The 288,358-nt window shown below is 35.5% G+C and overlaps 1 protein-coding gene across 2 annotated transcripts; it reads right to left on the bottom strand.

The window, feature by feature from the left end:
* Window positions 1-68,169: 68,169 nt before the first annotated feature.
* LOC149554920 (beta-galactosidase 5-like) lies at window positions 68,170-251,967 on the bottom strand. 2 transcript variants are annotated; one of them, XM_089828922.1, is made up of 19 exons: window positions 251,461-251,967; window positions 251,260-251,355; window positions 251,071-251,183; window positions 250,706-250,772; window positions 250,476-250,568; window positions 239,631-239,771; window positions 234,701-234,795; window positions 204,246-204,351; window positions 203,997-204,081; window positions 203,790-203,908; window positions 203,449-203,613; window positions 171,055-171,269; window positions 167,260-167,369; window positions 150,698-150,807; window positions 150,336-150,443; window positions 121,458-121,559; window positions 69,401-69,609; window positions 68,864-69,215; window positions 68,170-68,659 (listed from the first exon to the last, which is right to left on the bottom strand). In XM_089828922.1, exons 1-19 carry the CDS (start codon window positions 251,632-251,634, stop codon window positions 68,549-68,551), a joined length of 2,571 nt encoding a protein of 856 aa, XP_089685048.1. In that variant the 5' UTR covers window positions 251,635-251,967; the 3' UTR covers window positions 68,170-68,548. The 2 variants fall into 2 exon arrangements, with proteins under 2 accessions (XP_089685048.1, XP_089685049.1); XM_089828923.1 differs by having other exon boundaries at window positions 171,055-171,257; window positions 251,461-251,785.
* Between the last annotated feature and the right edge of the window lie 36,391 nt (window positions 251,968-288,358).

The following is a 288,358-nucleotide window of genomic DNA, read 5'->3' as shown; positions in this document are numbered from 1 at the left end:
ATGATACACCTATTTTGAGGCAGACCATTTTTGGAACCGTCGCCAGGGATGGTGTCAAGCTAAGAGCATTTTTGAGTCATAGTTCTTAGATAACTTTTTTTAGAAATTTCTAGTTTTGAAGCTTCTTTCACTAGTGTGAAAAGTTTAATTGCATGCATCAAAGAGGAAGACGATGAGATGAATATGGTAGATTTCTTCCATGGGAGCCTATTAATATGAATGAAGAAATTGAAGAAGAAGAAACACAAGCCCTATTTTTTCCACAACATCATCATCAAGAGTTGAACCAATAGATACAAGTGGTTTTCAACCTTTTACTAAATTTTTGGCCAATTTTCTTCATAACACTACTCTGAATCCACTAGTTGTTAATCATCTAGTACCCAATATCCCTTTTCAATGGCAACCTCATAATCTAATACCTCTAGTCATGGCACAACCTACTTTTCCATTTCTTCTCCCAAGCCTTGTAAATACTGATAATCTCAAGAATATACCTGTAGCTGCCCTTCTAAAGTTCTATGGCCTTGCAACCAAAGACCCTGATACTTTATTGTTTGAGTTTTGATATACTTTGTTATAGTTTTGACTACAACACTGATGGCCATATGCTTAAATTATTTCTAGCAATATTGAAATAATTAGCTCTATGATGGTTCATGGGCTTAGGAGACAATGTAGCAGGAAGTTGGGATGAAATGCAAACTTTGTTTCTGGATAAGTACAAAGAGTATTGCAAAGCATCTAGTTCAAGAGGAGATTATGTCTTTAGGATATCTTAGAAGGAGGAAGAAACATTGGAATATTATGTTTCATGTTTCTTATATACACTACAAAATAACCCTCAGCATGTGTTGTCCAAGGATTCACAAAAGCTAGTCTTTATGAGAGGTGTGAATGATGACTATCTAGAAGCACTAGACCTGATGGCTGGTGGTGATATATATCAAGCTTCCTAGGAAGATCTCAAATAGATATTTCAAAACTATTCAAGGTCAACTATGAAGAAAGTCTGAGGACCTTGTTCCACAGTCACTAAAGGAATCAGTCAAGGCATTTCAAAGCTTGAGATATCTAACCTATTGTCAAATTTCAAACAAGACATCATCAATGATGTCACTACACATCTTGACACAATGACTACAAAGAAGAAGTATGCAGAAGCCAAGCTGAAACTAGCTAAATACTACCCTCATTGCTAGAAACAAAAGAAGGATTTCCAATGCAAACTAGTCGCAAGCATGGAGAACCAACATCTTCCAACTAAGTACATCAAGATAGATGGAGATGATGAGAAAGTATTCTTTGTTTCTCAACATTGACCATGGGCCCAATGTTAAGGTATACCTCAAGACCCTTTGCAAAATTCAAATTCATATGGTAATCAATGGCAAAACTATAATCCCCAAGGTCCTCCACAATATCAACCCAATTGGAACAATGCTAGGAAAAACAACCCACAACAATCATAATGGCCTTAGAATTCCCAACCACCTTGGCCTAACCAATAGAGTAACCAATGGTAGAACTAATAGAACTAAAGGCAAAACCAATAGAACCAATGGTAACCACCCCAAGGGAATTGGCAGTCTATGAACCAATGGAGGGGATCTCAACAATGGCCTAACCAAAATATTGGTACTCCACAATTACCACCTCCAGTTCAACAACCTGCTCTAATGCCACCACATGCAAATCTTGGACCTCAAAAGTAGACACAATTACCTACACAACCTTAGCCAAACTAAAATAGCCAATAACCACAATAGCCTATGTATAGTGTTAATGCTCAGCAGTATCTTGCTTATGCTTTGGGTGTTGCAGATATACATCTGAGATCTAGTACAACTTTACCAGTGCCTAAACTACCTCTTATAACTGAAATACCAGACCCTCCTATAGCATCAAAACCCTTAGTTGCTGAAACATTTGACCTAACCAATGTTACCATGTCAACCTAAGCTCAACTAGCAGTGGAACCTCCTTTTCCAAAAAAGCTCATAAAAAAGAAGCTTGAACAAATAGAGGAATAGCCTTTTAATATTTTCAATCAGCTAAAAAATATACATGTCCAAATACCCCTATTTCAAGCCATTAAGGATGTTCTAGTTCATGGAAAATCCATTAAAGAAGCTTGCTTGAAGAAACTTGCAAGGAAAAAAAAGGACTCCACCATAGTCTATGTTGTCGGACAATTGGCTAACATCATGTTAGGGAAATTGATCACACCAAAATATTCTGATCTAGGAAGTCCAGTAGTGAATGTCAGTATAAATGGTCAGTTTGTTAAAAATTCTTTAATAGATCTTGGAGCTACTATAAATTTCATGAACAAGGATACTATGAAGAAGTTGAAAATAGAAGGACTAAGGGCTACACCAACAATTTTGCAACTTGGAGATAGTTCTACTATCACCCCTGATGGGATGATAGAAAACATAGTTGTAACCTTAGATTCTCTAGAATATCCTACAAACTTCATAATTTTATCCCTTAATGTTAATCTATATGGTTACCCTATCATCCTAGGTTGACCATGGTTAGCTACAGCTAATGCAAATATAAGTTATAGATTAGGGAATATGAAAATATCAAATCGCCAAGCAACAAAGAAATTTGATTTATATCCTCTAGCCTAACTATTACTAGATTTGAGCACATCTGTTTGGCCAAATTTAGGGGATGAAGAAGAAGAGTTAAATTCTATAGTACAGCTCATGATGTTACATAAACAATCTTTTCTAAAATTGCAAGAGGAAGATTCAGTACTTTAGAGTATCCTCACTATTAGTTGTGTGGTAGAAAAAGATGTATCTGAAAGTTCTGTGTTGGAATTAATCACATATGAAGAATGTGATAAGAATTGTACTTTGCTCAAAGAACCTGATATTCTTTATCCACTCTTAACATGTGAATTAGAAGCAAGTCCAATCACTAAAGCTTCAATGATAGAGTCCACCACTACTATTGAACTAACTAAAGGTCATAATGTCCATGTTAATCCCAAATTAACACCCACATAGATGGAACAATTAAAAGAATTGCTTCAAAGGCATGAAAAGGCCTTTACATGGGACTATAGTGATATGAAAGGGTTGAGTCCTACACTATTCACCCATAGGATATACATCAATGAAGGTTGTTTACCACTCCATCAAACCCAGAGAAGGATAAATCCAAGCCTCAGAGAGATAGTTAAAACTGAATTGCAAAAATTGCTTGATGTTGGTTTTATTTATCCTATATCTGATAGTAGATGGGTGTCACCCCTAGTCATAGTGCCTAAAAAAGAGAAAAATGGAGAATTTGTGTAGATTACAGAGAATTGAGCAAGGCCACCAAAAAGGATTACTTTTTTTTACCAATTATAGACCAAGTTCTAGACACTCTAGCTAGAAAGAAGTATTTTTCTTTTCTAGATGGGTATAGTGGTTATAACCAAATTAGTATTGCTCCTGAAGATCAAGAAAAAACCACATTTACATGTCCATGGGGTACTTTTGCATACTCTATTTTACCATTTGGTCTATGTAATGGTCCTGCAACATTATAACGAGCAGTTAGTATTTTTGTTGATATATCACATGATTGTATGGAAATATACATGGATGACTTCACAACATTTGGAATCACTTTTGAAGAAGAAATGATGAATCTTGAAAAGGTTTTGGTAAGGTGTCAAGAACATAATTTGGCACTTAATAGTGAAAATTATTTCATGCTTATGTAGGAAGGTGTGGTACTTGATCATTTCATATTAGCTGCAGGAATACAAGTGGATTCAGCTAAGATAGAGGTAATTCAAACATTTCCCATACATACAAAATCAAAAGATGTAAGATCTTTTCTAGGTCATGCTAGATATTATAGATGTTTCATAAAAAATCTCTGAAAAATAGGTAGTCCCTTGTATAAATTACTCACAAAAGGAGTTGAATTTAGTTGGACATCCAAATGTGATGAAGCCTTCTTGCAGCTTAAGAAACTTCTTACTACAGTCCCAGTTTTACAAGGTCATGATTGGAATTTACCTTTTCATATATATACAGATGCCTTTGATAATGCCATAGGTGCAGTCCTAGCACAACAATCCCAAAATTTTGAAAATATAATCTATTATATCAGCAAGAGCCTTCATGGACTAGAATTAAACTACACAATGAAAAAAAAAGAATTGCTAGTAGTAGTTTATGCCCTAAACAAATTTTGGCATTACATAATTGGCTATTCCATATTTGTTCATACTAATCATGCAACAATTAAATATCTCATGAATAAACCTGCTATAATAGGAAGATTAGCAAGATGTTTACTATTGTTGCAAGAATTTGATATAACTATTGTTGATAAGCTTGGAAAAGTTATTGTTGTAGCTGATTATTTATCAGGAATCCATCATGATGATACTGACACTACTTTTGTACATGATGCATTTCTAAATGAGAATTTATTTCATATTTTAGTTCAAACTCCATGGTATGCAAACATTGCTGCCTACATTGTAGCCAATAAAATACCGATACATTTTTCTTACAAGGAAAAGAAGCTGCTTGTAGAGAAAAGTTTTTGTTTCTCTTGGATAGATAATCTCTTGTTTTATACTAGACCTAATCAAGCTATGAGAAGATGTGTGAGAGAGGATGAGACATATGATATTCTACATGCATGTCATAATGAACTATGTGGAGGACACTTTGCAGCAAAAAGAACAGCCTTAAAAATCTTGACAACTAGTTATTATTGGCCTGCACTTCACAAAGATGTAGCCAACTATAGAAGAAGTGTGACAAGTGTCAAAGGATAAGTTGACCAATAAGAATAGATGAAATTCCTCTTAATCCTTAGATGGTATTAACACTATTTGACAAATGGGGCATGGATTTCATTGATCCAATTGATCCTCCATCTAATGGGAAATCTTATATTCTTGTGTGCACTGATTACCTAACAAAATGGGTTGAAGTCAAGCCCATGAAGCATGCTTGTGATGAAAAAGTTTCTGAATTTCTATATGAAGAAATTTTTACTCACTATGGTGTACCCAAAGAGCTAGTCACTGACCAAGGTGCCCAATTTACCTCTAATCTAATCTCAGAGTTGATGAAATAGTATAACATCAAGCACCAAAATCTAGTCCTTATCACCATCAAACTAATGGACTAGTAGATGTCACAAACCATGAACTAGAGAACATCCTAACAAAAATAGTTCATTTACATTCTAAGGATTGGACTAGTAGATTACAAGAATCTTTTTGGGCTTACATAACAACCTAGAAGACTACTACAAGATTTACACCATTTGATCTCCTATATAGAAAGGTAGCAATGCTTCTAATTTAATTTGAACATAAAATTCTAAGGATAGCATTGGCATTGGATATTGAACTTCTTGTAGCACAAAGAGAATGTCTTCTACATCTTAATTCTCTGGATGAAATGCCCAAAGCTGATTTGGAATGCACTGAACTTATACAAAAATAAAGGAAACAATGGCATGACTCTCATATTATCAAAAAAAAAAATTCAAGTTGGTGATTGGGCACTACTATATGATTCCAAATTTAAAGATATGCCAAGAAAGTTGCAAACAAGATGGCTAGGTTCATATGAAATTAGTCATATCTTTGATAATGGAGCTATTCAATTAACTACCATTGATCCAATACCTTTCAAATTATTAGTCGATGGTTATAGAATCAAATTATATAAATGGCCCCAAACCAAAGAGGACTTCCTGTAGTAGTTTTAGTGGTCGGATTCAAATACACATCAGGTAACTCTTCCTATAGCCAAAGGTGTCAACCTTCTGACTACTGCTCTTCAACATGAATTCCTTTATGCATGTTTATAATAAAAAATTTATGTCCACATAAAGTTCACTTTTTATTCACTTTCTCATTTCATCTCATCTCATTTCTCTGTCTTCCATCCACCCACTTTCCACATCATCAATTTCTCATGTTTTCAATAAACTTTGTGAGATGCTGACAGATGCTACCATTGGTATCACTTTCGCCACCTTTTTTTTTTGGTGCGTGTGGTGATCAGTTGATAGGTATAACATTTTCAAATTATTAGTCACTTATAGTCCATAGATTTCATTAATTATATTTAATACTGCATAGTTTATATGATGGCATTGTTATGCTAGTCCCTTACCCATACTAGATCTAACAAGTTTGGACACTTGTCCATATTTAGCATGGGGCAAGGAAGGTCACTAATATCCAATAACATTTCTATTTATCCATAAATATTTTTCCAAATCTTTGTATTTCATTCATTAATGGAATTTAATTTCCATAAGTACACAAGTGAGGTGTCATACCCCTTTTTTTGAATGATTTTTTGTGTCAAGCTATAATGTGACTTGTGTTTAAATTTTATGTGATTTGAACCCCATTTTCGAATGATTCTCACACATATTCATGATTTACCTTCATTTAAGCCATATTATTGCGCCTAACAATTTGTTATGACATTAATTGCCTATTTAAACAAAGAAATGTGAGTTGAGTCTATAAAATAACAAAGCAACTTGAATTCAAAAGGGGAAAAATAGAACAGACAAAGAAAGTGTTAAGAAAATGGGTGGACAATTGTAGAGGAGAGAACCAATGGAACATACTATGTTGCTCTCATATGTAGAATTTGTAAGAAGGTTTAATGCATGTGGATGGCTAGGGTATTTCTTGAGTTTGACTGCATATGATGAAGAGGTGGCTGCAAAATTCATAAGGACATTTGATGAGGGTGAAGCTTCTATTTAGGGTTTAATAGTGATTGCAATAGAGGAATGCATTGCTGAAGTAACTAGGTTGCTTGTAGTTGGAGAACATTATCCCAGCACACATGATGTGAGGTTAGCAAGAGCTCAATTTACTAGACTGGTTGATCCTCAAATGGACATTACAAAGTAAAGTTGCAAGAGAATGTCACTGCAGCCACCATACATTGAATTAGCCATGCATATTATCAGGTACCTTACATGTGAATGCAAATTCTCATACTCACATGCACATCATTTCAAATTACTTAGTTGTATAAGGTATAATCTTGTAGTAAACATTCCAAATTTCTTTTATAATATACTCTGTGTTAGTGCAGAAGAAACTCAAAAAGGAATAGATAATATCGTTACTCATCATGCCCTAATTAAGTTACTGATAGAGAGGTTTCTTAGGGATGTGTCCCCCATGACATGGGATGAATTTATACAAGCCAAAACTCTACAACTCCAAGCTGCCCCTAGTGAATAGCCTAGTGAGAAAAATGTCCCCACCAATGAGCCTACTAAAAAAAATACTCAAGAAGCTAAAGCTGAAAATACACAAGAAAATGTCCAAGAAACTATCCATGTTTAAGAGACCATGCCTTCACCTATGCAAGAGACCCTAAAACCTACTTCTAGCAAAGGCAAGAGGAAATGAAAACTACAAGAAGAAATCTCTCTTGAGAAAAAGGAAGAGCCAAACCCTAGAGTTGTGAGACACAAGAGAACAAAGAAAAGTCCTATAGTAGCAAAGACACCCAAAGGGAAAGGTAGGAAAAAGGTTGTGATACAAGAAGAAACCCCCATAAGGAGAAGCCCTAGGATGAGTGGGAAAGTTTCTAAAGATTCTACTTTGTCCAAAACATCTACTAAGGAATCCCCTATGCAAATTGTCTCTGATCACTCTCCTCTCCATCCTGAAATTACAAGCATTCCCAAAAATCCTAATGAGGAATGTAGGGATGACATCAAAGAAAATTTAGATGATACCCCAACAGACCAACTAGGTACTTCAAGCTATAGGGATGAAATAGTTCCTGAGCAAGCTGATCCAAACACTACCCTAGTTCCCCATATAAAAACATGGATTACTAGTTTTGTAGAACATTTATGGCAAGAATAGAGAAAGAGGAAAAGAAATCATGAAGAAGACAGTGGTTCTATTACACTACATAAACTACTTTCTTAGTTGTTTTGATAGCATAATTTTGCTAAGGCCTTGTGAGAAGAAGAGAGGAAAAAGATGAATAAGATCATAGAATCTAAAGGTGAAGAAATCATAGATTTAAAGGAACAATTAGCAAGTCAAAAGCAATGAATGGATCATGCCCTTAAGTTAGCTAATCAGGGCCTTGCTTCTAGACCACTACCAAGAGTTTATGATCTCTATTTAAAAGAAAAATTTCTTTTCTTTCAATTAATATTAACTCTTAAGAAAATTAATGTAGAGTTCGAATCAATACAAGAATTTTATGGCCTATACCAAACTTTGCCACCCTGGTAGCAGAATTTTCTTTATAAATTATATGTTCATAATTTTGTTATCACTTCTGAGGCTCAATGGAATCCTTTGATCTACATAAGGGACATACATTTAAGAGCCCTCATTTATTTGATGTTTAATGAAGCAAACTATGATAGGCATTTGAATAATTACAGGGATGAGGAAAGGATAGAACCCTTGCCTTTAAGGGTCAAGAGTAGCAAGCTAGATGAAGTTCTCAGGGATTGGTTCACATTAACATATGGAAAGAAGAATCTAGAAGTAAGGGATAGGACTTTTTCTACTAGAGCTAAGGCTTATTCTGATTATGAGAATTTTCCCTACTTTTCTTTCCAAAGAGCTATGAATGGTGCTATGAGTAGATGGGCCAAATTGCTTGAATCACTTAAGAAGTTAGAACCACATAGTCCCATCAACTTGGAGGCAACACTTCATAAGGTTCCAAAATATTTATAGTTAGGGAAGAAGGCTAGACCATAATTATGGTGTCCCCTAACCATGTAACCTCCAATGCTCCTATGGCCTTTGTATGACATTAATGTCGATAAACTCGACAAGCTTCAAGAAGATCACAGAAGGGAAGAGTGGTAAAGGACAAGAGGATTTTACTATACCTTCAAGAGTAGTAGGAAAGGAAGGACTGAAATTGGGGAGTTCAAGTCTTTAACATCGAAGTGCAATGCTTGAGGACAAGCATTAGTTTAGCAGGGGGCAAATGATGAGGCTAAATATTGCCTTTATTTCATGATAGTTTTTTAACACTTTGTTGATACTCTATTTTGTCTTTGTCAAAAAAAATTTGGACCTATGTTTATTGAACCTATGATAAACCTATGGGTAGATACTATGCCATCTTTTTCTAGTATTATATATATTATGCATATTTCATATAGTTATCAAAATGTGTGTTCTTCTATTTGAATTTACTCTGATAAATGTTTATTTTCAAACATGTCCCTATATTATAACTAACCTACTAGTAATAAAGACTGAAAGTTGATTGGAAGAATTCAAAGATGAGCGCCAATAGCATTTAAGGAGAAAAGAATGTAGAAATGTAGCCACAATGGAGGAAAGTTGTAATGATTCCAAAAGACATCGCAGTGAATATGGAGGACCTGTGAAGACTTATTGTATTCTCTACATATTTTCCTATGGTGAGTGAATGTTCACACTTTATTATTCCCACCTTAAGCTGTTATTTCTTCTTCCTACCTTGAGTTGTTATTCTCCTTCTTTCTCTCCTTCAAATTTAAAGCTAGGTCATTTTCTTTTTTGTTATGGAATAAGTGTCAATCTCCTATATATAGGAATCAACCCAAGTGTGTTAGTTTAGCTAGTTAGAAGAAAGAGTTTATGAGAACAGACTGTTAACATTTACAGTTGTATTTTTACAGTTCTGTGTTATGTAATGAATTTTTGAAATGTAGTGAAATGGTTTTTGGCTTCTATTTTGTATTAGTAGTTTAGTGAAGCTGACCAAGGGGGACCACTTGGAAGGTGGATTAGATTAGGATAGAATAGATTTATTTCCAAGCATTCTTAGTATTGTAAGTAGAAGTTGTAAGTTCCTTCCTATAGCATCACACTTTGTGAAGGTTCCTACAGCATATGTGAGAACAGTTATAGTAGATGAACTAAGTTGGAATATTTGTTATCCTTTCATTATATTTCCAGTATTCATAGAGTTAAGTGTGTTAGTTTCTTACAGCAATAGTGTAAGTTCTTTTCCTTGCATTTTACTTTCCTGCAACATAAGTTTAGTGACTCATTATGAGACCTAGTGCACATACTATGCCAAACATTTCAAGTATACATCCCTAGTTTGACAAGATTAAATGCACCTCATAGTGGGAAAAATAGTCCTTAGTTTGAATATATTATTCCTAAGTATCGCCCAAAGCATGAGTATGATACACCAATTGTGAGGTGGACCAATTATAACCTAATATTTTCTTAAAATAAATAATATCTAACTTTTGGGCTCTTAAAACTTGACATGATATCAAAATCACATAACCAAAACTACACCAAATTGTAGTGCTCTAAATCATCTTTCCAATGCCTATAAGAAGTTTGAAATCCAATATCCTGAGAGAAAGATATGGTTGTTTTAAAAAGATAATGTTTTTACCATTTTCACTATAATTTTTTTTTATTTCTTTCATGATGAAAATTCCAACGGGATTAAATTTGATATCCGTCACAGGTAGAAACTAAAAATCTCTTTTATTTCCTCTAAACATGGCCAAACTAGGGCATATTATATATCAAAATTTATGGAAGCATCAACCTAGATCCAATGGTGAAGTTTGTTTTTACCTAGGAGGTCATTACCACAAGCCACCCTCTAAAAACCTTATTTAAATGAAATATCCAAAAAAATCTATTTGACCAATAATTTTACATGTCCAAAAAATCTACCAATATCCCATCTTAATAGCAAACCCAAAATCCTTAGATCTAAAATAAACAACTCATATATCTTTCCCTTTCTTTTATCCTCTTATGCATACCCATGGATTCAATCTAGGGTTACAATAATAAAACCATAGCTCTGATACCACTTGGAAGCAAACTTGCAACAAAGAATATAACCATTTCCATATAACCCATAATAGCTCTAAAACAAAAATGCAATTGAAATCCACATGTAAGAGAATAGACAACATACCCACAAAAAAAGTGACACAAGATATTCCTTGGGAAACCCTCATTAAGAGAAAAAGTTTAACCTCCAAACGCATCCATCACCACGTATCATTTAGCAAAAAACACCATTGCAATACAACCATGGAAGCCTTCAAAACTAATGCAGTACAAGGCAAGAGAATCCCCAAAGGAGATGTCCTAGCCCCCAACAATAACCACACAGTAGAAACACAACACAAGATAAGAACAATGTAAGATCTGATACCAAATCAAAACTCTTTATTTATAAAATAACTATTTACATGCAATATGCCTAGATATAAGACCTTCCAAGTTAGGGTCAACTACAATAGAAAATACAATAATAGCTCTCAAGATCCCACAAGATCCAACTCACAACATTAATCCTAGCTATTCCAGATCTTCACTCAAGTATAATTCTCCAAGGAAGATCCTAACTTGTGCTCGCAAGCCCAACAAGCAATCACTTTATTTTCCAAGCCATAGCTACTAGCTCTTCAAATGTCACTCCTACACTTCATCCTCTTTTCCATGACGAATGATCATGAATAAAGAGTCCACAAAACCCCTACCTATACCCAACTAAGCCACAAGTCAGCCTAGAAATTACAAATTAAATAATACCCCTTGCATTAAATGCATATTTTAGCCACAAGTCATCTCACATAAAATATTAAATATAAAATTTTAACCCTCACATTGACCTATAGTTAACATGTGATAACACACAAAATAGTTAGGACAAGCCCCAGGTTTACAACATAGATAAATGCACATAGAAGAGATAACCAAGACCACTCATAGCTCCACACAAACTCTTAGATCAATCTATATCAAAATCACACACAAAATGCACCAAGAACTTTAGTTGGCATGAATACATTGCCAATTGTCAGCAAACTCCTAAGAATTGTTGAGTAATCAACACATGTCAAGCGGCCAACACATGTTGAGTAGCCAACACATACTGAGCAACCAATGCATGTCAAGCACAATAGTGAGTGCTGAGCAATAGTATATGTCAAGCTCTTCAATATTTGAGTACAATGACTAACACTACTTCTAACAATAACTCAGCACCACTCCTTTGGTGACCAAGTCCACAACTCCAAAGCCAAATACCCCCAACATGCAAGATCACAAGAAAGCATAAGATTCTCTTGCATCAGACACCCCAAGTTCAAAAAGATGTTCTAGAAGCTAGAAGAACATCTTCTAAGATTCACCACGTAAATCCCAAACTGATTCTCTACATACATGTCCTCCAAGTCTTCAACTTTCACACTCTTTCCTTTGTTTTTCTTCTTCTTCTTCACATCCATCACAAGTCTTCCATATGTCTTCTTTTCATACTAATCTCCAACCCTTTTAGAATTTCCAACTCAACTCAATTTCCAATACTTAGGTTCCTCTTACTAACCTCTTCATTCTACAAAAGAATTGGAAAAAACTTGCTACCACCTTTCTCAACAGAAAACACATTCCTAACATAATCATGCACAACCCTACAATCATACTACTAAGGTCTACCAAGTAACACATGACAATAGTTTATATCCACAATATCACACAACACTTGATCCTTATACTACCCAATCTAGAAATCAACAAGGTATTTCTCCCTTACTTTCAAGGCATGTTCACCTTGCAACCAACCAATCCTATAAGGATAAGGATGTCTCACTCTCATCAAACCAAGTTTCTAAACCATATCCTCAATAAAAAGGTTATCAATAGTACCACCATCCATAATCACCTTACAAACTTTACTACTAGACTTACAAAAATTCCTAAAAAAACTAGTCCTTTGACAAAAATCCAATGTTCTCTAACCCACCAGTACTCATCAAGCTAGCAAATTATCTCCTTGCTCAGGCTATAGACTTCAAGATCATTCACAAAAATAGTTGTCCTACCAATTAGACATTCAAAAGATCCATGCCCTTCTTTGCCACATTTGAAACAATTACATCTAAACACACCTCCACCTATCCTCCTTTTCTAATCAAGAGGTTTTTATTCACCTGCTATAGTCAGTTTAGCTTGTTCCCAACTATCATGCTTCTCCTTTCCTCAAGGATTGGTTTGATGTTTCCTCTTCAACTTCTCTTCTGCTTCAAAGAATACTAATAAGCATGCTCCACCCAAAAAAATATTTAGCATACCAAACTCATCCCAAATATTGAATCTAAACCATTAATGTACCAAGCTACCTTCTCCTTTAACAATTCTTTATGCTCAGACTAAATAGTCAACTTGTAGAAATCCTTAGTATAATCATTCATAGTTGTATCCTTCTATTTTAGATTATGCAACCTCTTAAACAACTCAAGTTCATAATCAGCAAGAATGAAATTAGCCTTTAGTTTAGTTGCCATCAATCTCCATCTAGAGATCTCCATTTCACCTTATTGTTAGATTGTGGTGATTGATCAAGAAAGTACTGTACATACTTCATAATTAGTGGGGTTTGGGGCATCGCCCCAAAAAAAAAAAAAAATTACTATTCGCCAATCATTTTGGTACTATTCACCATTCGTAGATTCACCACTAAAGTTATGGCTAATTATGGCTGACATGTTATAACCCTAAAGTGGTTTAATACTTGTCTAAAATATTTTAGGGTTGAGTATTTTTTCATTATGTTGTGATGCAAAATTGGTTCTTGCAGCGGTATTGAGCTATAAGGGATTATGAATTGTAATCAGGTTGTAATCAATGGATTGTAATAAGATCAGACTTGTTGTTTCGTGGATGTAGCCCACGGATTCGATGAATCACATTAAATCTTGGTGCCTTGTGTTCATTTCTGTGTGATCTATTATTTTATGTTATTGGTTATATTTGCATGTAGTTTTTATTTCTGTCAGTGGTTTATCCTAACAAGTGGTATCAGAGTGAGGTTGTCTTTCAATTATTCTCTACAGGAAATTCTCATGGTTAAGTGGGAGTCTCATGGTTGAGTGGGAGCAATGGCAGATGAGGGTAAGCTGAGGGTTGACAGGTTTAATGGGTAGAACTTCCAGTTATGGAAGATGCAAATGGAAGACTATCTATATCAAAAGGATTTATGGAAGCCATTGGAAGGAAAAGCCAAGAATTAGGGAACTATGTCAGACGCTAAATGGGATCTTTTGGATAGAAAGGCACTCAAAAGCATTCGGTTATGCTTGGCACCATCGATGGCATTTAATATTACAAAAGCAAAGATGACAGAAGATTTGATGAAAACCCTAGTGACACTGTATAAAAAGCCCTCCGCTTCAAAAAAGGTATTTCTCATGAAGCATTTATTTAATATGAAAATGGCAGAAGGTGGATCTATTGTAGATCATTTAAATGAGTTTAATACTATTACTAGTTAGTTATCTTCTATGGGTATCAATTTTGACGAAGAAATTAGGGCTCTCTTGATTTTGTGTTCTTTGCCTGAAAGCTGGAATGGCTTGGTAATGGCAGTGAGTAATTCTATTCCTGGATCTAGTACCCTAAAATATGATGATGTGATCAGTGTTGTTTTGAGTGAGGAAACTCATAGGAAATCCTCAGCTGGATCTACATTAGGAAGTGCTTTGAATGCACAAAGCAGGGGCAGAATGACTGAAAGAGGATTTAACCTTAGAAATCATGGGAAATCAGGAGGAAAGTCAAAGGGGAGGAGGTCTCAATTGAGAGGACCAAATGATTGCTAGTACTATGGGAAACCAGGGCACAAAAAGAAAGATTGTTAGAATCAAAAGAAAAATGGAGATAAATCAGATTGAGACAAGGAGGCAAATGTGGTAAGTAAAAAATCCAAAGAGGATGCTTTGCTTCTGTCTTTAGAGAGTGTTGATGATTCATGGGTTTTAGATTCTGGTGCTTCATTTCTTGCTACACCTCATAGAGGTTATTTCATTGATTATGTCCAAGGGGATTTTGGGCTTGTTTATTTGGGGGATAATGAACACTGTTAGATTGTTGGAAAGGGAAAAACTAAGATTAAGTTGCAAAATGGGAATCATTGGCTACTACATGAGGTAAGACATGTTCCAAGGCTGAGTAGAAATTTAATTTCAGCCGGGAAACTTGGTGATGAGGGTTGTGTAGTTACTTTTAATGATAAAAATTGGAAGGTTTCAAAAGGCTCCCTTCTAGTAGCAAAAGGTGTGAAAGTAGACACCTTATATCTTTGTATAGGTCATATTGTTCGTACTACTTTGATTGTTTCAGCGAAAAATGAATGTTGCGGAACAATTGTTGCAGTTGAGCAGCGAGAACAAATAGCTATTGTAGATTCTTATACAGCGTTGTGGCACCAAAAAATTTGGTACATGAATGAGAAAGGTATGAAAATACTTCATTCAAAGAAAGTTTTACCAGTTCTGAAATGTGTTAATGTGGATTTCTGTGAAAGTTGTGTGTATGGAAAACAAAAGAGAGTGAGTTTTGTAAAGACTGGGAAGGAAAACAAAAAGGAGAAATTAGAGCTTGTGCATACAGATGTATGGGGACCAACTCAGGTATCTTCCCTTGGTGGCTCTCACTATTATGTTACATTTATTGATGACACAACTAGAAAAGTATGGGTTTATTTCCTTAGACAGAAATCTGATGTATTTCAAACTTTTTAGAAATAGAAATGCTTGGTTAATAATGAGACTAGTAAGAAATTAAAATGTCTTAGATATGATAATGGTGGTGAGTATTGCAGTCATGAATTTGAAGATTATTGCTCCACTAATGGTATTCATAGACAAAAAAATATTCCAAGGACTCCACAGGAAAATGGAGTGGTTGAATGCATGAACAGGACTATAATGGAGTGCGCAAGGAGCATGAGGTTGCATGTTGGGTTGCCCTTACACATGTGGGAAGAGGCTGTCAATACTATAGTATATTTGATTAATAGAGGTCCCTCTACTCCTTTGGGTTGTGGTATTCCAAAGGAAGCATGGACTGGTAAGAAGGTGAGTTATTCTTTTCTCAAGAACTTCAGTTGTGAAGCTTTTGCTCATACAAACTCTGAAAATAGAACCAAGCTAGAAGCTGAATCAAAGAAATGTGTCTTTGTTGGATATGGTATTAATGAATTTGGTTATAGGATTTGGGATTTTGAAAATCTTAAAATTGTTAGAAGTTGAGATGTCATATTCAATGAGAAAGTGTTGTACAAAGATCTATTGCAGCAACATGAGAAGAAAGAAGATGATTATGTAGTGTTGGATGATACTCCAAAAGCTAATGTTCCAGCCATTCCTCATGATGTACAACAACTGCCACAACAAATACCACACACACCAGTGAATGTTAGATGGTCAACAAGGTAAATTAGACCTCCACAAATATTTTCTCCCTCTTTGTATTCTATTTTACTTACTGATGCTGGTGAACCTGAAAGCTATGATGAAACTATGCAGGTGGATACTAAGATTCAGTGGGAGTCTGCAATGAAAGATGAAATGGACTCTTTACTACAGAATAAGACATGGGATCTATGCAAGTTGCCTGTAGGTAAAAAGGCTTTATAGAATAAGTGGGTTTATAGGTTGAAAGAAGAGGAAGGAGGTAAGAAAATATTTAAGGCCAGATTAGTTGTAAAAGGATTTGTACAGAAAAAGGGAATTGATTTTGATGAGATATTTTCTCCTATTGTTAAAATGACTTCTATCTGTACTATTTTATGTCTTGTAGCTACTGAAGATTTACATTTAGAGCAGTTGGATGTTAAAAAATCCTTTCTTAATGGTGATTTGGATGAAGAAATATATATGGCCCAGCCACGAAGATTTGAGGTCAAAGGTAAGAAGAACTTAGTGTGCAAATTGAAGAAAAGTTTATATGGCCTGAAGCAAGCACCTCAGCAATGGTATCTGAAATTTGACAGGTTAATGCATGAGCATGGCTATAACAGGTGTCATTCAAATTATTGTGTTTATTTTAAGAGGTTGGATGATGATAGCTACATTATTTTATGTCTATATATTGATGATATGTTTGTAGTTAGGTCTAACATGGATCATATTAAGGGGCTAAAATACCAGTTAGCACATGCATTTGCTATGAAGGATTTGGGGGCAGCAAAAAAAATCCTTGGTATGAATATTTGCAAAGATAGGAAGAATAGAACATTGATGCTATCTCAATATGATTATGTTGAGAAGGTGTTGCAATGTTTCTCTATGGAGAATGTTAAAGCTATCAGCACACCTTTACCTGGTCATTTGAAATTGACTAAGGAGATGTGTCCCAAGACACAAGAAGAGGAGGATAAGATGTCTAAGGTACCCTATGCTTCAGCTTTAGGAAGCTTGATGTATGTTATGGTATGCACTATGCCAGATATTGCATATGCAGTGGGAGTCATTAGTAGGTATATGAGTCATCCAGGATTTGAGCATTGGAATTCTATCAAGTGGTTTCTCTGATATTTGAGAGGAACATCCAATAAGTGTTTACACTTTGGGGGCTCTACTACTAATTTACAGGGCTATGTTGACTCAAATTTGGTAGGGGATATTGATATCAGGCAGAGTACTATAGGTTATGTCTTTACTGTTAGTGGGGCAGCTGTGAGCTGGGTTTCTAGGTTACAAAAGATTAATGCTCTATCCACTACAGAGGTAGAGTATGTTGCTGATACAGAGGTAGCCAAGGAGATGATATGGCTTTAGTTCTTCTTGGAAGAATTGGGACATTCTCAAAAGGATAATTATTTGTTCACAGATAGTCAGAGTGTCATTCATCTTGCTAAGAATTTAGCTCTGCATTCTAAGACCAAACACATACAGTTGTGGTACCATTTCATTTAGTCAATTTTGGAGGATGGACAGTTAAAGCTAGAGAAGATACATACCAATGACAATCTAGCAGATATGTTGATAAAGGTTGTAACAAGGGAGAAGCTGAACTCCTCTTCAGTTTCGGTTGGTCTTTTAGACTGAACATGAATAAAAAAATAGTAGAGTTCAGGGTGGTTTGATCCAGTGGGAGCCCCATGTGGTAGTGGTATTGCTACAAGATCAATCTCCAAGTGGGACATTGTTGTTTAGTGTGGAGCCTGATTAGTCCCCAAGTGGGAGATTGTTAGATTGTGGTGACTGATCAGGAAAGTACTATACATACTTCAAAAAAAATTTTGGTACTATTCACCAATCATTTTGGTACTATTCGCCATTCGTAGATTCACCACTAAAGTTATGGCTAATTATGGCTGACATTTTATAACCCTAAAGTAGTTTAATACTTATATAAAAGGGTTTAGGGTTGGGTATTTTTTCATTATGTTGTGATGCGAAATTGGTTCTTGCAGCAGTATTGAGCTGTAAGGGATTACAGATTATAATCAAGTTGTAATCACTGGATTGTAATAAGATCAGACTTGTTGTTTGGTGGATGTAGCCCAGAGATTGGGTGAAACATGTTAAATCTTGGTGCCTTGTGTTCATTTCTATGTGATCTATTATTTTCTATTATTGGTTATATTTGCATGTAATTTTTATTTCTATCTGTGGTTTATCCTAACACCTCCTCTCTTTCTCTTTATAGTTCCTTCCACCATAGAACTCTAATTGGATCCTCAATATCCTCAAGCTCAAAATAGTCTTCTAATTCACCAATCCAACCAATCAAGTCTTCAGGATTCAAAGTGCTTGAGAAATTAGAAAACCTCCATCTTATGCTTTAGCGTCAACTAAGATATAGGTCAAGAAAACTTACCAGCCCTAATTCCAATAGGTCTCTCCACACAATTAGTTCTTTAGTCTCAACTATATCTAGAAACTTCAAAGTCTTTAGCAACTTCTTCATAACTACCTTTAGTACCCACATGCCTAGGTATGCAACCAAAAGCACTCACAATTTCAACAATCATGTCATTCTTCATCAATGTAATCTTAGATCTAAACTCTACTATAATCTTCTCTAAGATTTTTTCTTTCACAACATCACTAAGATCATTAATTTCCCTAGGGCCTAATCTTCTTGGAGGTATCTTCCAAGATTTTCACAAACCCTAAGTAATAGATCCACAAATCTAGAAGATCAATCGACTCCACCAAATCAACCTTCTCGAACCCATGATTCTAGTGAAAACTACCTCAACTTTGACAATCTATCTACACACTCAAGAATAACCTTCGCTCTAATACCACCTGACATAGTGCAAGGCAAGAAAATCCCCAAAGGATATGTCCTAGCCCCCAGTAATAACCATATAGCAAAAACACAGTACAAGATAACAACAATGCTAGATTTGATACCAAATCACAACTCTTTATTTATAAAATAAATATTTACATGTAATATGCCTTGTTGTAAGGCCTTTTGGGTTAGGTCAAATACAATAATAGTTTTGCAAGATCCCACAAGATCAACCTCACAATACTAATCTCAACTAGTTTAGATCTGCACTCTAGTAGAAACCTCCAAGTAATATCTCAACTTATGCTTGCAAGCCCACCAAGCAATCTCCTTATTTTCCAAGCCACAACTACTAGCTCTTCAAAGTCACAAAACCCCCTATTTATACCCAACTAAGCCACAAGTCAACCTAGAAATTACAAACTAAATAATACCCCTTGCATTGAATTCATATTTAAGCCACAAGTTGACTTACAACAAACATTAAATACAAAATTTTAGCCCTCATGTTAACCCATAGTTAACACGTAATAACACACAAAACACTTAGGACAAGCCCCAAGTTTACAACCCAGATTAAATGCACATAGAAGATATGACCAATACCACTCATAGGTCCACACAAACTCTCAAATCAATCTACATCATGATCACATGCTAAATGCACCAAGAACTCTAGTCGGCACCAACACACTGTCAAGTATCAACAAACTTCAAAGTATTGTCAAGTAATCAACACATGTTGAGTAGCCAACACATGCCAAGTAGCCAATACATTCTGAGAAACCAATACATGTTGAGCACAATAGTAAGTGTCGAGCAATAGTATCTATCAAGCTCTTCAATGACCAAGCCCTTTCAATGACCCAGTACCATGGCAAACACTACTTTTAATAATGACTAAGCACCACTCCTTTGGTGACTAAGTCCACAACTCCAAAGCCAAATACCCCCAACATGTAGGATCACAACAAAACCTAGGATTCTCCTATATCAAAATCCATAGCCACAACCAAGAAATTATTGTGAACAAGCATGAATCCACACATCCCACACCGTGCTTCCAACCTTCACAAATGCTCCCTTAGCTAACCTATCAAGCCTTGTCCTGCTTGACTCTTGCCTTTTTCTCTTTTGTCTTCACACACAACAACTACCCTTGTGGTTGCTTATATAGTAGCAAGTCCCACAAAAACACCAAGTGGTTTTACATAAACCATGTGTTACCTAACCCATTAACCTCACACTTAATATTGGAAATTTGATTCTTTTCCCTAATATTAAATAATTACATCAAATATTATCACAATCTTACAATACAACTCATCAAGTATATCCCATTGAAATCTTTACATCTTGCACGTCCATCTAGGTGTAACATTACATAATAAAATAAAATAATACAATATAAAAATATGATGCAATGTGTGCAACACCCATAATCTCAACATTAACTATGTCTTACCAAAACATCAAAACTCTATTTATACAACCATGATCTATGTCTAGTACTAGTTAGTCTTCACAAAAACCATATTATGTTGTCATCAATGAAAAACACAGTCATGAATGAAACATGTCAGTTATGCTACATGTTCTCTAATGTTTAGGATACTCTCTGAAAGAAATAACATCATCATTAATGACAATAGTCTCCCCCTCTAGCATTGATGGCAACATAGATGAAAAACATCTAGGTTCCAAGAAAACCAAAAAATACTATGTTGTTGTTGTTGTTGTTCTCATCTTTTCAAATTATCTTCATCAATTAAATATGAAATCCTCTAGAACACTGCTCTATTCTACATCTTCTTAGGATTGGTATTAGTTATTCACACACTAAAAAACTTTAAGCTTCTCCTCCATACATCATAAGCATTCATGTTGTATATCTCCTTCATAGAGCTATTACTTCTCCTCACATGAATATTTCTAAATCTTCCTAATATAGTAGAGATGTTATTACATTTCTCTCTCTCCCATTTCATACTTCTCCCCCTTATATTCTAGGAAATTTTTTTCATGCATTCTCTCCTCCATTTACATCAAAGAAAAAGACCTCATTATGTCAATTATCTTCTCCAAGTCTTTAAAAAACTCAAGCATCCAAAGACATTGTTCAAGACCAATTACCAAGATTCCTTTGTGACTCTACTCATCACAAATACACCCCCATACAGGAAGCATCAACATTTAGTCTAGTCAAACAATAGTGTTATTCATTACTAAACTAATGCAATATCTTCATCATAGACTTTGAAATAGGTAGTGGTATAACCCCAAGCATTCCTCTCAAGTACTCAAATGCATCTTTAGGAAAAGGATTTATAAGGATATATGCAATTTGATCTTTAGTAGTAACATATTCCAACCTTATCTCTTTCTCTCATTAATTTTCTCTCAAAACATGATACTTTGTGTGTGTGTGTGTGTGTGTGTGTGTGTGTACACGCGCTTAGTCTTAAAATGCAATATAGGATTCTTAGACATGATTATTGTACTTGTATTATCACAATATATGATAACATGTTCTAAAAAATACTATCCCAATATCTTTCATCATATGCTTCATCCACATGACTTGATTACAATTATTTGTTGCTGCTACATACTTTGCTTTAGTTGTACTCTATGAAATACAATCTTGTTTCTTTCTTAACTAAGAAGCCAATCTTCCTCCAAGAAAAAATGCTCCACCACCAGTACTTTTATGTCATCCATATTGCCTACCCAATCTGCATCAGTATAGGCACATAAAGAGAAATCATTTGATCATTCATACCATATCCCATAATTAGATTTTCCCTTCAAATATCTAAATATCCTCTTCATTGTTGCGTAGTGATACTCTTTAGGATCAACTTGAAATCTAGCAATAATCCCAACTACATTTTCTATATCTAGTCTGGTGTGAATTAGATATTGCAAACCTCTAATCATGGATCTATACTTCTTTTGATCAATAGTAGGTGTTTCATCTTTGCTAGATAACTTGTGACTAGATATCATTGGTGTACCAATAATCTTACAACTTTCCAATCCAAATCTTTCCAATAAGTCTTTCAGATTCTTAGTTTGTGAAATAAAAATTTCATCACTCTTTTGCACAATCTACAAACCTAGAAAGAACTTCATCTCTCCTAACATACACATTTCAAACTCATTCTTCATTTCTTCAAAAAAATTACCACTTGCTTCATCAATACCTCAAAAAATTATGTCATTAACAAATACAATTATTATCAACAACCCATTCTCAATCTCTTTCAAGTACAAGTTACTATTTGTCATACCTTTAGCAAATCCAAGCTTTGCTAAATAATTGTCCAACCTTGCATAAGAAGTTCTAGAACCTTGCTTTAAACCATATAGTGATTTATTCAATCTGCATATCATATCTTTTTCTTTTGTTAGAGGGAAAGCTTCAATTTACTCAATGTATACCTCTTCTTCAAGTTCTCCATTCAGAAAAGATATTTTGACATCCATCTGATACACTTTGAACTTCTTATTTTCTACATAAGCCAAGAAAATTCTCACTACTTCCATTTTGGCTACATGGGCATGTTTCTCCTCATAATCTATTCCTTCTTGTTGTGAATATCCTTTGCATACTTATCTAGCTTTGTTTCTTAGAACTTCTCTATGTTCATTCATCTTGTTTTTGAATACCTATTTGGTTCCTATAACATTTTTTTCATTATGCCTATTAACTAATTCCCATGTGTCATTCTTCACAATTAGATCTAGTTCTTCCTTCATTTCTTAAATCTAATGATCATCTTTGGATGCCCCATTTGTACTCTTAGGTTCAACTTGAGATATCAAACACAATTCCTCATGCGCTCCATTTCTTGTAATGACTCATTTGTCTTTTCTTCCAATTATTTGATCTACAAAGTGATTCTTTATCAAGTTCTTATTAGGTGTAGGGGTTTCTATCTCAACTATTATTTCTTCACTTGGCTTAGATCTTTGTTCACTTCTTTTCTCAACATTGCACATCATTTTGCAGACACATAAATCTGATTACACCACTTTGTAATCTTATTTTGTCATCTCCAAGGACATTATTGATTAAATATTTTATATTTAATGAATTAATCACCATCTCCTAGTTAATCAACTATAGTCCAACTAATAAAATCAAACAATAAACCAAAATTTATTTATCAATTAAATATCCATTCCTCTATTAAATTAAATAAATGAATAAATATATTTAATCTAATCCCACATCCTCCCTTTATTAAATAAATCATTTAATAAATTAATCCTAAATTCCTAACCATCCCCAAACCCTATCATTACCCTAGTCCAACCCATTCACCCATTCTAACCTCACTTAGCTAGCTAATCAACCTACCTCATTAAGCCTTAACCCACTTGCCTCCTAATCCCCTCATAAGATAAGCCTAATCTCCCTCCTAAATATGTGCACAACTTTAAGCATAGGTTAAGACCTTCTAACCCAAACCAAAGTCAAAAGTGTTCCCTATCCAAGAGCATTAATTGATCTTACATAACTTAAATTCCCTTAAATACCTCTTACATCTCTCTTCCACACTATTCCTCCCTCATAATTCCCTTTAACCCTCCACTTTGACCATCTAATCCTCTCGTGACACTTTTCACAGGGCTACAGATTTGAAGAAGCACAATCTATGTGCTCCCCCTTTCTTGCATCCTAGCCCTTCCTCACCCTTTTTCCATCCTCATATCTTAACCCTCCATCTCACCACCCATTGGCCTATAAATTAAGCCCTTCCCCTCTCACAAATCATCATCTTTTAATGAAAAATTATAATGGTCCATCAACCACCACAACATATCGATTTACATCCTTATCATGTCAAAATTCACACACACCACCATTATTGAATCTTTAACTTATCTCCATGCTCGATCACAAACCTACCACTTGTTGCTTGAACACATTTGAGTATACATCCCTCAATCATTGGACATATTGAAGTTATCAACGTTACACTCAAGGAGCTTACCATTCTTGGTTTGTCTTACTCCATAGTGTTCCCTTTGTCTTATCATATCTATTACTTGTTATTTAGTTGTGAATGTTAGATTGGATTTGATGTTCTTAGAATACCAAATTCCATAGCCCTACATTTTGGCATGCCCAATGGGACTCTGCATTCAGGTCATTTTTTATCATATTTGTACTTCTTTTGATAATTAACCAAACTAATATATTGTGTTTCTTCTTTTATTTTTTAGGTTTTTAACATTATTTACAAGTACATAAAGCTCAATCCAAACAATGTGCTCCCAAACATATCATCTATTTTTTGATAGCCAAACACAAAAATACATAATATTTGTGAACCCGTAGCTGTGAGTTTGTGGGAAGATTTTCATGGGATTACAAACCCATGAACACAAGATTTAACCTTTCACCACTTTCACCTACCACGTGGCTATTAAAAAATTACTCTTCATTCTTGTTGAAACATCTACCCATGAGAACACATGTTATTGCTAGTGGGTTTGTTAGCAAAACCTACAAGATCACTTAGCCAAAAAATAGTTAACCTAGAAAGAAAGTTTCATGACCTCACCTTCCAACCTACAGTTTCATTTGTTAGTAGGAATGCATTTCATACTCACAGAATTGTGTTGAAGTAGGATCACATTGATGTGAGTTTGTACTAAAATCATATTACTTGTAGCCCACTTTTTATGTGTTTTCACCAATTTTTGGTACCACAATCTCGCTTTGTTTGACTACAATCTGGCACTGTGGGAACACAATTTGACTCATGGGTTTGTTGGGTTTTTATTATCTAGTTTATGTTTTGATTATGATAGGAAGATGGCTTTTAGGTGCATTATTGCAATTTTGACCTTTAATTATTTTTGTAGGTTTACTTAGCTTTAGTTTCAAAAAACCAATCTTGAATGCCTTAAGGACAAAATTTACATATTTTTAATGGAATGAATGGTTGAGTAATTAAACATGGTTCTCTTTGGAATGGATGATTAAGTAGTTATAAAAAAAAATCTTGAATGCCAAGTACTAAAAAGAATGAATACAATGAACTTTCAGTTTAAGCATTAATGAACATTGTGGGAAAACACTTCAAATTTTGGGGCTTAAAATGAAACACACACAATCTTGAATGTTTTAAATAAAAATCATTCTTATTCTCATCTCTTTCAAATTTTTTCACTCAATTGATTCATTATGTTGACTTATTTTTATTATGTTGACCATCATTGTAAGTTGGAAAGGAACCTTGTATGTTAAATCATGAGTGTCTTCAAAGTAGTCACTAGGATGGATACACTAAAAGATTCCAAAATAGAATGAATCAAGTTCCTCGTGTGTATTGAGATTGTTCCTTTTAGCACGTCTCTGACTTCTATATTTTTGCAAATTAGGACCATTTAAATACTTGACACATGTATCAAAATTTTTTAGCAAGATCATTCACAACAACCTAGTAGTGCTTCTAGTGAGTTCATCATCCTTTAGGAACCACATCCCCTTTGGATAGAAGCTCAACTAGTCAGTATATAAATGAGAGGAAGGATAAAACTTCTTGCTCCATCAAGAAAGTTTGGGTAGTGTGTTTCTAGGGGTAGCTTGAGGTGATAAAACTTTCCCACAATTTCAACATGTATCAAATCAATTCTTAAGTGGATCACTTATGTAACAATTGAGTAGCTAACTCCACAGACTTAACTACAAACCAATTTAGTATCTACTCTTTTATCCTTGGTGTATTACTCATGGTGAAAGAGAATATATGTGATGTCCCTATTTTGATATATAAATTAAATGATAGATAAGTATTATACATAAAGTATATTATATTAAAATAATTGATAATGTATAATTATACTAAGATACAAATATAAATTATATCATAATAATATAATTATAAATATCAACTATATATATTATTATATATCCATACATAATTAGATATTTAAATGCATGCTATAGATAATTAAATACATACATATATATATATATACTACTTAAGTACTATAGTATATGGCAATTATATCTTTGTTATATATATTAAAAATATTGTTATAAATAAATGATTTTTATATATTATATAATCATATATAATTTAATAATATATAATATAATTATCTTATTAAATATAATTAACATTTTTGAAAGGACATGTTCCTATCAAATACCATCTATATATAATATTAACTTTTGAGAAAGAGAGCATATTGATTATATTATGAAAACTTATAGAAGTAAAAAGTGAATAAGAAAATGTCCTAAACAAGACATTACAAGTGGTATCAAAGCTTGGATTTTGCCATCCTATGAAGTCGTAAATTAATAACAAAGTGATGTGGAATGATTAGCAGAAAGTACATAGCCTACGGTATAAGATTCAATCAACAAATAGAATGTAAGAGTCTCTATTACAAACCATCATACAAAGACATACATGGAACTAGAAAGAAAATCATGACATCAAATAAGGTCAACAAACAATAATGGTGAATCAAATATAAATTGTATGAATGAGTAGTCAACAATTGGAAACATATCAAATGAGATTCTTAGGTATATAGGCCACTAAAAACATGAGGAACATGTTAAGCATTTAGAAGAGCCAAATGAATAGACTATCCTACACACACATTACAACATACATTAGATACATCATCACTGGATTATTACAAGTGGTATCCAAAGGGCCTAAGAGTACTCAACAAATAGCATATATATTCTTTTTAATTAATTTTAAATTATGGGGTACTTCTTCGTGCTATAGTAGACTTGTCATTATCAGCATTGCATTGGCTCATTGGAGGCAGGTGATCTATATAGGATAGAGTTTAGGTTTATCAGCTATAGCAAAGCAGTATTTTTTCAAAATCTAGCAATAAAAGTAAACTATGGTATCAGCTTCTTGGAGTTTCGGATCATTATTTTCTTGCTCATGGATTGAATTTGTTGTATGCTAAAAAAAACATGCACACATTCAAAACTAGAAGCTTTTGTTTTGAATTCTAATGAAGTGTGGAAATTGGATTACATTGAGTGTTGTAAGTTGTTTTGGAATTTGGTGCATTGTATTTTTGTAAAATTTTATAGCCCATGTATCTTAGAGACTACAAGGGACCTATGGTTATAATTTTGCAGTTTATTCCCAATGAATTGCTAAAAGGCAATAACATGGCTTTGAGAAGTAAGGTTCAATCTTACATAATAACACATTCTGGGAAATGGTGTTTAGATGAAAAGAAAAGTAAGCCAAAATTAGTAGCAAAACTGACATTTTTGTGAGAACTCAAATCTATTGTAAAAACCACACATATTCAGAATTCACTGCGATGAGCAAACTCTAAACAATTTAGTAACAATACTAAAAAATTCAATTCCTTTATGCCTCTATAACTCACAGCTTGAAAAGAATGAGTAGTGATTCAAACCAATTCCAAGTTGCCTAAGCATATTTGCCACCTCTTTCGGTGTATAAAATTTACAACTGAAACACATGGCAACAAGTTTGGGCATTTTAAACTATAAGCCTATAAGGTATGTATTCCAATACAGAATGCACAAACCAAGATTCTTACTTCTTATGCATTTTCAAAAGTTTGAGTGCTTCTTGTCAATAACCCCGAAAGATGAAAAATTATTATGGCTTAGTCATCTATTTTGCATAGAAAATTTCATCAATCATAATTAACACGAGGACTACAAAGGTCACTTCTATTCCTATTTGAGTTTGAGAGTTGTGAATCCCCTCATCTGAATGGAGTAGTCAAGTTGATAAACAATGGACATACTCTCTTTAACCATAGCATCCTTCATTTTTCACTATAAATTTGTCATTTCAAAAATTGATAGCTTTGAGATGCCAAACACAAGGTTCCATGTACCAAGGAAGAAGTGACAGATACTAGTTGTCAAATAAAAATGAAAAAAGAGGACAAGAAAATATAATTTCTCCGCTCTGTGAATGGAAAACCAACAAATTGCACCCTTTTTCAATTTGGATTGTGGAAAATAAAAGTTAGCGAAGTAGGAGATGTCTTTTAGGATATTTTCAACAATTGCAAATGTGAAGAGCTCGAATTGGAGGCAGAATTTTTGTGGTCGACAAGAAATTTATCTATCAAAATCAAAGTTTTTTTCAAATTTGCATTACAGCAGTGGTTAACACTACTTACATTGCATAGACCATATGGAAAAAGAACATAGAAGGTCAAAAGAAAAAAGTGTAGAAAGAAGAACCTACACTAGATGTGTACACAGACTCCATCAAGTTCTATGCCGAGATCTGCATCCAGCATAAGCACTAATCTCCATTAGATTCCACATGAGGTATGGTCCACAGTACGTCAAGTGACAGCCATTATCCAATCTTGAGTTTAGTATGAATAATATATGCCTATTTCCATTAAAGTGGATATTTATCAAATTTAACATCTAAAGGATAAATGTAATTAAATAAAAGTAATTAATATTAGTTTCTTACTAAGGGAAGATATTAGGATAACAATTGAATAAAGGGAATTAATATTAGTTTCTCAATTAAGGAAGTATATTAATTAAATAAAAGTAATTAATACCAATTTCTCAACCAAGGGAATGTATTAGGATAGTAATTAATAAAACTTAACTTTAATAAGATCATAATTCTCCAAAGATGAGATAAGGCCTATGGTGGAATGGGCTAGGTGACACCACTCGAAGGTACTAGGTAAAACCTATAGGTATTGGTGATGCATGATGCTCTTGCATCCGACTCCCATGGTAGGAAAAATTTTGTGAGTATCGATTCACAAAATGAAGTAGCCACTGTTGATATTCATTTTATTTTATTTTCTCTTCCTCCAACACATAGCTGGAATAAGTATCTGATGCCGATATATTTCCTTCTTTCTTCTTTTCCAACACCTAGGTGGAACAACTGTTTGCTGCTGAAAATACTCCTTCACAATGAACTCTATCTAAGTATAAATCTCATCCTTGTTCAATCTTGTTGAATTAATCACACCTGTAATAAACCCAACAACACCATGCCAATCTTCCTTTGCATACAAAACATCACTAACAAGATCCTCATGTAAACCATCATCAATATCTTTTAAACTCATCTCAAAGACAACATTCCATGATTCATAAGAATTTACCTGTTTGCCATCTTCATCTTTGCTTGCCTCCTTTATGTCATCAACAATGCATGTAACTACTCCACTTGCTTGATCTCCAACTAAGGCACTATACTCTTCCTCCATTGCTACAATCTTCAAATCATCTTGATCTATTTCAAGTTCATAAATCTTCTCATCTTCATGATCTTCCTCTTCTCTTTCATCTTCTTCAAATTTAGGTTCGCAAATAATTTCCTCTTCATCCGCTTGCTCTTTTTTTGTACCACATATATGATAGTCCACTGGATCTTCTTTCTTTTGAAATGATTGTATATCTCTTTAACCATAGCATCCTTCAGCTTTCACTATAAATGATTCTATATCTTTCTTTTGGTGTCAAAGTGTGGGACACACTTTTCTATCTACCAAGGGAGTCTGATGTAGGAGCATCTTGCATGGGAAAATTAAATTATTAGAAAAAAAAAATTGTGGAGGAGAGAGAAAGTGACGAAAATAGAAGGAAAAATAATAATAAAATAAAATAAGGGAAAAAGGAGAAAAGAAGAATTTTAAAAAAAGGAATTTCTATTTTCGAGGTGCATGGGTGGCATAAATAGGAAAATAGTTCTCATTCCATTAATCGAGGTGTGTAGGTGGCATTTTAGAAGTTTGTGAAAAGTTCCTTAAATCATGCATTTAATATTTGTTGTGATCCATAAAGAAAATTTAATTTTTTAATTGGGCCACATGGTAGTGCTTAGTTGTATTTAGGTGGAAATACTAGAAGGTTGTAGATATTGTAGAAGGTTGTGGAAATTCTAGAATGTTGTGGAAATCATGCCTTGGGTGGTAAGTGCCTATTTAAGGAAGGCTTGTGGCCATTTGTAATCAAGCTCTTCAAGTAGAAGCTCTTCAAGTGTAAGCTCTTGTAGTGAAGCTCTTTGAATGTAATCTCTTTTAAGGAAGCTTGAGAAGTAGAAGTTTGGGGAAGTAGAAGCTCTTAGTGAGAAAATATCACTTATATTGTAAGAATTTGAAGTCCTTTCATTTGGAGGATATTGTAATGAATTTCAAGTATTAATGGATGCCTTATGAAGCATTTTTGTCATCTCTCTATCTCTATATTGTTGCATTTTTGGTTGTGAGTTGGTACGGGTGGTTGGCCCTACATCAGTGGTATCAAAGCATACCTTTGTCAGTGGTAGCAGAGTGTACCTTCATCAGTGGTATCAAAGTGGTACTTTCAGTGGTAGTAGATCATACCTTCATCAGTGGTATTAGAGCAAGAGTTCCTGAGTGTGCGGACAGATCATCGAACATGAGGCAGTTTACACCAGGACCTTAAGTTGGGTGAAGAAGTTTTTGATTGTGTAGACAAATCGCCGACTGTGAGGCAATTTGCACAAGGTTCTTGTGTTACACTAGATTTCTCTTCTAAAGACTTGATTACGGAGAAGAGAAAGAAGAAGATGACTTTTGTGATTGGATGGATTCTGAGGATTCCTCGACTTGAGAAAATTAGGGCAAGAAATCAAGAGGCATTGATAGTTGATTTGCAGAAGCAAGTGAATGAATTAGAAGCTGAGTTGTAGAAACAAAGAGGACGTCACTAGAAAAGAGATATTGATCATTCTTTGGATGTAGAAAAGAAAGAAAATCCAGTGGACTATTGGACATGTGGTACAAAAAAAGAGCAAGAGGATGAAGAGGAAATTATTTGTGAACCTAAATTTGAAGAAGATGAAAGAGAAGAGGAAGATCATGAAGATGACAAGATTTATGAACTTGAAATAGATCAAGATGATTTGAAGATTGTAGCAATAGAGGAAGAGTATAGTGCCTTAGTTGGAGATCAAGCAAGTGGAGTAGTTACATGCATTGTTGATGACATAAAGGAGGCAAGCAAAGATGAAGATGGCAAACAGGTAAATTCTTATTAATCATGGGATGTTGTCTTTGAGATGAGTTTAAAAGATATTGATGATGGTTTGCATGAGGATCTTGTTAGTGATGTTTTGTATGCAAAGGAATATTGGAATGTTGCTATTGGGTTTATTACAGGTGTGATTAATTCAACAAGATTGAATGAGGATGAGATTTATACTTGGATAGAGTTCATTGTGAAGGAATATTTTCAGAAGCAAATAGTTGTTCCACCTAGGTGTTGGAAAAGAAGAAAGAAGGAAATATATCGGCATCAGATACTTGTTCCAGCTATGTGTTGGAGGAAGAGAAAAAAGAAATGAATATCAATAGTGGCTACTTCATTTTGTGAATCGTTACTCACAAAATTTTTCCTACCATGGGAGTCGGATGCAAGAGCATCATGCATTAGGAAAAAAAAAATGTGGAAGCCTTTAGTGGAGATGAAGATGATTTTATATCTTTCTTTTGGCATCAAAGTGTGGGACACACTTTTCTATCTACCAAGGGAGTCTGATGCAGGAGCATCTTGCATGGGAAAATTAAATTATTAGAAAAAAAAAAAAAAAAAAAATTGTGGAGGAGAGAGAAAGTGACGAAAATAGAAGGAAAAATAATAATAAAATAAAATAAGGGAAAAAGGAGAAAAGAAGAATTTTAAAAAAAGGAATTTCTATTTTCGAGGTGCATGGGTGGCATAAATAGGAAAATAGTTCTCATTCCATTAATCGAGGTGTGTAGGTGGCATTTTAGAAGTTTGTGAAAAGTTTCTTAAATCATGCATTTAATATTTGTTGTGATCCATAAAGCAAATTTAATTTTGTAATTGGGCCACATGGTAGTGCTTAGTTGTATTTAGGTGGAAATACTAGAAGGTTGTAGATATTGTAGAAGGTTGTGGAAATTATAGAATGTTGTGGATAAATCATGCCTTGGGTGGTAAGTGCCTATTTAAGGAAGGCTTATGTCCATTTGTAATCAAGCTCTTCAAGTAGAAGCTCTTCAATTGTAAGCTCTTGTAGTGAAGCTCTTTGAATGTAATCTCTTTTAAGGAAGCTTGAGAAGTAGAAGTTTGGGGAAGTAGAAGCTCTTAGTGAGGAAATATCACTTATATTGTAAGAATTTGGAGTCCTTTCATTTGGAGGATATTGTAATGAATTTCAAGTATTAATGGATGCTTTATGAAGCATTTTTGTCATCTCTATATCTCCATATTGTTGCATTTTTGGTTGTGAGTTGGTACAGGTGGTGTGGCCCGTCATCAATTGGGCAAGGCCTATAGTGGATTGAATATCCCAAGGTACATCATACAAGGGCACCATCTTGGGAATGATGATTGGAGAGAGATAACAATAATGAGGGAGAATGATGAGGCCCACTAATTAGGTAATAGGGCACCCCATTATAGTTTCTCCTCCTATAATCAAGAAATGATGATTAGAGAGAGATAACAATAATAAGGTTGAATGGTGAGGCCCATGATTGGGTAGCAGGGCACCCTATTATAGTTTCTCCCCCCATACATAGGAATTGATGAGTTAATATTATAATGAATAGATACTTTTGATTGAAAAGTCAGTAAATTGAGACTATAAACACCTTGTCAAGAGATTGATTTATATATAATGTGTACTAATGATTTTTTGGTTGCAGGTTCATAATTAAGGAAATGTATAACGTGTGTATTGTGTGTTTGCATTGTGTTTGCTCTATGTCTTCATCTATTTGCATCATGTTTTCTTGGTGTCTTCATCTGTTTGCATCATGTTTGCTTCATGTCTTCATCTATCTATATCATGTTTGTTTCATGTTTTCACTTGTCTACATCATGTATGCTTTGTACTTTCATGCATTCATGTGACTATTTTTTTTCACTTCATATTTTTATTCATTAAGATGTATACCTTATAAATCTTTTAGGCCCTTTTATACAATTATGTTTTGTGTCTATGAAGGAGCTTGTGTATGAATGATTTTTCTTGAGGACAAGCAAATTCAAGAGGGGATGATAGTGATGTCCCCGTTTTGACATATAAATTAAATGATAGATAAGTATTATACATAAAGTATATTATATTAAAATAATTGATAATGTATAATAATACTACGATATGAATATAAATTATATCATAATAATAAAATTATAAATATCTAATTATATATATATATATATATATATATTAGATATTTAAATACATGCTATAGATAATCAAATACACACACACACACACACACACACACACACACACACACACACACAATTTAAGTACTATAGTATATGGTAATTATATCTTTGTTGTATATATTTAAAATATTATTATAAATAAATGATTTATATATAATATATAATCATATATAATTTAATAATATATAATATAATTATCTTATTAAATATAACTAACATTTTTGAAAGAACATGTCCTTATGGAATACCATCTATATATATAATATTAACCTTTGAGAAAGAGAGTATATTGATTATATTATGAAAACTTATAGAAGTAAAAAGTAAATAAGAAAATGTCCTAAATGGGACATTACAATATAAGGCTTCTCTAAAGTAACCTAACATATGTGTTTTCCCTAGTAGAGGCATAAGGCTACTTGGGTTTCATCTCCAAGAGTCATTGTCCTTGTTAAAGGGGGGCTTCTATTTTTCATACCTTGAAGGATCATTGATGTGTAAGTTTTTTGATCAACTATTATATTGACTTACCTCTTTGATTAGAGGGAAATATTGCACTAGATCCATCAAACATCAAGATGCGAACCTCCTGGCACACCTAATGAGTAATACATTGAAACCAAATTGACCTTAGGGATAAAAAGTGTTCTTGAATTTTCTTATCTATGCAAACAACCTCATGAAAAAAAATAGAACATACACATTTTTATGGTTACTATCAAATCCTTTTGCTAAAGAGATCATTTTCATATCTCTCTGGTAGGATTTTTGTCCTTTGAGAGATTATTTTCTCACAATACACCACATCCATTATGAAAAGAGTCAAACTCTTTTTGTTTCAAAATAGTCATTCGCAAGTTTATTTACAAAAACTTTAGTCTATTTGGTTTTACTTCACCTATTCCAAAACGAATGATTCTTGTTGTTTCAAAATAGTTGTTAGCAAGTCTATTCTCAACAACTTTAGGCTAGTTGGTTTTACTTCACCTATTCCAAAACAAATGTCATTACGCCATCCTTTGATAAAAACCACTACATATCCACTTAAAACTATCCATTATCAAGACCAAATTTTACCCGTACTATCTCAAGAAGATTGTTAGCAAGTTTATTCACAATAATCCTAGGCCTCATTTGTTCTATTTTACTCCTTATAGTTAAACTAAAGTCATTTTTTCCTTTGATGAACACCATTTCTTAGACATATTTGTTATCCAAAAGATCTATGTTGTCCAACCTAAAGTAAAAGGTATACTTAGTGTAGTCACTACCTTAACCCATGGTTGCAATAAACCTAGTAGAGATATCTCATGTCAAACCAACCAAAACCTAAGTTCAAAAAGGTCAAGCTTCCTCAAACCACAGTTTATATAGAGATAGAAGAAGAATGCAAAAAGTATACCCCTAATCCAAGACTTTCCAAACAAGATAAAATTGAGAGAGGTGTCAAAGTTTCTCTACAAACCAAGTGGGATCACAAGGTTTAGAACTTAACCTTAAGATGTGGAGTTAACACAAGCCTTATTTACTATGCTAGTTATACCCACTTTGATTAGGTTCTTCTTCTTCCACACACACTTTTCACTTACCATCTTATAGAGTTAGGTCTTCATATACGTTCTCATCCTACTTGGGCATTTTATAGATTCATCATCCTTAGGGCATGTTTTAGAAATCCAACCACATCCAAAATCTAAATCATAGCTCAAAGCATCCCCTGTCATCTCCTTCATACTTAAGCATTTAGTATCACTTTGTTGAGAATTGTTTACCCTACATCTTACATCCATTACATTATCTTGGTTATCCCTTAAACTAATAATTTTTTAGGATAATTATCTGTGTCATTTGTGTCTCTCATCACCTTGAGAAAAAGGTTGAGACCCACACTTGATCACCATTTATCTTCCTAAAGGTCACAAAGCTACCTTAGGGTTGATATCACTACCATATCTCGAGCTTACACATAGGAAAAATATCCTCTCTTTTACTTTGACACCACATCACAAATATTTAGGCTTCCTAGATATCATAGCATTAGCATTAGAATCATTCCCATTCATCTATCATATATCTTTTACATCCTAGGGCATCCTTTCATCATAGTTGAATCCTTAAAATCACTTAGCAACACCATCCACTCACATTCACTTGCATCATTTTCCTAAGTTTCTTCTATTTTATCATTAGGAACGTCATCTTTTCATGCCACCTACCACATGTCTCATTAAAAACTAAATGAAGAAGAAAGACATGGATCCTAATCTTAATGGTAGTTCAGCTAGTGTACAACTATATCCTCCAGTATCTTCAATCACAGATGATCCACTAACACAAAATCCAAAAGATTTGGGTCCTTCACTAGATATATATGCATTTAATAACTAACCAAGACATGCAACTAGTTTCAATGCTGTCATAGATTGGAAAAGAGAAACCATTACAAAAAAATTCCAAAGGAACAATATTGTTGTCTTTAGTTTTGGGGTACCATTGCCTTTAGATATATCTATTTCTATTCATCCCTTATTTGGTAGATTACCATCACCAACTGGTCTGTCTAATCTAAATGATACCTTTTTCATCCCACAAGGGGGACATCAAATGACACAACCAAAACCTATAGACCCTAATATATTGTCAACCCAAATTGGTGCTCTTATCCCACAAAACAATCAACCCATCATTGCTCAATCATTAGTCCACACAATTCCTTAGTAACCTACTGTGTCGAGCACTGCTATTGCCAATTTTTCAAAAATTTCATCCATTCCTTTCAATATCACATGATCTTTCACCTCCCAAAGTGTTTCTTCCACCTCAAACATACCCACTAGTAGTTCATCTAGCACATTTCAGCCAAACATCCAATTAGCATCACAATCTACTATCGGAATATCATGAGCCAAACCTACCAATCCACCCTTTATTTCGTCTAATCCATTTTCATCTATGTCAAATACTACTACTCCATTCCCATTTGGTCCTTGGGGTTTTGGAAAAACACAAGGGTCTACCATAAGCTTCCCATTGTGTACTTTATTCATGCCAACTTTCCAAGCACATCAACCACTGCCACCATTAATTAATCCATTACCACCCATTACCAAATACTTTTCTATGCCACCCTTAGGAAGTAGCCAAAAAATCCCATAACAACCACCACCAGTGATAGGAATGATCCCCTCCACCAACTATTTGGCACCCATCAGTGGTTAGTTTCCTTCTTAAGAAGGATTTCAACCAATATATGTTGGGAAAAATATGCAAAACATAGTTCCAATATTTCCACTACCACCTCTCTACCATCACCCACCATAATAGCAATATGTCCAAGCACTAATGCAGAATTATCTATCTTAGAGAAAATCCTATATCTAGCCACCCCAATAACAATCAACCCAACACATGAAACAATACATCCATCCACCACCCCAGCAACCAATAAATCTTGTCCAAATTTTCATTCAATCCACACTTCATCCACTACAATACACTCACCAAAACCATCCATATTCACCCACCTAATCTAAGGCAAACCCTACACTAGGGGCATTGGGGCTGGGGGAAGCAATATCAACACCTTTTAACTCTAAGTGGGAAATGATGAAAAATTCTCTCAAGGAACTCAAAGATGGAACAAAGTCCAAAACTTTCAAATTTGAAATAGTCTACCCATATTGATTTGATAGAGAAATAATAATGACACCATTTTCCAAACATTTTGAGGTCTATAAGTTTGATAAATTTAGAGGAAAAGAAGATCCAGTAATACATGTCAAGGATTTTTATATGCACTGCCAAGAAGTGGCTTACAATTATGTGTTTCTCATATGCCTCTTTCCTTAGGAGGACTTGCTCTTGAGTGGTTCTGTTGGATCCCTCGTGACACCATCAAAACTTTCACTAAACTATCAAAAGCCTTTGTAGCCCAATATTCTCATCTAGTTGAGACTAAGGTATCTGTAGTTAACTTAATTCATGTCAAACAAAAAGGGGGAGAGATCCATGTAGATTACTTGAAAAGATGGAAAACTCTCACAACACAAATCTCTTGCACTATCCCAGAGTGTTACCTCATTAAAATGTTCATTAACAATGCCCATCCTAGTCTTGCACATCACATGGTCATGAATTGTCTCCAAACATACAAGAATATCAAAAAGACATGTATGGGCCTTGAACAAGGACTTATCAAGGATGGTGCCATTATGATCTACAAAGAAAACACCCAAGACCATGGACAATACAATGACAAACCATGATACTAGAACAAAAATAAAAACATAGTTACTAATGGAGCCATAGACACTCAACATGTCCATGTAGTTGGAGCAACATCTGACACACCAAACATGTTTTATCAATAACAACAACCTATTTATCAGCAGTCTCCATTACAAAACAATCAACACAATGCCCAAGCACACAATCCTCTTAATTATCGCCATCTTAGTTGGAAAAAGCCATGCATCCAAAGGAAACCCCAAGTATACATCCTTTTGGGTGAACCCTTTGATGTCATTTTTCAAAAATTGGTCAAGGATAATCATAGTTGACACCCATAGACACAGCCATTAGAACACAATCAGTAAAGGGCATTCTAGTATAAAGAAAATGAGTTTTATAAATTCCATCATGTTAAATGGCATCCCACCCTCAAATTTATGCAACTCAAAGACTATATCGAAGATCTCATTGATCAAAAGGAGATAAAAGTGGGGTCGCAAGCCTCTCCAAATGTACAATTATTTATATATCAAAACATATTTCCCCAACACAAAAGAAATATAGGTAAAGCCCCTACAAACAATCCCATGACCATCAAATCAAATAATATTCAAACCTAACATGGTGATAACTGAGAAAAGTCACAAAACTATAAATTAGCATACTTAGACTATGGAAATTTGATTAGATTCATATCTTAGGTTGAGCCTTCTATAAATTTGATAAATATCAAGGGCCTAGATAACCATTGTGCAGTCACCATAAGAAGAACCTAACTAAATATAGTCAGACCCTCTATACTTGCCCCATTAGGACCATAATATAACATCTTGGAACACCTTGGGAATATGCTAGCTCAAATCTATATTTTACATCTCTTGCACACTAGTCTAGTTTACAAAGAGATCCTTGACAATGCTCTTCATGAGTGATGCATCCCAATAGATATCAATGCCATAGAATTTTTCAACTGGGTAGGCCATCTATCAAAAGTTTAGACATCCAAATTGTTAAGCCAAATCATATCCTTCCACTCTGCATCACTATCATGGTTTTTGACTTTTTTTTCAAAAGGGTCATGATAGGAAATTGATAAGCCTTAAATCTATGTACTTCAAAATTCATCAAATAGGAGGGATACACTAAGGCATATATCCTAAATGAGTTCATCACTATCAAAGCCTATGACAACTTGGAGTGAACCACCAAAGGAACTATCTTACTACCTATTAGAGTTTTCCCTGCCACTCAAGAAGCAATTATTCATGTAGTTGATCTTAAGCTACTATTCAACATCCTCCTCAATCACCCATGGATTCATGCTATGAGTCTTATAATTAGTGTTTCAATTTTTTGTGTCATGGCACTGAGATAACCATCCATGCTGATCCTGAACCCTTTGCTTATTGCAATGCAGTAGAAACCTCATATGACAACCATTGTCCTAGAATCAATATTAGCAAGACCATGGCTAGCTCCTCTAGCACTTGCCATGATCTAGACACCATTTTATCCTCCACTCTTTACATGGCTAAGATCAACTACTAGGGTTGTGGAGAATACACTCTTTCAAATGCCTTTATCGTTGGTGCTCTACCTCTTTACCTAAATAATTGAGGGCACCTGACTTATCAGGGACCAAAGCCAAACACAACTCCATAGCTCATAAAACTTGAGAACACCACATTTGTTGCTAACATGATTCCCAATGGAGAGGAAAGAGCTCTCAATATTATCACATGGTTATACAAAGATCCACCTCCAAAAGGTGAATAACTCCTTGACTATTTCAAAAATAAATGTCCACAGTCACATCACCTTGCTATTGAATAATGGGATTATCAAGGAGGTGGTCTAGTTTGTGAAGAGTCAAGCATTAGAAAACCTGTAGAAGCATACAAGGAAAAAAAAAAAAGTAAGTCTTAGGTTATAAAGTCCCCACAACTAGGGGCACCACACAAGAAGGTCATGCCTTTATAAATATTGAGAACAATCTTGTTGAGGTTCAAGATATCCCTGAGGAAGTCAGAAGAAGGCCTATGATGATATTTTCCTCGATGAACTTATCTTAGGATCCTCTGTACTCTACCAACTATCCATTAATCTCATAGACTTACCCATCCTTCACCCCAAACTCATTGATTGCGCCCAACCAAGCATTATCCATGTTGACAAGTTCTCTATGGAGTATGTGCTCCTCAGATTCATGGGAGCTAAAACACCATACAAGAAGCCACCTCCACAATCATCTTATGTCTATAAGTTGGATCAAAAATGTTATTTTGGGGAGGAAAAAAATCTCTACTCACAAAAATGAATAAAGAAAAGAAAAGAAAAAGCAAAAAATAAAAGTAAAAGTATCCTTTGGTGAAAAATTTTCTAGAGCACCATCGGATCACTCAAAAAATGAAATAAAAATCAAGGATGCATCCAATGCTAAAAACCTTTCTAAAGAACTTCTAGATAGAGATTACATCCATCCCCCACAAGATCAAAGGCCTCCAATGTCATCAATCCTAACAAAAGAAACCAAACCAGCCAACATCAGTCTAACAGAGAAACCAAGGATCACATACATTGTAGCATCTTTTCCACCTAAACAAATGGACATTCTCATTGAGGTTCTTTGAGAAAATATTGGTTTCTTTGCATGGTCCTATCAAGACATGCCAAGGTTAGATCCTAAGTTAGTGGTACACAATTTGGCTATATATCCAAAGGTAAACTAGTCAAGAAAAAACTTTGCAAGGTGCATCCCAAAGTTGCTTTATTGGTTAAAGTAGAGTTAGAAAATTTGTTAGATGCAAAGATCATTCACTCAATTGAATATTCAAATTGGATCTCTAAAATGGTACTTTTCACCAAGCCCTCTGGTAATATTAGGATTTGCATAGACTTTAGGGATCTCAACAAAGCTTGTTCAAAGGATTATTTCCCTTTTCCAACTATAGACATGATTATTGATCTCACCGCAGGTCATGAGCTCTTGTCTCTTATAGATAGTTTCTCTAGGTACAATCAGATAGCAGAAGAAAATCAACATACGACAACACTTATCACTCTTTGGAAAATATTTTGTTATAACATGATGTCATTTGGATTGAAAAATGTCAAGGCAACCTATCAGTGAACCATGAAAATCATATTCCATGACCTCATCCATAAAACCATTAAGGATTATGTGGATGATATTCTAGTCAATTCTCTTAATTCCCTTGATCACTTATCTCACCTCAAGGAAGTTTTTGATTAGCTAGCTAAGTATCATCTCATGCTCAACCCCAAGAAATGTATCTTCAACATTACATCTACAAATCTCTTAGGGTTCATTGTATCAAGGCATGGTATTGAGATTAACCCTAAAAAGGTCAAGGCCATCATGGATATGTCTCCTCCCAAAATACCCAGAAAGCTTTGTTCTCTCAAAGGAAAATTGCAATCTATCAAAAGATTCATCTCAAAGCTAGAAGATAAATGTCAACCCTTTACACAACTACTCAAAAAGGATCAAAATTTAAAATGGGGTCCTATTTTCTAGCATAAATTTGAACTGATTAAGAAATACTTGCCTAATCCACCTATCCTAGTTCTGTAGTTGCAGGAAGACCATTAATATTGTACATCATAGCTACCCTAATAGCAATAAGTGTTCTTTTAGCATAACTTGATGATAAAGGAAAAGAAAGGGCTATTTTCTTCATTAGCCACATTCTAGTTGGGTATGAGTTTAACTACACACCAATGGAAAAGGCTTGTTTACTTGTGGTTTTTTCCACTCAAAAGCTTTGTCATTACATGTTGATTCATACTGCACAATTTATATCCAAGATTGATCCTTTGAAATATATGTTGTCATGCACAGTAATCACATGATGCCTAGCCAAATAGGTCATGCTTCTTAGGGAATGTGACATCCAATATGTAGACAAAAAGGCCATCATATGTCAAGCTATAGCAGATCACTTGGCTAATGTGCCCTTGGTTGTTGATCAACCCTTCATTATGGAGTTCTTAGATGAACATCTCTTCTTGATAGAGGAACAACCATCATAAAAACTATACTTTGATGGATCTTATACATCCCATGGTTCTAGAGTTAGGATATTGTTTGTCACTCCTCAAGGTGACTATATTCCTAAGTCCTTCAAGCTCTAGTTCTAGTGCACCAATAACATCTTAGAGTATGAAGCTCTTATTGTAGGACTCAAAATAGTAGTTGAATGGAACATCACAAAGTTACAAGTCTTCAAAGATTAAAACTAATTATCAAGCAAGTCCATGATGAGTATCCAACCAAGGATGATAAAATTCAGCCTTACAAGGAGTTGTTAGATTAGCTAAAGAAACATTTTACTTAGATCTAATTCACACAAGAGCCCAAATTTCAAAATAAGACTACAGATACCATGGCTACTATTGGTTCACTTTTGGAGATCCCTCAAGAATATACACAATATGAATTCTTATTCAAGAAGCTACACAAGCCCATATATGAGAATGATGAATCCACATAGGTTTGCATCTTGGTTGGCCCTTAATCCTCATGGTACCACAAAATTTATGCTTATGTACTAAAGTCTCCCTATCTCACAAGAACCCAATGCTAGGATCGCATTCATAGAGCACACTATCATAGCTTACACCCTATATCATCATGGTTATCATGAAACCCTCTCGCATGTTTAGACCAAAATGAGGTTGCAATTTCTCTCAAAGAAGTACACACCAAAATTTGTAGTGCTCATGTGAGTAGTATAGTCCTAGCTAAGAAAATACTTAGAGCTAGATATAATTGGCCTACTCTAGAGTATGATGGTTGAAAATTTATCAAAAGATGATTACCTTGACAAAAACATGAAAATTTGATCTAAGCCCCAGCTCAAAATCTTCAACCTATTGCATCGCCATGGTTGTTTGCATGTTGGGGGTTTGACCTTGTTGGTGTTATTACACCTCTATGTTTAGAAGCACACAAGTGGATAATCACTATGATTGATTATTTCACTAAATAGGTACAAGTGATCCCACTTTTCATTTCCATGGGAGTTTAAGTCTCCAAATTCATACTATATCACATTATTTGTTACTTCAGCATCCAAGCTACCATTTTCATAAACCATGGAGGTAACTTTGAAAACCTCAATATGGAAGAGTTGTGCACCTCCCTCTACATCCATCACCATTTTTCCAGCCCCTACTTCCCACAAGGTAATGGTCAACCTGAGGAAGCTAATAAAACCCTACTCAAAATCCTAAAGAAAGTTTTCAATGATTCTAGCCATGATTGGCATTTGCAAATCAGCCCTACCTATGGGCTTATTGCACTTCATTATGTACATCAATAGACTCAACTTCATAATCTCTAATCTATGGTTTCAAAGTAGTACTACCTATTGAGGTTGAACTCCCATCCTTGCACATTTCTTTATGAGGATAGATATTAGATGAGGATTATATATTATAGAGTGGCTAGACTCATATAGCTAGATCTACTTGATGAAAAACTACAATAGGCCTATGACCATCTCATGGTCTATGAAAATCACTTAAATGCAACTTCAATAGGAAGGTTCAACTGTAGAAATTTCAAGTAAGTGACATGGTCCTCAAAGAAAACATGAAAGTCCAAGTAGATCGAGAAAACAAGGGCAAGTTTGAGCCCACATGGCTTGGTCCAAAAGTTGTTTTAGCATCATTTAGCTTTGGAGCGTACTAGCTATCAACACTTGAAGGTGAATTACTAAATGATCTCACCAACATCATTCACCTCAAGAAATTCTATTCCTAAGATCCTTAGTGTATCTTGCTAATCCTACGGAAAAAATGAAAAAAAAGAACAAAAAGATCTAAAAAAGAAAATATTAAAGAAAAATAAGCATCCAATAGTGAAAACTTGGCAATGCAAGTGCCTTGGAAAGGTACCTTGGTGAAAACCTAGCAAATAGGCACCATGTGTACTCGACCCTTTCATTATCTATTATTGATTTATACCCATCCACCATCTCCCCATATATCTTGCCACACATCTCCCAATTTTCCTAAGGTATTCCAACGATCCTATCAACACTCTAACACTATCACTTTCCCCATCCTTGAGCTTGAAAATGAAATCAAAGTAGTGTATTATATCATGTATCATACCCCATGTAATCATATCCATGTATTATACCACATGTATCATATTGCACATAACTTCCCTCCTATACCATATATGTGTATCCCTCCACTCATATGCTTGTAAAAAAGTGTACTATATTCAATCATGTCACGCTACCCCCTCATCCAAAAAAATTCCCATTATAAATATAAATCACTAGTCTATTATTCTAAGATTTTGTACAAAAATCCTTGAACATATCTTGATTAGTTTTTTGTACATCTCATCTTGGTCCTTCCTAGTCTTGTCCTTAGAACATACCTCATGTTCCCTTTTAGGTCGTAAACCATGTTTCTCCTAAACAGGTCATTTTTAGAATCCTCCAATACAATTTGGTGTCATCAAAGAGTTTTCCTAAGAAAGTTATAGTTGCCAATCTTTTCATAGTCCCAAATACTACCAATAGGTTCTCATAGGATGCATCCTTCCTCATGCCTAACCTTGGTTTGTTAGTATCTACTCCTGTTGATCTCTTTGACAAGAAGTTACTTTTCATGGATTTATTCTTTCTTTTGATATTGAATTTTTCTTTTCAATTCTTGAAGAATATTTTCCAAGAAATTTGGTTGTTCCCTCCTCAAGGTCACACAATCTTTTATATCATGGTGCACTATGAATGGGGCAATTAGAGAGCCAGGTTTTGATAAGGTCTTTTTCTTCTTGTGATTCAGTTGGATATGACCCTTGCATGTTCCAAACATGTGTTCTTTCATGATCACATGGTGCAATTTGAAAATATCATTTTCTTGTGTGCTGCCTAGTATCGTTTCCACTTTGATTCCCCTGGGACTCATGTGTGATGTTGGGGAACTCCTTGTGTGCTTGTTCGAGTCAACCCTATGAAATATTGGGGTAAAGGCCTTGATGTTCTTAGTAACCTTGGCATATACCTAATATTCCTATATTAAATTAAGTGCTCAAGCTACATGGTGGTACTTCTTTATGAAGTACCCCACCTTCAGGCTTCAAGCATAATTCCATCATCCCATCACTTTGTTTCATAAAAATAAAATCTCATTCATCTCCCTTTTACCACATCTTTACTACCAAATCCTATGTGTTCTTATCTTACCATACACATCTATCCTACCTACCTAACTAATTTCTATTCCTAAAAGCATCTCTAGAATCCTATCCATGTTCTAGCCCATCACCTTAGATCCAATCTAATAAACTATCCCCTTTTCCTTTCTTTCTAATATCCTAACCCATCACATTTCCCTAGATCTCATGTCCCACAAGTTTTATGTTCAAATTTGTGCACATTGTTTCCCCCCAATCAAGGCTATGGTCAATCAGTGGTATGTTACATATCCATCCTATTCAACCTCCTACTCCCATATACATTTCCCTATCACTCTACTTGTATTTCATATCATGTCCACTCATCTCTCACCACATTACCATAATCTTTTTCATTTTAGTGATCTTGTATCATCATAATTCTTTAGTCCCATGTTACTTATCATTTCCATTATCATAATCTTAGGTTCATTTTACTTATCATAGTATTAGATTGATCTCAATTATCATAGTTTTAGATTCATTTTCCTTATCATAGTATTAGATCCATTTTCCTTATCATATTTTGGATCCATTTTCTTTTTCATAGTTTTAGGTTCATTTGTTCACCATCATAGTTTTAGGTTCATTTTTCCTTATCATAGTTTAGATCTATTTCCTTTATCATAATCTTAGATTCACTCCCTCTATCATAATCTTATGTTCATTTCCCCTATCATAATCTTAGGTTCATTTTCATTACCACAATCTTAGGTTCATTCTCATCATCATAAATTTTTTGATTCATTTTCATTATCATTAGTTTTTAGGTTCATTTTTATCCAATCACTATCATAGTTTTAAAGTTCATTTTTTTATTATCCATTTTTCATTATCATTAGTTTTTACGTTCATTTTTTCATTATCCACTTGCCATCATCATAGTCTTAGGTTTATCATTATCCATTTCATCATCATAGTATTAGATCCATTTTTTCCAGTTCTCCATTTTCATCATCATGATTTTTTAAGATCTCCTTAGCTCTCATTGTTACATCATGCATCACATGCACATACATGACATCCTACATCACAAACCATTAGTAAAATCATACATATCATAACCAACATCACATCCTAAATGTACACATGTTAGTCTACCATATCCACAAGCATCTCAAAAAAGAAAAATTATATAATAAAAATCTCATAGGCACAGTACTCAGTACACACATATCCCACCCCTAAAGTCCATCATAGTCCAATCCAGTGTCCATATAGTATAACTATTCACAACAATACATCAGGTTTGTGCCCACAAAAATATATGTCTATTCATCAACCAAAATCTTTCCAATCATAAAAATGCAGCATATCACTGCCCATCCTCATCTCATCCATCACATCCTTGTCATGAGACACATAAGGGTCCCTCTCTACATCCTACACTACCGCTGGTGGTGGTGGTGGCCTCATCCACCCTCCTTTAGTGCCTGAGATCACTACCTCATCCCTCCTCCCACCTATCCCCCTATCTTGTCTCTAGCTATGCCCTAACCTATGGTTCTTCCCTATGCGCTAGGACCTACCAGTCCTCTATGAGCCCCCAATGCTCCATCCACTCTCTCCCCCACTCTACATGCCTATCTGAGTGCTAGTTGTATCAGACCTTGTCAGTCACCTATAGTGCTCAATCTGATCTACTAGCACCATTGCATGATACTCCCTCTATAGAATCGTGCTCTCTCCTACAGATCCTCCACCTCCCCCTCAGTCATCTCAACTCCTCCAACCCTCCACCCACTACCATTTTCACTCTCAAGTTTTCCAGCTCCATCCTCAATCATCTTGGGTCCTCCAACCCTCCCCCCATCACCATCTCATGTGCCCTCATGGTTGCTACCTCCACCACTAGTCAATCTCTCTCCTCCTACACTGTGTCTAATCTCCCCTAGAACCTCTCCCTCTCTAACTCCATCACCTCCAATCTCCTCTCCAATGACCTTGACTCCAATTTTAATGTCCCTAGCTCAATCTTTGATAACTTTGTGTGTCCTTGAGCCACATCACACTCATGTCAAAACTAATCTCAATCAGCTCAAAGCTTATCCCTCTCTTACTATGTATCTTGTAATAGTTAGCTCATGGTGTTGCATGCCTAGTAAAGCAATGCATATCTCCTTGCCAATCCATCATCCCCTCCACTCATCGATGATCCTCCTCCTCTATGACCTCACCTCCTCCTACCTACCATCTCCTCTCTCTAGTTGTGGCCTCCCCTCCTCCTGTCTCCCCTCCTCCTAAACATCTCTTTACATCTTCCTCTCTGGTGCCTCCCCCTACACCATTCCCTCAAATTGTTGTCTCAATCATCTAGCCTCATATCTCCTCCTCCTTGTCACTCAAGTGATCTCCCCTACCACCACCGTTGATCTAGTCACTTGTGCCCAACCTACTAGCCTCACATGTTGAAACTACTCCTTGTACTCCTATGTAGAGCTAGCATCTTCCACCCTATTGAACCAATCCCAATCTAAAGGTACTAAGCCTCGCTATGCCTACAATAACCCCTCCCTTTATAGAGTTGAACCAAATAGAGTTATAGACTCTCTCGTAACTCTCTAATACCAAACAGGATCCCCTGGAATGACCTGTAGCGATCTAAACTATCGTAGCACCCTATCTAGTTGATAGTACTCAGCTATATACTTTCCTTAACCAAAAATAAAACAAGGTGAGATAGTGTAGGGTAGTTGTTGTCTCTCCTTTGCCCACAGCCCAAGACCCATATATGGCCTCCATGTCACGTCATGTATCTTGTCCAACTAGACTCACTAGTAGTCTACCTCCTCTGCATGATGATAGGTGAGTGGATTACCCCATCTATATACCACAAGCTCCTCTAGCTACCTATCTCTCTACCCTATCGACTTGAATATCACTATGTTCTCCCATGCCCACAACTGTAATAAAGTAGGGAAGCTTATGCTTCTCCGTTGGTGGAAACTATAAGCCTTGGTATACTATTTGATAAAGATCCTGATATAGCTTAGCCAACATTAGTGAGCCACATGTAGTGGGGACTCCATCATCCACAATCTGAATAATCATTGGTATCAAAACTAGAGTCACATCTATACCACCTATGTTTGGGGAAATATACCCCAACACTAGCCCACACACATAAAACTATATCCAACACTCTACAACCACCCTATCCAAGTGCTCATCTAAAGGAAACTAGCCCCTCTAGATATGGAACTGAACTTCAAGCCCCACCAATTACTATATATCTCTCTCTCTTGTGACATTACTAGTAGCCATCACCGACATACCTCGCACTGGTAGCCAGAAGATCCTATATGCATCCTCTAGAGTCACACTCATCTTGCCTATTAGTAGATGAAATGTACCAGTCTCACTATGCCAGAACTGAAATAAAGCTAGCACCATAGCCATATAAGTTTGTGTATGGGTAGTCTATCCAGGTATCCTAGCCCAATGGTGTCGATCCTCACCCAGTATGCCAGTATGAACTACTTCCCAATGCAAAGCACTATAGCACATTGCTCCCACAACACCAAGGCATCTAATTACCATTGCATCAAGCAAAGCAACACTCATGTTAGTCCTTTATTCCTCTTATCAAGCTATCTACCTACATTCCACATGCCTTCCCTTTTTTCCTTCAAAATCTAATCTTGTACCTACATTCCCCCAAATGGGAATGCATTCCTATAATCCATATCCATCATCACATTCCAATTGCTTAACATTTCACCTAACCAAACCCTAACCTACATTCTCGCTACTAAACTTACACCTCGACTTCCCATAGCTATATATCACCATGAGAATGCATCTTTTATGGTCACCCTCCCAGCCAACCTTTAGCCATTCTCATGTTGACTATTCCTAAACCACCCTTCCCTATGAGACTATGTTCTTACTAATAGGAATGCTTTCTAGCATCCGAATTTTCTTTCCCACAAAATTTACCAAGAAAATTTGTATTCTCATGACAACCATAAGCCAAATTTGTATTCTCACAAAAAATCCTTTGACTCCCTTTTCTTTAACTCATCCCATCATCCCTTTCACAAGATTGTGAACCTGTGAATTCCTAGCACGATCCCATTGGACCCATATCTATTGGAATGTTGTTTCTAAAATTTTGAAACACTATAAAAAAAAATACAAAAATTACTAAGTAACATTTTTAGTGCCTACCAATCAATCCGGTGTCCACCATGTGTGCACTTACCATACCATGTTTGTGTGATGCTCTGGTCATCCCTACATAGCCATCACATCCTCCATTAGAGCTCAAAAAATTAATATCTCACTATTAGTATGAGAGTTAATAACCCTTTTTGGCCCTCTTACACCCTCCTATAGGACCCTTGTGGTGCCCTATTTCCCTCCATGACCCCTTAAGTGCCCCCCTTTTTCTCTAGCCCTACTTTTTTTGTAATTTAATCACAATTTTTAACACTTTTTTCATCCCTCTACATCCTCCTACTCGCCCTATCTTATTGTACCTTTTCAAGAAGTTTCCCAATTTCATTTCCTCTCCATATTGCCTTCTTGAAGGGGCATGACATAATTCATTCTCTCCTCTTCTAATCAAGACTAGGGAAACCCTATTTCCATAAAAATCTTCTTTGTGTCATTTATATTTGAACTTCTTTGAAATAGTGTTTTCTTAACACAATGTCGAAGTGGGGCAAAATGTAGACACCTAATTTTGATTACACCACTACGTAATCTTAAGTAGTCATCTCCTAGGGTATTATTGATTAAATATTATATATTTAATTAATTAATCATCATCCCCTAGTTAATTAACTTATTTTATTAACTATAGTCCAACTAATAAAATCAAATGATAACCCAAAATCAATTTATCAATTAATCCCCATTCCTCTAGTAAACTAAATAAATGAATAAATCTATCTAATTTAATCTCACATCCTCCCTTTATTAAATAAATCATTTAATAAATCAATCCTAAATCCCTAACCATCCCTAAACCGTATCATTACCCTAATCCAACTCATCCACCCATCTTAACCTCACTTATCTAGCTAATTAACCTACCTCATTAAGGCCCAACCCATTTGCCTCCTTATCCCCTCCTAAGCTAAGCCTAATCCCCCTCTTAAAAATTTTCATAACTTCAAGCATGGGTTAAGACTTTCTAACCCAAACCAAAGTTAGAATTCTTCCCTATCCTCTTACATTCCTATCCAGTAGCATTAATGGCTCTTACATGCCTTAAATTCCCTTAAACACCTCTTACATCCCTCTTCCACACTCCTCCCTCATAACTCCCTTTGACCCTCCACTTTGACCATCCAATCCCCTTGTGACACTTGTCACAAGGCTAGAGCTTTGAAGAAGCACAATCTATGTGCTCCCCCTTCCTTGCATCCTAGCCATTCCTCACCCTTTTTCCATCCCCACATCTTGACCCTCCATCTCACCAGCCCTTAGCCTATAAATTGAGCCCTTCCTCTCTCATAAATCATCATCTCTTAATGAAAACTTATAATGCTCCATCAGTCACCACAACATAGCCATTTACATCTTTACCATGTAAGAACCCACACACACCACCATTGTTGAATCTTTCACCTATCTCTATACTTGATCGTAAAACTACCATTTGAAGCTTGAACACATTTGAGCATACATCCCTCAATCGCTAGACATATCAAAGTTATCAAGGTTAGACTTGAGTAGCTTACCATTCTTGGTTTTCCATCCTCCATAGTGTTCCCTTTGTCTTATTGTGCGTACTGCTTGTTATTTAGTTACAAATGTTAGATTAGATTATATATTCTTAGCATACTAGATTCCATAGCGCTACACATTCTATTAGTCATTGTTAGTCTCAAAGAAAACTTCCATATTCCCTCTAACAATTCTAGGATTTTCTTCTTCTTCATAATCATCTATAATAGTTACTAAAGTTGTCTCTTCTATTATTTCATCTTTCTTAGCCAATTCAAACTCATTATCACACTCATTCAAGAATATTTCCATGCTTGCTTTAAATTCTTCGTCCTCATCAAAAAGTGAATTCTTTCTAGTTTTCCTTACTCTCTTAGGACATCTAGATGAAAAATGACCAAACTCTTTACATGACCTATAAATAAAAAATTCTACACCTTCTAGCTCTCTTTTCATCAGAAAATCAATAACTTCTTTGATCTTCTTATCTTCTTTGGATCTGGATTTGTCTTTACTTGTGCTTTTATTCTTTTGAATGCAATAGAAAGATTCTGGATCAGGAAATTCAATGCACTAGTCTTTAGACAATTTTGATAACTCACCAAGAAGCTCTATCTTTCGAGTGTCAAAATTTCATCTGTCTAACTTAGGACTTTCTTTTCTAAAGTGACTCACCATTGATCTCCCAAAGCTATCAAGCATTCCCTTTAAGGACTTGATTCTCTAAAACCAATTGTTAAAATATATAGTCCACCAATATAACTAAGAGGAGGATGAATTAGTTATACAATTATTATCACAATTATCAACCTTATTAAATCTTAACTGTATGATCAATATAATAAGAAACCACAACAAGATACTCATGCACAATAACAATAGATATGTTAACTAGCAAAACACTTTATTAAAGGGAAAACCCTAGTGGGGATGGTACCAGAAGATGATGTACTAATATAAATATTCCTTGTTAGAGGGACCCTGTTAGGAGTCAATAAAAGATTCAATAAATAACAATCCTTGTTAGGAGACATTGAATCCTTGTTAGGATATTCCAACCCTATTAGGAGTTGTGACAACCCTGTTAGAAGTTGTAGAAGGCAGATGGATCCACTGGCCAAATAGCTTTAGGGGAAATACCAATGAACCCACTATCTAAATGATCTGTGTATTATTCCTTGAAAATAATAGAAGTAAACCATACTTCTCCTTCCTCTTTCTCTATCTTATAAACTAGACCTCTACTCCTGATCTCGATACTAGATCACAAACTTCACATCCAATAATCCCTCAGATCACTTACTTGCATTTTCCAAACACTTTGCTCTTGTTTACACTTCCTCAATTACTTTACATCTCACTCACACTTTACAATCAAGGAAAATACTTTCCTTTATACTGAGTCCTCAAAATAATTTCTTGAGTCGGCCTTGAGCCTTCCCAATTAGTTATAATTGGACCACAATAAGATAATTAATTATTTCATAATCACTTATCACCACCGGCTCACAATCTATACACCTTCTCACACGTGCAACTTTAGGACTTGCATATTCACTGACATAATCTTTTGAGTATCCTATGTCACTATATAACTTTGTGTATCATGATTATATCTCTATTAGAAGATACAATCTTGTTTCTAGAATTAGTTGTTGCCAAACTTTTACTCCATCCCTTTTAAGCTTCTATCTTGGTGAATTTTTATTACATCTATGTTTGATTCCTTGTCTAGGTAGCCCCTAGGTGGCTCTCTTCTCATCAAACATCCTCACGACTTTCCTTGTGTGTTCTATCTGGATTTTCCTTGCTCTAATTATCCCTATACCTCTATCTGGGATTCTCACTTTTTCTCTACATCAAGGTCTGAGGTGATCTAAGTTTTGGTGGGTTTTTGTTTGAACATCTTCCCAATGAGAAGGAAGTCTATTTTAGTTTTGCATTATGTTCCTATATGTAGCAAGATGTTTCTTCTAATTTCCTGCCTGTGTTGTTGGATTTTCGTTGTTGGTGCACTTCATTAGATATGATCTTGAAGAACAAAGTAATGGTGACATTTCTAGGAATATTTGAATATTGATTCATGATGATAAGATTAAAAGAAAAAAGATCTAAAGCTATGGAACTCTCAAAGTGAAGATTAGAATTTAGAATTTGATTTTGTATAGAAAAATGAAATTTCATCAACCTCAATGCTTCCTCTTTGGAAGTAAACATCTTCAAGTTCATTTTTGAAGTAAAGCTAGGAAATGAAAAGGAATAGTGACCAAACAAATAGAAATATTTATAGTTACTCACTTCCTTGGAAAGCATATGTCTCGATGAAATTTTTCATTTAAAAGGAAAATATGAAGCTATTATCCCAAAAGATATAAAAGACAAAGAAATTCTAAACCCAAATGCAAAGACTTTCTTTGCGAATGCCATAAAGTTTTTTCTAGTGGAATAATTTGATAAATGCGAGCTTGATACAAAGGAAATAGTCATTCAAGAGCTCAAGGTGGAAAGTTCATTTCTTGGCTTCTCCAAGTTAAGATTTAAATAATAAAGAAAATCCTTGCGTGAAAAAGAAAGAAATAAGGTATCCAAGGATTGAAGGAGTATTTCTCATGATGTGCTCTTGAATCAAAGGAAAAGGCAAGCTTACATAGATATAAGTTTATGCCTCCTTCCCCACACTTAAAGAACCGTAGTACAAGCCCTTGTGTCGAATTCCAAAGTTAAAAGGATAGATTCCACTAAGCTTGAGATAATCAATTTGGTAAGTAAATAATCTCACTACTACATGAGATTTAAGTGAGTTTTATGTTCATCAAATTTATGAATTATCATATGTGTAGAACTAAAATGATTTAAAGAGATGCTAATCTACCTAATTTATTGCAAATTTGACTGCTATGACTATTAGCCATGATTTATTTTGTTCATGTGGTGCCAATATTTGAAATTCTGAGTCTATATGATTGGTATTCTACCAAATAGAGTTCCTCATACCATAATGATTTTTTTTAAAAATTAATTTATCCTATTTGTGTGAAGTTACAAGCTAATGGCAATCAAGGCTACTGGATATGATCATCTGATTGGATTAGAAAGTAATTTGAATAACTTTTCAAACACTTCTTTCAAGTTTTACAACCTAGGTAATCTACACAAAAGACTAAATAGCCAGCCCATCCATCCAATTACATAGAAACTCAAGGAGAGTGGATTGGTTGAAGTTGTCAAGTTCCCCATGGTTTTTCAAGCACTAGAGTTGGTAAAGGAATGCATCAAGAGGTACAATCTAGAGACAAAGAAAATTTTTTTGCCCAACCAATCTATTATTCTTTCTATGATGCAATCTGCCTTCGGGATTCTAGTAAAGGAAGAGCACTATGACATTGATTTTTCTTCATCTACATCAATGTTTAATGAGAAAAAGACTCTAAGGAGACAAGACATGCAAATAACATGGTTTCAGACACCTCATGGAAAAAATAGTAAGATGCCAAGGACCTTTTTTTAGAACCAATCTAAAGAAGGAAATCATGGATATCTTGGCACTCTTGTTGAGATTAAAAGGAAAGGAGGAGCTTCTGAATTTTGTTGAGTATCACTTCTACTTGGTCTAGGCCATTTGTGCTGAGGTAATACAAATTGACTAGGCTCAGATTATATGCGAAAAACTTGCCTCTTGGCTAAACTTGGCAAAGGCATTTAAATAGTTCTTATGTCTTCATATTTGATATATGCCTTAGCTACACATCGTCTTTATCCTAGTCTTCCCAGTATCGAAGACTTTGATAAAAATACCAAGGTATATAAATTCTATCCTCACCTACAATTGCAAAGGAATTTTGAAGATTATGTAAAGGTAAATGATGCCTTCACAATGAGTTTATGTTGGGAATTGCAAGGGTGCCCTAAGCAAAGGTTTTCACTAGAGGCCATATCAGCAGTCAAGCAGTTCATATGTTGTTTCATCCAATTTCCATCTTTCTCCTAGTTGAGGATTGGTGCATTTGATGGCTTTCTAAAGAGACTCCCCAAATATCCCATAGACAAGGTTATTTTTTTTGAATTGTGTAGATAAATATTGGAGGTTAATACCTTGTGTTCTACGTGAAGAAGATTGTTGAGATTCCTTTCCCAATCGTAGTAGGCCTTATTCTTGTGCCTTAAGATCTAATGCCCAAAATTTAGTCAAAACCATTGAGAGAAGAATTAAATTGAATGAATATGAATTTATAAGGCCTCACTACAATCTAGTTAGCTTTTTCAAAGACCATCTGAAGCTTGGCTATACTTACAACCATGTTCTCGATATTGAAGATTATTGGGTTGGATGTCATAATGACTACCAAACCAGAGAAGGTACTAGTCTAGGTTGACACTTGATGAGATAAAGTTGTATAATAACACTATTAATGTTAGTGATCTTGCAAATGATGGCTCTTAAATGTGGCCCTTAGCCTATGAGAAAATCAAGGACACTCCTATAGTGTCAATTTTGCCTGATGGCCCTATAATTGATACAATGGAGGTCCTCATGAATGGAATCATCAAAAGGGCACACAAATGGGTTGAATAGAATAGAGCAAGAAGAAAAAGAACTAGAGCCACAAGTTCTAGTAGTGGAGTAGCTTCCAAAACAACTCAGTCATATGTTGCTACTTCCACTACTGCTGCTACAACAACATCAGCCAGAACAACATAATATGTTGGTGGAGGGCCAGACCAACCTTCTAAGAAGAATGTATAAATCACTCCAACTTATGGAGGAGGATCTCTTCTAGATACCAAAAAATCTAGAGATGAAGAGGCAAAGAAAGATAAAGATAAAGAAAAGAAGGAGAAATTAGTAGTCAAGGGCTCCTCCCCTGTGCCATTCATCAACCTTGTTGGTAACAACAACCCCCTAGATGGTTAAGAACATGAAGCATCTTAGCAAGGTGATACTCTAGCCCTCTCTATTACTAAAGTAGTTACCTTTCCATTTTATAGTCAGAGCAAGGTCACACCTCCAGTGGCAATGAGGCTTTTTGATCCAACAGTCCTACAATTAGTATTCAATGTCCTTTCAACTCAATCTTGGTTGGAAGAGACCATTGATAGAAAGAAGAGGAGATGTGGGGAAGGTGCTCCATCTTAAGCCCTCATTGTACAAAAAACTCAATTAGATCCAATGTCAAAGAAGTCAAAGAAGCAAAAGACTAGCAGCATTGGAAACAGATTCCTCTACTAGTCACATGCTAGTGGAGATTGTAGAACCCTAGCATGAAAAAATTTATGAGTTAACTCCTAATGATTTTCAGATTAGAATAGTTGACATAAGAATTCCAATGCATGATTATATGGTCAACATCTAGAATCAACAAATATAAAGATTGAAGATAGATAGGAGGAGTTAACATCAGAGAAAGAGGTATTGAAAGCCTCAAATAAAGAATTAATGGATTACATCAGAGTTGCTCTTGGAAGCACATTTTACCCAAGTGCAGAGGAGAACAAATATTTATTTATTAAGCTATAATAGGAGAGGCAATTTGGTCAAGTTAGTTGTGCTTGGATAGATGAATTGAAGATCCAAGGTCCCCCTCTCATTTAGAACCTTGGAAATATGTTGCTAGACATAGATAAATTGAGAGAAGTGTCTAAACACCATACTTCAATGAAGAAAGAGTCAAGAAGCCTAATAGAGTAATTGCCCCTATTAGAAGAGGTGGTTGGCATGAAGACTAATGTTGTTGTGACCCATGGAATACTCAAGTTAGGCCATGAACCATTGCTTCATTGGAATCAATCATTGGAATTCAAAATTGATAATTCAATGAAATATGAGCATGAATTGAAGGGTGTCTATGATTTAGTGAAGAAGGTAATGGATAAGATATTCCAACATTTAAAGGTTTTGAAAACTGAATCATATGTCACCAATAATGATTAGCTAGTGCACATCGAACAAATGAAGGCTACTTTTTTGGCATTCATTGAAGAGGTTACTGACCTAGAAAACCTCCAAGTGGCAAAGATTCTAGAACTCATAGCAATGGATTGTGTTCAAAAGTGTGTAAAGGAGAAGCTTCAATCAAGGATCTCCAGAGTTAAAGAATTGATAGAAATGCATGATTATTAGATGATCAGAGCTGACAATATTCTCATTCCAAATTTCCTAGAGTTGAAGAATTGAAGCTTTGTAGAGCTAAATCCCTAACTCCAAAGAAAAATTGATTCTCTAACAAAAGTATTACATTCTTCCTACAAAATGTGACAAGTGTCACGCTCTCTCTCTCTCACCTTCTGATATTGTAGCCATATTTGGCATTCTCCTCATAGGCTAAAACCTTTGTAATGAGTGTTTGACCAATCAATCCTATTCATAGAATATGTCTTTTCAAAGATGTTGTATATGGTAATCTTAAAATGTAATTGGCCAGTTCTAAAGGGCCTATAAATGTAACTTTTTGAGAAGTAAATAAGATCAAAAAAAATTTGATGTGGGCAAACCCTTGTAGTTGGGACTACTGTGTGAGACTCAGTGTCCATGGTTTGGCTTTTTCATTCATATTAAGTTTATTTTTAGCTCTTGCATTATTTGGAAATGAAATGTGTTGTTAATGAAATCTTTGGGATTGAAAATAAACTATGATTTGTTACTATCCTTTACTAGTTATATGATATATTAGCATCATTTATAGTGTTTTCTCATTTCCTTTGTTCTATGCAACCTGTTTCATGTACACTTTCATTTTTGTGTGAGAGGGTTGGGATTTTATTAATGTAAGGTGTTGAGTAGGAAGCAAATGGTTGTTGTAGAATCTCAATAACTTGAGCAATTTGGGTATTATTATTTAATCACATTTTCTCTTCTTTTGCAGTATGCATCAATAGATAGTTTTGCATTGTTGCCTCATGCATTTAGTAGATTAAGTAGATTACATTTAGGTGTTAAAGGAGCTTAAAAGTGAATCACATATGTTCATAGTTGTGAAGGTTATGAGTCATCATTTGAAACCCACCTGGATTGCTTGAAGTGTTGGGTAATATAATCATATCTCTTCTACTCTTTGATTAAGAGCATACCCCTAAAATTGTTGATCTACTAAAAACAATATTCATTGCAAATCTATGCACACAAGGGACTTGTCCTTTCAATTTAGGGGTCCTTGATAGAACACCTACATTGACCCATTATGTTCTTAACTACTTTGTCTTTCACCACATTGGGCACAGTGAGAGTCGTGGTATAAACCAAATTAAGGAAGAAAAATTGTTAACCAACAAGATGTTGATAGGTTGTCTTGTGTTCATTAGGTTTTCCCTAGTTCCATCATGATTGTCTTAGATACACTATGATTGTCTTAGGTTCATTGCAATCATCTTAAGTTCTAGAAATTGGTTAGGTTAATTAGGGAACTTAAGGGACATTTTTAGTAGGATATAGTATTAAGAATTTTTTTGAGTAGAGAGCTAAAATGAGACCATTCTTCAAATAAATTTTTTTGACCAGACACACTCATGATGGTGGTTTGCACCCAATATGAATAGAGAAAGGTTTGAATTACCTTGTCAATTTGTACTAAATACATCTTACAATTTTGGCATTGAAAGAAAAATTGGTATCCTTAAAAAAATACATCATCTTGTATAGAGGTGCCTCATTTTATCCTATACATTTAGAAAGACTATTCACAAGTGTCACAAATTGGAAGAAATAGCCCATCAAAGGTTGCCACATTGGTGCACTTATGGCACTTAAGGCACAACACTAGAAGGGTAATGGTATAAAGCATTTAAATGAGTGGGGATCCAAAATGAGACCATTCCTAGGTTAAACCTATCCAACTAGACATTTTCATGATGGAGATTTATGCCCATGACAAACATAATGAGATTTGGGCTACCTTGCACTTTCCATTGAATGCATTTGACTATTTTTGCATTAATAGGAAAATCATTTCTCTACAAAAGCTAAATCAAATCTTGAAATTATTCGATAGGTTATTTTAGAGGGGCCTCTCTTGATCCTATATGTTTAAGAAGATCATTTATAGGTTCCATAAATAGGGATAAATAGCCCATGAAAGTTTGTCACTTTTTTATACTTAAGGCACTTAAGGGAAATCATTGATAGGGTATGTCAGTGTTTTGGTGATTAGGGAACCAAAATAGGACCATTCCTAGGATAAACATGTACAACCAAACATATTCATGGTGGTGGGTTTCACCCAAACAAAGATTTGGGCCACCTTGCAACTTATCATTGAATGCATTTGATTATTTTCTACATCAAGAGAAAAATTGTTTCCCTACAAAATCTACATTGATTCTTGAAATTATAAGATAGATTATTGTACAGAGACCTCTCACAATCCTATACATTTAGATAGTTGATTCACAGCTATTGTGGATTGGAAAAAATAACTTGTCAAAGTTTATTACTTTTTTTAACTTAGGTCACTTAAGGGACATTGTGGATAGGGTATAGTGTCGAGCATTCTAATGAGTGGGGAGCCAAAAAGAGACCACACCTAGGGTAAACCCACCCAACTAGATTGTTCATGGTAGCAGTTTGTACCCATAATGAACATAGAAATATTTGGAACATCTTGCAACTCATCATTGAATGAATTTAATGATTTTTGCATCGATAGAAAAAATGTTTCCCTATAAAAACCACATCAAGTATTGAAATTATAAGATAGGTTTTTGTATGTGTGTGTACCTTTGAGCTCAGCTTTTCTTATGCAAACCCATGTAATTGAGGAGATTTGTTGAATGATAAGTTTTATTGCTTTGAAGAAAATGTTTGTAATATGTGTTGCAAAGTCATTATCTAAATGCATGAGCTCCCACTTCACTATTTTTTGGAGCGAGAAATTTGAGACAATGTGTTGTGGTCTTGGATAACCATAGAAGAGAGTTGGAAAGTTCATTTCCTTTAAGTTTTGATCTTGAAATATTCCAAGAGGTTTAATTTCTTTAGAAGGCACGATCTCAATTATGGTTGTGTCAAAAAAAATTATTGAATGTGTGTCATTGAACCAATGGATAAGTGATTCTGAGATTGGTTCGTTACTTAGTTCATCATTCTCATTAAAGTCTTATATTTCTGCATTGCTGAGACATGTTGTCTGTTATTTTTTTCCCCTTAGAATGGCCTCCCAATGCTCATCTATGACAATGTTCTCTCTAATATGCAACGGTGTCGTTGCTAGACTTGATTATGCATTCATTACACATAGGGGTCTTACATTGCCTTGGGCATATGCATTTTTCGTATTGTAGTTTTTGCTTCAATCTTATTGCAATTGTTCTATTGTCATCTAATTGTTGAGGCAATACTCGTTGCACTTTATCAATATCTACGAGCACATTGATTATTGTTCCATTTAGCCCATACTACGACCTTTTGTAACCTAGTCTTATTTGGACAAACGCAATGCGCAACGAAGCAAGTCTTTCTTCTAGTGAGGTTAACGTATGCACTGTGTCAATACGTCTGTTTCTTTGTATCCTCCAAGGTGTAGCAAAGAGAGGAATGTTGCCAGATACAACAGCTTTGAAACATTGGGTACATACCAATTTGCCAATTTCAATTTTCTTCTCTTCATGTGTCATTAGAAGACAGTTGAAAGCATTGAGGAATGTTTCGTCAATGATTTGCATGTTTTTTTGGAAGTGTAACATTTCACAGATGCTGCATGGGTTTATGGGTGTGTCATTTATAATATGTCGGTATGCATTAATTGATTTTGAGATTTGTCTATGTGGTGAGGGTTGTTTAAAAGTTTTGTCTAGCAGTTTGATGGAAATGCAACTAAAGTTTGTTGTTTGTTCATCCATTGCTAGCATTTTGTTGCTTTTTGTTTTGTTGAAGAAAGCTTATGCTCCTGCTTTTCCGTATTATGTTTTTGAGGGAATGCAATGAATGCCTACTTTTGACATGCCCTGTTGTGTTGTTGTTATGCCTATTCTTAATAAGTTGACAAATGTTGTATTTTGCGTTGTAGGTGGTTGACTTTGTATCTTGGAAGATGATTATTCTTGTCTTTGGTTTTCATTAGTTCCTTGTTTGTTTTTTCCATCACGTATTATTTCTACTCAACCTTTCAACTACTCCTCCAACTTATTCGTTGTCAATTTCACATCAACGACTAAGAAACATTCCGGTTCAAATTTTTAATCCAAAGTATTTTATTATTATATCTATAAAGACGACTGAAGATTATCCATATTAAAAAATATCTTAACGGAATAAGCCCAATCTCAAAAGGGAACTTTTAGTTTAGCCCCTGGTCATATGCAGGGCAAGGGTGCTCTATGTCGGAAAAAAACATAGAAAGAAGAGTGTGGAAAGAACTAGAACTCTCCAGAGGAGAGAGATAACTGTAAGGTTTCTCTCCAAACTTCTAGACCTCTCCACCGTATGTTATAAATAAGCCCTACGCATTGTATTTTTAATTATATACAGAAACAAATAGTGATTGTCAGTGTAATCTTCTCATCAATCTTTTCTAGCTTTTGCGAAAAATATATTCACCATGTCTTTGATTCCTAGCTTTGGTAAGAGATCCAGCGTATTCGATCCATTTTCTCTTGATGTGTGGGATCCATTTGGAACTTTTAATTTAGATGAATCAGTAGTAGGTTCCATGAGTTGGGAGAAATATCTTGTCAAAAATTGTAACTTTTGTGCACTTAGGGTACTTAAGGAACATCACGAATCCCTAGGGTATGACACGAAGTGTTCCAATGAGTGGGGAACCAGAAAGGTGTCATTCTTAGGGTAAACCTACATAACTAGGTATGTTCCTAGTAGAGGAGTGTACCCAAGCTAAATGGAGAAAGTTTGGGCCTACATTTCAACTTTCTATTGAATGTGTTTGACAAATTTTACATCGACAAAAATATTGTTCCTACAAAATTGATATCAAGTCTTTAGATTTTGAGATAGGTTACGATAGAGTCCTCTTGTAATCCTATACATAGAGACATTATTTTCAGAAGCAATGAGTTAGGAGAAATAATTCATAAAAATTTGACACTTCCATGTAATTAGGAAACTTAAGGGACAACAAGGGTAGGGTATTATGTCAAGCGTTGCAATAAGAAGGGAGTCAAAATAGGATCATCCCTAGGGTAAAACCAATCAATTGGACATGTTCATTGTGGTAATTTGTACCCACAACGAATAGAGAAAGATTTGAGCTATCTTGGATTTTTTCATTGAATGCATTTGACAATTTTTGCATCAACAAAAAAATCACTACCCTACAAAAACCACGTCAAGTCTTGAAATTCTAAGATGGGTTATATAGAGAGGCCTCTGATGATTGTATAAGTTTAGATGGATCATTTTCATGTCCCATTGATTGGTAGAAATAGTGTGTCACTTTTATGCATTTAAGAAACTTAAGAGACATTGTTGGTGGGGATGGTGACTGGGGAGCCAAAATAGGATCATTCATAGGATAGACCTACCCAACTGAATGCATTTTTGGTGGCATTTTTCATTCACAACAAGAAAAATTATATTTGGGCTACTGTGCAACTTTTGATTGAATGTATTTGACAATTTTGCATCAATAGTAAAATTATTCCCCTACAAAAAACACATCATGTCATGAAATTATGAGATAGGCTATACTAGAAGGTCCTCTTGCAATCCTATACATTTAAATGGATCATTTGCAAGTTCCACAAAATGGGAGAAATATCCCATCAAATTTCATCAATTTTGTGCACTTATGGAACTTAAGGGACATTGCCAATAGGGTATGCATTAGGGGCATAAACATTTACCAAGCACTAAGATCCTTGAAGATAAGACAATTTAACATTGAAATGATTTGCAAAAAGGGACAAAAGGGATCCAAAAGCATTTATTGCATTCCACCTAGTAATCACACCATTGATGCACCATTAGCATCAGTTCTAAGAAAAATAATACCTAACTAAACATGGTTAGCATTATACCATAAGGTATCTTCGATCATTTTAGCTACTATAGTAAGAGTATATCATTCTTCTTCACAAAGAGACAATTTTTTAGAGCATGTTATTTTTCAAGGCTATTAAGACCTCTCATATTCCAAGGTATGGACTTCATTTGCACAATTTTGAGCATGATTTCAGGGTCTTATGCCTTCCATTCTCTTTCGACTTCATTTTGACATGTAATTTTTTTAGAGAGGTGGAAAATCTTTGCTTCTACCTCCATATCAATGTTCTTATTTATGGTCTTCTTCCAACTTGTCCATCCTTCGAAATCCAATTGACCATTCAATTTAATACTGAGGACACAAAAGATCTCAAGTGTGAATTTCATTTTATAAGTGAAGAGACAAGGGGTGCCTTAAGTGACAATAACTCTTCCACCTAAGTGTACATATGCATAAGGATAGGGTCTAGTGAAGGAATTGATTCTTCCCTCCTTTACATGTTGGTTACATAGTTGGATATTAACATCCTAAGTAGGATCTTTTATGGTATCAACAAACTTGGTTGGGTTTTTCATTAATTTAAGAATCCCCATGGCAAAGGGAGTAGTCAACATGCAACTCCCCCACCTTTTACAGATTTATTAAATCACTTTAACTAACCATTTGTCCTCCTCCTCCATAACGTAGAGAAGTTCTTTTAATTTTATAGGTTAATTTCTGGGGGCTTTGCAACTAATGATTAAATGCCCCAATTTGGATAAGTTCTAACATAAAATATTAACAATTTCATACAATATTGTTTACTTCCACTTTCCTAATTTGCATTAAAGAATGTAAAATCATGAGGGGATTTATTAATTTTAGGATTTACATGAGATGAAGAAAACACTACCTGAATTTAGCCTTGGTCACTTTTTCAGTGGAGACATACTACCAAACAAGTTGTAATCCATTTGAAGATTTCTTCATCCTAGAACTCCAATGAGAGACTAGGAATACAAATGCAGACTAGAGTCATCTTGTTCATATCTACCACTAGACCAAATCTCAAATTTCATTGATAAAGTGACAAATGATGATTAATGTAGGACCAAGCCCTCATAGTGAGAGTCGCAATTAGTTATACTTTCTTTGTAAACTTGAAGAGAAAGAGACCATGACACGAGATAATTCTAGCAGTAATGAACCCCCTCATTTTTCATCTAAGTGCAACCAATCGACAAGCCATAATAATAATTGGATGAAAGGGGAAATTTACCATAAGAACAATGATCGTGGATGAAAGAATATGGTCAAGTATTGAGTTTTGAAACTTTATAGAAGTCCCCTCATCCATCTCTAGGCATTCAAGGGCCACATCAAGCAAAGCTTGGCCCAAACCACCACTAAGAAGAATATTTTTCTGGCGCTTTCATTTTGGGCTATCCAATTGACCACTTGAAAGAATGCTCCAAATTGTTAGTCATATTCAATGACTCGTCTTTGTCCTCTGTCAACAACCCTTCAACCAAAGTGGTTCTATTTGTAAGAATTTGCCTGAGGCAATGAATTAAAATGCCAATGTCTAGAAGCTCAATTGAGAGTGCACATAAGAGAGACAAAATTATATGATCAAATGATTGATTCAATATTGATCAAATAACATGGATGTCCAATCAATTAAGTAAACAGTAGATGTGTACTTGAATATATAGACAATGCATAATTACTAGGAGTGATGCAAGAGATAACCTATCAATCACACTAGGTGTAATCACATGTCCACCAAAGGTGGATCATCCTCCACTATACAACAAAGTATGTGCAATAATGAAAGGATGATAATGTGACAAGAGCACTAAAGGTGGATCTCACACACAACGAGCTATGAGATAACAAAACTTCATGTGAAGAAGATTTTTGCAACACCATGTGGTAAAATAAAATGCAAACTCCTATGTGTCTGCATGAAAACTAATATCTAAATGCATCATCCTAAGTATAATTAAGTAAAGTGTAGCTAGTGAATATTAAATTACACCAACATATTCAAGCAATCACTTTCACATATCTTGTAAATCGTAAAAGAAATATCGATGTGATGACTAGGAGGTAAACTAAATCCTCATGTGTAGACATGAGGGTCACTATGTCTCAAGGGGCACACTTAGGGGAGGAGGGAAATGGAGGTAGGGGTGATAGGTGTCCTCCTAAAAGGCACCATTCATAAAAAATGTTCAAATCAAAGAAAGAGGGAAACTCACATAACATAAAGTGAAATTTGAAAGTTTCCTATACATACACAAATGTGCACAACTAAATTTTTATTTTTTAGTTTTGTTAGTTATTTTGTCCAAAATAACATTTGGTAGTCCATCTTGTTCTATAGTGATAAAGTAGTAAATTAGTTCTCTAAAGAAAAGCAACCTATATTCTTTATAAAAGGTTTGATTCTAATATTAATAGTCTTGCTATCATATGATTGCTTTGTTTGAAGAAATTGGCAATGTTTTAATTAAAGTTTTAGTCTCATTACTAGAAGTGAATAGCGAATGTTACATGTAGGTCATTTTTGTCTACATAACATTTTATCCTTCTCTCAACTTTTAGTACAAAAATCCTTACGTAAGAAATCAACTTGATGTTTGTATGTAAAATAGTATAGTCTGCATGACAGTAAAAGCTTGGTCATATTGATTTTATATGCTTAATATGATATTTTGAATATCTATTCTAAAATGTGTTATGTGCCTAAATTCTATGACATTATATGAGAGTAGGTAGTATAGCTAAATTTGAAAGTTTGATTTAATACCAAATATTTTCTCTGTGATGTGCTTTTGTATCTTGAATCTTTGAAAATGCATAATTCATGTCCATCTAACAACTCCTATAATGTGAAATGGTTTGTCTTTTATCAATTGATTAAATTTTATTTGTATGAAATATTGTTTTAATTTTCTCAATTGAAAATCTTGAATTTTTCTCATTAATTTTTTTTTATTAATGATAATTTGAAATGTGACATTATTAGTAGATTTACCATCCACTAACATCATACAAGAGTAGAAGTTTACTCCCATATTATTCAATGAAATATTTTATTAACTTTATCAACCTTATGTAGAACTTTACTAAATAATTCTAAACAAACTTCTTATTTGAATAATTCCTCGGCTATTGTATTTATTCTTCATATTTTTACACTATAGAAATATTTATAATTTTTTTTAAAAATCAGTTCTGGCAATTTTTTTACCTTTTTATTTAATTCTTTCAAATTTCTGAAAGCAAAGGCCTACAACACAATGGTAACTTGCAATCCTCTCATGTGGGAGCTCTTGACTTGAGTTAGTAGAACTTATAGATAATAATAATTAACTTCAACAAATAATAATAATTAATCTAACAATTCAAATTCAAAGATTTGTTTTATGGATGGCAATAAGTGGAAGGACAAAGCCCTTCTTAGCTTACAGTACATACGTTGGACAGAATCCCTGGCCATTGGGCTAGGCAGTCCCAAATTATGAGTTGCAGTTTGAAGTCCTTAAATTCCATACAACGGGTGAATAGAGCTGGCGTGGGAAAATCATCAACGAACACACGGACAGCTTTACCACTCAGCCTTCCTCACTCCAACATTAGCAGCTGGATTTTGACTAGCACCCAAGCATTCAAACAGCTATAACGTCCAGGTCTGGCAAGCGATTAGTTGAGCACATCGTTTGTGTCTGGTAGATCAATGTATTTCATCCAGACCCTACAATAATTCGATGCCGTTAACCAGCACCAAATAAAAAGACCAGGGCATTGCAGATTGCAATTCAGGTGTCTTAACACAGCAGTAGCATCCCAGGCATTAGCAGATTAACGAGGTCGCATTGATTTTGAGACTTCATTGGAACTTAAAATCAATTCTGAAGCTGAACGCTCATAACTGTTAATAGACCTCATCTTTATCCTCATTTATTGGATAATCTGAGCATCCTTCAGAATGTGGACAGATGATAGGGAGTCAGCAACACATGCCATTGTCAGTTAGTCTCTTTTAGAATTTCTGAATCCATTACCTTAGAAAGAGAGTCAGAAAAGCCACTTTATAAGTCATGAACTCTCTGAGTGGACCTACTCCACGTAGACAAATGCAATGATATTGATTGCGAACAGGTACCATTCAGATACAATTAACTGGATGTTTCATTGTTTTGATCGGCAATTTGCATTTAGTGCAATTTCTGTGATTAGGAATGTGTATGCGAATCCAATTTAATTTATCGGCTTATCATATCTATTGATGCCAAATTATAAAGTGCTTGGTGTTTAATGTTTATCTGATTGAATAAGAACTCCTCAAGGACAAAATTAACCAAATTATTAATTGGGGATATCTCAGGCAACCCTAGATCCATGTGAAGTGCCATGGACAGATGAATTAGATTTGAATGCAGAGTATGAAGAAACCAGACAGAGCTGAAAATATGATGTTCCATAGAACCAGTTTTACATCTGTAGTCACTCAGCAAATTTCTAAGTTACACCTAACTACGAAGGTTATTCATTAAAATAAACCCTGGTTGCAGGTAAGACAATTTCTAGGTCAAATTTAGATTTTTGCAAACTAAATAGCAGTGAGAAAACAGATAAGGTAAAGTAATTTTGGGTTCAAATTCACCCTAACTAAATGATATTTAGTAGCATATTGTTACCATGATGTAATGAGCAGATTAAAACGGGTCACCTTAAGCCATCAAACTGAAAAGACAGGAAATTTAGACATAAAAAGAACTCGAATTAGATTCATGGATCTGGACTCACGGTTTCAAAGTTAATCTGTGAGGTAAGGCCACTCTAATTTAATCATTTGAACTTCTGATTTCTTCTGTAGAATTTAGAACCTTACATTGCAAGAAGCAGATCCATGGAACTATTTCCAGAATAATGAGAAGGAAATGGAATATGAACCGGAAGCAATCAAACTAATTGTTACCATTAACTCGAAAAACCAAACCCAATGCCTGCTAGACAATTAGTCTTGATGATGTGAAGCAAATGCTGGGGTGACCTTTGGTGAAATAGTGGGGCTCCTTGCTTGTAGTGCCAACAAACAAGGTTCAAACATTGTGGAATTACTCTTTACCGCATCACCAATCAAGAGGCCGCCAAGATCTTGTATCTTAATTTACCCACAAGATCTAGAGTGGGCCATTTTCATTTTGCTTAGAGGTCTCACCTAGACTTTTGGCATTCATGCCGGTTGTTTCATTGGCGTTCATGCCTGTGCTGGAACCTGGCCGGGTAAGTGTGTTTGTGAGCTCTGTGCTCCTGCAGGGCTACCTAGCTCACGGGCTCAGAATGATGATGTGTTGCTGGGCATGAGGCCCCCAGCTTGTGGCTTCACCTGGTTATGGACCAGGCTAAAGATCCTATAGCCAATCAAAAAGAGAAAATAATGTGAAATATCAAACAATCTCCACATTGAACTGCAAGCATCTTTTTTGTTTTCTTTGATATGCTTCTGTAAATTTACTAATAGTTCTTTATTCTAAATTCTGGCGAAGATAAATGACTTCACCATTTGCTTGGATTTACTGGAAAAAATTTGTCATTTCGGGGAGGTAATTTTTCAGGCAAAGAAGACCCCATGGATGAAATAAAGCTAGAAATGTTTTCAATGAATGGCGTGAAAACATTAAATATTAATTGATCAATATAATTTCTTGCCTCTTACGATATTGATCTACATTGGACAAAGAAGTGTACTGATGATGTAGATTTTTTTATTTGTTTGATTGCTAACATTGGTTAATTTAAAACAATGAAGACATTAACAAACATGACGCCCAAGAACCTCATATAAAGAATTTGCACTGGATTTTGTTTCCCCAGCTAATTTATTCATGAACTCTTTGAAATGTAATACAAATAATATTCTGTGATGATCATATTCAATATTCATGTAGATATTTAATCAGGAACAATGGTTGTACTAAGGTGTAGCAGACTCTTCTGCTGTCTTATTTTTTTCTCCAAGCAGTCATTCAAGTCTTACAGAAAATGGCCTGCCAAGATAATAGAGAATACACTACAGTCAGCATCTTCTTCAAAGAATCTGTTGCTTGATATGTCACAATAAGAATACACAAGGGTGTGTAAAACCAGAAAACCGCCAAGATCAACTGAAATCATAAACTTCTTCTAAAATAGAAAATCTTTTTGCTAGATTCTGACTGTATTCAGCTGCACGCTGCTTCAACTGCCAGACTCTTCACAATTCCACTACAAGGATCTGCTCCGAATTGCTCTGATGAAACAGTAATTGAACACCCACTCTGTCCTATGCACACCTGTAATTTCAGTAAATAATCACGTAAGGCATATATATTCACTGTTTTCTGAAAACTGGTGGAAAGAGAGTAGAAATTTAAATTAGGCATATATATTCACTGTTTTCTGAAAACTGGTGGAAAGAGAGTAGAAATTTAAATTAGGCATATATATTCACTGTTTTCTGAAAACTAGTGGAAAGAGAGTAGAAATTTAAATTATACCTTTTCCACTACATTTGCAGTTTCCACCAAATGACATGTCCCCTCAATGAACCCTCCACACACTCCTTCTGGATTCCCAAAGCTTGCAAATTGGATAGAAGATATTATTTTGCCCACAGGACATTCAAGTTGAAGCCTTGACACTCCATTCTCATGTAGCATCTGGGAATTAGTCTTGCTTTCCATCCTTTCCAAAGATTGAATAGATGGTGGATGGGTCTCCCAGACATGTCCACAAACATTGTTATTAGATCTTGTCAGTAGTGACACCTGTGATGGTTCACCTCCTATTTCCTCAAATAAAATTAAAAAATTCCCAGTGGGTTGCAGCAATGATCGAGGAATATGATACCTGGAAACATGTGATAATTTCATTTCAGCAAAACAAAGCCTTTGGGCTGAATAGCTAGTAATATTTCTCGCCTCTATATTAACAAGAAGCAGCAAATAGCTAAGTAGAAAGCAACCACAAAAACAGAATAACTGCCTGTTCAAAGTTCAAAGAGAAGGGTCAAGAAATCTTTTAACATTTCTTACAGTGTTTGAGAGGGTTGTCCACAATTTGTTGCACACTTATGCAAGCTATAATTTCCTCGATAATCACATCTTGTACAATCTCCCAGAGGAGCCAAGAAGGAAATCCAATAACGTCCAATACTTTCCCCATTGATCCAAATATGCCCTTTTCCCATACTACTTAGATTTAAAGAGACAGGTCCATCTCCATCCGGTGCATCTATTATTATCTGCAAGATTAGAAAAATTATTAAAAGGAAATTCCATATTGACCAGTTAACAATCTTGTGTACCATATGTGAATCATCAATACATAGATCCAAAGTCTATTCAATGCAATCTTGCCTGAGGAATACCCCATTTTTTAATAGCCAAATGCCTCGTAACAATTGTTTAGAAGTAAAATGGCAGAAATATCAACAGGGTTGTGAAAAACAAGTACACATTAATTGGATTTTACGTCTATCAGAAATAACTAACAGAGACATCCATGTAGTAACAATTGCAACCGCAAAAACTAAATAATAAGACTGAAGGGATAGCATGGAACATTAATTAACTGCAAAGGATCAAATCTTTTGTGCAAAAGTGCACAAAACTGAATAACAAAAATTATTAAGAAGATACAAGGTTTAATTTGTAAAATGATAGATGCATGTTACTAAGATTCCAGCTGATATTTAAGAGTCGTAAGGCAACTGAGGACACCTTGAGGTCACTCAGTTTGGAAAGTTGTGAAATAATAACACCATTATGATTTTCACATACAAATATTTGAATCCTTTGTAAGCATGTCCATAAGGCTTCTGACACATTGCAACTTTTTTAATGATCCATCCAGGGACAATGCTATTTGACATCTATTTTTGCAATAAATGCAACCGCACTTAAATAAACACCACTTTATTAAGTCTAATAAAGGAGATAGTGTTATCCCCAATTGATGATGTAATTGAGAATGCTATGAATGTATGTTAAAGAGTGATATCAGTTGTTATGTCATCATTGATGTCAAATCTTAGTTGATTAGACATTATGCTAATTCGGTAGAGTACTATATCAATTTGATTGATGAAGAGAATTTGAGGAAAGTATGATGATCACAGAGTTGATAAGTATGGTATTCAATGGGCACTTGAATGAGTTGGATAGTGATAATGTAATGTTGGTTTGATTGTTTTACAATCATGTAATATTGTATTGTAATGAGCTATACAAGCTATACTGAGTGACTATAGTGTTCACCAAGCAGTTGGCTAAGCAAGAACAAAGTTATGTGTGTTTACCGTACTAGGTAAAGAAAACAATGCATACAAATAATAGATAGAATAGTAGAATTCCTTATTATTATTATTCGCATATGCCAGAACATTACATTATGCTTCATAAGATAAGATCAATGATTAATGATGCTTTACAATGATCCCAGATGGGATATAAATACTATCAGCCGAACCTTCTCGAAGGAGTCCGTTGGCCACAAACATTATGTCCGCTACAAACTATTTACCCGTCGGCTACAGAATACAGAAACACCGATGACAATCACCTCGTCGGCTACAGAAACACTGACGACAATCACTCCGTCGGCTTCAGAAACACCGACGACAGTTTCTACCTACGACATCATCCGCCCCAAAAGAAAAAGTCATCTCCGAACGACAATTACAAAATATCTGAGATAAATTAACAAACAAAATACATTAACAGAGTGACTACAACAAAAGAAATCTGCTTCTGTCACATCACTTCCACATTCATCCCGTTACATCTATAGCCTCTGCTAACACAATACTGTCTTCTTAAGCTGACCTTGATAGCCACCTGTGCTGCTTTCTCTACTTGTGAACCTTCCCGAAGGAGTCCGTCAGCCACAGACATTATGTCTGTTACAAACTATTTACCCGTCGGCTACAGAATACAGAAACACCGACGACAATCACCCCGTCGGCTACAGAAACACCGACGACAATCACTCTGTCAGCTACAGAAACACCGACGACAATGACTCCGTCGGCTACAGAAACACTGACGACAGTTTCTACCTATGACAATGTGTTACTCGAGTAAGTTTAGTATTGACCGAGTGATATATTACACGAATGAATTGTTATGTTCACCGAGGAACAGAAAGGAGAAAATTTATAAAGTTGGAATATGAGGTCAACTTTTAGCGGAAATAAAGACTGTTCAAGAAGTTTGAAGGCACAAGTCGAAGTTTCTTACATCTACGATTAGGAAAATGCAATGAAGATCTGAGGATGGAGATTGAAGAAGGATAAGGATGAGCACAAAGTTCTATGAAAGTTCTATTTTCTAAGTGACCAAATGCAATGAATCTGAGATCAATGATTGTGATTAAGCGGCAATAATTGCAAGAATCTAGAACCACAGAGACTACTACTTAAGGAGTAGTTGAGCAAGTTTTTTGGTCGTTGGTTGGATGCCGATGTTGCTGATTGAATCTTAAGAATGAAGAAGATGAAACTGCAAAGTTGTTGAAAAAGAAAGAAGAGTCAGGCGAACCAAGCAAAGAAGAGAGAAAATCAAAGCAAAGTCAAGGCAACGTGAAAGAGTGAAGGTGTGAATCAGCCAAGTAAAGAGATCAAAGGATAGAGATCAAGAAGAGGCCGAGCAAAAAGGAGATTTGAACAAGCAAGGTAGTGCTAAACCCAACAAATCAATTTGTACTTTTACTTTCTAATCACTGTAGCAAAAAACTCTCTTAATCGAGTGGACCTAACAAGTCTATGAAATCTTATATGGTAACATCAATTAGTAGTGTTTACAAGTCCTCTAGAGCAAGCCACTCTTTAAACAGATCAAGGAATGATAAGGTCTAGATGATCTTTTGTTGTAAATCCTCTAATAGATCATGTTAACAATGTGTATGTAAACCTTTAACAAGGTTGGCTCCTATCAAAGCTCGCTTTAGAAGAGTAAAAATTTTGGGTTGCTGGTCTTAGGTGGTTTTCCCCTTTACAAAGTTTCCAAGTTAAAATTTTTGGTATCAAATATATGATTGTTGTTATGTTGCAAATTGATTTCATGTTATTTACTTTTTACTACAACTTGATAACAACTAGGTAAATGATTAGTAACAACAAAGTTTTATTACTAATATTTGGTAATAACAAAAATAGTGAATGAACAATTTGGAGTAAATTGATTGTGTGAGTTAATTTTGAACATGAATGAGAACACGGAGTGATTATTTATGATGTTTATGGAGTTTTCTTTGTACTAAAGTGTTTGGAGAGACTGTAGGATAACTGAACATAATTGATTCACGCTCCCCCCCCACCCTTAGTTATCTAACACTTGGTATCAGAGCACAATGCTTGGTGAAAGAAGTTTAAAGGAACTTGAGCTAAAGATCACAAGATATATAAAAGAGTGGTACCAAAGCTGATCAAGGAGAATTTCTCGTCGCGGCAAGATAGAATTAGGTTACATCTATTTGGAATTGGCGAAAATATTACTCACTGATTGGACAATGAATACGCTACCTATTGCTCTTGATTGTGGAACAAATGACTAAGAAGAGGAATCACAATAGCTTGATGATTGAGATTGCATCTGCACTTAATGATGTTGAGTTTGATGATATTAGGAATTACACAAATGCTTAACAAATGTGGGACAATTTGGCACTTGTACATGGTGGAGATCCAAATGTATTGAGAGCTAAAGCTAAAAGTCTGAGAGGTAAGTATGATGACATGACAATAAAGGAAGGTGAAAATGTTGCACTTAAAGAAGTTGTAAGTTCAATCCGAGTTGCTGGAGGAATTATCAATGACAGCGAAATTGTAAGTAAAATTCTTAGAACTCTTCTACTTGTTTATGCCATGAAGTTTTTGTGATTCAAGCAGTGAGAGCTATGCCTGGTAATGTTTTGACACTTGACACTTTTGTTGGTTGGTTGATTGCATTTGAATTGAGCAATTATGAAAACAGTGTGGTTACACTTGGAAATGCTTTCAAATCTTCACTTGCCATTGGAAGTAGAAGAAAGTGAGTCTAAATCTGAGGATGATCTAGATGAACTTGAAGCATTGCTTGTTGGAAGGTTATCAAGAGGTAAAGGTAAATTCAAAGGTAAACTATCCCTAATTTGTTTCAAGTGCAATAAAGTTGGTTATTTTGTTGCTAAATGTCCTAACAAAAGTAAGAGAGACAAAAATGACAAGAAAGATTACAAGTACAAGAAGAACAAGGACTACAAAGATAGGGGGAAGAAATCATGCTACATTGCTGAAGAAGACCACACCGAGTCCAGTACTAATGAAGAAAAGGAAGTTGTTGAGATGGTGTATGTTGTTATCTAGTAAAAACCTTGATGGAGAAAGGTATGAGAATGAAACTGCCCTTATTTTTTATGCAGGAGTGTCCTAGGGTAGTCAGCAATCCTGTATACATGAGCATCAAGCTTGGATTTGTGGAGTTATGGTTTGCGTAGTTTGGGGTGTGTTCGAGACATATTGGGCATCCTTTTCCTAAGTGTGCATGAAGTTTGGAGTAATTGTCTTGGAGTTAGAGCCTTTTTGATGGTTGTTGGTAGCATGTTTTTGATTTACTAGCAGATTTTGGAGGTTGTATTCGTGAGCTTTGATCCAAGGGAGGTTGTGTGTGCGCTCTTGGATTTAGATAGTTGGATGACACATGGATCTATGTTTAAGGGCGCATACTTTTATGTTTTCATGAGTTAGTTATGAATTGAAAACTTGGAACTTGTCCTAAGTATATAGTTATTTCATTTAACGTTTGTTGCTAAGCCGACTTGTGGCGTGAGGGTGTATTTAATGTGAGGCTTTATTTAATGTCTATTATGCTAGGCCAACTTGTGGCTTGGTTTAATATAAGTAGAGGGTCTTGTGAAGTCTAGAGTCATTTAGTGAGCATGGAATAGCTAAGAGTAGTGAAGTTTAGCAGAGCTAGTAGCTAAGTGTGGGCTAGCAAAACAAGAAGGTTGCTTGGTGGCTTGAGAGCACAGGTTTAGATTATTTTTCTAGTTTCCATTAGATTGTGGGTATGGGTTAGCTAGAGGTTGGATATTGCAAGGTCTTGCAGAACTGTTATTGTAATTGCTTTGTATTTGGCTATAACCCGGAAGACCTTACAGTCGGACATGTTGGATGTAGATCTTATGACTCTATTATGAGAATTGGCATCTAAATCTCTATGTTATTATTTATATTTCACTGTGTGGTTAATTGCTCTGGAGACTCTCTTGAGTTGCATGCATCAAGTGGAACCAGAGCTAGTTGATCTTGTGATGCTGGTTGATCTTATAGAGCAGGTTGATTTTGTGGAGTTGGTGATCTTGTGGTGGAGCTAGTTAAATCTGGTTGATCTTGTGGATTTTTTGCTTTGGGTTTACGAAGATCTTGGAAGATGCCTCTGAGAGATGATCTCTATGATGTGAAGACTAGGATTTCAGAGAAAGTTGGATTAGATTTCAGATCTGAGATGGAACTAATGAAGAATGATATGGTCGCTAAGATCATGAGAATTATTCTTGGTGTACCTAGGAATGTAAGTATTGAAGATGGTTATGAGGAAGCTGCTGAAGACTTTGAAGCTGTTGAATCTAGTGGTAAAGAAAGTTGATCGGATGGAGAGACCTGTGGAAGACATAACTAGTCAAATAAATAGATCTAGAGCTTAGTTGAGGTTAAAGCATAAGATGGATGTTTCCAATTTCTCAGGTACTTTGAATCCTGAAGACCTGATTCATTGGATTGGTGAATTGGAAGACTACTTTGAGTTAGAGGATATTGGAGACCTGTTTAGAGTGAGGTTGGCACAAACTAAGCTCAAAGAACATGATGCCCTTTGGTGGAAAGAATTGCAAAGAGATGGAGAAGAAGGTGAAATGAAGATCACTAGGTGGAGATTTATGGTAACAAAATTGAAGGCTATGTCCATTCCTGTTGATTATGAACTTGGGTTATTTAAGAAGTTGTAGAATTTGAAATAGAAGGATATGATTGTGAAGGATTATATCAAGGAATTCTATAAGTTAACTATTCGGTCTAGGCATAGAGAGTTGTCTAATGAAAAGGTGGCTAGATATATCAATGGTTTGAGAGTCAATATCGAAGATGAGATTGGTATGCCGAATATTGCTTTAGTTGAAGATGCTTATAAGTATGCTCTAAGGGCAGAAGAGAAGTTGAATAGAAGATATCAAGGTAATTCCTGAGGCAAGGAAAAAAAAGGAACACTTGGTGAAGGATAAATAGATTGTTGAAGATGAACCAAAACCTATTGAATAGAGGAAGACAATAGACAGAGGTGCATTTAATGGTACTTGCTACAAATGTGGTGAAGGATAGATCTCTTGAATGTCTCGATTAGAAGGTCAGTGATGGAAGAGTTGTCGGGGTGAATGAGAATGTGAATTCAGTAAATGAGCCTGAAGAGGATAATTTTCTGACTCGACGAGTGTTGCTTGGTAAGAAGACACTGGAACCTTGTCAAAGGAGGAATTTATTCAGGACTCATTGTAAGTCTGGAGGTAAATGCTAGAATGTAATTATAGATGGTGGTAGCACTAATAACCTAGTTGCTAAGGAGATAGTTGTGAAACTTGGTTTGAAGAGAATGAGACATCCTTGTCCTTATAAGATTAGTTGGTTACAAGATGAGCATGTTTTGGAAGTAAGGAAGCAATATCTTGTTAATTTTCAGATTGGACACTATGTTGATCAAGTGTTGCTTGATATTGTGGACATGAGTAGTTATCACATATTACTTAGTAGAGCTTGGCAGTATGATTCTAGGGTTGTGCACGATTGTGTCAAGAATGTGTTTATTGTTGACAAGGATGGCAAGAAGCATTCCCTGATTGCTCTGTAGAATGTAGAACTTGGTAAGAGGAACATAAGTTTTGGAAAGTGAGTTAAGTTGCAGACTTCTCAAAGGGTTAGAGATTAGCAGGGAAAGTAGACGTTGCATACCGAGGACACATGTAAAGATGACAGCTACAAGAAAAGAGCTGCAGAAGTGGAATAAAGACAAAAGTATGCGAGTTGATGTGCTGGAGGACATGTATCTGAACAACCAGTTTGGGGTTTATGTGTTGAACCCTGAAAGATGTTTTTTTAGATGTTAAGAACATCTTTATTCGCACATGGCGTGTCTTATGCAAGAGCATCCTAGGGTAGTCAGCAATCGTCTATGTAATGTCCCCATTTTTAGCAGGTTCCTGCAGTTGGCTAGGTCAGTTCACCATCGCAACCCTCGTGAGTTGGCAGTAGGATTTGAGGGTCTCAATTATGTGGTTATAGGCTTTCCACCAGCCTATGGTATGTTTTGGCTCCATTTAAGGGACTTATTATCTATAGTAAGTCAAATTGTTAATTTTGATAAGCTTAGTTGAGTTAGAGGAGTTGGGTGATGCTCTAAGTTTTTATTTCAGGCTTCCAATTTGGGCTCCAAGAATCTTGGAGGGAGCATCTATTTATAGTAAGTCACCTCGTCAGATTCATTCATCGTCTTTCATCATCAAGATCACTTTAGTGTTGTTAGATTTCGATTTTGATGCTTCTTAAGTTGTTTTCGCAAGACGGGTGAATTATTATTATTATTCATCTAAATATGTTGAGGTTGTTATTTTTGTTGTTGTTTGTTGGTCACCTCAGTATCATAGCTTGTTAAAACCGGAACAAAAAGTTTTTAATCATGGGAAAAAGAAATAGTGGCCTTGCATGTCAAAATTTGAAGTTATGGTAAAAGGTCATTTTCTAGAGCCAAAAGCAATTAATAAATTATATTAATGACACTTTATTATATTTTAATGTTGTGTAGAGTTCTTTTGGGAAATCGGTGTCATTTGGAGATTATAAATATGAGGACATTTGATGAGAAAAGCATCAGATTGAGTATTTATTTTTCTTTTGTTGTCTTTGTGACACTTCTGAAGTTCTGAAATTTTGTGTCCTTGCTGAAGTATAAAGGTTTGGAATGTATAGCTGAAGTATTATAGATTCAATTATGAGATTGCTTTGCAAATTGTGCTGAGGTATACAATTTGTCATTTCTCCTATTGTATTAACTGTTGCTAAGGAGAAGTTTAATTTTACTTGTTGCTGAAGGTTGTTCGTGAATTTGTGAAGGGAATCACTAGAATTATTATACCAAATTGTGTGCTAATTAATTTGGAGTTCGTTGGAGGCCAATTTATATCTGTTGTTGGGTGTTATTTTATATATGCATTTTGGCAGCAACGTTTTCCAAATCTGCAGTTGCATTTGTTTATCGAAGAATTCTTTTGTTGTTGCCAGTCTTCATTTCAAAGAGTTTCAAAGCATGTCTTACATGTAAGTTCATGGATTGTAACTTCTAATTTTTCTGGATATTGATTTAGATAATTTCTTATATTTTATAAACTGGGTTGTTGGTATTTTGTGAAAATACTCAGTATCTAAGTTGATATTAAAATTTGGAATTTTCAGCTATATATTCCTTGGGTAATATCCAAATTTGAGTTGAAATTATTATTGCAATGTCTTCCATTTTGCTACTATATTGTTGTTTCAAAATTTGCAAAACCCCAAGAACAAAAAAAAGAAATCAATTCTTCAATACAAATTGTCTGAGAGCTAGCAAGGTTCATTACAATGGTATCAAAGCTTGATTGCAAAGTGTTTGACAAAATGTCAAACAATTGAATTATAAATAAATTTGGTGTTTGTTGAAGTTATAACCAGTTGGAGGTTATTACAATGGTATCAAAGTAGGTTTCTTGTCATCCTGTAGAGTAGGAAATTTTTATTTTATTTCAAATCTGCTGTTATATTTGGATTGACCATCACTCTAGCATTTCTTAGCCATGGAAAGACATAGGAGGACTAGCAGTTCTAGAAGTCGGTGGAGTAATGAGGAAGTTAGCATGAAAATGAATGCTTCGTAGGAGAGTATGGAGAAACTTAAGCTTCATCAATAGAGGATGGTGGAGAACTTGTCAAAGCCAGAGACAGTTGAGAAGGCAACAAGGTATATAGTTTCCGCCTTTAGAAGGTCAGCAAGGAGGCTTGAGTTTTCCTCAATAGGTGTCCATGATGCAGATATACTTATATTTAGTACGACACTTACTAGTCCTATCCCCAGCATTGATGATGGACTTATTTTGCAAGGACATGTGTCAGTGGCAACGAAGGATAGCAACACTGAGCTTCAGCAGGTTGAAGCTCCCAGAGCTGTTGTTGCAGTTAGTATAGAGACAATTGATATAGTTGTTACTACTGATACTTCACACTCTTTGGAGGGGATTATTATTAGAGATTTGTGACTTGTCATAGTGTTGCTCCAGTACAGGAGGTAGTTGCTTCCTTGAGGGACCAACACATGTATGGAGTCACCCAGCTATAATGTTGGTGATTTGGATGTTACAATAGAGTTAGTAGATGTGGGTTCATGCTCTAGCGCTATTGATTCACAGCCTGGCATAGTGTCATGTGTGCAGAGTCAAGTGATGATAGTTGAGGCTCTATCAAGTGGTGGGGATGCAAATAGTATGGAACCTCTAATAATTTGTTTGATGATGCTATGAATTGTACTAGGTATGAAACCCCTTGTCAGATATTGGGTGATGACTCCGAGGAGCTTTTTGGATGGGTCCCAAGATCGATGTTTACAAAATCTTACTATTGAGGTGGAAGCTAAGACATGCAAGGAGATTGATACTATGAGGGCTTCAATTTCTTGGGATGAGGAGTTTGTCGAGGTACATAGTAGTTGTATCTCGGATGTAGAGTTGTGCGAGGATGATAGCACACGTATGAGCGATCTTGTGGTGGGTAGTTTTGATTCAATTTTCTATCACAGTGTAGTTAGTGAAACAAAGAGCTTGCATAGGAATCAAGGGTTATAGAGGCATAATGTCAGCTGAAGGTGAGTGATAGTGACATTTCTTCAACTCTTGAACATTATGATGATATTTGACAAATGCTAGCTACATCTCGTTGAAGTGCTCTTGTGTCAAATGAGCACAATGATAGTGGTCTTTCCTTAGCAGAGGTTCATGCGCTTCAAGAGGCTGCCAGGATCTTGAAGCATAGTTACTCTTAGTTAGTTGTTGGTAGGGATTACCTTCTGGAGTTGGGTAGCACCCGTTATGAGACATTAGGGAAAGAGGTAACTGAGCTCACCCAAGGGCTTGAGGTGAGTGCGGACTCTCTTCAGTATACTCAGTTGGCTCTTCAAAAGTCACAAGCATAGTTGGATGAGGTTATCGTGGAGTTAGAATGGGTACAGTCAACACCAGCCCCAGACCCTGTTCCGTTACATATTGTGGGGTGGTGAATTTTCTTTCATGGTTGGCGATGAGGGATGTGATGATGTGGCCAACACATCCGTCCAACATATGGGTGCAATAGGTATAGAGGAAGTGAAAGCATCAAAGGATACAAACTCTCATGGTGATTTGCTTCCTTCTGCCAGAAGTGGATCTATTTCTTCATTTCATACAGCTGGTACCATTGGACAAATGGTAGTGCCACTTTGAGAGGGATTAGCTATGGGTCGTAGAGGAGCAGGTTGATGCTTCCACATATAATTTCTACAGAACAAAGTCTTTCATGGAGTACCTTTTGGAGAGTTCGGATATGCAGGGGGATTCGTACAGAGTGTCTAAGGGTACTCTCATCCAAGGCTCTCGTGCCATTTAGAGGTTGGTGGGAAAGATTGTAGAGACTGAGACTTTGTCTACTATGCTTCCCCATAGGGATTTCGACTAAGTTGCCGATTCGGGTTCGGGGACGGGTTCGGGTTCGGGGTTCGGTTCGTGGATTCGGGCAATTTTTTATTTCCCCATTTGGGTTCGTGGGTGGGTTCGTGAGTATATATATATATATATATATATAAACACATTCACACAAGAGAAACATGCATAGTTGCAAAACAAGGTCATTTCACAGTATGAACAATTGTTGCTTGATCATTGATCAATGCCAAATGCCAAAGGGTATCGGGTCCCTTCAAAACCTGTTTTTACCTGAATCTAAAAGCATTAAATACTCGCTGATTAATCTATCTTCATGATTGTAAAGAAAATTATACATTGAATTACTAAATTGCAAAACATAGACTAGTTCATCAAATAATACATTGAATTACTAAATTGCAAAAGAAAGACTAGTTTATCAAGTAATAAAGATTGAAACATGATGATAGATGACAAGTTTTTAGTAATTTATCACTAATCATAGTATCAAATGCCCTTCAAGGGTCAAATGGATCATCACAAAACGAGGGATCAATGGCTTCATCCCCAACTGCAACTATATCTAGATCTTCATCATTGGAACCCAAACTGGTTCCACTAGTCCCATATGCTGCTATATCATCGTCCTCCTCCTTGACATAAGGGATTAGATGAGTGAAATGTTTTTTATTAAGTTCCTTTAAGAGTTGCATAAGAAAACAATTTAAAAAATACACTCTTTAATGTTGTTTTAGCCTTGGGTTCACTGTGGGTTCATCCGGGTTCGCTTCAGCAAGGACCCAGACGAATCCACAGTCAAAACTAAGGACCCTGCCCGGACCCGAACCGAACCCAGGGACGAATCCGGACCCGTACGGACCCGAACCCGAATCCGGGCAGCAAGGGACGAATCCGGCAACTATGGATTTCGAGGTTGGGTTTGTTGAGAGGATTGCCCAGGATTCACCTTGACTAGTAGTTCAAAGTTGAAGATTGGAGCCATCTTCTGATTCCCAAACTAATACTAATCAGCCCTTGACAGAGATTGGGAATTTTTATTGATATTGCATTGTGAGGAGTGCTCATCACTTTTATTTTGACCCACAGGTAGAGGATTTGGTTTCACGTCGGTGTGGATTGGCTCCAGTTTCAAAACATCCATTATGGGATAGGTTAGCACTATCTTTTGCAGATGGAATTGATAGCTGCAAATTAGACCCCTTGTAGTATCTACGCCCTCGGGATAGTTTGGCAGAGGTTAGAGTTGGTGGTAGTGTTTCAAGTACCTATGGTTGTTACCATCTCCATAATGCAGTTGGGTGTGAGTATCAATTTGATGGGGACTCAGTGGTGGACATAGTTGGTATTTTAGTTGGTTTGAGTTCCAATGAGTTGTTGCCTACATCAACGCCTCAAGTCAGCTTTCAGATGATTCTGATGTTAATGTCTGTTATTTGGGTCTTGGTGCTAGATGAGTTGCTTGTACATAGTACGTAGTTAAGTTAGAGGAGTTGGGTGATGCTCTCAGTTTTTATTTCGAGCTTCTGATTTGGGATCCAAGAATCTTGGAGGGAGCGTCTATTTATAGTAAGTCACCCTCTAGGTTCATTCATCGTCTTTCATCATCAAGATCACTTTGGTGTTGTCGAATTTCGATTCTAATGCTTTTTCAGTTGTTTTCGCAAGATGGGTGAATTATTATTATTACTCATATAAATACGCTGAGGTTGCTATTTTTGTTTGTGTTGTTTGTTGATCACCTCAATATCATAGCTCGTTGGAACTAGGACGAAAAAATTTAATTGTGGGAACAATAAAAAGTGGCTTTGCGTGTTAGAATTTTAAGTTATGGTGGAAAAGGTCATTTTCTGGAGCCAAAAGCAATTAATAAATTATATTAATAGCACTTTATTATATTTTAATGTTGCATAGAGTAAGCTTCTTAAGTGGGGTTCTTTTGGGAAACCGATGCCATTTGGAGAATATAAATATGAGGACATTTGAGGAGAAAAGCATCTAATTGAGTGTTTATTTTTCTCTTGTTGTCTTTGCGACACTTTTGAAGTTCTAAAATTTTGTATCCTTACTGAAGTATAAGGGTTTGGGATCTATAGCTGAAGTATTGTAGATTCAATTCTGAGAATTATTCTGAGATTGCTTGGCAAATTGTGCTGAGGTATACGATTTGTCATTTCTCCTACTGTATTAACTATTGCTAAGGAGAAGTTTAATTTTACTTGCTGCTAGAGGTTGTTCGTGAATTTGTTAAAGGAATCATTGGAGCTATTATACCAAATTGTGTGCTGATTAATTTGGAGTTGGTTTAGTGCCAATTTATATTTGTTGTTGGGTGTTATTTTATATCTGCACTTTGGCAATAGTGTTTTCCAAATCTGCAGTTGCATTTGTTTGTCAAAGAATTCTTTTGTTGTTGCCAGTCTTTTTATTTCAGAGGGTTTCAAGGCATGTCTTACCATAAGTTCATGGATTATGTAACTTCTCATTTTCCTGGGTATTGTTGATTTAGATAATAGGAGATATTTTATCAACTGAGTTGTTGGTATTTTGTAAAAATACTCAGTATTTAAGTTGATATTAAAATCTAAAATTTTCAGTTGTATATTCCCTGTGTAATATCCAAATATTTGAGTTGAAATTATTATTGCAATATAGTCCATTTTGCTACGATATTGTTGTTTCAAAATTAGCAAAACCTCAAGAACAAAAAAAAGAAATTGATTCTTCATCACAAATTGTCTAAGAGCTAGCAAGGTTCATTACAATGGTATCAAAGCTTGATTGCAAAGTGTTTGACAAAATGTCAAACAACTGAATTGTAAAAAAAATTGGTTCTTGTTGAAGTTATAACCGATTGGGGGTTATTAATTGTATGCAGGAGCATCCAACTCGAATATGTGGAGTTATGGTTTGCGCAGTTTGGGTGTGTCCAAGACATATTGGGCATCCTTGTCCTAAGTGTGCATGAAGTTTGGAGTAATCTTCTTGGAGCTAGAGCCCTTTTGGTGGTTGTTGGTAACATGTTCTTAATTTGCTAGCAGACTTTAGAGATTGTATTCATGAGCTTTGATCTGAAGGAGTCGGCATATGCGCTCTTCGATTTGGATAGTCGGATGGCACTGTGCTTTTATGTTGTCATATGAGTTAGTTATGCACAATAAACTTGGGGCTTGTCCTAAATATTTAGTTATTTTATTTAATATTTGTTGTCAAGTTGACTTGTGGCTTGAGGGTGTATTTAATGTAAGGGTTTGTTTAATGTCTATTATGCTAGGCTGACTTGTGGCTTGGTTTAGTATAAGTAGAGGGTCTTCTAAAGTCTAGAGTCATTCAGTGAGCATGGAGTTCATCATGAAGTAACTAAGAGGACTGAAGTTTTGCAGAGCTAGTAGCTAAATGTGGGCTTGGGAAACAAGAAGGTTACTTGGTGGCTTGCAAGCACAAATTTAGATTCTTCTTGGAGTTTCCACCAAATTGTCGATCTGGGCTACTAGAGGTTGGATCTTGCGAGGTTTTGTAGAACTATTATTGTAATTTCTTTGTATTTGGCCACAACCCGAAAGGCCTTACAATTGGGCATATTCAATGTAAATCTTATGATTATTATGAGAACTTGCATCTAGATCTTTGTGTTATTGTTTATATTTCGTTGTATGGTTAATTGATGGGAGCTAGGACATCTCCTTTGGAGAATTTCCTGCCTTGCACTTCGTCAATTTCATATGTTAGCAAAAATGATTCATGGATTATAACTAGTGGATGCTCACATCACATGACTGGTGACTTAAGTAAGTTTGACAAATTTGATGAAATTGATGATGGTGGAACTGTTAAGTTAGGTAATGTTGTTCCATGTCCGGTGAAAGGTAAAGGATCACTAATGTTGAATGATAAAACCAGCTGTGATGATGCTTATTGGGTAAAAGGACTAAAGTATAATCTTTTGAGTGTTGCTTAGTTGAATAATTCAGGTCACAAACTAGAGTTTAAGAACAAAAAATCAAGATCTATGATAATGAAAGAAATCTGATTGGAACTGGGATGTAAATAAAAGGTAACTTATTTTATCTTGATACTACTTTTGAGATCTGTATTTGCTAAGGTTGAAGATGTATGGGTGTGGCATAAAAAGTTGTGCCATGTAAACTTTGAGAACATGGTGAAGGTGAGTAGAAAGAAAAGAGTTAGAGGCTTACCGAATCTACAAAAAACTCAGAATGGTATATGTAAAGAATGTCATCTCTATAAGATGACAAAATCAAGTTTTTCAAGCAAGACACACACTTCGAATGATATCTTGGAGCTTGTACATACAGATTTATGTATACAAAAAGTTATTATGGTGACAAATAACTCATCTTGTTTGTTGATGACTATTCTAGAATAATGACTATTATGTTCATGAAGGTGAAATCACATGCCTTTGATATGTTCAAATGGTATAAAGCTAGAGTTGAGAAAGAAACTAGCAAATCATTGAAATGTTTAAGATCTGAAAGAGATGGTAAGTTTATGTCTATTGAGTTCACTAACTTTTGTGTTGGGCATGCTATTAAGAGACAATTATATGCATTGAGGACACCACAACATAATGGTATTGTTGAGAGAAGAAATACATCAATTGTTGATTGTGCAAGGACATTGATAATTAAAAAGGATGTTGCACAAATATTCTGGAGAGAAGCTGTTAAAATTATTGTTTACACTCTCAACCGACTTCAGTTGAAGAAAGGAACAAACAAAACACCCTATGAACTTTGGTATGGTCATACAACTAACGTAAGTTATTTCAAAATCTTTGGAAGTAGGTGTTACATTCACAAGGACACAAGGAATGGTAAAGTTGATTTTAAAGGAGATGAAGGTATATTCCTTGGCTATTCATCCAAGCGAAAAGCTTATAAATGTTTGAATAAAGTTACTAACAAAATGGTTGAAAGTGAAAATGTGAGGATTGATGAGTTTGCAAATAAAAATGACCATGAAAGCAAGAAGGAACCTAAAGATTACAAAAAGTTTGTGTATGTGTATGAAGAGGCACCAAACACACTACCTAAGCTACAACAAATAGCCATCAAGAATCAAACAGTATTACCTGAGTCACAAATTGCTTTACCCAAGCACCAGACAGTACAACCTGAGTAAGAAGCTAAGCACCTATTGAGTGGAAAAAATGTTTAAAATCAGATAACTGAAACTGTATTGGAAAAACATGTGAGGAAGAATGATTCCCTTGAACAAATTATCGGTGACAGAAGCACTGGAGTACAGACAAGAAGTTAAGAGACAGTACCTGTTTAATAGCTGATTTTGAACCAAGAATAGTTAAGGCTGCATTGGAAAATGAGAATTGGATAAATGCTATGAATGAAGAGATTGATCAGATAGAGAAGAACAATACGTGGACATTAGTACCAAGACCTGCTGACAAGAATGTGATAGCAATGAAAGGGGATTTTCAAGAATAAGCTGGATGAAAATGTAGTAAGAAACAAAGCAAGACTGGTTTGCAAAGCTTATGGTGAGACTTTTGCACGTGTGGCGAGATTGACAGGAATAAGAACATTGTTGGCCTATGCTACCTACAAGAAGTTCAAAGTTTATCAAATGGATGTCACATCTACATTTCTAAATGGAATACTTGAAGAAGTCTACATAGAACAACCAGAAGGATTCGTTGAACTTGATTAAAGGAACATGGTTTGCAAATTGAACAAGGCATTGTATGGACTAAAACAAGCACAGAGAGCATGGTATGAAAGGTTGCATTCTTATTTGGTTAAGATTGGATTTGCTAGAACAAGTGAAAATAGTAATCTATATTTGAAATATGAATCTAATGATATGGAGTTGATTGCTGAGATATTTGTGGATGACATTATATGTGAAGGAAATGACATGTTATGTAAGACATTTGTCGATCCAATGAGTATAGAATTTGAGATGTCAATGTTTGCTGAGATCAATTTTTTCATTGGACTACAAGTTCATCAAACAAAGAGGGGTATATATGTGACTCAAGCTAAGCATGTAAAGGAAATTTTGAAGACATTTGAATGGATGAGTCTAAGCCATTTGGTACACCTATAGTGACTAGAATGAAATTATTAAAGAAGATACATCTATAGAAGTAAATGAAACACAATACAGATCAATGATTGGTAAACTATAGTATGTTGTGCATAGTAGATTAGGTATTGCACATGTTGTTGGTATAGTTGCAAGGTTTTCATCTAATCCAAAGAAGACACATATGACTATTGTGAAGAGAATATTCAAATATCTAAAAGGAATTGAAGATTTTGGCCTATGGTATAAACAAGATGATGACTTTAATCTTAAAGTCTACACGGATGCTGATTGGGCTGGTAATGTTGATGATAGGAAAAGCACAAGCGGTGGAGGTTTCTTTTTTAGAGAAAGATTGATTACATGGACAAGCAAGAAACAAAGTTGTATTTCACAATCTACTGCTAAAGCTGACTATGTTGTTGCTGCAATCAATTGTTCAAATATTTTATGGATTAACCAACTGGTGGAAGGTATGCAAGAAGAGATAACCGAGCATTTTACTATTTATTGTGATAACATAGTGCAATAAATATTTCAAAGAATCATGTGATGCATGGAAAGACAAATAATATATCAATCAAGTATCATTATTTGAGGGAGCAAGTGCAAGAGAAACAAGTAAGACTTGCAATTGTGAAGTCTAAAGAGAAAATTGCAGACATATTTAGTCATTGTATAAGGATGCTTTTGAGTATCTAAGAGGTAAATTGGGGGTCCTGCCCCTATCCAGGATTCACTTGGTGAAGATGCATGTTGCATCAATTCATGGATTAAAAACAATATCTTTATGGAGTTGATACAAGAGTTCACTCTTTAAGAGTTGCTTGAAGTTGTGAAGAGGACTATGGTGAAACTGATATACATGCAAGGTACAAAGATAACTACAAGGTTTGATAAGTTTCATATTGGAACTTATAGTGGGGAGAGTATCACTAAGAAGCTATGAGAATCTGTAAGAAGAGAAGTATACCAAGAAAGAATATTAGTAAAGGGATGAGAACAAGCAAAAAGGGAGATGAGAATCAGTACAAGAGGAAAGAATGAATAAAGAGTTGTTGTTGTCAAAAGGAAGAAGATGAAGAGAATCACTATGCAAAGGGCAAGTAAATCTAAAAGAATCAAAGACATGGAGTTAAAGCTGAACTGAAAAAGATCATTTCCTACGGGGGAGAAATGTTGAAGATTGCTGATACTGAAGATGCAGACCAAGTTACAGATAACCTGATGATCAAGACAAAGAGCTGAATAGTTGTATTGTTGTCGATGCATACATTTGATTATATTGTGTAATGAATGTTCATAATGTAAAATAATGTTATGTGTTGCTATCAATGCCAAAGGAGGAGATTGTTAGCCCCAATTGATGATGTCACTAAGAATGTTATTAGTGTATGTAAAAGAGTCATATCAATCGTTATGTTGTCATTGATGTCAAGTCTTAGTTGATTAGGCATTATGCTAGCTCAATAGACTACTATATCAATTTGATTGATGAAGAGGATTTGAGGAAAGTATGATAATGACAGAGTTGATAAGTAAGGTATTCAATGGGCACTTGAATGAGTTGGATAGTGATAATATAATGTTCATTTGATTGTTTTACAATCATATAATATTGTATTGTAATAAGCTATACAAGCTATATCGAGTGACAATAGTGTTCATCGAGCAGTTGGCTAACCAAAGACAAAATTAAGTGTTACCTGAGTGAGTTTAGTATTGATTGAGTGATATATTACCTGAGTGAGATGTTATGTTCATCGAGTCACAGAAAGACAACCAAGTTTATAAAGTTGGAATCTAAGGCTGACTTTTGGTGGAAATAAAGAGTGTTCAAGAAGTTCAAAGGCACGAGTCAAAGTTTGTTGTAAGATCTATAGTTAGGAAAATACAATGAAGATCTGATGATGGAGATTGAACAAGGATAAGGATGAGCACAAAGTTCTATATAAGTTCTATTTTCTAAGCAACCAAATGCAATGAATCTGAGATCAACGATTGTGATTAAACGACAATAATTGGAAGAATTTGGAAGCATAGAGACTACTATTTAAGGAGTAGTTGAGCAAGTTTTCTAGTTGATGGTTGGATGCTAATGTTGCTAATTAAATGTTAAGCAGCAAGAAGATCAAATTGCGAAGTTGTTGAAGAAGAAAGAAGAGCCAAGTGAACCAAGAAGAGAACAGAAAAAATCATAGCAGAGTCAAGGCGAAGTGAAAGAGTAAAGGTGTGAATCAGCCAAGTAAAGAGATCAGAGGATAGAGACCAAACTAAAAATAGATTTGAACAAGCAAGGTAGTGCCAAACCTAATAGATAAATTTGTACTATTACTTTCTAATCATTGTAGTAGAAAAATCTCTTAATCAAATAGACCTAACAAGTCTATGAAATCCTATATAGTAACATTGATTAGTGGTCTTTATAAGTACTTTAGAGCAGGCCACTCTTTAGATAGGATCAAGGAATGATAAGGTCTAGATGATCTTTTGGTGTCAATTCTCTAACAAGGTCACATTGACAATGTGTATGTAAACTTTTAACAAGGTTCACTCCTAGCAAAGTGAAAATTTTGGGTTGCCGGTCCCAAGTGGTTTCTCCCTTTACAGAGTTTCCACATTAAAAATCTTGGTGTCAAATGTGTGATTGTTGTTATGTTACAAGTTGATTTCATGTTATTTACTTTTTTATGCGACTCAATAACAACTAGGTAAATGATCAATAACAATTAAGTTCTATCGCTGACATTCGGTAATAATAGAAATAGTAAATGAATAGTTTGGAGTAAATTTATAGTGAGCTAATTATGAAATTGAATGAGAACACCGAGTGATTATTTATGATGTTTATAGAGTTTGTTTGATAGGAAAGTATTTGAAGGGACTGTAGGATAACTAAACATAACTAATTCACGCTCCCTGCCCCCCTGCCACCCCCCCACTGTCAATTATCTAACAAATAGTTCCTCATAGAGTTAAGGATGGGAGGAACACTTGAAGGAAGAATATTGCTAACTCGTAGTCCAAAAAACTTGTGGAATAGTATTCACTATTCAGGCTCCTATTATTTTCCTTTGAATATTTTTTAAGTCAAAGGTTGTGAAGATTGTTTGCAAAGCCTTTTTTAAAATATTAAAAGTAGAGAAATCTTAATATCTACTTTGTGTCTAAAGGAGAGAAACTTTTATCCATAAATACAAAAATTTGTCCACAGTGACCAATAACCACTTAGTAAGTCTCAAGTCAAATAGTGCTAAATGAGACCAAAAGACCTAGGGGTCACATACTTGACCATTACCAGCCCGAGTCCTTGGCAATTTTGGTCAAACTTGCTAACTCTAGAAGACTTGTTGAACCCAGTAACCCCAGTCACTAGAATTCTGCCACCTAATTGTGATGTGCTAATCAGAAAGGGAAAGAAAAACTCAAACCTAACACCCCAAAATGATCTCAAATACTCTTAAAAGACAAAAGATGTTTATTTTATTTGTAACCATGACAAAAAAGGGAAAAAGGAGGTTGGGAGCAAAAACACTATCTATTGAATGAAAAGCGAGCACATAAATTGAGCAATAAATGTTAATTGAGTGTAACTTGAACAAATTTATAGCAGCCCTCAATGCATCCGAACAGGCTTACTATTAGGAACAGCCCACTGCTAATTTGGAGCAGGCCACTGTCAAGTATGAGCAAATTTGAAGTGGATTTATTGTATTGTGAATATTTTTCTTTTCAGCTCTCTTTTTTTAAAAGAATTTTGCGTCATTGTGAAAAAAGAAAAAGAGACAAAAATAAAGAGGTCATTTTTCCTTGATTGTTCCCCCCTATTTTGCATTCTTTCTACATGTCTATTTTTTTTCTTTTCATTTTAGCTTCATGTATCAACGAATAAAAAAGAGAAAAGTGAAAAAAACTCATTTTTCATCTGTTTTCATAAACAAATTTTGGCTACCTTTTATCCTTTTTTTAGTTGCAAACTCTTAACTATTCTTTTTTTAACCTTAATATATCTAGAACTACAAATGTTGATTTTTTCTTCATTTACTTGTTATTATAATGTACTTTAGAATTATTACTTGTTCAAATGTTGAGCTTTTGTTGGAAAGGAGCCTTGTTGGAAACTTGCCATTCTTGGGGCAAAAGGGGGGAGGGACTTTGCCAATTTAGCATTCTAAAAATATCTCTAGTAAATTCAAAAGCCATTAAATAAATGCCATGCTAAAATGTTACTTTATTGAGAAAGTGCCTATTGAAATTGTGTATGAGGTACAAAGCCAATTAGAGTCCTTTAACCAACAAAAGAACTAAACAAAGTCAATGAAAAGATATAACAACCATTTAAGAAAATTCTTGTTCTTTGATTCTTCCATTCCCTTGAATTACAAGAGTTGGTGACAATGGCAATGTTGGATCTAGAGTATGTGCATCCAAATTGAATTCATGCTGTATATAACACACTACTCCAAGTTTCGAACCTTCATTACAGCATGGACAAGGATAAAGATAAATATGACATAGTAAGGAAGGCAAGCAGAGACTTTTGATTCTCTATTATTCAATACCATTTCATGCAACTATGTAATTGGTTATTGCTTTTATTGATATGGATACAAATACAAGTATAGTATCGGATATAGATGTGGCCTTTTTTAAGACCCCCAATATGGTTATTGTTGGATATAATATTCATATAAAACAAATACACCTATATTTAACACAATTTTATAAGCTATTAAAGGATATTTTCATTAATTCAAAAGCAATATAGACGTATAATTTCTACATACATAAGTTGATTTAAACAATTACAATATTGAAAAACTGGTAGAGTTGCTTTCAAAGATAACCCAAAATTATGTCTAGCTGAAATAGAAAAACAGTCCATTTGTCTTCCTTGTTTGGTGTATGTAACATCCCCTTTTTACGATGTATGAGACACTAATGAATTTATGAAATTCCTCTCAAAATAATTGAACCAGTATACAAATTTCAATTTATAAATAGGTAAATATTAGTATATTACAATTGTTTTAAATATAGAAATGTATGTACTATTGCAATCTCAATGAAATGTAAATTACTGGTGTTCCAAATGCAAAAGCTGAATCTCTGTACACTATACTTTCAAGAATGCAGTATAGAAATATGCAAAGGCTGTGTCTGATATAACAATGTAGAATATACTCAATAACCTGAATGGCTGTCTCTGATCTTTTGTATATAATTCACACTGCATATACAGGTCAATATGATGTTCACTGGCAAAAATATAGGCTGTCTCTGATATTCTTGAATTGGCTATGTACTGATTCTCTGGGTGTTGAAGCCGTCTCTGATAGGGCAATAATTGTTTATTCTTCTTCAATGGATTTTCTCTCTGATACATTAATGTATAGCCTGCACCAGCTATTTCTATAAAAACCTTCTACGCTCTTGACCGAATGCTTTCAACAAGGGAATATATAAGTTCTCAAATATCAATTCTTCCCTGCCTTTTGTTAAGCCGATCAGCTTGTATAATGCATCGAACTATGAGAGGGTGCAATTGGAAAGGCGCCAACCTTCAAAACAATTGATAAGTATATTGTTCATTGAATAATCATTCATAATTATTTGATAAACCTAATCATGAATGGTTATCACTAACACATGCCAGCCTGAAAATACTAATTGGCTTACATAATGGAAAATACGTGATGCCCAATATATGTATCAGACATGATGCCTGATCATTTATTGCATAAGTCTCACAATGCATGGTGATTACTATATCCAGCCCGATGATATATATATCATTGCAGATGGATTTGGTACTAAGTTTGACTATCAATTCTGTATCTTTGTTGTGGTGCCTAGATACATGTTTATTGTTGGCTCTTTTCCTATAATAAATTTCAATCTTTAATTAAAATTTATTTTAATCATATCTTAATGAATTTAGGGATATGACAGTCTCCCACTCTTGGAAAATGCTCCCTCACAAGTATTTCAGATTTGTCATGATGAATCCCGGATCCCAAACTTGAAATTGCCATTCTTTCATAGCATAACTGCACTGATAAGAAAGATTATTCATTTTGATAGTGGTGGAGATCTAGATAATCAATCTCCATGAGCTTAATAGATCTTCCACTGTCGTTATCTTAATTAGAATTCAATAATGGTGATACTCATCTTGCATAAGAGATATGATGGTAATATGATTCCCCATTGCTATAAAACTCAAATAGTCTATTCTCGTCCTGTGATCCAATGAAAGAATCTTTTTCTGAATTGCATCTTTTGGTCATTTGAATGGAGAGTCTTTACTGATGGTACTGTGAGTTTTTTTTCAAATGATTCCCAATTCTTCTTTGATGGAAGATGCACCAAGATTAGAGAGATTTCAAGTTAGTTTTTTCATACACCTTAGAGAGTGAAATGTCGTGTTTGGTCCACTTCAAACAACCATTATGGATAAGTCGAAGACTTCTTTTGCTACTAAACTTGGATTTATTTTTGTCTGATTTTCACTAACCTTTTGAATCACCTTCGCCTTTTTTGTTGACATGCTTAATTGCATGCCTTGCCTTATTGATGGTGAGATCTCTCCCTCCTGTTTGTAATGATTCGGAGTTCTAAGACTTGTATATACTCCTTTGTCCCCATTTGTCAAATGTATTTCCTCTTTACATATTGTCGATGTTATCCTTTCTTGACTATCTATCCTGCATTGATTTAATTAGAAGCATGAAGTAGTTCCTAATTTACCTATATTGGCAATATCCTCTTTCTCACTTCTTGATTTGGTAAAGGAATTTGGTAGAGGATGTCATGCACTTATTTAGAATGTTGATGGTATCTATCACGAATGTAATGTCCCCATTTTAGCAGTTGACCAAGTGTGTGTGCGTTAGCCTTGTTCTACATGGTCCCGAGGGCTAACGAAGGGTTTAATGGGATCTTGGAGTGTTTTGGCCTAATCATTTCCAGTTTGGGCCAAAACGAAGTTGATTTACTCAGTTTCAGGCATACTTACTATTTTTAGTAAGTCGGCAAGACACAGTGTAGGTCAATTTTGGTGATTGGATTTGATACTCCTCGGTGAGAGCTTTTCGATGAGCTATCACTCGCATTATTCGGAGTCCGATTGCTAATACATTTTAATGCCTAAAGTTTTATTAAAGTAACGTCTAATTTAATTGTAAAATATTATAGTGTTACTTTAATATTTATTTTATGGGGATGTGTACCCAAGGGAGACATAAAGGGTATTTTAATATATGTTTTATATACTACACATCTTTTATCCCACATTGCCCATATGAGTTGAGCGGACCCTTGGAAATAGAATAAATGGAAGCATTTGTGGCTTCATTAGCCAGGTTGAATATGAGAAGAAATTGGTGTGTGAGTTGCAACTCCGTTCTTGGCATTTGAGGATGTCTATCCTCTCTTGTAACATTCTAGACGTCATTCCCTTGGAGTTTGGCCTTTGGAATTCTTTGTTATTGGCTTCATTATCAGGCAATTTAGTTGCATTTTCAGCTACAGGCAGATTTGGTATTTTGCTCATATCTTCTTCACTACTTTTCCGACGCTTATGCCACTTTGAGGGAATGATATTACAAAGGTAGTGGACTGATTGAAGGACAAAGCACTGTAGCAGCAAGTTCGAAAGCATGGGTTGGAGCATTATGTCAATACTGCTAAAGAAATTAGTGAGTTGATAAATCTGCCATGTATTTGGTTTTATGAATTCTGAAAATAACATTTTATTAGCAGCAGTTCATTTCCACTTTGCATATTATTGTAGTTTCTTTCTTGTTTATGTTGTATGATACCAATTCATTGCACAAAACACAACAAACAAATAAACGTTTGATTTCCGGAGTTATAAGGGGTTTAAAACATTAAACGGAGAAATAAGAGGTTGAATGCAAACTGTTTGACAAAATTCCTTTCAGCAATTTGATTCAGTTTTTTGGGACATTCAGGGGTGTCCATTACAGTGGTATCAGAGCTATAAGTCCTGCCAACCTTTGGAGGTCTTATAGGGAATTTGGAACAGCCGGATAGAGGGAAAAGTGTTTGACGAAATGTCAAAACACTAAAATCAGAAATAAAAAAAACACAGGCTAAGCATTTATGTTTGAGCATGCGACAGAGGCCTTATAATTTCCACGATACCAGAGCAAGACAAAATAGGATTTCAGACTTGCAAAGCAAATAGTCTAGTACATCCGTGCAGAGGGATATTGAATCCATCCATACAGACACAGAGGAGATATTCTTTGATCAGGACAACAATATGGGTGATCGAGATGACAGGAATACAGGATTAGGCGGAGGCGGGAATGCCGGTCCAAATTAGGGGGACGTAATGTTCAGACAATTACTGGATACATTAGAGCAGGGGCAGCGTATGCAACAGGAGCAAAATAGGCGAATGGACATGATGTTGCAGCTCATGGCTAGACAAATGGGTGTCAATATTAATCCAGGTGATGCCAACAACAGAAACAATAACAATGAGGGAAACAATAACAATGGGGGAAACAATAACCATGAAGGCCAAGGCAACAACAATGGTCCTGAGAATAACATTAATGGTAATAATCGACACAGCAACAATGGGAATGAGGCTGATAACTTTAGACACGTTGCACGTCCAGCGCGGACTGCGAGCTCGAGACCTCTTCTACCCACCTTCCCACCCAGAGATCCGGTTCAACCAGTAAACGACCCGCAGATTACCGAGTTACAGGATCAGTTCAAGAGGGACTGGGAGGCTAGTGGACCGGAGTTTCAGGCAGATATTTCCCTCAGAGATTATACGGACTTGAGGATGAGACACATGCCTAGAGCAGAAGGGAGGAATCAAACCTTTGAGCTGAGAAAGAAAGTTGGAAAACTTTCCTTACCTTATTATGATGCTTCAGGGAAGATGACTGCACAAGCTTGGGTGCAGAAGGTAGATACATACTTGCAGCTAAATCCTATGCATGAGGAGGAGACTATCAAGTATGCGGCTATGCACTTGGATGGCGTTGCACATGAATGGTGGCATCATGGCATGGTGACTTTGGGGCATAATCAGATTACATCCTATGAGGAATTACCAAAACATTGATTGAGAGATTTGACACTAGGGATCCCAAGTTACATTTCAAGGAACTAGCACAGTTAAAACCGTCAGGTTCTGTGGATGCTTACATTGCCGAGTTTCAGCGCTTGTCTGTACTTGTTACTGATATCTCTCCTAGGAGATTGGTGGTGTTATTTTGTGATGGTCTTGCTGATCCATTACAAGGTTGGGTGAAGGGACATGATCCACTCACCTTAGCTGAAGCAACTAAAAAGGCACGAAATTTAGCCCCTTCAGAATACAAAGGAAAAAACCATTCAACAGATTCTTCCTACTGCAAGGACAAAGACAAAAAACCGTTTCAAAAAGAGTATAAGAAACCCAAAGAAGGATCAAAAGGACTAGACAATGAAACCTTGAATGAACTTCGAAAGAACAAGCTGTGCTTCCATTGTAGAGAGCCTTGGGACTTATCTCATAAATATTCTCTCAAGGCTAAGGCAAATCAAATGGAGTATTTTTCAGCAGAAGATTCAGAGTCAGAGGGGGAGGATCAGCACTCCGATTTAGATGAGGGTAACACTATAGAGGAGAGCAGCATTCCTAAAGATGATAGATCGTTGGCACGCTTGACAGGGGCCCAAAAGGCAATCACATTTAAGGTATGGGGTACTATCCAGGAGCAGAAAGTGATATCTCTTATTGACACTGGGGCTACACATAACTTCATAGATGCACAGTTGGTAGCCAGGAGAGGGTTACACATAGAGGAGCATGATGGGTTTAGAGTCATGGTGGCTAACGGTGATAAATTATTATGCACTTGGAAGATATCTAATCTTCACATCAGGTTTGGAGATGGCTACGAGTTGAAGGATGAGTTCTATGTTGTGGACATGGGAGATTATGATGTCATCCTCGGCATGACATGGATGGCTTCACTAGTGGAGTTCACGCTCAACCTAGTGAAATTGGAGATGAGATTCCAGCATGAGGGCGGAACTATGGTACTTAGAGGTCTTTCAGATGGAGGTTGCAACGTAGTTTCCTTGAGGAGAATGCAGAAACTTTTTCGTCATGATGACATAGAGTGGGCGGCAGAGTGCTACATTATGCCAACTTCACCAGAGCCACAAAAAAAGAGTCATCCACCAGATATCCAGAAGATACTTGATAGACACGCTAAAGTATTTAGCGATATTCCTCATGGGGTTCCTCCTGACAAAGGATGGAACATGTTATTGAGCTCGAGGAGGGAGCCAAACCAGTTATGATTACTCCCTATCGTCATCCTAAGAAACACAAGGATGAGATAGAGAAGGCGATTAAGGATTTGTTGGAGATGGGGCATATCAGGCCCAGTAAGAGCCCCTTTGCTTCAGCAGTAGTATTGGTAAAGAAGAAGGATGGGACGATGCGCATGTGCATCAATTACAGGGCACTGAATAAGAAAACAATTAAAAACAAGTATCCCATTCCTAGGGTTGATGAGCTGATTGATGAGTTGCATGGGGCATGCTTCTTCACCAAAATTGATTTGCGATCCGGATATCATCAGATCAAGATGAGAGCAAAGGACATTGAGAAAACAACCTTCCGATGTCACTATGGCCACTTTGAGTTCACGGTTATGCCATTTGGTCTAACCAATGCACCCGCTACATTTCAAAGTTGTATGAACCAGGTATTCAGGAAGCAGCTGAGGAGATTTGTCTTGATCTTCTTTGATGACATCTTGGTCTTCAGTAAGACCTGGGAGGAGCACTTACATCATCTGGAGGAGGTGTTATCTATTCTGGAGAGAGAGTCATTGTATGCCAAGTAATCTAAATGTGAGTTTGGCATGACTGAGCTCCTTTACCTTGGGTATATCATTAGTGCAGATGGCGTTCGGGTTGATCCCGAAAAGATTAGAGCTATTGTAGAGTGGCCTACTGCCACAAACCTTACATAGCTTAAGGGATTCTTTGGTTTATGTGGTTTTTATAGGAGGTTTGTTAAGGGATTCTCACAGATTGCTACACCCTTGACAAATCTTACTAGGAAAGGAGCCTTCGTGTGGATAGGGGCAGCACAGAGGTGATTTGAGCATTTCAAGCAAGTAATGTCTTCATGTCCAGTTCTAGCTCTACCGGATTTCACAAAGCCTTTTGAGCTTCATTGTGATGCATCAGGTGATGGGATTGGAGCAGTATTGATGCAAGAGAAGCATCCCATTGCATTCGAGACTAGGAAGCTCTGGGGAGTTGAGAAGAGTTATTCTGTCTATGACAGGGAGATGTTGGCCATAATGCATGCATTGGCCAAATTTCGATCATATTTGGTAGGTGGACGTTTTGTGATCAAGACTAATCACAACAGTATTAAATACTTCATGAGCCAGCATGATCTTAATGACCGGCAACAAAAATGGGTGACTAAATTGCAGGCTTATGACTTTGACATAGAGTTTGTCAAAGGTAAGAAAAATGTGGTGGCTGATGCCTTATCTCGGAAACCTCACTTATGTGCTCTGGCAGAGATTTCAGGAGATTGGAGAGATCGGATTATAGTAGAGTATGTCGGAGATGCTTGGGCTTCTGGATTGATTTCAGGTACCATACAGGATGATCACTATGAGGTGATAGATGGATTGATCAGAGTTCAGGACAGGGTTTATTTGATTCCGTCGTCACATTTGAGAGAGCGATACTAAAGGCATTTCATGATGCACCCACAGCTGGACATCCGGGGGTCTTCAAGACCTACAGGCAAATTCGAGAGCGGCTTTCATGGAAAGGGATCAAGGATGATGTTCAGAGGTATGCCAGGGACTGTGTGGTTTGTCAACAGAATAAGGGAGAGCACACATTTCCTGCAAGTTTATTACAGCCCTTGCCCATTCCTGATAGGAAATGGGAAAGTATTTCGATGGACTTCATCACTGGTTTACCACGAGTGTAGGGAAGAGATTGCATCTATGTGGTGGTGGACCGCTTGACGAAGTTTGCTCACTTCTTTGCTATTCCGTCCACTTACACAGCAGCACAGGTGGCAGATCTTTTCTTTAGAGAGATATTCAGGTTACATGGGCTGCCCAGATTCATTGTCAGCGACCGGGATAGTAAGTTTATGAGTGTTTTTTGGCAAGAGTTGTTTAGGTTGTGTGGTACAGATCTTACACCTAGCACTAGTTATCATCCACAAACAGATGGGCAAACAGAGATTGTGAATAAATGGGTGGAAGGATATTTGAGAAACTATGTAACTACACAACAAAGGTTTGGATCAGATGGTTGCATATGGGAGAGTATTGTTATAACACCACTTATCATATGTCCATCAAGATGACTCCTTTCATGGCACTCTATGGTTATGAAGCACCTAGCTTCATGGATTTAGTTTTGGGGGACAGTAGAGTGCCCAAAGCCAAAAACTTATTGCAGGATAGTCAGGACATCCTGAAAGTGCTCAAAGAGAATATACAATAGGCCCAGAATCAACAAAAATTGTATGCTGATCAGCATCGAATAGAACGTAGCTTTGAGGTAGAGGATATGGTTTACTTGAGGCTACAACCATATAGACAGTCATCGCTCAAGAAGAGCGGAGCTGAAAAGTTGAAACCTAGATGTTATGGTCCCTACAGGGTGATTTGCAAAGTGGGCAAAGTCGCCTATGAGCTTGAGCTTCCAGAGGGCAATCGAGTGCACAATGTGTTTCATGTGTCTAGACTTAAGAAAGCCATTGGTCAGAATGTAGTGCCTTCTGCAGATTTACCCCCTTTGGATAAGGAGGGGAAGCTTGTGTTAATACCCGAGGCTATTCTGGACACCAGAGAGAGGAAGCTTAGAAACAGGATAGTGAAGGAGTATTTGGTCAGATGGAGAGACCTGCCGGAGGAAGATTCTACATGGGAGAGTGAGCAGGTTATTCAACAGGCTGGACTGAGATTGCTTGAGGACAAGCAATTTCAAGGGGGGCGGACTGTAATGTCCCCATTTTAGCAGTTGACCAAGTGTGTGTGCGTTAGCCTTGTTCTACATGGTCCCGAGAGCTAACGAAGGGTTTAATGGGATCCTGGAGTGTTTTGGCCTAGTCATTTCCAGTTTGGGCTGAAACGAAGTTGATTTACTCAGTTTCAGGCATACTTACTATTTTTAGTAAGTCGACAGGAAACAGTGCAGGTCAATTTTGGTGATTGGATTTGATACTCCTCGGTGAGAGCTTTTCGATGAGCTATCACTCGCATTATTCGGAGTCCGATTGCTAATACATTTTAATGCTTGAAGTTTTATTAAAGTAATGTCTAATTTAATTGTAAAATATTATAGTGTTACTTTAATATTTATTTTATGGGTATGTGTACCCAAGGGAGACATAAGGAGTATTTTAATATATGTTTTATATACTACACATCTTTTATCCCACATTGCCCATATGAGTTGAGCGGACCCTTGGAAATAGAATAAAGGGAAGCATTTGTGGCTTCATTAGCCAGGTTGAATATGAGAAGAAATTGGTGTGTGAGTTGCAGCTCCGTTCTTGGCATTTGAGGACGTCTATCCTCTCTTGTAACATTCTAGACGTCATTCCCTTGGGGTTTGGCCTTTGGAATTCTTTGTTATTGGCTTCATTATCAGGCAATTTAGTTGCATTTTCAGCTACAGGTAGATTTGGTATTTTGCTCATATCTTCTTCACTACTTTTCCGACACTTATGCCGCTTTGAGGGAATGATATTACGAAGGTAGTGGACTGATTGAAGGAGAAAGCACTGTAGCAGCAAGTTCGAAAGCATGTCCACTTTGCATATTATTGTAGTTTCTTTCTTGTTTATGTTGTATGATACACAACAAACAAATAAACGTTTGATTTCCGGAGTTATAAGGGGTTTAAAACAATAAACAGAGAAATAAGAGGTTGAATGCAAACTGTTTGACAAAATTCCTTTCAGCAATTTGGTTCAGTTTTTTGGGACATTCAGGGGTGCCCATTACAACGAAGGAATAGATACAATTCATAGACTAATTTAGTGTCACCAAAGTTAATGTTATTTTGTGAAATGATATCATGATTTACCACAGCCTGAGATATGTCAGCTCCAACTATTAATTGTGAATGATTCTTCTAATTGCAAATTATATTGTTGTGTTTGCAATGATGTATAGCTTATGGAGATCAGCCAGGAGAATCTCTACTACGAATATCACCATGTAAATTTAGAGTTATCACATTGATAATAAAGGCAACCTTGGACAGTGCAATAGAAATGACATCGATACATCATTGGGTACATAAACACAGAAGAAGAAAGAATAGCGAAACAGGCAGCAGATGCTAGAAGAAACTACAAAGAAGACTTTCACATACATGTAGAAAGGACTCACATTGTGAAGGCTATCATTGGATATTTGATTCAAAATTATGAGATAAGATGTTTTGATTATTATATCTTGAGAACTACCTTTATTTAATTCTTGTAGTTAATCTCTTATTTGTATTTCTCTATGTATGCTAAGAGTTATTTCCCTTGATATTTTTGTTTCTCTTTAGGGATGTTCTTACAGAAAAAGGAAGATTGATATCAAATTCAAAGAGACTTTGACACTTCATCGGAGGCAACATTGGATGAGGAGCCTAGAGATTGATATTTAAAGGGAGATTGAAAATCCATGTGTGTGACTGCATGATTTTGATGGGCCTATCCCCTATGTATGTCATGAGGAAGTGATGACTTCCAAATGATTATCACTTTTGTCTATAGAAGTTATTGAAAGGTGACAATCTTATAATAACTTAACCTTCTATTATGATGGACTTCTTATGATGTCTAGGCAAATCATGATAGATGATAACTTGCATGGTGGATTAAGTTCCTTAAACAAACCATGGCCTTTTATTATGATGGACATCTTATGATGTCTAGGCAGATCATAATAGATGGTAACTTGCTTGGTGGATTAATTTCCTTAAACAGACTATGGCCTTCTATTGTGATGACATCTTATGATGTCTGAGATAGATCATGATAGATTATATCTTGCATGGTGGATTAAATTCCTTAAACAAACCATGAATATTTCTATAGTAAGTATTATTGAGGATCCATTATCTATGGACCTTTTTTTAAGTACTTGGTGAAAATCATGTGACTTGATATTCTGAGGCCGTTACTCTTGATATTATGAGATAATATCCAAATGGTAAATATCTTCGGATCAAAGTTATACTTAAAACTTGTCTTTACTAACTTTTACATTGAAGTAATTCTTGTGTTTATCATCCCTAGCTAAGAGGGAGTGTTGATGTTTGGTAGCTTTAGTTAGATAAACCTATGAGACTAAACTGTTTAAGAGAAATTAATATAATGAGTCGTGAAAATTATATATATATATATATATATATATATATATATATATATATATATATATATATATATGTTCCCCATAGTTTCCGAGACGAGGACGGCAAGAGAAAGTGGGACGGGTTTCCAATATGGCAAACCTTTTTGCAAATTTTGGGGACAATTGGGGACAGCAAATGGGGGCGACTATATAACAATAGGGAAAATTAAAATATATATAGAGAAATTTAAAATATTTATATGAGAATATGGATAAAGCATGTACTTAAAAACAATAGAACCTTAGAATATAAGAATCAGTGGAGATGTCAAATTTGTGTTACTTCAAGAGTCAAAGTCTAATTTGTTCTAGAAGTCAAAGTCAAAATCCCCTAGGTGTCCCCAAGTCTCCAAGAAGTTTCCAAAACAGGGACGGCTGAAAATATACCGAGGACACGTCCCCAAATAACACTAATATATAGATAGATAGATAAATAGATATATTCAAATAATAATAATTAAAATTGTCATTATATTACATCAATATAAAAAAATTGTCACTATATTAATTATGTGATAATGAATAGACATGTCTCATTTACAATATGTATAAGAGAAAGATTGCTGCCTCTGGAAACACATACTGAACATGTAATGCTAGTACATTTGCAGCAATCATTAAAACTCAACAGTCATTATTAATTAGTGGCAACTGGTAAATCTGGATTCATAATGCATTATGTGACTAGACCTCGAAGTGTGTGTAAATTAAGGGTTCTATAGTTGTCATGGAAAAAGTTAAATTAAAATGTTGATTTAATTAATTTGTGAAAATTTTACTATTTGATTAATTTATTTTAATTACTCGCTAATTTGTCATACTTGAATTCCAAATGCCAATAAAACTTATTGGGGAAAAGGAGCCAATTAGATTATTAAGTCACTTAATAATCTAATTTATAAGTCATTTTAATAAAAATGCTGATATTAGGCAAAACCAAGTTTTATTACTCACTTCTCACGTTCCAATTTGAGGTTTGGAGGAATTCGCTCCAAAACCCTCTTGGGAGGATTTCTTGTTTTGTTCGTTGTCGGAATTTAGCTTGCCATAGTGAGGATCTCCTTCTATGTGGTGGCTTTCAGCATTTTCAAAGCTCTCTCCAATTTCTTCTTAATTTCTTTGTATTCAAGCTTTTTGTGAAACGTAGGGCTCTCTCATTTCCTTTAATTTGTTATATTTTATTGCATTCTTGCGATTGCTAAATTATTTGAGGTTGAGAACTAGTGATCCCTTCCATTTGCATGCGTTAAGTTTTCCCAGTTGGACGAGTATGTGTTTTACGGAAGTTGTATTTAAATATGTAAGTTTGGTATTATGCTGTCAGATTTTGCATGTCATCTTGAATCTTGATTTTTATTAGATTTTTGGTAGTTTGACCACATTTTAGAAGTGGTTTTTCAATTTCATTGAAATCTGAGAAGTTTGGTTTTTGGGTGTTTTTATCTTTGCCTCGTTTCACATGCCACCCAAACTTTGTTGGGAATTTGTGGTGCATATTTGGATAATAAAAATGGAATGTACTCTATGTTTCTATTCATCCTATGGTTTTACTTTGTGGAATTTGGATACGTTGGTGAATTCGTACTCTCGACAAGATGCCTAGTTAAGTGAACTTTTATATTTGATTCTTTTGCTTGAATTTCTTGAATCCAACCATTGCATTGGTTTCATCATGTTTATTACGTAGAGTTGGTTGTGCTTACCCATGAGCACATGCGCATGCAGATGGCGAGATCTTGCGAGACCCAAACTCCCAAATTAGGCCAGTGAGTGTTTGTTGATTTAGGGGTTGGGTTGGGAATTTCCATTGCTTATGGCACTCATTGTATGGTGAGAAGGATGTGTAGGGTAGCGGTGTGGACTGGCTTCTAAAGGTTACCTCAGCCCGAAAGTGACCAACAAGATAACATGTAGAGGTTTAACTAGTGATAACCAAATTAAGATTATATTGAACATTTGGCCTCCCAAGGGAATTGGAATGAAGGTGTGGTATCTAGCCTCCTGAAAGAGTTGGAATGAAGACATGGTATCTAGCCTCTCGAGGGAGTTTGAACGAAGGCTCGATGCTCCTTGTGCTACACAATAAAAGTAATGACACTCCACTAAAGTCCCTACATAGTTATCCTAAGTGTATCTAACTAGTGACTTGATGTACTGCATTGCTTTCATGACCATTCAATTATTGTGTCATGCATTGATGGCATATTTGTTATCCTTGGATGCCTTTGTTTTTTGTGACTATGATCAGTTCATTATGTCCATAAGCTCAGCAAGGTGGGCCTACAGGTTCTACGTGGTTGGGAGGCGTTGCTACCTATACTACTGTTGGGGATTAGAGAACAGAGATGGCTATCTTCCAGATGTAGGATATTGTTGACTTACCCCTCCTCTTGCCCTCTTGATTTCACTTCGTACTTGCACTCTTGGTGAGTATTGTTCTCTTATTGTACTTACATATCAATGTATCTTGTTAGTTAGATGATTTAACTGATTATATGTTTCATTGTTATCTGAGGTTCGAATGAGTGCTTATCTCCTCAATTAATGCATATCTGGTACTCCCCAACATGGAGTTCATTCATTTTCTTTTCTTTCTCCCTTAGTTCATCAAAAAGCTATTTCTAGTATTCCCAACCATTTTTGGGATAACAAGTCACATCTAGAGGATCCTAAGTTGCATCTAGTGACTTCAGGATTTTGAGTTGCTTTTAGGCTACCTCCAGTCATTTCTCGAGAGTCGTTATCGGATAACACATCGTTTCTAAGATTCTGAGTTGCTTCTAGTTAGTGGTTTTCAGACAGTGGGTACTTTCACAGGTGTTTAACCAAATTGTTGTACATTTGAGTACCCTCTTGGGAGACGTATTATTCCGAGTCAACAAATAGGAAAACCTTTAAATTAGCAAGAAAGTGAATGTGAACTAATGTGATTAGTCTCTACGATTAAATGAGTAAATGGACTTGTATGATTAACCATGTGGTTATTGTACTTTGGGTTTTAAAATAAACATCGATTCATTTGGTAACATAGTAATTGAAATGAACCTTGCATGTTAATCACCTATATAGAAAATATATGCATTTGTAAGTAATCAAACGCTTGGAATCTTTGGTTGGTTAAGTCTTCCATTTGCAATCGTTATGATTGATGTATGCATGCATTTATGCTTTACTTTAAAAAATATGTTAGTTTATGTTATATCCTAGTTTCTAAGGATTCTTGGGTAGAGCATTACACTGTCTCTTCATTCATAATATTATGGTTTGTGTAATTTATTTTCTTAATTAGCATAAAATCAGTCCAAGGGCCTCTTATCTTTTCTAATAGGATTGTTGCAAATATTTATTTTTCTTTTCAATTTAGGTCTCATTACTGACAAACAAAGTAAGTGTCCTTACTATTAATGATTAGGAGATAAAGGGCTCAATTTTGACTCGAAATGTGGCCAATGTGAAGGACAAAATGATCAATAGTGAGATATATGAAACATTGCCGAACCATGTTTGGTGGTTGGATTAATAGGAGGAACACGACATTGTTGACCTTTTTCTCACTTAGACAGTATAAATTTCCTAAGATTCATCGACTAATGATTATAAATTCAATCTTTTACTTAGTGATTAAACTTTAGCTCTTTCAAATTTCTTCATTTTTCTCAAATGTAATACTTCTTTTTTACATTTACATATGCTTTAAGAAAGAGCAAAAATGTTGACTTATTTTGTAAGGTATCAAAACAAGATGTGGTCAAGGTGGGTGAGGCAAATGTTATCCAAATAGCTACCTCATACTTCTTCTCCCTCCCATCTCCAACTTGTTGTCTGTGTGCATTGTCTCCTTGGTTGACCACCTATATCTGGGGTGCTACTTGTTTGTCCTTCCCTCATTTCACCACAACTTGGCATACCCCACTCCAAGTTGAGGAACACTTTCCCTATGGATAAATTGTACGATGATTGCAAAACCCTCCACTAGACTATGCATTTTGCTTTTACCCATTAACACCCCTCCTTCACTAGGCTATGGACTCGTTACTGCCTTCTCCTTCAATACAAGAAGCACCTCTTCATCTCCTAGCATAGGAGAATACTCCATGCCTCCCTTATATACTACCCCAAGTCTTGTTGGCACACCCTTTTCCCTCATTGCTCCCCCCTTTTCCCATGTGCTTGACCTTTCCATACAAACCTAAAATGTCTTTGAACAACCATCCCTACTATTCTCAAGCGATCATGTTACAAATAGAATCAGGATGAGGGGGCCACTATTAACTAGGGCTCTTGTAGGTAGCGAAACTAGATTCTATATGTAACATGCCTACCTAGGCCCCCACTCCCACACCTCGACATACCCCTTCCAAGTTGAGGAACACTTGCCCTATGAACAAATTGTATGATTACGATTGCAAAACCCTCCACCAGGCTATGCGTTCTCTTTTTACCCATCAACGCCTCTCCTTCATAGGGCTATGGAGTCATAACTACCTTCTCTTTCGATACATGAAGTGCCTCTTTATCTCCTAGCATGGGAGAATTCTTTGTCCCTCCCTTCTACACTCCCCCAAGTCTTTTTGGTGCACCGTGCTCCTCCACTGCTCCCCTCTCTTCCCCTACACTTGACCTAAGCAACCTGATTTTCCACAACTCTAATCTTATGATATTCCTAGCCAACCCCTCATCGAGACCACCTCCCCCTCTTATGCCCCATTTCCATATCTTCACTTGCATGAATGTCAAGAATGCAGTTAGGATCGTGAATAGAAGCAAAGATAACAATGCAGAGGGTTTCTAGGCTAAGTTCCTCAAACATGGCTTTTTGGTCCTAATTGTACACTCAATTAATCTTTTTATTCAAGTGGTTTGTTTGCCCTCCCTGCCGCGCCCCCTTGAGTCACATGACATTATGCACTCGATCCACAAAGAGTGTTCTGACTTGAATCTTAAAATCTGCAAGACTATTATGATTGAACATACTTTTTCCAAGCTATATGCCATTGTTATGCACACTCTCCTCTTCTAGGTGTTAGATTAGTGTTCCATCTATATTATGGGTAGGCCAAATTATCATACTATTTACCATTTCCTCACACTCTAGACTATTATTGAGGAGCCTCATCACCGGTCCTCAAAGGTGTACAATTTTGTGGACTTCTGCGAGGTCTTTTACTTTGTTCAAGGAAAGTCATCTTTTTAGAGGCTTCGGGACATCAACATCTATAAGATCCTTCTCATGGCTATTATTATATTAGACGAGAGCGCTCTTGGTTGTCTTTGGACTCCAAATGAGCTTTCAGATTCCATCAAGAGTGCCATCGAGGTCAAACAGTGCTACCCTTGGCCCCTACCTTTTTTGGCATTTACATTGAAGCATTAGAGGGCTTCCTACATTAGGACTCTCTTGTGGGTGATGGTTTCTTCCTCCACCAAGTTTTGATAATCTATTCTTCTCTTCACTGGTGATTTTGTCCTCCTAGCTTCCTCTCTGAGCAATTTGCAAAGACAATTGGGCAGCCTTGCCTCTTTCTGTGACTTGTGCAATCATATGATTCATTTAGTGAAAACCAAGGTTATGGTTTTCAATGGGCTCAAGACCTCTCGCTTCCACTTCTTTTACATGGGCAACAAAGTGGAGATCATGTCTTGGGGAGTCAAGTTCTTTGGCCCTTAGTTCAACATGAGGCTTTCCCTTCAACCATGTATTACCAAGGGCTATGACTCTCTAGCTCTTCTTGAGAGAGTCCATTTGGCAACACTTCCACTACAGCACATCCAAGATGACACAAATGGGGACTCTTATCAAACTTATTATTCACTATGGTTCTATTGTTTTAGGGCCTTCCCCTCTGGGATCTAATTGGACCTCTGTGGAGTGCATTCAAACCCTTCTTAAATCATCCGGTGCAAGCAATCCATTCCTCATACCATCCTTGCAAAATTTCAGGCACATCCCTTCAAACCTTGAGGCCATCTTTGATCCAATTTTATTTTAGCATTACCTCCTTAGTTTTGTCGATTCTGACGAAGGGAGAAACGGATACCCTTACCTTTCCTACTCATTGAAGTCAAAAGCTTGTCTCCTCTAGTCGTGCCTATGGGTGGTTCATGAAGGCCTCAACCCTTCTTGGGTCTTGTTGTGGGCTTTTCACACCATCGCCCCATTGCAAATGGGGGGCCCCCTTTTGTCTCTTGGTCTTGTCCTTTTGGCTTTAGTTCTTGGTAGTATTGGGCTCAATCTTCTAAAGTTCCCTCTTTCAAATGAGAATTGGTAAAATTGGCCAGATCTGGAAAGTGTTGTGCATGTGGCTCTGAGAATGGAAATTGTTTGCTTGTTTGAGAATTGATTGTCTTGACTTACTATTTTTAGAAAGTCTATTTTTAGTATGTCTATTTTTAGTAAATGTCATTGCCTCTTAGATTGACCTTATTTTTCCTTTGGGACAACTTACTATTTTTAGAAAGTCTATTTTTAGTAAGTCTATTTTTAGTAAATTTCGCTGCCTCTCAGATTGGCCTTATTTTGACTTTGGGACAACTTACTATTTTTAGAATGTCTATTTTTGGCAGGTCTATTTCTGCAATAAGTGAGCTATGGTTGATAAAGAGCCAAAAGGGTACATGTGTCTATATCCAAAAGAATGAGCAAGCATGACAGTCAATCAAGAAAAAAATGGTTAAGTCTGAAATCACCCATGAAATATCCAAAAGTAGAAAGGCATGAAAATAACAGGAAAAATGGTTGTCGCGGAATTCTTCCATCGTGGACAAAATCCAAGATCACTCAAAAATCCTACTTTGGAGAAAAATGGTTGTTGCGGAATTCTTCCATCGTGGAAAAAATCCAAGATCACTCAAAAATCCTACCTTGGAGAAAAATGGTTGTTGCGGAATTCTTCCATCATGGACAAAATCCACGATCTCTCAAAAAATCCCGCCTTGGAGAAAAATGGTTGTTGTGGAATTCTTCAATCATGGACAAAATCCATGACCACTCAAAATTTCCATGAGCAAGAGAATTAGAAATCATGGATGCAAAAATGGCTAAGTGTTGGAAATTTCTCCTTCATAGAAGCAAAAATGGCGTAGTGTTAGAAATTCCTCCTTCATGGAAGAAAAAATGCTAGTGTTGTAAAATTCTCCTTCATGGAAGCGAAAATGGCCGAGTGTTGGAGATTTGTCCTTCATAGAAGCAAAAATGGCAAAGTGTTAGAAATTCCTCCTTCATGGAAGAAAAAATGCTAGTGTTGGAAATTTCTCCTTCATGGAAGAATAAATGGCTAAGTGTTAAAAAATTTCTCCTTCATTGAAAAATGAAAAAGGATTAAGTGCTGGAAATTTCTCCTCCAGATCTTGAATTTCACCCTCTTCAAGTGTGTACCCAAGACTAGAAAAATGATTGATGATGATTAAAAAAGGGGGAATTCTTCAAAATGTAAGAAAAGGCATAACAGTGAATTGAAAGCATTTGAAGAAAAAGGAGGAGAAAGCTCTAGTTCTAGAAATTCAAGAAAGATGCTCAAATCCAAAATTCTAGTACCAAGATCAAAGTACTAAGTGATCCGGTCCCAGACATTCAAGGTTCAAAGATCAAAGTTCAAATCCAAAAATCCAAGAACAAGGCGAAGGAAGTTCAATATGAAGAAATTATAGAATAACATAATCATTAGCAAGGGATTCCAATCCATTTTAGGGAGATAAATTTCCAAGCCAGTACATAGAAGACGAGAATGTTCGAAGAGAGATTTTCAAAAAAGTCAGTCAAAGTTGGATCTTAGTTAAAATGACACAGTTGGAAAAGACTCGAGCTTACATGTCCTCCATCATCATTTCATGGCATCCAATTATCTTTGCTGAAGAACTGAGGTCTCCAAGTCAAACTTCTATGCATTCAGAGAATGGAATCAAGAATAATTTATTCAAGGAAGACTGAGCATTTATCAAGTAATGGACATGCATGGTGGATATTTATTGCACCCCACTCATTCCTAAACGAGCATGCATAGTGGGCATTTATTACCCACTACAGTAGTGGATTCCTTGTTGCATTAATGTAGATTCCTTTCCTTTGCCCTAACCCTAATTAGGGCTGATGTGGCACAATCTTGGCTATCAGTTATTGTGATCATCCGGGCCACCTGTTGTAATTGAGGACCTATATAAAGGCCTCATTTCTAATTTGTAAAGGGAGATTTTTCTGAGATTGTTCCTATGAGTTACTGAGATAATAAAGTTTTCATTGGAGTTTGGTGAATACTTGACGTGTCTTAGTGCTTGCTTGTTCTCCTAAATTTCTTCAATTAGATTAAGTTTAGCATAGTCAATGTGTGGTGATTACAATGAAGAATATGATGGTGTATTGATGAGTTCCTTTGGTTCATATTTTTGATGTTTTAGTGATTCTAACTCGTTGTGTAAAGTTAGCCTGAACCCCTTTCATGCATATGCTCAACTTCTATCATTCGTATGCATTGTTCTTTATGATGGTGTATGCAGTGATATAAAAATCTCTGGCATAACTCTTGAAGATTGCACCGATTCACGCATAGTTGTAGTATAACTTGGCGAAGCGGAATTTGGTAAATTGAGGAATTTGTCCACTAGAATACTATTTGTTGTTATCACTACCCTTAGGATTAGAATAGAGTTTCTGAACCCTGTCCTATTGAATTTTTGCATATTTTGTGAAAACTCCAAAAAATGCACTTCATTGCAAAACCTTAGGATAGCTCCCACATCCAGTATGGCTTGAAATGAATCTAAATAAACATGTAAGGCCCCTTGTGATCATCAACAAATCACATCAACCACCGATCTTATCCACAGTCAAGACCTGGCATTAAAGGAACCTTGAAGTCATTGTATGATCTTCTAGCAATCTTAGCATACACAAGACTTTATTCAAGAGAGGATAAAATATTTCGGTATTTTGTTCTACTGTTTGGTGAGTCATAAAGCACACATCAACAGGTCTATTGGCATTTTGATGGATCATCTCCCTCTGTTCCAATATTGTCTCGATGTCCCTTCCCATATCCTCATGCCCAAACAAGAGCTAAACAAGTGCATCAAATCTAACATTTATAGGCAATACATCCACACTACTTAGGTCAACCCCTCTAGGGACCTTTTCCCCAAGATGGCATTCTATGTGGACCAATTTATTGAGATGAGGGACAGACTCATTCTCCATTTATCTTACTTATCACACCATTGGTCCCATTCTCTCAGGATCGCCCTTGGTTACATTAGGGTGGGCTCCCACAGGCTCTTCTCTAAGTCTAACCACCAACATGATGAAAAGGACGAGATCTACCAATCGTGTAGAATTGAGGAAACTAAATCTGAGGAGCACTTCATTTTCTTTTGTCCCATTTATTATGAGATCCAAGGGAGATTTTACCACCTTTTCAAACAAACTCAAGACCTTTTCCGCCTTTTTTAGAGTCACTAATTAGAAGTGCCTTGCTCTCTATCTCCAGGAAACCACAATGCTTAGTAACAACTCTTTTCAGCATTGGCCAAATGCACACCTACACACATCCCAACTTATCACCTCCTCCTTCACTAAGCTCTCTTTGATGTGTGGTACCAAGAGGCAGTTTGCACTCTCACTCCCCCTCCCCCCTCCAATCACTCTAGATCTACGAGGCCTCAGAAGGACTCTTCTTAGCTTCAGCCTTCTTCTTCCAAGACCTCTTAGAGATGGCATGGTGCCTCAGTCAATTCCACAACTTACCCTTTGTTTGAAGGTTCTTCTCAACGGCCCAAGTTTCTTAGGGGTTGGGGTTTTCCCTCTTAGACCAACCTCACCCCCCTCTTCCTCTTTAGTTACAAGTTTTTGGTTCTTTTTGTTTCTTGTTGCTTTGACTTCATCTTCCTTTGAGTTCCGTTTGGTGCCCTTGCAATGAGTTAGGGCCTTGTGTTTTATTCAACAACCCCTTTGACTACTTGTTGGGTGGATATTTTGCAACTAACAATTTTTATTATAATCTAATCGCAAAATAGGTAGACCAGCCACAGTGTATGAGACAAAGCCTCTCCTACCTTAAAGGGAAGGCTCCCCCTTCTCATCGTTACTTGGATCAACTCATGGTAAGCAAGAAGTTGAGAGATTTTGTAAGGGGCATTACCAATATTCTTTCCTCTTATCTTTCAAGAAAAGAATCCACTTACTCGTGTAGCGAGTAATGGGCAAGATGAAATCTCTAAGTACACTTCTATCTAATAGCTAGAAATGGTGATACTGATAAACCAACACCACCTCAGAAGGCTAATAGAAAGTGTACCAATTTGGCTCTAAGTCCTATTTTAATCTATTCTATAAGAATAACCTCTACCATTGGGGCACAAGGACTTCCAAATGTAGGGAATTCTAACTATTTTTGTGAATTGAGAAGGTAATACAAGCTACAATCAAAGCTCCTAGTCTATGTATCACCACAATCGCTCCCAGTTAAAGCTTCGGCTTTGATTGCTTTTTAACTTGCTATACTCAATTATTTAGACAAACAACAATAACATGAATCAAAGAGGAATTGTAGTCAAAGCTCCCAATTTGCACTATGAAAATTGCTCTCGATGAAAGTTTCAGCTTCAATTGTTTCTTTGTATACACTTTTATTCAAAACAATACTACACAATCAAAGTTATGCTTGCATAATTCTTTAGATCTTTCTTGCTTGCAAATTTTGAATTTTCCTGCACCTTGAAAACCTTCTCAATGATGTCTAGATGAAAACATAGAACTTACCCATCAGCATCTTTAACTTTTTTTTCTTTTTTTTCAAAATTCTTGGCGCATTCCCATGCCAAACCCAGGTTCCAAGGCTGTCATTGGTAAAGTGGAGATCACATGAATAATTGCTTATTGAGAATCAAAGCATGTCTTCTCAATAGGATGTCACTATTCTTTGAAGAAGTTTTGGCATCTTGAAGAGTGTGTCGCAACATGAAGATGAAATCATTTTCCAATGAGATTGGATCCTTGAAAACTTTGGGATTTGACTCACCATGAAGGATCCATGAGGGATGGGTGTTTGAAGAATTGATTAGATACTTATGGAACACATGTGATGGCTGGAAATGAACCAAAAAGCATAAGTATTTGGATAAAAAGACCAAAATCGGACTTAGAAGGATAGATTGTACGTAGGCAAAGATGGGCTTTCATTTGTATGGCCAAGAATGCAAGTTGGATGCATATGAATGTGTGCAACTGCAAAATGACAACTTTGGGATTCAAAAGTGTGTCCTTTTACCAAAATCGGGTTCTCTAGAGGTAATTACATGTGGTAAAAATGTGTCAATTTTACTTGAGGTAAACATGTATTCGTTTTTGGAGGATGTAATTGCATGTGTTGGAAAATGGGATGAAGTATGGATTGGCATGGAAGGTGAAAGCATGTATATGCACTCGCATTCTTGGATGGGAATCCTCAACTTTCCACCGAAGAAAACAAAACAAGAAATCAAACAAACAAGAAAAACTAAGAGCAAAACAAAAACATACCTCTTGCTATTGACTCGGACATGACAAACTTCAAGACATCCCTTGACATGCAATTTCATTTTTGAAGTGTGGAAGAGTTTTAACATTTGCAAAAGAGAAGATTTCACATTAAGGAAAGATTGGAAACAATATGGCATGCCTTTGAACAAATGGACAAAAATGAGCAAAATAATGCAACATAATAGCAAAGCAAGCAAGAAATATAAGCAAAGTTGAGATCTTCTACTTGGAGCCAATTGAGCCAAAAATGGAGGAAAGAGAAACTGAAATGAACAAGTCTTCTCCAAGATCGGATTCTCCATGTGCAAATGCAACAACTCAATAGCTTTTGACCAATTCAAAGTTGCAAATGGTAATCTCCATGCTCAAATACTTGGCCATTTTTGCATGTAGAAGGAAAAATGCAAGTTAGCAAACCCTTGAGATGAAAACGTTTTTGCATAATACATGCTATTGGGCATTTATGGAAAAATTGTGCTTCATATGCACATAAACAAGTCGTTTTTGGTGTTCTTGGTGAAAAATGTGATCCTCACATGCCAAATCATGTTTTCAAACTCCAAAACGCCTCCTCCAAATGCCAACACAGGGGCTCAAAATGTAATTTTTTGGGCATTTTTGGTTTTTTGGGCGTTTTTGGTCAAGGCATACCCTTTTAATGTCACTGGATGAGGCGTTTTGGAGAGAAACGGCAAAAACATGGTCCAAGATATCATTTGCATGCATTCTAATGCATAGTCGGACTCTAGGAACACGATTGCATATGTTAGTTTCCTTGGAATGCCCACGTTTTTGCTTGGGAAGCAAAATCGGGGTCTAAACATGTAATAACATATTTAAAATGACCATGCATATAACCTGGAAGTGCAAATTGCACTCTAAAAGGGTCATTACATGCAATGTTGGGTTCAGAAATGCATGTGTTGGGTGCAAATCGCACTCTCCCAGCTGCATTGCATATTTAAAATATGCTTAGTTACTAGTTCGAGTTTAATTCAAAATATGAGTTCGAAGAACCCATTTGCTAGTACGGCAAAATTTTGGAAAGGGTTTTGGGTTCGTCGATACAAAGACATATAAAAATTATATATATACCTATTTATTTATGAAGGCTAGAAGCATAGTTAAAATTAGAATATCACATAGTAGCATAAAATCATATGATTCAATCATTTAAACAACAAAAACACCATAGGCATAAAGTTTAAACTTGTAAGTCATAATCATAGCATCATGAATCAAGATCATACCATCATATATTTCAAGTTCAACATCAAAGATTCAAAACATCACAATTAAATCACGATCCATGAATCATTACAACTACTTCAAGTATCATTGTTTGAAGTTCAAGTTTCAACTAATGAGTGCTAGAAGCCAACATAAGCCATTTACATTCACTTCTTAGGGTTGTAGAACTCAAAAAATTATTAAATATGTTCAAAAAAGTCACTTAAATGCCGTCCACTAGGAGAAATTAGCCCAAGTTCGATGGAAATTCGACTTGGACGACACAAATTCGTCCGTGTTCGAATTAGTTGCATGTTGGTTCGAACCAACTCTCAAATTTTGGTAGCCTACCCGTATTTGTGGTGAACCAAACCAAAACCACATACTAGTTCGAACCCAGACATGGGTCAGAGGCCAAAACAGCGAACATGGGTAACTAAAAAAATATGTAATAGATTTTAAGCCTTAGGCATTTTTGGTTCCAGAATACAAAAACAAGGTCTTGGAGAGTCATTACATGGGTTTGTATTGCAAAATCACACTCTCCAAGGCCCATAACATGTAACATGTTGGCTGGAAAAAGCCTTTTACATGCAAATCGTGGTCTTGACGGCACATTACATATTTAAAAATATACATTTTTACTTGCCCAAGTCTAGAACTTGGTTTCCTAGAGCAAGTCGCACTCTCCGGGTGCTATTACATGTGACCTATTTTTCATGTAGAATGGACTTTTCATGTAAATCGGACTCTTGGAAATCCATTACATATTTAAAATAACTTGTTTTTAGCATTTGCCTTGATCTTTTCCATTCAAGTCCAAAATCGGACTCTATAGATGCAATTACATAAAGCATAGCATTTGCCTTGATCTTTTCCATTCAAGTCCAAAATCGGACTCTATAGATGCAATTACATAGAGCATATTTGGAAAAAGACATGTTGAGTTGAGCAACTTAAATGATCTATTTAGCACATGTCTAATTGTTTATTGAGTAAAAATACTCTAAATGGGTCAAAATAGAATATTTACACTATATAGTTTACTTGCATTATTGGTGTTTCCGCTACTGCGCAACGGGGAAGCCTCCTGTGTAAGAAGCACCTGCGGAGATCCTCTCGTTTTCATGTTAAAGGGGCATTCCTTTGTTGAATGGGCCATGATCTGACAAATGTCAGAGAATTGGTTCTTTGGACAGGATCCTTTAGTATGACCGTCGGTCTTACACTCCGTGCACCACAACTCGCTGCCCTTTGTTTCCTTCTGCATAATTTTAAACTCCTTCATCATGCAGATCATGTCCTTCTGTAGGGCACGAACCTTCTTGCTACTGCCTTCATCGTCGCTGCTATCTTCTCCGAAAGGCTCGTCGTCATTAGAATCAGATGAGCTAGACTTCTTCTTCTTCATCTTCTGCTCACTTTCCAAGTTCAGTGCTCTGTTATAAGCTTTTGTGTATGATGACGGCAGCACAATTTTCATTTTCTTCCGCAACTTTGGGCGTAGACCTTCCATGAACCATTTTTTTGAAGTCCGTCTGCCGACTTATTTTCCATTTTGTTTATCAAGTCTTTTAATTTCCTGGCGTAGACGCAGGCAGTTTCATTCTTCCCCTACTTAGTATTGAAGATCTCACCAACAATTTCATTATCATCGCACAACAGTTGAAATTCTGCGAGAAACTCCTTTTTAATGTTATTCCAACTGTCTAGCTTCTGCGGATCTATACTAGTAAACCAGTCAATTGCTACTCCCTGTAGGGTGGCCGAAAATTGCCTCATCCAGTTGTCTTCATCAGTTATGCCATTTGCCCTCCAGATGGTTTCACATGTTTTGCAGTGTCGAATGGGATCGACCGTACCATCGCCATCGAACTTTGACAGTTTTTCTTTTGGTCCCGCCATCACAATTGGTTTTTGTGAACAAGTGTTGGTCGGTCCTGCAACACTGGCATTTTTCACTCCCACACGGTTGGTCTGCACTCCTGCACCGACGGACTGGTCTCCCACACCGACAGACTGTTCTCCCACACCGGCGGTCCACACTCCCACACTAGCGGACTGTTCTCCCACACTGGCAATCTACACTCCCACACCGACGGTCTACTCTCCTACACCGACGGACTGTTCTCCCGCAGTCTCAACAGCTGCGAACGTTGTGAAGAAGGATCTTCTGAAGTTGTCCCCTATGGAAGTGTATCCCGGACGAAGAGTTCACTCCATGCTCGTGCTCCCTCAGCACTCCGAGCTGTGCGAGTCGATGCTCTTCCGTCTGAATTCTCTTCCCTCGGCGAACACAAATTCAAAAACTCCTCCCGTGCTTCTTCCACCAACTCCACCGCTATCGAGTCTCCTCCAACAATTCCTCCGCGCTCCTGTTTCTGTCAGCAATCTTCTGGAATCTCCTTCAGCACTTTGCGTGCTGTGCCAGAATTAAATTACCCTGAGCTGTGTGAATTTCATCCTTTTCCTTCAGCTTGTTCTTGTTTTTATTTAGCTGATTCGGCATCAGATTTCATTCCAGCCTTTGTTCCAGGTCCATCGGGCAACGGCGCCAAATGTTTACTGCATAGATTAAATGCACACAGACGACGGACAAGAACAGCAACAATGGAACTCCTTATATTATTTGCATATGCCAAAGATATTAGATCATGCTTTATAAGATGATTTACAATGATCCCAGACGGGGCATACATACTTTCCGCCAAACCTTCTTGAAGGGGTCCATCGGCTACATAACAATACTAATCTACTTCCCGCGGAACCTTCCCATTGGAGTCCGTCGGCTACACAATCTTTACCGACGACATGAACCCGTCGACTACACAACAATTACTGACGACACCATCTCGTCGGCTACACAGTTTCCACTAACGACATGCATCATAGTCACTCAAGTGAAAAATTAAAAAGTAACTCAACATGAAAATATAACATAAAGTGCAGTATAGTCACTTAAGTGATAAATTTAAGTGATGAACTTAAAAACATAACATCAAGTTAATTTATGTTATATTTTTCAAAAAGTTAAATATAGCATCCATATTTTGAATATGCAATTGCGCTTGGAGAGTCCACTTTTTGGGCACTTAAATGATTATATATTTTGACTACTAAGTATGATTAAGCCCTGAGATGTATTGAATCGAAGGGAAAACCAAAAGCAAGAGTTTGAAGGAAAAAAAAAGACTAAACCCAACTAAACAAGCACTCAAAAACGCAGAAAGGACTTTAAAGGCTTCAAAAATCAAATATAGGCTATATAAAATTAAAAACGAAAAAGGACTTGATGAAAGCCTTGAGTAAAAGGATTCATTATGCAAATTAGAGTCAATTGGTTGATCAATGTTGGTCAATTAAACAATGAATTGTCTCAAAGAAATGCGAAACTAAGTTGAAAATGTTTTGTACTATTATCTCCATTTTGTAGGATAACACCCCTTTTGTGCTCATTTTGTAGGACATTAATAAATTTATCTTTATCTTTATCATATATATAGTGAAACAAGTAATGTTGTTGTAATAGAATTCTCATGGACAAGCACCTATCTTGATTCTAGGCTCTTTGTATTGCACATTGCCTTCACCTTGGATTGGAAAGCTTTGGCGAAATCCCTTGGATAGATAGATAGATAAAATTTTAACGTCCGCGAGGCTAAAAATAGCCTATGGATAAAAGCAATGTTAGGAATTAGTGTTCACATGTGTTAAAATTAGTACCATAAGGGTAATAAATAATAAGTTGTTGGGAAACAACTTAATACTCTACTAGTGTAGTCAATTAGAATATATTGTGCAGTATGTTATAAGAAAAGTGACTTTTAATAGTAAAACACGTAGCTATTCTAGGTTTGAAAGTATTTGGTTATACATGATTGTATTACAAGTTGTCCGAGAAAAGGAGTGGCTATAAGATGTCATACTAGTTCTCCTATAATTTACGAGATAATACTCCTATAAATATGCATTGAACGGATGGGAGAAGAGAAATTGAAGCAAGTATCGTTCTTGTTTTAAATTTTTGTACTTTTGTTTTTCTCGGGCCATATTTCTTATATGATATCAGAGCATTAATCATTTTCATGCCTGTGAAAATCCATCAAGCCTATATCACTTAAGATTGAATGCCAATAGATAAATGAAGAATATTATTTGAACCAAGCTGATGCATAGATGAGTTAATCTACAGCACTCATCTCTGGGTTACATCATTAGACCAACATCAGAGAAGCACTGGCACTATCTACATTCACTTACTGAGATTGCAAATTGTGCATATCTCTTGCAAACGGTAAAAATCAGGAGATTATGGAAATCAAGTCACCTTCAGTGACATCCTTAATGTTCGATAGCACCGATCAGTGGTCAGCAATCGATTTCATATCATTGGCTACCATTCTTCATAACAGTGAGTTTATAAACAGATTGGGTACCTGGACAGATCGCATAAACAACTGTAGTTATCATTTCTGGCAACACATACATTCTCAGTCTTTTGAACTCAGGCGACAATCTCCTAGATATTTGGCAACTCAGCAACGACAGCTCGGCATGTGCATTACTTGGAGTTAGAAGTAACACCGCAGTAACTTCAGATCGAACACATATTAATTAGCACAGAACTTCAGATCGAACACATATTAATTAGCACAGAGATTGTATGTGATACAAGTTTATTTCAGTACTTTATCTGTGCATCACAACACAGATACCATCATAAAAGGACTCATCAACTTCTATTTGTTTTTAATCTGTCTACATGGGAGGGTGCTGATCTGATATTTCTGCTTATTACTGCTTATTGGTGTACTTTTGGTGCCTATACTGTTTTGGTACATATCAAAGATTTGTGCAAAACAAGATTAATGTCAAGGTGTATCTTTTGTTTATAATATGGTTCATTTCATGAGTCATTTGTCATAAAAAAGAAAGGTGTCAGTGCTTGAATTGTAATTGGACGCATACTCGATTGTACAAAATGTCCATCTTATGCCGGGGGGGGGGGGTTATGAAAATGAGTCTCAAAATTGCATTTACTTAGTCACAAACTCATTGAAGAATGGAGGCACAGGAGGTTGGAAATTTAGTGACCACTTGTCAGTCACTAGTGGAGGGGTGCAAAATATTATGTTGGATACTTATGCCTACGTCTTAGAGAGGTTTTGACTCTTGACAACTCTATCTTGAGTCACAGAGTCCTCTAACAAGACTGTACCTCCTTGTCATCAAATTGGTGATTCATTTAATAAGTGGTTTTGAGAAATTACCCTGGGATGGGAAGTGTACACTTGCTTAAGCTTGTTATACCTTGGACATTAAAGCCATCAATATGGGGATATCTAATAATAGGGCTAGGAGAACCCTTAAATGAGTCGGGTGGTGACATTGACTGCACAAAGAACGTGTTTGTGCTTATCAAAAAACCCTGCCAAGGTGGTACCATGCTACAGGTATTATATGTCAATCACAATAATTATTTTAGGCCCACAAAGAGGATAATCTGAATTTGATCTGTAATCAGGCATGTATGGATGTTTTGTAATCCTGCATGTTGGCCAGTTCTAATGGAATCTATGTTCTTGCGAATGTTTGTTGTTGCATTCTCTCTACTCTGTGTTGTTGTATCCATTGTGTGAATCTTGTTGCACGACCTGGACTGTTCCCATTGAGGACCTTCCTGTCGTGGTTGTATCAGTTGTGAAGGTCACCTAGTAGACAAAGATATTCTTAGGATGACTGGCTATGGCCGTTGCAGGTTCTGCAGCAAATGCTGGATGGCAAAAAAAGGAAACCATCTTTGTGTGCCCCTCAGAAGGGTTGGGCTACTTCCATTAAAAGTTGTACTAGTGCCAATTAGTCATGATTGAAAGATCCATGGTGGGTTGGTAAATGCCCCTGATGATACTCCTTCACCCATGATGAACATAAGCTAAGGAGAAATTGAAAAGGGACATGTGTAGGTTTTTTTCTTGTCAGTTATTTTTGTTATTTTAATTCTCTATATCCTATAATGTTTTACTTCCTTAAAAAATTAAAAGAATTAGTTAAATTCAGTTCCATGTGAAATGCAGTTAGTAACTACTTCTGGATAGTTATTTATAACTCACTTTTCGTGTCAGAGGACAATTAAGTTAGTTATTTCAGTTTTATTTCCATTCTCTTTCCTCGCAAGTAAATTTTGTTTTTCATAATTTATTGTGTTAGTTTGGTTTTTGTTACGTATAAAGTCAATTGATATTAATCTTATTTAGATAAGCCTTGAAAGTTTCAACCGAACCAATCTCGGCATTGTCAATAAAGATAACCCAGCACTACTTTCATCAAAGGAATTTTTAACCATGTCGCACAAATCAATATGAAAGCAACCAAAAACCTTACCTGAAATTGAAATGATTTCAGACTGCGTTTTAGTGGCAGCCACTAAAACAAATCCTCAACTATACGCAGCCAATGGAAAACTTATTTAAACCAATGTTGAATCACACAAATTGCAATATGAGTTATTTAATTGCATTTGAGGTGACCAAAAAAAATCTTCCAAATCAACATAATAAGTGACAACATTAAAGATTTTAGTAACCTGCTTTAATTGCGTTTGAGGTGAGCTCACAGATCTTCCAGATCAAAATACTACGCAAAAATCTCAAAGACTTTAAGTCTTTTCTTGCATCCATTCCATTCCATAATATGTGAACCTCGTGAGAGAGGAAAAACACTAGGGGATGATGCGTGAAATAATATGCGGGATTAATTTTTTGAGATAAAAAGTGGGCAGGTTGGAATCATTTTGCATTCAACATTAATCATAGCATTTTTGGAAGTTCCACAGCTGAAGGAATGAATGAGAAAGGTAGACTCAAAATTCAATATTAAAGCAATGAGTTACTATTCAAAGATAGAGTGATGTAAGCTGCACTAAATATGATGGGCATCAGAGAAGAGGAAAAAATTGGAATCCTGTAAAATATTTAAGTCACAACTAAAAACTATAGAATTTATTACACTAATCTACATGGTTGCAATGTCTTTTTGTCCTAAAAGAAGAGCAAACATAATGCCCATACACTCATTTAATCCAAAAGAAATTACCTTATACCATATCAAGGGCTGGTTAGAAATTGGTGATGTCCAATTTGTCATATGTGAATCATCATTAGAATAGATATTTAACCTTTCTCCAACTAAACCAATCTGCATAACAAAAAATCAAAAAGAACAATTAAAATAAAGAATGAAGAATAAATGACCACATTGTCTCAAGATTTAGACACAATAGTATATACGCTAAAAGTTATTCTTTGGAAAGCATGTCCACTAAGAGTACACTTTTCTTTTAGTTTCTATTCACCATGTGCTAGATGCATTATACAATAATAAAAACAAGTATTTAAGTAGAAATAAAAAGGAAAAAATCAAGAGATGGTGCACATTAATAATTGAACTTTTTATAAATGCATTTCCAATGAGCATAGATTGACAAACGATTACCAAATGGTTGAACATAGATTGACAAATGCACATTAATCGCACATGTGGTTGCCATGGAGAGGATTGTCAAATCAGATTCGAATTGAGAGCACTCCAAGAATGATATCCGAGTATGCAGAAGAAAATGAAATCTTATTTGTCAAGACTGCTTTGGGCCTATGCAAGTCGAGGAATCAATAAGTTTTGATGTTTCATGCCTCAAGCAATGAGAAAGGGAAAAAATTGTTAAAGACTGAAGATTCCACCAAAATATTTATTGAGGATGATCAAGGCTCCTCATCTGACTAAGGAGATGTTTGAAAATTTTAAGAACTTCATATTGAGGAACAAGAGACAAGGCTTAGAGTAGGGAAATCAAATCCACTACAAGATTTATTAGTGCCTAACTAGGGTAGAATTCACAATGCATTCCATTTAGAATTGTCTTGTGCTATGTGCAACATTGTGTTGTAGCAATTAGAGAAAAAGATCCCAAGAGTGTTGAACTAAGATGAGCTGCAAGGAACTCGATAATTTGAAGCAAAGGGATATGCCTTTGCTTTTGAACGAAGTGCAAATGAACAAAATGGGTGCAGAAAGAAGCCGAAATCAAGTATTATCAAAATGTTATGGGGAAAAGATCGAAAGAAGGTCAAACTCATCAAAATTAAATCAAAACGAACCTCAAGGATATTATCAAGTGTGGACTTTGGCATTCGATGGTTCCAATACTAAAGTAGGATCAAGAGTGGGATATGTGTTGATGAATCTAGTAGAAGCATATATGGAAACACATAGATTGCAGTTTCCTTTTACAAATAACAAGGCCAATATGATGCTCTAATTCTAGGCTTGTTATGCACCAACAGGAAGTGAGTGAAAATAATTCATGTGTTAGGGGACTTACACTCGGTAATTTCCCAAATCCGACAGAAGTATACATGCCATGACAAGAGATCTAAAAGATATAGAAACAAAGTATACATAAATAGATTGCATAAGTCTCTTCATCTTTCACACGGAGGTCTCTTTGAGTCCCAAAAATAAGACCCTTCATATTTCCACATATACAACACTTCACATTCCATACACATGCCTCTTCACATGACGTATGACAAGTCTTTTTACATAATATTAACTTAAATATAATAAAAAAAATCTCTTTCAGCTGAAGATGTCCATAACAGTCATAACAAACAAATTTCTCTCTCGTAAAATTGGAGATAAAGATCTCTATTGCTGCTACAAACTTCAACATTTAACATTCCACGTTTTGCACAAAAAGCCCTAAAGCAAGCTTCTTGGGTTCAAACGCATGTGATTGCATACATTTTAGAGCATGTAGAAGACATAAAAATCACCACTTTGGACTTGAGAAGGAAAGAACAACATATAATTGAAGAGAACATGATTATACTTGTGTGGGTGTGAATTTGTATAATAATAACTTTTCCAATTAAAATTTTTTATCCAAACAATAAACTTCAAATACTGGAATAAGCAATTATGCATGTGAACACAATGATACAATGTTTAACGTGAAAACCCAATGCAGGAGAAAACCATCGTGAATCATTGCTTTATATTCAAAACTTGTTCTTTTACAATGTTTTGTAGGCTCCAACCTACTAGAAGCTTCAACCCCTATGTTTATGAGCACCGACACACTGGAAGCTTCAACTCCCACACTTTGCAAGCAACGACCTATTAGGAGCACCAACCCCCAATGTTGTCTTCATGAGCACCAACCCACTACACACAAACTTGTTTTTCCACCTTGATAGTGTTGCTTACTCCAACTAATGATGGACACTTTAGCACAACTCTTTCTCTTGTGGTCTATATGAATTTGCAGTCAGCCTTTACTTAAAGATACTTATTTTTCTTTATTTTCAGCACATACTCTAGCACATATGTATATTAAATCAGCTTTTCAATCTGATAATATATTTTCTTTTTACCCCTCTTATACTCTTTTATTTCTAGCTTCTCATTTATTTCCACACTCTCCTTTATTTATTTTTCTCTAACTATCTCTTATATATCTCACTGCTGCAATCTGCTTACCTTCTTATTCTTCACTCATTCATTTTCTTGTTCTTCCATAAACTTCTATGTTCTGCTTTCTTCTACTCACATATATTTCATTCTCACCTTTTAAATACTAATGAATGTGTCCCTTCATTAAATTAATCCGTTCTTGTTTTATTAATCGTGCCTTCTCTTATATGTCAATTTGCCTTTTTTTATAGATAAACGACCTAAGCCTTAATATATCATAAAGCACCTAGATACTTCTGGATATACATCTTTTAGTCCCAAGTTACATTTTTCCTCCATCCTTCTAGGTTGTTCCTCATCCTTCCCTTCTTCTTCTGCCTCTGGATAGGATCTATATATAATTTAAGCACTACATCTTGCACTTATAAGGATAAAGCTTTCAAAAGTCACAAAACATGAATACAGAAAGGTCATAGGAACGAAATGTAAAGCAATAAAAGCATTTTCTGAAACAAAATAAAATATACCTTTAAATCATCAGAAAATACATCTAATAGAACAAAGTAGTTATTCCTCAACTAAGAAAACATATCTTAATCAGCGCAATTATCAGTTTGTTACACTGAAGGGTGTTTTGTCGGCTTAGTTACATAAAAATACAGTGGTAATAAGCCTATGTTACCCTATTGGTATAAAATGGGGGTAAAGAGGCTCATCATCATTCAGAATGTCCATCAAGTCCATACTGCAAGATTCCACAGCCTTCAAATTCACCTCAAACTCATTTTTCTAGGCCCCAACACCATCTTCCATAGTGGATCTATCTATCCACTCATATTGTCTTAGGATGTGAGATGTAAGTAGTGGATAAAAGCTAAAGAAAGACCCCTAAATCTTCCCTGGGACAATGAGATGAAAACTATGGTTGAAATTTTAAAAAATCTAAGTCATCCCCTAATTTCAATGTAGTCCCTATATTTAAATTTCAACTTCTTATGTTTGACCTTCTATACCTATATTAGCTAATTCATCCGCTCTTTGATTACCCTCCCAATATATATGATTGATCGTGATCTTCTCAAAGATCTGACATAGTAAGAGGGCTCTAGATAAAATTGAATCTAGTCTCCAATTAAAGAGGGATCCTTCCCTTATAGCATTTATTATAATTGCAGAATCTCCTCTCTCTATATTCTTGCAACCAAGAGTTTTACACAGTTCTAGTCCTTGAACTAAAGTCGTTATTTCTGCCCAATTATTAGTTTATATTCCTATATATCTTGCTAACTTTTCCATCTCCATGCCTTCTAAGTTATGGATACTACAACCAATGCCTGTTCTTCTTAGATTCCCTCTTAAGGCTCCATCAAAATTGAGTTTAAACCAACCCTCCTTTGGTGGTTTCCATGGCACATCTCTCATTTGCTTTTTGTTTCCCCCCTATTCCTATAAAGGGGGGTAATTTTAGACCTATCCACTTGCCTCTAATTCTCTCAACCCAATGAGACATTATAGCCTCCTTTTGTTTATTCAATATGCGATTGTTGGTAAGTTCAATGACAAAAGTCTCAATTTTAATTAAAAGTTGTTTTCTATTCATCTTCTTATCCTGAAAAATTCTTCGGTTACATTCCTTCGATAATTCCTGCAGGGCTATGGAAGGTGTAGATATCCATAAAGAGCTATAAATACTATCATTTCAAAGGAAGGGCCAAGCATGCAACACACCCATTATAGTTCTTGGAAATGTTGATAACCAACCCAATTGTGAATAGAGCCATTTCTAGCATTGACTTCAATAAGGGCAATGCAAAAAAAGGATGTCAATGGAATCCCATTTTCTCCAATCTTTCTAAGGTAAAGACCTTCATATTTAAAACTAACCAAGTGAAAAATCTTGCCTTAGACAAACAAGCTTTATTCCAACATAATGTTATAGGGAAGGAGTTCTTTGTACTCATCTAGAGAGAATTGAGAAATTCATCTCTCATTTGAGTTGTATTCCTTTCTCTTGCTTTCATCTCACATCAATTTTTCTGTACCAAAATTGAAAGTTACTTTCCAATTTGATAAAGTTCATTTTAGATCTTCTGCTTCCTTAGGTGGGAGGTTCATGTCCTTCAAATTCTTCCATTTCCAACCTTTTCCTTCTTCTTTAAAAGTTGCATAATCTATAACTCTTTTTCCCCATCTAGCTTCAAGTGTCAACCTTAATTGGGCTAATTTACCATCCTTTTCCAAAGCACCATATCCTCCCCAAGAGTCTTCCTAGAAGAGAGCTCCTTCCTCCATCCCCAAGTTCCATGTTAGTCTATCCTAGATGGAGGATCTACAATCCATCATGAAGTTTCAAATTCTTGATCCTCTAGCTCCCTAAATATGTTAATCAAATCAGTATTACTCAAATATTTCTTTATTAGGATCTTTGTCCACTTAAGATTTGGATTCCTATACATTCTCCATAGAAGTTTAGCTCCTAAAGCTTTACCTTGTATTTTAATGTCTTTGATCCCTACACCTCTCTCATCTTTTAGTTTGCATACCTTGTCCCAAGCTAACAAGAAATTTTCTTTTCTTTTCCCTAATTCCATGCTAAAAGAAAGTCCTAAGGAGTCTATTAATTTCTTCCATATTTTTTCTGGGGAGATCAATACAAGATAATTAATAAATAGGTTGTGCTAAAAGGACAAATTGTATCATAGTTGCTCTACCTACAAAATAGAACCCTTTTCCTTTCCAAGAATCCAATTTTCTTTTGATCTTTGTTGTTATTTGATCCCATAATTTTGTCGAACATGCCCCTTTGTCTAAAGGGAGTCCCGGGTATTTACAAGGTAAACTTCCTCTTTTGAAATTCAAAATTTGGCATATCTGTTGCTCCACATTAGGATGGGTATTAAAGAAGAAGATTTCTGAATTCTCGGGATTAATTTCTTGACCCGATGCACTAGTATATTGATTTAATATTGTTTTATATGATTTTGCCTCCTCTATGGTACTTTGTCCATGTTGTCGGTGAAATCTATAGTGTAGCCGATAGGTAGAATAGTAGCCGAAGGGGCGCATAACGCTTGAGTCACCCTTTCCCTTCGGGAAGGTATATGTACATCGTTTGAAATGGACTTGGAATCATTGTATTTGGATTGTAAGCATTGAGTGCATATTGCATATACGAATAAAGGATCTGTTCTATGTTGTATCGTGCTATATACTATATGCGTTAAGTTTCTTTACCCTGTATGGTAAACATTTGGCACCGTTGCTAGACGAATTTGGAACAAAGGAATGTTATGAAGATTAATGTCGAATTTTCTTAACAAGGATAGGAATAAGGTAAAAGAAAAGGATGAAATACGTACAACACAAGAAGTTTTGATTTTAGTATAGCAAGCAGAGTGCAGATAGAAGCTCAACAAATTGCCGACGGACATCGAGGGGGTAAAGGGGCACAGACAAAGTGAGTGCACTCACCTAGTAGGCCGAGGAGTACTGAGGAATTGTTGGAGGAGACTCAATGGCGATTGAATTTGGTGGAAGAAACAAGGGAGGAGATCATTAACCTGTATACGCCGAGCGTAGAGCAATCGAACGGAAGGGAAGCAACTTGCACGGCTCGAAGTGCCAAGGGAGCACGAGCGTGGAGTGAACTCTTCATTCCTGATACACTCAACGAAAGGATATAGGAAGAGAATCAAACAACTTCGCTTGAGGAAGATCTTTTCTTACCAAGTAACGTGATTGTTGGAAGTAGGACGATTGTCCGAAGCAGCGTGGTTGTACAGAACAGCGCAGGTGTGCAGAATAGCGCAGGTGTGTAGAACAACACAGGTACCCAGAATAGTGTGGGTTTTGAATAGCGCGGGTGCTCAGAACAGTGCGGGTGCTCAATACGTACCTCAAAATCAGAAGAAAGTAGTAATGGCAGGTCCTAAAGAAAAATTACCGAAATTTAATGGTGATGGTACAGCAGATCCAATCAGACATTGCAAGATGTGCGAAACCATATGGACAGAAAATGGAATGACGAACGAGGACGATTAGGTCAGACAGTTCCCAGCAACCCTACGGGGTGTAGCAATTGATTGGTTTTTAGATGCAGACCTTTAGAAACTAACTACATGGGCAAATGTTAGAAAAGAGTTCATAGAAGAGTTCCGATTGCTACGAGACGATAATGAAATAGTAGCGGAGCTATATAACACCAAGCAAGGAAAGAATGAAACAATTCGGGCCTATGCCAGATGGCTAAAAGAGCTGGTTGGGAAGATGGAAAGTCAACCAACGGACGAATTGAAAAAACGATGGTTTGTGGAGGGGCTGTGACCAGCGCTAAAAAAGAAGATGAAGAATTTACCACCCACGTCGTACGCCAACGCATATAATCGTGCGATGGATCTAGAAGAAGAGCAGAAGACAAGTAAGAAGAAAAAGCATAAGTCATCAAATTCAGACGATTCATCCTCTAAAAGTAGCAGTAGTGACGAGGAATCGAACAAGAAGGTTAGAGCATTACAAAAAGATATGCTTCGAATGATCAAAGAATTTAAGAATTTGAAAAAGAATCCGAATACAGTGAAGGGAAAATTGTGGTGCACAGACTGTAAAGAGGATGGCCATACAAAGGGCTCATGCCCGAAGAAACAATTTTGTGACATCTGCCAGGTTGCGAGACATTCCCTAAAGGAGTGCCCGTTTAACATGAAATCAAAAGGACACCAGCAGGTGTTGATAACGCAGGAAGTGTCCACCGGAAACAACACAAACAACAATGCAACTTTCAGAGGATACCACAACAATAATAGACGTAGAAGGGGTGGCAATAACAACAACAGTAACAATGGAGGCCGGAGTCGAATACAGTACGACGCGAGTGGATGGCCGATGATTCAGTGTCATGTGTGCAACCTCTAGGGCCACTTTGCTAGACACTGTACTACAAAGGAGACGCCGCAGCTACTATGTAGATGGTGTGGTCCAGGGAACCACAAAGATTTAAAATGCCCAAAGCAAGGCATAAATCTATTAAGCATTGAAACATATGATGAGAAAGCCCTAGCGGTCACATGGGAGCAAGCGAAGAAAGCAAAATACCCAGATGCAGAAGAAGAGAAGGAGAGGTTACAAAAAGCACGAACAAAGATAGAAAGGCAGATGAAAATAGGGAAATCACAAGTCAAAGACACAGTCAGAACTTCAAAAAGGAACTTGGCAGAACAAAATATGATGAAGTAGATAATGCAAGCAGAAGTTCCTATTAAATTAAATGACCTTTTTCTCACGATGCCACACTTGTGAACGGCTATTATGAATATAACGTCGCCCCCAAGAGTGATGGAGGAAATAGTAAGGGATAGTAATGGAGCAACGGCAGCAGACCCGATGCTATTGGCACTTACGACAGGAAGGCATCCAACAATAGTGGAGATCGGCATTTTGGGCACTGTGCTGGCAGATACAATTGTAGATGGAGGATCGGGTGTGAACGTGCTACCGGAAGATATTTAGAAAAAGCCAGGACAACCCACACTGTGGCCACCTACTTTCCAGTTACTCACGACAGATCAGCATGGGATAAAACCGTTGGGAACTTTGATGGCACAGCCGGTAACGATCGGGACACAACCATTTCTATTAGATTTTGTGGTCATCCCACTAAAGAGAAGAGGGTACGACGCCATCCTTAGATGGGGGTGGTTGGTGCAAGCAAAGGTAAAACATAATTGGAAATGAAACACCCTATCCATGGAGCATGGACGCAGAAGATTCATAATTGATTTGCATACACAAATGGTAGGGGAAGACGCAGCATCGTTAGACTCAGAAGGCGAAGGTGAGAGTGATGTCGAAGAAAAAAAGAGGATGGAACCAGATGAAGAAGGGGTGTTGAGATTAGGAGGGTCGACTAATGACGACCTAGATTCGGTGAACGGACTGCCACACTGACAGATGGAAGATTACAAACTCTTTCCGAGCTGCAATATGTTGGGTGTCGAGGAAGAAAAAGAAGACAATGAGTTTCCAAAGGAGTATAGTGAACTGAAAGAGGGAGAAGTGCAAGTGGATGAAACACCGGCCCATACGTTCAATGAACATAAACCGATGCAGTATGAAGAGCCTATGGTGAAAACAATGAACTTGGGTGATGAGGAAAATCCAAAAAGCATTCTTGTAAGAGATGATTGAAACCCAATTTTGAAGGCAACAGCGTTCAAAATATTTATGGAGTACAAGGATGTTTTTGCTTGGACGTATAAAGACTTAAAAGGAGTGCCACCGGAGCTATGTGCCCATCGGATACCATTGATCGAAGGTGCAATACGACCTAGATTCGATGAACGGACTGCTACACTGGCAGATGGAAGATTACAAACTCTTTCCGAGCTGCAATATGTTGGGTGTCGAGGAAAAAAAAGAAGGCAATGAGTTTCCAAAGGAGTATAGTGAACTGAAAGAGGGAGAAGCGCAAGTGGATAAAACACCGGCCCATACGTTCAATGAAGATAAACCGATGAAGTATGAAGAGCCTATGGTGAAAACAATGAACTTGGGTGATGAGGAAAATCCAAAAAGCATTCTTGTAAGAGATGATTGGAACCCAATTTTGAAGGTAATAACGTTCAAAATATTTATAGAGTACAAGGATGTTTTTGCTTGGACATATAAAGACTTAAAAGGAGTGCCACCGGAGCTATGTGTCGAGGAAGAAAAAGAAGGCAATGAGTTTCCAAAGGAGTATAGTGAACTGAAAGAGGGAGAAGCGCAAGTGGATGAAACACCGGCCCATACGTTCAATGAAGATAAACCGATGAAGTATGAAGAGCCTATGGTGAAAACAATGAACTTGGGTGATGAGGAAAATCCAAAAAGCATTCTTGTAAGAGATGATTGGAACCCAGTTTTGAAGGCAACAACGTTCAAAATATTTATGGAGTACAAGGATGTTTTTGTTTGGACATATAAAGACTTAAAAGGAGTGCCACTGGAGCTATGTGTCCATCGGATACCATTGATCGAAGGTGCAGTAGAAAAACGGTCGTACTGAATGAATAAAAACTATGTGGCAAGGGTCACGGAAGAAATTGATAGGATGCTAGAGGCAGGAATCATTTTTAGAGTGCAAACGAGTGAGTGGATATCACCGATCATGATATCTCTGAAAAAGAACATAACGCAAATAAGAATATGTGTAGACTTTTGATGTCTAAACGCAGTAACAATTAAAGACCCGTTCCAGATACCATTTACGGATAGCATCTTGGAGGAAGTAGCGAGGCATGAGATTTATTCATTCATGGACGGATTCCCGGGGTACAATCAAATATCCATTGCTAAGAAAGACAAATTAAAAACAACATTCATTGTGGAAGATGGAGTATATGCATACAATAGGATGTCGTTCGGATTGTGCAATGCCCTAGCAACATTTCAAAGGATTATCTTACATGTATTTGATAAAATGTTTGTTGGAAGTTTTAAAGCATTTCTAGATGACTGGTCAATCTTTAGCGAAGAGGAGAAACACATAACGGCACTCGGAGAATGCATGGAGAGGTGCAAACAAGCAAGATTGGTGTTGACCCCAAAGAAGTGCAGGTTCATGGTGCCACAGGGAAAGCTGCTTAGACACATAGTTTGTAACTTAGTAGGGTTGAATACGTATCCGGACAAGGTCTGCGTAATCTTGGAGATGCCACCCTCGATGGATGTATCAAAAGTGAAGTGATTTTTAGGGCACATCGGTTATTACCAAACAATTATTAAGAACTTTGCAAAAGTTTCATACCCACTGGATAAACTCACCTACAAGGGTGAACCTTACAAATGGGAAGCCGAACAGAATGAAGCTTTCGACGGATTAAAAAGAAGATTGGCTACGGCACTGATTCTAGCCTATCCGAATTGGGACAGAGAATTTCATGTTCATGTAGATGCATCGAATTATGCCATTGGAGCAACATTGTCGCAAACAGGTGACCACGGATTGGACCATCCAGTGTATTTTGCAAGTAGATTGTTATCGAAGGCAGAGAAAAACTATAGTATGACGGAGCGAGAGGCATTAGGGATGGTGTATGTAGTGCAAAAGTTTAGACACTACTTGTTGGCGACACCATTCGTATTCTACATAGATCATTAGGCATTGCTATACTTGGTGAATAAGCCGATTATTCAAGGAAGAATAAGTCGATGGTTGCTATTATTATAGGAGTTCACATTTAAGATCGTGGTGTAGCCAAGGAAAAGTCATGTAAGTGCAGATCATCTGTCAAGAATAAAGTTGGGGGAGTCACCAGAGGGAGTTAATGATGATTTTCCAAATGCGCAACTATTTCATGTTATAGTACTACCATCTTGGTATGCATGTATTGGAGAATATCTATTGACGGGACAGTTTCCGAGCGAGATGCCACCAAATGAGAGAAGGAAATTGGTGCTGAGGAGCCGAACGTTCCAATTAATCAACAGGCTATTATACAAAATGGGAGCTGATCAAATTCTAAGGCGATGCGTCTTAGAGGAGGAAATTCCAAAGGTACTAAAGGAAGCGCATGAAGGACCGGTAAGAGGACACATGGGGACAGACACAACTGTGCGGATGATACTTCTAGCAGGACTATGGTGGCCAACCATATACAACAATCCCAGGGAGTGGGTCGTTGCATGTGACACATGTCAACGAGCCGGGAAACCATTAAAGAGGGACTTCAAGCCTCTGAATCCCTCGCATGCACAGGAACTCTTTGAAAGATGGGGATTGGACTTCGTCGTACCTCTAAATGTGAGCAAAACCAGAAGGTGCCAATACATTGTGGTAGCGACGGAGTACCTGACTAAGTGGGTAGAGGCATGCGCACTACCAGATAACTCGGCAGTAAGCACAGCGAGATTCATTTATGAGCAAATCATTACCAGGTACGGAATTCCATTGCAGTTGACAAGTGACCAGTGAGGACACTTTGTTAATCATGTCATCTAATTGCTCACAACGGAATTTAAAATCTATCATTCATTGTCAAGCCCATACTATCCGAGAGCCAACGAACAAGCTGAAGCAACAAACAAGATCCTGGTCGGAGTGATTTATAAATCCTATGCAGTTGAAGGAGAAGATTGGGAAGAGAAGTTACCATCAGCCTTATGGGCGTACTGTACTTCATATCAAGTAACTACCGGACAAGCTCCGTTCCAGCTGATGTACAGGCATGAAGCAGTGGTATTGATAGAATTCATGGTACCGAGTTTGAGGATAACAATCGAGAACAAGCTGGGTGACATGAAAAGCTTAAGGGAAAGATTGTACAACTTGAACAAACTTGATGAGCGACGGCTGCAAGCACAATGGGCCATCAAAGTTACACAAAACAAAGGGAAGGCATGGCATGATAAGCACTTAAAATTAAACAAGTTTCAATCGGGCTAGTTAGTGTTGAAGTATAATGGACGGACCAAAATCAGACCTGAAAAGTTCAAAGTTAAATGGGTAGGACCGTACAAGATACGGGAAGTTGGCGATAACAAGGCAATCAAGTTATGGACACTAGACGGGAAGGAAGTACCAGACGCAGTGGACGGGTCAAAGTTGAAGATATATCATGAAAGAAATGTCCCCCCACCTGTTGGTTATCAAAATCATTGGTTAGAGACCTACGAGCCTTGCCTACTCGATGTTGGGTATCTAACTGATTTTGGCCAACTTAATAGGATTAATCTAATCGATTCAAATCCTCCACGCTTTTGGCTCCGCCAGACCGAGGCCTGTTCACCCAAATCCTGGATAGCAAACACTCGGGTCCAAGATGATTTACAGTGGATTATAACATAAAAACAAACTACTCAACTAGCAAGTGTTCCAGGAAACTTTCTGGATTGCGATTAATAACTATTATTCTTCAAACTTTGATTACTTTATTAAGAATATATGCTGCTGAAAGGAAAAAAGATTTAAAATGAATTATTAAATGAAATCAGATCCTTAAAGAAAGAAGTTAAAGAAATGCCAGCATTTGATTTAAAATTTATAAGAAATTTATGATCAGTGCCAAATTCTAAGTGGGTAATAGAGTCAAACATATATTTCTTACATACAACTTTATGATATTGGTGATATTATATTTGTTGATAATTCAATTATTATGATGCCACAAATTGTTACACTTTCGCGTATTCAGATTAGTCTATCATGCTTTAACCCTTATGTGGACAGAATAGATACAAATAATGGAAAAGATTATATCTTGCACTATTTGTATTCATCAAATCTAAGTAGCAATGAACAATTTAATGTACTTATCGAAATAGTAAATTATAAACAAATGATCAACAAAATCACAAAGGACGAATTATATATATTTCAACTCTAAAACAAAATAAAGGCCTTGCAGAATATATTGTTGGAAAATTGGTACTGAAGACACTCAGATTTCCAATGCTCTATTCAATACCGCTTTGATCCATACAATGTCTAGAATTAATACACAAAAATCTAAATCTCTTTTGCTTAGTTCAGATCTCCAACTCCTCCTTTAGAAGGAGAAAACTTCAATGGTATCAATGCTAAAAAAGAGTGCCAAATTTTAATGAGATCAGTCGAATGTTAGTCTGTTTGAATTTTACATCATATATTTATAGAGAGTGAGAGGGCATTGGTTATCCAACTAAGCCTTGCACCTTTTCATAACAAAAACTAACCGATGTTTAGATTTTTAATATGATAGTAGCAACAGGCGATTAATTACTCCTCCAAAATCTTTCTTTATTGGCAAGTGCTTATATACTTTTAAAAGGTGAATTTGACTACATATAATCGAAGATGCACTTTATTGTAAACCTGTGGCACTTGTCTTTAATCGCATATCCTCTATCATCTGTGTTCTTTGTGTCCATCTGAAGCTTACTGGCACTGAAGGCAATCATGAATCCTTTTCCTTTTCCATTCTATATTCCCTCCATACGTAGTCATCAGAATCTCCTCTCAACAACGATTGGTAGCCTTCCAGCGATTCATCCCGCTATGCAATCTTCAGTCCTGCACCAAAATATTCACTAAATTATAAATTATGATTAATAATAAAGATTCTTTGTTTCAGTGGTTTTGTGAAAGACAGGCACTAAAATTTCCATTGTCGTGGATGAAAGGCAACACAAGAATCACGCCAAAAGACCAAAATCTCCTAGAAGACCAGGGTTCGAAACTCGTTGACAACGCCTCAACATTCAAATGATATGGATATGACTTGTCATTATGTTAAGGTTTGATCGAGATTGACTATCTCTGTCATCTTTTCCAAACATACATTGTTTTGTCGTTGGCTGTCTGTAATTGAATATTGCTTCATTTGTTTTCATTTGTCGTAAAAATCCAACTCTTGCCTCAAACACATACCAGCAATTTTCTCCATTAAATATTATTTACATCCGCTGTCATGGTTGGTATATAGGCTGACATGAATTCATAATATCTTATATTCTTTGTTCCTGGACAAAAAGAAAACATTGGTCTTTACACCTTTCTTGTTTTAATTTATATCGCTGCATAGTTAAAACTCCATTGTCACCATCTTGACCAATCTTTCAGCACCCGGTTTTCCTTTCCATCTCTGCCGCATAATAAATGTTTTGATGGTCGCTATACAAATAAAGATACTATTGCTGTTGTTATTTATTTATGGAGTCACTTTGTCTATTTCACAATGTCTTCATTGTATGCATTTATTTCTTAGTATCACGACATGAATCTGGGCTTTGATGTGAATAACAATATGCAAAGAACAGAATGAAACTTGTTAGGAATGATGGTATTTTGATCTGTTCGAATATAGGTTGCAAGAGACACAGACTGCCATATATCTCCATGGTTGCAGTATAGTTGACTTGCTAATTTAAAACTGAGTATATTGCTTTAGAAAATCTCCTTCCTCACATGACTAAGCCAAGGTTTACAGTATTAATTTCTGTATGTGTTATTGCTATCTGATGCAAACCCTCAGAGTATTCTTTACTGATGAATCTAACTGTTTGCTCTGATTCATGAATTCTCTATAGGCCTTTTGGTGCCTCTATAAACTTCTGTGTATTCCATCAGGGATTCAGTTGCTGTAAAAATCCTGAATACTCATCAATATGCTGCTGCTGCTGTATGCCAATGACACTCACTCTGACATAAAACATGTCAAACTTTGTCTTTGAAAATAAATAGCATACTTGATTGCAGAAGCCTCCTCAGTCTAATAGTTTGCAAAGACTCTCCACAATATGGACATTTAAAATAAAGATCTCAAACTTGGTCAATGATGACGGGCTACTTTATAAATCCTTGACATCAATCATGATTCCATTCCAATCTTCACTAGTGAAGGCAGAAATTTAAAGTTCCATCACCACCGACGAACAACTGAGAGAAAAAAATGACTGTAAATAATGTATATATGTAAAATAAGTAAATGTAGATAAAATATAAAGTGAACATAATTCTTGATGTGCGGGTATAATAATAAAAGACAGTAATAAAGTAATAAATGAAGAACGAGATTATTATGGAGTAGTCAATCAAGGGACTGTACGACGTGAAGAAGGAAATCAGAACCGTACGGCCATTGGAGGAGGGAGACTTGACCGTACAGCCTGGGGGATCGTGTAAGAATAGACACTATACGACCATGGATGGAGGAAAATAAAAGGAAGTAAGGACAAGATTATTCAAAGAATATGGAAACAATAATCAAAACAATTATTAAGAGGATTATTGGAATAAGAATTTAAAGACTGTACAGCCATTTAGGACGAAACAGAGATCAATTATAAGGCAAACTAATGACCATACAGCTGTACAAAGAGAAACTAAAAGGCACTCAAATGGAAAAATAAACGTATGGCATGTATGGACATGCTAAAGGATAAAGAGAAGACCGTACGGTAATAGTAGAACACCAACTGTACCACCAACGACTATAAAAGGTGAGACATCAGCTTGGCATTGCATTGTACAGCTTCAGACAAGCTAAGAGCACAGGAGAAACATTGCGGGGCATTGGAAAGCGTACGGCTGACCTGAAGAAAAAACCGTACGGATGAGGGAGGAGAAATTCAGTAGGAAAATCACACCGTATGGTCCGTACGGAAGTAGCAGGGAGGGGTCTTTGCCAGTGACCAGTAAAAAAGATGTACAGCAGCAGGAAGCAAGAAAGCCACCGTATGGAACATGAGAAGAGGGTGACGTACGACACTGATGGCATAACCTGAGCAAGACAGAGAGAGCCAAACCCAGAAGCTGAGTGCTTACTTGAGTACGCAATTCCGCCGTACTCCAACACCTCAGGTGACGTACTTGCCGACACCCATGCGAGAAGCAGTTCTGGAGCAAAACCCATTGCAAACACAGGAGGTTGGGCAGACACAGGTTGAGGGACTACCACATAGTGTTGTAGAGCATATGGTGAAAGCAATGGAGAGGGCTATGGGTGTGCAACAGGAACATCCAGTAGCGCAAGAGGTAGGGATGAGAGAGGCATTTCTTGCTGATGAAGCAGCTCTAGCGACTCGGGCTCGCCAGGTGTTAGCTTCTGTAGTGACTCAGGCGTTGGACTCTGTATAGTGTCATCAACAAAAAATTGGTAGGTTGTCGGATCCAGCTCACTAGTGATCCTTATTACTCTAATAGTCTTCTCATACCTAGCATTGTTTATTGATCTTCCTAACGCTTCTACCATTAAGATGAAAAGAAAAGGGGATATTGAATCCCCTTGTCGAAGTCCCCAACTAATTCCAAAAAAGCCTTTAATTAATCAATTTACCAATATTACTTAGGGGAGGATATGCATTTAAAGATCAAATCCACCCATTGTTTTGTGATCCCAAAGGCTTCAAGACATTTCCTTAGAAAGCCCCAATCCATTCTATAATATGATTTTTTAATATCTAGCTTAATTAGCTTAATTAACATACAACTCTGTTGTTTTAAACGGTATGAATGGCCTCTTCGGCAATAATTACTCCATCGAAGATAGATCTTCCCATGTTAATTTGCGTTATTAAAGTGCAATAAGGCTTTTATTTTGCTGACTTGTCTTGATTAATGCAGCATTTTTAATTCTTGCCCAGCGATAACTTTGAACTATATTATAGACACCACTTATTTTAATATTTTTATTGGGTTGCATCAAACCTTGCACATTTATTGATAAATACAATCACTGACCGGTGTCATAAGTTTCCACGATGCATCTATATCACTTATTCAACACTCTGCTTGCACGTGTGATCGCTGACTTTGAATGATGGTGTCATTGAGGCAAATTAAGAGTCACGGAATTCTTGAATTAACATGTTTCCAAACTCCACTGGCTCCTTTGATTTGTCGTGTACAAACAATTTTTGTTGTATATGTGTTTGGCGTAAATCTTCTTCCCATTACCTCCAGCTTTTGTTTTTCCTTTTTGCGGTTTACACAGTAGTTGTCTCTCGTTGTTTATAAACTGACCGGAATAATCTTCCATCCATCATTGTTGACTATGTATATGCTTATCAGGTTGTATAGATTTTTCTTTATACAGTCACATAGCCTCCCATAATTGTCATTCTTTTGTTTTGTATATTTTTCATTGTTTTAGCTTATTACACTACAATAATTACTTGCCAATGTCACTGTCTTAGGAGGTTGATCACATAGTCCCTAATATCATCATATATCTCTTATCATGCTGATATGGTGCCTGAAGAAGACATATGCACATGTACAAAGATAGAGTCTCAACTTCAACTAAAAAAAGAAATAGCCTCTTCTCACTTCCTAGTCTATTGCTTATCTAGCTACCTTCCTCTTTCTTCTATTGCTCTGGAATACACCAAACCGCTTTTCTTTTCAAGGAGTGACATGGCATGTATATTTCTTTTCTTCTTATAAACCATTGTGTATAAAACATAAAGTAGTCACTGGAGCTACTAGTGCTATGTAGTCATCTGCTGCCATTCTGGAGATTTCTTTTCATACTTGTCATAATGTTGTCTTTTATGTCTTATGTTCACTCTTCTCTATAATATGTGATCTACAATATAATCTCTTTCTTATTATACCATTTAGATTGACTGGTTTTGGATTGCTAAGTGTTGATAGACAAGTCTTTCTAGTTTAATCAATGTCTTGATTATCTTCCTCTTACCAGTAGTTCTCTCTTCTGAAATAGCTTGCATACTAATGGTGCCTCTCATCTTGACTGCTCAACTTGTAAATGCTACTAAGTCATTACCGAGTACCAACCCTTTTACTCATTTTCCTTTATCAACCTTATTTTCATACAGTAGACATTGATGGTGTTTACTCTAAGAATTTGTCCATCTTTAAAACACTTTGACATCAATGACTAAACTTTTTCAACAATATCTAGCTTTGACATCAATGACAATATTCCCATCAATAATGACTTTGAAATGTGTTTTATAATACTCGTTACATGTCTAAGAAGCCCTAACAGGCTTTGAAGTACCCTTCACATGTGATTACGTGTATTGGAAAATATGTAAAGGGCTTTAAAAACACCACCTTTAGTCATAATGGGTAGTTCGAGCCCATTAAGATGTTATAAAAAAAATAGCTCAAAATGAGCAGATTTTAAAATGCAAGAATCCTAGGGCAAAAAAAAAATACAACCAAGAAAATTCAAGAAAAGACTCAAAGGTTGCCAAAAATCAAGTGCTTGCAATTAGACAAGAAAAACTTGTTCTAGCAGGCAATATGATGATAAGTTTGATGGAAACCATCAAAAATGATATTCTAAAGACATGAAATTTAAAGCAATTCAAGGGATAACAAATTGCCTTTATAATACATCATTTAGAACACCTAAACTTAGAGGAAACGCCTACAAATTCATGAGAAAATTGAATTTTGTGATGTCAGAATTGATGATGACATGTAGTTTGCTGATTGCATGTTGCACTATAGGGTTAGTCTAAACCTCACTTTGAGCATAGTTCAATTATAGATGTTAATTTGACTTGTGCCAATATTGGGCATTTATATGGATTATTTACAATATGAAAATCTTTCACCAGCTTGAAAGATTGCACTTTTTCTATAGCATTGTGTCTCTGGTTAACTAGAAAGTAGTTACATAAGGAGTTCATTTATCTAAACATTATCCATTGTTATCATTGTGCTTAGGTGTTAGAACTAGGGTACATTTCCCTAATCCCTTATCCTGTTTAGTTTTTGTTTGTAGGTTGAGTCATTTAGTATTCTAGTTTCAGTTGCTTTAAGAGAAGTAAACTAATTGTAATGGGCACCCCTAGATGTCCCAAAAAACTAAACCAATTTGCTGAAAGGAATTTTGTCAAACAGTTTGCATTCAACCTCTTATTTCTCCACTTAACGTTTTAAACCCCTTATAACTCCGAAAATCAAACGTTTATTTGTTTGTTGTGTTTTGTGCATGGAATTGGTATCATACAACATAAACAAGAAAGAAACTACAATAATATGCACAGTGCAAATGAACTGCTGCTAATAAAATGTTATTTTCAGAATTCATAAAACCAAATACATGGCAGATTTATCAACTCACTAATTACTTCAGCAGTACTGACATAATACTCCAGCCCATGCTTTCGAACTTGCTGCTACAGTGCTTTGTCCTTCAATCAGTCCACTACCTTCGTAATATCATTCCCTCAAAGCGGCATAAGCGTTGGAAAAGTAGTGAAGAAGATATGAGCAAAATACCAAATCTACCTGTAGCTGAAAATGCAACTAAATTGCCTGATAATGACGCTAATAACAAAGAATTCCAAAGGCCAAACCCAAGGGAATGACGTCTAGAATGTTACAAGAGAGGATAGACGTCCTCAAATGCAAAGAACAGAGCTGCAACTCACACACCAATTTCTTCTCATATTCAACCTGGCTAATGAAGCCACAAATGCTTCCTTTTATTCTATTTCCAAGGGTCCGCTCAACTCATATGGGCAATGTGGGATAAAAGATGTGTAGTATATAAAACATATATTAAAATACCCTTTATGTCTCCCTTGGGTACATATCCCCATAAAATAAATATTAAAGTAACACTTTAATATTTTACAATTAAATTAGACGTTACTTTAATAAAACTTCAGACATTAAAATGTATTAGCAATCGGACTCTGAATAATGCGAGTGATAGCTTATCGAAAAGCTCTCACCAAGGAGTATCAAATCCAATCACCAAAATTGACCTGCACTATGTCCTGCTAACTTACTAAAAATAGTATGCCTGAAACTAAGTAAATCAACTTCGTTTTGGCCCAAACTAGAAATGACTAGGCCAAAACACTCTAGGATCCCATTAAACCCTTCGTTAGCCCTCGCGACCATGTAGAACAAGGCTAACACACACACACTTGGCCAACTGCTAAAATGGGGACATTACAGTCCGCCCCCCTTGAAATTGCTTGTCCTCAAGCAATCTCAATCCAGCCTGCTGAATAACCTGCTCACTCTCCCATGTAGAATCTTCCTCCAGCAGGTCTCTCCATCTGACCAAATACTCCTTCACTATCCTGTTTCTAAGCTTCCTCTCTCTGGTGTCCAGAATAGCCTCGGGTGAAACACGAGCTTCCCCTCCTCATCCAAAGGGGGTAAATCTGCAGAAGGCACTACATTCTGACCAATGGCTTTCTTAAGCCTAGACACATAAAACACATTGTGCACTCGATTGCCCTCTGGAAGCTCAAGCTCATAGGCAACTTTGCCCACTTTGCGAATCACCCTGTAGGGACCATAAAATCTAGGTTTCAGCTTTTCAGCTCTGCTCTTCTTGAGCGATGATTGTCTATATGGTTGTAGCCTCAAGTAAACCATATCCCCTACCTCGAAGCTACGCTCTATTCGGTGCTGATCAGCATACAATTTCTATTGATTGTGGGGCTGTTGTATATTCTCTTTGAGCACTTTCAGGATGTCCTGACTATCCTACAATAAGTTTTTGGCCTTGGGCACTCTACTGTCCCACAAAACTAAATCCATGAAGCTAGGTGCTTCATAACCATAGAGTGCCATGAAAGGAGTCATCTTGATGGACATATGATAAGTGGTGTTATAACAATACTCCCCCATATGCAACCATCTAATCCAAGCCTTTTGTTGTGCAGTTACATAGTTCCTCCAATATCCTTCCACCCATTTATTCACAATCTCTGTTTGCCCATCTGTTTGTGGATGATAACTAGTGCTAGGTGTAAGATCTGTACCACACAACCTAAACAACTCTTGCCAAAAAACACTCATAAACTTACTATCCCGGTCGCTGACAATGAATCTGGGCAGCCCATGTAACCTGAATATCTCTCTAGAGAAAAGATCTACCACCTGTGCTGCTATGTAAGTGGACGGAATAGCAAAGAAGTGAGCAAACTTCGTCAAGCGGTCCACCACCACATAGATGCAATCCCTTCCCTACACTCGTGGTAAACCAGTGATGAAGTCCATCGAAATACTTTCCCATTTCCTATCAGGAATGGGCAAGGGCCGTAATAAACCTACAGGAAATGTGTGCTCTCCCTTATTCTGTTGACAAACCACACACTCCTTGACATACCTCTGAACATCATCCTTGAGCCCTTTCCATGAAAACCGCTCTCGGATCTACCTGTAGGTCTTGAAGACCCCCGGATGTCCAGCTGTGAGTGCATCATGAAATGCCTTCATTATCGCCTCTCTCAAATGTGATGACGGAATCAAATAAACCCTGTCATGAACTCTGATCAATCCATCTATCACCTCATAGTGATCATCTTGTATGGTACCTGAAATCAATCCTGAAGCCCAAGCATCTACAACATACTCTGCTATAATCTGATCTCTCCAATCTCCTGAAATCTCTGCCAGAGCACATAAGTGAGGTCTTCGAGGTAAGGCATCAGCCACCACATTTTTCTTACCTTTGACAAACTCTATGTCAAAGTCATAAGCCTGCAATTTAGTCACCCATTTTTGTTGCTGGTCATTAAGATCACGCTGGCTCATGAAGTATTTAATACTGTTGTGATCAGTCTTGATCACAAAACATCCACCTACCAAATATGATCGAAATTTGGCCAATGCATGCATTATGGCCAACATCTCCCGGTCATAGATAGAATAACTCTTCTCAACTCCTCAGAGCTTCCTACTCTCGAATGCAATGGGATGCTTCTCCTGCATCAATACTGCTCCAATCCCATCACCTGATGCATCACAATGAAGCTCAAAAGACTTCGTGAAATCCGGTAGAGCTAGAATTGGACATGAAGACATTACCTGCTTGAAATGCTCAAAACACCTCTGTGCTGCCCCTGTCCACACGAAGGCTCCTTTCCTGGTAAGATTTGTCAAGGGTGTATCAATCTGTGAGAATCCCTTAACAAACCTCCTATAAAAACCACATAAATCAAGAATCCCTTAAGCTGTGTAAGGTTTGTGGGAGTAGGCCACTCTACAATAGCTCTAATCTTTTCGAGATCAACTCGAACGCCATTTCCACTAATGATATGCCCAAGGTAAAGGAGCTCAGTCATGCCAAACTCACATTTAGATTCCTTGGCATACAATGACTCTCTCTCCAGAATAGATAACACCTCCTCCATATGATGTAAGTGCTCCTCCCAGGTCTTACTGAAGACCAAGATGTCATCAAAGAAGATCAAGACAAATCTCCTCAGCTGCTTCCTGGATACCTGGTTCATACAACTTTGAAATGTAGCGGGTGCATTGGTTAGACCAAATGGCATAACCATGAACTCAAAGTGGCCATAGTGACATCGGAAGGCTGTTTTCTCAATGTGCTTTGCTCTCATCCTGATCTGATGATATCCGGATCACAAATCAATTTTGGTGAAGAAGCATGCCCCATGCAACTCATCAATCAGCTCATCAATCCTAAGAATGGGATACCTATTTTTAATTGTTTTCTTATTCAGTGCCCTGTAATCGATGCACATGCGCATCGTCCCATCCTTCTTCTTTACCAATACTACTGCTGAAGCAAAAGGGGCTCTTACTGGGCCTGATATGCCCCATCTCCAACAAATCCTTAATCGCCTTCTCTATCTCATCCTTGTGTTTCTTAGGATGACGATAGGGAGTAATCATAACTGGTTTGGCTCCCTCCTCGAGCTCAATAACATGTTCCATCCTTTGTCAGGAGGAACCCCATGAGGAATATCGCTAAATACTTTAGCGTGTCTATCAAGTATCTTCTGGATATCTGGTGGATGACTCTTTTCTTGTGGCTCTAGTGAAGTTGGCATAATGTAGCACTCTGCCGCCCACTCTATGTCATCATGACGAAAAAGTCTCTGCATTCTCCTCAAGGACACTACTCTGCAACCTCCATCTGAAAGTCCTCTCAGTACCACAGTTCTGCCCTCATGCTGGAATCTCATCTCCAATTTCGCTAGGTTGAGTGTGAACTCCACTAGTGAAGCCATCCATGTCATGCCGAGGATGACACTATAATCTCCCATGTCCACAACATAGAACTCATCCTTCAACTCGTAGCCATCTCCAAACCTGATGTGAAGATTAGATATCTTCCAAGTGCATAATAATTTATCACCGTTAGTCACCATGACTCTAAACCCATCATGCTCCTCTGTGTGTAACCCTCTCCTGGCTACCAACTGTGCATCTATGAAGTTATGTGTAGCCCCAGTGTCAATAAGAGATATCACTTTCTGCCTTAAATGTGATTGCCTTTTGGGCCCCTGTCAAGCATGCCAACGATCTATCATCCTTAAGAATGCTGCTCTCCTCTCTAGTGTTACCCTCATCTGAATTGGAGTGCTGATCCTCCCCCTCTAACTCTGAATCTTCTGCTGAAAAATACTCCATTTGATTTGCCTTAGCCTTGAGAGATTATTTATGAGATAAGTCCCAAGGCTCTCTACAATGGGAGCACAGCTTCTTCTTTCGAAGTTCATTAAAGGTTTCATTGTCTAGTCCTTTTGATTCTTCTTTGGGTTTGCTATACTCTTTCTAAAATGGTTTTTTGTCTTTGTCCTTGCGGTAGGAAGAATCTATTGAATGGTTTTTCCTTTGTATACCGAAAGGGCTAAATCTCATGCCTTTTTAGTTGCTTCAGCTGAGGTGAGTAAATCATGTCCCTTCACCCAACCTTGTAATGGATCAGCAAGACCATCACAAAATAACACCACCAATCTCCTAGGAGAGATATCAGTAACAAGTACAGACAAGTGCTGAAACTCGGCAATGTAAGCATCCACGGAACCTGACTGTTTTAACTGTGCTAGTTCCTTGAAATGTAACTCAGGATCCCTAGTGTCAAATCTCTCAATCAATGTTTCGGTGAATTCCTCATAGGATGTAATCTGATTATGCCCCAAAGTCACCATGCCATGATGCCACCATTCATGTGCAACGCCATCCAAGTGCATAGCCGCATACTTGATAGCCTCCTCCTCAGGCATAGGATTTAGCTGCAAGTATGTATCTACCTTCTACACCCAAGCTCGTGCAGTCATCTTCCCTAAAGCATCATAATAAGGTAAGGAAAGTTTTCCAACTTTCTTTCTCAGCTCAAAGTTTTGATTCCTCCCTCCTGCTCTAGGCATGTGTCTCATCCTCAAGTCCATATAATCTCTGAGGGAAATATCCGCCTGAAACTCCGGTCCACTAGCCTCCTAGTCCCTCCTAAAATAATCCTGTCACTCGGTAATCTGCGGTTCGTTTACTAGTTGAACCGGATCTCTGAGTGGGAAGGTGGGTAGAAGAGGTCTCGAGCTCGCAGTCCGCACTGGGCGTGCAACATGTCTAAAGTTATCAGCCTCATTCCCATTGTTGCCGTGTCCATTAGTACCATTAATGTTATTCTCAGGACCATTGTTGTTGCCTTGGCCTTCATGGTTATTGTTTCCCCCATTGTTATTGTTTCCCTCATTGTTATTGTTTCTTTTGTTGGCATCACCTGGATTAATATTGACACCCATCTGTCTAGCCATGAGCTGCAACATCATGTCCATTCGCCTATTCTGCTCCTGTTGTATGCGCTGCCCCTGCTCTAATGTATCCAGTAATTGTCTGAACATTACGTCCCCCTGATCTGGACTGGCATTCCCGCCTCCGCCTATTCCTGTATTCCTGTCATCTCGATCACCCATATTGTTGTCCTGATCAAAGAATATCTCCTCTGTGTCTGTATGGATGGATTCAATGTCCCCCTGCACGGATGTACTAGACTGTTTGCTTTGCAAGTCTGAATTCCTATTTTGTCTTGCTCTGGTATCGCGGAAATTATAAGGCCCCTGTCGCATGCTCAAACATAAACGCTTAGCCTGTGTTTCTTTTATTTCTGATTTTAGTGTTTTGACATTTCGTCAAACACTTTTCCCTCTATCCGGCTATTCCAAATTCTCTATAAGACCTCCACAGGTTGGCAGGACTTATAGCTCTGATACCATTGTAATGGGCACCCCTCCCGCCTCCGCCTATTCCTGTATTCCTGTCATCTCGATCACCCATATTGTTGTCCTGATCAAAGAATATCTCCTCTGTGTCTGTATGGATGGATTCAATGTCCCCCTGCACGGATGTACTAGACTGTTTGCTTTGCAAGTCTGAATTCCTATTTTGTCTTGCTCTGGTATCGCGGAAATTATAAGGCCCCTGTCGCATGCTCAAACATAAACGCTTAGCCTGTGTTTTTTTTATTTCTGATTTTAGTGTTTTGACATTTCGTCAAACACTTTTCCCTCTATCCGGCTATTCCAAATTCTCTATAAGACCTCCACAGGTTGGCAGGACTTATAGCTCTGATACCATTGTAATGGGCACCCCTGAATGTCCCAAAAAACTGAACCAAATTGCTGAAAAGAATTTTGTCAAACAGTTTGCATTCAACCTCTTATTTCTCCGTTTAATGTTTTAAACCCCTTATAACTTCGGAAATCAAACGTTTATTTGTTTGTTGTGTTTTGTGCATGGAATTGGTATCATACAACATAAACAAGAAAGAAACTACAATAATATGCAAAGTGGAAATGAATTGCTGCTAATAAAATGTTATTTTCAGAATTCATAAAACCAAATACATGGCAGATTTATCAACTCACTAATTACTTCAGCAATATTGACATAATACTCCAGCCCATGCTTTCGAACTTGCTGCTACAGTGCTTTGTCCTTCAATCAGTCCACTACCTTCGTAATATCATTCCCTCAAAGTGGCATAAGCGTCGAAAAAGTAGTGAAGAAGATATGAGCAAAATACCAAATCTGCCTGTAGTTGGAAATGCAACTAAATTGCCTAATAATGAAGCTAATAACAAAGATTCCAAAGGCCAAACCCCAAGGGAATGACGTCTAGAATGTTACAAAAGAGGATAGACGTCCTCAAATGCCAAGAACGGAGCTGCAACTCACACACCAATTTCTTCTCATATTCAACCTGGCTAATGAAGCCACAAATGCTTCCTTTTATTCTATTTCCAAGGGTCCGCTCAACTCATATGGGCAATGTGGGATAAAAGATGTGTAGTATATAAAACATATATTAAAATACCCTTTATGTCTCCCTTGGGTACACATCCCCATAAAATAAATATTAAAGTAACACTTTAATATTTTACAATTAAATTAGACGTTACTTTAATAAAACTTCAAGCATTAAAATGTATTAGCAATCGGACTCTGAATAATGCGAGTGATAGCTCATCGGAAAGCTCTCACCGAGGAGTATCAAATCCAATCACCAAAATTGACCTGCACTGTGTCCTGCCGACTTACTAAAAATAGTAAGTATGCCTGAAACTGAATAAATCAACTTCATTTTGGCCCAAACTGTAAATGACTAGGCCAAAACACTCCAAAATCCCATTAAACCCTTCATTAGCCCTCGGGACCATGTAGAACAAGGCTAATGCACATACACTTGGTCAACTGCTAAAATGGGGACATTACACTAATTATCTAAAATGATGCTACCCCATCAAGGTAACTTTCTTTTACTATAATCTAACTTAGGTTGGCAAGGCAAATAAGAGGATATTATTTCAGAGGTGAATACTCTAGCTTGGAGATATAAGATGAACATCATTGAATATATGAGCGTTTGCATTGTATTGGGCCAAGGTAAGATAGATAAGATAATAATATTAATGTCCAATAAAAGATCACAAAAGGTCTGTGGGACTGAGAGCTTACAACAAGATAGCTGACAAAAGGAGGAGCACTAAATGGTGTCCGAGAAAAGAAAACAAGAAACAAGAAACAAGACATGAGAAGAAGAGAAGAGAAGTGCCAAGGCAAGGACTAGGGGTCCTTTATTGGTGAAAAGAAATCGGTCACAAAATGATATGACTTCAGGTGAACATGAGCCCTGATCTGTCTATGAGAGCTACTAGAGGAGTGTCACTGTCGGAAGAAACTGTTGCGGGGTCTGACAGACCTGGAGTGACAAGTGGTACTAGACAACCTTTTCACACCTCATGATGGAGATAAGGGTGAAAAAAGGAAGTAATGAGCTGATCAGAGGTATACCAGTGAGGAAGTAGTGATTGTAAAGTACTATCGCAAAGCAGGGTGGCCTCCTGAAGGTAAATTGCGAGACAACACTGATCAATGTAACTAAAGAATGCTAAAAGAGAAAAACAATCATGGAAAAGACAATGAAATCTCCTAGTGATCTCATAGAAGATACAATGGAAAATAAAGTGAGCCTCTAACTCAACCTCCACTAAAGTACACAGCTGACAGATCCGGTCTCTACTATCCATATGATGGTCGGTCTGAGCCCGAAGATGGTCAAAACTAACTCTAAAGGAGCCAAGAGAGATATGTAGGGCATGACACCAACGTCGAGATAGGTAGCTAGGATGAACAATAATCCCATCACAAATCTCCAGAAAGTGCTCAGCATAGAAGGCCATCCTTGAACATAAACCTCCAGGTAATAATAATGTACTGTCTATAGATATCAAGTCTGACATGCTCATTCAACTCCTGACGTGAGAGGAGGAGATGAACAAGGACATCCAATGAGAACTAATATGGAGGAAGATGGTCAATATCAATCCCAATCGAACTCAATAGAAAGGTTAGCTAAGCATACTAGCAATGAGCTCGAAAGCTAGTATCAAAACTTGCAATCGTAATAGAGGAGCACTAGGCCAAGTAGGAGTATCTATATCAATCTCCAATCGAATCCGCAAAACCACGAAGGCGACGAAGGAACCAAATCAAGTCGAATATGGCCGCAAGTCTGAAGGGATGAGCACCGAACTCAGCTAAATAATACTATGAGGGGTGAACCTGTGATATCTAATGATATGCTGCAGAAGCAGAGTCTGCATGTGCTCGATTGAGGCCCAATTTGAGACTAGGAGAGAAGGCCCCCAAACCACGGAGCCATAAAGAACAGTTGGTCACACTAGGGAGTCCAAGAGGGACAGCTTGGACAAGAAGAGTCGGCTGAAAATAGTCCAAGAGCTGTTGTTATACCAACAAATCCAAATCCTCAAGTAAATCATTAGAGGAGAATGTAAATGTTGGATGGCAACATTCATTCCTGGAACTAGTAATCTCTCTCCATATATCAAAGAAAACCAAAAATGATAAAACTATTGAGTCCAATTCATGTTGTGAAGTAATTCATTTCATTGATATCTTTTAGTTTCATGAAATGCTGAAAAAGCAACTGTATCCTCAGAGTTTGTTCCATTACGCAGTTGCAGACAACTGTAGGATGCATAGCACCACTGGTCATAATGAGTTGAACTACTTAACCTTCTTATCTATGATGGATTTAGCCTTGCAAGGAAAAAACTTTGTTTAGGAACTACATAAGCCATTCGATTCTGCAGAAACCCCTGAAGATTTGTCTGAATTCGCAGCTACGAATGTGAAAAATGAAGCATTCGCTGAATTTAGAGATCTGATCAAGAGTCTACTCAGAACAGAAGATGAAGTATGTTTTGAAGACATTGCAGCCTTGCCGGTGCTGAGTAAACAATTGAACACGTTCCAAATTCACCTGCCCATTATGAGAGGATGTGACTAATCAAGTGTCAGATCCAGTGGAACCACTATGACAACCAAGAAGGTGCAACAATAGTTTATCAGAACAGTACACTGAAGGAATCATACAGCATGAAGGTGCTGTAGAAGATAAACCTGTTCTTGAGGAGAGAGAACTTTTAGAAGGTATCGGTATTACAATGGGCTATAAGAGAAATGAGCTTCAAGGGAACATAATCATTTAGTCATTTTCATAACTGAGACTCAACAATATATGTAGGGGCACTCATATGAGTCCAAATATATGTGTAGAGTCCATGTGAAAATCATTATTTGTGCATTCAAGCAACAAGTTAGCCATCAGCCCACTATAAAAAAAATATTTTAAATTTATTTTCCTGATGCTCCACATTTCTTTGATAGTATATGCAGATATTTTTTGTATAAAGTGAAATTGTGTTTGTAGCATAAAATAAACCTGATCATTAGATTTCAAATTATATTATAAGCATAAAAAATACCTGATATGTCCATAACTCTTGTGACAAGTCATGAGTGCCATCTTTAAACCCTTGAATTGCTACATTGCTTATTCCTGCACTCTTTCGCTCAAAATGTGCTCCTGAATTCTTTCATTTTCAAAGTATGGGCAATCAAGCTGGCATGTTAAGAACTAATTTTGTGCAAGCGCTTCAAAAAATTAGATATACTGTAGCATATACATAACGCTACATGATGTGCAATTATCAAGGACAAATTGACACAAAAATTATGTTCCATCGTATCAAAAACTCTAACTTGAATTGAACATTAAAAGTCACAAAAGTAGAAATAAAGGCTTGAAAAGCTCAGTGAAATCGTTAATTGAAATATCAATCCCTACCGGCAATCCAACCATCACACTCAATATAGCTATATCATTTTTCCCAGGGCTTAGAGAAATGGGTATCTCAACATAGAAGCCTGGAGTTGTTTTATTTCCATTTGCACTTCCTGCATCATAAATTTAGTAAAGATTTCAAGAACGTTTTCAAATTTGTTCATGAAACAAAAACAGACATTAATCTTGAATGCACTAAGAAGACTTTAAACTGCATATTAAAAATGGGTTGGACTACAATCACTCTTACAAGAAGTTGAAGAAACATAAGGGATGGATCAGACCGGCAGACTGGCAACCAAGAATTACTTTTAAAATTAAATGTCAAAACTTGGTATAAACAATAAACAGCCATTTTTCAGTCCCTAAAATCTATTTCTTAAGAACTTGCTATCATCCCTATTTATTTTATACCAAATATGTAAGGATTCTGTTTCTCAAATCAAAATTAATGATAAGAAGAAAAATATCAAGATTCACTTATCCATTTAAATTTCATTTTGCCCATTTTTATCATGACATTTGAATATAGTAGAGGAGAAACTAATTCCAGTTACAAACAAGAGTGGTTTAAACCATACTGGATCTGGATTGGTTTTAGCAGACAATACGTAGAGACCCAAAATTTACACTACCTAATAACACAAAGATCATATATAACAACTATAGCACCACAAATAAAAACTGACTCTGTCAAGTATATACTAGAAAAACCAGAGGATCCTCAACATGATATCTATGATTCTAAATTCCTCACCATAAATGATAATTAGTTTCATAGAGCTTACATGAGCAAATCTAAGGATCTATCATAAAAGTTTGTTTTCGCTTTTTGTCTCAACAAATGTTACCATAAAGTTCACAACAAATAACAAACAAAGAAACATAATTCATTGTACTAAATTGAAACTGATGGCTTGGAGACAAACCAAATAGAACCCATGTTGGTGTAGGCCATTAATAATTGTTAGTAGATTAATAATTGTTAGTACGGGATTAAAAATGTTGGTTGTGCCAAAAGGTTGCCATGGTCAGTATTGTTAACTAACCCATAGCACTAGATGTAAGGACTACCAAGACTGGGAAATTATGCTTATGCTTATGTAAGACTGGCAAAATCAATGAGAATAATTTTTTTCCATTTGAATGTGTTGTGTACTATGCTATTGTAATTCTGATATTAACATACTTTGTTGTATAAATTTTTTAAATGGTTATTGTGGCAATGTCACTTCCACATTTGGCATATAACATTTTTGGCATCATTGCCTAAAGTTCGAACTTGGAGATTGGAGGGGTGACGGGTGGAAGGATAGAGGCATAATGGGCTGTACTTTTGATCAGCAAGATCTGATAAAAATAGTGACATAGAGGAGGAAGCAACCAAAAAGGATCAGTTGACACAGGACCTCCTTTAGGCATGAGATGCAGCATTAGACGAGTATGTACAACGGGAGGCAGAATAGAGGACTCTCCCCACCAGTGTGGCACATGTCAAACTCACAGTAAACGAGGCAATGCATGATCTCCTAGGGAGCCTTCCACAGTGACTGGCATATACATTGGTGGAAGTCAAAAGGCAACAACAACAAGAAAGAGAATGATGTAGACAATAGTTACTACAACAGTACAAAGAGAGGAACCAGAGGGAGGAACAACCCCAAGATGCCAATAGACGTCGTTGTTAATGTTATAACCTGATAATCACCAGGTCTGTGAGTGCAGATTGCACTATCTCTAAAACTTTCAATGTAAAGCTTGGTATTTATATTCTCCTCTAGGCGGCAATTTTAGACTTATTAATATTACAAAGAAACTAACATGCTTTGTTAGTTATTATCTAATGTTAATTCTTCTAAACAAGTCGCAGGTTTTATGAAGAGATGCAAAACCGACCAAGTGAAGGGATATGTCATTTAAAGGTGACGTCCTTTAGTTTGATATTTAGAGGGTTGTGAATGCAGTTTAGAAGACACACAAAAACACAACAGTCTGTTCTAAGTATTCAACTTCCTGCCAATTGGAAATTCAGAGATATTATTATTCATTTAAAATATCGAGTATAGAGGTTTTGAACTTGCATCAAAGAGTAGTGATATCTGCTTCAAACAATCTGAGTATACATACTATCTTGAAGGATCATTCTCTTCCATTAGAAACTAAACTTTAAGTCTGATTGAAGATCAAAAGAATTTGCAGAACTGTACATGGTATCAGAGCCAAGTTATCAGATCTAGGGCTCTGCAAATTTTCAGTAATCAGACCTTTCTCAGTAGTTCTCTTCCATTTCCAATGGCATATACAATCAAGCTTGAGGAAAGATTCGATGGAAAGGAACACTTTGAAGCATGGAAATTCAGAATCTTGATGATTCTTGAAGAAAACAATGTTAGACAATTTGTTGATGGAGCATTTAAATAGCCACCAGTTGAACCTCACAAATCTATATGGACCAAGGGAAATAGAAAAGCCATTCAAATCATCTTGGATGGAGTTAAGAATGATATCGTACGTATGCTTACAAAACACCAAACTGCCTACGATATGATGAATGCATTACGAAATGCATTTGAAGTAAACAATGCAACTAGGGTCCTTGCATTGAAAAGACAACTGAATCACATCCAGATAAAGAAAGGAGAATCGATAAACTCTTATTTCCTAAGAGTTGTTGGCATTAGAGATGAATTATCAAGCATAGGAACCATCATTAATGACACCGAACTAACACTCATGGCCATAGATGGATTACCAAAATCATGGGAAACATTCACACAAGGAATAAGTGTCAGAGATCAGCTTCCGGATTTTAACAGACTCAAGAATGATTGTCTTCAGGAAGAGTCAAGAAAACTAAAGAAAGGAGGAAAACCAAAAGTAGAAGATGACGAACTTCACATTCTTAATGCCAACTCTTATAAAGGCAAGAAAAAGCACTTCAAGAAGAAAAAGGGAAATCAGAATAATGGAAAGTCCAAGAAAGACCTATCTAAAATAAAGTGTTTCAAATGTGAAAAATTTGGACACTATAGATCTAATTGTCCGAAAATTCCAAACAAGCAAATTGTACTAATGTTATTAGAGAAGAAGAGACTTATGACCCTAAAAAACGTGTTTTGTATTCCTCTCTATCAAATGAAATCTCAAATGAGGCATGGGTAATTGATAGTGGATCTTCAAGACATATAATGGGTACAAAGAAACTCTAGACTCCTTATCAGAGAAAGTCAACGGTGAAGTTACTATTGGTGATAACTCTGCACACTCAGTTGAAGGAATTGGTAGCTACACTTTGAAACTAAAGACAGGAAATACTCTTCTTCTTAAAGATGTACTCTATATACTGGGGATTAAAAGAAATTTAATCTCAATTACAGCATTAGAAGATGATGGACAATGTTGCATTCGTGGATGGCAAAGTATTAACTTGGGCTAAGAACTCTTCCATCAAGAAAGCTAAAGTAATTGGTTAAAGAAAGGGATATTTGTATGAACTGAATATAGAACCCAGTAGATCCATTCAAGCCCTAGTTCACAAAGCAGAAGATTCAAACGAAATATGGCATAGAAGATTAGGGCATCTAAACTTTAAAACCTTGTCAACTATGGAAAAGATGGTTACCGGATTACCTAAATTAGATAATGATCACCCTAGTATTTGTAAAGGGTGTGCTCTAGGTAAAAGTACTAGAAGCCCCTTTCATGATAGTACTAGAAAAACAAATAATGTACTTGAGTTAATTCATTCAGATTTATGTGGACCTATGTTCGTTCCCTCTCTTGGAGGATTCTGGTATTATATTTTGTTCATAGATGACTTCTCTAGGAAAACATGGATTTATTTTTTAAAATGCAAGGAATCAGAAGAAATCGTACAAAGATTTAAAGAATTCAAAGCATTAACTGAAAATTTTTCAAGACATAAAATTAAAACCCTTAGAACAGATAATGGAGGAGAATATATCTCAGACTTATTTAAAATTTTTTGTAAAGAATCAAGGATCAAGAGGGAGTACACTATTCCTTATAACTCAGAACAAAACGGAGTAGCTGAAAGAAAGAATAGGACAATTATAGAAGCCACTAGGGCTATGATTTTTGACCAAAATCTAGAATACTATCTTTGGGCAGAAGCCTCTTGTACTGCTGTATATATTCAAAACAGAAGCCCTCACTCCTATCTTAAAAATAAAACCCTTGAAGAAGTATTTACTAAAGTAAAATCCAATATAAGTCATCTCAAAATCTTTGCATGCCTTGTATACATTCATGTTCCAAAAGAAAAAAGAACCAAGTTAGAACCATCTGGGAGGAAAGGTATCTTTGTAGGGTATAGTGAAACTTCTAAAGCATATAGAATTTTCATACCTAGACAGAAAACTATTGAACTTAGTAGAGATGTAATCTTTGAGGAAGACCTTGCATTCAAAAGAGCAATAAGTTCCAATGAACCCTCTCCTTTATCAAGTTCTAAAAGAATTAGTGAATCTAAATCCCAGAGGGAAAACTTATAAGAGGTTGAAGATGAAATAAGCCTTGAGGAAAGTTCAAAGAAAAGACCACTTTGGGCCATAAAAACAGTTGAAGCAGCTCAAGACTTTGCTGCACCTTCAAGATCAGTCAAAGAAAGTAAAAGACCTAAAAGATTCTCTGGTTATACAACAAATATGATTGATTTATCCAAAACAGAGCCAACCAATCCTTCTGATGCTATTAAACATCCAGCCTGGAAAGAAGCTATGACAGAAGAATATCAATCAATTATGAAAATGATGTTTGGGAAATAGTTCCAAGACCAAAAGGAAAATCCGTTGTTTCTTCCAAATGGATATTCAGGATAAAGCATGCAACTAATGGGAGTATTGAGAAATATAAAGCCAGATTTGTAGCCGAAGGTTTTTCTCAGAAAGAAGGGATTGATTATGAAGAAACTTTTGCTCCTGTTGCCAGATATACTACCGTTCGAGCTATCTTAGCAATTGCCACATCTAAGGGATGGAAGGTACATTAGATGGATGTAAAGACAACATTTCTCAATGGAAAGATTTCAGAAGAAGTCTATTTGGAGTAACCAGAAGGATTCGAAACCCATGATCCTAACACCTTTGTTTGTAGACTCAAGAAAGCTCTTTATGGGCTTAAACAAGCTCCCAGGGCCTAGTATGAAAGGATTGATAAATATCTCACCGGCTTAGGATTCTCTAAGAATGAAGCCGATCCAAACTTATATTATAAAAGAGATAAAGATGGTATGGTAATATCGATATTGTATGTTGATGATTTATTAATCACAAGTGATGATCATCTTATAGATCAGTGCAAGAAAGATCTAACCAGGGAATTCGAGATGAAAGACTTGGGTCTTCTCCATTACTTCCTAGGATTGGAAGTACGACAAAATGCTGATAGTATCATACTGAATCAAGGAAAGTATACTTCAGAAATCTTGAAGAAATTTGGAATGTGGAATTGCAAGTCTGTCTTCTCCAATGGAGACCAATTTGCATAAATTTAAAGAAGCAGTTGTAGAATCACCTCCAATAGATTCTACTCTCTACAGGCAGATAATTGGGTCCTTGATGTACCTAGTAAATACAAGACCTGATATTTGCTATGTTGTTCATGCCTTAAGTCAGTTTATGTGTGAACCTAAGGAGACTCACCTAGTTGTTGTTAAACACATTATGAGATACCTACAAGGCACTCTTAATTAAAGACAAATATGAGAAAGTTGCTTTAGACTTGCATGGATTCATCGATTCAGATTATGGTGGAAGTGCTAAAGACAGGAAAAGCACTTCAGGATGCTATTTCAGTTTAGGATCAGCTATGATTTCATGGATATACAGAAAGCAGTCTTCAGTAGCTCAAAGCTCCACAGAAGTCGAATACATTGCAGTGGCAATGGCCTCTCAAGAAGCAGTATGGCTAAGGAAGTTACTTGTGGGATTATTTGGGCAAGCCATGAATCCTACAATTATTCATTGTGATAATCAGAGTTCCATCAAGCTCTTGGTGAATCCAGTTTTCCATGACAGATCCAAGCATATTGAAATTTCTTACCATTATGTGAGAGATATGGTAGATAGGAATTCTGTAAAATTGGAATACATTTGTACTGCAAATCAAACAGTAGACATGCTCACCAAACCTTTATCTAGAGTAAAGATAGAACATTTCAGGAGGAGACTTGGTATGGTTGAGTTGTAATTCATTTGTACTCTTTTGATTATTAATAAAATAATTTTATCTTGTCAGGCTATTGACTATTATGGGCTCCACCATGTGAAATCATTATTTAAGAGGTGACGATCTCTGAAATAATGAATACTTGTGTAAAAGGCATTATGAGAGATGACGATCTCTTAGATAATATACTAAACAATAGATTTTACTATAAGATCCAGATGAGTTTTAGATCGTCTTGTGACATTGACATTGCTATGTTCATGGATCACAAATTGGATAAAGGAAGAATTTTAAAAATTCTCTAGGTTTATCCTATATTCTAGTGGAACTTAAACTCAGGATCTTGTTGTGATTTAGAAATACCAGTTTCTGAGTCACAACATGTATCTTATCACTAGTAGTAGTGATTTGTCATATCACAGGTTGAGTAATATGACATTGTGTTATGTGTTCTATGATATCACATACTAAGAAAATTCAGATAGATATAGAATATTAATTCTTGCTTATTCATCTGTATTGATGTTGCTAGATATGATATCTCTCTGTGTGATTATCAGGTTAAGAGGGAGTGTTAATGTTATAACCTGATAATCACCAGGTCTGTGAGTACAGATTGCAGTATCTCTAAAACTATCAATGTAAGACTTGGTGATTATATTCTCCTCTAGGCGGCGATTATAGACTTATTAATATTACAAAGAAACTAACATACTTTGTTAGTTATTATTTAATGTTAATTCTTCTAAACAAGTCGCCAGTTTTATGAAGAGATGCAAAACCGACCAAGTGAAGGGATATGTCATTTAAAGGTGACGTCCTTTAGTTTGATATTTAGAGGGTTGTGAATGCAGTTTAGAAGACACACAAAAACACAGCAGTCTGTTCTTCTAAGTATTCAACTTCCTGCGAATTGGAAATTCAGAGATATTGTTATTCATTTAAAATATCGAGTATAGAGGTTTTGAACTTGCATCAAAGAGTAGTGATATCTGCGTCAAACAATCTGAGTATACATACTATCTTGAAGGATCATTCTCTGCCATTAGAAACTGAACTTTAAGTTTGATTGAAGATCAGAAGAATTTGCAGAACTGTACAGTCATACCTCCGGTAATCCCAAAAACCAATGCCCCTATTGCCAAACAAAGATAGAAGGCATACTAAGGAGGAAGCACAAACCAAGAAGAAAGTAGAAACAACCCCACAGAAATCACTAGCAATTCAAGAGAAAATACGAAGATGACAACAATTACAACAGGCCAAAAATTCCTTCAGCCCCGCCACCCAAAGTCAGAACTGCCAAACATTGACCCATCGAGAATGGGAGGATAATACACGAGAATTACCCTTCCAGAGTATATTGTGGAGCCAAAAAGGGGGAACCAAGAAAAACGACCCCCAATCATCAAAACCATCTAAGTACTCAGAGGAAGGACACAAAGAAAAAGAACTCAAAGGGGACGTGGTAGACCTCTTTGAGAATACCTTAGGGAGAATAGAGAGCCTTTCTATATCCGACACAATGATAGGGAGAACGAAACCAAAAACTTTAGGGAGAAGGGAGCATAGGCACCACTATAAAGATAAGATAGATAAGATAAGATAAGATAATATTATTAATGTGCACAAAAAACCAACACGGTTTATGAGACTGAGCATACAAACAGAATAGCTGACCAAAGCAAAAGCACCAAACAGTGACTGAAAAGAAACAAAAGCAAGAGACAAAACAGTAAAGAAGACAAAGTAAGGACTAAGGGTCCTTCCTTGCCACAAAGATAGCAATAATAGAGGGGTACACCCGTAAACGATCCATAGTCTTAGAATGCCGTGAAGAACTATAGTAAGATTGTCGCTGCCTGGAGAGACTGGTGCAATGCCTGATCGATTTGGAATGAGTAGTGGAAGGTCTTTTCAAACCCCGTGGAGAAGACAAGGGAGAGAAAAAGGTAGTAATGAGCTGATCCAATGTACACCCCTAAGGTAAAGAAGACAATCAAGAGGTGAATGATAAGGGTGGAAGGGTAGAAGATTCATGCATTGCCGAAGGTGCCGAAGATGCTCAAGGATGCAGAGGAACCAACCCACCAAAGTCTAATAACGTACACAGTACCTACCATACATGGCAAATGGAAAAACCCCCAGACAAGCAAAAACTGCCCAAATTTAGTGGTGATGGATCAGAAGTTATGCATGCCACTATAACACGTGTGACTATCTGGGAAGTGAGAGTACAAAAGGATGAGGACTATTGGTTGAAAGAATTCTCAACCACGAGGGGCATAGCAAACGATTGGTATACAAACCTTTCAACAGAGAATAAAGCAGGATAGAAGGATTTAAAAAAAGCCTTTGAAGTAGAATTCAAGCTTCTCCATGATAACAATGAACTAGTAGCCAAAATATACAATGCTCGGCCAAGCAAAAATGAGACAATTCAGGCCTATCATCATAGGTTGAAGGAAATAATGGGCAAATTGGAAAATCAACCGACAGAAGATCTAAAGAAGAGATGGTTCATAGAGGGGTTAACACTATTTATTTGAAAGAAGATGAAAGTAGTATTGTCATCCTCGTATAGAGACACGCACAATAGGGTGATGGATATTAAGAGTGAGAACAAGACATCGCGAGGCAAAAAGAGGGTAAGTAATGACAACACCTTGAATGGTGACAGTGAGGGGGTCTCGAACTGTAATGTCCCCATTTTAGTCTGCATCGGAGTTTGAGAGGTTAGCCTGTTTTTGTGATCCTCGTAGGCTAATTATTTTGGATAGAGGGTCTTCTTATGTAATGGCTTGGCTTGGGAGGGTCTTATCTTCTCCACAATTCAATAACCTAAATGTTGCTCTTCGTTTGGGCTTAGTTTTGTGTACTTACTATTTGTGGTAAGTTGGGTGTTGATTGAGATAGACCCATTTCTAATTTTGAAAAGTGCATTTGGTCATATGGAGAAATTATAGTTATGACTCCTATTTCAGACGGCATATTTAAATGATTAGTATTTTGGGAGTTATTATATTTTGAGTGGCCAAATTATTATTAAAAGGCATATTATAAAGTTATAATTTGACTCTATACTTTCAATTTAGTCTAGCGTTGAGTCATCATTGGAAGGGGCCATTTATTATATGCGTAAGCCAAGTATTAATATTTAAACTGATGTGCTAGAAAGTTTCAAGACCTAAGTTCATTTGGGAAATTTTCCGAGTTTCTGAAGTTGAATTCTTTTGGAAACTTTTATCAACAAAGCATTATAAATATGAGCTCATTTCATTGGAAAAAACAAGCTTGGATATTTATTTTCTTTTGTCTAAGGTTCTGATTTTTATGCCTTCGCTAAAGTACAAGGGTTTGAGGTTGAGTGGTATTTGAATCACTGCTCAATTATAGTGATTTCATTTACTCTGAATATTTGTCGAGTCTCATGTACTATGATTATCTGTGGTTGGGAGGTATTGTTTGGATTTTTGGTTGCATTACCATTTGCAAATAGAGGAGATTGATCTATATACCTAAGAATTGTGAGTGTCCTTCCTTTTTGTATCTACTATTGCTGGGAGGCATTGATAATATGGTGGATTAATTGCAATTTGTGAAGATTCAAGTTTGCATTTTGGAGATCAAAATTTGTGGCCTATGCATTGCAAAATAGGTATTTCAGTTACTATTTCTTGCATGTGCTTTGTATTACAATTTGGAATCAAATTTCCAGCTAGACACCTATAGAATTCTACTGCTGGGGTCTACAATTTGAATTACTTGCATTAACTATTTTTAGCGTTGGCTAAGCGATCATTGGATTGAAAACTCAAGGCGTTTTAATTCTGACATTGGTTGGAGTGACCATTAGTGGCGTCGTTGCTGTTAAAGACCTTTAATCAAAATTTAAGGTGGAGTTGTAACTTGTCAACTATGATTTTGGAGGTTGTGCAAATAAACAAATTCTATCAATAACCATTTTAATTCCATCTTGCTGCAAATTGAATCTGTTACGCATCTTCAGTTTTATTACAGTGGTATCAAAGCGGTTTCCTGCCTGCCTGCAGGAATTGGGCTTAGTTTGATTAGTGCTTTATTTTGGAGATTCGCTTGTCAACATTATGGATGGTGACAGGAGGTGGATGTACTTCTCCACCTAGGGATGGAGAATTTGAGATAAGAGGTATTGTGAAACAATTGGATGTGCTAGTGAATGAAATGAAACAAAACCACAACTGGATTGTCAAATCTGATTTCACAGCCAAGTTTTGAGTAGAGCGTGATATCACTTTTTCAAAGAGTGTGATGATACAATGGTGGCTACATATGTGTGAGACATTTCTTGTGAGACACCAGATGAGTTGGACATAGTGAATGTGGAGAATAATGGGAAGTCATGTCAAGGTGAGTCAAATGATACAGTTGTTGACATGAGCCCCTAGGATTGTGCATTTGGTGGCAATGTAGTGATACTGGAGGTAGGAGCATGCAAGGATATTGTCATATCAGCAGCTACTTCTGTGTTAGTTGAGCCATTGGTTGCAAAGTTTAGCGATATGCAAGCAAATGTAGATTTGTGCTCTGATGATAGTACTGATAGTACACATGATGAAGTGAGTGATGTTGTTGGAGAGTCATGTTATAGTTCAGATCAGCACAATGGTGAGGTTCACTTCATGGACAATCCTATGTTCAACATTGATGCAGCATTGTCTTATGACAATCCATTGTTTGAGGTTGATGTTGATTACTCACCTGAATGAAGTTGAGCCCAATTTTTACCATCTATAGATCTAGTTCAATTCTTTGTTGCACCAATTGTTGATGTTCCTATGTCCATAGATTTTGACATGGCTTCACCTATTGTTAATACAATTGGCATGAGTGCATATGGTTTTCCTGCAGCTACGTCTTTTTCAAGGATTTTTGGTGATGATCATAATTCCAATCCAAATATATATTATGTGGGTGGATACAGGGAAGAAGAGGATGCATAGATCTTCTATGGTGTTGCCTTCTGGTGATATTCTGACTTCTACATCACTAGCACAAGTTTTGGGTGCTATGCTGCAGGACATGTGATTGGTCCTGATGATGTTGTTTTGCAGTTGGTTCAGTATTGACAGGGATGTCACATACTTCTTCATTTGGAATCCAAGTGGAGGTTGGAGTTCACCGTGTTTCCGGATTGCTTGAGGACAAGCAATCTTGGAGAGGGAGGACTATAATGTCCCCATTTTTCCCACCATCGGAGTTTGAGAGATTAGCCTATTTTTGTGATCCTCGTAGGTTAATTATTGTGGATAGAGAGACTTCTGAGGTAGTAGCTTGGCTTGGGAGGGTCTTATCTTTTCCACAATTCAGTAAGCTACATGTTGGTCTTCATTTGACTCAAATTGAACTTTATTTGGGCTTAGTTTTGTGTACTTACTATTTTTGGTAAGTTGGGTGTTGATTGAGATGGACCCTTTCTATTTTTGAAAAGTGCATTTGGTTATATGGAGAAATTATAGATATGACTACTATTTCAAACACTATATTTAAATGATGAGTATTATAGGTATGATTCCTATTTCAGACAACATATTTACATGATGAGTATTTTGGGAGTTATAATATTTTAGTGCCCAAATTATTATTAAATGGCATATTATAAAGTTATAATTTGACTCTATAATTTCACTTAAGTTTAGTGTTGAGTCATCATTGGAAGGGGCCATTTATTATATGCCTAAGCCAAGTATTAAATATTTGAAGTGATCTATTGGAAAATTTCAAGAGCTAAGTTCATTTGGGAAACTTTCTGAGTTTCTAAAGTTGAGTTATTTTGGAAACATTTATCAACAAAGCATTATAAAGATGAGCTCATTTCATTGGAAAAAACACACTTGGATATTTATTTGCTTTTTTTGCCTTTGTGGCTTTTCCTAAGGTTTTATTTTTTATGCCTTCGCTGAAGTATAAGGGTTTCAGGTTGAGTGGTATTTGAATCACTGCTGAGGTATAGTGATTTCATTTACTTTGAATATTTGTTGAGTCTCCTGTATTGCAATTATCTGTGGTTAGGAGGTATTGTTTGAAGTTTTGGTTGCATTACCATTTGCAATTAAAGGACATTGGTCTGCATACCTAAGAATTGTGAGTGTCGTTCATTTCTGTATCTATTGTTGCTGGGAAGCATTGACAATGTGGAGGATTAATTGCAATTTGTGAAGAATCAAGTCTACATTTTGGAGATCAAAATTTGTGGCCTGTGCATTGCAGAATAGGTATTTCAATTACTATTCCTTGCCTGTGCTTTGCATCACAATTTGGAATCAAATTTCCAGCTAGACACCTAAAGATTTTGTTGTTGGGGTCTACAATTTGCATTACCTACATTAGATATTTCTAGTGTTGGCTGAGCGATCATTGGGTTGAAAAACTCTAGGTGTTTTAATTCTGACATTGGTTGGAGTGGCCATTAGTGGCATTATTGCTGTTAAAGACCTGTGATCAGAATTTAAGGTGGATTTATAACTTGTCTACTGTGATTTTGGAGGTTGTGCAAATTCTATCAATAACCATTGTAATTCCATCTTGCTGCAAATTGGATCTATTAAGCATCTTCAGGGTTAATACACGAACGATCCAAGCACTTTGCAAGGACATGCTAAGGATGATGAAGGAAATAAGAGTGAAGAAAGAGAGGGAAAAAAGGTGTATTGAATGAAAAAATGAAGAGCATACAAGAGCCAATTGTCCCACAAAATCATTCTATGACATCTGTTGAGTACTAGGAAACTCGCAAAAAGAGTGCCAATACAGTTTATAAGTAACGAGTACTCAAGTATACCAAGAGCCGCCACTTTGAGTGCCTCACTAGGAGGGTGCCAAAACAATAGGTGTTGAAGCAACAACAACTACAACAATATGCCACGAAGCCGCATTGAGTACGACGCTAAGGGGCAGCTCGTGATACATTGTAAGAGATGCAATGAATGGGGCCGCTTCGTACAAGAATGTCAAAGCAATCAAGGTAGCGGAAGTATGTTCTGCAAATGTTATGGGTGGGGGAACCATGAAGATGTTGATTGTCCTAAGGGGAAGGTTGTGAACTTGATAGCAGTAACAAATCTAATGTAGGCAGTTTTTGTAATCACCAAATCCTAAACCAAGAAAGCCATGTAGCTGGATCTACACAAGCAGAAGGAAAGGTTGAATGGAGCTAGAAGGGAAACTAAGATGGCAATGGGAAAAAAAAAAGACAAACCCAGTAGCCCACAAGTACCTTGACGCGGTCAGCATCTAAGGATAACATGGAAGACATCGATGGCAGCCAAGGGAAGAACAAGAACACGGAGGATGGAAGTGAGAGGAGAAACACCTAGGACCTTGTTCCTACGGAACCAATGTTATCCTTAATTGGGGTACGAAGGACCGTTGTTGTAGTAAAAATGGAGATCATAGGACACATACTCACCAATACCATTGTAGATGGAGGATTAGGAGAAAATGTACTCGCCAAAGAGTCATGGAAGGCATTGAGCAAACTAATACTTTGGTCGTCAACATTTCATTTGGTAGGAGCAAACGAACATGGCATAAAGCCACTAAGTACACTCATGGAGCAGAAAGTGATTGTCGGAACACCACAATGTTTTGATGACTTTGTGGTCAATGCCCTGGAGAAGAAGGGGTACAACACCCTCCTCGGCAGAGGTTAGCTGATCACAACAAAAGCCAACCATAATTGGAAAAAGAATACTCTATCCATTGAGAGAAAAATGAAGAAATACATCATTGACCTTGTAATAGAGATTCATACTATCACGATCGCTACTTCACAGGGAATAGAGACCGCATAACCTATTGCCCTTGTAATCATGCCTACAAGAGCACTGCCTACTCAGATTAGCACATCATCCCCTACTCTTGTACCAACAGTCCCTCCTATACTTATCACCTCAGAAGTTCAGAGGGAGCACAATGTCAGAATGGATGCAGAGGCTGACAAATTGTTAGCCAACTTTCAAATGGAGGTGGAAGACATACCCTCACCCTCACCCACCTTGATAATTAGACAAACGAAGAAAGTAGATCACCAGCTAGAGATTGGAGGAATGGAGGTTAAGAGTTAGCACATGGGAGGGTAGGAGGATGGAGCTACGAGCAGTGTAAATTGTACGACTACACCATTTGGGGACTCAACTTAGCAGTTCCAAGTAGAATTGGAGGTCATGACATGTGGTACACGAGATATGATTAATAGAGTAAAGGAATTAGACATGGGATTCATAGTCCTAGCAATTGAGTCATTGTTGGGGTTCATGAAGGATGCCATAATGTTTTTAGGAAGCTCGTTATAGAGAAAGGGTAACCTAGAAATGAGATGGAAGACCATGTCCAAGAATAAAGAGCACCAAAGATCCTAAAAGCCTATACAGGACATCCAATTATGATGGGTACCCTTTGACAGATGGAGGAAACATTTCAAGCCACCTTCATGGAGCTTCAAAAAGCTACTTGGGAGACTTCTAGGACAAAAGGGGAACAAGTTATCTTGGAAACCAAGTTACACCAATTGGAGGTCAGGCTAGGACAAGAAAGATCCATATCAGCTGAACAAGAGGAAAGATTTGCCACAACTAAAAAGATTGAATGGATGCACTTAGACTTTTGCAGGTGGCACAGGCGAAATAGTTAACTATAGAGAGAGATTTATAACTTCTTCGACAACAGCTACCATGGATCACCACATCTATTACTCCAAGGGTGTCTTCTCACTCATCCCAGTAGGAAGAATTTTTCTTACTTGTTCCTTTTTCTTTTTTGGTCATATGGAAGACAACAATTATTGGCAGAGGATAATGTAGGCCATTAATAATTGTTTGTAGATTAATATTTGTTAGTACGGGATTATAGTAAGTCAGTTGTGCCCAAAGGTCACAACAGTTGGTATTCTTAATAAAACCAAAGTACTATATGTACAGACTACCAAGAATATGAGGGATTATGCTTATGCTTATGTAAGACTGTGGTACAATCAATGACTATAATATTCTAACATTTGAATGTGTTGTGTACTGTATTATTTTCATTTTGTTATTAATGTATTGTGTTGCATAATATTATTGAATTGTTACTGTAGCAATATCACTTTCACAGTTGGCACATTTGTCTTCCCCACCAGAGTCAGCCTTAACATTCAAATAGCAAGAGTTATGTCAAAATAGGTGCATTAGTATTGGATCCTCCCTGATAGTGTATTTTACCAGTACAAATTTGTTTCTCTAATGCCATTTGCCAAAGGCACATATTTAGTAAGCATCCAAAAGGGAAGTTTGATAAAGATAAGGTGTGAAGAGCATCAAAGACAACAAAGTTAGTTCATAGTGATTTTTCTATTTCACTTCCAAATCCTCCCTTGACTAAGACCAAATTCTAGAGTGCTATACTCTATGGCTGTGTTTGTGCAATGTTCATCTATTCTAAGATGAGATCTTTCCGGCACATCATATCATTAGATTTTAAATTCTTCGCTAAATGATTCTGGTATGAGGGTAGAGTACACTATTTACTTAGTGCTTGATTAGGATTGCATTCCTAAAAGTATAATTTATATTAAAATGCTGCATTTTTTTGGTTTGTTGTTTTACTCTGCTGCCTCTATACAAAGACACTGTAAGAAGTCCTTAAGTTAATAACAGAGGAGAATATGCAACTAAAAAATAATGTGAAAAAAATTCTAACTTCTGTTCAAGAAATCCCTTTAATTTCTAAATAAACCTCATTGCCAAATCATAGAATTATTGGAAGTCAAATTTTATAATCATTCTATGTCTGGAAATACGTGATAATGAAAATTCTGATGGAATAGATAATTTCCAAGTGGCAGTGAACTAAACAGTAAAAAAATATCATAAACTTCATCATTTTTAACACCATATCAAATAGCAAACATACACTCACATAAAAAGGTAAAAATAGACCAATGCTATGGTCTAAAATTATAAATAGCCATTTTTTAACATTGAATACATATACATAGGCCAAGTATAGAAAATGATGCATGGCAAAAATGCAGTTAAATGTTGTTAAAAAAATTCTTATAGGACAAAACAATGTTAAAATACACCTTGAATCCTCTACCACAGACTTAAGAATTCTGAATGTTGTGCATCAATCATATGCCTCTAATATTGAACGACAATCAGTTGAGGAGAACTTAAAAAATTATGTAATGTTTTTCCAAATTTATCTCTATCAAAGATAAGATTAAATGAAAACAATTTCAAAACATAAGGAAAGGGTTTTGACAGATTTTACTATGCTTCATTTGCAAGAGGGAGATGTCACTCCGTCGTAATAAGCAAACAGCTTAACAAGATCTCGAGAATTTTTCAAATTACCTACAAAATTATTGTTGAGGAAGACATGCACAGCATAACCATAAGACCCAATTGTGAGTAACGGTGAAATGTTACTTCTTAAAAAGGGCTCATCTTCATTGACATCAACACTGCAAATCAGAGTTAGGAAATGAAATTATACATCTAGCACAAAACATTAACCAAATAATAAGGCAACAGAAATGTTGTGAACAGAAATGTTTCAAGCGACCATCAAATGCATAATAAATCACACCTTGAAAATAAACTATAAGATTATAGATATCGTATTTATTATTTTCCATGCACCAGATATGTTTATCTTAGAAATACCATAAATACTGAATTTCAATGTGCCAAAAATGTCCCTCTAAATATATGTATCATTATCTCTATTAGTGTTTGTGGATAACAGTATAAACAGTTTAGAGAATTTACTGTCAAATCCAGCTTTATTCTGGAGAATAAAACTAATCAATTATCACATATATTGCTGTATTAACAAGAAAAACTGCTCATGAAGGGTTTAAGACTAAAAGAAAGCTATGAAATGTGTAATGGGTACCCTTAAATGCCCAAAAACTAAAACAACTGCTGATAGGAATTTTGTCAAACAGTTTGCATCCAACTCCTTATTCCTCTATTTACTAATTTAACCTCTTATGACTTCAAAAATGGACGTTTTTATTGTTTGCTTGCATGGAATTGAAAATCACACAATATGAACAAACATAAAGTACAATGATATGACTGTTGATAAGATGTTATTTTCAGAATTTAATAAAATCAAATATATGGCAGATTATCAATTCACTAATTGCTCCATTATTATTGACATAATGCTCCAGCGAATGTTATTTAAACCTGCTGCTACGGTGACATGAATAGAGCCACGTGAATAGTGCCGCATGAACAGTACCCGCGTGAACAATGCTGCTACAGTATTTTTGTCTTCAAACAGTCCAATATCTTCATAAAATCATTCCCTCAAAGTAGCATAGTGTCAGATGAGTAATGAAGAAGATATGAACAAAACATCAAATCTGTCTAGCTAGAAACACGCCCAATCTGCCTGGCAATGAAGCTGATGACAATGGATTCGAAAGGCCAAAACCCAAGGGAATAACGTCTAGAATGTCACAAGAGAGGATAGACATCCTCTAATGCCAAGAACGGATCTACAACCCACACGTCAATTTTCTTCTCATATTCAACCTGCTGAACAATGACCACCAGCTCTCCTTTATTCCCACTTCATAGGGTTGATCCACTTTTCACAAGCAATGTGGGATAAAGTGTTTTAAAATAAAATAATATAAAATAACATCTTATGTCTCCCTTGAGAATCTCCTCTCAAACACACAACCCAACATAAATAATATTAAAGTAACACTTTATCATTTTAACATTTAATTTAAATGCTATTTTAATAAACTTCAGGCATTAAAATAATATATCAATCGGAATCGAAATGAAGCAAGTGATAGCTTGTCGAAAAGCTCTCGACGCAAGCTTCAAGTCCAATCATTAGAAATATGCCAACTCTGATGCCCAATCAACTTACTATAAATAGTAATTCCATCCAAAGACCACACAAACAAACCCCAATTGGCCTCAAACTAGGAATGATAAGGCCAAATCACTCCAAGATCCCTCTGAACTCCTCGCTAGCCCTCAGGACCATGCGAAACTAGGCTAGTGGCAACATAATTGACAATTGCTAAAGAGGGGACATTACAAAATATCAGCGTAGATGATCATTATGAAATAGTAAAGAAATGAAGATAGTTTTCTTCAGTGGAAAGATGTGTATGGGTATCTAGGGATCTCAAGGAATGTCAACAAAGCTTTGAATGAACAGAATTCCATCTGTGTCAAATGTTTAACTGCTAAGACAATGGCCATGTAAGCTTATAACAATGTATACAAAGGCATTGAATAAGAGTGACAAATTTATTGATGTAGAAATCAACATAGACAAATGGGTGATCAACGATCATAGATTGAGAGAGTGCAAATTGGTACCTATGAAGACTTTGGAGTCTAAATGTAGCAGCAATCAAAGGCCTAGTTTCTGTATCCTTTTGTCATTTTTTTCAACCAAGTTTCATCTTATGTCATGTTTTTCCACGGTGGAAAAGTGGGCACGGCACTTTTACTTGCTTTGTGTTGCAGGCAGTTGCAAGACATGACTTCTATTCATTTCTGGACAGTTTTCAAGCTTAAGCTAAATCATTCTAGCTGATGAAGATAAATCAATGATTGCCTCTATGATAGAAAACAAAAGTTATGTTTACAACCTCATATTCTCACTCCACAATACACTGGAAACATTTATATGGATCATAGGAACCTGATGCATAAACCAGTTGACTTGAACAAATCAAAAAAGACTAAGATTAATGCATGGTAGATGACCAAAGTAATCCAGCCACAGCATAAATACTGGCACAACATACATCTCAGAAAAATGAACTTGAACAAATCAAAAAAGACTAGGATTAAGTCATGCTAGGCAACCAAAGTTATTCAACCACAGCATAGATACTGGCACAAACAAGCACCTGAGAAAAACAAACTTAATGTCAGGTGCAGTAGTGTTGAATTTTTAAGGTCAATGAGAAACCAAAACAGTCAAGCTCAGGACGTGAAAATTCATAAGATTACTGACAATTGTGTGATCAAAATAGAGAATACTAATGGTATATCAATGCAAGTACTTGATTAGAGCCCCAAAATTGAAGCCTTGTCAGCCATGGGGTTCAGCCACATTAGTGAATTTTATGGGCGTCAATTTGTGTCACATCAAATGTCACTCCTTTTATGTCATCAATCAGACATCAGTAGGAAATCAAAGTAACAATTTATATAGGAACCACAGCTTGGATAATCATTTTGGAGTCTTATCTCCAAAACACACCTTTTGAAGGCCCTATATCCCCAGACATACACAGGTATTTTTAGATTTACAGAAAGAAGGAAAAAGAAAAATGAAGAAATGTATATTACTGAAAAAGGGAAGATGTATAGTTTTTTGTTGCTTCTTTACATAATTCAATGAATGTTGAACATCGAATCACAATTTTGATGTATTTTATAAATGTTTACACTTGAGTTTTGATGTCATGTATAACTAAACTTGTATGATTTTGAAAGTCCAGGTTCAGGGTTAAAACATTGCAGCTGGGGTCATTTAGTTCAAAGCTGGAATCATCCAACTTCAAGCTAAGAAATAAAAATTGCAAAAACCGAAAGTAAAGAATTCAGAGCTAGATAGAATTTCAACTTAGGATAGATGAACACCAGAGATAGATTAAGAAACAAATTTGCAGATGATTATTCTCCAGAGTCTGAGTGGAGATAAAATCCAGAAAGCAGAAAACAAACACATGGCTTACAAAAACATTTGCAAAAGAAGAAAAATACACTAAAGCAGCTGGAAATGCATTTATTTAATTTCACAAAAAGACTAATAGGTAAACACATTCTGTAAATGTGTTCCTGTACCAAAAAAGGTGAGAATTTTGAATTACTGTTAAACATAATCTATGGTTATTTTCTCATTGACAAAAAGTTAAAAGCTTTTTGAACCTTTAGAGAGCATTATTATTTTTATTCAAAAGAAATGTGTTTAGTGAACTGTGCTTATGCATTAAATAGCATAACGTGAATCTTTCGTTGAATCAAATACTGAAAGGAATGCCATTAAAAGTTCAGATATATTTAGAGAAAAAAATTTTATCAGTCAATGATTTGAACATCAGCTTTAATTCATTTCAATCATTCAGAATGCCAGGATGAAAGAGAGGCACGCACCTAATCAGGTACCAAAGATAATCTGTTGTGTCCTTAGTTGTACTAATGTGCTCCAAAAGACCTTTATTCTGAAATTGAGTATCTTCAAACCCTCCAATGTCCTCTTTAAATATTTTCCAACCAATCCCTTCCATGTATTTCTCACTTAACAATAAATTAGATGATCCAACCTTCATTTGGGTATTTGATTTAAGAGCATACAGCTGGGCATTTACCTGTTACAAAGCATCAGAGATTAATAATGATTTTTCAATATTATTTACACGTCACAATTATTACAATATCAGTGTTATCTCTAATGCCACACAAAACTAATGTTGCACCATGTTATGAAAGTGGAAAGCCAGAAACCAAGACAGATTAAGTCTATTTTCAACAGAATTTTGGTCATACATCTATAGGAAACATAAGGAAATAAAGAAATGGAGCAAGAAAACAAAAGAAACTTCAAAGCAGTACCCCAGAAAAGACAAATCCATTGGCAGTTCAGTAATAAAAGTAATAATATTTGTTCTTTACAGCCAGCTTTCAAATATCATGGAGAATTCAGGAGGATAATTCAAGATGCGATAATGAAAAAATGAACTCTTTAATCTAACCAAATAGTATATGGTTCTATTTTCCATTGAATGATTATCATTTATTATGGTTATTTCTAAGTTGATGCCAAAATTACACAATATGCAATGATCCATGGACCATGGTTATAGCAATATGTTGATGAACTGTGTTGATGATCATACGTCATCTACCAAATACATACAGAACTTTTGTGAAGATTTTAAAATTGCAATCCACAAACTAAATGAATAACAAGTAGATTTTGAATTTCCTTTCACATGTGACATGATTATTCCCAACTCTGTGCTACTCATGTCACGCCCCTTTTTGATACTATTATGTTACATGGCTCATACTATTTTATGCCCTAGTTGAATTGTTTTTACTCTAACAGTGGCTTTGTAAATGTGCCCTAAGCAGGAAGAAAAATATTAAAGCCGTTATTTTAATGCCCTGAGCAGTATTGGATTAATATTATACAATGGACTAACTCTTTTGCACCCTAAATGGTTTGTGTGGACTAAAGCCAGTTTTGTAGGTTGTGCCCTAGGCGGACTCCAGTTTCTGGATTCAAGGACATTGTGTAATTGGAAACTACATGAAATGAACTTGGTTTGGTTATGTAAATAATTGTAATTAAGGTTATTAACAAATTAGTTATAATCTAATGATTTAGTACTGGTTAAAAACAATTCTTAATTCGTAATAGTAAATCTGGATACATGTTGAAGTTTTTACTACTCAGATTGATCATCAATGTTTTAACCACTTTTGTTCTGGATCTAGATGCAGGAAATATCATGATCAATCATGAAGGGGGGGAAGGTATCATCAGAAAAAGGGGATCTTGAGTGGTTGAGACCAAGACAATCTGTGGATGGTAAGATCTGACCAACAAAAGTGTACTTAGGTGGCCAAGTTTCATGAAGATCGGAAATTAACCTTACCTGTTGTGTTCCTTTAACGACCCCATTCTCATAATTCTTCTGATATTCATGTTGCCATGCCCAAAAAATTTCTAATATTAAGTAGAAAACGAATTTATATTATAATATAAATTAGAACAATTAAAAGTTATAGTATTAGAATTCGTCCTAAACTTTTAAGAAGAGCCTTATTGTGAAGAACCTCCTTATAGCAATATCGTGAGAATGCTCGAAATAACAGAATACAAAGTGATAGCAGAACTCAGAATAAATCTACTGATCGCAGGCCACTTCGAGGGGGTAACCTCCTTTGAGCAAGCTCAATACAATAAATTCGTCCGTGCCCATCAAGGGCCTCAACCTATTCTTATATACTGGGTATGATCTAGAAAAGTAATACTACCTATGCATGTGGGATAATAAAATAAACTCACGGAACGACTTACAAAGCATATGCGTCCAACAACACTACTCTAACAAAATAAACAGAAGGAACACACAGGTTCCTAACATCCCCTCTCCCTTAGAAAAAAGCTTTGTCCTCAAAGCTTAAGGTGTGGAAATTGTTGTGGAATCTGAAGAAGGGGTTCCCAGGTAGCATCCTCTGGTTGCATGCCATGCCACTGAATCAAGACCTCAGAGATGGAGCGAGAGCGAAGCTGGCGAGTGCGCTGGTCAATGATTGCCACCGGCTCCAAGATAATGGATCCTTCCGTATCCATTTCAGGGAGAGTAGTTTGTGCTCTGACAGTGGTACCCAGAACTTTCTTTAGACAAGAAACATGAAAGACTGGATGAATGCGGGAAGAAGGAGGAAGTTCCAGTTTATAAGCAACTGAACCAATCTTCTGCAGAACCTGATAAGGCCCATAAAATTTTGGGGCCAGCTTATGACGCCCTTTCAGCTTTAGGGAGGATTGTTTGTATGGCTGGAGACGAAGAAAAACCATATCCCCAACTTGAAATGAGCGCTCAGAACGGTGTTGATCTGCTTGCTGTTTCATCCGATTACGGGCCATGTGAAGATTATCCTGTAAGGTACGAAGAATCTGATCCCTGCTGCGGAGAACTATGTCAACTGCCTGGACTGGTGAGCTGTTGGGAGTGTAGGGAAGGAGCACTGGAGGTGCCTGACCATAGACTGCTTCATATGGAGTCATTTTAGAGGCAGTGTGGTAAGAGGTATTGTACCACCATTCAGCTAAAGGGAGCCACTTGGCCCACTGATGTTGCTGTTCGGAAGTGAAGCAACGAAGATAAGTTTCCAAGCATTTATTGACAATTTTCGTTTGACCATCAGTTTGAGGGTGATAGCCCGAACTCATCTTCAGTTTGGTGCCAGTTTTCTGAAACAGTTCAGTCCAAAAATGACTGGTAAAAGTTGCATCACGATCAGAGACAATGGAAGAAGGGAGTCCATGAAGACGAAATATCTGGTCCATGAAGATTTGTGCAACAGAGGAGGTAGTATAGGGGTGGCTGAGGGCACAAAAATGACTATATTTCGAGAGACGATCAACCACAACCAAGATCACTGTCTTGCCACCGGATTTAGGAAGCCCTTCAATGAAATCCATAGAAATATCAGTCCAAATCCGTGTAGGGATGGGCAATGGTTCGAGCAAGCCAGGAAGGAGGGTCGTTTCACCCTTGTGGCGTTGGCAAGTATCACATTCAGCCACCATCTGTTGAATCGTCTGTTTCATCCCTTTCCAAAAGAAGTTTCTCCTTGCTCGCTCATAAGTTTTGAGGAAGCCTGAGTGCCCTGCTGAAGGAGAAGCATGGAGTTCATAAAAAATAGCCTGATGTAGAGCTGGGTTCTGAGGAAGCACTAGCCGACCCTTGTATCGAAGAGAAGCACCATCCCAAGAGTAATGTGGTATAGCAGAAGGATTATTGGCTAGCTGGTGAATGATTTGAGATAAAGAAGAGTCACTGTCATAGCCCTGCTGAACAGACGCTAACCAATTGGGAATGGGCATAGAAATAGCGAAAAGGGAAGCTTGATTATCAAATGTGCGAGAAAGAGCATCTGCCACAATATTCTCCTTACCCTTCTTGTAGGTGATCTCATAATCATACCCCATGAGTTTGCTGACCCATTTCTGTTGTGTAGGAGAGGATACCCGTTGTTCCAGGAAGTATTTCAGACTTTGGTGATCGGTTCTGATGCAAAAATGACTCCCTAATAGGTATGGCCGCCACTTCTGTACAGCATGCAAAATAGCCATCATTTCTTTTTCATAAGTAGAGAGGGCTAGATTCTTACCAGAGAGGGCTTTGCTAGTGAACGCAATAGGATGGTCATCTTGCAGGAGAACAGCACCCAATCCATTGCCGCAAGCATCACTCTCAATAGTGAAGGGTTTGGAAAAATCTGGCATCGCGAGAACAGGTGTACTGCACATAGCCTGTTTCAGTTGTTCAAATGCAGTCTCAGCAACAGGGGTCCAGGAGAAGGCATCCTTTTTTAACAGAGCTGTCAATGGTGCTGCAATTTTCCCGTAATCTTTGACAAACTTGCGGTAGTAGCCAGTCAACCCCAAAAAACCCCGAAGGCTCTTGAGAGTTTTAGGATGCGGCCAAGTTTTCATGGCATCTATTTTTGTAGGATCCAGCCGCACTCCATGGTGTGCAACAATATGCCCGAGATACTCCACTTCCTCCTGGCCAAACACACATTTAGATAGTTTTGCACAGAGTTGATGATCAGAGAGAAGTTGCAAGACAAGCTCCAGATGATGGAGATGCTCAGCCCAAGTTTTGCTATATATGAGGATATCATCAAAGAAGACCAGAATGAATTTCCGGAGGTATGGTCGAAATATGTTATTCATCACTGCCTGAAATGTTGAAGGAGCATTCGTGAGGCCAAAGGGCATGACTAAAAATTCATAGTGACCATCATGTGTGCGGAAGGCAGTTTTAGGTATATCCTCCTCATTAACCCGAATTTGATGATACCCAGAACGAAGATCTAACTTGGAGAAGAAATGAGCCCCATGAAGTTCATCAAGAAGTTCATCAACAACTGGAATGGGAAACTTGTCCTTTATAGTGAGATGATTAAGTGCTCGGAAATCAATGCAGAGTCGCCATGACCCATCTTTTTTGCGAACAAGCAGAACTGGAGAAGAAAAGGAACTGGTACTAGGGCGAATAATACCTTGCTTCAGTAAGTCACGGACAAGTATCTCGATTTCGGTCTTCTGATGAAATGGGTAGCGGTAGGGCCTGATGTTGGGCGGAACACTGCCAGGAAGGAGCTGAATACGGTGGTCCTCTGGACGAGAAGGAGGTAATCCCACAGGTTCAGCAAATATACCAGAATACTTGTCCAAAATGTGTTGGAGATCGGCAGGAGTGCTAAAGACTGCTGATGGCTGCATCTGAATGGAATGGAGCTGAGCGATGACACCATGTGAATTCTTCTTAAGAAGTTTTTCCATACGGTGTGAACTGATGATGCTGAGAGACCCTGGTTGTAAGCCTTTCAAAGTGTGTTGGTGCCCCTCGGCTGAAAACTGCATCCAAAGTTCAGCAAAATCCCAGAGAATGGGGCCAAGAGTGCGTAACCATTGGGCACCCAAAACCACATCACAGCCACCTAAGGGTAAGGCAAACATGTCAGAGCGCATGTTATAATCTCCAATAGAGAGACGCACATTGCGACATTTCCCTTTACAAGGTAAAGTGCCCCCATTGGCAATCATGACTTCAAAGCTAGAGCAGGGATGGATAAAGCAATCAGCCTGTTTGGCTATTCGTGGATCAATGAAGTTATGAGTGCTACCAGAATCAATGAGTATAGTAAGAGGGATCTTCTTGAAGAAACCCTGGACCCGCATGGTTTGTGGAGTAGTGACTCCTGCCAAGGCATGGACAGATATCTCTGGTGGAGCTTCTAGTGAAGGAGGTTCAGGCTGGTGAGGCTCAACCTCATCATCCACTGTTTCCTGAGCATCTACATATTCTTCCAGTTCCGGTGGAGAATCCACATCCAAGAGATAGAGCTTTTGCTGAACACATCTATGGCCCCGAGACCATTTCTCATCACAATTATAACAAAGCCCTTTGTCTCGCCTGACTCGCATCTCTGTTTCAGACAAGTGCTTGATCGGAGTAGTTCTGGGAGCTGGTATGACGGGAGGGTTGTGAGAACCTGTATTTCTGAATGGAACAAAATTAGATCTGGAGCGTTGTAGAGCACTAATCTTGTCTTCCGCTAACTTAGCCAACCCAAGGGCTTCCATCATTGTAGTGGGTCGAAACATTTTGACTTCTGAGCGAAGTGCATCCTTCAGACCACTGACAAAACAACTACGGAAGAATTCGTCAGACAAGCCCTCTGTGTAATTAGCTAATTTTTCAAACTCTGTCTGGTATTCTCTTACAGTGCCTGTTTGACGCAGTTTAGTGAGTGCTCCTGTGAAATCATCAAAGGAACTAGGGCCAAAGCGCTCCAAAATGAGGGTGCACAATTCGCTCCACGTTGGGCCTACATTAGCCTTGATGTACCAACGGAACCATTGAAGAGCTTCATGTTCCAAATGAAAAGATGCAAGGGAGACTTTGTGGTTATCCAAAGTATTATGCAAGCTGAAATACTGCTCTGCCCTATAGATCCATCCAGTCGGATCAGAACCATCGAAGCGTGGAAAATCAAGCTTTGGTCCACGGAAATTGCCAGAAGAGGACCCAGTATCTCCTGAATGGTTTCGGCTCATGGCTGACTGCTGAAAGTTAAGACCCAGAATTTTGTCATCCAAATCTTGAAGTCTGGTTTTGAGGGATGCAATTTCCTCTTCCATGATTTTTGCTCCTGTACGCGTAACAACCATAAAACAAGGTTTTTTTTTTTTTTTTTTTTTTTTTTTTTTTTTTTTTTTTTGAAATGGGTAGAAGATGAGAAACAAAAACTTTTTTAGTTACGGCAAACTTGGATTTGGGTAAAACTCATATAGGAAATGGGTGTTCGACGGGTGGTGGGAGACTATCTGGGGACAAGGGAAAAAGAAAAATGAGGGTTTCAAGGGTAGGGAGGCGAAATGAGGCGAACAGTCCAAGAGGGATAAGGGAGCAAAATGAGGAATTGAATCTTGTGGCTCAGTTTGGTGGCGATTGGATGAGAGGTGAAAAAGATAGGGCAAACCCTAAAATTAGATAAATGAGGGATTTAGGGCTTTGATATGTAAAATTTGGGGTTGGGTCGCCAAGGAAGGAAGTATGCGAAATGATATTGCAGACGTTCTGCGGAAGTATGAGCAGAAACAGAAAGCAAACAAGGAAGCTATGACTAAAAAACAGAAAAAATTTTACTCTTTTTTTTTTTTTTTTTTGAACAGTCGACTTAGAAAAATTCACTCTCAGACAGAACAACTGAAAAGAGTTATTGCAATAACAAGAGATATTAGAAGTGAGAGGAACCTGAAGGCCACGACAGAAAAAAATTTGATGTAATTTCCACCCAGCGAGCCCAAGAGAGTGCTCTGATACCAGATGTGAAGAACCTCCTTATAGCAATATCGTGAGAATGCTCGAAATAACAGAATACAAAGTGATAGCAGAACTCAGAATAAATCTACTGATCGCAGGCCACTTCGAGGGGGTAACCTCCTTTGAGCAAGCTCAATACAATAAATTCGTCCGTGCCCATCAAGGGCCTCAACCTATTCTTATATACTGGGTATGATCTAGAAAAGTAATACTACCTATGCATGTGGGATAATAAAATAAACTCACGGGACGACTTACAAAGCATATGCGTCCAACAACACTACTCTAACAAAATAAACAGAAGGAACACACAGGTTCCTAACACTTATTACACTTTATTATAACATATTATCAATCTCTCCTTGCAAGAAAGCTTCCTTATACCTTAGGAAAGAAAGAGCATCATTAACCCTATAGTTCTTGCTCAATGTTGGTCCAAATTTCTTGAAGGGTGACCTCACTCCTTTTAAATACACTTTATAATACGACCTTATATTATATCCCCATATTCTTTCTAGTCAAATGGGTTCTAACCCCTGAGATACATTAAAGAATTGCAACCTTAGAAAACAGGAAAGAAGAACCTCTAAGTTGAAACATCGCGAGCTCATGCATGATAGGAGGTTGGCGGATGATTAGGACCACCTCACTCAATCTGACAGAGGGGATTCATAGCAGCACGGCCGTAATCAAAGTGTGGGAGAAAAAGAGGTTGTGAAAATACAGCTGGAGAAGGATCATCGGATATGCATTTCTTTTCTTCACTTACCACCTTTTATCAAGAAACAGTTAGTCACTGCCTAATACCATAACACTAGTGGGAATTCGTAAGTTAGAGTGGATTACATTAGGAGAGAAGTTCTGAAAAGCTTCTTGTTTTGAAAAGAGGAACAAGAAAATATCACAGGGAACGGCTAAAGTAGTCATTTCCAGAATACGTATAGTTTGCTCAATGAGCTACACAACTCTCGGCACCTTATTACGTTGAAACTAGGAAGGTAGCACAGCTAGAAAACTGTTGGTAACTGCCATTGTGTGCTGGGAATAACACCTGTGGCTCTGATTAAGAAGAGAATGCAGGCAAGTAGTCTTGTTCATCCCCAGTAGAATAAATAAGTGCATTTCAATACATGAGTATGTAAGAAAAACAATAATCTTGCCAATAGGCAACGATAAGCAATAACATAGAGATAAAACCTCCATTCTTTCTGAGATTTGTTATAGATTCTTTGGTTTCTCAGCATAAGGACTGTTATGAATTCATAGATAAAAGGAAACATAACAGGCAAGGCTCTGTTGTTTTCTGTTAATATTCACATCTCTCTGTATCAATGAGGATATAATACTGGGTAAGGGGACATAGTATTTCATTAGAGATCGATTCTAGTACTTCCTAGAATCCACCAGAACTTATTTCCATTCCTGCACAAGAGAAACTTCATACCTTATACTAGGTACAAATGAATTCTTGACACATCAGACACGTACTGGACTGGAAATTACTTTATTGATAGTTTCAGGGGAGTTGTTGTTTTGTATGTGTTTGGAAACAATCAAGACCTGTTTGTGTAACTATAACCTTGTTTTCATGCCTAGCAGAGACCTAGCAAACTAAATAGGAGACCTCTGGGTGATTAGAATCCTGAAATAAACACCACTTCCTACCATCTCAAGAGTTCTATCAGACTGGAAGTTTAAGAGCTCAATACAATGTTTTCTACCAGATTGAACAGGTCTAATTAAGAAGCTGATGATTATCAAGAAGCATATAAATTCCATCTTTACAATAAATCATACTCGCTGTTTCTGCCAAGCAACATATATAGATCATGACTGTGTCATCGGAATTTGGTATCACGCCAATCTGAAAACTAGATGGTTCAAAACCTTTGGAAAACCTTTTACTTAAACTAATTTTGGGCAAATGTATCATACTTTCCGGTCTTAATTAGTTTGATCACAAACAAACTCTAAACCGGACATTATGTCTTAAGATGTATCCCTCATCTAACAAGTATTCTTAACAAAAGCAATTATGAAGAATGCTTCATTCACAAAAATCTAGTAACACTCACAAGTTACACAGTGGAAAAAGAAGAGTATTAATATAGTAATGTAGTTGTTCCATCTGAAGTTACGCCCGATTGGCCACGAAATGCTAACCTAAGGTCAACAAATTAGCATTGTCCAATAGGAAGATAAATTGAATATAAACTATCCATATAGTTAAATCTTATAACTAGGGAAGGATTACCCCTGTTTAATCACAGCAATAACACTAAATTATATAGAAGTTGTTTCATTAATAAAAAGCCTAGCTTGTTAAACTCAGAAGTTTGAGGAGTGATATAACAACAGCACATAAGGACATCACTCAGTACTATTTGAACAGACTAAGGTAATATGATGCAAATTGAGATCATAACTTGCGTCGACAAGATAAATGCCTTCAAAGAGTATTCCTTAACCCAAAGTCAAGCAGGAGGGATGAGATGTTGACTCCAATTTAATTAAATCCTTGGCCAAGGTACATATTAATGAAAGTCAGAATGGCGACACCAGATACAACAATAGTCAGGTGTCGTACCAAAGTGGCAGTTAGCTATAGGGTACAACCGACTAAGTTGTAAGTATCCTTACACCAAATCCTGGGAGTCTTGACCACTACCATCTACCATCCCTCGCGGAGGGCCAGGTCTGCTTCAGGTAATGCGGTAGAGAAGGGGGATTAAGTACAATCCATGATTTGGTGGATAAATGCCCCAGTGATACATTTTCCCCCTATTTGAGACAAGGACAAGACTTACAAGACACACTTGATACTCAAGACCTTCATAACAGACAGCGACCAACCACATCTAAACATTGTAAGTATTCTTAACCAATTCTTGCTTCAAGATTTTATAATTTAAATAGATAATTAGATTGTATTCCATTACTTAAAGTCATGCTTGTTACTTCTTTCATTTCATGAAATATCTACAAGTGTAAATATGTCATTTATCAAGTGGAATTAGAGTAGAATTTGAGATACTTTTTACTTTGAAAACTTCTTACGAAAAATTGCATTGGAAAAGTAGTTATTTACTTTGAATTCAAAAACTCGAACAATTAATTTTAGGAAACTAGTTGAATATTACTTGTTAGACATTTGGAGTTGTTACATATGGTATTAGAGCTACCAGGTTCGACATTGGACCTAGGCTCAATCCAAAACTATTAGAAAAACTGACACGGTTATTTTGGATGTTTCCGGGATGCCCATCATCATTCAAACAAAAAGGAAGAGGACCCATGATCCTACACAAATAAAGATTGTGAAAGCCCTCAATAAAGATTATGCCTAATCCCAAGTACAGCCTCTAGCAGATCAGGAGACTATGGCTGACACCCTTAAGAGGTTCAAACATCAAAGACATAGATGGACACCTGAGGTTAGAGCCGAAGTTAAGGCTTCCATACTTGCTGAAGGTAAACCAGCCCAAAAGCCTAGAACGCCAACTGTAAACTAGCATGCCTCAAGCATATCACTTACCAAAGCAGAGAACCATGGTGGGCCAACGCAAATTGCAACTGTAGTAATCGCTTATCTTACTCCACAACTTCGATTCTATCTTATGCTCTCAGATTTTCCAGACCAAGAATAGCCCAACACAGACAGTTAGGGCGAGAATGGTTGAAAGGGGTGTACTTAGAAAAGACACCCAAAGCAAGAATACCAAAATTAAATGAGAACGTAAATAAAAGGTTGCAAGGGGTGTACTTAGAAAAGACACCCAAAGCAGAATACTAAAATTAAATGAGAATGTAAATAAAAGTTTTCGATGTGACCCTCTTTGGGGAAGATGTAAAAGAAAATTTTGCAAGTGTAATATGGATAAACAAAACCAATTTTATTGTGCATAACTTTTGTCACATTCTATTGTCTTCTAATTTTATTCATAATATAAATCTTAGTAAATTAGAAAATTAAAATAATAATTATTTTGTTATTTACAAGATGCTAATGGGAGAGAATCAAGATGGATTACCACGGTTGCATGGGGCCGAGGTGTTACATCCCAAATTTTTTATCTTTTAAATAAAAAAATATTATAGCCATTGTAAGGGTTAGTTAGAAACTCTTGGATATCATGATCTTGTGAAAAGGAAGTTATGATTAACTGTTTTGATTCATATATAAATGACTTGTTAGTTAATAATTGTTATTTCGCGTATAAATGACTTGTTAGTTAATAATTGTTATTTCATGTATAAATGACTTGTTAATTGATGATTGTTATTTCAACTGAAAAATGAATACTTATATTTTAAGATAAAGGTTAGTGGTGGTTAGCTGTTGTGACAGTTATCGGTTATTTTATTTCTTGATATCTTAATGTATATCGAGGAACATGTTATTACTGTGGAATATGCATTTTGGTTGCAGGAGCAGACAAGGGGGGGAGCATTGCCAAACGGGATTCAAGGAATGGGTCACCAATTTAGTCCATCATCAAATCATCAGGTATGGGCTCTAAACTACCTTGATGAAGGATTTGACGAGGCAACAGAGTATACCTTGGACAAGTCATCAGCTATTTTTTCAACTTTGATAAAGGCAAAAAGAATATTAAATACTTAATATCATGAAAAGAACTATTACCTCTCCTTATTTGAGTTTGTGGAAGTGATCAACATTATGAATTTCACATCTATGTATATACATATATATATGGTGCCACCATGATACTCTAATAATATCTAAGAATTGCACCTATGTATGTATGTATGTATTGCATACTCTCAAAAATACACACATATAGAGATATATGTATATATGTAGGTACAATATATATAGAATTCAATAAGCTGGTGACATTGTATTCATAAATATACATATATAAATATATGTAAAAACATAATAACTTAAGTCATGATAAAATATAATCTTTATGTTGCCACCTTTCCTATCGACACTTGCCTTTTAAAAATTATATTAAAATTCTTGAAACTGTTACTAAGCTCATTTCTTGTAACCGAGAGGGAGACTATATTTCTCTCCACAGTCGAAGGATTCCTGGTTATTATATGATATTGTCTCACTCTGCTTTGCCTTTCTTCTTCTCAAAAAGCTGGTATATTCACACCCCTTCGCCCGTGATCTGGAGCATAATAGCAGATCACTCCGCAATACTGAGTCGAACAGGCCAAAATCATAGAGTGCACAGTAGGACCACCATAGTGATTGCATTTGTAATCATTCTCAGGTCATGAATATTTCACATGTTGCTCTCACTTTCTTACTATCATGACACTTATGAAAGTCACAGTATCATGTTATATGCTTGATATCATATCTAAGAAGCATTCATTCTAATCTCTCTCTTTTTATAGTTTACAAGATATCATGTTCATATGCTCGAATGGATATTTGAGAAGCAACAAATCCGCTCTATTCTATATATTTGACATAGTATTATGTTCACATAAACAATTTTACATCTGAGATGCATAAGGTCTTGCACTTACTTTATCAACGACAAGTTCACATCCATGCATATCGGTAATCTGCCCATGGAAATTGGTATTTTTATAATCCCGTGAGAAAGAAGTTTTTCAATAAATGATAATGCATAATAAATCTTTCAATGTAAATGGTTGGTTATAACAGCCTAAAGTATTCTTTCCGATGTCCGTTTAACTAGGTACATACCAGCAGTCTCCTAGGATGCACCCAAGGCCAGTAGAGCGAAGAACAACTAAATCAAGAGGAAAGATATCCTACAAGAAATAAAAGCTATTAATCAGTGTGTTTTATTATATGAACATAATAAGAAAGAAAATGCTTAAAACTAAGTAAACTCGTGGTTGTCTAAGATATAATCGGTCCTCGAGTCAAGTAGTGGTGATCGGGTTGATTAATGCCCATCTAAATCCTTAGCCAAGGTAGACTAGAGGCACGCTTGCCACAAAATGATCACTAGAGGTCAGGAGTACTAGCTGACAAAGGGAAGGTTGACAAAGGAATTCCTCAACCTTGTATGTTGCTTAGCCGACACTCTAACACTAGTATGCTCAGGATGGCAGGACTATGGTGACCCAAGCCTAACTCAGGGTAGGGAGGGCCTTTCTCGTAAGAGATTGTGTGGGGATATGTTAAGGTCTGCGGTTGGGAGGTTAAACCCATGTCAATGCTTCTCCTCTTCACCAGATGTCGAGGCTTGCGCAACTTGTGAACAGTTATCTCAGTTCATGTATGAGTTCTAAATCTTTTACTTGCATGTACCTTTATTTTCTTTACTTTGAAATGAATAGATATATATGTACTGGTTATTTGACGTATTTTCCATGTATTGTTTCCAAACTACTTATGTCATTTTGCAATGATATTTGGTTATAGTTTTAGAATATGTTCTTTATTTTCAGTTTAGTAAAAATGGTAAGTTACACGGGGGTACTTGGGGTACTTAGGGTATCGGTATGACTATTTTTCATAATAGGGGGTGGGGTCTTTAGGTATGTCAAACTTTATTTTTTATTATACTTTTATATTTATAGAAAATCTGAAATTATGAGTCATGACAATGGTTTTTCAAAACAAGAGCTGTGATAAAATTTGCAAAAAGTAATGTATTGTTTTCAATTTCAGATTTTCTATATGTTTGTAACAATAATATATGATAAATGATTAGATGCATTACAGAGAAGGAAGACTTTAAACACTAGCAACAAGATCATAAATCATATGACAATGACATATTGCAAATGATAAACTTCTTACTTGAATAGTGACAAAGTTTATTTTCAATCAATATTGAATCAAAGTTTCAAACTGATTAGGTATTGAATTATGCTTGATAAACAACAAGCTTATACACACACAAAAAATTGAAAAAAAATCAAAAATCTTAATCAAGGTCCTTAGCTATGATGCTCTCTACCGAGTACCCAATACTTAGGATACGTGTTGTTCAAATACAAACACCAGGGAGGGGTGAATCAATGGTTTAAAATACTTTTCAAAACTTGAAACAATTACAAGTTATAAAAATTTAACACATGAGCAAGATAGTTAATGAATAACAAAGTGACACAATATTTTAACGTTGAAAACCCCTTAGGGTAAAAAACCACTTTGAATCTGAAACTTTATTGGCCTCTTGGGAAAATCTTTTAGAGCTACAACTCTGGGAAGCACCAACACCCTATTTTAGAAACACCAATTTCAAGGAACACCAATTCCTTACACCTGAAGCACCAACTTCATGAATACAAGAAGCACCAACTTCCAAAATGAACAAATGAGATATAAAATCAGAGGATCATCTCTATTACAACACAAATCATGAATCACTAGTTTCAACTTCTTGTTGAAAACATAATGCAAGATATACTTCTATTCTCCTCAAAACATCCAATATCCAAATATACTTTCTTTTTCATTAAAAGATCTGATCAAATACTGATATGAATGAACGAATAAGCAATATATAACCCTTCTTCTACCTCTGATAAACTTCTGCAATGAAAATCAAATCACAAATATGAAAATAGAAACATAAAGCATTACCTTCTTCTTTGTTGTTAAAAATCTACCTGCAAACTGTTCAGTCTACAAGGAATTCCACACCAATTCTGCAACTTGTGTCAAAACCACCTATTGGATGTTTTAAAGGAATGTATCCTCTACTTATAAACTAAGAAAGTTGAAATTTTCGAGCTGGCTACATACCCCAAAATTCCATTAGACTAAAACCTCTCAAAACTACTAAAACTGTCATAACAATTTGGTAATTGTTTCTGATAAACAGACTTTCTCTCTCTCCATACATGTGTTATGCAAAAACTAACAAAGACCCATTTTAGCTAACTCAAAGACGTTTCCAAAAAGGTATGATAGTTGGGGTCTATCTGATAAAAAAGCTTGTCAACTTTCTCATAGACCAAAACTGTTTTTTTATAACCGTTTTCCAAACCAATGTGAACATTAAGTGTTAATTGTATAACACTTAAGTTTTTGTCTTGAATATGTTTTGAACAATATTTAAGGACATCAAATAAAATAATTACATGATGTTAATCATACCATATGCTCATTATAATTCCATTATTGACAACACTGACAACAATCAAAGACCAAATACCAAAGGTTCAAGATACTCCTCCTTTGGCATTGATGTCAGTACCAACTTCCACATGTATATCAATGTGTACTTGCATATCCTGTATCTGTACCTATATATCCATGTGTACCTGTCCATCCTATATCTGTGCCTGTATATCCTTCATGTAGACATCTTCTTCATTTTTCTCCCCCTTTGACATCAATGACAAGGAGATATACCAAGATTTCAATGTAACAAAAAGATAAGAAAAATATGCTCCCCCTAAAAGCTATCACTTATTTATGAACTTATGCAAGAGAAGAGAGGGATAAAACCCCCAATCTTGTTCTTAACCCTTCAAATATGGCTCTTCAGAGAGGTTTTGTAAATATGTCAGCAAGTTGATCTGAAGAAGGAACAAATTCTAATTCAACATTACCATTCAAAACATGTTCCCTTATGAAATGATAACGAACATCAATTTTCTCAATGCATGAATGCATAATTGGATTCTTAGAAATATTGATTGCACTCTGATTCCCACAATAGATAGGAACTGGTTTAGACACTATTACTTTCACATCTGATAAAGTTTGAACCATCCAAAGAAACTGTTGACAACAAGAACATGGGGCTATATATTCAGCCTCTACAGTAGAAAGTGTAGTAGATTCTTGCTTCTTACTATGCCAACACACTAGCCTATTACCCAAGAAAAATGCTGCTCCTGAAGTACTTTTTCTTTCATCTAGACAACCTGCCCAATCTGAGTCAGTATAAGCAATAAATTTGAAATCATCATGTTTAGGATACCAAATCCCATAATCCAAAGTACCTTGAATATATCTGAAAATTCTTTTAACTGCCATAACATGAGATTCTTTAGGTGAAGATTGAAATCTTGCAACCAAACATACAACACGCTTGATATCAAGCCTTGAAGTTATGAGATATAGTAAACTACCAATCATGGATCTATAAGTAGTTTGATCAACATCAGGAGAATCATCATTTTTAGTAAGTTTACATCTTGTTATCATTGGTGTCCCCATAGGCTTATAATCTTCCATATGAAATTTCTTTAACATTTCTTTTGCATACTTAGTTTGGGATAAGAATATACCATTTTCCACCTGAGAAATTTGCAACCCAAGAAAATAGGATAGTTCCCCGAGCATGGACATTTCAAATTCAAATTGCATAAGCTTTGAAAAACCTTGACTTAAAGCATCATCATTGGATCCAAATACTATATCACCAACATAATCAAGAACAATGAGAACATCATCACATGTACCATATATTTACAAATTGCTATCAATACCACCTCTTCTGAAGCCATTTTTGATAAGATACTGATCCAACCTAGAATACCAAGCCCTCGGAGCTTATTTCAAACCATAAGGAGCCTTTTTTAGCCTGTAGACATGATTAGGATAGTCTTTTTTTTCAAATCCTTTAGGTTGATCCATATATGCCTCTTCATCAAGATAACAATTAAGAAATGTCGTTTTGACATCCATTTGGTACATTTTAAAGCCTTCAAAGTTGAATATGCAAAAAAAATTCTTATTGCTTCAATTCTATCCACCGGTGCAAAAGTTTTATCAAAGTCCACACCACCTATTTGTGCATAACCCTTACAAACCAATCTAGCCTTGTTCCTTAATATCTTTCTATTTTCATCAAGTTTATTTCTAAAGACCCATTTAGCACCTATTACATTTTTATCTTTAGGTCTAGGCACTAATTCCCAAGTTTTATTCTTTTCAATTTGACTTAGTTCCTCTTTCATAGCATTAACCCAAAACTCATCCATACTAGCTTCTTTGTATGATTTAGGTTCAATATGAGATAACAAACAGAGATTAGCACATTCACTAGATGTAGTTCTTATTCTCATTTGAATACCTGCATGTTTATCCCCTATAATCTATTCTTAGGATGATACTTCTTCAATCTTGTTTCTGTAGCCTTTGTACCTGTGGGTTCATTTGATCTTTTATCTCTTCTTCACCTTCAACAACTTTATTATCTGCTTCTTTCAAGTCTTTATCACTGTCTTGTAGGAAAGTATTATTCATTCTTATTTCCTTTTTATCTTGCACAACTTCTTCCACTTTCACATGTACAGTTTCAACAAGTTTATTCAGCCTTTTATTAAAACATTTGTAAGCTTTACTTTGAGAAGAATATCCTAAAAAGATTCCTTCATCACATCTTGAATCAAGGCTTCCTATTTTATCATAAGAGTTCATAATGAAGCATCTACTTCCAAAAATTCTAAAATGCTTAACAGATGTAGGATGTCCATAACATAACTCATAAGGAGTGTACTTAGTTTTTACCCTTAGTTGTGCCCTGTTTAAAATATATGTTGTTGTTTGAACTGCTTCTTTCCAATAACTATTTGGTACTTTAGATTCATCTAACATAGTTCTTACCATTTCTTTCACTGTTCGGTTCTTTCTCTCAACAACTCCATTTTGTTGAGGTGTCCTAGATGTTGCATATTGTTTTTTGATGCCATGTTTTTCACAATGATCAACAAATTTATCTGAAGTAAACTCACCACCTTTATCTGATTGTAAGCATTATATCTTCATGTCTGACTCATTTTCAACCATTTTCCTAAAAATCTTAAACTTGTTAAATGCCTTTGATTTATGCTTTAAGAATGTTACCCATGTCATTCTTGTATAATCATCTATAAAAAGCATGAATGCTTTTCACCATTTAACGACATTGTCCTTGTAGGACCACATAAATCAGTATGTACTAATTGCAATGGTTTAGAAGCAAAATATTATTTTGAAGGAAAAGATGCCTTTGTTTGTTTACCATGTTGACACCCTTCACAAATAACATTCTTTGGCTTACTTATACATGGCATACCTCTTAATTTCTGATGCTTACTAACTTTTACCAAGTCAAAATTCAAGTGCCCAAGCCTTTTGTACCATAACCAACTTTCATTCACCTATCCCATAAGACAAACATCTTCACGATTGTTAGTATTTGTGATATCTTTTAAATTGTATACATTCCCTTTAGATCTTTTACCTAATGCAACCAACTGTCCAAATTTTAATTTGATTTAGCAACCATGGTCATCAAAAACAACTTCATATCCATGATCACAAATTTGACTAACACTTAGGAGATTGTACTTTAATCCATCAATATAATACACATCATGAATGGACATTTTGTCAGTAAGCGTCAAAGAACCCAAACCTTTAATTTGCCTTGAAGAATCATCACCAAAACTAACACTGCCACCTTTGTAGTTAATCAATTTGTCAAACTTCATTCTATCTCCTGTCATGTGTCTAGAACAACCACTATCAATTATCCAAAAGTCATTTTCTTCAAAATGTAGAGCCATTTGAACAAACATAGACTTATTAATCTTAGGCCTCCATATCTTAGTCACTTTAGTATCAAATTCTTTATCAACTTGTAGACTAGCATAAGATTGATCATCATGAATTGACTTAGTTTTGCAATTACTCATAACATGACCAAAGAGATTGCATTTGTAACATCTTAAACCATTCATTTTAGGAAAGGAATAATCAAAATGAAACTTTGAATACCTCTTTGACATGTATCTGCAATTACTTATTCTATGTCCATATTGATGACACATGAGGCAATACCCATCAAAGAAAGAAGTGAATCTATTTGAGTATCTTTTACCCATGAATGAAGTGCTTGATATAACCTGATTTTTATCATTAGAAATCTGATTAAAATCTGCATTTTTACCTGCATTTGAAGTGGTAGCATTTTGATTTGTATCCTTACTTTCAGATTTAAATATCTCGAATAAAGATTTATCTTTCTTGTCACTAGAACATTGTCCAAGTTCAAAACCAATTCCTGTTAGATCATTAGTTCTTCTTTGTTTTCTTAACATATCATCCAAAGTAGTGTTCTCATATTTTTCTAACTTTCTTCTATATGATACTACTTCATTCATTAACCTTCTACATACCCAATCTTTAGAACTTAACTCTTTCTTAGTGACAAAGACAATTCTCTTTTGTTCCTCAACTTGTAATTTCAATTCTATAACTTGTTGATTCAAGTCCTTAGTTTCTTTTTCAAAGTTCTCTTTTTCTTTTAAGAATTGATTTTCTTGAACACTTAAATTCCTATTTAATTCCTTGATCTTTTTAGGTGCATAAAGAAATTCACATTCTAAATCAGCCTCAACAAGTTCAACATCATCATCATCACATTCTAAATTCCCATTCTAAATCTAATTCTTGACAAGTAGTGTAATGGCCCTCCTCAAATCTGCTCTCAAAAAAATGCTGATGAAAGCTCAAGGAATTTCATCAAACAATTCACATGCAAGGGACATATGACTGATATAGTATTTCAGCTGGCTTTAAATGACTCTTTTTCAATTTGTATCAATGAGAATCTTGTGCTAGAAGACTCCAAATGGACTACACAATGGCCTAACATGAGTGTGCTACTAATTTTGACAATATTCAATGTATATATATGATCTAAGCATGAGAAATGAACACCTACAGCCAACTGGCATTTTTACAAACAGTTGGTATGCAAACTAACTAGCTGATAAATAATGATATTGAATTGCTTAAATGACACCATCAACTATTATCTTCTTAATTTGCAATGAAATTTCTAATACAATGCTCATGAAATATGGCCAAGACTTTTTGCATTTACATGGATTACAAAATGATAATGCTGGTATAATGCACACTTACAGCTGAAACTTATAATACCCTAAAAAACAATATTAACAAGGGAACCTAGTTGTAGATGGCTGTAATAATTTCCTTCAATGCTGCCCCTTCTGCTTTGCTTTTCCGATTTTCTTTTTCGAACTGCTTTTTCGGATCTGCTTTTTGAACTGCTTTTACGGACTACTTTTTCAGCCTGCTTTTTCAGTTCCGCTTTTTCGGACTGCTTTTTTGTATCTACTTTTTCGGACTGCTACCATGTTAAATCTCAAGACTATATCTTTCAATGGCGTCAAGATTTCCAGCTTGAAGGGATTTCGTCCTTCAAACTATTGAGACATAATCTCCAGAAAATTTTCCAATTTCTTTGATATTTCCAAGCATACTAAAAAAAAGCTCTTCCCTTTCTTTTATAGTGTTCTCACAAGAACTCAATCTTTCGTTTTTTCAATGTGGGATAAAACATCACTCCTTTTATGTAACTTAAATGACACCATCAACTATTATCTTCTTAATTTGCAATTAAATTTCTAATACAATGCTCATGAAATATGGCCAAGACTTTTTGCATTTACATGGATTACAAAATGATAATGCTGGTATAATGCACACTTACAACTGAAACTTATAATACCCTAAAAAACAATATTAACAAGGGAACCTAGTTGTAGATGGCTGTAATAATTTCCTTCAATGCTGCCCCTTCTGCTTTGCTTTTCCGATTTTCTTTTTCGAACTGCTTTTTCGGATCTGCTTTTTGAACTGCTTTTACGGACTGCTTTTTCAGCCTGCTTTTTCAGTTCCGCTTTTTCGGACTGCTTTTACGGACTGCTTTTTCGTATCTACTTTTTCGAACTGCTACCATGTTAAATCTCAAGACTATATCTTTCAATGGCGTCAAGATTTCCAGCCTGAAGGGATTTCATCCTTCAAACTATTGAGACATAATCTCCAGAAAATTTTTCAATTTCTTTGATATTTCCAAGCATACTAAAAAAAAGCTCTTCCCTTTCTTTTATAGTGTTCTCACAAGAACTCAATCTTTCGTTTTTTCAATGTGGGATAAAACATCACTCCTTTTATGTAACTTATATCTCCAATGTGTTATAAAATAAAGGGGACTCTTTTAATTTAAATATTTCCCACAACTATAGTCTATGCATTAATAAAGTTAAATATTTAAATTTAACTTTATAAAATAGCTTTATCAATGCATAACAAATCTTATCAATGATAAACAAGTCTTCTTGCCGATTTTAAACAATTACCATCGACATACCGCTGCCACTGGATGTCTGACCATATCCAAGATGACTTACTATAAATAGTAAGTATGCCCAAAGTTGCCTCAAAACCCCTCAAAAAAACATACAATTGAAACTATCTAGGCCAAATGGCCTCTAAGTCCCTTTAATGTCCTGGTTAGCCTACGGGACCATGGGGAAATAGGTTAACGACAACATCATGCTATGAATGCTAAAAAAGGGGACATTACAGTCCGCCCTTCCCAAAATTGCTTGTCCCCAAGCAATGGTCGAACAACAACCCAATCAATCCACCTGGATCCCAAATGTAGTCATGAACTATACTGCTATCAGTCAACATAGGCTCCTGCAGCAACCTCTGAAAATTAACCAAGAGGAATCCATAATCAAATTGCCGAATACAACTCACCCAAACTCCAAAGTCAAGAACCCATGAGAAACAAGCTCTCGAAATATCAGAACCCAAGTAGAGTAGATAACCCAAACTGCCAACATAGTAAATACCATCAACACATCCCACTAGCCTATGTGGAATGTACAATACAATTCTGCAACAACAATGAATACTCCCGCATGAAACTGCACCAAATACAAAGAATCCACACACTGCACACCTACTACAATTAAAACAACTCTGCAGATCACCGGTCACTATCTCATAACCATAACACCCATGCACTGCTGATGGTGAATAGTCATTACACGGTAGATAGCAAAAACGAGAGCCCAGACCAAACCTGTCTGTCATCAACTCCTCAACACATGGATCAAAAGCAAACCGATGAACATATCCTACAGTATAATGCTGGTAAAAAGAACCAATCCTAGTCAAAGACTCATCCTGCAAACGTGATACAACCAACTATGATTGATCATCAGCTAAGTCAGAGGATGATATAGCCAAGAGTGCAGAATCAACAACATCACTAGTCTCTGTGCCCTCCAAGTCAAACATATCACAATGCTCAGCTGTAGCGCCCAACTCAGTTGAACCTACCTCCAGTGTAAACGGACCAAATATGCCAATACTAGTGTCGTGGACAGATATATCCTTATCTCCACTACCTCTATCAACCTCGACCATGGACATCCACGGATCACCAGACACCATGGTCCGTGATTATACAGAATCTGGTAAAGACTGAAGTCATTCTAACTCCATGGTCACTTTAGCTAAATGAAACTGTGACTCCTTGAAAGCCAACTGTGTACTCTCAAGAAACTCAGATGTCACCTCGAGCTGCTGAGTAAGCTCACTCACCTCATCTTCCTTGACTAATAATGCATCATATGCTGTACTTCCCCCACTCCATAAGATAATCTCTATCGGCTACCAATTGCATATAATTCTATCTCAGAATCCAAATAGCCTCCCATAAAGAGTGGATCTCTGTCAAGGAAAGATAACTGCCTCCCTGCTCATCACTAGTAGGAGAACCCCATCCATAAACTGCTAACAACTGACGAGCGGCATCGAAATGCTGACAAGCGATAGCAATGTCTTGCTCACTAACTCTTAATTGATTAGACACATGATGGCACTGGCTAGATTGTCTCCTACAAACCTCCTCTGACGCACTGTCTAAAGGAGTATCCTCAAAGTTACTAGTCTCTAGAGTATTACCATCCATATCTTGCAAATGAACTCCAAAGCTCATATCAACATACGGAGTATCAAAGTCTGTAGCATTGTTGTCCAACTCCTCTGTACCAAAAGAAATTGCCAAGGAAACTAAGTCTTCAAAACTGCCCACTGCATCCTCCTGGATGTCATCAATGCCAATATGATCATGGGACTCATCTATACACACTGCCAAATATGAAATATCATCAACACATTCCAGCAAGAATGGTCGACTGGATATATGAACAAAGCCCAACACCAGTGTATAAAAACTAATACCAACATTGGACAAGCTGCTGGCACAAGAAAAGACAACACCGTGCAATCTGCTAATCAAATCCATGATAGCACCCAAACAATCACTGCTACCAAAAAGTGTTAAAGATCTCCAATCAACTGAATCCCAAATGCCAATGAAACAATCTCGAGTCCATATCCGTAAACTAGAATCAGCTGGTAACTCAAGCAAACTCCTCAGCTGAGTAATATGACCAATACCAACTAATTCCACATACCTGTCTGATATTGTCCCTGTATCCTGGATGTGAATGCAAGATGAACTCACAACATTATCAATGACCACATATGATTTACATAACGACCACATATGATTTACGTGCCACAGAAAGCTGAGTATCAGGAATGCAAGATGAAACTGAACTCAACTCCATGCCATGCTTATCCCCATGTCTCTCCCAGTCCTGTAATGCCAATGGAGTATTCACCAAAGAAGCTTGAGTATCCTCAAGCTCGCGAGAAAGCCTGTCAACTTCCTCCTCCTTCCTCCTCAAGGCATTTAAACAGTCTCCAACAAGGCTAAGAAGATGGTCACGATCTGATAGAAGATGTAAATAACTCAACTTCTTCGTTCCCATTCCTTCCCTAATCGCCTGTAAGTCAACACAAGAAGACTTTGCCTGAACTCCCTTATGTCTACCCTGTAACTGAATCATCCGAATCTGATCCTCTATCATATCCCGCATCCTGTCATGATGAGATAATGAAGTCACAATACTGTCTTTGCTCACCTTCAGCTAGCTGGACAAATCATGCAGAGTTCTACCAGCCTCAACCTCATGTGACGAAGCATCTAACTGTGCCTGGGACTCTTTCTCAGCAAAGTCATGAATGCTCACTTTCTGATCAACTGTACTATCCTCAAACATGACAGTATCCTCAACTGCAGTAACTTCATCCAGCCCAACTGTACTAAAATCACTATCTGTGTCAATCATGCAATCTGGTGTGTCTGTGATATCACCTTCTGATGCAACTGGCTCAACCTGCACAACATCTTTAACCCCTTCTGCCTGTGAAGATGATGCAGATAAACCATTACCTGAAGATGTGCTAATGTCTCCCTGTATCGAATCCGCATGTCTGTTAAACTCCTCATACAAGTTTCTATCTGTCATAGGGAAGGTACGATCCTTAGGCCTATCAATCAGGCTCTTTAGCCACGTACATGCCATAGGTGACAAATTCCTCTCTTTTGTCCAAATACACCATAAGTCTTCTGCCAAAAGTTTAGAAATTTCATCCTCCCCCTCAAACAAGATTGTGAACATGATGGAGTGCATTGATGCCAATACTTTGTTGGGATGAAACTCGTCCATAATATTCCAAAATGTATTAAATATCCTGCGAATGTCACTAATACAACCAATTGCCAGCATAATATTTTCAAATCTACACCTTGCAAATACTTCAAGTAATCTTGCTCTGTTTGTGAAATAAGGGTCTCAAATGTTGTCCAACTTTTCAAAGCTTTTTACCATAGCATGAAGTACCTCTTTCGTAATCTGATCGTCATAAGAATCAAGGCCAGCTATTATCCTCATGATTTCATTAATGCAAGAGAGAGTTGTAAGTCTTATTACCTCATCATGATGTCTCAATAATCCGGGCTTAACCAACGAACCAAATGCTGGAGATAAAGTTGTTTGCATAGCATGGGGTCTTGACTGATCAAACTTGCCTAAATAAGTTTCCAACTCCTCCAAAGTTCTTAGAAGGTCCTCTGTTTGCTGAAATGGACAATCTAATTTCTTCTTTACATTGTGCATTCTTTCTTCCAAATCCTTGTCTCCTGTTAAAGCCATACTGATAATTGAATTCAATCTGAAATAACCCAATCAGGCTGGCAGGAAACCGCTCTGATACCACTGTAATGGCCCTCCTCAAATCTACTCTCAAAAAAATGCTGATGAAAGCTCAAGGAATTTCATCAAACAATTCACATGCAAGGGACATATGACTGATATAGTATTTCAGCTGGCTTTAAATGACTCTTTTTCAATTTGTATCAATGAGAATCTTGTGCTAGAAGACTCCAAATGGACTACACAATGGCCTAAAATGAGTGTGCTACTAATTTTGACAATATTTAGTGCATATATATGATCTAAGCATGAGAAATGAACACCTACAGCCAACTAGCATTTTTACAAATAGTTGGTATACAAACTAACTAGCTAATAAATAATGATATTGAATTGCTTAAATGACACCAGCAACTATTATCTTCTTAATTTGCAATGAAATTTCTAAAACAATGCTCATGAAATATGGCCAAGACTTTTGGCATTTACATGGATTACAGAATGATAATGCTGGTATAATGCACACTTACAGCTGAAACTTATAATACCCTAAAAAACAATACTAACAAGGGAACCTGGTTGTAGATGGCTGTAATAATTTCCTTCAATGCTGCCCCTTCTACTTTGCTTTTCCGATTTTCTTTTTCGAACTACTTTTTCGGATCTGCTTTTTGAACTACTTTTACGGACTGCTTTTTTGGTTCCGCTTTTTCGGATTGTTTTTCCAGCCTTCTTTTTCGGTTCCACTTTTTCGAATTGCTTTTTCGTATCTGCTTTTTCGAACTGCTACCATGTTAAATCTCAAGACCATATCTTTCAATGGCGTCAAGATTTCCAGCTTGAAGGGATTTCGTCCTTCAAACTATTGAGACATAATCTCCAGAAAATTTCTCAATTTCTTTGATATTTCCAAGCATACTAAAAAGAAGCTCTTCCCTTTCTTTTATAGTGTTCTCACAAGAGCTCAATCCTTCGTTTTCTCAATGTGGGATAAAACATCACTCCCTTTATGTAACTTATGTCTCCAATGTGTTATAAAATAAAGGGGACTCTTTTATTTTAAATATTTCCCACAAACTATAGTCTATGCATTAATAAAGTTATATTAAATTTAACTTTATAAAATAGCTTTATCAATGCATAACAAATCTTATCAATGATAAACAAGTCTTCTTGCCAATTTTAAACAATTACCATCGACATACCGCTGCCACTGGATGTCTGATCATATCCAAGATAACTTACTATAAATAGTAAGTATGCCCAAAGTTGCCTCAAAACCCCTCAGAAAGACCTGCAACTAAAACTACCTCGGCCAAATGGCCTCTAAGTCCCTTTAATGTCTTGGTTAGCCTACGGGACCCTGAGGAAATAGGCTAACGACAACATCATGCTATGAATGCTAAAAAAGGGGACATTACTAGTAGTTTCTATAGCCATGAATGAAACTTCATTTCATCGCATTCAAAACTACTAGATTCACTATCTAATACATCAACAATCAAACTCTTATTCTTCTTAAAGGACTTCTTTTTGTTATAGAATTTCTTTTTACTTGATTTCTCTTTCTCATCATCTACTTCATCATGACTATTATAAGGACATTTAGATGCAAAGTGTCCTATTTTACCACGATTAAAGCATTTGAAAGGAAGTTTACCTTTGTATTTACCTACTCCTTTATTTAATTTTCTTGATAAATGAGCTCCAAGAACATCAAGATCTATTGATTCTAAAGAGACTTGCTTCACTTTCTTTTCCACCTTGAATGTTGCTTCTTTGCTTATGGATTCCTGCTTGCCAAACTTTCTCATTTCATAAGCTACAAGTGCTCCATAAATATCTTTCATTGTATACTTGTTAATATCTCTAGTTTCTTCTATAGAACATCTCTTAGAATCAAATTTATCAAGAAGAGATCTCAAAACTTTCTTTACAACATCAATATCATCAATTTTTTCACCAAGTCCTCTTATGCCATTTACAGTTTCATCTATCTTCAGGAGATAGTCTTCTACCTTTTCATCATTACCCATCTTAAGGTCTTCAAATCTTGATTTCAAATGTTGTATCTTGGCTTCTTTAACTCTATCATTACCATGATATGTGTTTTTCAATTTGTCCTAAGAACTGCAATGCATTACCTTAGCAAAAACATCTTAGATAAACTGTTAAGTATAGCAAATTTGACTTCATATCAGTTTCATACTTCCTCTTTTCATCAGGATTTGTAGGTAAAGTATTAAGAACTTTATAACCATTAACAATTTAAGCCCAAACATCAACATTAATAGATAACAAATATGTTCACATCATTACTTCCCAAAAAGCATAATCTGATTCAATCAAAAATAGGACTTTGAAGAACTATCTTGAGCCATAAAAGACAAGTATTCCACTCAACCAAAATCTACCCAAAGTTGTTAAACTTGATATAGGGAACCTTGCTTTCATACCAGTTGTTGGAATACAAACACCACTGAGAGTGGAGGTGAATTAGTGGTTTAAAATACTTTTCAAAACTTGAAACAATTACAAGTTATAAAACTTTAACACATGAGCAAGATAGTTAGTGAATAACAAAGTGACACAATATTTTAACGTGGAAAACCCTTTAGGGTAGAAAAAACACTTTAAATCTGAAACTTTATTGGCTTCTTGGCCAAATCTTTTAGAGCTACAACTCTGGGAGGCACCAACACCTTGTTTTAGAAACACCAATCCATTACAACTGAAGCACCAACTTCATAAATACAAGAAGCACCAACTTCCAAAATGAACAAATGAGATATAAATCAGAGGATCATCTCTGTTACAACACAAATCATGAATCACTAGTTTTAACTTCTTGTTGAAAACATAATGCAGGATATACTTCTATTCTCCTCAAAACATCCAATATCCAAATATATTTTCTTTTTGATTAAAAGATTTGATCAAATACTAATATGAATGAATGAAGAAGCAATATATAAACCTTCTTCTACCTCTGATAAAAATTCTACAATGAAAATCAAATAAAAAATATGAAAATAGAAACATAAACCATTACTCTCTTATTTGTTGTTAAAAATCTACTTGCAAATTGTTCGGTCTACAAGGAATTCCACACCAATCCTGCAACTTTTGTCAAAACCACCTGTTGGATGTTTTAGAGGAATGTATCCTCTACTCATAAACCAAGAAAGTCGAAATTTTGGAGGCAAGTACATACCCCAAACTTCCATTAGACCAAAACCGCTCAAACCTGCTAAAACTATCATAACAATTTGGTAACTATTTATGATAAATAGACTTTTTCTCTTTCCGCATGTGTTATGCAAAAACTAACAAAGACCCATTTTAGCTAACTCAAAGACCTTTTTGAAAAGGTATGATAGTTGGGAGTCTATCTAATAAAAAAGTTTGTCTACTTTCTCATAGACCAAAACTATTTTTTTATAACCGTTTTCTAAACCAATGTGAACATTAAGTGTTAATTGTATAACAATTAAGTGTTTGTCTTGAATATGTTTTGAACAATATTTAAGCACATCAAATAAGATAATTACATGATGTTAATCATACCATATGCTCATTATAATTACATTATTGACAACAATCAAAGACCAGATACCAAGGGTTCAACACATGTATCCAATACTTGGGTACATGGGTATGAGTACTAGGGGTGTGGGTACAAGTACCCATGCAACCTTGAGGATTACCTTATTCCTTTTCTCAGAAATTAGATCAATTATTGTTCATGATGATGGAGACTTAGAACCCAATTAAATACCCTTGAGGAAAAACTTAAGAATGTTAAAGGGTCCGGATATGCAAGGTCAGATACCAAGCCCTGAAGTAGAGCAAAATGTTCACATCATACAAATTCCCACAAAGATGACCAACACGAGAGTAAGGCCCATAGTGCAAAAGGCAATCCTGGATTGGGTCTAATGACAAATGATATGAAGGTCAAACCTCCCCAATTTGACGATTGTTTCAGGTGATGCATTGGAGGCATGATTAATGGGCATGGAGAAGTATTTTGAACTCCAAGACTACACAAAAGTTCAAAATGCAGTGCAAGGCTCATACCAATTAATGGTAGAAACTGTTGATTGGTAGGAAAGTAAAAAGGTAGAAATGAGGCTAACCCGGACAACCATCACCTGGACAAGGTTCGTCCAACTATTTAGACAGAGATGGCCACCACAATTGTTTTATGAACAGAAATGTGACGAATTCCAGAACCTCAAGGGGATAAATCAGTGAATGAATACATCGAGAAATTTAACAAGTTGTTAAAATATATCCCAAAGCTGCAGGATAATGAAAATTTTTGACTCAGAAAATACATCATGGGTCTCAATAATAGGATTGGGGAACCCATAGATCTGATCTATCCAGCTACCACAGTGGAAGCTTATGTAAAAGCGTTCGTCAGGCTAGGAATCGAAAGATCTTCCTGCAAGTTATTGCAGTCATTGTCATCTCTTGGCTTGTTGAATATGCAAAGACCTCACTGAAGTTTCTATTTCTTCAAATTGTGTTTCTTTCCTTGTAGGCCTTCTGTCTTTATTTTGCACAAGGAGTATTAATTTTGGATGCAATAGGTGTGGCGCCTACTAGTGTCGTGTGGTTCTTCCTACCTCTAGTTCCTTTCCTCATACCATTGAGTATTTCTTGCATGTATTATTCTCTTTCCCTTGCCTCATGTTGCCTTGGACTTCCACTAATGTGCAAGGCAACAATCTTGGAAGGCGAGCAAGAAGATCGTACACCAAACTGTTCACCATAAGTTCGACACATCTGGGGGCAGGGGAGACTACTCTCTCTCTCGAGCCTCCCACTGCACGTACTCATCAACCGACCCATCCCACAACTTAAACAAATCCTGTGCCAACTGCTCCTCTCGAGTCACTTCCTTATTGTCCTCAACGTCACTATTAATTACTAGGATTTTTTGGTCAAAGGTACAACCCATTATATTGACATCTCGCCAATCCTACTTCTTTAGACCTCTAGGTACAAACTTAGGCAATGACACCAAAATGTTGATGCCTAATACAAGATGTCTTGCCAGTGTACTGCAATCATGACCATTCAAGAATGATACCAAACATGAATCACAAATGGTATCACAAAAATAATCAGAGAGAATACAAAACATATAATGTGAGATATGACAGAATGGGATAACTTTTCATAGCATAATCATTTCCTTACTCTGTTCCAGTGTGAATACAAATAGATACAACAGTTAAGTATGCCAACCATTGCTAAGTAACACCACTTGAAAACAAGTATTTTATTGTTCTACCCTTTAATTGACAAAAGTATTATTATGACATAATAGCCACCTACACAATGCACCAGTACATCAAATAAGCACTTGCTCAATTAACACTCGTCACTTTATGAATTCTCAATTATTTGATCATCGTTCACTAATATATGAAATCATCAAATCAAAAGAAATCATTCAATCATCCATCAAGCATCAATTGGGACAAAAGCAAATAGACCATCAATTCAATCAATCTATATTAGTCATTCAAACATTGACCAAGTCAGGACAGCAAAGAAGAGAATCAGTATCGATCTAATGCAAATTGCAGGCTCCGTGTATGTGTCTATATTTCCATGTGTGTGTGTATCAATCAGCAGCTTATAGACCTATCTAATATTTTGGTGGGAAGTATAATGCATAAAGATTTGTCTGGTTATTAATGGTCATTTGTTAGACTGGAATATTACGCATTGCTACTCTTCTATAAATACACACACATACATGCATATGTGCACACACAACACATATAGATATAAGCATGCATACATACATCCATTAATGCATACGCACATATATAGACACCCACGCACATAAAAATAAATTGTATTCTTGCTATGATTTTGCCGATGTATAATAGACTATAAATGACGATTCGTATCCAATTCATGGCCATTTTATTTTGGAAGGGAGATATTGCATATAGGAAATAAAGTAGCTAGGAAGTCATTCTTGTAAAAAATTGGGCCTGGGAGGCCGAAGGATGGTTGTCTTTTTGTGCTGCTGAACTTGGTGGAACGATTCAAGGCACCTTGTATGATCTCCCAACTAGTGCTCCATAATGATGATGAGTTATTTAGCGTGAAATTTTAGGAAACCCTTATGTACACTTTGAATATTATAATAGTGATTTAGATTTCCATTTGTAGCATTGTTGGATTATATGTTTATTTATCTTTTAAAGCTAGCCTATTTTCAACCATAAATCAGGGTATTAAGTTGACAATTATATTTCCCAACATCATCCATACCTCAATTAGGAATTCTAAGGCAATTTTGGATAAGACCATATAGGGGACATTACAATTGGTCACAAATGGCAATTTAGAGAAGTCCCAATAGGTGTGGGTGTGTGTGTGTGTGTGTGTGTGTGTGTGTGTGTGTGTGTGTGTGTTGCTAGTCTTACCATGATTCTTTGTATGTATGGTAGACTAGAAATAGTGATTTTGTTAAAGTTCTCACCCAATTGGGGAGCCAATTTTGGAGGTGAGATAGTCTATATGAAGAATGCAAAGTAGCTAGGAAACCATTCCAATAGAGATAGCCAAACAACAGAATGCAAGTAGCTAGGAGGCATTATAAATCATATTGGAGGGCAATTTAGAGTAAGTCCCAATAGGGATATATATTGTTAGTCTTGCAATGACACTTCCAAAGCATAATAGGCTAGAAATTACAATTCCCCCAAAAAATTATCCAATTGGCCATTCCCTTTTAGAGAAGAAATAGTGCATATAAGGAATACAAGTAGCTATGAAGCCATTTCGATAAAGACACCCCAAGTGGAGATGGAAGGCCAAAGTACAATTGCCTTTTCAAGCTCTTGGATTAGGTGGAACAACTCAAGACCCTTTGTATAATCTCACAACTGGTATTCCATAATGACAATGGGTTATTTGGGTAGAACTTTTAGGAAACCCTTTATGGACACTTTGAATATTATAGTATTAAATAAGGAAACTAAGTTGGGAATTACATTTCCCAACTTCATCCATACCTCATTTAGGAATCCTAGGGCAATTTAGAGAAAGTCCCAATAAAGGACATTACATCATATTTGAGGAGACGTTTGCTCCTTTGCTGATATTAAATATCTTGGTAATCATTCTCTATGTCAGCATTTTTTGTAATGTTAATAAATAACCCATGAACTAGGCACTCACAATAGGTAGCTTATTTTGAATATTTTCCATCATCAAATAATCTGCCCTAAAATAAAGACAAAAGCACCTAAAGATAAACAAAAGAGGTACCACACAATTCTGCTAAAAATAGTATCCAAACTCTGCTAACACCTGAACATAGAATATATAATTCTCTAAAAACATTGCCAGTGTTTTTTTATTTTCAGTACCATAAAAATCCCTATAAGAGCCCAAAAATTGAACAGCCCTTTTGCATCCCAACAAACTAAGTCCAGATAGATTTTAAATTTTCACGAAAATAAGCCTCCAGAAGCTAGATGCATAGAATTGTCTACATGAACAATTATTGAACGTCAAACAAATGGATAAACTTTCATCCAAACAAAACAAGTTAAATTCAGAAACTCACTTTTGCAGTATTGAATGCCACGTTTCGGCAATCAGGGAGTATGCTAACTGACCATGCAGGAAGATCATAAGTCAAATTCTGGAAGTTCACCTTCACATCAGCTTTAGAATCCCTGTTGGAAAGAAATGCTGCACATAGTCCTCCTTCTCCACTGTAAACATGTGCCTACAATGTCACAAGCATTTCTTAGACAATCATATTCAAACTTTTAGTATCAATACATGCATATTGCATCCATCCATCCAATTATCTTTAAATATTATTTCTCCCAATATACATGTCTTTGATGAATTGTTGTATATCTTTGGAAGCACCAATATAAGCATCCAAAGTACAAGTACCTCTTGTGAAGGACCCAACCAGAAAGTTTCTGGTCTTCCATATAGTACAGCATCACTACAGAGCTTAATTGCTATATTCAAATTTCTAAGGTGAGTCCATTTAGGTTCTCTGGGGATGCCTGAGTACATGAACGAAAACATGTTGATAAACTGATACATGATTTAAAATAAGTGACAATTAGAAGAGGAAGATGAATTGTTACTGACCATACTCATCTATAGGTGCATCATAGTCATAGCTTGTTGTGATAAATGGCCCTCCTGATCTTCCAAAGTTTGTCCCTCCATGATACTAGAATGCCAACATGCAAGATAATGATGTCAAAGGGCAGTAAACAACAGATGCAAATGCACTGTCTGTATTGTTATATATGTTAACACTTCTGCCCAGCCTTTTACAACAAACATATGGTTAAACATTACATGATACTCGGGTGGAAGCATACAGATTCATACCATATAATAGTTTACAAATGTGCCATTTTTGGCAAAGAACCTTGCAATGGCATATGCAATGTCTTCTACTGGTCTGTGAGGTGATGAGCCTCCGAACACCTGAAACCTATTTTAAAGAAAGGATACTCTTGTTGGTAAGAAATGTGGAGAATATTTTATCTATCAACTAGCTTTGTATGATGTAATCAAATGCAGAAGAACATTTAAACTTTGAGTCGTTAGGAGCTTGTAGAAATTAATCTAGATGGACTTTCAATTAAATACAATAGTGGGCACTAATTGTATGCAATACATAATGAACAATAACATTACAAAAGGCTAGAAATAGAAGCATCCAGAGCCAAGAGAATGCTGATGGGAATTATTAAGAGAGCTATAGGAATACACCAAAATCCATGGCGAGCATTTGATACTAGCACAATATGGAGATATACAACTTTCAAAAGTTATATTGCAAAGACAACAACACAGTCATGAGGTTGTATGAATACTATAAGAGGCAGAGTTGGGTTTGCTTCTTTAATTATTTTTCTGGTAACTTACACACTGGGAATTGGTATAGGTCAACATTGAGGAGACTAGTCTAAAGATTAGTAATGAGCCCTGTGCTCTAAAAGTTGGACAAGCTTGTCACATTGACTAACTAAAGCTTATTACAATAAATTGTCATCCACCAAATTTAGATAGCATTGCATGGACTAATTACAAAGAAAAATAACCATGAATGTATATATATATATATATAGACAAAGAACTGTCAATCACAATTAATTGTTACCAAATTAGAAAATTAAGACTAAATCTACGGAAACACGAATGCCGCCGGCGCTACATCTGGAGGATACAGGAATAATCGGCATGGACAAAATAACAACAATAATAACAATACCAATACGAGCAGAAGCCGAATCCAGTATGATGCAAACGGACGACCGATTATTCAGTGTCGAGCATGTAACTTGTGGGGGCATTTTGTGCGGGAATGTCAATTGCAATTGAAGGGAAAAAAAAGAAACCAACTGCAATGATGGATGAAGATTGGGAAAAGATTGGTGAGAAGGCGAAGGCATCAATTTTTCTTTCGCTATCTCAAAACTTCTTGGTCGATAATCGATGTGCTAGAATATTTTGATGTTGTCAAACATATGCATATGTCGTTGGCTTTGGATAGAGGATGCCTGTCCAAAAAAAATCTTAAGGGGTGCGCTCCTGAGATGACAGCAAGGTAACTATGAGCTAAGAAGTCCAATATGGAGACGTCCTTAAGATTGGAGTTAACTTAGAGGGTAGAATAATATAGTTAGTTTTATTATAATTGTGATTCTAACATTTATTTTGCAGGTAGTGCTTGTCCCTAACTAACCCTTTTAGTGGGAACATTACAGGGTATCAGAGCATGATCTTGTCATCCTCTAAGGTTAAAGAGGATCTAGAAAAATAATTTATATAAAAGACTAATGTAGAAAGTTAATGACTATTAGAAAGGACTCAAACATATCCATGATAGAAACCTAAGAATTTAGACTAAAAGAAATATATATTTCAACTTAATAGAAGAAATTATATAATTGCTTGAGGACAAGCAATTTGAGGAAGGGCGGACTATCATATCCCCATTTTAAGATAGAATTTTAATAAAAATTAGATAATACCATATTATTAAATAAATAATAAAGTTATATTAAACCTAATACTAAAATATGGAGTAAGTTTTAAATAACTCGCACTCAAAGGTGATACATTCGATTGATGAGCTCTGCTAGGATTTGTATGGCCTCCGTCTGAATCCTTGTTGATTTCCATTGCTTGTCATACCGCATTTACTGTGGGAATAAGTTTTCATTTATAATGAGTTCAGCCTTCTTTGCCTTAGCAGTTAATGTTGGTGCTGGAGTTGTTGCTACTAGAGATAATGGCTTCGCCGACCAAATGCCCGCACAAGTTTGTTCCTAAGGTGTTTCATGAGGCAATTCTTCTCCTGATATTATTTGGAATCTCAAGGAGTTTGATAGTGCGTGCACATGGTTATAGCGGGAAATTCTTATTGGGTATTTTGTGGGTCGTACTCCTTCTGAAAGCACGCTGTAGGAATGGGTTTCCAAGGTTTCGACACCCCAGGGTGTTCGCCTTGAAGGCGTTTGAAGCCTTACCAAAGGCTTTTTTCTTATTCGCTTTGGCAGTACAAGCCAAGATGAACATGTTTTTGTGCGAGGGCCTTGGACTATTAGGTTATCCCTCTTGGTTTTTCAACACTGGTCGCGCAATTTTGTTGTTTCTGATGATCGAAAACTTAAGGTTCCCGTCTGGGTGAAGTTTCCTGGGCGTCCCATTCCTTGCTGGTCTTTTTTGCCTGTTATCACGCAAACCGTCGGTAATTTTGTGTGCATTGAACCGGACAAGTTTTACAACGCTTGTCCCCAGCATAGGGTTTGCGTTGAGGTCGACCTGTCTACGGACCTCAAAGATTCCGTGGATATCTAGATAGGTGGTACCACCTTCACTCAGAAAGTGCTATACCTCAACCTTCTGAATACCTGCTATTGGTGCCAGTCAGCTGAGCATAAGATTAGGGATTGTCCCTTGCTGGAACATAACCGTCCCTCGGCTCCGGAAGCAAAGCCCACTCTTGCCGCTAAAAAAGATGAATGGACTACGGTGGTGAAAAAGGGAAAGGGTTCAGCAGTGGCTAAGGTAAGTTCTTTGCCTGTGGATCATGGTAAACCTAGCTCAAGCCAGATACCAAGTGACTCCTCTATTCTAATGCTCCCTCTGCCTCCTGTTTCAAACCCTAGAGGCCAGGGGACAATGGGGGTTCCTTCCTCAGATCCGCGTCCTTTGTGGACTCATGCGCTGCAAGCGGCATCAATGATTCCCTAGCAGAAGTTATGCCAATCTCGCAACCTAGATGGCCACAAGGATTTTTTTGACAATGGGGAGAAACTTCGGAGGGTCATAGCCGTTGATGACCCCTCTTTTGAGTCTCCCTCTTTTTTGCATAGTATTTTTTCCTCTCTTGGGGACGAGGATGATATGCAAGCTGGTTTACCATGAATTGCCTTTTATGGAATGTGCAGAGGCTGACAGACCTCGCTAGAAAATATTCTATCCGTGATACCAAATGTCAATTTGATCTTGATGTTCTTTGCCTCCAAGAGGTTAAAGTTGTTGGATTTCTTCTCTCAACTTCTTGTGTTATTGGGCCTGACAGTGCCATTTTTGCTTCTCAGCATGAAGCTGGTCGAGTGGATGTTGTTACTCTTCTCTCTCCTCATTTAATTTCATCTATTATTTCTCATGGTTCTGACCCTTTTCACAGAGTGATTGGATCTTGTTGTCTTTGCAAAATCACTCTTTCGGTATTGTTAACATTTATGCTCCCAATGATGTTGTTGAGTGTGCACATCTATGTCATTGGTTGGCAGATCATTTGCCACCTACGACATGGGTTTTTTTGTGGGGACTTCAACATAGTTGAGTTGGCCTCTGATAAAGGCGGCCTTTTGCCATTTAGATGGGCAGCTGGCGAATGGGAGGCCTAGCTTTACATGCAGAACAAATTAGGCCTCTTTGATCCTAATGTTACTCACCGCCACCTAGATGGGATTTGGCACACTCGTCCAATTTTCGAGTTGGGTCGGACAAAGTTTTAAAGATACTTGACAGGGCTATGATTTATGCGCAATCCTTTTTTCCTTTTTCTCAAAAGCACGCCTTGCCTATCACTCCCCTGCCTGATGTGACATTGTCAAACCACTCCCCCATTCTCTTTTCTATCACCTAGCAGAATGCTTAGCCTCGCTTAAGTAAAACCCAATTTTACCTCAACACCTCTTTGTTGGCTCATCCACCAACTATTGCTCACATTCTTCGTGTCTGGAATCTTGAGCCTCAGCCCCACACACATGTTGGGTGGATTCAATGGTGAAATGGCACTATCCTTCGTACTGAGAGGTTTCCTCGCATTCACGGTAAACAGCTAGCTATGTACCACAAGAGATATTATGAAGCCACTACTCTCGATCTATGTACAGCCTTTGAAGCTCTTGCCATGAATCCGTTTGACACGGATCTCCAAGTTCAGCTTGCCAACCTTCGACACCAAAACAAGTTGCAGATAGTTATGTTGCTCGGGGAGTTCAGATCAAGGCCCATCTCCACTGGTTGGAGGTCGGCAATCAGGCTTCCAAGGAATTTTTTAATGATTTGATTCTGTAGTGGATATTAATTGCATCCAAGAAGATCAGCAAGTTTTCACTGACCTGCCGAATATTCTCCAAGCTTTTGTGCATCCTTATGAGCAGGTTTTTACAGCTCAAGGGCCCTCTATTGCGCGTGATCAAGTGCTACGAGCCTGCCTTGATGTTACTCCCAATAGGCTTGCCCCTGAGCAATATGCCTCTTGTGAACAAAAGTTAACGCTTGCAAATTTAAAGGAAGCTATCCTCTCCATGACTAATGACAAAGCCCCTGGATGTGATGGCTTCCCCTGTGAATTCTACAAGGTGCTTTGGGATGATATTGGATCTGATTTGCTTCATGTTTACCATGAAGCTTACATATCAAAGTCATTGGGCAATATTATTAACAAAGGGATTATTAAATTCATACCTAAAGCTGGTGATCCTGAAGAAATTTGTAACTAGTGGCCCATTACTTTGTTGAATGTCTCCTACAAAATCATTGCCAAGGCTATCTCTTAAAATTTGGTATTTGCCCCCTCAGATTGTTCGACTTGAACAAACTGGTTTTATTAAGTCTCGGTATATCTTGGACAACATTATTGTTGTCTGGAAAGCGATGGAATGGGCCAAACATTCCAAACAGCGGGCCCTATTCTTGAAGATTGATTTCGCCAAAGCATATGACCGAATTGAATGGCCCTTTATTTTAGCCATGCTTCAAGCTCTCAACTTCGGCCCAGTATTTTGTCAATTGGTGCAGATGCTTTTTGGGGATGCCTCTGCTTGCATCACCATTAATGGACGTCAATCTCAAGCCTTTGGGCTCTTCGAATCTATCCAGTAAGGTTGTCCTCTTGCACCTTCCCTCTATGTTTTGGCAACCGACGGCTTTGGCTACCTACTGGCCAATGCCATTTCCCAAGGGTTGGTACGTAGTATTTCTTTTCTGGAGTCGACCACTTAGTTGGTCAATGGTCATTTCGCAGATGACTCTTTCCTCGCCTTGATTGAGGATGAGGAGAATATTGCCAATGCATTGCAATTTTTGGATAATTTTTGCCTTGCTTCAAGGTCTGCTATCCAATGGCACAAAACCCTCTGCTACCGCCAGTCTTTTTTGCCCGGGCCTCATTGGTTGCAACAGTATGGATGGAAATGGGTCCAACATGGTGAAATCTTTAGATTTCTAGGCATTCTATTTGCTTTTCAAGCATCTGCTGTGGAGCTGTGGAGTGTTGTGCTTGCTCGAATTGAGAAGAAGTTGGAATATTGGATTACAAAGCCCCTCTCTCTTGCGTGAAAATTTCAAATCTGCTCCAAAGTGCTCGCTGCTACTCGTGTACTATTCTTCTTGTTGGGCTCCTTCTAAAGCCTCGTACTTTAAGCTTGAACGTCTTCTCAAGGACTTCCTCTAGGCCTCTGATGCTATGCATCATGGCTTTCACAGAGTTGCTTGGGAGTTCTGTTGTTTGCCCAAAGATTCTAGTGGCCTCGGGTTACTCTCCACCTGCAAGCAGGGGATAGCCCTCTGTGCCAAGTGGGTCATACGGGCTCTCTCAAGAGATGAAGCCTGGAAAATTCTACTACGCCACTACATTTCTTTAGGCTTTCTGGTTAACCGTCCAGCCTAGAAGGGGATTGGTCTTCAAACCCTTCTTGTGACCTCTAAACCTGTTTAGATTCAGGGCACTTTCGTTGCTAAGAGTATTTGGCAGTCCTGGGAAGCTCTCAAACCATGGCTTCACTGGGCTAGTAATGGCTTTAGAGATGGGCTCTCAATGAATCAACAAAACCTTTGCTGGTCACCCTTGTTTGCCATGCAAGGTGTGCCTTTAGCCAAAATTCAAGGAGCCAATGCTTTGTGATTATTTCATAGGGGTATTAGAACTCGCAAAGATTTATTTTCCAAGGTTACTATGAGCCTTCACTCATGGGAGGATCTACAGGTTTAGTATAAGCTTATCCGTCCAGATTGACAGACAATTGATCTTCTAGTTTCTGCGGCTCCTCCCAATTTGTTGCACAAGCTGGGAATTCACCCATCACGCCCATGGTGGAAAGATTGGAAGTGGCACCCTGCCACTCCAATGACTAGTTATAAGCCCAGGCTAGGGTATCAATGGCTGGTGCCCCATCTTCCAATGGTTGACACTCTCAACCAGCACTGGCATTTGCATTCTTTGCATAAGACTTGGAGTCTTAGATTTGCCACTATTTGGCATACCATCACAGAGCCAAAGATTGCTCACTCTACCTGGTGTCTCCTCTTCCCGGGTTTGCCTTTGGGCCCTTGGCTTCACCATTTGGGAGTCTCAAATCCTAGATGCCCTTTTTATGGCCAGCTTGAAAGCTTTCTACATATTTTTTGGTTCTACAGAAGAGCTTAGAATTACTGGCTCTAGATTTGTGATTTTTTCAAGCCTTTTCATCCAGAGGCCTTCAGTTGGTATATGGTAGTTCTAGGTGATGCTCCTAGACTCCCTTTTAAATACGCCTAGATCTAGCATGCTTTCAGAATGGAGATATTGTTTACAATCTGGAAAGATCGTAATGTTGTTTTATTCTCTCATAGCTTTCTTGATATTTATGTTGCAATGTATTCTAAAGCACATAAATGTAATAATGTCATGTTGCAGATTCAAGTACAAACTGACAAGGTCGTGCTGGAAGTGGCATGTTGCAGATTCAAGTACAAACTAACAAGGTCGTGCTGGAAGTGGCTCACCTGAAGGAGCTACTTGCTCACTAGAGAAATGCCCCTTGTACAGTTGCCCAAGTACCTCTGAATACTTTTTTCGATGACCGCACTCCTCTCCATGGTCGTTGGCGAGACCAAAGCAGTTTTGCTCGCTGCTCACAAACACCCAGGTCGCAACCTCATCGCCGCTCTCCCAGTGGTGGATTTCGTGGCCGTCAACGCTCAGCCTCGCCTCCTCGAAGGTTGGGCTCGGGCTGGTCCCCGGTAGCTCCCCCTGTTGCCATTGATGCAGGTTGACAAGTGGGCTTTCCCCCAGCTAGATCTTGTCATTTCTCCTCCTAGGGCTAAGGAAGAAAAAAAAGTTGATAAAGATACTACTATTGTTGTCGGTTGGGCTCCTCCTAAGCCAACCACTGACCCCAAGGATTTTTGGGGTTCTGATGATAAAGACCCTCCTTTGGCTGGCACTACACTTGCAACCCAAAGTTTCTTGTTTTTGCTTATATATGTTTTTTGATGAATAGTTGATTTTTGGCCTTGGGCCATTTGAACTCACAGGGTGATCCTGTATCCCCTGGCCCTTTTTTTGTGAATATGTATCTTTATTATTTTAATTAATGGAAAAGGTCTATTCATCAAAAAATATTAAAATATAAAATAAGGAAATAATAATTATTTAATCTATATTATTTATAAAATAATACTTAGTATGAAACTTAAAATAATTTAAAAATAATAAAATCTAAATGAATAAAGAAAGAAAGAAAATTAAATACAAGAGACAATATTATAGAAAGTATGTTAATTTTCTAAATAGAATTTAATAATAAATAATAATAAACACAAATAAGTAAATATATAATATAAATTAACTAAATCTAAAGAAAAGTCAAGAGATGTTTAACAAATAGACATGAATCCTTAAAATTTAGATATTAAAGGGAGGAGAGTTTATTTTAGAGAGGACAAAAAAAAGGAAGAGAAAAGAGGAGTTCAAAAAGGAAAAATGGAAGAGGAAAGTGATATGAAGAAAATAAGGAAGTGACTTTTTGAAAAGGTGTCAATGATATTGAAAGGATGTGAACCTTCGAAAGGGTCATAATTATAAATAGTTGTGGCTCTTCAAAAATAATGTGATTATATAGTGGGACCTTTCCAAAGGATGTTAGTTATGAAGTGTTGTGACTTTTTGAAAGTATTATAACTATGAAGTGTCGTGACTTTTCAAAGGATTCGTATTATGAAAGGGTGTGAATCTTGGAAAAGAAGAAGGTACGAAAAGTATGTTTATGAATTATATTTGTTTAATCATGTTTATGAATTTATTTATATTAATCAACCATACTTGTAGATAATGTTGTGTTAGCTCATGGGGTTAACACCATGGATATTAATGAGACTCGCAGCATGGAGCATGTGAGATATTAAGATCTACATTGTCCACCATGGCTGAGAATCAATGTGAACTCGAAGCATGGAGCATGTGAGATATTAATATCTACATTGTCCGCCATGGCCGAGAATCAATATCGAAGCATGGAACATGGAGATATTAAGATCTCCATTGTCCGCCATGGTCGATAATTGATGTGCCAGAATATTCTAACGTTGTCAAACATATACATATGTCGTTGGCCTTGGATAAGGGATGCCCGTCCAAGAAGAATCTTAAGGGGATGACAGCGAGGTAGCTATGAGCTAAGGCTCGATCTGAAGACGTCCTTAAGATTGGGGTTAACTTAGAGGGTAGAATAATATAGTTAGTTTTATTATTATTGTGATTCTAACATTTATTTTGCAGGTATTGTGTGTCCCTCACTAACCCTTTTAATGGGGACATTACAGTGGTATCAGAGCACGATCTTGTCATCCTTTAGGGTTAAAGAGGATCTAGAAAAATAATTTATATGAAAGGTTAATGTAGAAAGTTAATGACTATTAGAAAGGACTCAAACATATCTATGATAGCAACCTAAGAATTTAGACTAAAAGAAAAATATATTTCAACTCAACAAAAGAAATTTTCTAATTGCTTGAGGACAAGCAATTTGAGGAAGGTCGGACTGTCATATCCTCATTTTAAGATAGAATTTTAATAATAATTAGATAATACAATATTATTAAATAAATAATAAAGTTATATTAAACCTAATACTAAAATATAAAATAAGGAAATAATAATTATTTAATCTATATTATTTATCAAATAATATTTAGTATGATACTTAAAATAATTAAAAAATAATAAAATCTCAATTGAATAAAGAAAGAAAAAAAATTAGATACAAGAGACAATATTATAGAAAGTATGTTAATTTTCTAAATAGACTTTAATAATAAATAATAATAAACACACATGAGTAGGTAAATAAATAATATAGCATAGAATAATATAAATTAACTAAATCTAATGAAAAGTCAAGAGATGTTTAACAAATAGACATGATCATTAAAATTAAGATATTAAAGGGAGGAGAGTTTATTTTAGAGAGGACCAAAAAAAGGAGTTCAAAAAGGAAAAATAGAAGAGGAAAGTAATATGAAGAAAATAAGCAAGTAACTTTTTGAAAAGGTGTCAATGATATTGAAAGGATGTGAACCTTCAAAAGAGTCATAATTATGAATAGTTGCGACTCTTCAAAAATATTGTGATTATAATGTAGTGGGACTTTTCCAAAGGATTTTAGTTATGAAGTGTTGTGACTTTTTGTAAGTATTATAACTATGAAGTGTTGTGACTTTTCAAAGGATTTGTATTATGAAAGGGTGGTACTCTTGGAAAAGAAGAAGGTAAGAAATGTATGTTTATGAATTATATTTGTTTAATTATGTTTATGAATTTATTTATATTAATGAACCATACTTGTGGATAATATTGTGTTAGTTCATGGAGTTAACACCATGGATGTTAATGAGACTCGAAGCATGGAGCATGTGAGAATTTAAGATCTCCATTGTCCGCCATGGCCAAGAATCAATGTGAACTTAAAGCATGGAGCATGTGAGATATTAATATCTACATTATCTGCCATGACTGAGAATCGATATCGAAACATGGAGCATGGAGATATTGAGATCTCCATTGTCCACCATGGCCGATAATCAATGTGCTAGATATTCTGATGTTATCAAACATATGCATATGTCATTGGCCTTGGATGGAGGATGCCCATCCAAGAAGAATCTTAAGGGGTGCGCTCCTTGGATGATAGCGAGGTAGCTATGAGCTAAGAAGCCCGCTCTAGAGATGTCCTTAAGATTGGTGTTAACTTACAGAGTAGAATAATATAGTTAGTTTTATTATTATTGTGATTCTAACATTTATTTTGCAGGTATTGCTTGTCCTTAACTAACCCTATTAGTGGGGACATTACAACGAAAATCTTTCCCTAGCCTGTCTATAGGTTTTAAAGAATCCCAGTTGTCTTGTTAAAGGTGCATCATGTATAGTTTCCATAATCTTACTTTTGAGCTTAGATCCTAGTACGAGGTAAATATGATCCTTTTAGAAAATCATATCATCTATTACCTTGAACCTATTGTCTTGAAGCGATCCATCCATAATCTAATATGCTTGAGTATTCTTAGAATACTCAACCAACAACTGAGACTTCCAATCTATTGAAATCTCAGATATAGCACAACATTCCGCTATTGAGGGTCTCCTTGAAAGTGCATCAGCAACTTCATTTTTCTTACCTTTGACGTACTCAATGTCAAAATCATAGGCTCGAATCTTGCTGATCTTCTTTTGTTGTCTCTCGTTAAGATCCTTATGTTTTAAGTAGTGCAAACTATTGTGATCCATTCTAACTGTGAATTTGCCCCCTACTAGGTACTGTTTGAACTTGGCGAAAGCATGCATAATAGCCAACATCTCCTTATCAAGTGGAGTACAGTCTCTCGCCATCCTTGAGCTTCCTGCACTCATAAGAAATCGGATGCCTATCCTGCATGAGAACCGCGCCAATACCACTCCCTGAAGCATTACACTCAAGAACAAACGGTCAAGAGAAATCAGGCAGTGCCAAATTGGGCATGTGCTTATCACTTGTTTGAGCCTATCAAAGGTCTCCTCTGCCTCAACTGTCCATCTGAAAGCCCCTTTCTGTGTGAGGTCGATGAGGGGAGCCACTATCTGAGAGAAAGCTCTACTGAACCTCCTGTAGTAAGAGCAAAGACCCATGAAACCTCTAAAATCTGATACATTCCTCAGTGGTGCCCAATCTAGGATTGCTTGAATCTTTTCTTGATGTACCTTCACCCCATCTGCACAAATCATGTGACCAAGGTCAAGAATCTCTATCAACCCAAACTCGCACTTGGACTCCTTAGCGAATGAGTGCTCCTCCATGATACTGAGTACCTCATCTAGATGCTCCAAGTGCTCGTCCCAAGTTCTGCTGAAAATCAATGTCATCAAAATATACTAATACGCTCTTCCACAACTACTTACAAAAGATGTGGTTCATACATGACTGAAATGTAGTTGACGCATTAGTGAGTCCAAATGGCATAACCAAGAACTCATAGTGACCATAGTGACATCGAAAGGTTGTCTTATGCACATCCTCCTCACGTCCTCCTCACGAACCCATATCTGATGGTACCCTAATCTGAGATCTATCTTTAAGAAGTAAACTACCCCATGTAACTCATCCAGTAGCTCATCAATGCGAGGGATTGGGTACTTGTTCTTGATGGTCCTCTTGTTGAAAGCACGATAATCAATACACATGCGTAGGGTGTCATCCTTCTTCTTCACCAATACAACTGAAGAAGCAAAGGGACTAGAGCTAGGTCTGATGTGTCCCATGTCTAGAAGTTTCTTAATCGTCTTTTCTATCTCCTCCTTATAATGCCTGGGATGGCGATAAGGTGTTGTGATAACAGGTTTGACACTCTCCAACTCAATGATATGCTCAAACCCTCTATCTGGGGGAATGCCTGGGGGTATGTCCTCAAAAACACTTGAAACTGTTGTCCCATGTCTAAGGTAGCCTTAAAAGAAATAAAACATTGTGTTGCCCACTCCATGTCATCATGCCTCATAATTGCCTCCATTCTGTGGGCTGAAATCAATCTGGGTTCAACCTCTGGCATAGCCTTGGGGATCACCTATCTACCATCCTTTAAGAATTCTAGTTGCATCTTATCATGATCGACTGTGTACCTGCCAATAGTCTACAACCACTATCTACCCAACACGGCATCTAACCCATCCAAATCAACTACATAAAAATCTGCCTCAAGAAGAAACTCATCAAAATGAATCGGAAGTCGTAACACCTTCCCTATGCATCTCAATCTCTCACCTCTTGCCACTCTAACCTCAAACTAGGGTATGTCGTCAATCTGTAGTTTCCTTTTAGTAACTCATCATGAGCTTATGAAGTTATGCGAGGCACTTATATCCAAGAGATATATAATACGCTATCCTCTAACAATTCCTTTCAAATGAAAGGAGTGTGTCGTGGGATCACTAGAAATTGATGCTATGATAGGAGGTTGCCCCCGAGTGCCTCCCTTCTTCCTCTCTCTAGGTGGTCAATCCTCATTCTTCTCCTCATCACTATCATCAAAATCGCTACCCTCCTACTACTCATCCTCCTCCTCTGAAAGTACCTCTACATAATGTATCTTGCCTTTACCAAGGCATCTGTGGTCCAGTGTCCATGGCTCTCTGCAAGTGAAGCATAGCTTCTTCCTCCTGAGTTCATTCCATGTCTCAAAGTTCATCCTAGGAGGTGTAGCCTTATGTCGGTTTTTGTTCTTTTGGAATGAAGTGGTCCCCTTATACATTTTCTTAGGAGGTTGTTATATCAAAGAGGGTGACTCTAGATCGTGTGCGATCTTAATAGCATTGTAGAAAGTGTTTGATTAAGTACCTTAACCAAACCTCTATATCTATTTTGTAAACCCTCGATGAACAGCATTACCTTACGCTGTTCTGACATGTTTGGAACCATCATTGCGAATTGTTAAAACTCATCATTGAAATCATCCAGAGGTCTACCCTATCGTAACTGAGTCAAATCCCTATAATAGATGTCAATACCTTTCCTATCAAAGGGAGTAATCAGCTTAGAGTTGAATATCTCATAGGACATAATGAGACCATGATCCTAGGTAATCAACCCGTGATGCCACCAATCATATGTCGCTCCCTCTAAGTGCATCATAGCAAATTTGATGCCTTCTGTCTCTAACATAAGTTTAAGTGCTAGGTAAGTATCTAGCTTGTGAATCCAAGCTTTCGCAGATGTCTTACTATTACCATCAAAAGTAGAAAGAGATGGTTTGTTCATAGCATGCTTTAAGTCTCTGTTTGGTGCTCTAGGTCTCCTATCATGCTACTATTTATCTGACTCCCTTTTTTGATTTAGATATTGGACAAAAGACATGTTTTGTTTAATTAGATCAGGAAACAAATCTCATTCATCATACGTTGCCATAACATTGTCTAGTGGTAAGTTTGGTGTTGTTGGTGGTGCTACCTCTTCCTTTGCATTAAAAATTGGCATTAAAGGCCTATTAGTGTTTCGCGTGGGAGCCCTAACAGCTCAAGGTGATCCCGCTACACTACTACCTCCATTGTGATGGCTCAAGGCTCTCCTGTTAATAGGGGCTAATTGTCGTAAATTAGCTGCAAGTTGCTAAAGTGCATCAGCTATGTTATTCTGCCCATCTCTAATAGCCTACAATGTTTTCCTTCTCGATCCAGTTTAGCTTCATTGCGTGCCATTTGAATGTTGTTTTCCTGTATGGCCTATTCAATCTGATCAACCTTTTTGGTCTATTCAGCTTGTTCACCTATTCCAAAAATCAATTCCTCATCCACTGAATAACTATCCTCAATATCAATCTACTCGGAAGACCCTACTTGTTCTGGTTAGAGGTGACTAAATTTTTAAGGTTTCTTTCTCATACCCCACTGTCATTTTATTTCCTATTTATCCCACAAGATGACAGGACCTATAGCTCTGATACCACTGTAATAATCTCTACTGGATTGGATCAAAAATACTGAACTTAAACTAATGGTAATATCGTCAAATAGTTGTTATGAAATCAAGTCCTTAAGCAACCATATTACTGACATGCTACTGTAGTGATTACTAACAGAAATGACATGAAATAGTTTTATTAAACTAAGAAGAAAATCATGTTCTTTCAATCAAATTCCTAGTTGGCAGTTCAATATCTCAATATTGCAATAATGGATTATAGACTTGCTAACAAATCAACAGTTGTGGCACAATGTACTAATGACAGATTTTTCCAACTTCAAGAAAAAAGAACATACAGTGATTGAATGTGAGCAGTAATTAACATACAGTCCCGTTACTAGAATGAGTGTCAACTGGAGGACCGATTTAGCCCAGAATATACTCCCAGCATCTATGTCTTCATCTTAAATGCCATCTACAGTCTGTAATATACTAGACCCAACTACATTAATTTATCAATTCTTTCTTCTAGAGTCACTACGGCTAGAGTACTGATATATGACCAATCTGAAGGTGATGGTGTTTGACAATGTTGAGCTATTATCCCGTGTTACCTCCAAGCGTACAATTGTCCTTGTAGATGCACCGTCCTTTATTAGGAATTCCTGTTATTAACCCCGACCTGCAACTTTTGTGTATGTACACTCACGTGTGGGAGTTAATATGAAGCCAACCCAATTGTTGTTCAATCCCCCATGCCTGCTACGTTCTCAACTTTGTATTATTATATTAACCCACACTGTTACAATTCAACTGAACTTGAAGAAGATACTTACGTGGAAACTACTCTTCTATCATAGATGGACTCTTCACTCTTCTTGTCGTCCAACTCCAACTCTTCCAGTTAACGTCCTATGTGTGGTATTAAGCACTGCAATCTTTAATCGCCTTTAGGTCCTAGAGTTATAATTATCTGAGATCAAGGCATCATTCTTGTCCGTAGTTTTGGAAGTGCAATGTGAGAACTAGGTTTGTGCCCAATCTCACATTTTTCCTCAAGGGGTTTCGTCCTTAGGAAATATCCAGTCACATTTAAGCAACCATTAGGATTACATAGAAATGTCATATATTCATTGTGCTAATCCCAAGGCAAAAGCTTTCTTATATAACCTCAAAGTGTGGGCAGATACAAACATCTTTGCAATGTGGGATAAAAGACTATTTCGTCTTTTAGTCACTTAAGTCATTTTGTCTTAAAGTGACTTTAAATAATAAAGTACTTTATATTTCAACTCAATAAAATAAAGTGACTTAAACCTTAGGATTTCCCATTAAAATCTCCTCAGCTGAAACCAAAACTCCTATGACTGGCTGGTATCCTAAATCACCTGTCATTAGCCTATCTGGATGAAAAGATAGACCAACTAGGCACCATTAAGGCTAGCACGGAGAAGGGGTCATTACACCTTGGCAATAATCATGGATCCTTTGGTGACTTTCCAAGAATTCAGATGAAAGAATGAGTGGTATCCTTGTGCAAAAAGCTGACTAACAAAAATCAGATTTCTCCTCAATTTGGGAACATGACGAATATCCTTTAGCAACCATTGGTTTCCTCCTTCCAGCTGTCGCATAATGTCACCTTTACTAACTATCTCACAAGACTTATTGTCTCCAAGGAATACTTCTCCAAATTGTCCTTCATGATAAATGTATAACAATTCGTACAAGAAGTGGCAAGAAAAGAGGCTCCGGAATCTATCACCCAAGAATCAGATTTGATGACACTTGTTGAAAGAAATAAAATACTTTCATCATTCTCATAGGTTGTATTGGCTTCAATTTTTCTCACCTTCTCTTGTGCCTTCTTGTAAGCCTAACAACTTCACTTTGAGAGGCCAGTCTTACCACAAAACCAGCACTCTCCATTCCTACCTCTTGACTTGATCTACTGGGTGATTTAGATTTCCTTTGACTGTGATTGTTAACTCTGTAATGGGTTCTTCCCCTTGTCTCGGTGTTGACCATGGTGAGAATATCACCAGATGAAGAGTCTTTGTTACTTCTTCTCATATCTTCACTAAGTAAAGTGGCCACAACTTCATCATGGACCAGCTTGCTCTTTGCGGAATTTGAAGCGCTAACTACTGTAACATGGCACCCCAACTGTCAAGAAAGGAACACAACAAGATGATAGCTTTAGATTTGTCACCTTGAGTCATACTAATTGAGGTTGCTTAACATAATAAGGTGTTCAAATCATTTATATGATTTGACATCGCAATCCATTCCTTCATTTTCAGCATGTAGAGCTTCTTTATAATATAGATTTTATTTGCAGTCGATGTAGTTTGATACATGCTTTGAAGTTTATTCCAAACTTCCTTCATTGTCTTTTCGTTCAATACATTGAGCAAGTTGCTTTGAGATAGCGAAAGAAAAATTGATGCCTTCACCTTCTCATTAATCTTTTCCCAATCTTCATCCATCATTGCAGTTGGTTTCTTACTTTTTCCTTCAATGCAATTGACAGGTCTTGCTTAACCAGCAAGGAACTCATCTGCACTTTCCACAGGCTGAAGTTCTTATGAATTTCTCTACTTTTGCATCCTCCATCTTTCCAAAAATTCAACACCGATTTCCAATTTGCACAAGCTGTTGTCTGATACCAATTGAAAGGATTGATTGCAAAAATGAACACAGCTGATGAATAAACAAATTTAACAAGTGAAAATACAACACCAGATTTCTCGTGGTTCACCACAATTGTGGCTACCTCCAGACTGAGCAGACTACTGTATTATTATGTAAAAATTTGAGATACAAATGATGTAGGAACAGCATATAATTTAAGGCTCCAATTACATTACAAATGAAGAGTCTCGTATAACCAAGAGACACGCAATTGGAGGAAAATAAATATTATGACTGATGGCCTTCATACAATAACAGTACCTTTCATTATCCAAAAAAATTTAGAAGGAATACATACCATTAGCAAACAGCAGGTCCATTCTAGCCAGCACGCCAGGTATTGCATAATTGACCCCCCTTGTGAATATCTCGGAACCGTGTAGATTTTGACTAACATTGATCAAGAGCAAATTGACCTTAGCAATCTGTCTTAAACATGGAATGGTACATTCATTGCGTACCCATAATAATTGTAAGACATGGAAGGTAACAAAGGCACTATAATCTTTGAAAATCTTAAAGCGGAATTCAATCGTTCATATATTGACATAATCCTCCTTTCCAGTGTTAACTTAGTTGATTCATAGATCAGTAAGCATCCTCCTCCCCTTCGTATTAAAATTGCTACACGGAATTGCTCAAACGTCTCCCGTTTCTCTCAACAAATCACCCAGTTTTCATTCGCTCACTTTAAAAACAAATCACTTAAAGTCTATCCCTTTCAGACCACAATTTACCACTGGAAGCTCTCTCAGCCTCCCCTCTCCACAACACTGTTTTAGCCATTTCAGTTTGAATTTGATTCGGGTTTTCATGCCTAGGGTTTCCGACCATGTCTCTCACAGAATAAAGATTATTTCAGCATACTGAGAACATTTACAGCTCAAACTCCCAAGACTCACATTTATAAGCAGCGTGCTTATTTTTGGTATTTTATTCTACCGTTTTTGAGCCGTTCTGTTTTAGTTCTTTTTATTTTGAAATCGTATTTGAACGCAAATGAAAAAGCAACGGTTGAGCGTGATTTTGTTTGCTTTTTATTGCTACTCTGCTAAAATTAGTGTACGAGTGTCATATATTTTTTTTTGTTTATTATTTATAGATAGCTCGCCATCTCTTTGGGTTTTATATTAGAATTCACATAATTGTACACTTGGATTTTGAGTTGTTTAAATTTTAATGGTATATCATTTTACCTCTGTTTCATAGATGTGATATTTTTGGCATTTAAAATAATATAAATTTTGTTATTATTATCTTAATGCAATTGATATTCATTTGTTACTTCATATAATTTAGAAATTACTATTATGATTTGATTCAATGTGTTTACATATGTTCAAGTGTGAATGAACAAAGTTGTCCTTATATTGCTTTTGTGTAAATGCTTTTACATCATTGATCTAATGTCCCTTAAACAATCATTAGGTTGTTTCTTATGCCTCCCACTACAGTCACTCCCTTCCATGTGGGTGACAACATGAATGTAACCAACCTATCATAAGAAATCATGGCTATCAACTATCTTGTAAATGAATCAAGGATACTATTTCTCACCACTCCTCTCCTCGTGGGCATAGACATGTACCTAATCAAACAACCAAAAGAGATCATGGCTCGCAGTAACATGACACTTAATTGCCTTCCAAATGAGTTAAGGAATATGGACTTCACTAATGGTCTCAACCTATTATGTCTATCATTAGAATCTTTGAATGTGTATAGCGCTCAATCATAGCAAGTTTCCTTCCTAGTAGCTAGTAATTTCTTAGGTTCGTGAACCAAATAATTGTGATCTCTCTAATGGTGATTTTTCACCACCTTGTGTCTTTAATAGTTCTTGTTGTTTAGAATTGACCCTATCAAACTTTTCTTTGTTGTTTAACCTTGGACTTACATAGACTTTGAAGGTGTATCTTACTACCTGCCCCTTTTTTATGAATAGTGCTCTTCTTAACAAATAAAAATATAATTAAATCAAATTTAGTTATATGAAACTATAATAATATACTAGTGGGGTTTCGGGGTAGTGCCTCCAATAGTCATATTTTATGTATAACTTATCATTGTAAATGTTGATTGTTTATCATTAGGTTACAAATTTAACCATGGAGATTTCGGTGTGCTTTGATTGCTCTAGAAGGTAGCCCTATTTTATATGGGTAGTATATTACAACTATGAATTATGGTATATTTTAAGGGATTGGTAGTTATTGAGTTGCTTCTAAATCTCCATTGGTGATACTCTTGTGAGAAGCTTGCTAAACCAATATATAGTAAATTAGTTTTGATTGTTGAATAATATATTAGATAGCTTTTGGAGTGTGGGATTTTTTCCTCACAGGGTTTTCGTCGTGTAAATCATAATGTTGGGGTGCATGTTATTTATTTTTATTTATGTTGAGTTTTTGTAATTGTTGTAGAGATATGTAAAGTTTTGCATAACCCTTCTCTTATTAAAGTTGGTGTAGAAAGTTGTTTTGCTAACTAAAATTTGTCATCTACAAGTAATAATAATTTATCATATTTGTGCCCAACCACATGTAGTTGAAGGTCAAGTTGGTTGGAATTATTAGCTCTTAAATTGTATAGCTCTTTCTACTTGAAGATTTGTTATTTCTTATTATTCAAGCTTGGATTTATTTGGCTTCGTTTTCTATTTTAGTTTTCCATTTGAGCTTGGTCTTGTGCATAGAGCTTAAAGGTGTTCCTTTCAACAACCATCCCTTTTCATGAATAGTATATTATTATTATTATTGCTTGAATAGATAAAAATGTATATGAAACCACTATTCATTAAAAAAAGTTGATCTATTGTTTCAATTGTTAAAGTGCATAAGTATTTATTACAATTAAATAAAAATAACTATAGCTATTTACTATAGTTAAATGAAAATAATCATGTACATAAATACATTAATTTTATTATTTTATACATTTAAAAAAAAATCCATATATTCATTAATTTGTTCAATATTTTTAGGTTATTTTGTTTGCAATTCTTTAATATATTGTGTTGGTCAATTCATGTCATTAGACTCAATCTTATTGTCATTATAATTAGACCACTCAACATAATCATGACCTTATAAATAATTAAAAAGAACTGTAGAGAATCATTTTCTTTCCATTTAAATGAGAATAAAAACTTAGATGTACAACAACTCTTTAATACATTTTGTTGACCAATTAATTTCATTATACTCCATCTCATTGTCATTATAATTAGCCCTCTCAATGTAATCATGACCATATAAAAAGTCAAAAATTACTCTTTTGCTTTCTTTTCTTTTTGTCAAATAAGAGAATAAAATTTAGATGAGAAATTATAAGAAATACAATAGAATCGACAATTTCAAAAATTATAGAAATTTAGTGTAAATAAATGGTTTAGAACTTATATTGATGTGTATAATAATTTTCAAAAAGTTAAAGTACATCTATAAACATGTGCACTATTTTAAGTAGATAAGAGAATATAATAGCATTCTCTTGTCTTGTTATCTTCTTAAGGATGATGAAGCATGGAGTTTGATCTATATTTAAAGGAAACCAACTCACACAATTTATACAGTAAACTAAGCACACTAACAATATGGAGTATGGAAACCATATGAATTCTACCTTTATAAATTTTACAATATGCGTGTGTGTGTACGCATGTGCATGTGGGTGTGTGCGTGTGGGTGTGTGTGTGTGTGTGTACACACTAATAATATGGACTATGAAAACCATGTGAATTTTACCTCTATAAATTCTACAATGTACTTGTGTATGTGCTTGTGCTTATAATTCTACAATGTGCGTGTGAGTGTGCGCTCATGTGTGGGTGTGTATGTATGGGTGTGTTTGTGGGTGTGTGTGGGTTTGTGGGTGTGGGTATGTGTGTTTGTGTGTGTGTACAAACTAAGAATATGGACTATGGAAACTGTGTGAATTTCACCTCTGTAAATTATACAATGTACTTGTGTATGTGCATGAGTTTATAATTGCAATGTAGGGGTTACATCATTTATATTAATGATAAAAGGATATTACATTTTTTCATGTGATCTTATGCACTTTACTCACTTAAATGCATTATTTAACAAATAGCCTACCTTTTGAAATTTCTATCATTGTTTAGTTTTTCTTAATCTTTTTAATAAAAGTAGGTCATCAACACCTAAATATATAAGTAATTTTTTAAAACAAAATTTATCATTTTTTAATTTAAAATTTATGAAAAATGTAGCACACTTAGGAGAGATTTCATGTTGTGATAATATCAACTTACTCTACTTTGGATTAATAGTTAGATTAAAAAAATCATGTTGTAGTTGTCAATGATGTTGGAAGTGACAATGTTGGGGAGGATAATCCATTGTCTAGCCATGTTGTGGTAGTTCACCAAAGGGATATCATGGAAGAACAACCATTTTCTATCAGTTCTATGGAGTTGAGCATTGTTATCTTGTGATTACCTAGGTATTAAGGGTTTTTGAAATGAATAAAGTTTTGGGTTCTAAGAAAAATGTCTAATCCAGAGGCTAAATGTTAATTTTTGTTGTTCTAAACAAATATGGATATAGTTGGGATTATAGATCTTCTAGTCTATATTTCGACCCATTTTGGTCAACATATGGCCTTGAATCAATGTAATAATTAGTTCAAATCAAATTAGGTTTTACAATCATTCATCTTCAAGGATATTTGACGCTGATAAAGAGCCTTTTTGTCTATTTCTATATGTATTCAAACTATTTTACTTAATATATATACAAGCTAGTTGCCTTCTATTAAAAAAAAAAGGAATTTTGTTATGAGTACCAAGAATATTCTAAGATTTATTTTATTTTATTTTGGTCATTAAAAAAAGGCATATGTGATGTTATTTTATTAGTTAAATTATATTTTATTTTATTTTGGCCCCATTCAAAGTGCAAGCATTGAGAGAAAAAGAACAAGAAATTGTTAAAATAAAGAAAAAGTTAAACCACAATAGTAGTAAAAGGAAATAAAATTTATTAAAAAAATTTATCGGTAAATAGCCGAAGCCTAGACTAATTATTGTTCTTTGTTGTAATTGATTATTTTTATGTGTTAAGTGAATTTGAACCCAAGACCTCCCACATAAGAGGCTCACAAGTTACCATTGTGTTGTAGGCTCTTGCCTAAAAGGAAATAAAATTTATTATATAAAGGGTGACCTCTCAATTAACTACACACACACACACACATGTGTACATGCATACATATATTGATCATATCTATATCACTTTCTAGTGATTCAAGTTTAAAAGTAAGATCAATATTAATCGTTTCATTCATGATAGAGTAGAACATTCGAGCTTTAAACAATGATCAACAAATTGAGATTCATTAGCAATTAAGCTTTATTATCTCTTTAAATATGTATAAACAAAAGGAACTTTGGGATGTTATCACCAAATAATAATGATTTTTGAATTCATGAGATATTAAGGGTTATACAAGTCTTATTTTCATTGCATAATATTTTCTAGTACATGGGACTATATTCATGAGATATTAAGGGTTTTACAAGTCCTATTTCTATTGCATAATAGTTTCTAGTATAGTGGACCTTTATTGAACTTGATATTAACTTGACACTTTAGATCTCCTATATTATTGCATGAACATGTGATCTAAAGAAATTTGTAGAGAATGATTGCTTTAGCATGATTTGTGTTCACACGCAAGTGTTGGAGTTGTGTGGGGATGAGTTACCTCTTGGAAAGTCCTAGTGCTTCATCACTATGAGCATCATGAAGATGCAATGAGTACTAAGTGTTTCAATCATTCTCATGAGAGATGGGTTCTTGTGAACTACTACTCATGAAACATGGGTCAATGAGTTTGACTCAAAAACTACATAGTTGATCTAGTAGAATATCAGTACTCTTGATTATTTATAAGAAATGTTCAAGAGATCTAGATGTTTTTATTGAAATAGTAGCATGTAACAAAGGTGTTGTCCCTTACAAAAGTTCAACACAAAAATGCACAACAATCAAAACAAAATAATTAGTCCAAAGACTATATCAACAACAATAAAAAACTTCTTCCAAAGCAACTTACAACAAAATTCACAACAAGAGTGATTTCCAACAAAAATGGGGAACTCATGTACAAGGACCCAATGTGACTAAGTGTGACTAGGATATCTATGGTCATGACAAGTGTTGCTAAAGACCCTATACATTGGGATATTTTACTGATGGATGAGCATGATTATTTCCAAAACTGTAGGTGCCAATCTATTAATGCAAAGGTGGCATATCCAAGTGTGGGATATCATTTTATGTTAATATATGTATTGGTAATATGCTAATAAACTTGATTAATTTTGCAAGTATATTCACTAAATAAAAACTGCTTCAATATTACACTTTGTATGATTCTCAAATAACACTTGATCAAAATTATTCTAAATAAGAATGGTAGTTGTTTTGTTAGAATGGTCATATAGACCCTAATGTATAAAAAAATTCATGTTCGATTAATTTTGGTACTATTTGGTGTTATATTGCTTAGATATAATTTTATTGATGACTACTATTGGGAAATGTGCACTATTTATTATGCTTATCTAAACAAACTTACTTGTTTCTATAAAAAAATATGTGTAATTATTGATGGCTTTGATCGTTCTTCTTGTAACAAAGGAAAGAACTTTGATTTAACTTCTTTCAAAAAGTTTTTTTTTTGATATTTGGAGGGCCCAAAGGATTAAAAAATCTAAATAAAAATCACCCCTTTATAGGAATGTCTTATTAAATAGATTTGTTCATATTCTTAATAAACAATTAACATCGATCCAAACTACTTAAGTGGAAAATATTAATGAACTTTTTATCTTAGATGTGTTGACCTTATGGTCAAATCATTTTTCTATTAGTGACTTAACACTTAGTCAACTGGTTACATTGCTACTGAGCTCTATAGTTGCTACCAAGCTTATCATATTGCTAGCAGTGTAAGCCAAGTGTTTTAGTTGCTACCAAGCTACTCAGTCAGATTATACTAAGCTTCATAATGTCTACAAAGCATCTAAGACATAATATAGTATTTGCTGAGCTCTACAATGTCTACGAAGCTAATAAGGCAAAATACAATGTTACCTGAGCGTAATAGAGTCTACCGAGATTTCTAGTATAAGTGATGAAGATCTTAGTGTTAACTGAGCTCTATAGTGTTAACCAAGTATATCAATGTCCACCAACCTCACAGTGTTAATGAAGTGAATGAAGACAATGTTGACCAAGCCATGTAGTGTCAACCAAATAATTTAATATCTACCAAGTTCTTTAGTGTTCACCAAGTCATCCAGTGTGAACTGAGTTCCTGCTACTCGAAGTGATCAGTATGGACCGAGCTTCAACGTCAACCAAGTGCCTAAGTCTGTTGAGTGTTGATAGTGTTTTTTGAGTGTCAGAACATCATTGAGTTTTCTTCAGAGACCAAGTTCTAGTAGGCAACTAACTTAGTGAATTATGATGAATTAGGTATTGTAGCTGACTCTAGTAAGTAATTAGGTGGATTGGTATATATGTAATATATGTTATCATATCGAAACAAGCATGAAAAAAAAAGTAAGAAGAAGATGAGTGTGAATTGAAGAAGGCTACAAGCAGTAAAACAAAAAGAAAAGACTCATCTATTACAACAAGGTGAACATTTTTATTCAAAGGAATCTCATTTTAGCAAACCAAGTTACAAATCATAGATCAACCATTGATTCATGCTAACAGGTGCATTAGTCAAATCATTTAACATTGACTTAACAGTCTATTATTGAATCTCCTAATAGAGTGCATACTTTATTGTATGTTTGTAAAATCCTTTCACAAGGTGGACCTAATAGTCCTTATTGCTCATAATAGGGATAATAGTCCTTGTTGCTCCTAATAGGGAAGATCACCAAAAGTGATCAATTGTAAGCCTTAATAGAACAACTTTATACTACAATAATAAAGCTTGTGGGTATCATCCCCACCCTTGTTTTACTTTCTTTGGAAGGTTTCTAGGTTACCAAATATTGTGTCAAGTGTTATGAATGTATTACTGCTTTCATTCTTTCATGCATGCAATTAGATTAGAATAATATATAAAGGATTAATTGGTGAAGTAAGTTAAAAGTTTTATCGGTTCCTAATTCACCCCTCCACTCTCAGTAACCTAGTCTACATTATAATTCCAACAATTGGTATCAGAGTGTTTGGTTCTCACATAAGAAGTTTAATAGCTTGAGGAAAGATCAGAGGCAATGGAGGTATGCATGCTAGACAAAGCTATTGAGAATGAGAAGTTGGATCTACAACTGGCCATGGGACAAATCAAGAGAATAAAGGAGCAACTCTCTCAATCCTTGCAAAGAAGAAAATTAATAGCCACACAATTGAATGGCAATCTCTACATTGAAGAAAAGATTGGAGACATATGTCAAGACAAAATTTCAAACAAATTTTATGCAACAATCAAAGACTTACTTGAAAAGAATCTCACTCTTCAAGAAGAAATTAGAAAGATGACAAGAGAATAAGAAATGCAATTAGTTAGAATGTGTGAAAACATGGAACAAATAGACAAAGCCAGTGAAGAGAAGAGATTGCTAATTGAAAGGATAGTAGAAAAGGACAATGAAATTCATCAACTATCCCTTCAACAAATAGATTTGATTGATCAACTCAATGATGCAAATCAATAGCTTATCAATTTGAGGATAGAGAATGAAAGGTTACAGAATGATCTCAGCATGGAAAAGTAAACCAATGAGAGGATGATGAAATCTCAAGAAAGCATGAATGAAATGAACAAGAAAATTCAATCAAGAAATAAAGCCAAAGTTGGATTAGGCTATACAAATGAAGGTGAATCATCTCAGCAAGGAGTTCAAAAGAACAAAAGGCCTACTTCTAATCATTGTAGAAAAATAGGGCATACATCAAACAAATGTTGGAGCAATGATAAACCAAATTCTATAGAAAATGTTACAGCTGCAACAAGCATGGGCATGAAGCAAGTGAATGCACAGAGAAAACCAAGTTTGAAGGAAAGTGTTTCAATTGCAATAAGCAAGGGCATAAAGTTTCAGAATGCAAGACCAAGGAGTGGAACCCAGCGAAAAAAATTGTGAAAACAATATTTGGTTGGGATTACAACACATGGTGTAGATGTCACTATTGTAATGAGTTTGGGAACATTGGAGAAATTTGCATAAAACATCACATGAGGAAGAGAGACACTACAAAGAGATGTTTTGTATGTAAAAAACTTGGACATCTTGCCAAGAACTATATGAACAAAGGAAGAGTTAAAGATGAAAAGAAAGCAAAGGCTAACAATATCGTAAACCAAATGAGGTAGCAATGGGTGTAGGAATCTCCAAAGAGTGCAAGCCAAGGTCTTGAAATTGTTGACACCCAAGTCAATGAGTTGGGTGATTCAACCATTTCAACTTAGTTAGGTCTATGGAGATTACTAGAACTATGATTCAAAAAGAGACATCTCATATTAGTTCCAGTCAGCAAACAGAATATCCATATCAACATTTAAGATGGACAAGGATCACCAAGTGAAGATGGAAGTCAAAAACCTTACTAAGAAAGGTTAGGTTGCAAGACCTTACTAAGAAAGGTCAAATTGCATAACCTAACCTAGTTTTAGATATAGATGTCGAGTTGGTGACTCTACCAAGTATCGAGTTTAGACTGAGTGGCCATAACTCTATCAAGTTCAAAGTTCTCTCCAAAATAGTAGTTCCTACTGAGTTAAAAGACCTTACTGAGTCGAAGGTATCTTCCCAGCAATGAAGACATAACTGAGTAGAGGACAATTTGTCACCAAGAGAACAATTGTATGAAGCATTAATGGCAATCATAAAGACTAAATTTTTTTTAAAGGAGAAAATTGAAGGCTATTATTACACCGTGAATTTCTAGAGCATAGAGCAAAGATCGTTCTAGAGGCCTCAAGTGATTCAAAGTGATTGTTGTTGAAGATTACTCTTGTGTTTAAAGCATTACTGAGCAAGAATGGCATCCTCTAGCAACAAGGTGAAAAGGGGTTCAGAAATGTTGGTTTGAGGCATTGATTGCAAAGCACCAGCATTCAAGTTAAGTCCAACAATTGCAGAAGCACTTAACCCTATTGGAGCACAATCGCAGATTCCTCCCAAGGTACTTCTTATACATGATATTTGATCATTTTACCACTATTCAATTCAAGAGTTGGGAACCCTAGAGATGAACCAAGTGTACAATGAGCTGCGTGTGGATGGTGTTTTGAAACCTAAGTGCAAGCATTTGGAGATGAAATTTTTATCACATATTCTATATATGTTGAGGGATTTCAAAGGGAAGTGGATTATGTTCATCTTGAGTCAAGTCCACAACATGCATTTTTGGTTGAATTATCCTATTCAAATCACCAACAAGATGATACATAGAATAATAGGGTTGCCAATGCTAAACAAGGTGAAAACCACAAAAATCCTAGGTCGAGTTGAACTAGAAAAGAAGACTCTTGTCGAGTGGGATGGCAGAGGGATAAAACTAAATGGAGTTACAAACATGGAGATAAATTTTGGCATCCATGTGATATCAAACAAGATTTATAACTGAAGTCATCTGAACAACGTCTCATGAGAAGTTATTGACCTAACATACAAGTTGGTGAAGAATAACCTATCCTTCAACCTTGTCGAGTTGTTGTTGAACCAATTTAGTAAAAACATGGACAACATCCAAGTTTCAAAGAACAAATCCAATGTGAACTGAGTCATCCAGTGCGAACTGAGTTCTTGTTACTCAAAGCGATTAGTATGGACCGAGCTTCAACATCAATCAAGTGCTAGAGTCTATTGAGTGTTGACAGTGTTTGCTATGTGTCAAAACATCACTGAGTTATCTTTAGAGCCTAAGTTCCAATAGGCAGTTGACTTAGTGAATTATAATGAATTGAGTATTGTAGCCGACTCTAGTAAGTAATTAAGTGGATCGGTATATATGTAATATATCTTATCATATTGAAACAAGTATTAAAAATAAGTAAGAAGAAGATGAGTGTGAATTGAAGAAGGCTACAAGCAATATAAGGAAAAGTAGAGACTCATCTATCATAGCAAGGTGATCATTTTTATTCAAAGAAATCTCATTCTACCAAACCAAGTTGCAAATCAGAGATCAACCACTCATTCATCCTAATAGGTGCATCAGTCAAATCCTTTAATAGGGCAGACTTAACAGTCTATTATTGAATCTCCTAATAGAGTGCATACTTCATTGTATGTTTGTAAAATCCTTTCACAAGGTGGACCTAATAGTCCTTATTGTTCCTAACAGAGCAGATCACCAAAAGTGACCAATTGTAAGCCTTAACCAGGTAACTTTGTACTATAATAATAAAGCTTGTGGGTATCATCCCCACCCCAGTTTTACTTTCTATTTGGAAGGTTTATGGGTTACCAAATATTCTGTCAAGTGTTATAAATGTTTTACTACTTTCATTTTTTCATGCATGCAATTAGATCAGAATAATATATAAAGGATTAATTGGCGAAGTAAGTTAAAAGTTAAATTAGTTTCTGATTCACCCCTCCCCTCTCAATAACCTAGTCTACATTATATTTCCAACAAGGTGACCTTATAAACAAAGTAAAATCTTCGAAATTGAGAGATGAATATTTTCATAAACCTTAAATATATAAGTACGCTTAAATGCTAATATGAGAAAGTATATCTTATAATATTTCATATCTAAAACAACTAGGATTCATTATATTTATTATAAAATAACTTTCTAGATGTCATTTAACTTTAAAGTTTTGAAAATATAATAAAGATAAGAAATAAAGAGATATAGAGAAATTATACTATAATTATCTATTCAAGAATAAACCTTAGGATCTTATTCCTTCATCCTAAGAATGGTTGTTGTCTGTCATTAGGTATATAATTTTAACTACAAAATACATAAATGGAAGACATAATTATTTGTTGAAGGATTTACATCAAAAAAAAATTAGAGTATGATGAAATCTTTTCCTCGTAAAAAGAAAGCAATATTAGGATGCATCTTGGCTTAAGAGCAGACATATGATTGGGGGATACCAACTTAACATGCATAATAGTTCTTCAAATTGTAATTTTTTAAAGAAAACTTCTTACCCAACTTAAATATTTTAAATAGACAAATGTATGTATATGTGAACTCAAAACTCTTTATATTGTCTTCAATAATCTTCTAGAGCTTGGTGTACAACAATTACTAACCAACGAGGTAGGATCCAACACCATTAATAGGGTGGACATTTTGACCTATAATATAGGGAAATAATAACATCACAGAGCAAATAAGAAATGAATTTCCTATCAATGGGAATAATCGACACACAAATGAATTAATTCCACCAATAAGGTTTAGCCACAACCAAGATTGGAAATATCTCTTTTTATCATGCATGTCAATCATTAGTCGAGGGAAATGGTAATAGTTACCCAAGTATTGTCAAACCATGGTAAATCACACCAAACAAAGTAAAAAGTTGCACATATAAGAAAGAGAGAATTACTCCACCATGATAAGGTAAAAGTTACAACCATGCATTTTCAAACACCTTTTTTTTGGTTATCCCTTTGACTAAATTTTTCTCACTCATTCTCTCTACTTCACTTTCATATTCTACACATTTCTTCTTTACCATGTGTTAATGATGTTTTTATATTTGAGTGCATGCTTACTTGAACACATAGATATTGACATAATGAAGATATTTAGGTTCATCCATAAATTTCTTAATATCATCATATCAAGTTTCAAACTCATCACTCACATTATAGCATTCAATAGTATATCCCTTACTTTGTTGCATTAAATCCATAGCAGTGTGGCAACTAATATGTATTATCACCCAATATAAGTAAATGTAAGGTAAAGAAATCTCCAAATCACAATAAAAACTCCCAATTCGCCTAGAGAACACTTAAAACACTAAATTTAGGTGTACTTGTAACTATTCAAAATACTTTTATCATTATTACATACAATACTTTGACTTGAATTAAATACCTTAAAAAAAACCACTTACACCATTAATATAGGCATAAAATTTTAAGTTCTACCCTCTTGTTCCAACTTATACCAATCTAGTCTCAAATTAGTTTTTGAGTAATTATCATTTATAGGTTGAATAAGGTATTATAATTTGATCATGCCCTAATCATTTTAGATTTAATGAAATAGATTTTCTTAGTTATAATACAAAAGCTTCTTAGAGAATGTGTGAAGCTTATGAACATCCTTTGATGATATATTCTTCCTATGTTGTTTAGAGAAGATAGTAAGATGATAAATTTGTGTTCAACAATATGAGGTTTGACCATATCTCCCTTCTCAACCTGAATTGGAGATCCAATCAAGACTTGGGATAATTTTCAATCATCTTCTATTATAAGCCAGACCTCTTCAAACTTCATAAATATATTGGAAGAATTATATTTTCTATATTATGAATAGCATGAATTGTATAATTATCAAAGCTATTAAGAATATAGAAATGACAGAGAATATATTTAAGAAATAAAAATCTTCTCTTTGATGGGGAATTTTTTTATTATAATAGAAGTCATTCACTAATTTGAAACAATTATACACACATGTTAGTAATGTAAACTTAATGTTCTATTTTACATTAAAATAAAAGTAAAATTATAATGTCATACATTTGATTGTCATGATATATTTACATCTCTCTTGATTGTTCTTATGACTCTCATCGACTTAAAATGGTCATTTATAAATAAAATAAATACAAGCAATGCTAATGTACAAAATAATATGTATTTTTTCAAAGTTATAAATCTTTATCAAACACAAAGATCAACATGAAATTGATTAATAACTACATAGATAGCTAAAAGAAATACATACCAACCAGTCCAAGCCTCTGTCCACATCCTAGGTTTTGTAATTGAATTGGGGCCAATGAATGTATCACCACAATACATACCATTGCAAGTATTTATCTAAAAAACAATGAATTTAAGTTAGATAATTAAATTATTTAATACTATTTTGAAAACAAAATAATATGATTAAAACATTAATTGCATTACAAACTCATGTCTATGATATATTTGCATACATACTCTTTCTTAGCTTGATGTTCTTTTTCTTTTATGAAACATACTTTTTGCATTTTCTATTATATATTTATATTGTAACATTTAAGGTGTGATAATGATCAAATCATTTCAAAACACTTTTAGTTGTACCTAAATACTAACATTTTTATATGGGTTATATAATGTTTTGTATGAAGTTCTATTATGTATAAACTTAAGTTCAAACTACTGCAATATTCGATCTTACAAGAATTTTATATCAAGAAATATGCAATGTAATTAATTTAGTTAAGATTTTCTTGTCAAATTAATTTTGTTAATATTTTCATATAAAATATTAAAATAGACATACAATTTTTTTTGTTCTCTATTCCTTATGAGAATTCTTTTTCTAACAAGAAATTTTTAGAAATTAATTTTTCGTCTTTATTAATGTTAGAAATATTTTTAGTGGATTTTAATTTTAATAATTGTCAGACAAGTATAATATATATAAGTTTTCAACAATATAGTTCTCAATATAAGAGTTATAACATATATTTTTAAAACAAAAATGATAGCCTTTGGATAAAATCTTTTTTTTAGATTTAAATTTCAAATTAGAGATTCAACTCTTTTATAATATGTTTGGAAGTCATATCAAAATGTCTAACATTTCTTCAAATATAGATAATACTATTTACTACATAGATTTCAATTTTAAATATTTATCTACTTGGTGGAAAAAATAGAGTTAGTGTCATGATCAAACTCATGTCATGAGCTTTCTTGTGATTTGTTCACAAAATGGATTTATTTTGGTTATATTTGACATTATTTTATGCCAAATTATTTGTGTTAGAAAAAACCTAAAACTTATTTTGGTTTAATTAATAGGCTTGAATACTTTCTGATTTTTGCCCAATTATTGGTGTCATTGGGGCTAACTATGAAATTGTGTACTCTATTTCGAGCAACATTTTTGAAGACTAGTTATGGTTGTTGTAGATATTATCTATAGTAGTTGGTTCTCAAGCATAGTTTCACAAGGTTGATATTTGTTATGATGCAAGTCCACCACAAATACATGCAATGATAATGGCTACCTCCCAAAGGTTTGTTCACCCCTACACCTCTAAGATGTGTTAGCTCAATAGAGCTCAAAGGAAATAGCCCCAATCCAATCTAAAAAATGGTTGTCTACATTATAAGTGAAAACACACATCACATAGGTTGTGTTTAGCCACATGGACATTAAAATATTATTCTTCTTATTCACATTCACAGAGAATGCAATTCACAAAGTATAAACAAGAACTATTTTGAGGAATACCATGGGAATGTTTCAACGAAGCAATGATTGACTTAAAAATTACAAAGAAAACATACTTGCAAAAAAGGGATTGAGGGTAACTTTCCAAAATGATTGTGATTCAGTCAATGAAAGACACAACTATAATCCATGTTGACCTCGTATAACAAATAAAAAAGGAACAAATGTTAGTCATATTTAAAATATGTAAGGAAAAATCAAGTAAATATATTTGGCATGAAGATAGTTGTAATTGATGAAATGATGAAAAAGATAAGTGGAAAACTTATAAATTAGAAGGGGTTGAATCTAGAAAAACCATAAGCTTCGATTATGGCAAAGGAGGAATTAATATTTAAAAAGACATTTAGGATCAAGACTTTTGAAGTGTAGGTCTTGAAGTTATGGAACTCTAAAGGAGTTAAATGATTAGTTCATAACAATTTGATTCTTTTAATTTATGAAAAAATATCATGGTTTATCAACTTAATATGCATGTTATAACATTTTTAACCTAGGGCTTTTCTATCCTTAGCATATTTTCTTTGATGAAATGTGAAGACTATGATTGCATAATATTTCTTCTTTTGTTTATCAAAGTATTTTGTGTTGACTTCTTTTATGTTTGGTCCGATTTACATATGTCAATCTTTTTAACTTCTATTTAGTCTAAGAAGTGACGAAGCATGTAACCTATTTAGTCATCCCTTAGCCTCTCACATAGAAGATGAATTGTATCTTTTATAGCTTGGTTCTCAAGAAGATAAGCTCCAAGGGTAATCGTGCTCTTAGTGGACCCTTATAGGAAATGTTTATGTATGGGATAGTGGTACACTCTTGAGTGTCTCTTACCTAGATTCCATTGAGAAAATATACTTCCTATATGACATCCTTCATTATGATGCTTCCTAGGAATAGGATTAGAATATTTCATTTTATATCCAAGTGACATCATATATTTTGTTGTCTTAATCAACAATTAAGGGTTTATAATTATACATCATTTCTATTATACACAGGTTGAAGACTTTGACCAAGAAGGATCAAACTATTATGAATCTTGTCTAATAAATTTCTAGAAGTGTTATAAAAGCTTTGAATTAGTGAATCGTCTCCCATATCTTAGTTTTTTTAGGAAGGTTCTTTTCACTTTCTTCCACATTAAATATGAAGACCTAGCCTCTAAAATTTTGGAATTTTTTTCACAGGACACATTGTCCCACTCCTATGAAACTTCTCAACTTCTCTTATTAGGTCTAAGCCTCTTAGGGATCAACGATTCTTGTTTTAAATTACTTCCAAAAAATTACTTTAAAGAAAATGTATAAATGCATATTTTATATTTTTGTTTAAATCTACGTTTGAACTCAACATAGAAATGTAGTCTTTGTAAAAATATCAAAGTAAGGTGCTTACATTGGGAAGTCTAATATCAACATTAATACACATTAATACTCAAGTTTTATGACTTAGAAGATACATTATAAACCACCTATTAGGAATAGGTTGAAATGTATTATCAAAAAAATTAATTTCATTTTTAATCAATTACATAAAAAAATTTAAATATGTATTCTTTTAGAGATGCATGTTCACTTAATAATTTATGAATTTTTTTTTTTTTTTGACAAATTTCCTTTCATCTTTCAATGTAAATTAAATTAAAAAGAATCCTTACTGAGTGTTGATTTCATAATAATGTGGTAGCCAATACTACTAGACATGTGTTTTTATCACATTGATGAAAAACTAGGTGCATAGACATTTATCACTATAATTATTACATATAGAATGGTAATTTTAAGAGCTTACTTGAATATTTCTCTTTATTTGTCTCTTCATATTTTATAATTATAGGGAAGCTAAGGAACTTAAAATTGATTACCAAAATCAACAAATGAAACAATTTGTTAGTAATTTAATAAATAAAAAAGGCTTTTGTGTCAAGTTGGATGAGTTGGTTATGATTGATTTGCTCCTTTTGTTCTCTTTTGTTATATATGTATTGGATGGATGGTTTTGTTCTTGAAAAAAGATAGATGTTAGTAAATTAATTTGCTTCTACGAAGGGAAGACCTTCTGTAGTCATTACTTAGCTTCTATGTAGGGATTGAATTTTGCAAATATTGAAGACTTCATAGGAATAAAATTTGTCTCTATACAATTTATTTTTCCTCTTTTTATTTAATCTTAGATTCAAAGATGATGCATGGCTCAAATTGTAGTTGTACTATTTTTACTCTACTTTAGATGTTTCCCTTACATGTTTTACAATAAAATCGATGCTTTGACTAACCTAATTAACACCAGTACTAATATATTTTTTAATACTAATTATACTCAAAATTTGATTAAAATTAAAGCTATGTTCCATGTAAAATTAGGTTTGAATTAATTTTTCTCACTAACATTTTTTTTAGTTTTTCTTGAAAGCGCATCTTCAAGTTAAAAATATATATTATTCCAATAATAATCAAACCTAAAAGGACATCTTCAAGTTAAGAAACTATTGTATTCCAATAATAATCAATTATCTTTAAACAATTATTATGATTTTAGGTAAGAATAACATGTTTATAATTATTCAAGTATACATAATTCATTCTTTAATTAGAAATTCATATTGGACAAGATGAATGCCTCAACTAACAAGTCTTTAATAATCTATTTACATAGAAATAATTATCATGGTGCTCATTGACAAGAGTATAGATTTTAGAGATTAAATATGAGTAACTATTACTAATTAAATGATCCATATCAAATTAGGATGGAAAAATAAAATTTAAGTGTAAAATAGTTAATAAATATAAGCTAATAACTTTTTTATCCTAGTTTAGCTAGTTTTGAACATGTTTGGGTTGTCTTGTTTATTTAATGTTCAATTGAATTAATATCTTATAAAAGATATAATGAGATGGTGAGTTTTAAATACTTTTTATTCAATACTTAATATAATTAGTATTTGGGAAACAATTTGATCTTAATAAATAAGATATAGTATGATTTTCAAATATGATAATATGAAAATAATCTCTCTCATCTAATTGAAAATTTATATGTATAGATATTTTGAACCATGAATATAAATATATATAGTATGAAAGGTGTATAAGAAGATCATAAATATTGTTGACACACTCTTTACTAAAAGATATAAATACATGGCGAGCCACTTTTTAAGTTAAATGCTAAAGTATTTTGGGAGATGCAAATTTGGTTTATTATTATTTTCTCTTATGTATAACTAATCATACTTTGAAGATGAAATAGAAAATGATGAATTAATATTTTATTACATCTCAAAATTATTTTACATGATTTGATTATTTTTTCAGAAAGCCTTGTAAAAAAAAACTTTTAAATTTAAACATCATGTTATTACTTAGATTAATGTATTAATAGTAATGATTTAAATAAGCTTTCAAAGTTGTTAAATTCTTACCACTGGATCTGGGGCATCAGGTTGTTTACACATGACTAATGGAACACCAGTGTTTAATCTCAGAACCATATCTGTAGCCCAAACTACATATGAATGACCCCCTGGAAAGGAACGTTCAACATTCCCATATTCATTCTCAATCTGCAAACATACAAGATGTCAAAATAAACATTAAAAACATTTGCAAGATAAAAATAAAAATTTATACCATTTATTGTAAGCTTGATATTAAATTTATGAACACTATCTTATTATGACTAAAGTTTCATAACATTTATTAGTTAAATAGATAACATGATTAAATAAATGAACACTATTTATTATTACTTTAAATATATAGAGTTTTGTGATAATTATTTGTTAAATGGTTAGAAATAAACTTTGTAGAAGTTGGAATAAATATGTAAAATAAAGGAAAGTATAATACATAAAATAAGTATTATTAAAATATTACCATGAATTTAATATAAATACAATATTTAGAATTGTAGGTAGGTACCATTCTAGAATGAAAGCAATTATTTTTAGAACTTTTAGCCATCTCTAGTGTGGTTTTGGTTCCTTTCTCTTCTTTCAATCTCACTCAAATCTCTAGGTCATCACCCACTTTTATGCATGGCCCTCATAGTTGCTATTGTATCATGTTTTTTGGTGATAGCTTATGGTGCATTCATCATTTCCTGCTTCTTTATGCACCATCATGGAGACCTTAGGATGATGTCTTCCCGAGGTAATCCTAGTATAGGTTAATCATACCTCGACCTTTTTTAGTTTCGAGGCCATATTTTCCTTGGGTGTTTAATTTGTTTTATTGTGTGAACCAATTAGTTTACTTTGTTTTTTATCCCAAAAACTAGTATATAAAGGAGCTTGGGCACTTCATTTTCATAATATACCATAACAACACACACACACACACACACACACACACACACAATCAAGAAAGCATATTATACACAGTAAGGAAAATTTCTTAAGGCATACATCAAACATTCATCAAGTTATTTCCTTATTACATTTAAAGCTTCTTCAATCAAGGTAGTAATGGAGTTTGGATTCTAAGGAGGAGATCTTCCATTCCTTCATCCAAGTTCTTCAATTCTTCATCAAGCCATATTACAAGCATTCCTATTAATAAGGTTTTGATTTACATAATTTCCTTTTTGTTCTTGTGTTGAGTCAAGGCTAGTATATTAACATACTTGATTGCATCTACACTAGTAATTATAAGAGCCTCATTGCTAGAGTCAGTTCTATGACTTGGTAGCATTCCTTTATCATTATCATTTTAATTTCAAGGTTGATTCCTCAATTGAGAGCATGACCAAGGCAAGCTATCCTCCCCAACCCCCAACCCCCCCTCCCCCCCCACAAAAAAAAAAATATTCTTGTGTGCGAGAACAAGATATCCTAATGTTGTAGTGGTTTTGATATTGTCTAGATTTTGTCCATACAAATATCATCCAAAGTTTCTAGTATCTATGTAGAATTATATTTTAGCTTGAATATTTAAAATGAACAATTGCATAAAATCAAGTGTTATAGATATTATGTGTTCATTCTTGCCTTATTGCAGACCTATGAATGAAAATATTGATCATATGGAGATTTATTTTTTCTTTTGGTTATTAAATTTACTTTCTAATCTTCTCTTGCTTCCTTTAGGAATTAAATAATGAATAGAGTGGAGAAATTTACAACCTAGTTAATCATAATGACATTATCTTTAGCCAATAAATTATAAATTTCCTCTAAGGGCTCATTTGGTTACAAGAATAGGAAACTGAGAATGGGAATGGGGAATAGGATTAGGAATAGAAATGAAGAATAGAAACTGAAAGAAAAAAAGAATAGAGAATAGGAATAGGAATAGAGATAGGAATAGGAATATGATTTGTTACTCTACACTTCATTTAGCTCTACAAAACTTGTGTAATCATTTGATTTGGAAGGAGAAATGGTGATGAAACCAAAACATGAAGAATGGCAAATCATCCTTGCAAACATATCGAAGAAAGTAAGCAATTAGGTGCAACATGCTTGGCTTTGTTGTCTTGCATTTTGTCACCACAAAATGTTGGTAACAACACAAAATGTTTTCAAGCTAGTTTCGTGTATCTCTAAGTTGAATTTGATATTCAATTGTTTAATGTTGATTGATAGATCAATTTCAATTCATATATCAAATCATTTTACTAAAGGCTTTCGTCAAGTCCTTTTCATTTTTTTGTTTGTCAAGCCTATGTTTGATTTTTGAGGCCTTCATTATCATTTTCTTTGCTTTTGAGTTTACGTTTATTGGCTTTTAGTCCTTTGGTTTTGCTTATGTCATGGCTTTCGATTTCCCCTTCAATTTAGTCTAACCTAGAGCTCAATCAAAGTTGTTAGTCAAGAGATATGACCATTTTAATGCCCAAAAAGTGGACCTTTTTGATGCAACAACATGAATTAAAAATATCATATTATATTTTTAATTTGACATTCGCATTTTGAAAATTATAACTTAAATTCATTTTATGTTATATTTTTAAGTTACTTTATCAATTAGATTTTCACTTAAATTAACTATAGTGCATTTTATGTTATATTTTTAAGTTGAGTTACTTTTTAATTTTTCACTTAAGTGACTATATTAAATATATAGTTCAATTTAATTTTTAGCATTTAAATCAAATGCTCTAATAAATATTACTTTTTAAATGATATTTACGTGTTATATTGTTAATATGATATGTAAATATAATTTATGTCCCACTTATGTAATATTTTAATGAATTTAAATTATCATGTGCTTATTAAATCACTTAAAGTCATTGAAAATGGACATTTTATGTGTCATTACATGTAAAATCCATCAAAAGTGGACCTTTTACATGTCATTGCATATACAGTTCAACTTGAAAACATAAGTGAACCTTTTTTATGTCATTAGATCAAAAGACTATCAAAAGTGGACCTTGTTGATGTCATTACATCAAAAGATAACTTTTTGTGTCATTGCATCAAAAAAGTGAGTTACAACTTAAAATATGCATTGCACCCCAAAAGGTCTGATCTTGACCATATGCATATTTTAAAATGTGTTATGCACTCCAAAAGGTTTGATTTTGATCGAAAGGATATTTTAAAACATGCATATCACTCCAAAAGGTCCAATTTTGGAAGAACACGTGCATTTGCTATCCAAGAACCCAATTTTGCTCATTGTGAAAGATTTACTTGGTGGATTTGCCTGAAATCTTTCCTAATAGGGTTGTTTTGCTTGGAAATGGATTTTCCAACAATGAAAAATGGATTTATCTTACTAAAAAACATTTTTTCAAACTCCTTCCAAGGGAACGCTTTTGGAAAAATCTTCAAATAAATCCATTTAGAGTGATTTAAATCACGTTTTTGCAAGAAAAAGAGACATTTTGGCATCTTCAATCATTTGCAATACATCTTGACTCATGTTTTTGCACTTGGAAGCCAAAAATGAATTCATTTCATGTCTTTTATGAATCACGTTTTTGCTAAAAATGTCCAGAAAATTGGAGTTTTTATACATTTTTTTGTATTTTGGAGTCACGTTTTTGCATTTTGATCCATGTATATTCATTTGGGGAAGCTATTTTTGCATTCACAAGTAAAAAATGACTCAAAAACATGCATTTTTTGGGCCATGCTTTTGCAAAAACGACCTAGATTTTTGCATAAAAAAGTAATGTTTTTGTCCAAAAAACTCAAAAAATGACATTTCAGCCCATACATTTGGATCAAGAGCGATTGTTTTTGAGTTTTAATGTGTTCTCTTGTCTTTGGAGACCACATTTTTGGCCTTCTCATGTCAAATTCGACTATTGAATGACCATTATATGAAAGTACAGAAAAAGTTAAAAAGTTGTTTGAAAATCTGGATTTGAGGGAGAATTGGTCTTCAAGTCTATAAAACTTGCTATTTGGCTCTTTAACCTCCAAGTAAGTGGACATTTTCAAACTTTCTCATCAATTCATATTTCCATGCATATTATGGCTTATTATTACACACTTGTTCATATATATGCTATTAAAAGTGCATTTTGCCTATAAAAATGATGAAAACTCTCATTTTCACACTTTTCAAATTTTTCCAAATTCCAAATTTGAATTTGCACTTGCAAGAAACCTGCTTGTTGACATGTTTGAGTTTAAGATTAAAGACATGTGTTTGTTTTGTACTTATTTTTTGTTGTTTGTTTGCTTTCTTTTTTGTTTTTCTTCTTTTGAAAGAAATTGCAAGTTCTTTCCTAAGAACTTGAGCACGATTCACTTCACTCTACATTTCATTTCCATCTTTCCATATCACAACACTTCACATCTCATTTGACAAATGTGATTACATGTTATCCATTTCATTCATCATCTGCACATGCATATAATTCCATTTTTCACCACCATTTTCACTCATCTCACTTTTTGTATCCATTTGCACGACACGATTACACAAAATGTCTTATGTGCAATTACATCCAAAAGGTCCAATTTTTATTAAAAATCATTTTTTAAAAAGTCAAAAAGATGTCATTTTCATCTTTCATGCACTTTGACTTCATCTTTTCACCAAAAGTGCTATAAAACTCATTGTCCCTCTTCCATTTTCTATTTTCATCTCCCTATATGCATTTGTGCCTTCATGAGCAATTACATGTTTCCACATCTTTCTATGCTTTCCATCTCATCTGTCATTCACACTTGCATATAAAGTGCATCTTCCATCTACCTTCGCATCTCATCTCACTTTCCATTCCTTGTCACATGTTGCACTTACATTTAGTCATTTTTCATGCAATAACATCTTGAAAATCCTAAGTCACATTTGAAAATCAGCAATCTTCATTTGGATGCATTCCCATGTGCCAAGCACTTTACTTCAAAGAAAAAGAAAAAGAAAAGTTGAAGGTGCTGATGGAAAGTTATTCCAAGTTTACATCCGAACATTGTCAAGAAAGTTTTCAAAGTGTTAGAGAGTCCAATTTGTGTTGATTTACAAAGGAGAATTCACAACAACTTGAGCGAGAAAAGATGGATCACATCAAGTTTTCAAATGACAACGAAAAATTTATCGAAGTCAAAGGCTATCAAAAAATGCAATACCATGGTTATCAAGGTGAATGCAGGGGCATAAAATATAGGAACTCTCAATCCTGTGATCATCTATGATAGTACCCACCAAGTACAAGGTCTTTCTCTTTCATCTTTCTTCTTCTTCTCCTTTCATGTTTATAATTAAAGAGGATGTATTATATGAAGATGTTTAATTACATGTAATACGAGTTATATGTGTATGTAAAAGATGTAATGCGAGTTGCATGTGTAGTTGCATGTAACCCTATATTTTCTCTTTTAGTTAGACTAGGTCAAAGTTGGTTGAGTTGCTCCCATTTCCCACTTTTTACTCCAACTTTTTTCTCAACTCCTATGCCTATATAAAGGAGTGTCCCCTCATTGTAAAAATCATCTTTTTGTTGTATGCAAGAAAGCTCTTCCACATTTGTGCAAGCATAATTTTGATTGTGTAGTACAAAGTTGTGAGAAAAGTGAATAAAAGAAGCAATTGGATTCAAAGCTTTGATTAGAAGCAATTGTGATAGAGAAAATTAACAGCTTTGACTGTAATTTGTGCCTATTGTCTTGATTCATGTTATTATTATGTGTTCAATAAAAGAGCATAGTGATTTAAGAAGCAATCGGAGCCGAAGCTTTGACTAGGAGCAGTTGTGGAAATATATAGCTAGAAGCTTTGTTTGTAGCTTATACTTCTTTCTTAAATTCGGAAAATAGTTAAGTTATTCTTACTGTTAGGAGTCTTTGTGCCCTAATTTTAAAGCTTTTTCATATAGAAGCACGACTAGACTTATATTTGAACTGGTACATTTTCAGCTAGCCTTTGAGTTAGTGAAGGTTTATCAGTATCATTGTTTCTAGCTTTTGATAGAAGTGTAGTTAGAGATTCACCCAGTCCACTCGCTCCACGAATAAGTGGATTCTTTCTTGAAAGATAAGAAGAAAGGATATTGGTAACACCCATTTTATAAAAATCTTTGACTTCTTGCTTAACTTGAGTTGATCCAAGGAACAGTGAGAAGGGGAGCCTTCCCCTTAAGGTAGGAGAGACTTTGTCTCACACGTTGTGGATGGTCATCCTATTTTGCAACTAGACTTTTACCCAAAACTGTCAATTGCAAAATATCCAACCAATAGGCATCTAAAGAGAATATACCCTCAGAATCCACATACTGCATCCATTCCCCCTTTTTGAAATTTTAGTGATGAATATGTCAGAGGGGCAATCAATACATTCATATCTCTTGTAAATGAAATTTAAAGAACCCTCATCCACCCCATGAAATTGACCCTTTGCATTGCCAATGGCTTAAGAAAAAGAAGTAAACCAAAAATATAATGACAGGTTTGGGAGTCTTATCCATATTGGAATCTTATTAAAAGATTCAAAATCTAGATTGAAGTATGAGTACCAAGGTTTCAGCAACAACTCAAACTTGTTCTCCCAACTCCAATAAGGTGCTTATAGGATTTTCTTCCCATCCTTTTCATTGCCAAATACTACCACAAAGAAGCCACATGCTTCTGAGTATATACACACCTCCCCATCAAGCATGGAGCTCTAATTTGTTGAAATCCACAATGAGGCCATAAATTTTTTTGTTAACAAACAATGCGTTGCAAATAAATGATGGTACCAATGAAGTATGGAACAATAGAGTGGGTAATTATAACTCTTTGGTTTTGCTTGAGAGTGCAAAGGGTTTGAAAGATCTAAATTTGCGAGGCAGATTCAAGTTCGAATAGGCAATGGAGTGCAACAGACTTCAAAATCGATTGGGCAATGGAGTGCAACGGACTTCAAAATTTATCAAATAAGAAAAAAATTAAAATAAGAATAAGAATAACTATTCCAATAACGAGTATGTTTTAGAATGGATACATGCTCATTTTGGGGCCAAATTGGGAATATGAATTCTAATTCCCAATTCCAATTTGACACACCAACTAGAAAGTTAAAAATAAATTCTTATTCTCAATTCTACTTTGACACACAAAATTGAAAATTGAAAATAAATTTTAAGTCTACATTCCTATTCCAATTAAATTCCAACAAACAAATGGGCCCTAAGGGTTTTGCATCCACCCATGTTTATTACTATTTGTTTTGAATTCCTTGTGAAATCTTTCTATTGAAAGTTAGAAAAATAGCTTGATTATTTTCTTTAGACTATTTCTAATTGAGGAAAATAATTTTATTAAGTAGACTAAGACTTCAATTTCCTATCCAATGATTTTAGTACTCAAGGTTTATTTCAGGCACATCATCAAGGTGTAGTGTCTATACTAAATGGAACATTCAATTATAAGGGATGTAGCTTGGAAGATCCATTTTAGAAATTTTACCTCCCCAAGTCTCTTTTAAATTTCTACAACATAGAGAAAATTTTCTTGCATTCCCTTTAAAAAAAATAGATGTTAAGTAAAAGTACATTAACTACTTCCATTTTTCAACAATATTGAGCCATCAAAATTGACATTTTAGTATTCAACACACTTACTAACTATATCAAATAAACCCATCAAGAATTTAAGAATATAAACTAATAAGGTGTGGCATGTTCTTGGTAGATTCATTTTTTTATTTTTCACATTTGGAAAGTATGAATTTTACCATATTTTGTTAAACTTTAATTAGTGTTTAAATAGTTCCACTTTTTTGGGGAAAATATTTTATGGTAACATATAAATTGAATAACAAATTAAATATACTTGTGATTTTTAAACATATATCATGAATTATGATATTTAGTTTTTTTTTGTTTGACATTTTATATTGAATGTTATATTTAGTTTAATTGATAACAAAAGATTTTTCATACATATTATTTGATTATGACAACTCTCTCTCTCTCTCTCTCTCTCTCTCTCACACACACACACACACACACACACACACACACACACACAAATTATTGTCTTTTCATTAATGCAAAGACATTAATACCTAGTGTATTACTATAAAATTTATAAAATTTTGTTATTTAGCTAGGTGTCTTGAAAATAAAGGTGATTGTTTGTTTATAATTAACCCATGTTGATTATATAATTTAAGAAAGATAAACTATAAACAAATCTAACATAAGTACTTGTAAATTTATAGTTTCAAGTGTCTTTTTTTAACCCCTAAAATATGAACAATTAATATTATTTTTAGGATTTTGATAGGAAAAGATATGACCATGTTGAGGGCTCTACATAGGTTTCAATCTAAGCTTAGCGTCTTTCAATCTAATTTAATTTTACCAAACCTGTTGGATTGCTAAGATCATACACCCCACATTTTTTATGGCACAATTTTAAGCAAGAATCAAGGTTGACTCACTTGTTGGACATATTATTGTGCTTCAAGCACCCTTCAATAAGATTTTGTTGGAAATTTTAGTTCCAACAATAGTTCAAAATCTGAGAGGCTATCAAACGATGGATTTTATGGAATGGTAATTGATTACATAGCACGAGTTATCAATCAATGAACAATCTTGTTAATACTCTTACGTTATCAGCTTCCATATTTTTTTGTTGGATTAGGTCCCTTGAACTTGTGCCCTTAATTTGTTTAGACATTACAATAAAAATATTTAAGATATTTTCCTAAGGCTAAATGCTCTAGCTTGTAGGACCCAAATCTAAGAAACATTTATTTTAAATAATCAAGACCAAAATATTTTCACAAGTATCTTGAACACACGTTTTGAACAAAATATCACTCACTTTGATTGGTCTATTCTCTACCTTGAGACTTATTTGTAGTCAACATCCAATCCATTTAGAAGAGTTGAATCCCAAATGTCATTTAGTTAGATGGACATAGACTAGTAGGCTTATGATCAGTTTTGTAAAAGAAGCTTTGTTTGCTTGTTCATATTAGATTTGTAACTAGGCTTTTGATTGGTTTTGTAAAAGAAGCTTTGTTTGCTTGTTCATAAATCTGTGACTTTTTCAAGCCATTTTAACCTAAGACTTTTTAACATAATCATCTTTTAAGGGACTAACATTGCTTCCTCTAAGATTCACATTAATTTCTAGTATGTTTTTTTAATGGGGAGATTTTTTTCTATTTGCTAATAAAGAGCATCTTCTAAGACAATAGTTGCTAAGTAGTTCTTTTCTTGTACTAAAATAGTGATTATCTTTAATATTTTTCTTCAAATTCAAATACAAGACCACAAGGCAACTTTGGAGATATCAATAGGGCAATATGCCTTGCAAAGTTGGTCGTGTTCTCCTTACCTTCATTACTAGATGTTGATTTGTTAATCATTCTTGGACATGGGCCAAACACGAGGTCACAAAAGCATCTCCTAATGCTCACACTATGCAAGATGGTCTCCTCTATTTGACTACCATTTTTATATATCTGATTGGTGAAATGATTGTACTTCAATAGAAGGGGGAAATACATATAATTGCTTCACTTTAACTATCTCGCTATATCAAGAGATGGTCAATAATGTGGAGCAAAAGGAATGAAATGCAATAAATAATATAAATACATATTAAGAATCAATTTTAGATGACCACAATTTCCATATATTAAATAGAACTCCAAATTTAATACCCATGACCTATCCCTTGCTATCAATCTATTAGTACTTGTTTTTCAATCTTTTCAAATAATCTAAAATTTTGAACTTTTCTCGAAAAGATCATATTTTAAAAAAACATTTAGAAAACTTTAAACAATAATCTTACACCATCTCCAGTTTATTAAAATGAATTCTGCTTTACACTACTTTATTTTAAAAAATAATAATTTGAACTACTTTTGAACATTCATGGATTGAACATGTTCTCTTTATTTTCAAACTCATGTTTGAAAATGGGGAAAAAGAAACCAAAAGAAGTTGCAAATGTTGTGTACAACTAATGACTTTGAAGATGAAAGTCTCATCCCTTGATCATGACAGACAATATTCGGCAATCCATCAGAGTTGAAAAGTATGTTAATGAACGTCATTTTGCTATGTGACAGAAGTGGTGAGAAGCTAAATTTCTCGTGAGCGATAGAACCGTTGTAACCACACCAAAAGTGCTTTTCAAATTACATGACAGCAGATCAAACCCTAACAAGAAACCTAACCAAATGAGGAGACTTCACCTCATTATTTATCATGTGAAATCCCCAAGGTTGTTAAAAACCACTAGGAAAAAATGGGTTCTCACAGTTAGGAAGCTAGTTCATGTCATTATGACTTACTGCTACATAAGTTTAAAAATGGTTAAGTAATATTTCTTTATCATCCAGCACAGAGAGACAACTGTATCCCTTTGTGCCATGGAATCTCCTTACGGCAATTAAAGTAAAAACAAAGTTGTGGGTAACAACTGTAGCAGTGATCATGTTTCCCGAGGTAGTTTTTTAAATGTTGGTTTGCATTTCGACAGATCTTTTAAATCAATATTTTCTGCATAGTTGCAGAGAATACACATTTGGGTAACGGTGATGGGAATTTTGTATTTTCCATTGACTTCAACCAGATTTCTTAGAAAAATTAATATAGAGTTACGGAGTTTGCCTCTAAACAGCCCTGTTAAATTAATGGTTTCTTCATAAGAATGAAGTCATTAAATCAGTTCTTGAAAAAATGATATACAGTTGCATTGAAAACAAAGTTGAGTAATGATGGCGAGGATTGACTTTAGGCAGATCTTAGAAAATTAATACACGGTTACAGAGAAAACCCACTTGGGTAATGATAAATGGGGATAGCCTTTAAGAAATTGTAAGAAAATTAATGCATAGTTACAGAGAATACACACCTGGGTGATGATAATGGGCCCTCCTTGGGAAGCAAAAAGACTTTCTGCTTTCATCATGTTTACAATCATTGTTGTGAATCTTTCCATCTCACGCTGAATTCACAAAACAATGTAGCAATTCATGAATCATACAATAAGCTATTTGAAATTCTCATACATTGGAATGGCTCTCTGTAAATGAGATGAATAAAAGGGCTATGTAAATGAGAAGAAGAGAAGAGAGTATGTACCTTGAATGGCACATTATCTGTTCTAAAAACTATGTCTGGTATATCATGAAGCCAATAGGGAAATCCCCTGGAAACACAGGCAAAATGTTTCATCAGAGAAACATACATTCAATTTGGTACTTACGCATCCATTTATATTCAATTTGGTATTAAAGCATTCACATATATATATATATATCCAATTTGGTATGAACATTGAGAATATGAGGTTTATTAGTAAGTTTGTTTTTACAATTTCTAAGAATTTTTCAGTTGTGCTTTTGAAATTGATTGCGTAAAAATTGTTTCATCAACATTTTGGATCACATTCTATGATCCATTATCAGAATAAAAGAAAAAAAACAAAAGGAAAATATGAAGCATACCCATAATTCCACTCTGATTCAATGTATGGCCCAATTCTCAGACTCACATAAAGTCCTTTTGAGTGTATTAACTTTACAAATGAAACCAAATCGAACCTCCCATTGAAATTAAACTGCAATCACAAATACTAACATCAGCTTTATGAACAACAATATAATATAAACATGATTGAACTTAAAATCAATTACCTTCCCCTGCTCTGGCTCATGCATATTCCAGAACACATATGTCTGAATGCAATCCAATCCTCCCTCTTCTGCCTTGTCTATCAGCCCAGGCCACATCTGAAGAAACCATTGAATATCCATCCTCAATCAAAAGAACACCAAATACACAATGTATATACATTTTCTCAAGAAAAAAATCCAAATGATAATTTTGAAATCCACCTCAGGAGTGCTCCGCGGGTAGTGAATTGATCCAGAAATGAGTAATTTTCTTTGACCATTGATGATGAGAGAAGTGCCATCATATGTAACTTCATCTCCATGAAGGCCTTGTATTTGTACAGTAAAAATGAATACCCACAAACAAAATCCAACAATGGCAGCTGCATTTGACATTTCTCCCCCCACTCTGAACAACAACTGCCCGAGGAGCTTAGAAACACGTCCTATTTATTAATCTCAAAATTTCCTGTGTGTTGTCATTGCCATGAAAAAACTTCCTTTTCTGCGTGCTGTACTGTACCCACCTCTTTTTAATTTGAATGGGTATTAAAAAATCTATACCCTGTAATATATACACTAGGTATGTACTTTATACCAAAGCCTGTTAGGATTGTGGATTAGGTGTAAGCCACTCTTGAGTATTTCAGATAGCTTTCAAACATGGTTTTGTGCATGAACATTGTTCCTCAAATAAAGGGTCACATGAAGACACACAAAATGCTGTGACAAGCTAGCTATTCCATAAAGTGGCATATTTTAAATGATTTCTTCCTTACACGCTACAACAACTTACGGTAGTAATTTTATCTTAAGCAAAGAATACTATGCATTTCTTAGTGGATGGTACAAGTAATGTAAACCATAAGGGATTCAAGCCCAAGGATCTGCTCAGTGGTTGAGTGCCACAAAACATGGTGTAACAACTTCAGTTCCCATCAAGCATAACAATTAATATTAACGTTTTTAATGCTACTTTATGGGATGTTTGGACAACTTTTTCATTCAAACAATCCAGGGTATCATTATTTCAATAGTATTTACCATTTGCTATAAACATTTATTTTCTTCAAATATGTCAACTTTTATTGACAAATAGGCTCCTAGTTTTATTGATAATGGCGAAGCCCCATACGAGGTTGTTCACCATTATGTAGGTGACTTTAAGTTTAAAGAATAAAAGTGGATATTTTATAAATGTTTTTATGGTTTTATATCATTTTAAATTTATAATTTTGATGAATTATTTTATTATATTTTTAAATGTTTTTATGGTTTTATATCATTTTAAATTTATAATTTTGATGAATTATTTTATTATATTTTTAAAGAATATTTATTAATCTAAAGATTTACTAAATTATTCTCTTCTCTACCTCTTTTCAGTTCATTAGGTTCACGTATATTCCTTGTGAATGGAACAGAGCTGCTGATTGTTTAGCCAAATGGGCTTCTAGTCATGATCCGGGTTGGAATATTAGGGATAGGAGGCAACTGTCCTTTGAGATGGTGCAAGAATTTGATGATCTTGCTGCTCAAGATCGAGCTCCTTGTTGAGCTCTCCTTGTTGTATTCCATTCTGTCTTAATAAATTTTTACCCCTCTTTTCTCAAAAAAAGATTTACTAAATTATTTAATAAAAATGTCATATTATTTTGTTTAAAATTAATTAAATTAAATTGATGTTAGTTTAGTCATCTTAGATAAGATTGTGTGTTTTATTTCATTTTATAGACATGGTTATTAGAATCATATTTTCTTTCATCGAAACTTGAATTTCTCATCTTTGTCTATTATCCATTACATTCAAATTTCAAGAAGATGTGCTAAGAACAAAAGTTGTAATCCTTTGAATCTAGTTTGTAGACTACTATTTTTTTAATGGTGAAGTTTAAGGCCCTTAAAAAGGGGAAGCATGAAAAGTGGTTTGTTTTATTTTTTGTGAAAAATTAATCACTCTAGTGAGAAGTAAGCTAATGCTATGTAGTTAATCTCATTTTTTTGATAAATTTTAATGTATATTTTATTTTTTTACGAATTTTGTAAGTTGACACATCATGAAAATGTAAAGACCTTGTGTGCTTTCTAGAAATCATTAAGAACTAATTGAAAATCAAAAATTCTTTTTCCAAAAGGTGTGTAGAATGGAGTATAGTTTCATAAAATCTAACTTCTTCCAGAATTTGATGAATGAGTCAAAATCTAAGCCCAAAATACTATACATTAGATTTCAATAAAAAATGAACATACATTCAAAAGAAATTAGAGATTAAAGGTATTTTAATTATCAAAATTTAAAATATGTCATATGGTTAGAAAGTTAACATAGAGATCTACAATATCATGTCATATGATTTTATTGATATCCAACCATGAGTAAACCTAATGGAGGACATACACAAAAATATGTTTTTTTATTGTATCTTTGTTAGAAACCATATCTCAAATATATTGAATCCTTCAAGCATTTGGGTTGGATCTCCAAGACAAATCTAAGTCATATGCTTGGTGGATTACACTACATTTAAACATGCATATGCCCAATAGCATGTATGCACTATTGTGCGTATTACACTTGTATTTTTCTTATAGTTGAACCTCAAAATCATGTTAGTTCGAGTTCAAGTTCCGTCACTAGTGAGAAATGTTAGAAATGAGTGGTTAACCTTCAATCATCAATCTGTCTATTCATATATGTGAAACTTGAACTTGAACCTAAACCATGCAAATTCAAAGTTCAAGTTCAAATTCAGTGTTCGAAAGGTCGCTTTGTCATGCATAAAGTAAAACAAATAGATCTGAAGTTATAAGTTGCTCAAGAGTCCAAGATATGAGGCCAGAAACTGGTGGTATGAGTCATGTTCTTTAATACAACCAAGTTAAATAAAGAAGTAAAAATAACTTCATTATATGATGGGTTAAGCTAATGCTAAGCATACCAAAGTTGGCAAAACTCTTTCATATAGTAGGCATTCTGCTAAACTCATATTTGTACCAAATTTACAATACCCATTTGTGGTCATCAAATTCAAGCACTCAAAAAATTAAGTTGTTCATTCTATTGTGGAAAGTAGGCAACAATTGTGAAGAATTGCCAAACTTGAACTTAAACCATATAGTTCAAGTTCAAGTTCAAAAGCACAATTGTTTTAATTTCTTTTTAAGAATTGATTCTTTAGGCTTTCAAACTTTAATTGTTCCAAATCTCATGAATATGGTTCATTTAATCATGCTACAATAAGATGTTCACCATATATTAGTTTATAAAGATGGAGCAACATAAACCAATTTTGTTGATTAAAAGTTAATCACAGGTTTTCTGCAATCAAAAAATCAGTCCTAGTGTGGGGGCCATAATTTCTTACCCCACTGTTAGATTTTTCTCATTTTTAGATATGTTGTTATGAGGCCAATTTTCTAGATTATTACTTGAGTGATTAGTGAAATTTATTAGCATTCAAATGATATCAATGACTATGTAGAGGTTTGTCCAGGAGGCCAACAACCTCTTGTTCTGACTAAAAAATAATATAACAGTAGGTGTGGAAAGCATGACCCTTGTCAATTAACTCCAAAATCAAATGTGCTCCATATTTTAACATTATATTATATCACTACTTGATATGTATGGTGAAGTGAGATCATTCGATATTTGTAACAAGTTATAGAATCATTAGAGAAATCTAATAACTAATGATAAAAGGTAATGTGATATGGAAAAAGAAATGGGCATAGAAAAAAAAAACTATTTTAAAGAATTTGTTGTTAAAATTGATACATCATTGAAAGACAAAGAAGATAAATATGCCACAAAAAGGGATTAATAAGGTTCTTCTTTTTCTATAGTAGTCTTATGGCTACAGTGGGAGGGAGAAATTGCATTTCTCTTGGCAACATTGTAACAAGGGGGTTTTACTCTCTTTTTTTTTGCACTTTGACTGTAATAATAGTGATAAAATGATATTGTTGTTGCTTTGTTATGTGTTTGAAACAAAAGAGAATTTTCATATATTGGATTTTGAAGTCTGGATATGGATTTCTTGGATTGAAGCTAACTATGTAGTCGCTTCTTTCATATTTTGGATGCAATCTTGTATTATCAGTCATAGTTTATATAGAATGAAACATTATTTCCTTTTACCTTCTTTGTGATGTGAAGGACCTAATAAGTGGTCTTGAGGTTGTTTGTTTGGATTTCTCTCTCTTTTAAAGTAATTTTAATTTGTATCACACTCATACCATGTTGATGGGTGAATGCTAATGCCTTCATGTCTTCATATTAAAGACATAATAAAAGTTTAATTCATTATAAATCTTAAGAGAGAGAGTTGTACCTCTCAATTCATAGGAGAGTTATCAATCTAATAATAACTTGTCCAACTGTTTGTAAAATTTGTTCTTTTATTCAGACATTTTGAGTTATTTGATGTATCTCTTTTTGAAGGACAAATCCATTTACTTACAAATTTTTGGTGACTCCACTAGGGAAGAAAGAAAAGTTCTAGTGCTTTCTTTCCTTGGATATCTGAAAGTATCTCCCTGCAAGGGTTGGTGACTCTAATTCAATTTGGTAAGAGAATTCCCATGTGTTATGGCTTTGGTTGTAACCCAACCATGGGGGGCTCAGATTGGTCCATTTACTTTACCCAAGTATTCAACCCTACCAAAAAGATAAAGTGAATATTTCCCCAACTTTTTTGGTGATACAAATCAAGACCCAAATGATCACATTAGAGTAGTTATAGTTGCCTATGGGATTCTTGGTGTGTAGGAAGATAACATCTTTGTTAGGTTATTTTCTTAGAGCCTCATTGAAAGTGTTGTTGATTGGTTTCAAAATTTGCAAAATGGTTGTATCACTTGCTGGAATGATGTTGAAGTAAAATTTCTCCAAAGGTTTAAGCCTATAATAAATGTTGTCAAGTTACTATTGAATTTGTTTCAAATCCAAATAAAGGAAAGCGAAACCATTGGAGATTTTGTGTATAGATTTAATAGATGCTTTGGTAAAATCCCTCAAACTTGTCAACCTAATGAAAATAACCAATTGTGTGTCTTTATTAGTGCCATTCAAATTGAAATTAAATTCTTGTTAAAGTGCTAGAAAGTGCAAACCTTAGAAGTTGCACAAAGAGAGGCCATCGTCTTGGAGGATGATATGATCTTAAGTGGAACATGTTAGAATATTTAGAATAACTAAGAGGAGGGGGTGAATCAGTTATTCAAGATCCAAATGTACCAATTGAATAGACAAACACTTAAATAATTTAAGATCTTATTATTCCATTGCTCGGCCTCTTGGCAACATTAACTGGTTGTCCACTATTCTTGAAAATAAAAGACTTGCAGAGTATAAAATTAAATCAATAAAGCATCACAATAACATCCACACGAGTTTGACACCAGGATCTTTATGTGAAAACCCAATTTGGTAAAAACCACCAGCAACATGTCACCAAATTTCACTCTTTTGAAGTGAGCCCTGTTAAGAGCCAACCCAGTTAAAGGTTACACTATACACTGCTAAATGTGACCTTCTTAAAGGATTTAATCACCCTATTATAAGTGGCCTTGTTAGAGAACTTTAGAACATTCCATTAGAATATTACTCGATAAAAGAATTTACATAGACTATTAAGTCCTGATGACTATTAGGTCAACCTTGATTAAAGGATTTCAAATATTTTTCACAATGGTTAGAGAGTAACAATAGGTTTTATCTATTAAGTACAACTCGCTTTGCATGTTTAGATCCTAGTTCAGCTCTCAATACTACTTCAATGTCTAGCCTATATTGTCATCTCAATGTCATATTCGCTTGGCAACCCTTCGAGCAATCACCCTTCACTTCTTCTTAAATAATCCTTCTACTTAGATTCACCACTCAACAACATCAGTAACAACTCTAACTTTTTGGAACTCCTTTACATGTGTACAACTGCACTGCACTATATTCTCTCTTCCACACACACACACAAAGTTTACCTTTGTACCTCCTTAAATAGGCAATTTTGATCTTTTGTCACTTAATCAACACTATAAATCTTAGGGTTTACAATTTGATCCATTAGATACAATGTATCTAATCACCATTCTATTTATCTCTTATTTTCTAGAAACTTATCCTTGAATTCATCTCTTAGATCATTTACCTAATCCTCTCCTGAAATTAAATGATCAAACTCATCAATCCTTATCTTCAACACATTTTCCATATCCCAATAAATCAACTTAGATGGCTAGAAATTACGATTCTTAGCAATCAATTAAAATGTTGTTCCTTGGCCAACACTAAGTTTTGACACTCGGTCATCACTGAGTTGCTCGGTCACTACAAAACTTCTTACTCAACATCAACACTGTCACTCAATCAATATTGATGCTTACACAATAGTGAATTTTCTTGGCACTTACTGTGGCTCGGTTGAAACTAGAATCACTCAACATGTTCATCAAAATTCCTTTATCTTTTACTCTATTACTTGGTCAAGCCTACACAAGTGATCTATCTTTGTTCACACTTTCAAGACTTGAACATTATTGTCTTCTCCTCTATCAACATGATTTAAACAATCACTTTGTCTTGTTAAAGTCTAACTAATCAAATGTCCATTTAAAGTTTCTTCTTCATAACTCAACCTTTCCTATAGATACTTTTGTTGTAACAAATTCTAAAATCCTCTTCATCAATCAAATAGATATGGCATTTGGATCAGTTGGAAAACTGTCTCACCAATAGATTTGACATCAATAAAAACAAAACAATTGTTCCAATTGTAGTTTCCAATAGAATAAAGTGCACAGGAGATGTAAAAATAGATTTTTTCCTCTATGAGCAGGAATATTACTCGAAGGCAAAGCTTACACAAAAAAAACATGTTGTTTAGACAACAAAACCAATCTTCCCCATCTCTTTACATCAAAATTTGATAGTTTTCAGTGATGAAGATTTTCTAATGCCTCATGTGATTAAAAGTAGTCCCTATAATGTAGCTGGTGTTTATCATTTACATGTTGAGTGTGATGATGAAGTTATTCAAGAACCCCTATCAGCTGAAAACAATTCTTTCAATATGACAGAAGGTCATTATTTGCACATTGAGAATAATGATGAGCATATATGTGAATCAACGGATCTAATGACTTGCCTTAATGTGCCTCCTATTGAGGAAGAGCTTGGCAGTGATAAATTAAATGAGAGTTTACCAATGACTACTCCATTTTTAGAATTAAATATTTTTCCTTTGAAATCTCTAATGCAATTTCAACCACTAATGTTGTTCAAAAAGGTATGATAGATCAATAAGACCAAGAAAGGTGTAGCAGTGATAATGGTAAAATAAAAAATTTCTTGCAGGTTGATTATGAATATTTTTAATTTGATTACATGGACAATGAAGAATTTCTATAGCCAAAATTATCCTAAGATATTGAGAAGACTAAAATGAAGGAATCCTTTTATTTTGAAGCTGATATGGGTAATAAATTCTTAGAATAAGATATTTCTGATTTCCATGAAAGAGTGGATAAAGATGTTCTTGAAATTCTAGAAGATTGTGATCAGCCTATTCTGGAACCTATTTACTTTGAAAATAGACTTGGTATTGATTATAAAGGGAAATTGGATTTAAAAGACTCTTATCATTCTGAAAATCTAGTCAAAATAGAAAGTTGTGAAATAAATTTTTAGCACCATGACAGTCCAATCGAAATGTTGCAGCCACATGGAGACCAAGTTTTGATAAGAAGAAATGTTGTGAGTGAAGAAATTTTTCTAATCTATTTCTTTATTATGATTATAGAAGTGTTGAAATTTTTCCTTCCCCTAGAAAATTTTAAAATGAATACTTTCAACCTTACATACAATCAGAATTTGAAGTCTTTTATTTTTCTTGGAATGATGAAGAGTATAGTTGTTTAAATCAACTTATTGTAAAATCTATTTCCTTGCATGAAACTTCTTATACTAAAAGTAAAAATAACTTGTTTCTTCCTGAAAGTTCTTCCAATTCCATGAATCTAAATGGGAAAGAACAATCCAAGATAGATATGGAGATTAATGGTGATGAGATTGTTGAGGTATTATAGCCCTAGTCATCGTTGGCCCACTCAAGTGTTGATTTAAATGAGGTCATTGAAAAGTTCTCATCAATAATTAGGCAAGATGATTATGAAAATAAAGACTTAGGTACTAATCCATATGATGCATATTTGTTGGATAAAATGTTTTCAGATTTAGTTGTAGCCAAGAACAACAAAGACTTTCTTGTGAATGCTGAAACTATGCTTGATGAAGGGTATTTTGGCTTTGAATATGTTTTAAATGGAAATAATTTTTCCAAAGATTGGGACCTTCTAAATGTTGATCATGTAAATGGAACAACCTCCTCTTTAAGAATGTCTGAGTTTAATCTTTTCTAGTCCCCAATGGGAAATGATTATGAGAATCTCATGCTGAATACTCAAGGAAACTTTGAAATCTATGATGAGATATTATTTTTGGACATAATGATTGGTTTGTGAGGTTCTTGCACTTGATCAGTTTAAAATTCCAAGATGAAGAGTTTTCCAAATAGAGTTTTAATTGAGTTGTGTCATGTTGATGCAACTCATTGTTCTAGATTGGATTTTTATTTTCATAACCAGTAAATGGGTTTGTGTAAATCTTTCCTAATTCCATCTCTTATGGTGAGATCTCCTCACCTGTACATATTTGTAAATAAGTTTTAGTTTTGCATGCTTTTGTAGTGTTGGTAGTTTAGTTGTTTTGTGTGTTACCCTACCCCCACCCCATAACTCTATGCAAGAAGTTCCTTTCTCATCTATGCTATCATAACTCTACTCCCAATGGAAAGAAATTAGTCCTAACAAAAAATTGATGTATTCTTCATGCCCCTTGTAGCCCATTTCCCTGGTCAAAGCCAATTATTACACTTGTATTTTTCTTCGCTTTCATGGTTAATTTTCTAGGTTTGCTTTGTAACTCTATTGAAGTTGAAGTTGAACCTCAAAATCATGTTAGTTCAAGTTCAAGTTCTATCACAAGTGGGAAATGTTAAAAGTGGGTGGTTGGTCTCCATTCATAGATCTATCTATTCACATATGTTTAAAGTTCAAGTTCAAGTTCAAAGTTTGAAAAGGTTACTCTGTCACATGAAAAATTAAAAAACCAGATTTGCAGTTATAATTTGCTTAGGAGTCCAAGATCCAAGACCAGAAGGTGGTGGTGAATAAGGAGTCATGTTCTTTAATATAATCGGGTTAAAGAAATAAGTAAAAATAAATTCATTATAATATGGGTTAAGCTAATAGCAAGCATACCAAAGTTGGCAAAGATCTTTCATATAGTAGGCATTTTGCTAAACTCATATTTGCATGAGCTTTAGAATACCCATTTGTGGTCATCAAATGCAAGAATAGGTACAATAGTGAAGCACTCAAAAAATTAAATTATTAATTCTATTGTGGAAGGCAGGCAGTGATTATGAAGAACTATCGAACTTGAACTTGAGTCATATAGTTCAAGTTCAATTTCAAAAGCTCAAACTCGTTAGTTCAAAAGAACAATTGTTTCATTTTTTGTTAGAATTGATTCTTTAGGCTTTCAAACTTGAATGGTTCCAAATCTCATGAATATGGCTCATTTAATCATGCTTTGGTAATATGTTCACCATCTATTAGTTTATAAAGATGGGGCAACATAAACCAATTTTGTTGATTAAAAGTTAATCATAGATTTTTTGCAGTTAGAAAAATCAGTCTTGGTGTGGGGACCATAACTTTGTACCCCACCATTGAATTTTTCTCATTTTTTATATGTTGTTATGAGGCTATTTGTCTAGATTCTCACTAGAGTGATTATCAAAATTTATTAGTGCTCAAAAGATATCAATGACTATGTAGAGGTCTACCTAGGAGGCTAACAACCTCTTGTTCTGATAGAAAAATAACATAACAATAGGTGTACAACGCATGGCACTTGTCAATCCATTTTTTAACAAATATTATATCACTGAGACATGTATAGTGAAGTGAGATCATTTAGTATTTGTAATAAATTATAAAATCATTAGAAAAATCTAATGACTCATTCTAAAAAGTAATGTGATGTGGAAAAGTAAATAGAGGCTAAAAAAAATGATTTTAAAGAATCAATTATTAAAATCGATACATCATCGAAAGACAAAGAAGATAAATATGCCACAAAAAGGGACGAACATGGTTTTTATTTTTTGACAATAGTCTTGTGGCTATAGTGGGAGGGAGAAATTGTACTTCTCTTTTTAGAATTGCAGCAAGGGGGTTTTACTTTTATTTTTGTGCACTTTGACTATAATGGTAGGGATAAAATGATACCATTGTTTCTTTGTTATGTGTTTGAAATAAAAGAGAATTTCATATATCAGATTTTGAAGTCTAAATATGAATTTCTTGGATTGAAGTTGATTAGGTAGTCACTTCTTTCATATTTTGAATGTAGTCCTATATTATCAGTCATAGTTTACAGAATGAAACATTATTTCCTTTTACCTTCTTTGTGATGTGAAGGACCTAGTAAGCAGTCTTGAGGCTATTTGTTTTTCTTTGATCTCTTTTAAAGTTATTTAAATCTATAATCACATTCATACCATGTTGATGGGTGAATGCTAATGCCTTCGTGTCTTTAGGTTAAAGACATAGTACAACTTTAATTCATTATAAATCTTAAGAAGGAGATGCACCTCTCAATTCAGAGGAGAGTTATCAATCTAATGATAACTTATCCAACTATTAGTGAAATTTGTTCTTCTACACAAGAATTTTGACTTATTTGATGTACTTATTTTTGAAGAAAAAATCTATTTACTAATAATGTGTATGTGATATAAAAATGCAATGGATTAAGTAGTGCTTATGCCCTATGTGGAAATAAAGAAAGACTAGAAAACCCTTCTAAATAGGGCACACTCAAGCCAATTTCAACACTATGACCATACATAAAATGTAACATTTAAGTATCTTACACTTAAGTTACATTATTTTGTATATACTTCAAGATGTTTTAGAGTGGGTTCAACTTCATAGGAGTTAAGATAAAGATTTTGGAATTTGAGGGTTTTAAGAAATTTTAGACTTAGCCAAATTTTAGGAATCAACACATTGTCTGCATTATAATTTCAAGTTGACTATTTATTGTAACCTTAATCTCTTGGCTTAAGCATGATCATTTTAGGATTATGTCGCATTGTTTTATTTATACTCTCTCTCTCTCTCTCTCTCTCTCTCTCTCTCTCTCTCTCTCTCTCTCTCTCTCTCTCTCTCTCTCTCTCTCTCGGGTGCATGACCACCTAAGAGAACAAAAGGCCATAGGAAGGCACACGACACCATGGAGGATGGAGGAGCACCAATAAAGGTCAATTGGGATGTATTAAGGCTAATCATGACCATTTTAATGAACAATATAATGTAAAGATCAAAAGTCCTAAAGGTCTTGATAATGACCTTAGGGCCTAATTACTTGTATGGGGTACAATTAATACCCAAGGGGATATAAATAGATAAGAGGGTCCTAAATAGGTTGGTTAGATTCTAGGATGAAATTATATGCAAAGTTGTTAAGTTAGAGTGAAAATAATGCAATTAGAAATTCAAATTTTTGAAGTCTAACAATTAGTTAATTTTGGAGAGAAACTTGATTAAGGGCCTCTAATGGAGTTGTAATGATTTGCAACCAAATTTTATTGCTTGGATCAATTGGGATGCATCCTATATTTCATGTTTAAGGCATATAAATCAAGAGGCAGTACAAATTAAACAACATTATAGACATGTGAGTGAATAAACATACATTTTCTTCAATTTCTTATGTTATTTGCATGATAGAGTAAATTCTCTTATTGAAGTTGGATTTTGGATGGAATAAGGACAAAGTTTAAAAATCAAATAAGCCTTGCATATTATTTAAGTCCACATTTTCTGTATTTTTTCATCAAATTTGCTAACAATGTGTGGGAAATTGCTTTTTCCTTTACTAGTTTTGAGTTTCTATTAAGGAAAATGACCATTCTGTGAGTGTATGAACCTATTTGTCATGGAATGATCATTATTGTAATATATTATGTGAAAATATTAATAAAAAATAGTTTCAAACACTACCAAAAAAGTAACAATTATCACTAAATTAGAATGTTCAACCAATATCTCTAGAAGAGAGGAGTTCTTAGCTCCAAGATCTTATAGACGAGCTCTCTATCATGAAAGGAATAGGAAAAGTTGGATAAGGGGGTGCTTACATTTATAATAATGCGGGAAAAGATTTTAGTAGTTCCTTATTCATTTGGTTTTGCAATGGATTACCTTGAACTAGGTTGGGAAAATGTCATAAAATGAAACTAGGGGGTTATAGAAAGCAAGTAACACAAAATATAGAGCCTAAAAGGTTAGAGATTCAATCTACCTATAGTCTATTTTTACACTATTATTATCAAAAATACATGTTTGGATGGTGAAATAACTTAAATACATGCTTGATCAATCAATCTTCCTGAATAAGTGTTACAAATGAAATAGTACCAAAGTAAATGTTACCACATTTTGTTTGCCCTGCCAAGTTTCAAAATTTGAATGTTAGCCCGCCCAACGGTCACCTTCCCAATTACAAATATTTTAATACCCACGAAGATATCAAAATTACCTAAGTTCTGAACCTTATGATATTTTTACGCCTCGCAAGTTCTCCACCGTCAAATCAGGGCCGATCAATGGTCGTCGCCATCTCGCTATGATGAAGTTGTGCGAGGGTTACTATAGCGACGTAGCGACAGGGTGCTACGTGTCCGATGGGTCCAGCTTGCAAGGCAGAGGATGGCGCGGGTTAGAAATGTTCTGCGGCATCATAGGCGCTATGTCGCTATCACGCATTGGCCCAGAAATTTCCATGGCAACATAGCGCCCGTCAGAAAAGATGTGCCAATGACGGTGAGTCAGCATGTTCGGTAGCAAGGTTTGGTGGGTTGGAGAAGATAGCGGCGAGGTTTCAGGCAAGTAGTTGGGTTACGACAGGTACTTCATCTGCCTAGTTGTCAGAGTCCGGTGTCACGACAGTGAATCAGAGGGAGCCACGTGTGCCAGATCTTTAGTTTAGCCAGCATAGTCAAGAGGCGAGTCTTTACGATCGTCAGATCTACAAGGATCAACGACTGTCGCCATATCGCCATGGTGAAGATGTGAGATCTTTACCATAGCAACGTAGCGATAGGTTGCTACGTGTCAGTGGGGCTAGGTCTCACTAGGGTGTGGTCACTGAGGTATTGCCAGGTGTCAGTTGGATACGACAAGGTTGCAGAGGTGGCACCAATTATGATAGGCCCGGGGTAAGGACAGCATGGAGTATGACGAGTCTTCATGATCGTCGGATATAGGCCGATCGATGGTTGTCGCCACCTCGCTATGGGTAAGTCACTCGAGGTTTATGTTGGCGACACAGTGCCTTGTTGACACGTATCTTGCTGGTTCAGTCAGAAAGGACGGTCGTTGGCTGGCGGTTAATGTAATCGTCATAGTTAATATGAATATCTGCAAGGGTGGTGCGATTAGTCCGATGACAGAAGGTCGACCATGAAGACTTCCCCAGGTGGCGGAACGAAGAAAGGTAATTGGCCCGCATGACCCAGCTGGCTCGTATAGCCTATTTGACTTGCTTCAACCTTGTTGATTCATGAACCAAGAAGCAAAGGTGATCAAGGTTATCTTACGATCTGATCTTCGCGATCAATTCTGACCTACCTGAAATGAACACAAGGCATAGGGAAACACTCCACCGTCTCAGCCGATCCATCTACTGTATCAGGATCATTCATTGGTGCCGCTTCTGTCTACTCGAGGCATTCCTTCAGTCAAAAATCTGATTTTGTACTTCAGAACTATACTCGAGTGTGATCTTTGATTAGATATTTTGGGGTTCAATGGCAGTAGTTGAAGCAGTTAATACAGAATCATTTCCCTCAGTCATGCCCGAACTATAAAGGCAATTTTGTAATCTTTTCTAAGGGTCGACTCTTTCTGATTTCTCTGATATTGCTCTGCAACTCTCAATGTAACATTCCCTATGCCTTTGAACCGAATGATTCTCTATTTTATCCCTTTCAGCCATTGATGTGTTTGTGCATCCCTTTTGCCTCTCATTGTTGTATTGTCGAGATCTATAACCTGCATATTGTATCTGTTTCTTGCCTACTGGATAATATATAAGTGAGATTCCTCTTTCCTTGTGTTATTCAGTTGTGCTTCTTGATCTGCATGAGGTTATTAGATCAAAACAAGCCTGTATGTATATATCCTTAGTTTCATTTTGGTTCAATAGTGCATATATGGGCAGAAATGGTCTGAACACTCTATTTTGGTGCATCACCTTCGTAGTTTAGGTAGGGTAGAGTTGTTTTCTGCATCTCCTCCTTCCCCTTTTCCTTTCGAGAGTAGTTAGGTGTGCCCTGATAGTAAGAGGAAGCCGGCCTTCTCCGGAGACTCAACCTCACAGTTCAAGTCCCATAGCTTGGAGGTTGTTTTCATGTTTCACTAGGTTGTCCTCACGCATAGGCCTTGGACAAGGGTGCAAACCTAAGTGACAATAGTAAACATGATCATTTAGATTTATGTAAGCCAAGGAAGATAACAATAACAAAATAGAAAGATATCACTACTTTCAAAGATAAATCAATCCCATAGTAAGCACTCCAAGAGTCCTTTATTCTTGTAAGAATTTGGTATAACTTTGATACCATGTAAGAATTTGCCTAAGGCTATAATTCAACACCAAGATCAAGAAGCTCAGTAGATAGCACAAGAGAGACAAATAGTGATAAAATGAGAATCTCAATAATGATCAAGATGATAATGGATATCAGATAATTGGATATGAGATACTTGGATATGAGATGAATACACACTATAAGTGCCTTGTATATAAATGCAACTAGAATGACTAGGAGTTAGCAAAGAGATAAGGATTACAACTTAGCACATGTCCACCAAAGGTGGATTATCCTTCATTGAGAACAGAAGTTTGTGTGATGATGAGAGGATAAGTTTACATAGGCGTATCTTATAAAGAGATGTTGTAGATACCATATGTTCTAATAAGTTGCTAACTCCTGTGTTGTCAACAAGAGAACTCATATGAATCTATAAACTCCTAGATGTCTACATGAAAACTAATATAAAAATGCATTAAGCTAAGTAAACTTGAGTAAAATGTAATAATAATTAATTATTTACACTAACACCCCCCTTTAAGTGCAACTTAGGGGAATGCACTTAAGCTCACAAAGGTAAATGCAAGATGCAATGTGGGTCCTACTAGGCCATGTTAGGTACCCATGTATAAATGCAATGCTCTACATACAATGCAATGCAATGCAATCTCTCTAAAAATGGAGAAAGAGGAAACACTTTATGGGAAAAACCTCCTCCAAAAAGAGCGATGAAGTAGTACAAGATGCATGCAAGGATGGAGTAATCAAAACCCCCCATACATCATGCATGTACAAGCATATGATGGTATCCCCCCATATTGAATAATCTTCTGCAAGGATGTCATGAAGACAAAAAAGTATCCAGTGCCTACAAACAACATTTCTCCCTTTAGGAAGAAGATACACCAAGTATAGGTGCAAGTATACTTCCCATTGTGGATAGGAAGATGGATGAGGAATTCATATGTAGTATGCTATGGATGCTTCCTCTAAAGTATGCTCATATGTTGACAAGTCCTTGATGAATGTAGATGCCACATGCCAATCTAGTGGGTGCCCAAAAGAAGGTGGTAAAGAAGGTAACATGTCCATGTATGAAAGTGAATCAACCTCCAAAGACAAGGAATCATCCTTATAGGAAGATATGAGAAGGAAAGCAATGTAGCCTCCCCTCAATGATGAATGTACACCCATGAAAGAAGCTCCTTGATGACTGAGGAAGCTGCACCATGAAAACTAAATGATGTTCCTCCTTGTAGGAAGAAGTGGTGCCATAGGTGTAGTAGAGAATGCTCCCCAACTAGTAGGAAGAATCCTCAAAAGATATGATGTTTGAGGAAACTAGAATACAATCTCTAAAGATTGATATGTCTCCTTTGAAGTAAAAGAGTCCTCCTCCATCTATTGAAAATAAGTTTCCATAATCATGTTAGTCTCAAAAGAAAGATCAAGTGGTTGAGGGTTAGAGTGTTCCCTCACAACAAGTGAAGAAGAATTCTCCTCAACAAAGAGAAGATGGATATCATCAATAATGTCTCCCACATCTTTAATGTAAGACTTCACAAATAACTACAATGTTTAGAAGGAAGTCATCCCATAAAGTTAAAATAGGAAGACATGGTCCTTCCTGTTGCACGAAATCAGGAGCATTTATGGCTGGAACTTGATTAGTAGAAGTAACAAGAGCATCAGGAGGTATGATCTCAATTGGAGTTGTAGTACCACAACTGGAGTGACAGGAGGTAGAATTTCCTCTAGTAATGGAGGGACTCATGGATCTCCATATGTTTCCCCAAGACACATCCAAACGTCATGAGAACTACATGCCTTACTAAGAGGAGCAAAAGATTCCTTACTCATACTATTATTCATAAAGTGAAGAAGAAGAGAAAGATGTCCCCAATGAGTATTAGGTAGAAATATCTTTGAATATAGATAAGGAAACACTTCCTTATGTTCTCTTAGATGATCAATCATCAAAGCACTCCATTTATGATAGTTCCTTTTTGTTAATTTGAATCTTAAACCAAAGTGACACTTTTGACATGACTCCATGAGCTCAAATAATGTATGCACCCCAAAGATACAAAAAAGAAATCAAAGAAACCCCCCAATGCATGACTTAGGACTTTATATTTAGTGCAATTGCAAGGGCCACTTACCAATTTAGGGTGTAAGTGGACTTCTGATTTTGATGGTTACAACAATAAATATGAAGCTATATTAGACTCAACAAGATAAGACATAAGACCTCTCAATGATCTAATTAATTACAAATGCTAATAGGTCAAAATGAGACCAACATTTGAAAGTACTCTATCTACTCAAAATTACTCCAAACTAATACCATATCTGAAAAGTAGATAAAAAAAATACACTCTAAAAAAAGAGCACTTGAATATGTGTCCAGATGAGCCCGAACTAAGCCTTTGAAGTTGCAAAAATTGGGATTTATGATTTGCAAAATTTTTCTGGAACAGAGATCACAAACAACTGCACCAATGTGTAGATCATGAAATTGTATCCCAAAACGAAAAAATGGCTCGAAAAAAGGAGTCTATATGAGGGAGATATTGCTGTTTGAAAATCACCTCTATAATTATTTTTTCTGAATCACCACCATCACACCTTCAAAAATCAGATTACTCTAGATTTCACCTTAGATGTCTGATTTTGATGAAACAAAAGTCCATTTGGTTTTTTTTTGACCTTTTGAATGTGATGCCAATATTTGATTTGCACTAGCAAGCTCCAATCTTAACCTGTAAAAAAAATTCTCTCCAATGACTATGCGATTAAGCTCTTGTAGCTTTGATACCATGTATTAATTTGGTATAGCTCTAATACCATGTAAGAATTTTCCTAGGGCAATAATTCAATGCCAAGATCAAGAAGCTCAATAGATAGCACGAGAGAGACAAATAGTGATCAAATGAGAATCTCAATAATTGTCAAGATGATAATGGATATTAGACAATTGGATATGAGATGAATACACACTAGAAGTGCCTTGTATATAAAGGCAACTAGAATGACTAGGAGTTAGCAAAGAGATAAAGATTACAACTCAACACATGTCCACCAAAGGTGGATTATCCTCCATTGAGCATAGGAGTTTGTGCGCTGATGAGAGGATAAGTTTACATAGGTGTATCTTATAAAGAGATGTAGACACCATGTGCTCTAATAAGTTGCTAACTCTTGTGTTGTCAACAAGACAACTCGTATGAATCTATATACTCCTAGATGTCTACATGAAAACTAATATAAAAATGCATTAACCTAAGTAAACTTAATTAAAGTGTAATAATAATTAATTATTTACACTAACAATTCTAATAGTAACTTATAAATACCAACATGCACTAGGTAAAATGATGCTTCAAGGAAGCCAAATTGAAACAAAAAAGGAGGTAATACTTTAATTCATAACAATGGTATTACAATGAAATGGAAGATAAAATCATCAATTTTACTAACCCTAGAACAATCAAAATTCTTCTTATTTATAGGCAACCATCTAAAACCTTGGGTGGGAAACTAATACCTTAGCCTAATTAATTTACCTACTACCTTTATTTATGAGATTTACAAAATCTACTGACATCTTTGCACATAAACAAGTACAAAAGAGGAAATTACACATGAAAAGCCACAAGAGTTGGACAAAAAGAAGTGGGGAATGAGGAAGGGGATTTTCAAAAGAAAATTTGATCTATAAATGTTGATCTTTGCACACTTTTTTGCTAGTTATTTCCTTGAGGTACCCACATATTGATAAGAGCAATCCACTTCTTTGATTATATTAAATGCATTGGGTATGTGAGGGAATAAGTAGTTGAAAAAAAAAGAGATCTTTATCTGCCATCATTAATAGACTGACACCTTATAACTAGGTTTGTCGACCAATAATGGCAGCAGAAGGCCAGATTCAGAAGGAACCCAATGCACCCACCTGTATACCTGAAGGATTTGAGTTCCAATACTCTAAGATATAGAATGTTGAATGCTGACTACCACATAATGAAAGATCACCTGACCTAGTCATAAGGAGAAGAAAACTCTAGACTTGGTTCTACACTTAGTAGAGTTTTGTTGCCTCTGAAAGCAAGTGAAGATCCTTCTGAGAAAGTCTTGAAGTTGGCCAAAAGGATCCCTACATGCTCAAAATATTTCTTATAAGGGATTCCTCATTAAGAACCCTCCCATATCATGACATCATAAGGGTTAGACATAGATGGAGAGGCCTCAATGAGCTAGGAAGAAAAATATTTTAGACCTACTCTCATGGAGTGTTCATCCTTTCATTCACAAACTTACTTCTTCTAGAGCTTCCCTTCTTGGGAAACCTTGTCTCTTGTATTGGAAACTGGTCCTTCCATGGTTCAGGTCTCAAGAATTGACTTACTAAGAACCCTCAGGGAATCATTTTCCCATCTCTTCCCAAAGGTACCCCCTTTATCAAGTGATCTCCATCTTCTGGAATTCATATTGTTTCTCATTCAACCACGATACCCGAACAATTTTTCTAATCCTCCAAAGCTAGTACCCATCAACACTTGCAGAGATTAGACATCTGCTAATAGTATGATCCATTATTCAAGAAAAAAATTCCATCTTATCACATTTAAGATTTTGGGGATTTTGGGATCTTACATCTTTTTATCCTTGAATAGGGACAAATGTGCCACATAGGAAAGGAAAAAATCCTAGAATCCTAAACAAGCATATTAACCTTGTATAAAAGGGACAATGATGGTAACTTGGAGCCATAACTCAAAACCATGAAAAATATCTCTCACCAGAAGTGGGGGATGAAATCCTCAAATCTCAAAAATCTCAAAATCCTACAATTTCAAACCTCATCAATACAAAAATATATAGTTTCAAGATGACCACTACACACCAATTGCTCTCTACCAAAAACCCCCAAAAAAATTGTTACCCAGACAAGACTTCTGGCAATGTGGCTAATGATGTTTAGTTGTCCTTATGTGATTGACAAGACTATTTTTCAGTATTCACTCACATAACACATGGAATTAATAAATGTCAGGTTCTCTTGATGTGACAACTGCTTAAATTTAAATACTATCAAATTTATTGTAAGTGATGCAAGACACTCATCTCGAGGAGGAATGTTGCATCCAAGTAGATGAGAAGAAGTGAAAAAACCACCACTCATAGTCACCCAAGAAAACCATGGAGTCATTGGTGTCACTCTAATGAACCATCATATCCTACTAAGATTGATGCCACACGCATGCATGTAAGAGTGATAACATACCCATATTCTCTATATTTTAGAGCCAAAAACTAGCTCCTAGGAATCCATAAAGGCATGTCTATGAACCTTTCATTGAGGAAAAACACAAGTCAACTTGGTTGGATCCTACCTTATGTAAAAAACAAGACCAAAAGAGGATACTAGAGAGTACCCAGATGATAAAAACCACTCCTAGGTCGGGCAAGCGCCTAAGACAACCAACTAAATAAAAACTTGTACCTTTAGACCAAGTGAAACATAAATAAAAGGAAAACTAAATTTATCTTGTTGTAGAAGGGTGAGCTTTGCACTATGAACTTTCAAACACCCCTAGGGAGGTCCCAAAAATTTAGACTACCTAGCTTATCCTGCTAAAGAATGCAAACTAGTTCACTAAAATAGAGAGGGTGGAGCCAAAGCATCTCTGCTCGATTGAGAAACCACACATAAGCTCAACCAAAAAAGAGTTACATGACCACCAAAAGTGAGATACACAAAAGTGGTGGAAAGGTAAGACAACTACAAAATGAAAAGAGAAAAAGAAAGAAATGACCATGCAAATACCTTAAGATGTAACTTGCAAACAAAAGAAAATGCGGAAGGAGACACCAACTTGGAGCACTAGTAAGGAGGAGCATCACAATGCCAAGACTTTCCCTTGTCTGCACATGAAACATAACTAACTTAAACTTGTGAAAAACACCTTCGTGGACTTTCATAACATACACTTACAGGTTGAGTGACTAACAAAATGGCAACCTTTACTTATAGAGTACAATTGTGATTATACAACAAAGTCTCAATTATTCCCTTTAGGTGTCTTAAATAACCCATCAATTATGATACTAAAAAGGTGCATTAATTGTACTTGTCCTTCATTAATGAACTTTTCCACATGTCACCTTTAGGACCATAGAAATATTTTACCATCCCCGAAGACAAACAAGAACAAATTCCCACCTAATCCAAAAGGCAACCTTTGTAAAGACCAAGGACTCCTCAATCAAGGCTAGAGTGGAAACTCAAGCACTGAAGATCAAAACCAAACAAACAAAACTTACCCCAAGTGAGGTAAGGGAAAAGTAGAAATAGGGGGCCCAATTTTCTTCTCACAAAAAGTAGGGACGTATATTTAGGTCATAAAAAATGGTAACTTGACTAGGAAATTTCCTTTCATTTGGGAACTCTAGAACTTAGTCTTTGACATCACTAGTGCGTTAGTTTATCCCTTTAAGCATGAAATTATAATCTAAACATCCTAAGTCACCACAACTCATGAAAATTACTAGTGTGCAATAATGAAGTATGTGCTTTGAAAGGGCTATATCATTTAAAATCTAGAAGAAAATAGAGAAACCATGCTCATTCAAGATTCCTTTTTTTACTTTAGCAAATTGTTAGATATTGTAAATGTTTCTATTAGAGTGCTAGAATAATTAAGGGGCAGGGGTGGGTGAATCAGTTATCCAAGGTTCATATGTATCGATTGAACAAACAAACACTCAACAACTTCAAATATTATCATTCAATAACTCAACATCTATAGTCAACTTTCTATAAACATAAACTAGTAGTCTATTATCCTAAATATAACAGACTTGTAGAATGTAAACATTGATTAGTAAAACATCGCATATAACATCCACACAAGGTTGACTCTAGGATTTAGTGTGGAACCCAATTTGAGAAAAAACACTAGTAAAATTTCATCAATTTTTCACTATTCTGAAGTGAGCTCTATTAGGAGTCAACCCTACTAAAGGTTATAAAACATACTGTTAAATGTGACCTTGTTATAGGATTTAATCACCTTGTTAGGAGTGCCTTTTTTAGAGGACTTTAGAACATTCCATCACAATGCCACCTTGATTAAAGGACTTCAATATGATAGTTAGGTCAAAGTTGATTAAAGGATTTAAAATACCATTTATAATGGTTAGAAAGAAACAATAGGTTTGGTTTGTCAAGTACAACTCACTTTGCAGATTTAGATCATAGTTCGGCTGACAAGATGCTTCATTTTCTGGCCTTCATTTTTATTTCAGTCTCTAATGCACTTGGAAACCCTTACATTCACTCTTCACCTCCACTCAATTAATCTCAACCTTCTTAAATTTTCTAGTTAGATAACAACAACAACTTCTCCAACATTATACCTTCTTAACCACTTATCTTAAAATAGGTAAGTTGGGCCCTTGTACCTCCTTAAATAGGTAATTTTAATATTTTTTTGCTTAAATACCACCATAGATCTTAGGTTTATGATTAGATTCAACACATTCAATGAATTTGTTTGCCTTCTCGTTTATACTCTTCTTTTCTAGAAATTTCTCTTGAATCCTTGCATAGAAACTTGCAAACATAGTTTCCCTAGATTTAAATGTTCTAAGTCATCCATCCTTATCTTCAACATGCTTTCCATATCCTAGGAAATCAACTCTATTGGATGGAAATTATGATTTCTCATAAACTGTTAAAATGTTGTTCCCCTACCAGTACTATGTCCTAACACTTGGTCATCACTAGGTTACTCAGTCACTATTAGATTTCTTGCTCGACAGATATACTATCACTCAATCAATATCGATGCTTGGTCAACATTGTTTCTGCTCATCACTTATTATGGCTTAGTTGACACTAGAATCACTCAAAATATACTTCAAATTCTTAAATATTTTTCTCATTTGCTTGGTCAAGCCTATGTATTTGGTCTATCTTTGATCTCTTCTTCAAGGCTTTAGTGTTACTATCTTTTCTACTTATAACATGATTTATACAATCACTTTATCTTGTTAAAGTCTAACTAATCAAGTATCCATTTGTAGTTTCCTCTTCATAACTCAACCTATCCTCTAGATACTTTTGTTATGAACAAATTCTCAAATCCTCTTCATCAATCAAATAGATATGACAATTAGACTAGATAGAAAACTATCTCACTAATAAGGTTTGACATCAATGATAACATAATAATTGCTTCAATTATAGTTTCCAATAGTTTTGGGAATTAGGCGTCTCTTTCCTTCCATTTTTTTCTATAATCTTGTCAAGGCATGAGAGGTGGTACTTCTTTCCCCAAATTAAAAATTTAATTTATTCATTTTGGGGATACTTCAATCACGATCCCATACTTATGTTTTTTTCTTTGAAAGGAAACATATATATGGTTCCTGAGATATCACTCAGCTTTAAGATTTTCATCCAGTTTGAGCAAGGTTAATCTATTTGTTTCATTCTTATAATGATTCTTCTCTTCTCTTTTCTTGCCAACTTAGTTGACCATTTATCTTTTAGATCAAAGGTAGATCTATCCAAGTTTGATGAAGGTTGGTCATATCATGAGCTCATACTCATAGTTTTCATCCTACAACAATAGAGCAAGCAATAATTCAAAATATGGGTAAAGGAATGGTCAAATCCAAAAGAAATTTTTTACTAAGCTACACATTGTTATGCAAAGCATGCACACCTACCTAGAGGAGAAAGAACGAAAATTCTCCCCAAAAAACAAAAAGAACCAAAAGACTAGGATGAAAACTAGGAACAAAGGCTTGACCCAACTATTTATAAGAGCCAACAAAAGTAAAGAAGAGACTAGAAGAAACAAAATGGATGATTTACAAGGTGCATTTGAGGATACACAATAGGATATCTATAAGAAATTGTAAATGTATTACAACAAAGGGAAAATGAACACCCTTATCCCACCTCCTTACTCAAAATACTACTTGAGAAACTGCCCATTGATGGGAAACAAAACAATGTCTCTCATTAATGTGTTGAGACAATATGTATTAGCCCTACAAATCTCTATGATTTAGTAGGGCCCCAGACAAAGCTGTTGGAAATTTTTATGCTTCCCTTTCTTCTTATGTGATTTTTACCATAGGAGGACTATGTCTGAGATCCAAAAGGCCTTGTATTGAGCTCTTTTGTCAAACCATCATTCAATAATTGTTTGGTGCTTGGTAAAATGTTTGAGGGCTACATCCCTCTGTTCTTCAAGGAAAATAAGATTGAGGAGGTGAACTTCCACAATGTTATCCTACTTATTGAACTCCCTCATGAATTGAGGACTAGAATCCGTAGATTCATTAGGAACATAAGATTCTATCCATGAATTAGGTAGAATGGAGAAGTCCTCAAGGTGGATTTAGTTCAGATACTATTCACTAAAAGTGTGAATCTGAGTTTGTTTTGCTAATCCCATGGATTTTTCTCTAGCAGATATTTGGTAACCTTTAAGAGGTTCTTGTTGGTTGATTTTGCTACTCCATTACCTTGTAGATAGGATTTGATTGAATACTTTAAGGTAATATTTATGTCATGGGCCCACCACTAGTACATTTGACCCCATTTTTAGACCAGAATTTTTGACCATCTATTAAAATATTTTAGATTGGTCAAAATATGTAAAGGAAAAATATGTTTTTTTAAATCCATGCCTGTGTTGGTCAAAATTTTGACCAACATGAGCTTAACATGTAAAAAGGGAAATTTCAGGCTATTTTATTGTATTCTTTAATACACACGTGTGAGAGCTATAATTGTTATCAGGAGAGTCAAGGGTTTTCCTAGCAGTTAATTGAAGTTCAGGGCATGGGTTTTACTCTAGTGATTTGAAGTTCACAGAGCTTTGTGGTGGGTTTGGTTTTTAATCTGCTGAGTGTGGTGTTTAACTTTGAGATAGGGCACCTATATTATTGACCTCTGTTGTGTTCAATAGATACAACTTGTATTTGGGTTCAGGATCTTGTGTGATCTCATCGAATGTGGCAAAGGCTCTGTAAGAGTTACAATTATGCATATCATTTTGGTTTTGTACTACATTTCTAGGTTGTTTTGGAATTTTACAAGGGAATTATATTCTTCTATGCTTTGATATTGCAGTTCCTTGTTGGGGTTTTTAAGTATTAGAGCAGCCTGTAATGATTCAGAGTAGATTTGAGGTTATCGATATAAATTGGAGTATTTGAATATTTCAATCGATTTGTGAATTTCGCAATCTCCATTCTATTTCTGACAATTTTGAGGAGATGTTGTGGAAAGAATGTGGTAGAGGCTCTACAAAAGAACATTAATGGATGCTCTTACACTCTATGCCAAAGGCAATGTTATACATTAAGTTAAGGTTAAGGACAATCCATTTGTTAAGGTGAAGCATTTACAAGTATGTGTGCTATTTTGGTTTCTTTGATTTTGTAGTTTACATCACTTCAAATTATGATTATGCTAAACAAATACATGAATAAGAGTTCCTCTATGCTACATATAAATCTAGTCCTCATAAACTATGGGAATGGGTTACCTATTTTTATATTGGAGTTTCCTAATAACTACGTGAAGAACCATAGACCAATGGATGCAATATACTAAGAGATAGAATATATCAAGCAAAGAAAATGCTGAATCTAACTTGCTAGTCATTTATAACTAACTGAATTTTGTGCTCCCAACACACATACACAAAAGAATAAAAATATTCCAAGAAAATGTGAAAGAGTTAATGAGAAATAAAAAACAACGACTTGACAACTTACAAGTTATACCTAATCAATGCATAAGTGAATCATAATGAGAATCATTCAAGATAATATCACTATGTCATAAGATTTTTGAAAACTTATAAACTTCACTAATACTAGCCACCACAAAAACAATCAATTCAATTATGTATGGAACAACTGTAGATTAACAGATACCAAAACTTAAAAGAGATAGATGATGAAAGGTATAAATAAAAAAGTTGACAAACTAATTTGATATACAATACATCATAGGCTATTGTGCAAATTAAAAAGAAAACTTAAATAAAGACTAGAAATAGTTCATTTAGAGCAACTAAAGCTCAAACATGAATCAAAAGATCAAAGTTTTCAAGAAATATTTAAAAGTTGATTGAAATTGAAATGATATAGCTTATAAGAAAATAGTTATCCAGAAATCTAACATGGTAGAAGTTGAACAATGTGTAGAAATTACAAAGGTGCGGGTACCCTACACAATAGCTGCATTTAATCAAAAAGCTAAAAGAAATAAAAGTTAATGAAGAGACAATTAGCTTAGGAAAATGGCAAAAATTACCTTAAGATAACATAAAGTTATGATTACAATTGAGTTCCTACATGGTGTAATGTTTTTATGAGGTAAGAGCAGTACCCAACATATACAACCTTCATGAGATATCTTATAATTGACTTACATTTTATTTTATTATGCAAATACTGACTAGTCTTTGTATATTTTTCTCTTCTAAATTTGTCATCACTATAACAAAATGGCCCCTTCCAATCATACCTTTTCTTTAGTGATCTTTGTAGCTTCTATTTTTCCACTCGTTGAATTAGCTTTCTATGTATTTGAGCTAGTCTGTACTTGTTGCTGAAGAGTAGAATATGTAGCCCTTATAGTATCAAGAAGGAACCTATCTCCACCATGCCTTGCTATGAATGACACAACCACTAGACAATTATCATGTTGTCGTAAGGGTATGCTTGCCTATTGATTTAGGTAAATACAAACACAATTTAGTACAAAATATTTTCCTCATAACATAATACACAATGTTCAATCACAAAAAGATAATGACCAACACCATCTATGCTCATTACTTAAAACAAGGAAAGGATGAGAGTAGATGTAAATGGAGTAGGTTGTGTAGACTACAATGGAGATCTAGTATTCTGGGTCATATCACCAACAACATTTGGTTGACCATCCATGCCAACAATAGGATTCCTACTACTTAGAAGCATCCAAAGTCTTCTGCTTTCCACGTCATTAATATTTGAACCTAAAGGTGATGTTAGATTTCCTTGTGCTTGTGCTTGCATTAACAGTTGTTGTTGCTATGGAGTCAACATTTGAAGTTGGTGGTATTACTACTGTGGAGAATGAATAAATGATTTTTGTGTCTATAGAAGACCTGGCTGAAGTTGGTCAAGACCCTAGATACAAACACAGTTAAAAAATAATGAATGTCAAAAAACATGCTTAAGACTAGAAATACAAAGAAAGTATTTGCTAATGAAGCAATGGATAGCATAAGAACGTGAGAACTAAAGTACTATCTAACAACCATCATATAAAATAGCCATTTAACTTTCCACAAAATCTATCAAACATCATATATAATAGTAAATGACCCATTAATGGAGTCTTCATTACAAATTATTGTGATTGTATGCATGTATGAAATGAAGAAGATTAACTCTCAAAGAGGCTAATTAAATGACCCATTAATGGAGTCTCTGTTACAAATTATTGTGATTGAATGCATGTGTGCAATGAAGAAGATTAACACTCAAAGGGGTCAACTGTAAGACAAAAAAATTAGCTGAAAGAAAGTGAATAAGAGATATCTTTTTTGAATGAAAAAAAAAGGATTAGCTGACTCGCATTCACTTCTTCTGAATAACAACATATGACAGTAAATATAGGTAGTTTTTCAAATATATATTTTTGGGGTCTATCAAGTAGCTCCAGCCCTGCTATATCAAGAACAACATCTAGAGATATAAAAATAATTCAAAAACTATATAGAAAATGAAAATATTTTCACCAAATATAGTGATAGAAAATATGAACAAAAGTTGCTCCTACATACACCCAACCATCTAGTTACCATACAGTCAATGAGAGCCACGTTGCACAAAAATAAACCTCTAAAAAAACAACAGAATAATAACAAAAAGAATCAAATAATCTTTCAGACACCACTAAGAAACACTAAGAAACACAAACTAGAATAGATTGGCTTGTATGGACACTTTCAAGAGGCACTATTTTTCAGCATTCTAATACATTAGCATATACACTATTTCCATAAACAGGTCTACTTGAAGCAAGCACTGCAACATGCACCTTTAGAAATTTAATTATCTCTACACTTTATACTCAACCTGACTCAACATAAAAAGCAACATCATAGAGCCAAGAATTAACTTCAAGGTCCATAATGAAAAGAAATGACCATGTACCACATAGACAAACAAAGATTCTAACAAAATATCTCCTAGTAATTCGTCTTGCAGTTGGGAAGTGGAAGCTTCATCTTAACTAGAAAGATTGCCTATGCTTCTTAGCTATAATCTATAGCAGCTCCCCCTCAAAAATATCACCATTCTTGACTATTTTCTCTTCATTCCCTTGAGAAAGGGTCTGACCAGACATTCATTCACATTCTCACTCACTAGAAACTTACATAGATTCTCCTTACATTCAGCTAATATCATAGCAAACAACCAAAAGAATCTAGTGTCAACCAAGTACTCAAGGCCAAAGGTGGTCTTTTAGGGTCTTTGGCTTAGGAGGACCCAACACACATCATCTTAACAGAAACCAAAATAGCATAACCATAAGACACTTGAAAAAAAATGATCTAAAAAATTAACAATAAAAACCCACACATAATCAAAAGTAATATTAAGAAAAACTTTGATGGATTACTTGATATTTGTTCTTGTAGAGATTCACTACAACTGCGTGAGAAAGGAGGAGATTGTGGGCTTCAATATATGGCTTTATTGCTAAATGATGAGTTAGTGGGTATTATGCCCATATCATATCCTATAGTTGCATAGGCATAAGGTTCATTTAAAGTGATCTAGTGTTTCACTCTATCTCCAAACTCTTGAAAACAGACTTCAGTGTAAGCTACAAAGTCCTTCCTGCATTGTTAGGAACATAGTCTCTTTTATGCAAGTATGATGACCAAGCAAATAGATTAAAGTTTAATGACTTACAAGTGTTGCTTACACAATGATTTGAAGCATCTTTTTTTAGGAGGGCTATAGATATTGTGTTTCGAAGAGGCCTCGATCTTGCAGCTGTGAGGAGCACATATGTTACCACTTACATATGAATGATAGTTAAAAGTATTTGTCCTCACAAGGCCTCTCAAAGGATGGATACACAAAAGTTCTCAAGGTATTGTCATATTGACACAAGGGCTAGGTAGATTTCTCAACCCAAATTTAATTTTCTTCAAACTAAAGCAATGCAATTGGAATTATTTTAGACTTTTTCTGCATATTGACATCTTGGGTCCTCTATTCCCGTGGGATGATCAAAACCACCAGCTATTTTATAGAGGGTGTCTAGGTTCTCATCAGCACAAATGGCATTAATAGTTGGCTAAGGAGACTATAGAGTGAGTAGTGTAGAAGATTAAGGGCATCCTCAACATCTTGTATGCATTCTCTAGTTATTTTAATATTATGGTTTGCAATTTGACTACCTCTCTCTATCTCTAGGGTTTATGGTTTCCCTGACTTATGAATTCTTTTGTACTTATCACATTTTTTTGCCATTGGTTTGAGTTTGGGGTTTCCTACATGTTTTTTTACATGAAATTTCATGTGTACAAAATACTTATGGTTTTCAAAAAATTTATGTTTTTTTCATGTGCAAGAATAGGTGGCAAACCTACTATTACAAATCTAGAAAGTATAGGATCAAATGAATGATTTTTGAATTTTTTGGGAGAAAGTATAAGGTATATAGTGAGAAGGCATCCTATACCCAGGTATATGACATCTAGATTTCCTATACCCTCCAAAATAACTTCAAATTTAAATCCTATGTTAGTGATTAAATGTGGTTTCTATTTCCACTCATTACAATTTCATGTCTGATTTTTGTCTTTTTTATTATGTTATAAGTTTTCATTTAGCATAATTAGGCTTCTATCTTACATCAGCTTGTTGTATCTCCTCAAATACAACTTATTCAAATTCATTATCATCAAAGGATCATTTAGTAATTTAGTGCTTAAGTCATATTTGAGCCTATTGGGTCATAATCCTTTTGATTGTATAATTAAAAAAAAGTGGGTCACCTCTCCCCCCTCTTCTAATATTCTATTATTCCATATTTCTCTTTAATTTACACCAAATAATATCAAATATTTTCAAATGGAAATAAACTTGATGAGGCTATAGGCTTGATTGGAGTGCATGTTTCAGATAGATCATTCTTTGATATTGAGGAGTTTATTAATCCATGAAGTGTGTGAAACGAGTACACAAATCTCTTTTTATTAGTTAAAAGGGTAAGAGTTGTGTTATTATAAGAATAAATTTCATCTCTTTTTACTCATGTTTTTCTTACCATTAAATATTATTTGGTTATGTTTAGAATATGGAGATCTCATTGAGCTGGTTATTAGAAATAGAAAACTAACAAGGAATACATATTTCTATTTTTTTTGAGTAATTTTTTTTTTCATGGTCCTCTACTTCCTTTTACTCTATCATGGATAGTTTAAGAGCATCATTTGTAATACCTTCATTTGAAAAATGTGATACATTGACTAGACAATAAGAAAACATGTCAACTAGATGTATCTTCAAAGTCTCTTGCATTGATTCACAATTCAAGGGTAAAGGAAACATGAAGAGGAGTCATAAGACAAATTCCCAAATAGAAGAGCATAATACTCACTTCAAGAACCTCATTTGAAAGTATAGATTTAACGTCTTTGAATAATTTATTGCACTTAACTATTTAAAAGACTTATTCACACATTAGCCATCTCCAATACTAAATCACTACACACAAGATAGCAGGATGTTTTGTGCTTTGATACCACTGTAGGACACTATGCTATTTCATATTGAAATTTTTGTAACCTGAAATTTGAGAAATTTTTTCAAACAATTTTCTTTATTTTATTGCTGTGAAAACCCAACTAATTTGTCCTTCAAATAAAATCTGAGGATTAGCTTATGTAGTTTGCACAAGCTCTATCCTTTGTTAAATGAGAGTTAGGAGTCATACTGGGCTTGTTACTTGCACATGTTCTTTGTGAAAAGCATTTGATTATTTTAAAATAAAGCATGGAGTAATTTTGAAACTAAATAACAAACAATTTTTGTACTGTAGCTTTGAGTTTATGATATTTACAAAAAGTATTCCACCAATATGACCAGCATGCAATGCTGACTACTACTATGTAATATACCAACCCTTGTAAATTTGATGTATTGCTTGAGAAAAGAAGTATATTATTTATAATCAAAGAGTAGAGCCATATAAGGAATAAATATACCTATTAAGAACACACTTGCCCCTATTGAATGGTTTTCAAAAGGTAATGTCCATTTGGCTAGAGCACACATAGATCACATCTAATTCATATTTCCTTTTAGATCTCATTGAAGAGCATATATTTTCTCAAGAAAACATTGCTATACATTAATATGTTTCAATATTTTAGTCATTTTCATTAGTTAATGCATTAATCACAGTAGTCATTGCTATTAGGATTAGTCAAGGCATGCTGCTGATAGCACCTAAGTAACTTTCACCTTGTGACATCTCTTTGAGGCATTTTACAAATAATTAAGATACATTGTCTATAACTCAACATTTTGAAAACATCTAGGCCTTTTAGAAATTATAGGATGATTTTAGTTACATTTGAAAACATTAATCAACAATTTTCATATGTGCAGATATAAACATTAACTACAACATTTCCAATTTATTTGCAAATATATTTTCCTATGAAGAAAGACCATGCCTAACAATATCTTACTATCTTGCACTTTCTCATCCTGATGATGGATCGTGTAGTGTGATCCGAAATGTTGATGATAAATAAACACACACAATTGAATCCAGCAAACTTAGTACTTTACAAATGGATTGTGGAAATCTGTCACTATTAATATGACCCAGAACAAAATAATGAGACAATGGTTGCATTGTGGGTTCAGTTCCAAAGAAAACCTGAAAAATATTATTTTCCTTGCAAGGGCTTAAAGAATCAAAGAATTCTAATCACAATAGCCTAGAGTCATTGTAGGCAACATGGTCACATTGAAGGGGGCCATGATTTTTGTCCATTACTGAATGTGGATTTCCTATTGGAGGAACATGGAGGTGTGAATATCCAAGTTGAGGATAACACTCCCATGGAAGAAGATGATAATGTGCCAAAGGATATGATTGAAGAGGATGGTATTGGGGCAGGTGATAAAGAGGCTCACAATGATGGTACTAGTGAATCTGATAATGATGATGAAGATGGTCTTGATGTACCTTTACTTGAGAAGGCACATGAGCCCTTATATGAGGGATCCCAAACAACTCTACTCTCGACTATAGTGTTGTTGGTGAACTCAAAGATTATGAATGGTATATCCAATGTAGCAATGTCACGTATGTTAAGGTATGCCATTTTTGTCATCTTCAATGTTAGCATACAATTACTATTCAATATATTAACAATGCATATTTGTTGTTGTAGGTTGATTAGTGAGTTTTTGTTACCACCATCAAATATTTTACCTCATTTGTATCAAGAATTATCTAACATTATGAATCAAATTGGAATGAAGTATTAGACAATACATGCATGTCCCAATGATCAAATTCTATATCATAAATAATATGAATTTGCAATAGAATGCCCTATTTGTCATATTAGTAGATATTGGTTAGATCAAATAACAAAAAATGTGTCTCACAAGGTTCTTTGGTACATTCCCATTATTCCACGTCTTCAATGATTATTTAGGTATGCTAGCTTGGCACAATTTATGGATTACCATGCACATAATAGAAGTCAGGATGACATTATGAAAATGCCTACTAATGGTTTTGCATTTAAAGAGATAGAAGCAACATGGTCACACTTTAAAGAAGAACCTTGTAATCTGAAGCTTTCATTGGTAGTGGACAGTGTCAATCCATATGGAGATATGAGATCTGTTTACTTAGTGTGGCCTATTTTTGTTATTAACAATAACATTCCTCCTTGGATGTCCATAAAGAGAGAGCACATAATGTTGTCAATGATTGTGCTAGGTATTTTTTCATTTGATAGCTATCTAAATTAATTTATAAATAGTGCATGAAAATGGTCATAATAATTATGTAATGTTTATGTTCATTCAATTACTAGGTAAGTACTAAGTTAAAGATATGAACATGTATATTGAGCCTCTAATTGAGGAGTTTTTGAAGTTATAGAATGGCATCACTATATATGACATCTCTAGACCAATAGTACACTAACAATTTCAAGTCCATGTAATGCTTGTATGGATAATACATGATGCCCTTGGGCTAACTCATTTTTATGATATTTTATATTATTAAGATTACATATTTTTGGTCTATTATAGTGCTTACACATTAGTATCATATGCTTAAGTTGCACATGATAATTGTACATGATCTAATTATACATGATCTTTTAGGTCTTTAGACAAAGGGAAGATTCACATATCCATTTTGTAGTCTGAAGATGAAATCTAGTCATTCGAGAAGTTTAGAAAAGTAGGTGTTCGATGAGTTTAGGCACTTTCTCCATAATAATCATAGGTATCAAATTGCCAAAAACATCCTTTCAATGGGAAAGAAGAGACATCATCAAGGTCATGAAGAATGACACCTCATCCATGAAAGTTGGAATATGATTGACTAAATCATCGAGGTAATGTCCAATTTGTTGTTTGAAGTTTAAAATTTATATTTTGATATTATCTTATATTTACTAATACTATAATTGATGCTCATGAAGGTCATCAAGGCATCAATGACTAAATTCCTAGAGGAATGAAAAGTTATCCTACTCAATTTATTAAGTTACCATACTACAAGAATCTCCCAATCATGCATTTGTTTGATGTTATGCATATTGAAAATAATGTAACAAAGACATTATGAAAAATGTTGGATGGAAGGAATGATATAGAACAAATTTCTAAAATTTGTATTAACATTCATGAATCCAATCATGCACTAAAAGAAATCATTGAATCAAATAGCAATGGAGATCACATAAATACAAGTACCTATTAATGGAGCAACAAAGTGATGCATTAAAAGAAGTCATAAAAAAAAAATTTCCAATAAAATTTGCTGCAAATATAAGCACTCTTCTATGAAAGAAAGGTGATTTTGGGCCAGGGTTGAAAACACATGATTGGCATACTTTCGTCAAGGTAAGTCACATTCTCTATTTATAGTGTATTTGTAAAATTGAATGTACTACCTATTGTATTATTTGATAATATATTGAAATAATTATTTTTTAATAATTTCAATATGTCCTACCTCTATCCCTTCCACACTAGTTTGACAATAGTATTAAAGAATTTATATATGATCTTGGAAAATACACGAGGTTAGAAGTGTTTTTTCTTAGATTTGTAGCTTTTTATTTGAAATCTCGTTTATGTGTTTTTGCATGTTGAATCTCTTTTAGGTGGTTATTATCTAAAGAAATTGATAAAAAAGATATAAAATATTGGAAGAGAAAAATTCTATAGCTTATATGTGAAATGCAAAAGTGTTTACCTCCAACCTTTTTCAATGCTCAAGCACACTATCTCATACATCAAGTTGAGAAGATTGAATTGTGTGGACCTATACAAACTAGGTCAATGTGGATGGTTGGAGGCACTTAAAATTTATGAAGGGCTTGGTTCGAAAAAGAGCATGTCTTGAGGGTTCTATGGTATATCAAACCATGGTGTACATTAGTGAATATCTTCTAAAGTTTGCAACAAATATCCATGTAGATAGCATTTGGGATCCCAACTCTAATGACAAATTTGAAGGGAAGTACTTGATGGGGAAAGGTAGATTGAGAAGGGTGAGAGGTAATTATAAGTTTTTTTTTGTAGTTTAATAATTCTTATCCATCATCAATATATAAATTATTTTTAACTGGTGTAATTGTCTTCTTTATAGTTGGTTGTGAGTGGGATGCACTACATTTGTATATTGTAAACAATCTTGATTGGATGATGACATGGATTAGACAGTCTCAAGAAAATGGTTTCTCATTAACATGGGGTGGTGTTGCATCATTGGTTAAAGAACCTCATCGTAATGGAGATCCCAATGTTATGCCAATGGTACTTGATCTAATATATGGCTTAAGAGATACAAATGTATACATAAGATTACTAATCATGAGACATAAGTCTAATATCAACTCATAGATCGATGCAAATAATCTTAACATACTTGAATAATTTTAGGTCAAACAACACAAAGCTATGTACTACCATGGCTATAAATTTTGCACAAAAAAGTTAGATAAAATGAAGAAAATGTGTGATTTCAGGATAAGTACATTGTCTTTGCAGTCACCAATATTTCATCTAGAACTAACATACATCTTCAACAATCTAAAAATTGATACTATGGAATTTTGGATGATATACTTGAGGGAAATTTTAATTCATTCAAAATAGTTCTATTTTTCATCAAATGGTTCAGGCCACAACTGAATTGAAATGATCCTGATAGGATTGTTATTGAACATGATAGTGGATTTACCATGATTAATACAAGGTCATTTGAGCCAGTCAGAAATGAGCCCTATGTTCTTCCAAGCCAATGTGAGCAAGTGTTTTACTTTGGTGTTCTACACAAATTAGGTCGGTCATTTGTTGTTAGACACGACCCAAGAGGAAGGTTGGTAAAGTATAATGTGATGGAAGAAGAAGAAGATATTGAAGAAGCACAAGATGAAGTAAATGATTATTAGGAACGGAAATTACCCAGTGATGAAGAAGAAGAAGATGGTGATGATTTTGGTCATGCTGATGATAATGGTGATAATGATGATGATGATGCTAATGACGATCATGATCATGGTGATGAAGATGGTGATGATGGTGATGATGATGATGGTGATGAAGATTATGATGATGGTGATGAAGGCAGTGGTGGTGATGACAATGATCAAAGTGACAAGAATGATGATGGTGATGATGATGATAATGATTATGGATGAAGATCATGATGATCAATGAAATGTCTAGGTAGGATCAATGTCAAATATGATGGGGTCATGTACGACCAATTTTTTTTTCCAAACCATATGTGCAGATATAAACATTAAGTAGAACATGTCAAATAATTTTTTAGATATACACATTAGTTACACCAAATTTTTGGCTAATTTAAGACAAATGATTTACATATACAATCTACTTTATTATTAATATTTTTTTTGGTAAGTATGTTACTTTAATTTTTTGGTTGATTTCTAAGACTTACTAATTTTTTTCACAAGGCATCATGGATGCACCATCTCAGACACCTTCAACAGAGGTAAACATTAATTATTGTAATTTTTAATGTTAATATAGAAACAAATGTCATATTATTATGTTCTTTTCTTTATGACTTTGGAGTTATTTTGATGAAATTTCACTAAAATTTGATGTCACAAATGATAGGAAAAAGCTAGGATGATCATTGATCAAATGCAATATGAAATACAAGCATCATTTCTACATGACATCACCCTTAGTGCTGACTTTGTGTTCATCACCCAGCAAATTAGACAAAGATACACTGATGAAATTGTTAACATTATCATCAAGGGTGACACAAGCAAGGATAAAGAGGCACTGAGAAAAGAATTGGACCATAGAATCCAATCTTTGAAGGTAAGCAGTAATTCAACTAAAGCAATAATAAAAGTTCAATAGATGTTAATATTTTATAGTATCTTATGGATCATGATCTCTAATTTTATGTTTTTTTGTATAGAAATATGTGATAGTTGACACATCACATGGTGAACATGGTGAGGGTTGTAGTGCACAACCTTCGTGTAAGTAACACTTTATTTGTTTGTTTTTATCAACATTATAAAACTTACCATTTTTTGGTGGATGCTTCTAGCTAGTACCCCATTTGATCTTTATCAATTGCAGATGTCTTTGCTAATAACATTGTATTCTTCAACTCATGATGAAGTGCAGACACCTCCCTTAGTTGGCAGTCTAGTATTGCTTAGTGCATTGTTGGCAACAAGGACCATACAAACATCCTTGTCTATGCCCACTAGAACTAGTAAAACCTTGTTTTGCTATATTTTGTAATGTGCTATATTTTTTAATGTCTATGCCCTCAAGATGTTATTATTCTATTTTTTTATCTCTGTCTCGAGCTTATACTTCTGATATATGATCTTTGGTATTACATATATAAGCTATAGGTATAATGTATTTGTTTTGGTATTAATATGAGTACTTTCGCTGATGACTCAATAGTTTATTTTAGTAATTTTTTAATCTTTTAAAACAATTTTTAGTATGAGATAACTATCTTTATTGTTCTATTTCTTCTCTATGGAAGGGAAGTTATT

Source organism: Cupressus sempervirens, chromosome 5 (genome assembly GCF_028749045.1).
Source record: "Cupressus sempervirens isolate cs-2001-9-10 chromosome 5, ASM2874904v1, whole genome shotgun sequence".
NCBI lineage: Eukaryota > Viridiplantae > Streptophyta > Pinopsida > Cupressales > Cupressaceae > Cupressus > Cupressus sempervirens.
This window is presented reverse-complemented; position numbering and strand designations above follow the sequence as displayed.

Coding starts and splice junctions, on each gene's coding strand:
- LOC149554920 (XM_089828922.1), bottom strand. CDS start 251,634: ATGTCAAATGCAGCTGCCATTGTTGGATTTTGTTTGTGGGTATTCATT. Junction 250,773..251,070: donor GAATCAGAGTGGAATTATGG/GTATGCTTCATA, acceptor CTGTGTTTCCAG/GGGATTTCCCTATTGGCTTC. Junction 121,560..150,335: donor AAGAGTTATGGACATATCAG/GTATTTTTTATG, acceptor TTTGTTATGCAG/ATTGGTTTAGTTGGAGAAAG.